The sequence below is a fragment of the Haliotis cracherodii genome, unplaced genomic scaffold (genome assembly GCF_022045235.1).
Source record: "Haliotis cracherodii isolate W230 unplaced genomic scaffold, xgHalCrac1.p SCAF_16, whole genome shotgun sequence".
NCBI classification, from domain to species: Eukaryota; Metazoa; Mollusca; class Gastropoda; order Lepetellida; family Haliotidae; genus Haliotis; species Haliotis cracherodii.
The window spans coordinates 12,702,153-12,956,155 of NW_027266271.1; the positions used below are offsets into that span (position 1 = coordinate 12,702,153).

The 254,003-nt window shown below is 40.7% G+C and overlaps 6 protein-coding genes and 1 pseudogene across 7 annotated transcripts; 6 read left to right on the plus strand and 1 right to left on the minus strand.

The window, feature by feature from the left end:
* Positions 1–11,127: 11,127 nt before the first annotated feature.
* Positions 11,128–21,671, plus strand: LOC139463395 (uncharacterized). Its single transcript, XM_071244653.1, has 7 exons — positions 11,128–11,418; positions 17,046–17,259; positions 17,633–17,773; positions 18,265–18,633; positions 19,110–19,340; positions 20,036–20,161; positions 21,349–21,671. The coding sequence occupies exons 1-7, from the start codon at positions 11,128–11,130 to the stop codon at positions 21,669–21,671; spliced, it is 1,695 nt and encodes a 564-aa protein (XP_071100754.1).
* A 15,268-nt stretch (positions 21,672–36,939) lies between these two features.
* LOC139464165 (uncharacterized) lies at positions 36,940–46,458 on the plus strand. Its single transcript, XM_071245693.1, has 7 exons — positions 36,940–37,230; positions 42,422–42,635; positions 43,013–43,156; positions 43,664–44,026; positions 44,496–44,714; positions 45,296–45,421; positions 46,106–46,458. Exons 1-7 carry the CDS (start codon positions 36,940–36,942, stop codon positions 46,456–46,458), a joined length of 1,710 nt encoding a protein of 569 aa, XP_071101794.1.
* A 15,659-nt stretch (positions 46,459–62,117) lies between these two features.
* Positions 62,118–72,524, plus strand: LOC139464166 (uncharacterized; annotated as a pseudogene).
* A 23,897-nt stretch (positions 72,525–96,421) lies between these two features.
* Positions 96,422–140,094, plus strand: LOC139464167 (ATP-dependent DNA helicase RecQ-like). The gene is made up of 3 exons (XM_071245694.1): positions 96,422–96,930; positions 109,522–109,547; positions 139,400–140,094. The coding sequence occupies exons 1-3, from the start codon at positions 96,422–96,424 to the stop codon at positions 139,711–139,713; spliced, it is 849 nt and encodes a 282-aa protein (XP_071101795.1). The 3' UTR covers positions 139,714–140,094.
* A 10,982-nt stretch (positions 140,095–151,076) lies between these two features.
* On the plus strand, positions 151,077–173,206 carry LOC139463835 (aspartate aminotransferase-like). Its single transcript, XM_071245205.1, has 12 exons — positions 151,077–151,328; positions 161,606–161,743; positions 162,514–162,641; positions 163,500–163,563; positions 165,762–165,801; positions 166,414–166,504; positions 168,909–168,974; positions 169,438–169,551; positions 170,002–170,084; positions 171,006–171,159; positions 172,040–172,219; positions 172,635–173,206. Exons 1-12 carry the CDS (start codon positions 151,127–151,129, stop codon positions 172,680–172,682), a joined length of 1,308 nt encoding a protein of 435 aa, XP_071101306.1. The 5' UTR covers positions 151,077–151,126; the 3' UTR covers positions 172,683–173,206.
* Positions 173,207–183,472: 10,266 nt separating this feature from the next.
* On the minus strand, positions 183,473–225,084 carry LOC139463836 (electrogenic aspartate/glutamate antiporter SLC25A13, mitochondrial-like). Of its 2 annotated transcripts, XM_071245206.1 has the most exons (18): positions 225,065–225,083; positions 224,866–224,937; positions 211,398–211,454; positions 210,662–210,807; positions 207,061–207,176; positions 206,417–206,556; positions 202,596–202,742; positions 200,890–201,031; positions 199,999–200,092; positions 198,565–198,649; positions 196,029–196,125; positions 194,545–194,753; positions 193,217–193,297; positions 192,408–192,548; positions 190,859–190,997; positions 189,255–189,413; positions 186,273–186,363; positions 183,473–185,677 (listed from the first exon to the last, which is right to left on the minus strand). In XM_071245206.1, exons 1-18 carry the CDS (start codon positions 225,080–225,082, stop codon positions 185,515–185,517), a joined length of 2,097 nt encoding a protein of 698 aa, XP_071101307.1. In that variant the 5' UTR covers position 225,083; the 3' UTR covers positions 183,473–185,514. The 2 variants fall into 2 exon arrangements, with proteins under 2 accessions (XP_071101307.1, XP_071101308.1); XM_071245207.1 differs by lacking the exon at positions 224,866–224,937 and having other exon boundaries at positions 225,065–225,084.
* Positions 225,085–225,187: 103 nt separating this feature from the next.
* LOC139463397 (histone acetyltransferase type B catalytic subunit-like) lies at positions 225,188–240,040 on the plus strand. Its single transcript, XM_071244654.1, has 11 exons — positions 225,188–225,252; positions 226,896–226,967; positions 227,313–227,388; positions 228,238–228,379; positions 229,601–229,742; positions 230,570–230,723; positions 231,338–231,442; positions 232,532–232,638; positions 233,486–233,637; positions 234,727–234,843; positions 237,985–240,040. The coding sequence occupies exons 1-11, from the start codon at positions 225,201–225,203 to the stop codon at positions 238,153–238,155; spliced, it is 1,290 nt and encodes a 429-aa protein (XP_071100755.1). The 5' UTR covers positions 225,188–225,200; the 3' UTR covers positions 238,156–240,040.
* The last annotated feature ends 13,963 nt before the right edge of the window (positions 240,041–254,003 follow it).

The following is a 254,003-nucleotide window of genomic DNA, read 5'->3' on the forward strand; positions in this document are numbered from 1 at the left end:
TTAATCTTATCACCCATCACCTGGATATCTTTCCTCACTTCATCTCTGAGACTCTTCTGAAAATTTTCCAGAAGCATAATTTTGTCATGTAGTTTATTAATTTGCCCATCAAAGTCACGTCTCATTTTCTCCGTCTCTCCACGTAATACTACTCTCATACGGTTAATAACTCTGTCTTCATTTTGTGAGAGTTGTGTACTGACCCACATTTTCATATTGTCAATGACTTGCATAATATCACCGTTAGTAGTGTTTTATCACTCTCACCGGCAGGCACACTCATATTGTCATCGGTAGAATTACACGTTCTCGCTTTTTTGGCCGACGAGGATCCACATTTGTCGCTTAAAGGCACATTCACAGGTGATTGAACCGTCACAGCTTCAACAAAACTATCCGCTGCCGAGTATGACTGAGCCATTTTCGATACACGTTATCATGAGGCGAGATTTCACAGAGTCGGGTGAAATTTCATAAAAGTCAGAATATTCAAAATTCCCAAATCAATTCTTCACAGGGTGTATATGTAGTGTTAATTCCCAATATTTTCATGTATTTACCCGTGGATGGCGTTCCTGTTGGACGATAATGTTGGATTTTCTTTTCAGGTTCTCAGGAGCCGGCATGAACACGTCCGTTCTTGGCAGGGGCAGATAACTCTAATCTATTACATCTCATCTGCCAATGTGGATCTAGTCAAGCAATAGATTGTTTTGATAAGGATCCAATCAGTTTGTCACTACTGTTTAATCTTTTAATCCAGCTGTACATCACCTGTATTCTCTATCTAAATAGAATCTTTAGAGCGTATGCCGCTTAACAGCTCACACGCAAAAACACTAGTACAGGGAACCATTCGGAGCCATATTTTAAAACATACAACATCCTACAGACTTGACAGAGCTTACTGTGCGTCTTGCGTTTTGGCAACATCGCGCCATCACATTTTTACATGTGACTGCATTCGTCTGTTGCCAACGTTGCCATAAACACCAAATGGTGTTTCTGTGGACGTTAAATTGTCTTGCAACATCACGTTAACTCGATCCTGCTTCAAGCATACCAATAGCTCACAGACGCTCATTTTCTGACAGGCGTGGCATTTCGTAATGTTGAAAAATTTCGTAATTTTGTAGTTTTTCTGAGTGTTTGTGGTCAGCACGATGCTAAACAATGCATATGGAATCCCGTTAACGCACATGTTTTTATACCCATTCTTGGCCAGAGAAATGCGTGGGGCTTGCATAAAAGTCAACTTTTGCATGGAATGCATACTTTTCTGTAACAGTTGCGTTTTTGTGACTTGATTCCATACATGTATTGAAAACCAAACTTTACTTGTTTGAAAAATTCAGTAAAATATTGGTGTCACAGGAACTTTTCTTGTTGAGTAGGTAGATGATTTCATTGGATTTATAAAGAAAAGGTTTGCTGGATACGTCTGAAGATGTTTACGGGGATATTCCCAAGAATTTTGTATTTATCATTTTCTACATATTCCGGGTCAAACCACAAGCATGTGGAATACGGTAATACAATAACCGTTGTCACTACATCGTGCCGCTTAAGATACTGTGTTTGTGCCAAAGCTGGACATTCACTGACAATGTGTTCGACAGTTTCATAATCTACAGACATAATCTACATTTCATATTTACATTTCGAAACAAAATCACACACTGACGGTTTCGAGTGGCAAGTGACTGGCCCTGAGCAGCAAACAGAAAGCCTTCTGTTTCACTTTTCAGGCCAGGCCGACTTCATCCAAGCGAATGACGCTGCAGGGTTCCCGACCTTCTCAACACACTGCATATGAATCCGACGCAGTGGTCGTTCAGATAGCATTTCCTTCAAAGTCTGGACCTATTTGATAAGACACTTTGCTTGGTTGACACTCATTTCTGTACCGCCCAGTAGTAACAGAACCATCAGCAAAATCAACATTGACATTGAAATCAGGTCCCACATCCTTGGCTCGTTTACGAAAACAGTGGAATGCCTTGTTTTCATCATGAGTCTTGACATGCTTCACAAGAGGATCATCAGACAAATATACAAAAAAAGTTAAGCACACCCCTTTTTCTGAACCATGACAAATGGCAAAAATCATGGCATGGGATGACTGACCATAGGAGCTGGGCGATACCAATGTCATCGGACAGAACAAACATTTGACAACAAATATAGAATATATTGGTGAGTTGTGATTGAAATTTACTGACAAAAACATCATGTAACACAGGTGCTGTTTTTGACTTTAGGCAATACCTAAAAAAAGTATGGAGCTGCAGGATTAAGTAAACGAGTTACGTTTGATGTTTCACGTGAAAATGTTCCTTACAGTCTCTACTTGACATGACACGTGAAACAGATCAGTAGCGGGTATGGCCGCCACATGCCCGGATGACGCATTCCACCCTATGTCTCATTCCTCCAGTCAGACGTTGGATCTATTGATGGGTCAACAACAACCACTCCTGATGCAATGCTGCTTCCATTTGGCGTAAATCTTGTACAGGAGAATTTCGTGCCTGTATGCACCGTCCAAGAATATCCCAACCATGTTCAAGAGGGTTCAAATCTGGGCTCAGGGTAGAGTCGTTATTGCATTGGCCCTCATGTAATCTACAACTGCATGCGAACGATGAGGCCGGCATTGTCATCCATGTACTGAGGTCGAGATGCAAGAGGGTGGTTGTCAAAAGGAGGAACGACGACTCGCCTCTTATCGTCCCGGATGTATTGAGCCCCTGTTAAGTTGCCCCTTATAGTGACCAAATCCAACCTGCAATCATGAGAGATACACCCCCAAAGCATTACCGAGCCCCCGCCGTATGCGACAGTCAGTTCCTTGGGATGTAGGCCGTGTTCCGGTGCCTCCAAACTCCCGTTCTTCCACCAGTGACGTGGACCAGAGAGCGACTTTCGTCTGACCAATGGATCCGTCTCCAAGTTCACAGATTCCAGTTATGTCGGGCAATACATCATGCTAAACGAGCAGCTTTGTGGTGATCTCTTAACAAGGGACGCTTTATGACTCGTCTAGCCCTCAGTCCTGATGCTTTCAGCCAGTTCCTGACGGTCTTCCGGATCGGGGACGGTCCTGTACATCACCGGTCTGAGCATGTTTCCCGACTAAACGGCTTACGACAGTGTGATGATACCCCAAATTCCGACCAATGGCATTACAAGACATTCCTGCGTTACTCATGCCAATATACCAATAATATTATTATTATTATTATCATTATTATTATTATTATCATTATTATAATTGCTCCAAGCCTGAGAGGCAACAACATGTTTTTTTCAAAGATATATTTCGCCCTATTGCTCCACAACAGCTTGTCAGATTACTTTTAAATTTTAGTAGCGGCCATATTGGATTTAGTTTTTCATAATTTTTCTCTCGTAAATGACATTCTTCACAGACAATATTGAAAGTTTGCATGAAGTTATTTTGCCATAGTGACCTCAGTTTTTGTTATTGATTACATGTTAAACGTAACACTGCGTGGCGGTTATGTTTTATTTTAGTTAGTATTGTAATTGAGTACAAATACTGAATGAAGCGCCCGACAAATATACGATTACCCCCATTAACGGGCTTTCAAGATACCCAAAAACAATGAACAGTCTTGTAGCAAATGCCTTCAGCATAATGTATGTTACCCGAAAGACCAGGGTTAGAATTGGTCTTCAGCAACCCATACTTGTCCTAAGAGGCGAGTAAGCTTGTCGTAAGAGGCGACTAACGGGATCGGGTGGTCAGACTTGCTGACTTGGTTGATGCATGTCTTCACTTCCCAATTGCATATTTCTACGATGCCTTATATCTGACGGTTTTGCACAAGAAAACCCTTTTCAGGATTCGAACATGCACCTCAAATATTGGTTACGAACACCCTGGCTCGCTCCGGTACACGCTAATTTCGTAGCGGCAATGCCTGCAAGCGGTGCCTAAATTTTGACGGCGTTGGTACAAGCACACCAAGCCTACCTGAGTGGAGCCGAGTGTGCGCGCGGAGATGGGGTTCCTGACTGGGGTGCGTCCGTCTCAACTAAAGCCAAGTCCTGAGCGGAACTGGGGTTCCCGTATTTGGCTACGTTTCAGTGTCCGCAGGTACGTCAGTAAACTCCATTCATTCATTCAGTCAGTCAGTCACTAAAGCGCATTCGCTTAAGGCTAGTGGCATTGAAACTGTCGTTTATTGTGTCGTCATCTCCCACACTATTATGAAAGCACCACTTCTCGTCCGCTGTCCGTGATGTTCAAATTTTGTGTGCGTATGTAGAGAATTGAGTTGAAGATACTACTCACATTCCAAGGCCGTGCGTTTGTGTGTGCGTGTCACTTGGAGACCGGCATTGCTGTTTGCATCATCTTCTTCTTCTCATTATTATTATATAAGATAGCTGCGCGATAAATTACAAAGAACAATGAAAAACGGGGCGTGGTCGTTTTCACGATAAAACATTGTTCTATTTAAGTTAGAGAAATGAAATTTTAAACACTGATGTTACTGGTCTTAATTCTTAATTGGTGTTTTGAATCAATTTCCTACAGAGTTATGGCCCTTACTCCATACTTTACAACATAGTGCATGTTGCATGGGAACAAACTTTCTCAGAATTTACTGAAGGGGCGCAGTGTAGTGTTTTATTGTACGATAAACAAAGACAACGAGTCATTTATTTCTTATATGAGATATCAACATTATGTACAGCCTGTTTAAGGATGATGATAAAATGTCCAAGCTTTAAAAATGTTTACCCGTATTTAAATGATAATGATTCTCTCAAGAGAATCCCACCTCGGCAATGTCGGACAAGTCCATTTCATGCACTGGTGGGTATTTCTCACAATCCTCACCTCGATAACCTGTACCTTTCCTCCCAACACCGATTGCCTCACTAGACACAAATAACTCTCAAAAATAAGGTCGTCATATATACGAAGTCATCAAGTTGCAAGCACATGTTCGAATCTCCAGAAATGACGTCATGATTAGAACAATGTTTAAACGTGAAATATAGGACGCTTCGTTTTTCATTGTTCTTTGCGATTCATGGTTAGTGATTATGCTGTTTCCTTGTTTTTCTGAGTTGTTCCCCTTAGATGCAGCTGGGCAAAGCATATAAACGTAATTTATAATGCTCGAACGATCGCACCCAAACGTGGGAGAGATATGACAATCGGTACTGGGAGTAATTGTGAGAATATCTGGGAAATACCAAACGTAATTATAATCTACCGGTTTATAAAATCGACTTGTCCGACATTGCCAAGGTCGGTTTGTATTCAGGGAGTCATCATTATTTAAAAACTGGTAAATACTTTTCAAGCATGTGAGTTTTATTAACAAACTAAAAAAAGGCAGTTGATATCTCATGTGAGAAAGAAACGACTCGTGGTCGTATATAAACTAAGCGGCAAAAGAAAGTATAGGTTGGCAATTTGCAATTTGACTAGTGGAAAGTGGGTATTGGGAATATGACTGCCCAGGAACAGGTACCAAAAAACACCTCACCCGAACGCGCGACCTTTGACGGCGCTCGTGCAGTGACAACAAATTGGTGAAACAGGTTTCCCGCCTATGGCATAAACTGCACGTGCATGTTAGCTGTATAAATGCGTTCGTCTGCAGGGAATAACCACACGTGATGAAAGCACGCAAAAGAAATACCACAACTGTAACAGGAGCAGATAGAGAGAGCCATCGGTATGGCCGAAATGGGGGCAACACAGGTCCAAATTGCCATAAGGTTTGGTTGTACACCATTGACAGTAGCCAGGCTGATTCAACGGTACAGGCAGACAGGGTCGACACAGGACAGGCCTAGAACCGGACGACCCCGAGTGGACGACACCAATGGAAGACGGTCAGATACGGCTCATTCACCTGCGAAACAGATTCGTAACGGCGACGGCAGCAACAGCGTTGGGACATCCTATTAGCCAACGTACAGTACTACGACGGTTTCGTGCTGCTGGAATTCGAGCGTAACGTCCTTTCCGAGGAATGGTACTGACTGCTCAAAATCGACGCCTGAGACTGCGATGGGCGAGGCAGGTTCGACGCTGGCAAGTGAGAAATTTACGTCGAGTGCAGTTTACTGATGAAAGTCGGGTTAACTTGTTTCGAAATGACGGCAGTGAACGAGTCTATCAACGCAGAGGGGAACGTTTGGCTCCGGCGTATATTCGAGAGGTCCATCCATTCGGCGGGGGAGGTGTCATGGTGTGGGGCGGTATTTGTGGAGATCAGAAGACTGATTTGGTGATTATACATGGACACCTGAACGCTGTGCAGTACAGAGACCAAGTGTTGAAGTCAGTTGTGCCTCCGTTCTTACAAAACCCAAAGCAGGGGACATTTTTTCAACACAATGCCAGGCCCCATACTGCAAGACTGACTCGGAACTTTCAAAACCAGCAGAACGTTGACGTTTTGCCCTGGCCTACCAACTCAATATGAATCCTATTGAACATCTGTGGAACCATCTTGACGGACAGATTAGAGCACGCCATCAGCCTCCCGTCAACGGACAAGAACTGCAGCAGGCCCTGAGAGACGAGTGGCAACGGATTCCATTCCACGTCATCAGAAGATTGACGTCATCGATGAGGCGGCGTATTTCAACATGCATTGAGGCAGCTGGAGGTCATACACGCTATTGAAGGCAACTGTGTCGACAATGAACTTGTAGTGTGTCTGAACTTTTGAAAATGAAATTCCTTACCCCACCATTGTTTACCTTGAGCTTACATTACCTGTGATTGCACAATTTCATTCATACTGTGGTTGATCAATCATTTGTTACCCCTCCCTACATTATATTATAATTCACAACAAAACCTCTTCTTGTTATTTTTTTTATCGATCTTGGAACTCGACCTATACTTTCTTTTGCCGCCTAGTTTACATTTTATTTGCAAGTATTGATACAGTATAAGATCAGATATCTTACCAAATGTTACGCCATTCAAAATACAGTAAACTACGGTTATAACGAACACGCTTATAACGAACTGACGGATATAACAAACACACTTTTTAGTCCCGACTATTTGCTGTAGTTATGCTGTATGTATGCTTATAACGAACTACGGTTGTAACGAACTAAAAATAGTAGTCCCTTTGAGTTAGTTATAACTGTAGTTTACTGTATTTATTTAAAAAATATACCGAGAACTCTACTTTACTGCTAATTCTAAGGGGCTATCAGTAGCCCAGTCGTCCAAGGCGCCTCAATTAACTGTGCAGAGTTGCGTACTTTTGGCATCCCAGAAACCTTTGATCGTAGGTTCGAATCCCAGTTCAACTGAATTATGTTTTTTGGTTTGTCAGCACCATACCCGTAGTCATGGGTTTCATCAGAGTGGTAAACGTCTGAAGCCTTCATCACTTCGGGGGTTCCTCTCACATTACGCTGACACGCAGTGATATAACGGGAATACTCTGTGTTCAAAGTGGCGTTAAACCAAACACGCCCACCGACCACTTACCCTAAAAGTTTGGATTACTGAATGCCTATTGATATTTGCAGAAATTTTCACTGCCTAAAATCGTAACATGCAAAGGAAGTTATGAAAAAATGTGATATGATTTTGTTCTTAAGCTACATACTTCGTTCATAAAAACTAGGTTGAGAATTGCGGCCATTTTGTTAAAATGCCAATAGGTATTGGGTCTTGACTTTATGTACTTCAAGGTATCATTAGACGACACTAATACACTAAGTATACTTAATCTTTTGCGCTAATAAAACATATTGAAGCAATCACTGGTCATAATAGGTATGTACCATGCTGTTTTGGCCATTTTGAAAACAAATGGCTGACATGACTGCCATTGGCTAGTTTGATATAAACTCTACAACTAAAGATCTTTGTTGGCCTTGTTACATAGCAACTGTTCACGGAAATCTGTTTAAAATTTTCTGCTCGTCTTGGCAAATTCTAAACGAGGACAATTGGGCTTAACTTAAGTTTCAGGTATGTCGGTGATCTGATAGCATTCATTGTGGCTTTTTTGAAAATGTCATTTTTGACAATATTTCTTCCACTGCATGTATCATTATTAAATTTAATATGATCCAATAATATATCATACGTTTCGTGGCATATTAAGCTGATCCAGCTTCGACTACTGACTTTCCTGTACCCGCATTTTATGTTGTTATTGCATTTCAACATTTGGAAAACCATATGTTAGACCCTACCACACATTAGCCTGCCACAGTGCTTCATCAAATTATCTTCATATATTGGGGAGCATCGGCCAAAAGTAGATTTTCGCATATGGTTGCCATGGAAACCAAACTTGACTTCAAAAAGAAATGGTTCGATCACCATTAGGAGAGGTAGAAGGGTGGTAGAAGGATGGTACTGGCATCGTTCAGATTTAGAAGAAAATTGCGTAATAATTTCAAGCTCCATTATAATACCAAACAATATATCAACTGTAAGCTGCAAATGCTGGGAATATTCAGCCACTGCTGGAATCAGATCAATATGTAGGTGATGAGTAATTATAATTGTATGGGTTGTAAATACACTCTGTCGGTTGAGGCAGAACGCTACAATCAGTAGCCTTCCATGTTATTTCAGTGACATCAGACACAATCATAGGTTTCTGGCGTGCCCAAAGGACGCAACTCTGCACAGCGAATCGCGGCGACTGGGCCACCCGTGCCCCCACAACGTTTCCACGTACATGCTTACTCCTTCATCAGGTGAATGGATGCCATGAGGCAGAGAGCATATATGTGTACATGTGCAACAAATTGAATAAGATAACAAAAGGTTATCATTCATTCACCTGATGAAGGAGTAAGCATATACTGCGAAACGCTGTGTTCCTCATAATACAGAAGTTGACATCCATATATTCCCTTCCTTAATAATATTTTGTACCTGTGAAACCGGAATAATTAGCAACAAGGAAGCAAACCCACGTCAGTAATACTTTCTACATTCATATTTCCAGTTGACATGTAGTTACGTGTTTCATATGTGTAGTGAGTGAGTGAGAGTGGTTTTACGCCGCTTTTTGCAATATTCCAGCAATATCACGGCGATGGACACCAGAAATGGGCTTCACACAAGCTTTAACCACTAGGCTACCCGACCGCCCCTCATATTTGTAAATACGTCCTCATTTGTATGCGGTAAATTCTTAGGTCAATATGTTAATCGTTATTTTTGACATTCAGAACCTTGTGACTGCATAGCCAGATGAGATACAGTGCGTAAGTTAGTTATTTAGATCGCTCGAGCCGTTAGACTAAATGTAGTTTAATGTTGTACTGAATTATTCATGCGCTTTCACAAAACAAAAATGATACCGGAAGCAATTGCATAAAACCTTTTTACTAAAGTAGCGAGAGGATTTGAAATGTAAATTCGTGTTTTATCTCAGACCACACGTTTTAAACGTTTCTTGTTGAAACTGTGTATTGAGATCAGTGTTTGAAAAAGCTTTGGAAAAGTATTGCAATTAAAGCAACATGTTCTCAAAGGTTTCTGTAAGGTCGAAGTAGATCAGCGGCTGTAACACGTCATTGTAATGTAGGAAAAGATTTTACCTTTTGTCACTAACACTCCATAAAAATAATACGATTATCGATTTACTTACATGTATCCGCTCAATCCGAAGCTGTTTCCTCTGATCATTAGATTTGGCACCCGTGCGGTCGCGATGGTTGGGAACGCCCAATCCATCATTTTCTGCTCGACGTGACTTTGTTCAGTTGACCGTAATGCTCCTCACATCGATCGGAAATTAACATTCAAATCATTCCCCTCTCAGGACCAAAACACACCTTGTGGGGAATGGGCCAAAGCCTTTCTCATTATCTTCCACCGCACGCCATTTTAAACACATGGTCTGCCAAAAACAAAATACTACTGACATACATGTATGGCAAGTTTTTTAGAAAAAAATTGAATCAATTTAGCCGTTTTTTCTAAAAAAATGAATCATCTCACCGAAAATTGTTCGACCCCCATTTTCGCCTGTGGAAAAAGCGATAAAGTAACAATTTCGGTAAAAAAATATTGTATAACAAAAAAAAAGGAAAGGAAACACAGATCCAGAGAATGTACATACTATACCGCCCTGCACTCCATTAACACACTCTGTGTCATCATATTTTCTACTTACATTGGTGATCGATGCCAAAAAATTGCTACTTGATTGTGATTACCATGGAAGTCACACATGTATGTATGTATATGGGTACGATTTGAGCAGAGACGAGAAAGACAAATTGTGAAAGATAGTTCAAAGTGCCTTTTGAGCCTCATTCTATCGTCCGAGTTCATGAGAAATAAAGTGTAAATGCTTTATTTTAAAATTACTTGTCATAATGATTCCATTGAGAAAACATCTTAAAATTCACATGAATTGTCCGATCCTTATGGTTGAGAAATGTTGTCCATGATACAAGAAGAAATAGAAATTATTCAGTTTCTATTCCTCAAAACATCTTTAGAAGTTTGAAGCTGGATGATCCATTGATTCACCTTACTATGGTTACATCCATTTGGGGGCACGGGTGGCCCAGTCGTCTAAGGCGCCGCGATTCGCTGTGCGGAGTTGCGTCCCTTGAACACGCCAGAAACCTATGATTGTGTGTTAGAATTCCGGTTCGCCCCGATTATGTTTCTAGGTTTGTCAGCACCATACCCGTGCTCGTGGGTTTCATCGAAGTGGTAAACGTCTGAGACATCATCACTTCGGGCTTTCCTCCCACATTAAGCTGACATGCCGTGATAAAACTGGAATACTGTTCAAAGCGGCGTTTAACCCAACTCACTCACTCAATTACATCCATTTATTGAAAACTTCCTTAAAATAACCCAAAAATGAAACCGGAATGATTACTTCTAGAATAATTAATTTGCGTGTGGGACATGCATATTTCTTTTTGACAACTTAAAGTAACTATTGAACAAAGAAACGTCCGTATGAACATTCAACTTAACACGAAACAAGAGAGAAACTTCCTCCAAACACACCATAGTGTCACGACTTCGTTTTGACGTCACTTTTCTCTCATTGATATCAAGTATATAAGGACTTGCTACAAAGAGCATATATTACTCTCACATTACCAACAATGTCGGCTGCATTCAGACAATCTTCTCATCGGGAATCTGGGGATGAAATCATTCCTGTTCCTGGGGAACAAGAGACCCTACAGGAAAACAATCTTCCTGAGCATGAATTCAAGTCGACTACCGCCAGCACTGACCACAACAATCCTGGTTCTATGGAATACAGTGACGGCGTCAACCCAGCCCCTCCCTACCAACAAGCGATCGACGAACGGGAACCTGAAGCTAATGACTACGAAAGCCTTGGAGAAGGCAACCCTGCGTATGATTACATTGAAGCAGTGTCACATACGGTAAGAGATGAAATTGTATGTTTTTAACGCATAGGGTTATTTAATGATTAGCTGTGTGTTTCTCTTTCGGTTCATTCAGGAGATAAACACGTAACATGTTTTATTGATTATTTGAGTGAGTGAGTTGGGTTTAACGCCGCCTTCGATATTATTCCAGTAATATCACGGCGTGTCAGCTTAATTTTGGAGGAAAGCCTGAAGTGATGCAGGTCTCAGACGTTTACCACTTAGGTGAAACCCACGAGCACGGGTATGGTGCTGACAAACCTAGAAACATAATCCGGGCGAACCGGGATTCGAACCCACAATCATAGGTTTCTGGCGTGCCTAAGGGACGCAACTCTGCACAGCGAATCGCGGCGAATTAGACGACTGGGCCACCCGTGCCCCCTATTGAGTATTTGATGACAGGAAAATTCACTGGGAACCGATGGCATACTACATTTAGAACAATTTACTTGCGTTTGCCGGAAAGGCAGGATATTCCTTTGGTGACATTCCCTTCTTATGCAAGTTGGGTACAATGTGTGAAGCCCATTTCTGGTGTCCCCCGCCGTGATATTGCTGGAATATTGCTAAAAGCGGCGTAAAACCATAATCACTCACTCACTCACTCACTCACTCTTATGCAAGTGCTTAAACACGAACGAAAGAAATATCTGTAGGACCACTTTGCGGTTTATCCTCGTAAATACACACACATGTAGGTTTCAGAAGTATGCATCTTTCGAAAACGTGGTGAAACTTACTTAAGAAATAAACGACGAGTGGGAGTTACAATCGTCCAATGAATCAATTATGCAGAGAGAAGAAATATATATTCTACCTGCAGTGTTTTATTGTACGACAAGCAGCGACCACGAGTCGTTTCTTTCCCATATGAGACATCAACTGCCTTTTTCAGTATGTTAATAAAACTTACATGCTTGAAAAGTATTTACCGGTATTTAAATAATGATGACTCCCTGAATACAATCCGACCTTGGCAATGTCGGACAGGTCTGTTTTATGAACCGGTAGATTATAATTACGTTTGGTATTTCCCAGATATTCTCACAATTACTCTCAATACCGATTGTCATATCTCTCCCACGTTTGGATGCGATCGTTCGGTCATAACGTTCATATGCTTTGCCCAGCGGCATCTAAGGGGAACAACTCACTAGACATTCAAAAACAAGGAAACAGCGTTATTACTATCCCCCGCACAAAAGAATTTGGTTTGTTTATATAGTAGTGAATAATATGTATTATAACGCTATTTATAAAAAACCGAGTCCTATTAACCCTTAAGAGATGAGCACTAGGGTCGCTTTATGTCATAAGAAAAAAATGATTAAGTGTGAAATTAATACACACAAAATAATTTATGGGACCAATTTGACTCTCTGTCTCAATAAGTATCTCTGAGTTACGCTTGCAAATTTAAAGTTTCATTCAGTAGTTTCTGAGAAAACTTGTCAAGACACTATGCACTATATAGCAATATAAGATAGCTACGCGATAAATCGCAAAGAACAATGAAGAACGAAGCGTCCTATATGTCACGATTAAACATTATTCTAATCATGACGTCATTTCTGGGGATTCGAACATGTGCTCGCAACTTGATGACTTCGTATATATGACGACGTTATTTTTGAGAGTTATTTGTGTCTAGTGAGGTGTTCCCCATAGATGTAGCACCCCCAAATGGTGAGATATATGGCAACCGGTGTTGGGAGGAAAGGTACAAGTTAACGAGGTGAGGATTGTGAGAAATACCCACCAGTGCATAAAATGGACTTGTCACACATTGCCGAGGTGGGATTCTATTGAGGGGGTCATTATTATTTACGGTAAATATATTTAAAGCTTGTACATTTTTTTATCATCCTTAAACAGGCTGTACATAATGTTGATATCTCATATAAGAAACAACCGACTCGTTGACTTTGTTTAGTGTACAATAAAACACTGCACTGGGCCATCCATGGTTTATTCTCCCTGCAGTGTTTTATTGTACGATGAATAACACTCACTAATAGTTCATTTCGTAAATAACATGGACCAAGGGCCACTACTGTGTAAAAACTTCATTTATGGCAACAATTTTCGAATCATTGAATGTGTGTGGTATCCGCAACTCAACTCTCTACATACGCACACAAACTTTGAACATAACGGACAGCGGACAAGAAGTGGTGCTTTCACAATAGTGTGTGAGTTGACGACACAATAAACGACAGTTTCAATGCCACTAGCGTTAAGTGAATGCGCTTTAGTGACTGACTGAATGAATGAATGAATGGAGTTTACTGCCGTACCTGCGGACACTGAAACGTAGCCAAATACGGGAACCCCAGTTCCGCTCAGGACTTGGCTTTAGTTGAGACGGGCGCACCCCAGTCAGGAACCCCATCACTCGGCTCCACTCAGGTAGGCTTGGTGTGCTTGTACCAAGGCCGTCAAAATTTAGGCACCTCTTGCAGGCATTGCCGCTACGAAATTGAGATCCATGTTCGAATCCTGAAAGGGTTTGCTTGTGCAACGCCGTCAGATATGAGGCATCGTAGAAATTGGCAATTGGGAAACGAAGACATGCATCAACCAAGTCAGCAAGTCTGACCACCCGATACCGTTAGTGGCCTCTTACGACAAGCATACTCGCCTCTTAAGACAAGTATGGGTTGCTGAAGACCAATTCTAACCCTGGTCTTTACGGGTTACATACATAATGCTGAAGACATTTGCTACAAGACTGTTCATTGCTTTTGGGCCTCTTGAAAGCCAGTTAACGGGGATAATCGTTTATTTGTCAGGCGCCTCCTTCAGTATTTGTACTCAATTAGAATATTAACTAAAATCAAATATAACCGCCAGGCAGTGTAACGTTTAACATGTAATCAAGAACAAAAACTGAGGTCACTATGGCAACATAACTTCATGCAAACTTTCAATATTGTCTGTGAAGAACCTCACAAGATATGATATTTAAAGTGTCATTTACGAGAGAAAATGGATCAAAAACTAAAAACGATATCCAATATATGTAACAGTCATGAAAGATGTAATTACGGGAAGAATTATGTTTTCTCGAGTTGATGTAATCGGTCATGCGTTACGAAAACTCACGTGCCATGCATGGTATGCCCGTGCAGCGTGCTACCCTCGAGTATCCCTAAAAGCAGTATATCCAAACGTAAAATTGCTTTCCTAAGCTCGGTTTTAAACAGTTATTCCATGACATTGTGTGACCATGGCAAATAATCAGCATGCATAACGCAGGAATGTCTTGTAATGCCATTGGTCGGAATTTGGGGTATCATCACACTGTTGTAAGCCGTTTAGTCGAGAAACATGCTCAGACCGGTGATGTACAGGACCGTCCCTGATCCGGAAGACCTGCTGTGGTGACACATCGCGAAGACAGGGACCTTCTTCGTCTCATACGCCGAGAACCCTGTTTAACAAGTACTCGTCTGAAACAGCTGTGGTTGCCCAATCGCCGTTTCAGCACCAGAACCGTCAGGAACCGGCTGAAAGCAGCAGGACTGAGGGCTAGACGAGCCATAAAGCGTCCCTTGTTAAGAGATCACCACAGAGCTGCTCGTTTAGCATGATGTATTGCGCGACAGAACTGGAATTTGAGAACATGGAGACGGATCCATTGGTCAGACGAAAGTCGCCTTCTGCTCCACGTCACTGGTGGAAGAACGAGACTTTAGAGGCACCGGAACACTGCCTACACCCCAAGGAACATTAAACCGACTGTTGCATACGGCGGGGCCTCGTCAATGGTTTGGGGGTGTATCTCTCATGATTGCAGGTTAGATTTGGTCACCTTAAGGGGCAACTTAACAGGGGCTCAGTACATCTGGGACGTTTTGAGGCCAGTCGTCGTTCCTCATTTTGAAAACCACCTTCTTGCTACTCCACCTCAGTACATGGATGACAATGCCAGGCCTCATCTTTCGCATGCAGTCGTGGATTACATGAGGGTCAATGCAATAACGACCCTACCCTGGCCAGCAATGAGCCCAGATTTGAACCCCCTTGAACATGTTTGGGATATTCGTGGGTGGCGCATACAGGCACGAGATCCTCCTGTACAAGATTTACGCCAGTTATCCCATGTCTGATGATCCTCGTGTGAAGCATGTCAAGACTCATGATAAAAACAAGCCATTCCACAGTTTCCTTAAACAAGCCATAATCTCAATGTCAGTGTTGATTTTGTTGATGGTTCTGTACTGCTGGACGGTACAGAAATGAGTGTCAACCAAACGAAGTGCCTTATCAAATCGGCCCAGACTTTTAAGGAGAGACTATCTGAACGACCACTGCATCGAGTTAATATGCAGTGTGTTGAGAAGATCAGCAACCCTGCAGAGTCCTTTGCTTCGATGAAGTCGGCCTGACCTGAAAAGTCACGTGCCACTCGAAACCGTCAGTGTGTGATTATGCATCAAAACGTAAATATGAAATGTAGATTATGTAATGAATTTAATGAAACTGTCGAACACATTGTCATTGGATGTCCAGCTTTGGCACAAACACAGTACCTTAAGCGGCATGATATAGTGGCTCGGTCATTTTATTACCCTCTTCGACATGCTTGTGGTTTGACACAGAGGTCCATCCATGGTACGACCCGGAATATGTAGAGGGCGTCATGGAAAATGATAAATACAAAATTCTTTGGAATATGACCATAAACAGCCTCAGACGTATCCAACAAACCTTTTTTTATAAATCCGATGAAATCATTTATATTATTGGACTTTCTGTCCCTTTTGACACTAATGTGATTGACAAGATTCAGGAAAAACATGGCAAATATGCGGACCTCGCTTTCGAAATGTCACGCTTGCATCCCAAGTACCAAGTTGTCCAACTCCCCATTGTTCTCGGTGCCTTGGGTTTGGTACCGTCCAATCTGTTGAATGACATTGGGAAAGTGCCCGGGTTTGTTGCCAGGAATACATCCCTTCTGCCAATCTAGGTAATGCAGAAGGCTGCAGTGTTGGGGAGTTTTCACATTCTCTGAAACGTTCTGGGTGGGTTTCTCCTGGGAGAAGAGGGGGTAAAGGACCTGAGCTGATGATGATCACTACAATGGCACTACTTACAAATTCACATACAATCAACGAGTCTCGTGTTCAGGTTTTCTTGATTCCTATGAAACATGAAAATTCATGAAAATTCATGAAAATTCATGAAAATTACATACGTAATACTATTATACTAACTATTTTAATTAATTCAGTGTGTAGAAACGCCTACGTAATAAACATTACTTGCAAAAGAGGAACAAATACGTGTAATCAGACTCAAGGAGAGCGCGGCCCACAATGGCTGATTTGGTCTGTTTGCTCTCCTTGCAGTGCTGAAAGGTTCTTATAAGGCCATTAAGAGATGTCCTAAGACCAACTGTATTCTTGAGGTCTCATGACTTTGTTATGTCTCAACATAACACATACAAATATAAGAATAAAGTAACATGAATTATCAGTAATTTCAAATCCAAACAAACACTCAGCGAAAACATTGAATCAGAGAAACAGAATGGTACTGATGTGAAACAAAGTCGTTATGGCATCACTGACATTGTACAGATATTAACACGGTTTCCTAATTATTTTCAGCTTACACTGAGAAATAGAGCATGGGCCAAATGTAAGAAGACCATGCTTTTTCTCGTTCCCATATTTGCCAGTCAGATAGTGAACGTCTCAGCTGGGTTGTTCTACACGTCCTTCCTGTTCGTTGACAAGACCCGCTTTGGACAAAGATTCTATGAAAATGGAGAGATGGTGGCCAAAGAACAAAGAATATTTAGGGTGTCCTTTGCACTGGCAGGTATATTATGTTTAAGATAGCTGAGTGATTATGGTTCATGTCGCTTTGTGCAATTGCTCAGCACTAGCACGGCAGGGGACATCAGAAATGGGCTGCACGCATTGTACCCGTGTTGGGAATCGAACTTCAGATTAACGAGTTACTGCTTTAACCATGTCACGATAACTGAATTGATTCATCTAAGCTAAATACACCATGGTCACCAACGTCATATCCGTCTGTTAATTACTTAAATTTGTAATTATCAATGCCTAAAATGCATATTATGTCACGTTATTGTAATGTATCAAGTACATATTGTCATATTTTGCATTAAGTCACAACTTTAGTCACAAAGCGTACCTTTATATTGCACAACTGTTGTGTATTTCAGCTGTTTCCTGTGCGCCGCTTCTGGTCAGATTCAGCGCCCGGAAGATCGCCCAGTGGGGAAGTGTCCTACTCATTTTTTCTATCCTGTTGTCATTGACAACCACAGGCGATGTCATGACAATCCTATTTAGCATTACGGGAGGTTTGTCGAACTCATGGAATGACTTTCATTTGTAACCTTATATAGTTTGGTTAAAGTTTCAGAATGGAACGGCCACACAGGCAACGAATGAATGCAACTTAAGATACAATTATCTTTCCTTGAAATGCCTTAATTAGGAATGTTATATAAACTCTACGTCTCATACGTGGATTCCGATGTTATTTGTAATAAACTAGGCACTTTTAAAAGGAACTATTCCGTGTGTCCACGTGGGACTGAATATGACAAAAAGAAATGATGTCATACAGATAGTATTTGCAAAGAGCTTTTGAGTAGCTTATTCCAGCGTAGATACATCCATGTCTTAATATTTATACACAATGCTACTTTTTCAAAGTAGCACTCACTTCTGGACCTATGAGCGCTCTAGACGATGTGCAAATATTTAATGTGGTCGACTACACAAGCGATGTATAAGGTTATATGTAAAATTATTTTGGAGTATATGACTTTAATCAAACTTATTTAAGGTTTTGCTGGGGGTCTTTTTCGGACGACTGGTGTCGTGAGTACCGTCGACCACCTCAACACTCGCCCAGCTCTCGCACTTATCATCAGTTACATCAGCTTCCTCATTGGGAAAGTCATTATTGCCAGCGGCTCCTTCTACATATATCAAGTCAAGGCGGTCTGGCGGATGACAAGTTATGATCCGGTAGTGTCTCTCGTCCACAGAGATTGGCCTCACGTTATGAGAGTGTTTGAGATAACGGGTGTCATAGGACTTCTCGCTGGTATATTTCTTCAGAAGAACTCACAGGCCCAGCATAATGTGACCAGGCTCGTCAAACATCCACCGATTTATTTCTTGATCCTGATAACAGTTCTCGCGTCTATGGGTAGGTTGTTGAAGGTTTTCAAATGACTTTATAAACTTGAATCTTGGTGCACGTGTGACTTAGTAGACCGAGGAGTTCCAAATCGGTGTGCAGAGTTACGTCCCTTATGTGCCATAACCAGCTTGTCCTTGATTCGAAATCTAGAATCCTCCCACATAAGACTGTCATAGTTTAAACCTTGAATGAATGTCTGACCTTGACATTGACCATGGTATTTTTAATGAATCTGACAGATAACAGGGGTTGACAAAACAAGTATTATGTGTCGTTATTGAAACGAAACTAGTTTATATGCCTTTAAAATAATTTGCAAGAACATGACCAGTTCTTGATCGTAAGATGACTTTACACAAATGGGCCAGACACATTTTGCAGCTGTGTGCTTCGTCGTGTTTGCCTTGTCATGATTCATAGTTGTGTGTTGTAACCATAAAGGAATGTTGTTCACTGTCTGGTTATTTATTTCTGTCTTACAGGGTTGTCAATCCTTCTACTAAGTAACGCAGCCATCGATGAAGGTGTATTTAACATTTTCGTCAGTCAGTTTCTCGTGCTGTCTGTTCTGCTGATCATCCCAAAGAAGGAAAGTCTAAAAAAGTCAGCTCTTTTATCGATGGGGACATCAGTCCTAGCTGCGGGCCTCCTCACCATGGTCAAATCTAGATTTACGCGAAAGATGGCTATTTTCTACCTTGGAGCAGCCATTGGTAGGTAAACTAGTGAGTGTACCTCATATACTCTGTGCACTCACTATGCATTCTTTATATATTCTTTACTTTTATGATCAGCTATTACCATCCAGAGTAGCGTCCCTTAGATGTGACAGAAAGCAGTGACCGTGGGTTCAAATCCCAGATTCACCCTCATATTTCTAGGGACGTTAGCACCACCCAGTGCTCGAAGGTTCACCAAAGAGGTAACCGTCTAAGAGTTGCATTACTTTCGGTTTTCCGTCTACATCAAACTGACATGCTGTGAAGTGTATAAGTGTGACATAAACCGTAACTCACTCACTCACTCACTCACTCACTCACCCACCCACCCACCCACCCACCCACCCACCCACTCACTCACTCACTCACTCACTCACTCACTCACTCACTCACACTTCAGTTATAGTTTTGTGATTGCACTTTTATGGTGTTATGTGTTTTGTCTGAATGCAATAACTGTGGTAGATGTACAGTAAACTACGGTTATAACGAGCACGCTTATAACGAACTTACGGATATAACAAACTTTCATTTTTGGTCCCGACTATTTGCTGTAGTTATGCTGTATATATGCTAATAACAAACTACGGTTATAGCGAACTAAAATTAGTAGTCCCTTCGAGTTCGTTATAACTGTACTTTACTGTATCTGAAAGCTTACTGATTTGTGATTTGTATTAATGTTCCAGGGCTCCATCAAGTATTGATGCCACTTGTGTTGATCAACACTACGGGTAGAAGTAATATAAAAGTGGCCCTCCCAGTGCTGGTTTGCTTTGGGGAAGTGGGAGGACTTATAGGAATCTCCATCATGGGTGGGTAAAATTCTGTGTTTCTGCTGTTTGAGTCCCGTAAACCTGTAAAACAGGAAACAGTGTCAAAGTGACGGGGTCGGCTCGGAGTCAACACTGACACACTACACACTGTCGTCAAATAATATTGTCTGTTTTACATGAACAACGTACTGTATTGTTTAAGCTGTGTATTGATAATTGTCTATAATGTCACCTTCTGAAAGAAGTAACATTGTAATTTTCTAAAATGTCTGCTTTAACCGCCCAGGCATCAGTCCTAACTGTGAGTGAATCAGTCATATAATATTCATCATCTGTTGCGAACAAATGTTAATTGGAACTTTACTGACAGCTCGACATCTTAACGTTTTAGGCTTTATCAAAAATCTAATTGAATGATTGTCGGTTATTAAGACATAATTCGTTTCTCTGTTTGATTTTACTGAAATAACTGAGTCATGCACGTACATCTGCATAATTCATAAAACTAACATAATGCATAAGGATATTAAAACACAAAATCATATATCAAATTAAATATGTCATGTTGAACCAAACTCATATTGATATTATTTATATGCACATATTTACAGGAATAAAATCCATATAGTTCTCTTTTGTCACATTATTTGTACATAATAATGTTTTAACCGAATATAACAACAATAATTTCGTGACAATACATTAATGTCCTATTCCATGCTATACCATATACAGATATTATTCCATGTACAAAATCAATAAATTCACATTTAGATCTTTATATCAATACTATCTACTAATCTATTATCTACAAATACGTCTAATAATATCTACAGTCTAAGGCGCCGCGATTCGCTGTGGAGAGTTGCGTCCCTTGGGCACGCTAGAAACCTATGATTGTGGGTTCGAATTCCGGTGCGCCCCGATTATGTTTCTAGGTTTGTCAGCACCATACCCGTGCTCGTGGGTTTCACCGAAGTGGTAAACGTCTGAGACCTGTATCACTTCGGGCTTTCTTCCCACATTAAGCTGTGATCTAACTAGAATACTGTTAAAAGCGGCGTTAAACCCAATTCACTCACACACTAATAATATCTACAAATACATATGCATCATGTGTCAAGTGGATGTACGTTGTAACCACAAAAAATATTTTCGCAAAGTGTTTCACACTAACACCATCAAACATGACCACTGTCAGTTAAGCATTCTGTTTGCCATTTCAGAAAAACAATCCGATCGTGTAGCCTTGTATTTTGCTGGCGTGTCTCTGATCATTGCCGGAGTTGGTGCCATCATAGTATGCGTGCTGATAAAACGCTGGCCCCCTCTCAGTGATGACAATTTCTCCCGGGCTATTGCGATATGCGCGGAGACTACCGGCGAGGAGGAGGAGGCGGAGAACGTTGTCGTGGAATGTGTCGAGGACCGTGTCGAGGAGGAGGAGGCAGATAACCCTGGTGATGAAGAGGCGGAAGAGCCTGGTGAGGAGGAGGCAGAGGTCCCTGTCGAGGACCTTCGCGAGGGGGAGACAGAGAACTCTGGGTAAACTAGTGTTGCTCCGGTAGATTGCTAAACGATTGATTCGCAAAAATGAACTGTACTTTTTATTGTTTGTTTTGCCAGCAGGCACATTTGAATATATTTCTTCTGTACTGAATAAAAAATGTTGATAATTACATTTCGTTGACAACAATTTATATGACACACCATAACAATTTCATGTTGTGAAAGAAATGAGCTAATACTAAATATACAGTCTCAGTGATAACAGTCAATGACACAAAATATTGATGATGGACACCAAATCACATTGAAGTCCAATGCCAATGGTACTGACAACGTAACTATATAAAATCAACGCCAGAGAATAACCCATCTCAATTATACAAGGGGCGGTCGGGTAGCCTAGTGATTAAAGCGTTCGCTCGTCACGCCGAAGACCCGGGTTTGGGAAGCGGGGTTGGGGGTTCGGGTCGGGGAGAGGGGTAGTTTTAATGTCTCGGTCCCAACATTTTCATGCCCTCGAACCTGTTAATCAAAGATGCATCCAAACCGTGTTGTAGTATAGACGGATCTCTCGTTTGGAAGTGGGAAACTGTAACATATTTCAAACATTGACATCGTTATTTGTAATGAAGTTAACAAATAGAAGTGGTTGGTCAAAGCAAATTTTATTTGTCGTTAAAAATGGTTTGTATTCCTTCAAAGTCTTTTGCAAACAAATGGTCGGTCCTTAATTTTAATTCGACCTCATGCAAACGGTTCAGACACCTGCTGCGTCGTTTTTACCCCGTTATGTAATCCATAGTTATCCATATGCTATAAGCATATACAAGAAAACAGTGATGCAAAGCATCAAAGTTCCCCGCCATATGTGATGCCTCACAAACGCATAATTATGATGTTACTGAAAGGCATGAAGGAGCATAATTATATTAACCACAAATAACACAACACATATTGTTGTGGAAAATATATTATTTTTTTTGAGTATTGGGCAATACAGTTGATACATTTGCATAGGGTAGGTCTATTTAAAAATAGTTTCTTGTTTAACGCCGCACTCAACAGTATTCCAGCCATACGACGGCGGTATGTAAATAATCCAGTCTGGACCAGATCATCCAGTGATTGACACCAAGAGCATCAAACTATGCAATTGGAATATGATGTTATGCATCGACCAAATCGGCGAGCCTGACTACCCAATCCTGTTCGCCGCCTCTTACGGCAAGCATGGGTTGCTGAAGACCTATTCTAACCTGGGTCTTTACTTAAAAAGTAGATCGAAGGAAATGGAAGCAATTTCTGGCACAAATGTAAACATGTGGAAATAGTATCAAAACTGCCAACAACATTGGCAGATGCACATACTCAAATAATAGATCACATTCTTTTTACACTTGACATTTGATTATAATAATGTAAATGAAAAAACAAAGGGCTCCATATGGCAAAAAAGTCATACTAGATAAGTTTTTTTTGTCACAACCACAGATGCACATACTGAAAATATCACGTAGTTGGAGAACATTTCAATACTGGGACTAATCAATAACGGAGATTCCTAGTCTCTTGTTTTACGTTTTTTGGTAAGTTTCTTTTTTGTATTTCTTCCTTTCAAAGAATAGTATTTGTGATCATGATGAGTTGAGTTACTTTGGTATTTTTCTATGTACTGTTTTTTTTATCCAGTGTCTGTAACTGTTGTGGAATGTGGTTTACCTGTAACAATGACAATGAGTTCATATGATGATGATTGATTGGTTTGTCGTTTAACGCCAAACTCAGCAATATTCCAGCTATATGACGGCGTTCTGTAAATAATCGAGTCTGGACCAGACACTCCAGTGCTTAATATCATGAGCATCGATCCACGCAAATGGGATCGATGTCATGCAGCAACCAAAGCCTGACCACCCGATCCCGTTTGTCGCCTCTTACGACATAGTCGCCTGATATACTGTTAAGATGTAACATAACAATTCATCCATTCTACTAAACAGAAGTAAAACCGCTGGTTCATTCGGATCAATCTGACCCAAACCATTCCGCTGATGAGAGTCAAATAATGCATACGAATCAAAATCCGTAAAAATGGAGACATAATTAAAAGTTACCAAAAGTGACGCGGATATCAATATTGATTGTAGAAATGATTCTTTGAAATTTTTTCCCCTGCTTCAATATTTGGAGCACCTATGACGGAGCCATAAAACTGATCTGTTTTGTAGACAATATCGCTTGAGGCAGTGGCTGTTGGGAGCTGATTATGACCTAAATACCCCTCATAGCCTTCGGTGTTAACTATGTGACTGTAGAGAGCTGTGCCTTCATCCAACAGATTATTGAGGTCAGTGGAACACTGTACAGACGCAAATAGATTTGAGCCATGGGACACAAAATATATGAGTGACCAGAGCTACGGCTGTATGCTGAATTCCATTAAACGGTTGAAAAATACTACAGCCTTGATGCAAATTTGCCGACACACTACTCCGATTTTGCATTGACTTTGCTACCAAACGTTTCACATGTGGCTGATTAAAAAAACACACGGGGGACTGGGTTAATTCAAAATACAGAATATAACTATTCCAAATATTTCCAGTGAACATGAGCATCCAAACAATCAAAAGTGTGGTATGTCTAATGTGGAATTCAGCCATATTACATTTAAATTGAGTATCGTCGTTGTTCAAGAATAAGCATATTCAGAACATATTTTATGTTATGCTGTTATATACGATCTCCGGAGTACAGTTGTTCTTTTGTATACATCGTGAAAATCAGAAAATTAGTCCTTGAGGAGAAAAGGACATCGGATTACACATGAATGGTTTAATAATGTCAGCTAATGACCAGAAACGGTCAGATGCATCAATTAACTACATAAAGACGATTTTGAAGTATCTCTTATTGCTGGAAAAGAATAGCATCAATATTCCAAGCACATGATTTGTATGTTTCGTTTCCGTAAATGCGTGGCTTGAAATTTCAAATAAACCGACATGTCGATAAAGACTTTACAGCAGAATAAAATTTATCATTCATTCCTAACTTCATCAGTTTGTACCATAAGCAGTCTCGATTAACACGGTCAAAGGCCTTCATGGCAGCGATATAACAGACAAATGCAGAGGACTTAGATGTAGATTTCCTGTTATAAATTACTGAAAACAAAGTGTATATGTGCTCAAAAGTATTACGCATACTTCGAAATCCATTTAGCTACTCAGCCAATATGTCATTATCTTCTAGCCAACTTGTGAAACGAGAGTTTAGTGTATCTGAATATATCTTACAAGGAATGGAAAGTAGTGATATACCACGATAGCCAAGGGGATCTCTGGGGTCACTACCCGGTTTCATAATAGGCGTTATTATACTTTCATGCCAAATATCTGGACAAACATTATTCTCGAAGCAGTAAGTAAAAATCCGGTGCAGAATGTCAACACAAGTATCATTCTTAAGTGCCTCTGCAGTTATATGGTCACAGCCTACGGCCTTACCACAATTAGAGCGGCTAACAGAGCGTACTACCTCATTGCGTGATATAGGGGCCTGCAGACTGTTTACATCTACATCTACCTGAGGGGGGTCAACAACCATGTTGCTTAACTCGTCCTTGATCTGATCATTGAAAGATTCATCAAATACACCCACTGGATCAGTGTTAAAAAACGAGCTATACTCACATTTCCATGCATCTAAAACCCGCGACTTATCGGTGACAACCGTGTCTCCCTGGATTATCTCACATGGAATGACAGAATCCCGATCGGAAGCTAAGCCAATCTTACCAATAAGTTTCAAAAAATCTCTGCTATTACTATCTTTGTATCATGCAACAGTCGCTGCTGACGTCCTAACTGAAAGGAGAGTTTGACTTTTCTATGCAGCTTATCAAAAGATTTACGATTAGAGACAAAGGCGTGTTTTAATGCCCGTTTCTGAGAGACATTCTTACATCTGAGCCATAGACGTTCACTACTAGGTCCCAGGCAGACTGAAACTCTGCACATCAATAAGGTTTATGGAGGGATTTCTTGTTAGACGTTTTCGTTTTATTTTCATACGTGCCAACTTTACTGTCACGAGGCGAGATTTCACAGAGTCGGGTGAAATTTCATAAAAGTCAGAATATTCAAAATTCCTAAATCAATTCTTCACAGGGTGTATATGTAGTGTTAATTCCCAATATCTTCATGTATTTACCCGTGGATGGCGTTCATGTTGGCCTATAATGTTGGATTTTCTTTTCAGGTTCTCAGGAGCCGGCATGAGCACGTCCGTTCTAGGCAGGGGCAGATAACTCTAATCTATTACATCTCATCTGCCAATGTGCATCTAGTCAAGCAATAGATTGTTTTGATAAGGATCCAATCAGTTTGTCACAACTGTTTAATCTTTTAATCCAGCTGTACATCACCTGTATTCTCTTTCTAAATAGTATCTTTAGCGCGTATGCCGCTTAACAGCTCACACGCAAAAACACTAGTAGAGGGAACCATTCGGAGCCATATTTTAAAACATACAACATCCTACAGACTTGACTGAGCTTACTGTGCGTCTTGCGTTTTGGCAACATCGCGCCATAACATTTGTACATGTGACTGCATTCGTCTGTTGCCAACGTTGCCATAAACACCAAATGGTGTTTCTGTGGACGTTAAATTGTCTTGCAACATCACGTTGACTCGATCCTGCTTCAAGCATACCAATGGCTCACAGACGCTCATTTTCTGACAGGAGTGGCATTTCGTAATGTTGAGAAATTTCGTAATTTTGTGTTTTTTCTGAGTGTTTTCGGTCAGCACGATGCTAAACAATGCATATGGAATCCCGTTAACGCACATGTTTTTATACCCATTCTTGGCCAGTGAAATGGGCTTGCATAAATGTCAACTTTTGCACGGAATGCATACTTTTCTGTAGCAGTTGCGTTTTTGTGACTTGATTCCATACATGTATTGAAAACCAAACTTTACTTGTTTGAAATATTCAGTAAAATATTGGTGTCACAGGAACTTTTGTTGTTGAGGATGTAGATGATTTCATTGGATTCATAAAAAAAGGTTTGTTGGATACGTCTGAAGCTGTTTACGGGGATATTCCAAAGAATTTTGTATTTATCATTTTCCATGACACCCTCTACATATTCCGGGTCGTATACGTACCATGGATGGACCTTTGTGTCAAACCACAAGCATGTGGTAAACGGTAATACAATGACCGTTTTCACTACATCATGCCGCTTAAGATACTGTGTTTGTGCCAAAGCTGGACATTCACTGACAATGTGTTCGACAGTTTCAAAATCTACAGACATAATCTACATTTCATATTTACATTTCGAAACAAAATCACACACTGACGGTTTCGAGTGGCAAGTGACTGGTCCTGAGCAGCAAACAGAAAGCCTTCTGTTTCACTTTTCAGGCCAGGCCGACTTTATCCAAGCGAATGACGCTGCAGGGTTGCCGACCCTCTTCAACACACTGCATATAAACCCGACGCAGTGGTCGTTCAGATAGCATTTCCTTCAAAGTCTGGACCTATTTGATAAGACACTTTGCTTGGTTGACACTCATTTCTGTACCGCCCAGTAGTACAGAACCATCAGCAAAACCAACATTGACATTGAAATCAGGTCCCACATCCTTGGCTCGTTTACGAAAACAGTGGAATGCCTTGTTTTCATCATGAGTCTTGACATGCTTCACAAGAGGATCATCAGACAAATATACCAAACAAAGTTAAGTACACCCCTTTTTCTGAACCATGAAAAATGGTAAAACTCATGGCATGGGACAGAACAAACATTTGACAACAAATATAGAATATATTGGTGAGTTGTGATTGAAATTTACTGACAAAAACATCATGTAACACAGGTGCTGTTTTTGACTTTAGGCAATACCTAAAAAAAGTATGGAGCTGCAGGATTAAGTAAACGAGTTACGTTTGATGTTTCACGTGAAAATGTTCCTTACAGTCTCTACTTGACATGACATGTGAAACAGATCAGTAGCGGGTATCGCCGGCACATGCCCGGATGACGCATTCCACCCTATGTCTCATTCCTCCAGTCAGACGTTGGATCTATTGATGGGTCAACAACAACCACTCCTGATGCAATGCTGCTTCCATTTGGCGTAAATCTTGTACAGGAGAATTTCGTGCCTGTATGCACCGTCCAAGAATATCCCAACCATGTTCAAGAGGGTTCAAATCTGGGCTCAGGGTAGAGTCGTTATTGCAATGGCCCTCATGTAATCCACAACTGCATGCGAACGATGAGGCCGGCATTGTCATCCATGTACTGAGGTCGAGATGCAAGAGGGTGGTTGTCAAAAGGAGAAACGACGACTCGCCTCTTATCGTCCCGGATGTACTGAGCCCCTGTTAAGTTGCCCCTTATAGTGACCAAATCCAACCTGCAATCATGAGAGATACACCCCCAAACCATTACCGAGCCCCCGCCGTATGCGACAGTCGGTTCCTTGGGATGTAGGCCGTGTTCCGGTGCCTCCAAACTCCCGTTCTTCCACCAGTGACGTGGACCAGAGAGCGACTTTCGTCTGACCAATGGATCCGTCTCCAAGTTCTCAGATTCCAGTTATGTCGCGCAATACATCATGCTAAACGAGCAGCTTTGTGGTGATCTCTTAACAAGGGACGCTTTATGACTCGTCTAGCCCTCAGTCCTGCTGCTTTCAGCCAGTTCCCGACGGTCTTCCGGATCGGGGACGGTCCTGTACATCACCGGCCTGAGCATGTTTCTCGACTAAACGGCTTACGACAGTGTGATGATACCCCAAATTCCGACCAATGGCATTACAAGACATTCCTGCGTTATTCATGCCGATTATTTGCCATCTTGTGGCGTCTGACAATCGCCTTCGTGCCATGGTCACACTTTGTCATGGAATAACTGTTTAAAACCGAGCTTAAGAAAGCAATTTTAACGTTTGGATATACTACTTTTAGAGATACTCGAGGGTAGCATGCATGGCACGTGAGCTTCTTCACGCATGACCGATTACATCATCTCGAGAAAACAATTCTTCCCGTTATTATATCTTTCATGACTGTTACCAAACAGTGCTGAAATATATTAGGGTGTGATTAACTTTTTTCTTTGTGTTTATATGTATGCAAAAGTGCACAAGACAATTCTATCAGGAAGAGCCCCAACGTTAATCAGGAGGCGCCCTCCCATTATGATTGGTAAATATAAGGGAATGATTGAGTGAAGAGCGAGGGTGGTGGGATCTATTGTCTGAGAGTATTATTATTATTATCATTATTATAAATTGCTCCAAGCCTGAGAGGCAACAACATGTTTTTTTCAAAGATATATTTCGCCCTATTGCTCCACAACAGCTTGTCAGATTACTTTTAAATGTTGCTCCTTGTGGTGCTTGACATTGTTTGTCCTTTGTCTTTGATCATTGGTCACGTGGTTTGGCAGCCATATTGAATAAAATCTTTTCACGGTGTGTTTTGGCTACATATCTTCAAATCCATACTCCTCTGAATCCGCAAAATAAAATCCTTCTAAACTTTCTGAGAATTATCTCCATATACAACACATCAAACTTGTTAGCCGTTTTTGGATATCGTTTTTAGTAGCGGCCATATTGGATTTAGTTTTTCATAATTTTTCTCTCGTAAATGACATTCTTCACAGACAATATTGAAAGTTTGCATGAAGTTATTTTGCCATAGTGACCTCAGTTTCTGTTCTTGATTACATGTTAAACGTAACACTGCGTGGCGGTTATGTTTTATTTTAGTTAGTATTGTAATTGAGTACAAATACTGAATGAAGCGCCCGACAAATATACGATTACCTCCGTTAACGGGCTTTCAAGAGACCCCAAAACAATGAACAGTCTTGTAGCAAATGCCTTCAGCATAATGTATGTTACCCGAAAGACCAGGGTTAGAATTGGTCTTCAGCAACCCATACTTGTCCTAAGAGGCGAGTAAGCTTGTCGTAAGAGGCGACTAACGGGATCAGGTGGCAGGCTTGCTGACTTGGTTGATGCATGTCTTCGTTTCCCAATTGCATATTTCTACGATGCCTTATATCTGACGGTGTTGCACAAGCAAACCCTTTCAGGATTCGAACATGGACCTCAAATATGGGTTTAGAACACCCATGGCGCTCCGGTACACGCTAATGTCGTAGCGGCGATACCTGCAAGCGGTGCCTAAATTTTGACGGCGTTGGTACAAGCACACCAAGTTACCTGAGTGGAGCCGAGTGTGCGCGCGGAGATGGGGTTCCTGACTGGGGTGCGCCCGTCTCAACGAAAGCCAAGTCCTGTATTTGGCTACGTTTCAGTGTCCGCAGGTACGGCAGTAAACTCCATTCATTCATTCATTCATTAAGTGCCTAAAGCTCTTTCGCTTAGCGCTAGTGGCATTGAAACTGTCGTTTATTGTGTCGTCAACTCCAACACTATTGTGAAAGCACCACTTCTCGTCCGCTGTCCGTGATGTTCAAATTTTGCGTGCGTATGTGGAGAGATGAGTTGCAGATACCACACACATTCAAAGGCCGTGCGTTTGTGTGTGCGTGTCACTTGGAGACCGGCATTGCTGTTTGCATCATCTTCTTCTTCTCATTATTATTTTATAAGATAGCTGCGCGATAAATTACAAAGAACAATGAAAAACGGGGCGTGGTCGTTTTCACGATAAAACATTGTTCTATTTAAGTTAGAGAAATGAATTTTAAACACTGATGTTACTGGTCTTAATTCTTAATTGGTGTCTTAAATCAATTTCCTACAGAGTTATGGCCCTTGCTCCATACTTTACAACATAGTGCATGCTGCATGGGAACAAACTTTCTCAGAATTTACTGAAGTTACATGAATGAAAGTTTGCGTGATTATCTAAGAGATACTTTACAAGACTAAGTTCGAAAATTGGTGCCATAAATGAATAATTTACACAGTAATGGCCCTTGATTCATGTTGTTTATGAAATGAACTATTAGTGGGGGCTGTTTATCGTACAATAAAACACTGAAATGAGAATAAACCATGAGGGGCGCAGTGTAGTGTTTTATTGTACTATAAACAAAGACAACGAGTCATTTATTTCTTATACGAGATATCAACATTATGTACAGCCTGTTTAAGGATGATGATAAAATGTACAAGCTTTAAAAATGTTTACCCGTATTTAAATGATAGTGATTCTCTCAAGAGAATCCGACCTCGGCAATGTCGGACAAGTCCATTTCATGCACTGGTGGGTATTTCTCACAATCCTCACCTCGATAACCTGTACCTTTCCTCGCAACACCGATTGCCTCACTAGACACAAATAACTCTCAAAAATAACGTCGTCATATATACGAAGTCATCAAGTTGCGAGCACATGTTCGAATCTCCAGAAATGACTAGAACAGTGACGCCAGTCATGATTAGAACAATGTTTATTCGTGAAATATAGGACGCTTCGTTCTTTATTGTTCTTTGCGATTCATGGTTAGTGATTATGCTGTTTCCTTGTTTTTTTCTGAGTTGTTCTCCTTAGATGCAGCTGGGCAAAGCATATGAACGTAATGACCGAACGATCGCACCCAAACGTGGGAGAGATATGACTCCCGGTATTAATAGTTATTGTGAGAATATCTGGGAAATACCAAACGTAATTATAATCTACCGGTTTATAAAATCGACTTGTCCGACATTGCCAAGGTCGGTTTGTATTCAGGGAGTCATCATTATTTAAAAACTGGTAAATACTTTTCAAGCATGTGAGTTTTATTAACAAACTAAAAAAAGGCAGTTGATATCTCATATGAGAAAGAAACGACTCGTGGTCGTATATAAACTAAGCGGCAAAAGAAAGTATAGGTTGGCAATTTGTAATTTGACTTACAACTGCAATAACTAGTGGAAAGTAGGTATTGGGAATATGACTGCCCAGGAACAGGTACCAAAAAACACCTCACCCCAACGCGCCACCTTTGACGGCGCTCGTGCAGTGACAAAAAAATGGTGAAATAGGTTTCCCGCCTATGGCATAAACTGCACGTGCATGTTAGCTGTATAAATGCGTTCGTCTCCAGGGAATAACCACGCGTGATGAAAGCACGCAAAAGAAATACCACGACTGTAACAGGAGCAGATAGAGAGAGCCATCGGTATGGCCGAAATGGGGGCAACAGGCCAAATTGCCATAAGGTTTGGTTGTACACCATTGACAGTAGCCAGGCTGATTCAACGGTACAGGCAGACAGGGTCGACACAGGACAGGCCTAGAACCGGACGACCCCGAGTGGACAACACCAATGGAAGACGGTCAGATACGGCTCATTCACCTGCGAAACAGATTCGTAACGGCGACGGCAGCAACAGCGTTGGGACATCCCATTAGCCAACGTACAGTACAACGACGATTTCGTGCTGCTGGAATTCGAGCGTAACGTCCTTTCCGAGGAATGGTACTGACTGCTCAAAATCGACGCCTGAGACTGCGATGGGCGAGGCAGGTTCGACGCTAGCAGGTGAGAAATTGGCGTCGAGTGCAGTTTACTGATGAAAGTCGGGTTAACTTGTTTCGAAATGACGGCAGAGAACGAGTCTATCAACGCAGAGGGGAACGTTTGGCTCCGGCGTATATTCGAGAGGTCCATCCATTCGGCGGGGGAGGTGTCATGGTGTGGGGCGGTATTTGTGGAGATCAGAAGACTGATTTGGTGATTATACATGGACACCTGAACGCTGTGCAGTACAGAGGCCAAGTGTTGAAGTCAGTTGTGCCTCCGTTCTTACAAAACCAAATGCAGGGGACATTTTTTAACACAATCCCAGGCCCCATACTGCAAGACTGACTCAGAACTTTCAAAACCAGCAGAACGTTGACGTTTTGCCCTGGCCTGCCAACTCACCCGATATGAATCCTATTGAACAACTGTGGAACCATCTTGACGGACAGATTAGAGCACGCCATCAGCCTCCCGTCAACAAACAAGAACTGCAGCAGGCCCTGAGAGACGAGTGGCAACGGATTCCATTCCACGTCATCAGAGGATTGACGTCATCGATGAGGCGGCGTATTTCAACATGCATTGAGGCAGCTGGAGGTCATACACGCTTTGAAGGCAACTGTGTCGACAATGAACTTGTAGTGTGTCTGAACTTTTGAAAATGAAATTCCTTACCCCACCATTGTTTACCTTGAGCTTACATTACCTGTGATTGCACAATTTCATTCAAACTGTGGTTGATCAATCATTTGTTACCCCTCCCTAGATTATATTATAATTCACAACAAAACCTCTTCTTGTTATTTTTTTATCGATCTTGGAACTCGACCTATACTTTCTTTTGCCGCCTAGTTTACATTTTATTTGCAAGTATTGATACAGTATAAGTCAGATATCTTACCAAATGTTACGCCATTCAAAATACAGTAAACTACGGTTATAACGAACACGCTTATAACGAACTGACGGATATAACAAACACACTTTTTAGTCCCGACTATTTGCTGTAGTTATGCTGTATATATGCTTATAACGAACTACGGTTGTAACGAACTAAAAATAGTAGTCTCTTTGAGTTTGTTATAACTGTAGTTTACTGTATTTATTTAAAAAAATATACCGAGAACTCTACTTTAATGCTAATTCTAAGGGGCTATCAGTAGCCCAGTCGTCCAAGGCGCCTCAATTAACTGTGCAGAGTTGCGTCCTTTGGGCATCCCAGAAACCTTTGATCGTAGGTTCGAATCCCAGTTCAACTGAATTATGTTCTTTGGTTTGTCAGCACCATACCCGTAGTCATGGGTTTCATCAGAGTGGTAAACGTCTGAAGCCTTCATCACTTCGGGGGTTCCTCTCACATTACGCTGAAACGCAGTGATATAACGGGAATACTCTGTGTTCAAAGTGGCGTTAAACCAAACACGCCCACCGACAACTTACCCTAAAAGTTTGGATTACTAAATGCCTATTGATATTTGCAGAAATTTTCACTGCCTAAAATCGTAACATGCAAAGGAAGTTATGAAAAAATGTGATATGATTTTGTTCTTAAGCTACATATTTCGTTCATAAAAACTAGGTTGAGAATTGCGGCCATTTTGTAAAATGCCAATAGGTATTGGGTCTTGACTTTATGTACTTCAAGGTATCATTAGACGACACTAATACACTAAGTATACTTAGTCTTTTGCGCTAATAAAACATATTGAAGCAATCACTGGTCATAATAGGTATGTACCATGCTGTTTTGGCCATTTTGAAAACAAATGGCTGACATGACTGCCATTGGCTAGTTTGATATAAACTCTACAACTAAAGATCTTTGTTGGCCTTGTTACATAGCAACTGTTCACGGAAATCTGTTTAAAATTTTCTGCTCGTCTTGGCAAATTCAAAACGAGGACAATTGGGCTTAACTTAAGTTTCAGGTATGTCGGTGATCTGATAGCATTCATTGTGGCTTTATTGAAAATGTCATTTTTGACAATATTTCTTCCACTGCATGTATGATTATGAAATTTAATATGATCCAATAATATATCATACGTTTCGTGGCATATTAAGCTGATCCAACTTCGACTACTGACTTTCCTGTACCCGCATTTTATGTTGATTCTGCATTTCAACATTTGGAAAACCATATGTTAGACCCTACCACACATTAGCCTGCCACAGTGCTTCATCAAATTATCTTCATATATTGGGGAGCATCGGCCAAAAGTAGATTTTCGCATATGGTTGCCATGGAAACCAAACTTGACTTCAAAAAGAAATGGTTCGATCACCATTAGGAGAGGTAGAAGGGTGGTAGAAGGATGGTACTGGCATAGTTCAGATTTAGAAGAAAATTGCGTAATAACTTCAAGCTCCATTATAATACCAAACAATATATCAACTGTAAGCTGCAAATGCTGGGAATATTCAGCCACTGCTGGAATCAGATCAATATGTAGGTGATGAGTAATTATAATTGTATAGGTTGTAAATACACTCTGTCGGTTGAGGCAGAACGCTACAATCAGTAGCCTTCCATGTTATTTCAGTGACATCAGACACAATCATAGGTTTCTGGCGTGCCCAAAGGACGCAACTCTGCACAGCGAATCGCGGCGACTGGGCCACCCGTGCCCCCACAACGTTTCCACGTACATGCTTACTCCTTCATCAGGTGAATGGATGCCATGAGGCAGAGAGCATATATGTGTACATGTAAGGGCAACAAATTGAATAAGATAACAAAAGGTTATCATTCATTCTCCTGATGAAGGAGTAAGCATAAACTGCGAAACGTTGTGTTCCTCATAATAAAGAAGTTGACATCCATATATTCCCTTCCTTAATAATATTTTGTACCTGTGAAACCGGAATAATTAGCAGCAAGGAAGCAAACCCACGTCAGTAATACTTTCTACATTCATATTTCCAGTTTAAGAAACAGTGTTGACATGTAGTTACTTGGTTCATATTTGTAGTGAGTGAGTGAGAGTGGTTTTGCGCCGCTTTTTTTGCAATATTCCAGCAATATCACGGCGATGGACACCAGAAATGGGCTTCACACAAGCTTTAACCACTAGGCTACCCGACCGCCCCTCATATTTGTAAATACGTCCTCATTTGTATGCGGTAAATTCTTAGGTCAATATGTTAATCGTTATATTTGACATTCAGAACCTTGTGACTGCATAACCAGATGAGATACAGTGCGTGAGTTACTTATTTAGATCGCTCGAGGCGTTGGACTAAATGCAGTTTAATGTTGTACTGAATTATTCATGCGCTTTCACAAAACAAAAATGATACCGGACGCAATTGCATAAAACCTTTTTACTAAAGTAGCGAGAGGATTTGAAATGTAAATTCGTGTTTTATCTCAGACCACAAGTTTTAAACGTTTCTTGTTGAAACTGTGTATTGAGATCAGTGTTTGAAAATACTTACCTGTTTAGCTTTGGAAAAGTAGTGCTATTAAAGCAACATGTTCTCAAAGGTTTCTGTAAGGTCGTAGTAGATCAGTGGCTGTAACACGTCATTGTAATGTAGGAAAAGATTTTACCTTTTGTCACTAACACTACATAACAATAATACGAATATCGATTTACTTACATGTATCCTCTCAATCCGAAGCTGTTTCCTCTGATCATTAGACTTGGCACCCGTGCGGTCGCGATGGTTGGGAACGCCTTATCCATCATTTCCTGCTCGACGTGACTTTGTTCAGTTGACCGTAATGCTCCTCACATCGATCGGAAATTAACATTCAAAACATTCCCCTCTCAGGACCAAAACACACTTTGTGGGGAATGGGCCAAAGTCATTCTCATTATCTTCCACCGCACATGGTCGGCCAAAAACTAAATACTACTGACATACATGTATGGCAATTTTGTTTTAGAAAAAAACTTGAATCAAATTAGCCGTTTTTCTAATAAAATGAATCATCTCACCGAAAATTGTTCGACCCCCATTTTCGCATGTGGACAAAGCGATAAAGTAACAATTTCGGTAAAAAATATTGTATAACAAAAAAAAGATCCAGAAACACAGATCCAGAGAATGTACATACTATACCGCCCTGCACTCCATTCACACACTCTGTGTCATCAGATTATCTACATACATTGGTGATCGATGCCAAAAATTGCTACTTCATCGTGGTAACCATGGAAGTCACACATGTATGTATATGGGTACGATTTGAGCAGACGAGAAAGACAAATTGTGAAAGATAGTTCAAAGTGCCTTTTGAGCCTCATTCCATCGTCCGAGTTCATGAGAAATAAAGTGTAAATGCTTTGTTTTAAAATTACTTGTCATAATGATTCCATTGAGAAAACATCTTAAAATTCACATGAATTGTCCGATCCTTATGGTTGAGAACATTTATCCATCATACAAGGAAAATTAGAGACCTGCATCACTTCGGGCTTTCCTCCCACATTAAGCTGATAAAACTGGAATACTGTTTAAAGCGGCGTTTAACCCAACTCACTCACTCAATTACATCCATTTATTTAAAACTTCCTTAAAATAACCCAAAAATGAAACCGGAATGATTACTTCTAGAATAATTAATTTGCGTATGGGACATGCATATTTCTTTTGGACAACTTAAAGTAACTATTGAACAAAGAAACGTCCGTATGAATATTCAACTTAACACGAAACAAGAGAGAAACTTCCTCCAAACACACCATAGTGTCACGACTTCGTTTTGACGTCACTTTTCTCTTATTGAGATCAAGTTTATAAGGACTTGCTACAGAGAACATATATAACTCTGACATTACCAACAATGTCGGCTGCATTCAGACAATTCTCTCATCGGGAATCTGAGGATGAAATCATTCCTGTTCCTGGGGAACAAGAGACCCTACAGGAAAACAACCTTCCTGAGCATAAATTCAAGTCGACTACCGCCAGCACTGACCACAACAATCCTGGTTCTATGGAATACAGTGACGGCGTCAACCCAGCCCCTCCCTACCAACAAGCGATGGACGAACGGGAACCTGAAGCTAATGACTACGAAAGCCTTGGAGAAGGCCACCCTGCGTATGATTACATTGAAGCAGTGTCACATACGGTAAGAGATGAAATTGTATGTTTTTAACGCATAGGGTTATTTAATGATTAGCTGTGTGTTTCTCTTTCGGTTCATTCAGGAGATAAACACGTAACATGTTTTATTGATTATTTGAGTAAGTGAGTTGGGTTTAACGCCGCTTTCGATATTATTCCAGTAATATCACGACGTGTCAGCTTAATGTGGGAGGAAAGCCCGAATTGATGCAGGTCTCAGACGTTTGCCACTGCGGTGAAACCCACGAGCACGGGTATGGTGCTGACAAACCTAGAAACATAATCGGGGCGAACCGGGATTCGAACCAACAATCATAGGTTTCTGGCGTGCCCAAGGGACGCAACTCTGCACAGCGAATCGCGGCGCCTTAGACGACTGGGCCACCCGTGCCCCCTATTGAGAATTTGATGACAGGAAAATTCACTGGGAACCGATGGCATACTTCATTTAGAACAATTTACTTGCTTTTGCCGGAAAGGCAGGATATTCCTTTGGTGACATTCCCTTCTTATGCAAGTGCTTAAACACGAGCCATCTCTCAGTTTTCCCTTTTTTGCAGTTTCTCTCACATGTCAATGCTCTGGATGACTTCCCGGAAACAAATACTTATAACTTAACACGAACCAAAGAAATATCTGTACGACCACTTTGCGCTTTATCCTCGTAAATACACACACATGTAGGTTTCAGAAGTATGCATTTTTCGAAAACGTGGTGAAACTTACTTAAGAAATAAACGACGAGTGGGAGTTACAATCATACAATGAATCAATTATGCAAAGAGAAGAAATATATATTCTCCCTGCAGTGTTTTATTGTACGACAAACAGCGACCACGAGTCGTTTCTTTTTCATATGAGACATCAACTGCCTTTTTCAGTATGTTAATAAAACTTACATGCTTGAAAAGTATTTACCGGTATTTAGATAGTGATGACTCCCTGAACACAATCCGACCTTGGCAATGTCGGACAAGTCGATTTTATAAACCGGTAGATTATAATAATTATTACGTTTGGTATTTCCCAGATATTCTCACAATTACTCCCAGTACCGATTGTCATATCTCTCCCACGTTTGGAGGCGATCGTTCGAGCATTATAATTACGTTTATATGCTTTGCCCAGCTGCATCTAAGGGGAACAACTCACTAGACATTCAAAAACAAGGAAACAGCGTTATTACTACCCCCCGCACAAAAGAATTTGGTTTGTTTATATAGTAGTGAATAATATGTATTATAACGCTATTTAAAAAAACCAAGTCCTATAAACACTTAAAAGATGAGCACTAGGGTCGCTTTATGTCATAAGAAAGAAATGACTAAGTGTGAAATTAATACACAAAAAATAATTTATGGTACCAATTTGACACTCTGTCTCGATAAGTATCTCTTAGTTACGCTTGCAAAGTTTCATTCAGTAGTTTCCGAGAAAATTTGTCAAGACACTATGCACTATATAGAAATATAAGATAGCTACGCGATAAATCGCAAAGAACAATGAAGAAGGAAGCGTCCTATATGTCACGATTAAACATTATTCTAATCATGACGCCATTTCTGGGGATTCGAACATGTGCTTGCAACTTGATGACTTCGTATATATGACTACGTTATTTTTGAGACTTATTTGTGTCTAGTGAGGTGTTCCCCATAGATGTAGCACCCCCAAAGGGTGAGATATATTGCAACCGGTGTTGGGAGGAAAGGTACAAGTTAACGAGGTGAGGATTGTGAGAAATACCCACCAGTGCATAAAATGGACTTGTCCGACATTGCCGAGGTAGGATTCTATTGAGGGGGTCATTATTATTTACGGGTAAATATATTTAAAGCTTGTACATTTTATTATCATCCTTAAACAGGCTGTACATAATGTTGATATCTCATATAAGAAACAACCGACTCGTTGACTTTGTTCATCGTACAATAAAACACTGCACTGGGTCCCCCATGGTTTATTCCCCCTGCAGTGTTTTGTTGTACGATAAACAACCCTCACTAATAGTTCATTTCGTACATAACATGGATCTAGGGCCACTACTGTGTAAAAACTTCATTTATGGCAACACTTTTCGAATCATGGAATGTGTGTGGTATCTGCAACTCAACTCTCTACATACGCAAACAAAATGTGAACATAACGGACAGCGGACGAGAAGTGGTGCTTTCACAATAGTGTGGGAGTTGACGACACAATAAACGACATTTTCAATGCCACTGGCGCTAAGCGAAAGAGCTTTAGTGACTGACTGACTGAATGAATGGAGTTTACTGCCGTACCTGCGGACACTGAAGCGTAGACAAATACGGGAACCCCAGTTCCGCTCAGGACTTGGCTTTAGTTGAGACGGGCGCACCCCAGTCAGGAACCCTATCTCCGCGCGCACACTCGGCTCCACTCAGCCAGGCTTGGTGTGCTTGTACCAACGCTGTCAAAATTTAGGCACCGCTTGCAGGCATCACCGCTACGAAATTAGCGTGTACCAGAGCGCCCCAGGGTGTTCTAAACCTATATTTGAGGTCCATGTTCGAATCCTGAAAGGGTTTGCTTGTGCAACACCGTCAGAAATGAGGCATCGTAGAAATTGGCAATTGGGAAACGAAGACATGCATCAACCAAGCATACTCGCCTCTTAGGACAAGTATGGGTTGCTGAAGACCAATTCTAACCCTGGTCTTTAAGGGTTACATACATAATGCTGAAGACATTTGCTACAAGACTCTGCATTGCTTTGGGGTCTCTTGAAAGCCAGTTAACGGGGGTAATCGTTTATTTTTGGGGCGCTTCATTCAGTATTTGTACTCAATTAGAATACTAACTAAAATCAAATATAACCGTCACGCAGTGTTACGTTTAACATGTAATCAAGAACAAAAACTGAGGTCACTGTGGCAACATAACTTCATGCAAACTTTCATTATTGTCTGTGAAGAACCTCACAAGATAGGATATTTAAAGTGTCATTTACGAAAGAAAATGGATCAAAAGCTAAAAACGATATCCAATATATGTAACAGTCATGAAAAATGTAATTATGGGAACAATTATGTTTTCTCCAGATGTAATCGGTCATGCGTGACGAAAGATCACGTGCCATGCATGGTATGCACGTGCAGCGTGCTACCCTCGAGTATCCCTAAAAGCAGTGTATCTAAACGTAAAATTGCTTTCTTAAGCTCGGTTTTAAACAGTTATTCCATGACATTGTGTGACCATGGCAAATAATCAGCATGCATAACGCAGGAATGTCTTGTAATGCCATTGGTCGGAATTTGGGGTATCATCACACTGTTGTAAGCCGTTTAGTCGAGAAACATGCTCAGACCGGTGATGTACAGGACCCGGCCAGATCCGGAAGACCTCCTGTGACGACACATCGCAAAGACAGGGACATTCTTCGTCTCATATGCCGAGAATCCTTTTTAACAAGTACTCGTCTGAAACAGCTGTGGTTGCCCAATCGCCGTTTCAGCACCAGAACAGTCAGGAACCGACTGAAAGCAGCAGGACTGAGGGTTAGACGAGCCATAAAGCATCCCTTGTTGAGTGATCACCACAAAGCTGCTCGTTTAGCATGATGTATTGCGCGACAGAACTGGAATATGAGAATCAGACGAAAGTCGCTTTCTGATCCACGTCACTGGTGGAAGAACGAGATTTTGGAGGCACTGGGACACGATCTACACCCCCAGGAACATTGAACCGACTGTTGCATACGTCGGAGGCTCGGTTATGGTTTGGGGGTGTATCTCTCATCATTGCAGGTTGGATTTGGTCACCATAGGGGCAAGTAAACAGGGGCAAAGTACATCCGGGCCGTCGTCATGCCTCATTTTGACAACCACCCTCTTGCTACTCGATCTCAGTACATGGATGACAATGCCAGGCCTCATCGTTCGCATGCATTCTTGGATTACATGAGGGTCAATGCAATAATGGCTCTACCCAGGCCAGCAATGAGCCCAGATTTGAACCCCCTTGAACATGTTTAGGATATTCTTGGGCGGCGCATACAGGCACGAGATGCCCCTGTACAAGATTTACGCCAGTTATCCCATGCAATGATTTTTGCCATTTGTCATGGTTCAGAAATAGGGGTGTGTTTAATTTTTTATCTTAAGCGGCAGGATGTAGTGGCTCGGTCATTTTATTACCGCCATGCTTGTGGTTTGAGACAGAGGTCCATCCATGGTACGACCCGGAATATGTAGAGGGCGTCATGGAAAATGATAAATACAAAATTCTTTGGAATATGTCCATAAACAGCCTCAGACGTATCCAACAAACCTTTTTTTATAAATCCAATGAAATCATATATATTATTGGATTTTCTGTCCCTTTTGACACCAATATGATTGACAAGATTCAGGAAAAACATGGCAAATATGCGGACCTCGCTTTCGAAATGTCACGCTTGCATCCCAAGTACCAAGTTGTCGGACTCCCCATTGTCCTCGGTGCCTAAGGTTTTGTAACGTCCAATCTGTTGAATGACATTGGGAGAGTGCCCGGGTTTGCTGCCAGGAATACAGCCCATCTGACAATCAGGGTAATGCAGAAGGCTGCAGTCCGGGGGATGGGGTTGGGTGTCACATTCTCCGTTTGACTTGGCAGTGCTTCCTGAGAGAAGAGGGGGTAAGGGCCCTCAGCTGATGATGATCACAACAATAGCACTACTTACAAATTCACATACAATCAGCGAAAGAGTTTCGTGTTCAGGTTCTCTTGATTCCTTCTTTATATGAAACATGACATTTCATGAAAATTAAATACGTAATACTATAATATTAACTAATTTAATTAATTCTGTGTGTAGAAACAACTACGTAATAAACATTACTTGTAAAAGAGGAACAAATACGTGTAATCAGACTCAAGGAGAGCGCGGCCAACAAACGGCTGATTTGGTCTGTTTGCTCTCCTTGCAGTGCTGAAAGGTTCGTATCAGGCCATTAAGAGATGTCCTAATACCAACTGTATTCTTGAGGTCTCATGACTTTGTTCTGTCTCAACATAACACATAAAAATATAAGAATAAAGTAACATGAATTATCAGTAATTTCAAATTAAACCAAACACTCAGCGAAAACATGGAATCAGAGAAACAGAATGGTACAAATGTGAAACAAAGTCGTTATGGCATCACTGACATTGTACAGATTTTAACACGGTTTCCTAATTATTTTCAGCTTACACTGAGAAATAGAGCATGGGCCAAATGTAAGAAGACCATGCTTTTTCTCGTTCCCATATTTGCCAGTCAGATAGTGAACTTCTTAGCCGGGTTGCTCTACACGTCCTTCCTCTTCGTTGACAAGACCGACTTGGGAACAACATTCTATGAAAATGGAGCGATGGTGGCTAAAGAACAAAGAATATTTAGAGTGTCCTTTGCACTGGCAGGTATATTATGTTTAAGATAACTGAGTGATTATGGTTCATGTCGCTTTGTGCAATTGTTCAACACTAGCACGGCGGGGGACATCAGAAATGGGCTGCTCGCATTGTACCCGTGTGGGGAATCGAACCTGGAACTTCAGATTAACGAGTTCCTGCTTTAATCAATGTCACGATAACTGAATTGATTCATCTAGGCTAAATACACCATGGTCACCAACGTCATATCCGTTGTCGACTTAAATTTGTAATTATCAATGCCTAAAATGCATATTATGTCACGATATTGTAATGTATCAAGTACATATTGTCATATTTTTCATTTAGTCACAACTTTAGTCACAAAGCGTAACTTTATATTGCATAACTGTTGTGTATTTCAGCTGCTTCCTGTGCGCCGCTTCTGGTCAGATTCAGCGCCCGGAAGATCGCCCAGTGGGGAAGTGTCCTACTCATTTTTTCTTGTATCCTGTTGTCATTGACAACCACAGGCGATGTCATGACAATCCTATTTAGCATTACGGCAGGTTTGTCGAACTCATGGAATGATTTTCATTTGAACCTTGTATAGTTTGGTTAAAGTTTCAGAATGGAACGGCCACACAGGCAACGAATGAATGCAACTTAAGATACAATTATCTTTCCTTGAAAGTTGTTTAATGCCTTAATTGGGAATGTTATATAAACTCTACGTCTCATACGTGGATTCCACTGTTATTGGTAATAAACTAGGCACTTTTAAAAGGAACTATTCCGTGTGTCCACGTGGGACTGAATATGACAAAAAGAAATGTTGTCATACAGATAGTATTTACAAAGCACTTTTGAGTAGCTTTTTCCAGCGCAGATACATCCATGCCTTAATAATAATACACAATGCTGCATTTTCAAAGTAGCACTCACTCACTCACTTCTGGACCTATGAGCGCTCTAGACGATGTGCAAATATTTAATGTGGTCGACTACACAAGCGATGCATAAGGTTATATGTAAAATTATTTTGGAGTATATGACTTTAATCAAACTTATTTAAGGTTTTGCTGGGGGTCTTTTTCGGACGACTGGTGTCGTGAGTACCGTCGACCACCTCAACACTCGCCCAGCTCTCGCACTTATCATCAGTTACATCAGCTTCCTCATTGGGAAAGTCATCATTGCCAGCGGCTCCTTCTACATATATCAAGTCAAGGCGGTCTGGCGGATGACAAGTTATGATCCGGTAGTGTCTCTCGTCCACAGAGATTGGCCTCTGAGAGTGTTTGAGATAACGGGTGTCATAGGACTTCTCGCTGGTATATTTCTTCAGAAGAACTCACAGGCCCAGCATAATGTGACCAGGCTCGTCAAACATCCACCGATTTATTTCTTGATCCTGATAACAGTTCTCGCGTCTATGGGTAGGTTGTTGAAGGTTTTCAAATGACTTTAGAACCTTGAATCTGGGTGCTCGTGTGGCTCAGTAAATCGATGAGTTCCAAACCGGTGTGCAGAGTTACGTCCCTTATGTGCCACCACCAGGTCGTCCTTGATTCGAAAACTAGAATTCTCCCACATAAGAGCTTTCAACCTTGAATGGATGTCTGATCTTGACACTGACCATGGTATTTTTAATGAATTTGACAGATAACAGGAGTTGACAAAACAAGTATAATGTGTCCTTATTGAAACGAAAATGGTTTATATGCCTTTAAAATCATATGCAAGAACATGACCAGTCCCTGATCTTAAGATGACTTTACACAAACGGGTGAGACACATTTTGTAGCTGTGTGCTTCGTCGTGTTTGCCCTGTCATGATTCATAGTTGTGTGTTTTAACCATGTGGGAATGTTGTTCAATGTTCAATTATTAATTTGTGTCTTAAAGGGTTGTCAATCCTAACGAACGCATCCAACCTTACACCCATCTTCGGGAGTCTTCTCGTGCTGTTTGTTCTGCTGATCATCCCAGGGAAGGAAAGTCTAAATAAAAAGTCAGCGCTTTTATCGATGGGGATATCGGTCCTAGCTGTGGGTCTCGTCACCATGGTCCAATCTAGATTTGCGCAAGTGGTGGCTTTGATCTTCCTGCTTGGAGCTGCCACTGGTAGGTAAACTAATGAGTGTACCTCATATGCTCTGTACACTCACTGTGCATTCTCTATATATTCTTTACTTTTATAAGGCAAATCAGCTATTGCCGTCCAGAGTAGCGTCCCTTAGGTGTGACAGAAACCAGTGACCGTGAGTTCAAATCCCATATTCACCCTCATTCACCACATAAACCGTAACTCACTCACTCACTAACTCACTCACCCACCCACCCACTCACTCACTCACTGCCTCACTCACTCACTCACTCACTCAATCACCCACTCACTCACTCACTCACACTTCAGTTCTAGTTTTGTGATTGCACTTTTATGGTGTTATGTGTTTTGTCTGAATGCAATCACTGTGATAGAGGTACAGTAAACTACGGTTATAACGAACACGCTTATAACGAAGTTACGGATATAACAAACTTACTTTTTTGGTCCCGACTATTTGCTGTAGTTATGCTGTACATATGGTTATAACGAACTACGGTTATAATTAACTAAAATTAGTAGTCCCTTTGAGTTCGTTATAACTGTACTTTACTGTATCTGAAGACTTACTGATTTGTGATTTGTATTAATGTTCCAGTGCTCTATCAAGTATTGATGCCACTAGTGTTGATGAACACTACGGGTAGAAGTAATATAAAACTGGCCCTCCCAGTGCTGGTTTGCTTCGGGGAGGTGGGAGGACTTATCGGAATGTCCATCATGGGTGGGTAAAATTCTGTGTTTCTGCTGGTCCCGTAAACCTGTAAAACAGGAAACAGTGTCAAAGTGACGGGGTCGGCTTGGAGCCAACACTGACACACTACAAACTGTCGTCAAATAATATTGTCTGTTTTACATGAACAATGTACTGTATTGATTAAGCTGTGTATTGATACTTGTCTATAATGTCACCTTCTGAAAAGAAGTAACATTGTAATTTTCTAAAAGGTTTACTTTAACCCCCCAGGCATCAGTCATAAAAATATGTGTAACTGTGAGTGAATCAGTCATATAATATTCATCATCTGTTGCGAACAAATGTTAATTGGAAGTTTACTGACAGCTCGACATCTTAACGTTTTAGGCTTTGTCAAAAATCTAATTGAATGATTGTCGGTTATTAAGACATAATTCCGCAGACGTTTCATCGAAGTGGTAAACGTCTGAGACCTGCATCACTTCGGGCTTTCTTCCCACATTAATCTGACACGCCGTGATCTAACTGGAATACTGTTAAAAGCGTCGTTAAACCCAACTCACTCACACACTAATAATATCTACAAATACATATGCATCATGTGTCAAGTGGATGTACGTTGTAACCACAGAAAATATTTTCGCAAGGTGTTTCACACTAACACCATCAAACATGACCGCTGTCAGTTAAGCATTCTGTTTGCCATTTCAGAAAAACAATCACATCGTGGAGCCTTGTATTTTGCTGGAGTGTCCCTGATCATTGCCGGAGTTGGTGCCATCATAGTATGCGTGCTGATAAAACGCTGGCCCCCTCTCAGTGATGACAATTTCTCCCGGGCTATTGCGATATGCGCGGAGACTACCGGCGAGGAGGAGGAGGCGGAGAACGTTGTCGTGGAATGTGTCGAGGACCGTGTCGAGGAGGAGGAGGAGGCAGATGACCCTGGTGATGAAGAGGCGGAAGAGCCTGGTGAGGAGGAGGCAGAGGTCCCTGTCGAGGACCTTCGTGAGGAGGAGAGCGAGAACTCTGGGTTAACTGGTGTTGCTCCGGTAGATTGCTAAACGATTGATTCGCAAAAATGAACTGCACTTTTATTGTTTGTTTTGCCAGCAGGCACATTTGAATATATTTCTTCTGTACTGAATAAGAAATGTTGATAATTACTTTTCGTTGACAACAATTTATATGACACACCATAACAATTTCATGTTGTGAAAGAAATAAGCTAATACTAAATATACAGTCTCGGTGATAACAGTCAATGACACAAAATATTGATGATGGACACCAAATCACATTGAAGTCCAATGCCAATGGTACTGACAACGTAAATATATAAAATCAACGCCAGAGAATAACCCATCTCAATTATACTAGGGGCGGTCGGGTAGCCTAGTGATAAAAGCGTTCGCTCGTCACGCCGAAGACCCGGGTTTGGGAAGCGGGGTTGGGGGTTGGGGGTTCGGGTCGGGGAGAGGAATAGTTTTAATGTCTCGGTCCCAACATTTTCATGCACTCGAACCTGTTAATCAAAGATGCATCCAAACCGTGTTGTAGTATAGACGGATCTCTCGTTTGGAAGAGGGAAACTGTAACATATTTCAAACATTGACATCGTTATTTGTAATGAAGTTAACAAATAGAAGTGGTTGGTCAAAGCAAATTTTATTTGTCGTTAAAAAATGGATTGTATTCCTTCAAAGTCTTTTGCAAACAAATGGTCGGTCCTTAATTTTAATTCGACCTCATGCAAACGGGTCAGACTACTGCTGTGTCGTTTTAAACCCGTCATGTAATCCATAGTTGTGTGCTATAAGCATATACAAGAAAACAGTTATGCAAAGCATCAAAGTTCCCCGCCATATGTGATGCCTCACAAACGCATAATTATGATGTTACTGAAAGGCATGAAGGAGCATACTTATATTAACCACAAATAACACAACACTGTTGTGGAATAAATATTATTTATTTTGAGTATTGGGCAATACAGTTGATACATTTGCATAGGGTAGGTCTATTTAAAAATAGTTTCTTGTTTAACGCCGCACTCAACAGTATTCCAGCCATATGACGGCGGTATGTAAATAATCCAGTCTGGACCAGATCATCCAGTGATTGACACCAAGAGCATCGAACTATGCAATTGGAATATGATGTTATGCATCGACCAAATCGGCGAGCCTGACTACCCAATCCTGTTCGCCGCCTCTTACGGCAAGCATGGGTTGCTGGAGACTTATTATAACCTGGGTCTTTACTTAAAAAGTAGATCTAAGGAAATGGAAGCAATTTCTGGCACAAATGTAAACATGTGGAAATAGTATCAAAACTGCCAACAACATTGGCAGATGCACATACTCAAATAATAGTTCACATTCTTTTTACACTTGACATTTGATTATAATAATGTAAATGAAAAAACTAAGGGCTCCATATGGCAAAAAAGTCATACTAGATAAGTTTTCTTTGGTCACAACCACAGATGCACATACTCAAAATATCACGTAGTTGGAGAACATTTCAATACTGGGACTAATCAATAACGGAGATTCCTAGTCTCTTGTTTTACGTTTTTTGGTCAGTTTCTTTTCTGTATTTCTTCCTTTCAAAGAATAGTAATTGTGATCATGATGAGTTGAGTTACTTGGTATTTTTCTATGTACTGTTTTTTTTATCCAGTGTCTGTAACTGTTGTGGAATGTGGTTTACTTGTAACAATGACTGGTTTGAGTTCATATGATGATGATTGATTGGTTTGTCGTTTAACGCCACACTCAGCAATATTCCAGCTATATGACGGCGTTCTGTAAATAATCGAGTCTGGATCAGACACTCCAGTGCTTAATATCATGAGCATCGATCCACGCAAAAGGGATCAATGCCAGGAAGCAACCAAAGCCTGAACACCCGATCCCGTTTGTCGCCTCTTACGACATAGTCGCCTGATATACTGTTAAGATGTAACATAACAATTTATCCATTCTACTAAACGGAAGTAAAACCGCTGGTTCATTCGGATCAATCTGACCCAAACCATTCCGCTAATGAGAGTCAAATAATGCATACGAATCAAAATCCGTAAAAATGGAGACATCATTAAAAGTTACCAAAAGTGATGGGGATATCAATATTGATTGTAGAAATGATTCTTTGAAAACTTTTTCCCTGCTTCAATATTTGGAGCACCTATGACGGAGCCATAAAACTTATCTGTTTTGTAGACAATATCGCTTGAGGCAGTGGCTGCTGGGAGCTGATTATGACCTAAATACCCCTCATAGCCTTCGGTGTTAACTATGTGACTGTAGAGAGCTGTGCCTTCATCCAACAGATTATTGAGGTCAGTGGAACACTGTACAGACGCAAATAGATTTGAGCCATGGGACACAAAATATATGAGTGACCAGAGCTACGGCTGTACGCTGAATTCCACGAAACGGTTGAAAAATACTACAGCCTTAATGCAAATTTACCGACACACTACTCCGATTTTGCATTGACTTTGCTACCAAACGTGTCACATGTGGCTGTGTGCGGTGCACTGATTAAAAAAAACACGGGGGACTGGGTTAATTCAAAATACGGAATATAACTATTCCAAATATTTCCAGTGAACATGAGCATCCAAAAAAACAAAAGTGTGGTATGTCTAATGTGGAATTCAGCCATATTACATTTAAATTGAGTATCGTCATTGTTCATGAATAAGCATATTCAGAACATATTTTATGTTATACTGTTATATACGATCTCCGGAGTACAGTTGTTCTTTTGTATACATCGTGAAAATCAGAAAATTAGTCCTTGAGGAAAAAAGGACATCGGATTACACATGAATGGTTTAATAATGTCAGTTAATGACCAGAAACGGTCAGATGCATCAATTAACTACATAAAGACGATTTTGAAGTATCTCTTATTGCTGGAAAAGAATAGCATCAATATTCCAAGCACATGATTTGCATGTTTCGTTTCCGTAAATGCGTGGCTTGAAATTTCAAATAAACCAACATGTCGATAAAGACTTTACAGCAGAATAAAATTTATCATTCATTCCTAACTTCATCAGTTTGTACCATAAGCAGTCTCGATTAACACGGTCAAAGGCCTTCATGGCATCGATATAACAGACAAATGCAGAGGACTTAGATGTAGATTTCCTGTTATTAATTACTGAAAACAAAGTGTATATGTGCTCAATAGTATTACGCATACTTCGAAATCCATTTAGCTACTCAGCCAATATGTCATTATCTTCTAGCCAACTTGTGAAACGAGAGTTTAGTATATCTGAATATATCTTACAAGGAATGGAAAGTAGTGATATACCACGATAGCCAAGGGGATCTCTGGGGTCACTACCCGGTTTCATAATAGGCGTAATTATACTTTCATGCCAAATATCTGGACAAACATTATTCTCGAAGCAGTAAGTAAAAATCCGGTGCAGAATGTCAACACAAGTATCATTCTTAAGTGCCTCTGCAGGTATAAGGTCACAGCCAACGGCCTTACCACACTTAGAGCGGCTAACAGAGCGTACTACCTCATCGCGTGATATAGGGGCCTGCAGACTGTTTACATCTACATCTACCTGATGGGTGTCAACATCCATGTTGCTTAACTCGTCCTTGATCTGATCGTAGAAAGATTCATCAAATACACCCACTGGATCAGTGTTAAACAACGAGCTATACTCACATTTCCATGCATCTAAAACCCGCGACTTATCGGCGACAACCGTGTCTCCCTGGATTATCTCCCATGGAATGACAGAATCCCAATCGGAAGTTAAGCCAATCTTACCAATAAGTTTCCAAAAAACTCTGCTATTACTATTCTTGTATCTATGCAACAGTCGCTGCTGACGTACTAACTGAAACGAGAGTTTGACTTTTCTATGCAGCTTATCAAAAGATTTACGATTAGAGACAAAGACGTGTTTTAATGCCCGTTTCTGAGAAACATTCTTACATCTGAGCCATAGACGTTCACTACTAGGTCCCAGGCAGACTGAAGCTCTGCACACAAATAAGGTTTATGGAGGGATTTCTTGTTAGACGTTTTCCTTTTATTTTCATACGTGCCAACTTTACTGTCTAGCTCAGAGTATAAACAAGTTAAGAACTCCTCATATGCAGCGTTAACATCTTGTTGTACTGATAAATTAAACTCAATTCTACGGATAGTATCAGAGACAAGTGTTGTATTCGTATCGTCAAAAAGATCAATCCCACTTTGTTTATATGTCTTACGGCTATAGTAATCAGGTAAAGGTTCATCACACCGAGGACTACTGATCTCACTAGGTATCCTCACATCACAAGTAATAACAGAGTGATCAGGGATGACATCAGGGACAGACGAGGCGTCAACAAAGTGTGTCATTCTCGTGACATTAAAATTAGTAAATAAAGGTAAGTTCTCATGTGGGGTCACAATATAGTCTACGACCGAACATCCATTTTTAACATATAGTCATGATTTCCAATACGGTCATTTAACATACACAGATTGCAGTTAATGAGAAAATCTAAAAATAGAGAACCATGAGAATTATCGGTATGTTCTATGACATCTCTGTCGGGCACCTGGTCTACCCCGGCTATATAGTCTCTTTGTGACCCCACCCGTGCATTAAAGTCCCCACAAATAATTGTGTAACCTTCTTTTTGATACAAATAATACTTTTCAAGCAATGTTTCGAAAAAACTTTAAGCATCGCATAGCCTGGATGAACTAGTGATGGTAAATAACACACACACAACACCAAAATAAAATCTTTCACAGACTTATGCGATAGTCTAAACCAGATAATATCATCCGTATCATCATCTAAAATGTGCACATTAAAACATTGTAAAAGTGATTTTTTTAAAAAGGCACCGACTCCTCCCGAGCCCCGTTTCGCCCTAGGGTCGCACTGGCCTCTGTTTTTACCAAACCAGGAATATCCCTTCACAGAGATATTATTCTGATCCTTCCTGCGACATAGCACTGTCAATATACACACGGGGGAAGTCCTTACTGCTCTTCAGGCTTTTCTTCACCTTCAGGAGTTTATGTTTCTGTTCCGTTTAGCAATGACCACGCCTGGTTTGTTGTCACTCCTGCGTTTGCGCCCTGCGCGAACTGCACGTACATCTGTAAGTTTCAGACGGTTCACCAACTGACAGGTCACCCTGGAGTTGTCCATTTCACGGTCATCTAGTGACAGATTTCTGATTGGGACACTACATTCAATTTCACTGCCTGTACGCGCTCGTTTCACAACATCAGCATATTTACCGTCTAAACTGTTAATCTTATCACCCATCAACTGGATATCTTTCCTCACTTCATCTCTGAGACTCTTCTGAAAATTTTCCAGAAGCATAATTTTGTCATGTAGCTTATTAATTTTCCCATCAAAGTCACGTCTCATTTTCTCCGTCTCTTCACGTAATACTACTCTCATACGGTTAATAACTCTATCTTCATTTTGTGAGAGTTGTGTACTGACCCACATTTTCATATTATCAATGGCTTGCATAATATCACCGTTAGTAGTGTTTTTATCACTCTCACCGGCAGGCACACTCATATTGTCATCGGTAGAATTACACGTTCTCGCTTTTTTGGCCGACGAGGGTCCACATTTGTCGCTTAAAGGCACATTCACAGGTGATTGAACCGTCACAGCTTCAACAAAACTATCCGCTGCCGAGTTTGACTGAGCCATTTTCGATACACGTTATCACGAGGCGAGATTTCACAGAGTCGGGTGAAATTTCATAAAAGTCAGAATATTCAAAATTCCCAAATCAATTCTTCACAGGGTGTATATGTAGTGTTAATTCCCAATATTTTCATGTATTTACCCGTGGATGGCGTTCCTGTTGGACGATAATGTTGGATTTTCTTTTCAGGTTCTCAGGAGCCGGCATGAGCACGTCCGTTCTAGGCAGGGGCAGATAACTCTGATCTATTACATCTCATCTGCCAATGTGGATCTAGTCAAGCAATAGATTGTTTTGATAAGGATCCAATCAGTTTGTCACAACTGTTTAATCTTTTAATCCAGCTGTACATCACCTGTATTCTCTATCTAAATAGTATCTTTAGCGCGTATGCCGCTTAACAGCTCACACGCAAAAACACTAGTAGAGGGAACCATTCGGAGCCATATATTAAAACATACAACATCCTACAGACTTGACTGAGCTTACTGTGCGTCTTGGGTTTTGGCAACATCGCACCATAACATTTTTACATGTGACTGCATTCGTCTGTTGCCAACGTTGCCATAAACACCAAATGGTGTTTCTGTGGACGTTAAATTGTCTTGCAACATCACGTTGACTCGATCCTGCTTCAAGCATACCAATGGCTCACAGACGCTCATTTTCTGACAGGAGTGGCATTTCGAAATGTTGAGAAATTTCGTAATTTTGTGTTTTTTCTGAGTGTTTTCGGTCAGCACGATGCTAAACAATGCATATGGAATCCCGTTAACGCACATGTTTTTATACCCATTCTTGGCCAGTGAAATGCGTTGGGCTTGCATAAAAGTCAACTTTTGCACGGAATGAATACTTTTCTGTAGCAGTTGCGTTTTTGTGACTTGATTCCATACATGTATTGAAAACCAAACTTTACTTGTTTGAAAAATTCAGTAAAAGAATTTTGTATTTATCATTTTCCATGATACCCTCTACATATTCCGGGTCGTATACGTACCATGGATGGACCTTTGTGTCAAACCACAAGCATGTGGAAAACGGTAATACAATGACCGTTTTCACTACATCATGCCGCTTAAGATACTGTGTTTGTGCCAAAGCTGGACATTCACTGACAATGTGTTCGACAGTTTCATAATCTACAGACATAATCTACATTTCATATTTACATTTCTAAACAAAATCACACACTGACGGTTTCGAGTGGCAAGTGACTGGTCCTGAGCAGCAAACAGGAAGCCTTCTGTTTCACTTTTCAGGCCAGGCCGACTTCATCCAAGCGAATGAGGCTGCAGGGTTGCCGACCTTCTCAACACACTGCATATAAACCCGACGCAGTGGTCGTTCAGATAGCATTTCCTTCAAAGTCTGGACCTATTTGATAAGACACTTTGCTTGGTTGACACTCATTTCTGTACCGCCCAGTAGTACAGAACCATCAGCAAAATCAACATTGACATTGAAATCAGGTCCCACATCCTTGGCTCGTTTACGAAAACAGTGGAATGCCTTGTTTTCATCATGAGTCTTGACATGCTTCACAAGAGGATCATCAGACAAATATACAAAACAAAGCTAAGCACACCCCTTTTTCTGAACCATGACAAATGGTAAAACTCATGGCATGGGATGAGGGCGATACCAATGTCATCGGACAGAACAAACATTTGACAACAAATATAGAATATATTGGTGAGTTGTGATTGAAATTTACTGACAAAAACATCATGTAACACATGTGCTGTTTTTGACTTTAGGTAATACCTAAACGAGTTACGAGTTACGTTTGATGTTTCATGTGAAAATGTTCCTTACAGTCTCCACTTGACATGACACATGAAACAGATCAGTAGCGGGTATGGCCACCACATGCCTGGATGACGCATTCCACCCTATGTCTCATTCCTCCAGTCAGACGTTGGATCTATTGATGGGTCAACAACAACCACTCCTGATGCAATGCTGCTTCCATTTGGCGTAAATCTTGTACAGGAGAATCTCGTGCCTGTATGCACCGCCCAAGAATATCCCAACTATGTTCAAGAGGGTTCAAATCTGGGCTCAGGGTAGAGTCGTTATTGCATTGGCCCTCATGTAATCCACAACTGCATGCGAACGATGAGGCCGGCATTGTCATCCATGTACTGAGGTCGAGATGCAAGAGGGTGGTTGTCAAAATGAGGAACGACGACTCGCCTCAAAACGTCCCGGATGTACTGAGCCCCTGTTAAGTTGCCCCTTAAAGTGACCAAATCCAACCTGCAATCATGAGACATACACCCCCAAACCATTACTGGAATAACTGTTTAAAACCGAGCTTAAGAAAGCTATTTTAACGTTTGGATATACTACTTTTAGAGATACTCGAGGGTAGCATGCATGGCACGTGAGCTTCTTCACGCATGACCGATTACATCATCTCGAGAAAACAATTCTTCCCGTTATTATATCTTTCATGACTGTTACCAAACAATACTGACATATATTAGGGTGTGCTTAACTTGGGTGGTGGGATCTATTGTCTGAGAGTATTATTATTATTATCATTATCATAATTGCTCCAAGCCTGAGAGGCAACAACATGTTTTTTTCAAATATATATTTCGCCCTATTGCTCCACAACAGCTTGTCAGATTACTTTTAAATTTTGCTCCTTGTGGTGCTTGACATTGTTTGTCCTTTGTCTTTGATCATTGGTCACGTGGTTTGGCAGCCATATTGAATAAAATCTTTTCACGGTGTGTTTTGGCTACATATCTTCAAATCCATACTCCTCTGAATCTGCAAAATAAAATCCTTCTAAACTTTCTGAGAATTGTCTCCATATACAACACATCAAACTTGTTAGCCGTTTTTGGATATCGTTTTTAGTAGCGGCCATATTGGATTTAGTTTTCCATAATTTTTCTCTCGTAAATGACATTCTTCACAGACAATATTGAAAGTTTGCATGAAGTTATTTTGCCATAGTGACCTCAGTTTCTGTTCTTGATTACATGTTAAACGTAACCCTGAGTGGCGGTTATGTTTTATTTTAGTTAGTATTGTAATTGAGTACAAATACTGAATGAAGCGCCCGACAAATATACGATTAGCCCCGTTAACGGGCTTTCAAGAGACCCAAAAACAATGAACAGTCTTGTAGCAAATGCCTTCAGCATAATGTATGTTACCCCAAAGACCAGGGTTAGAATTGGTCTTCAGCAACCCATACTTGTCCTAAGAGGCCAGTAAGCTTGTCGTAAGAGACGACTAACGGGATTGGGTGGTCAGACTTGCTGACTTGGTTGATGCATGTCTTCGTTTCTCAATTGCATATTTCTACGATGCCTCATATCTGACGGTGTTGCACAAGCAAACCCTTTTCAGGATTCGAACATGGACCTCAAATATGGGTTTAGAACACCCTGGGGCGCTCCGGTACACGCTAATTTCGTAGCGGCGATGCCTGCAAGCGGTGCCTAAATTTTGACGGCGTTGGTACAAGCACACCAAGCCTACCTGAGTGGAGCCGAGTGTGCGCGCGGAGATGGGGTTCCTGACTGGGGTGCGTCCGTCTCAACTAAAGCCAAGTCCTGAGCGGAACTGGGGTTCCCGTATTTGGCTACGTTTCAGTGTCCGCAGGTACGTCAGTAAACTCCATTCATTCATTCATTCAGTCAGTCACTAAAGCGCATTCGCTTAACGCTAGTGGCATTGAAACTGTCGTTTATTGTGTCGTCATCTCCCACACTATTATGAAAGCACCACTTATCGTCCGCTGTCCGTGACGTTCAAAGTTTGTGTGCGTATGTAGAGAGTTGAGTTGAAGATACCACACACATTCCAAGGCCGTGCGTTTGTGTGTGCGTGTCACCTGGAGACCGGCATTGCTCTTTGCATCATCTTCTTCTTCTCATTATTATTATATAAGATAGCTGCGCGATAAATTACAAAGAACAATGAAAAACGGGGCGTGGTCGTTTTCACAATAAAACATTGTTCTATTTAAGTTAGAGAAATGAAATTTTAAACACTGATGTTACTGGTCTTAATTCTTAATTGGTGTCTTAAATCAATTTCCTACAGAGTTATGGCCCTTGCTCCATACTTTACAACATAGTGCATGCTGCATGGGAACAAACTTTCTCAGAATTTACTGAAGGGGCGCAGTGTAGTGATTTATTGTACGATAAACAAAGACAACGAGTCATTTATTTCTTATATGAGATATCAACATTATGTACAGCCTGTTTAAGGATGATGATAAAATGTACAAGCTTTAAAAATGTTTACCCGTATTTAAATGATAATGATTTTTTTCAAGAGAATCCGACCTCGGCAATGTCGGACAAGTCCATTTCATGCACTGGTGGGTATTTCTCACAATCCTCACCTCGATAACCTGTACCTTTCCTCCCAACACCGATTGCCTCACTAGACACAAATAACTCTAAAAAATAACGTCGTCATATATACGAAGTCATCAAGTTGCGAGCACATGTTCGAATCTCCAGAAATGACGTCATGATTAGAACAATGTTTAATCGTGAAATATAGGACGCTTCGTTCTTCATTGTTCTTTGCGATTCATGGTTAGTGATCATGCTGTTTCCTTGTTTTTCTGAGTTGTTCCCCTTAGATGCAGCTGGGCAAAGCATATAAACGTAATTATAATGCTCGAACGATCACACCCAAACGTGGGAGAGATATGACAATCGGTACTGGGAGTAATTGTGAGAATATCTGGGAAATACCAAACGTAATTATAATCTACCGGTTTATAAAATCGACTTGTCCGACTTTGCCAAGGTCGGTTTGTATTTAGGGAGTCATCATTATTTAAAAACTGGTAAATACTTTTCAAGCATGTGAGTTTTATTAACAAACTAAAAAAAGGCAGTTAATATCTCATATGAGAAAGAAACGACTCGTGGTCGTATATAAACTAAGCGGCAAAAGAAAGTATAGGTTGGCAATTTGCAATTTGACTAGTGGAAAGTGGGTATTGGGAATATGACTGCCCAGGAACAGGTACCAAAAAACACCTCACCCGAACGCGCCACCTTTGACGGCGCTCGTGCAGTGACCAAAAAATGGTGAAACAGGTTTCTCGCCTATGGCATAAACTGCACGTGCATGTTAGCTGTATAAATGCGTTCGTCTGCAGGGAATAACCACATGTGATGAAAGCACGCAAAAGAAATGCCACGACTGTAACAGGAGCAGATAGAGAGCGCCATCGGTATGGCCGAAATGGGGGCAACACAGGTCCAAATTGCCATAAGGTTTGGTTGTACACCATTGACAGTAGCCAGGCTGATTCAACGGTACAGGCAGACAGGGTCGACACAGGACAGGCCTAGAACCGGACGACCCCGAGTGGACAACACCAATGGAAGACGGTCAGATACGGCTCATTCACCTGCGAAACAGATTCGTAACGGCGACGGCAGCAGGTGAGAAATTGACGTCGAGTGCAGTTTACTGATGAAAGTCGGGTTAACTTGTTTCGAAATGACGGCAGAGAACGAGTCTATCAACGCAGAGGGGAACGTTTGGCTCCGGCGTATATTCGAGAGGTCCATCCATTCGGCGGGGGAGGTGTCATGGTGTGGGGCGGTATTTGTGGAGATCAGAAGACTGATTTGGTGATTATACATGGACACCTGAACGCTGTGCAGTACAGAGACCAAGTGTTGAAGTCAGTTGTGCCTCCGTTCTTACAAAACCCAAAGCAGGGGACATTTTTTCAACACAATGCCAGGCCCCATACTGCAAGACTGACTCGGAACTTTCCAAACCAGCAGAACGTTGACGTTTTGCCCTGGCCTGCCAACTCACCCGATATGAATCCTATTGAACATCTGTGGAACCATCTTGACGGACAGATTAGAGCACGCCATCAGCCTCCCGTCAACAGACAAGAACTGCAGCAGGCCCTGAGAGACGAGTGGCAACGGATTCCATTCCACGTCATCAGAAGATTGACGTCATCGATGAGGCGGCGTATTTCAACATGCACTGAGGCAGCTGGAGGTCATACACGCTATTGAAGGCAACTGTGTCGACAATGAACTTACCAAATGTTACGCCATTCAAAATACAGTAAACTACGGTTATAACGAACACGCTTATAACGAACTGACAGATATAACAAACACACTTTTTAGTCCCGACTATTTGCTGTAGTTATGCTGTATGTATGCTTATAACGAACTACGGTTGTAATGAACTAAAAATAGTAGTCCCTTTGAGTTATAACTGTAGTTTACTGTATTTTGAATGGCGTAACATTTGGTAAGATATCTGATCTTATACTGTATCAATACTTGCAAATAAAATGTAAACTAGGCGGCAAAAGAAAGTATAGGTCGAGTTCCAAGATCGATAAAAAAAATAACAAGAAGAGGTTTTGTTGTGAATTATAATATAATGTAGGGAGGGGTAACAAATAATTGATGAATGAAATTGTGCAATCACAGGTAATGTAAGCTCAAGGTAAACAATGGTGGGGTAAGGAATTTCATTTTCAAAAGTTCAGACACACTACAAGTGAGAATTGCGGCCATTTTGTAAAATGCCAATAGGTATTGGGTCTTGACTTTATGTACTTCAAGGTATCATTAGACGACACTAATACACTAAGTATACTTAGTCTTTTGCGCTAATAAAACATATTGAAGCAATCACTGGTCATAATAGGTATGTACCATGCTGTTTTGAAAACAAATGGCTGACATGGCTGACATGACTGCCATTGGCTTGTTTAATATAAACTCTACAACTTAAGATCTTTGTTGGCCTTGTTACATAGCAACTGTTCACGGAAATCTGTTTAAAATTTTCTGCTCGTCTTGGCAAATTCAAAACGAGGACAATTGGGCTTAACTTAAGTTTCAGGTATGTCGGTGATCTGATAGCATTCATTGTGGCTTTATTGAAAATGTCATTTTTGACAATATTTCCTCCACTGCATGTATCATTATGAAATTTAATATGATCCAATAATATATCATACGTTTCGTGGCATATTAAGCTGATCCAACTTCGACTACTGACTTTCCTGTACCCGCATTTTATGTTGTTACTGCATTTCAACACTTGGAAAACCATATGTTAGACCCTACCACACATTAGCCTGCCACAATGCTTCATCAAATTATCTTCATATATTGGGGAGCATCGGCCAAAAGTAGGTTTTCGCATATGGTTGCCATGGAAACCAAACTTGACTTCAAAAACAAATGGTTCGATCACCATTAGGAGAGGTAGAAGGGTGGTAGAAGGATGGTACTGGCATCGTTCAGATTTAGAAGAAAATTGCGTAATAACTTCAAGCTCCATTATAATACCAAACAATATATCAACTGTCAGCTGCACATGCTGGGAATATTCAGCCACTGCTGGAATCAGATCAATATGTAGGTGATGAGTAATTATAATTGTATGGGTTGTAAATACACTCTGTCGGTTGAGGCAGAACGCTACAATCAGTAGCCTTCCATGTTATTTCAGTGACATCAGACACAATCATAGGTTTCTGGCGTGCCCAAAGGACGCAACTCTGCACAGCGAATCGCGGCGACTGGGCCACCCGTGCCCCCACAACGTTTCCACGTACATGCTTACTCCTTCATCAGGTGAATGGATGCCATGAGGCAGAGAGCATATATGTGTACATGTGCAACAAATTGAATAAGATAACAAAAGGTTATCATTCATTCACCTGATGAAGGAGTAAGCATATACTGCGAAACGCTGTGTTCCTCATAATACAGAAGTTGACATCCATATATTCCCTTCCTTAATAATATTTTGTACCTGTGAAACCGGAATAATTAGCAGCAAGGAAGCAAACCCACGTCAGTAATACTTTCTACATTCATATTTCCAGTTGACATGTAGTTACGTGTTTCATATGTGTAGTGAGTGATTGAGAGTGGTTTTACGCCGCTTTTTGCAATATTCCAGCAACATCACGACGATGGACGCCAGAAATAGGCTTCACACACGCTTTAACACTAGGCTACCCGACCTCCCCTCATATTTGTAAATACGTCCTCATTTGTATGCGGTAAATTCTTAGGTCAATATGTTAATCGTTATATTTGACATTCAGAACCTTGTGACTGCATAACCAGATGAGATACAGTGCGTAAGTTACTTATTTAGATCGCTCGAGGCGTTGGACTAAATGTAGTTTAATGTTGTACTGAATTATTCATACGCTTTCACAAAACAAAAATCATACCGGAAGCAATTGCATAAAACCTTTTTACTAAAGTAGCGAGAGGATTTGAAATGTAAATTCATGTTTTATCTCAGACCACACGTTTTAAACGTTTCTTGTTGAAACTGTGTATTGAGATCAGTGTTTGAAAATACTTATCTGTTTAGCTTTGGAAAAGTAGTGCTATTAAAGCAACATGTTCGCAAAGGTTTCTGTAAGGTCGAAGTAGATAAGCGGCTGTAACACGTCATTGTAATGTGGGAAAAGATTTTACCTTTTGTCACTAACACTCCATAAAAATAATACGATTATCGATTTACTTACATGTATCCGCTCAATCCGAAGCTGTTTCCTCTGATCATTAGATTTGGCACCCGTGCGGTCGCGATGGTTGGGAACGCCTTATCCATCATTTTCTGCTCGACGTGACTTTGTTCAGTTGACCGTAATTCTCCTCACATCGATCGGAAATTAACATTCAAAACATTCCCCTCTCAGGACCAAAACACACCTTGTGGGGAATGGGCCAAAGCCTTTCTCATTATCTTCCACCGCACGCCATTTTAAACACATGGTCTGCCAAAAACAAAATACTACTGACATACATGTATGGCAAGTTTTTTTAGAAAAAACTTGAATCAATTTAGCCGTTTTTCTAAATAAATGAATCATCTCACCGAAAATTGTTCGACCCCCATTTTCGCATGTGGACAAAGCGATAAAGTAACAATTTCGGTAAAAAAAAAGGAAAGGAAACACAGATCCAGCGAATGTACATACTATACCGCCCTGCACTCCATTAACACACTCTGTGTCATCATATTTTCTACATACATTGGTGACCGATACCCAAAAATCGCTACTTGATTGTGATTACCTTGGAAGTCACACATTTATGTATATGGGTACGATTTGAGCAGAGACGAGAAAGACGAATTGTGAAAGATAGTTCAAAGTGCCTTTTGAGCCTCATTCCATCGTCCGAATTCATGAGAAATAAAGTGTAAATGCTTTGTTTTAAAATTACTTGTCATAATGATTCCATTGAGAAAACATCTTAAAATTCACATGATTTGTCCGATCCTTATGGTTGAGAAATTTTGTCCATGATACAAGAAGAAATAGAAATTATTCAATTTCTATTCCTCAAAACATCTTTAGAAGCTGGATGATCCATTGATTCACCTAAATATGGTTAAATCCATTTGGGGGCATGGGTGGCCCAGTCGTCTAAGGCGCCGCGATTCTCTGTGCAGAGTTGCGTCCCTTGAACACGCCAGAAACCTATGATTGTGGGTTCGAATTCCGGTTCGCCCCGATTATGTTTCTAGGTTTGTCAGCACCATACCCGTGCTCGTGGGTTTCACCGAAGTGGTAAACGTCTGAGACCTTCATCACTTAGGGCTTTCCTCCAACATTAAGCTGGCATGCCGTGATAAAACTGGAATACTGTTCAAAGTTGCGTTTAACCAAACTCACTCACTCAATTACATCAATTTACTGAAAACTTCCTTAAAATAACCCAAAAATGAAACCGGAATGATTACCTCTAGAATAATTAATTTGCGTATGGGACATGCATATTTCTTTTGGACAACTTAAAGTAACTATTGAACAAAGAAACGTCCATATGAATATTCAACTTAATACGAAACAAGAGAGAAACTTCCTCCAAACACACCATAGTTGTAACGACTTAGTTTTGACGTCAGTTTTCTCTTATTGAGATCAAGTATATAAGGACTTGCTACAAAGAACATATATTACTCTGACATTACCAACAATGTCGGCTGCATTCAGACAATCTTCTCATCGGGAATCTGGGGATGAAATCATTCCTATTCCTGGGGAACAAGAAACCCTACAGGAAAACAACCTTCCTGAGCATGAATTCAAGTCGACTACCGCCAGCACTAACCACAACAATCCCGGTTCTATGGAATACAGTGACGGCGTCAACCCAGCCCCTCCCTACCAACAAGCGATGGACGAACGGGAACCTGAAGCTAATGACTACGAAAGCCTTGGAGAAGGCCACCCTGCGTATGATTACATTGAAGCAGTGTCGCGTCCGGTAAGAGATGAAATTGTATGTTTTAACGCATAGTTATTTAATGATTGACTGTGTATTTCTCTTTCGGTTCATTCAGGAGATAAACACGTAACATGTTTTATTGATTATTTGAGTAAGTGAGTTGGGTTTAACGCCGCTTTTGATATTATTCCAGTAATATCACGGCGTGTCAGCTTAATGTGGGAGGAAAGCCCGAATTGATGCAGGTCTCAGACGTTTGCCACTGCAGTGAAACCCACGAGCACGGGTATGGTGCTGACAAACCTGGAAACATAATCGGGGCGAAACGGGAATCGAACCCACAATCATAGGTTTCTGGCGTGCCCAAGGGACGCATCTCTGCACAGCGAATCGTGGCGCCTTAGACGACTGGGCCACCCGTGCCCCCTATTGAGTATTTGATGATAGGAAAATTTACTGGGAACCGATGGCATACTTCATTTAGAACAATTTACTTGCTTTTGTCGGAAAGGCAGGATATTCCTTTGGTGACATTCCCTTCTTATGCAAGTGCTTAAACACGAGCCATCTCTCAGTTTTCCCTTTTTTGCAGTTTCTCTCACATGTCAATGCTCTGGATGACTTCCCGGAAACAAATACTTATAACTTAACACGAACCAAAGAAATATCAGTACGACCACTTTGCGGTTTATCCTCGTAAATACACACACGTGTAGGTTTCAGAAGTATGCATCTTTCGAAAACGTGGTGAAACTTACTTAAGAAATAAACGACGAGTGGGAGTTACAATCGTACAATGAATCAATTATGCAGAGAGAAGAAATATATATTCTCCCTGCAGTGTTTTATTTTACGACAAACAGCGACCACGAGTCGTTTCTTTCTCATATGAGACATCAACTGCCTTTTTCAGTATGTTAATAAAACTTACATGCTTGAAAAGTATTTACCGGTATTTAAATAATGATGACTCCCTGAATACAATCCGACCATGGCAATGTCGGACAAGTCGATTTTATAAACCGGTAGATTATAATTACGTTTGGTATTTCCCAGATATTCTCACAATTACTCCCAGTACCGATTGTCATATCTCTCCCACGTTTGGATGCGATCGTCGGGCATTACGTTCATATGCTTTGCCCAGCTGCATCTAAGGGAACAACTCACTAGACATTCAAAAACAAGGAAACAGCGTTATTACTACCCCCCCCCCCCCGCACAAAAGAATTTGGTTTGTTTATATAGTAGTGAAAAATATGTATTATAACGCTATTTATAAAAAACCGAGTCCTATAAACCCTTAAGAGATGAGCACTAGGGTCGCTTTATGTCATAAGAAAAAAATGATTAATTGTGAAATTAATACACACAAAATAATTTATGGTACCAATTTGACACTCTGTCTCAATAAGTATCTCTTAGTTACGCTTGCAAAGTTTCATTCAGTAGTTTCTGAGAAAACTTGTCAAGACACTATGCACTATATAGAAATATAAGATAGCTACGCGATCAATCGCAAAGAACAATGAAGAACGAAGCGTCCTATATGTCACGATTAAACACTATTCTAATCATGACGTCATTTCTGGGGATTCGAACATGTGCTCGCAACTTGATGACTTCGTATATATGACGACGTTATTTTTGAGAGTTATTTGTGTCTAGTGAGGTGTTCCCCATAGATGTAGCACCCCTAAAGGGTGAGATATATGGCAACCGGTGTTGGGAGGAAAGGTACAAGTTAAAGAGGTGAGGATTTTGGGTAATACCCACCTGTGCATAAATTGGATTTGTCCGACATTGCCGAGGTGGGATTCTATTGAGGGGGTCATTATTATTTACGGGTAAATATATTTAAAGCTTGTACATTTGATTATCATCCTTCAACAGGCTGTACATAATGTTGATATCTCATGTAAGAAACAACTGACTAGTTGACTTTGTTTATCGTACAATAAAATACTGCACTGGGCTCCCCATGGTTTATTCTCCCTGCAGTGTTTTATTGTACGATGAATAACCCTCACTAATAGTTCATTTCGTAAATAACATGGACCAAGGGCCACTACTGTGTAAAAACTTTATTTATGGCAACAATTTTCGAATCATTGAATGTGTGTGGTATCTGCAACTCAACTCTCTACATACGCACACAAACTTTGAACATAACGGACAGCGGACGATAAGTGGTGCTTTCACAATAGTGTTTGAGTAGACGACACAATAAACGACAGTTTCAATGCCACTAGCGCTAAGCGAATAAGCTTTAGTGATTGGCTGAATGAATGGAGTTTACTGCCGTACCTGCGGACACTGAAGCGTAGCCAAATATGGGAACCTCAGTTCCGCTCAGGACTTGGCTTTAGTTGAGACGGGCGCACCCCAGTCAGGAACCCTATCTCCGCGCGCACACTCGGCTCCACTCAGGTAGGCTTGGTGTGCTTGTACCAACGCTGTCAAAATTTAGGCACCACTTGCAGGCATCGCCGCTTCGAAATTAGCGTGTACCGGAGCGCCCCAGGGTATTCTAAACCCATATTTGAGACCCATGTTCGAATCCTGAAAGGGTTTGCTTGTGCAAAGCAGTCAGATATGAGGCATTGTAGAAATATGCAATTGGGAAACGAAAACATGCATCAACCAAGTCAGCAAGCCTGACAACCCGATCCCGTTAGTCGCCTCTTACCACAAGCATACTCGCCTCTTAAGACAAGTATGGGTTGCTGAAGACCAATTCTAACCCTGGTCTTTACGGGTTACATAAATAATGCTGAAGACATTTGCCACAAGACTGTGCATTGCTTTTGGGTCTCTTGAAAGCCAGTTAACAGGGATAATCGTTTATTTGTGGGGCGCTTCCTTCAGTATTTGTACTCAATTAGAATACTAACTAAAATCAAATATAACCCTCACGCAGTGTTACGTTTAACATGTTATCAAGAACAAAAACTGAGGTCACTATGGCAACATTACTTCATGCAAACTTTCAATATTGTCTGTGAAGAACCTCACAACATATGATATTTTAAATGTCATTTACGAGAGAAAATGGATCAAAAAGTAGAAACGATATCGAATATATTTAACAGTCATGAAAGATGTAATTACGGGAAGAATTATGTTTTCTCTAGATGATGTAATCGGTCATGCGTGACGAAAGATCACGTGCCATGCATGGTATGCCCGTGCAGCATGCTACCCTCGAGTATCCCTAAAAGCAGTATATCCAAACGTAAAATTGCTTTCTTAAGCTCGGTTTTAAACACTTATTCCATGACATTGTGTGACCATGGCAAATAATCAGCATGCATAACGCAGGAATGTCTCGTAATGCCATTGGTAGGAATTTGGGGTAAGCCGTTGAGTCGAGAAACATGCTCAGACCGGTGATGTACAGGACCGTCCCAGATCCGGAAGATATGTGACGACACATCGCGAAGAGAGGGACCTCCTTCGTCTCATACGCCGAGAACCCTGTTTAACAAGTACTCGTCTGAAACAGCTGTGGTTGCCAAATCGCCGTTTCAGGACCAGAACCGTCAGGAACCGTCTGAAAGCAGCAGGACTGAGGGCTAGACGAGTCATAAAGCGTCCCTTGTTAAGAGATCACCACAAAGCTGCTCGTTTAGCATGATGTATTGCGCGACAGAACTTGAATCTGAGAACATGGAGACGGACCCACTGGTCAGACGAAAGTCGCCTTCTGCTCCACTGATGGAAGAACGAGACTTTGGAGGCACCGGAACACGGCCTACACCCCAAGGAACATTAAACCGAATGTTGCATACGGCGGGGCCTCGGTAATGGTTTGGGGGTGTATCTCTCATGATTGAAGGTTAGATTTGGTCACCATAAGGGTCAACTTAACAGGGGCTCACCACATCCGGGACGATAAGAGGCCAGTCGTCGTTCCTCATTTAGACGACCACCCTCTTGCTACTCGACCTCAGTACATGGATGACAATGCCAGGCCTCATCGTTCGCATGCAGTCGAGGAGGGTCAATGCAATAACGACCCTACCCTGGCCCGCAATGAACCCAGATTTGAACCCCCTTGAACATGTTTGAGATATTCGTGGGCGGCGCATACAGGCACGAGATCCTCCTGTACAAGATTTACGCCAGTTATCCCATGCCATGATTTTTGGCATTTGTCATGGTTCAGAAATAGGGATGTTTAACTTTTTTCTTTGTGTATATTTGTCTGATGATCCTCTTGTGAAGCATGTCAAGACTCATGATGAAAACAAGCCATTCCACAGTTTTCTTAAACGAGCCAAGGATGAGGGACATGATCCTAATGTCAATGTTGATTTTGTTGATGGTTCTGTACTGCTGGATGGTACAGAAATGAGTGTCAACCAAACGAAGTGCCTTATCAAATCGGGCCAGACTTTTAAGGAGAAGCTATCTGAACGACCACTACATCGAGTTAATATGCAGTATGTTGAGAAGATCAGCAACCCTGCAGAGTCCTTCGCTTGGATGAAGTCGGCCTGGTCTGAAAAGTGAACAGAAGGCTTTCTCAGGATTAGTAACTCGCCACTCGAAACCGTCAGTGTGTGATTATTATCAAAATGTAAATATGAAATGTAGATTATGTAATGAATTTAATGAAACTGTCGAACACATTGTCATTGTATGTCCAGCTTTGGCACAAACACAGTATCTTAAGCGGCATGATATATAGTCCATCCATGGTACGACCCAGAATATGTAGAGGGCGTCATGGAAAATGATAAATACAAAATTCTTTGGAATATGACCATAAACAGCCTCAGACGTATCCAACAAACCTTTTTTTTTATAAATCCGATGAAATCATTTATATTATTGGACTTTCTGTCCCAATATGATTGACAAGATTCAGGAAAAACATGGTAAATATGCGGACCTCGCTTTCGAAATGTCACGCTTGCATCCCAAGTACCACGTTGTCCCACTCCCCATTGTTCTCGCTGCCTTGGTTTTGGTACCGTCCAATCTGTTGACTGACATTGGGAAAGTGCCCGGGTTTGCTGCCAGGAATACATCCCTTCTGACAATCTGGGTAATGCAGAAGGCTGCAGTGTTGGGGAGTTTTCACATTCTCTGAAACGTTCTGGGTGGGTTTCTCCTGGGAGAAGAGAGGGTAAAGGACCTGAGCTGATGATGATCACTACAATAGCACTACTTACAAATTCGCATACAATCAACGAGTCTCGTGTTCAGGTTTTCTTGATTCCTTCTTTATATGAAACATGAAAATTCATGAAAATTCATGAAAATTACATACGTAATACTATTATACTAACTATTTTAATTCATTTTGTTTGTAGAAACGCCTACGTAATAAACATTACTTGCAAAAGAGGAACAAATACGTGTAATCAGACTCAAGGAGAGCGCGGCCCACAATGGCTGATTTGGTCTGTTTGCTCTCCTTGCAGTGCTGAAAGGTTCTTATAAGGCCATTAAGAGATGTCCTAAGACCAATTGTATTCTTGAGGTCTCAATAACTTTGTTATGTCTCAACATAAAACATAAAAATATAAGAATAAAGTAACATGAATTATCAGTAATTTCAAATCCAAACAAACACTCAGCGAAAACATTGAATCAGAGAAACAGAATGGTACTGATGTGAAACAAAGTCGTTATGGCATCACTGACATTGTACAGATATTAACACTGTTTCCTAATTATTTTCAGCTTACACTGAGAAATAGAGCATGGGCCAAATGTAAGAAGACCATGCTTTTTCTCGTTCCCATATTTGCCAGTCAGATAGTGAACGTCTTAGCTGGGTTGTTCTACACGTCCTTCCTGTTCGTTGACAAGACCCGCTTTGGACAAAGATTCTATGAAAATGGAGCGATGGTGGCTAAAGAACAAAGAATATTTAGGGTGTCCTTTGCACTGGCAGGTATATTATGTTTAAGATAGCTGAGTGATTATGGTTCATGTCGCTTTGTGCAATTGCTCAGCACTAGCACGGTGGGGGACATCAGAAATGGGCTGCACGCATTGTACCCGTGTTGGGAATCGAACTTCAGATTAACGAGTTACTGCTTTAACCATGTCACGATAACTGAATTGATTCATCTAAGCTAAATACACCATGGTCACCAACGCCATATCCGTCTGTTACTTACTTAAATTTGTAATTATCAATGCCTAAAATGCATATTATGTCACGTTATTGTAATGTATCAAGTACATATTGTCATATTTTGCATTAAACCACAACTTTAGTCACAAAGTGTACCTTTATATTGCACAACTGTTGTGTATTTCAGCTGCTTCCTGTGCGCCGCTTCTGGTCAGATTCAGCGCCCGGAAGATCGCCCAGTGGGGAAGTGTCCTACTCATTTTTTCTTGTATCCTGTTGTCATTGACAACCACAGGCGATGTCATGACAATCCTATTTAGTATTACGGCAGGTTTGTCGAACTCATGGAATGACTTTCATTTGTAACCTTGTATAGTTTGGTTAAAGTTTCAGAATGGAACGGCCACACAGGCAACGAATGAATACAACTTAAGATACAATTATCTTTCCTTGAAAGTTGTTTAATGCCTTAATTGGGAATGCTATATAAACTCTACGTCTCATACATGGATTCCACTGTTATTGTAATAAACTAGGCACTTTTAAAAGGAACTATTCCGTGTATCCACGTGGGACTGAATATGACAAAAAGAAATGTTGTCATACAGATAGTATTTGCAAAGAACTTTTGAGTAGCTTATTCCAGCGTAGATACATCCATTCCTAAATATTTATACACAATGCTACATTTTCAAAGTAGCACTCACTTCTGGACCTATGAGCGCTCTAGACGATGTGCATATATTTAATGTGGTCAACTACACAAGCGATGCATAAGGTTATATGTAAAATTATTTTGGAGTATATGACTTTAATCAATCTTATTTAAGGTTTTACTGGGGGTCTTTTTCGGACGACTGGTGTCGTGAGTACCGTCGACCACCTCAACACTCGCCCAGCTCTCGCACTTATCATCAGTTACATCAGCTTCCTCATTGGGAAAGTCATCATTGCCAGCTGGTCCGTCTACATATATCAAGTCAAGGTGGTCACAAGTCATTTTGGTCCAGCAGTGCCTCTCGTCCACAGAGAACGGGATTGGCCTCACGTCATGAGAGTGTTTGAGGTAACGGGTGTCATAGGACTTCTCGCTGGTATATTTCTTCAGAAGAACTCACAGGCCCAGCATAATGTCACCAGGCTCGTCAAACATCCACCGATTTATTTCTTGATCCTGATAACAGTTCTCGTGTCTATGGGTAGGTTGTTGAAGGTTTTCAAATGACTTTAGAACCTTGAATCTGGGTGCTCGTGTGGCTCAGTAAACCGATGAGTTCCAAATCGGTGTGCAGAGTTACGTCCCTGTGCCACAACATGTGCCACAACCAGCTTGTCCTTGATTCGAAAACTAGAATTCTCCCACATAAGAGCTTTCAAACTTGAATGGATGTCTGATCTTGACATTGACCATGGTATTTTTAATGAATTTGACAGATAAAATGGGTTGACAAAACAAGTATAATGTGTCGTTATTGAAACGAAAATGGTTTATATGCCTTTAAAATCATTTGCAAGAACATGACCAGTCCCCGATCTTAAGATGACGGGTGAGACACATATTGTAGCTGTGTGCTTCGTCGTGTTTGCCCTGTCATGATTCATAGTTTGGTGTTTTAACCATATAGGAATGTTGTTAAATGTCTGGTTATTATTTTTTGTCTTAAAGGGTTGTCAATCCTAACGAACGCATCCAACTATACAACCTTTATTGGCATCTTCGGGAGTCTTCTCGTGCTGTTTGTTCTGCTGATCATCCCAGGGAAGGAAAGTCTAAAAAAAAGTCAGCTCTTTTATCGATGGGGATATCAGTCCTAGCTGTGGGCCTCGTCACCGTGGTCCAATCTAGATTTGCGCTATATGTGGCTATTACCCTGCTTGGAGCTGCCACTGGTAGGTAAACTAATGAGTGTACCTCATATACTCTGTGCACTCACTATGCATTCTTTATATATTCTTTACTTTTATGAGGCAGATCAGCTATAACCGTCCACAGTAGCGTCCCTCAGGTGTGACAGAAACCAGTGACCGTGGGTTCAAATCCCAGATTCACCCTCATATTTCTAGGCACGTTAGCACCACCCAGTGGAGTTGCATTACTTTCGGCTTTCCGCCTACATCAAACTGACATGCCGTAAAGTGCATAACTGTGACATAAACCGTAACTCACTCACTCACTCACACTTCAGTTCTAGTTTTGTGATTGCACTTTTATGGTGTTATGTGTTTTGTCTGAATGCAATCACTGTGATAGAGGAACAGTAAACTACGGTTATAACGAACACGCTTTTAACGAAGTTACGGATATAACGAACTTACTTTTTTGGTTCCGACTATTTGCTGTAGTTATGCTGTGTATATGCTTATAACGAACTACGGTTATAACGAACTAAAATAAGTAGTCCCTTTGAGTTCGTTATAACCGAACTTCACTGTATCTGAAGACTTACTGATTTGTGATTTGTATTAATGTTCCAGTGCTCTATCAAGTATTGATGCCACTAGTGTTGATCAACACTACGGGTAGAAGTAATATAAAGCTGGCCCTCCCAGTGCTGGTTTGCTTTGGCGAGGTGGGAGGACTTATCGGAATGTCCATCATGGGTGGGTAAAATTCTGTGTTTCTGCTGTTTGAGTCCCGTAAACCTGTAAAACAGGAAACAGTGTCAAAGTGACGGGGTCGGCTCGGAGCCAACACTGACACACTACACACTGTCGTCAAATAATAGTGTCTGTTTTACATGAACAATGTACTGTATTGATTAAGCTGTGTATTGATAATTGTCTATAATGTCACCTTCTGAAAAGAAGTAACATTGTAATTTTCTAAAATGTCTGCTTTAACCGCCCAGGCATCAGTCCTAACTGTGAGTGAATCAGTCATATAATATTCATCATCTGTTGCAAACAAATGTTAATTGGAAGTTTACAGACAGCTCGACATCTTAACGTTTTAGGCTTTGTCAAAAATCTAATTGAATTATTATCGTTTATTAAGACATAATTCAGCAGATGTTTCTCTGTTTGATTTTACTGAAATAACTGTGTCATGCACGTGCATCCATTATGGATCAAGTTTCTGCAATACAGTTAATCTTTACGGTTCAATATTTATCTTCAATGCCTCTTTCTTTGACCATTTGGAATCTGGATGTGTGTTTAATGTAGAATGAAAATTTTAAAAGTCTCTGGGATTACCAAAATTGGAATATGATATTCTAATAATAAAGTTCACACGTGTAGATGGTAAAAGCTACATATATAATTTATAAACTAACATAATGCATAAGGATATGGAAACACAAAATCATTTATCAAATTAAATATGTCATGTTGAACCAAACTCATATTGATATTATGTATATGCACATATTTACAGGAATATAATCCACATTGTTCTCTTTTGTCACCTTATTTGTACATGATAATGTTTTTAACAGAATATCACAACAATAATTTCGTGACAATACACAAATGTGCTATTCAATGCTGTACCATATATAGATATTATTCCATGTACAAAATCAATAAATTCACATTTAGATCTTTATATCAATACTATCGTCTACAAATACATATGCTTCATGTGACAAGTGGATGTACATTGTAACCACAGAAAATATCATTTTCGCAACTGTCTCAGAAAGGTGTTTCACACTAACACTATCATACATGACCACTGTCAGTTAAGCATTCTGTTTGCCATTTCAGAAAAACAATCACATCGTGTAGCCTTGTATTTTGCTGGCGTGTCTCTGATTATTGCCGGAGTTGGTGCCATCATTGCATGGGTGCTGATAAAACGCTGGCCCCCTCTCAGTGATGACAATTTCTCCCGGGCTATTGCGATATGCGCCGAGACTACCGGCGAGGAGGGGGCGGAGAACGTTGTCGAGGAATGTGTCGAGGGCCGTGTCGAGGAGGAGGAGAAGGAGGCAGATAACCCTGGTGATGAAGAGGCGGAAGAGCCTGGTGAGGAGAAGGCAGAGGTCCCTGTCGAGGACCTTCGCGAGGAGGAGAGCGAGAACTCTGGGTTAACTGGTGTTGCTCCGGTAGATTGCTAAACGATTGATTCGCAAAAAGATGAACGCTTACTGCACTTTTTATTGTCTGTTTTGCCACCAGGCACATTTGAATATATTTCTTCAGTACTGAATAAAAAATGTTGATAATTACTTTTCGTTGACAACAATTTATATGACACACCATAACAATTTCATGATGTGAAAGAAATCAGCTAATACCGAATATACAATCTCGGTCATAACAGCCTATGACACAAAATATTGATGATCGACACCGAATCACACTGGAGTCCAATGCCAATGGTACTTACAACGTAACTATATAAAATCAACGCCAGAGAATAACCCATCTCAATTATACAAAAGGCGGTCGGGGGTTGGGGTGGGGGAGAGGGATAGTTTTAATGTCCCGGTCCCAACATTTTCATGCCCTCGAACCTGTTAATCAAAGATCCACCCAAACCGTGTTGTAACTAGACGTATCTCTCGTTTGGAAGTGGGATAACTGTAACATATTTCAAACATTGACATCGTTATTTGTAATGAAGTTAACAAATAGAAGCAAATTTTATTTGTCGTTAAAAAAGGGATTGTATTCCTTCAATGTCTTTGGCAAACAAATGGTCGGTCCTTAATCTTAATTCGACCTCATGCAAACGGATCAGACACCTGCTGCGTCGTTTTTATCCCGTCATGTAATCCATAGTTGTGTGCTATAAGCATATAGAATTGTTGTTCCATGTTTCATAATAGTGTAAATTATGGTACGGTAACAATTGAATCTTTTGGTGAAAATAACTTCTGTTTTATTCTAAACACTTTTCTGTGTCGTCTAACATGCTGGGCCTATGGACGTTTCTGAAATGCTAAAGATATTTGATATGGTCGACTGCAAAAGTGGTCAGTGATAAATTGTCTCAGAATATTCGACCTTGATCAAATCTTTGTTCGGTTTTACTGAGGGTCTCGTTCGGACTACTAGTGTTAAACCATTGGGAACATAATCGGCACCATTGTCAGCAGTTTCGACTTGATTCATTCTCAAGGCAGTAGACGGGTTTGGTCTCACGTCACGAGAGTGTTTGAAATAACCGTTGTGATACGACTTCTCGCTGGTAGTTTTCTACAGAGGAACTCTCAGACTAATGCTTTGGTGTCCTCTTCGTCAGTTTTATTGCATTTACTTGTCAGCTGATAATCCTGAAGGAAAGTCTAAAAAGGCTAGCTCTTCTATCGATGGGTGTCTCCATGATTATGCAAAGCGAAGCGTTACGTCCTTTAGCTTTATCTGCCCGAACCAACTCGTCATTGGTTCGAAGAGAAGAATCCTCCCACATAAAGCAGTCATAGTTTAAACCTTGCATAAATGTCTGATCTTGACATTCATCTTGGTATTTGTAATGAATTTGACCAAAAAAACAGGGGTTGATAAAATCAAATATTATTTGTCATTCTGAATAAAAAACTGTTCATATTCCTTTAAAAACATTTCATAGAAAATTACCGGCCCCTAATCTTTAGAAGATTTTACCGAAACGGGTCTTGCACATTTAGTTACTGCGTAATATTGTCCTAGTCATGTTATTCATTGTTGTGTGTTAGAAGCATATAGGAGTGTTGTTCGGATGGGATCTTTTCCGTCATGCTTGGAACTGCCAATGTTCTGTAAACCAGTGAGTGTACTCTATGCACGCATAAAGTATTCATTAGTTTTAGGGGGCATGGGTGGCACAGTTGTGTAAGACACCATATTATGCAGTGAGGAATAGCGTCCAGAAAACAGTGATCATAGGTTCGAATTCTAGATTCGCCTTCATTGCGTGTCCAGGTTTGTTAGCACCATCCAGAGCTTTTGGGTTTCACCAAAGAGGTAAACATATAATACCTGCATCACTTCGGGCTTTCATACCACAACAAACTGATATTACTGAAAAACTGATGGAAGCAGCATTAAACCCATCCCGGTCACACACTCGTTCTAGGTTTGTCAGCACTATACCCTAATGTGTATAGACTATACACTAAACCCTAAACTTATAAACATCTTAGACCGAAATAACTTGGTTTTCCCCAACATCAAGCAGACACGCTGTGATACGAACAACTGTAAAAGTAAACCTTTACTCACTCACACACACTAGTTCTGCTTTGTGGCGTCACGTTTATGGTGCCATGTGTTTTTGTCTGAGAACAATCACTGTGATAGAGGTCAATGAAGTCTTGTATATTTGAGACTTATATTCATATTCCAGTGCTCTCTAAAGTAATTATACAACTTACGTTGGTGAACACTACGGGTAGAAGCAACTTGAAACGGGCGCTGCCAGTACTGGGCTGCTTTGGGGAGATAGGAGGACTTATCGGCCTCTCCTTCATGGGTAGGTCGTGTTCTGTGTTTCTTCAGTTTGATGCAGCAGCAGTTCGTAAACCTTTAAATCGGAAACAGGGTCAATGTAAAGCCACCACTGATATACTATCATCAAACTTTACTGTCTGTATTACATGAACAATGTGGTGCATAGATTGAGCTTCGTGTGGATAAGAAGTAAGGTTTAATGTTCCTATTTAGTTCAAAATTGACCGACTGTCATCACAGTTGGTCTTCCACAGAGTAAATTATATCAGGTCTACAATATCACTGCTTGATTTTGAAAAATGGTATATGTCCTATGAAGTCCATCATAAACAACATTGCTCAACATGCCATTGACTATGAAGGGTAGTTAGACCTACACATGTATGTGACTAGAACACTACAGATGGACAACTTGCAGACCTGTTAATTGACATCAAAGTTTTGAAATGCTCTGTAAGTAATAAAGGACGAACTCGTTGGTAAATGAATTGAAAGAAAAAGTGATGCACAAATGTATGTTCTCTTTAGCTTCTTCTCGGAATTGCTGGACGTATGGTGCAAGGGATTAAGTGTTTCAGGCTTATTGAAACATGTGTTACAATGCCAAGCAAAATGTTGTGCTTTATAATTCTGTGCTGTTTTATTATGCTGAAATAAAATCACTGCAAAACGCCTCACGGTTTTACTGATATGACTGAGTTACCTTATCGACGTTGTGGGAGTTGTTTCAGTTATAGCATGGCGTGTCAGACAACCCAAAATCTCGTAATCAGGACGAATCCAGAATTAGTACCACAATCATGAGATCATGGCTCGCCCAAGGGACGAAGCTCTTGAGGACATTCTACGTGGCCTTGAAACGCTTGATTGACTGGGACATTCTATATACATAGTATATGGATAGGAAATAAGGGAGGAATTATAAGGAACATTTTCTATGATGCCTGGTAGGTCCCAGTCTACTGTACCCAAATGAATCCAACTTTAGCAGAAACCATGCTTGGTCAGCCATGAATCACTGTGTAACACAAGACAATGATGTGAAATTGTTGCTGTGAGACAGCCATCACACGAAAAGGTCACTGATCAGATGTGTGATTTCAAAGTTAATTGATTTTCCCTTAGCAAACCATTGTGTGACCATGGTCGAGTAGCTGTGTTAATAAAGGACAGATATGATCGGACTTGATGGTCCATTCACAGGGCTTCTTTTCCATGATGAGGTTTTGGAGACCGCTTTTGTGCGTCTTCATTTAATCCTGGAAATCATGTGCGTCAACAGGATTTTAAGTGCAATGGGAACTTCAAGGAACAGCTTTATACATGGAACCCACCGTAGAATTACACATTCCTTGATTCCTTTTTCCTCACTTGTCAAAAACATTTGTGTTTTTATTGACTCCTCCCTAACTACCGAAACGGGCGTACATTTTCTGTGCAATTCATGTCATTTTCATTTGAGAAATATTGGATCAATCCGTCATTTTCTCACGACTGATGCTATCGCCGCACTGGCTATTACAATAGTCAACTTGTGGGAATATCAGGGGATCAGCTGAACCGACTGCAGAATATACAGAATGGATATGCCCGAGTAGCTATAAGAACAAAGCAGATCTTCACCATCTTGAAGTCACTACATTGGCTGCGAATCCGCGAAAGGATTGATTTTAAAATCTCTCTCTTGTCTACCAGTCTCTTCATAACACTGGCCCTGCCTATCTTCAAGAATTGTTTCTCAAATACAAATCTACCAGAAATCTCCTATCAGTTGACCAACTTCTCCTATCTGTACTAAATACAGACTTAAGTTCTTCGGTGCTCGATCTTTCCCTAATGAGGGTTCCTCTCTATGGAACTCCCTTCCATTCAGCCTCAAAAGTGCACCTAGTATCACTGTGTTTAAGTCTGGACTCAAAAACATACCTTTTTGGACGCTATAACTGAATGTGTATATTTGTACTATTTTACTGTCACCTCTCTGTTGCAAATATGTACATCTCCTGAATTTGCGCATTGAGCATGTCCTCCAGTGATGTGGGTTTTAGCCTTATTATTATTACATATGGGATCACTTGGACGTCTTGTAGAGCCTCTTTATAATCTGGACAAACTCTTTGCATCTCTGCAATATGAGTGGCTTACATCCTTGGGGTACCCAGCACACCCTCATTCAGTGCATACCGCTCGGACGGTTGCAGGAAGATGAAGCGGCTCCACAATCGCAATTCACCCGGACTCCTTGTGTCTTTGCCCTGCTGTTATATAGTTATATAGTTTGTACTTTGTAACACGTAAATCATGATCAGTTTCAAGGTGTTTCTTCAAAATTCTTAGGGACAGGCACTAATTTTCTGAGTGCAGTTTAACAATTGCACGTCTGATCCCTATGAACACTGTCTAATGTATCAACCTTGCGTGGTTGTGACATGTTCCCTACCTCCTTGGCCTGACTATTTGTATCTCGTCGACTAACAACATTTTTAAGTTTCTGAGGGGACATACCAAGGGCTTTTGAAGCTCGTTTCAAGAATTTATTAATTGCATAAAAAGGCTTTGACCTTTCTGCTTCACTTCTAAAGAAATCATACACATTCAACATCAACTGTTTAACATCTGCTGAGTAGCGCATCTTGTCATTGAATGAACACGGTCACTGTGTAGCACGTGCAGACCGTGCTTGCGCTGTGCCTTCCTCGGTTTGTCCCCCCTACGTGTCATGTACACATTTCTATACAAAATTACATGATAGCTTCTTAAAGAACTTCATCCGTCAAATTCAGATTTTGTTGGGTACAGGGTATTCATGGTCAAGTACCGTATTGATGTTTCATACACTTTTCTGGATTTCGAGGTATTTTGCAATTCATGATTCTCATTTGGAGTCAAACGGACTGTATACCCTACCTGTTTATGATGAACATCTACAGAAGTTGAAAGTATTTTACTGCCAAAATTGTCAGTACATACACGTGCAAACATATTTGATAAAATGGCAGTTGTGGTCAAGTCACATTTAGATTTTTTAAAGAATGCATGCTTCATCAATGCATGTAAAACCACACATTCACATTTATTGTATTGCAAGTCCTGGGACATCCACCAAGATACCTATTTTGACAGTTGGCTACTTAGGTCCACCGTGCTTTATGGCACAGGGCCCTGTTTAACAGAACAGTCGCAGCGATACGACTGTCGTAGGTCGATGTAAAAATATAAGGCTAACGAGAGTCGGATGACTAAGATCGCTTTATGGTACAATTTCCTGCTTCACAGAACAATCGCAGCGGCACGACTTTCGCAAGTCGATGTTCTCGACTACTGCGGCATAAAACACAGTTCACTCACTCACTAGTTAAGAAGGAACTTTTATCAACTCATAGACCATGAAATATCTATAGATAGTTGACTATTAACTGAGATTGATCCAATACGCACTGTTCAAAACGGCGTGCACAACAAAGTTTGTCCTTCGATAATTCGGGGGCATGCTTGGCCAAGTCGTTTAAGGCGCCGCAAGTCACGGTGTTTAGAATCCCGGTTCACCCCGATTATGTTTCCAGGTTTGTCAGCACCATGACCGTGCTCGTGAGTTTCGCCCAAACGGTAAACCTCTAAGACCTGCATCACTTCGGGCTTTCCTCCCACCTCAAGCTGACACGCCCTGGTGTAACTGGAAATACTGTTCAAAGCGGGGTTAACTCCTACTCACTCACTCCTGCATTCACATACGTTAATGGGGCACTGATCTGAAGCAATTCCCCGGGATTGGTTGTTTCCTTTCTTATTGTTTTTTCCCAGTGAGTACCCGGATGATATAGCAGAAATCTAGACTAGTTCGCAACTTGTGCTGCGCAATTCTTAAGCGCATTTGTCACTTTTATTGATAGTATAAGAGGCGTGTGGTCACATTGATCAACAAAATGAAATACAGTTTTGGAAATAATAAGGAAATGTAGGTATCTTTGTGGGTAGCATCGGTAATTGTGACCAAGTTTTGATAAGTCACTTGCTTGGTAATTGTGCGATTTTCGTTTACACTATTTTGACTTGCCACACAAAGTAAATATTTCTCCTGAGCATTGCTTTTTTTATTGTCTTTATGTTTTTACAGTCAAAATGTGCAAAATTTTCACTTAGGAAATTTATTAAACGCCTAAATATTCAGTTTTTTTACAAACTGACTGAAAAATATGTACATCTGTATTATTGTGACGACGAATTCCAAACATTTTTATTTTTGATATCATCACTAAGAAACTGAAAATGTTACGATGAAAAGTAGATTTCTATTTTGTTAGGCTTCTTATCCTACACAATAATCTATTGTGATGGTTTTAGGCCCTTTTGATCGTCTTAATCAATTTTAATCAATCTGTTAAAGAAATGGACAGATTTTTCAGTCAAAATGACTGAACTATTTACGCATTTTATAAATTGCCTGTGAAAACAACGTCTATCGCGCATCGAAGAATTTCCCAACAAAGACGTAGAGGATGATAAGAATGAATCTGTTCAATGCTACTGCAAATGAAGGAAAACAAAATACGAATTTCATAATTACAACCTACCAAATTTATGGGTATAATTTTAGGCAGCTTCCTTGTTCGAGGAATGTATCCGTGAATATCCACACAAAGGAACAATATCCCACACGTCTGCAGATGTACAATGAAAGTTATTCGATGTCACGTGACTCTGTAACAATCAAATATTTAAAATATATATATGGTTTCGGGATATTATAACCGGTGTTCGTTTCTCAACTGATCACTTAGATTGTTTCACATAGGTGTCAAGTATCAAAGGTCGGCTGAGAAAGCCCATGTGACAACTATTTTCATAACGTCCACGGTTCCTAAAAAATTCATTGAGTTAGATAACAATGAGTAATCAATCAACGTATTATTGGATAAACCTTTGAACAAAGAATGTTGTTTTTAAATCGCCACTTCACGCCATGACATGAGTGTATTCCCTTTGTTTTAGTAAACCTAGACATGTAAACACTCACTTTTGACATATCAACTGTGCAATTTAACAGTGATTAATCAATCAATGTATTTTCTGTTAATCCTTTCAAAACTAGGAAGATCCGTTGATTTACAAAAAAAGTAAATCAACTGATCATTCATCTCTTGCTGGATTGCCACATGCATATTACATAACACACATTTCACCTCACGTCAAACCTGGATTTAGATGGAATAATTACCCCAAACACAAAAATGCCAAATGGGGACCTTTGTCATGTATTCTGAGTGGTGATACCACTAATTATACCTAATAAATTCATTAACTGAGCATTAAGTGAACGACGACAAATACAGAAGTGTAGGTTTATACCAGAAAACGTGGATGACAACAAGGGAGTAGTAATCGTATTATCCACGCAATCCGAAATCCGAAAATGCTTTCACTGCAAGGAGCCCAGTCTCTTGTCACGCTCAGTTGCGTTGCGTATCATCCGGGTACTCACGGGGAAAAAACAATAACATATATTCATACATATACATATATATTTTATTTATGTGTCACTCCGAAATCTGCTGTAAAAACCTAACTGACTATATAATAAACGCAGCTAAAAACTCCATTCCTTTCAAAACAACCAACATGGGCAAACCCTCGATTCCTTGGTGGAACGAGGAGATAGAACAAACTAGACGTAAACGCAAATCCGCATTCAATAAAGCCAAACGTGACTTCAAACACCTAAAAATAGCACACGAATTAAATCACAAAGTACAAAGCTTAGTTAAAACAGCTAAAGCTAGAGACTGGAAAAATATTTGCGAAGAAATTAACCATCATACAGACGCCAGAACAGTTTGACGCAAAATCCACGCCATTAGGGGCATTTAATGTCATAAAAACCTCCCAACATAAACAATTCAACAAACCCCACCCAAAAAGCAAACAACCTAGTAAATCACTTCTCGGCCGTCAGTAGCAACAACAACTAAAATCAGAAAACAAATTTACCAAAGAGCCAAAAGATAATAACCTAGAAATTAATCTCCATTTCACAATGGAAGAACTACTCCACGTCCTGCAAAATAGGAAAAAGGGCACAGCCCCAGGCTTAGACCTTACTTCTTACCAGATAATTAAACAACTACCACCCAAACTACTCCAAACTTTTCTGAAACTCTATAACCTCAGTTATCTAAACGGACAGGTTCCATCACCTTGGAAACAAGCCCTGGTCATACCAATCCCAAAACCCAATAAACCAGCTGACCAGGCTGATTCACACAGACCAATCTCCCTAACTTCTAACTTATGCAAAGTAATGGAATCAATGGCCAAAAAAACCAGGCTACAACACTACTTAGAACAAAACAGCATAATAAATCCAGACCAAAGCGGTTTCACTCCTGGACGCTCAACCTTAGATAACCTCACCGACTAGAGCAGGACATTAAAACAGGCCATCTTAACAAACAATATACTACAGGCATCTTTCTAGACTTCTCCAAAGCATTCGACATGGTTTGGTATAACGGGCTAATACAAAAACTACAAAAATAGGTCTTAAAGGTCAAATAATTAACTACATCCAGTTTCTAACTTCTAAGTTTCCTAACAATCTCCAAAACCGTGGACCAAACGCTATCGGACCAATGTCCCCTAGAAAATGGCACTCCCCAGGGCAGCATTTTAAGCCCGGCACTCTTCAATAATATCAATATTATATCACCCAAAGTAAACACATCAAAATTCGCGGATGATGGAGCCCTCTGGATCCGGCACTAAAAGCATTAAAATGGACCAAGTTATTGCAAAACCCGGTAAAAATGAATTACAGTTTTAAGTAAGGAGAAGTTGCCTATGTGCAAACATTTTTTAAATAAGTGTGGCAAGAGGTTTTATATAGGTATTACAGTTCATTAAGAACACAGACTGGTCCACAGGAGAGAATGAAATAAATATGGGATCATACTTTATAATTCTCGACCATAAATCGTATCTTAAGTCAGAATAAAATGGACAGTTATTGAGAAAATGTATCTCATCTTCTACAGCTTTATTAATATTATAACTTACAAATTCTATCCTGTAAAGGTGTGATAGGTTTAGCAAATCGACCAATTTCAACTTGTGAGGGTAATGTGCCGCAGCTGTAACTTGCTAAGGATACCACGATGGGACCTGTTCATAATACATGTAACATTAGGCTCAGCAGACAACGAATGTTTGAACAATCGATAAGTACGAAGCTTATTTCCATTTTGTAAACCTCTATCATTCCACAATTCTGAATACCAATCATGCTCATCTAACGCTAATAGCTTATATTTTGTAGGCTTGCCGTCATCTGACCTACACCTTATATCGCCTACACCTCATCTGGCCTACACTAAATACAAATGGTTACTTCCACACCCCTGAATGGTACCCATTAATGATTTCATTCATTAATATGAATTAATGACCTGAGTACATGGGCCTTTGAACTGATCCGATGTTTTCATAGTGGTATCTGATCCTTGAGTTTGTTTTGACTGTTTATACAGGATTACTGTTATAATCCACTTTTAACAGGTCTTCTCATCCCAAAAGTTGTGTAAGTGTGTGTACATTACATTACCTGATATAATCCAATCTGAGCATTTTAACAGGTCTACTCATCTCCAAATTTCTGAAAGTGTATATATATATACCTTAGTAAGTACTATTGTTTCTCTTTACTTTGATCAACGAAATAGCTTTCACAATGTTAACAGGATTACATCATCTCCAATTTAGGAATAGGTATATATGTTAGTTTTTAAGTTTGTTCCTCAGTTTACTCCAAAAATCTCTTAATAAAATACAACAATGGGCTGACAAATGGGGCTTCTCCCTTAACTCAGAAAAAACAACAGGAATAGTATTCAAACATAAAAACATGAAACCCGCCTCCCCGATCCTCCAGCTAAACAATCAAACAGTCAAATTTCAAAAACAAACCAAATTCTTAGGACTTATTTTCGATGAACATCTCACCTGGGATGCTCACATCCAAAACCTAACAACTAAATGCAGTAAAGACCTAAACACCCTAAGATGCCTAACTGGCTCTAACTGGGGAGCCTCCAAAGATACTCTCCTCTCTCTCTACATATCACTAATTAGATCAAAACTAGACTACGGCTGCGCCATATACAACACCCTTAACAACTCCCTATCTAAAAAACTTGACTCAATACAATATCAGGCTCTCAAACTAATTACACGCACCCAACATGGCACCTCCTACACCTCACTTCAGGCCTTAACAGGAGAGATGCCACTAAGTCTACGCAGGGAACAGCTAAGCTTAAATTTCTGGGCCGCGTCCCAATCAAACCCTCTCATCCAAAACTTAATAAACCAAAACATCAGCCCTAAAAACCAAGCTCTAGCTCGTAAACACCCCTTACTTACCCCAATATCCCAAAGAATAACAAACTACCTAAATGAACACCAAATTAAAAATCTTAAACAAAACTGCAAACAATCAAATATCTTCACCCCTAAACTTAAAATACCCAAAATAGACACAACACTAGCTAGCCAAATAAATAAACAAACCGACCCAAACATAGCTAAAACTACCACACTAGCATACATACACGAAAATTGGCCAAATTGGTGTCACATTTACACGGACGGATCCTCAGATCCGACCTCCAAACACACAGGTTTCAGAGTCCATACCACACAACCAACTAAAACCACACAATCCTTCCGACTCCCAAATAACCAATCAATATTCACGGCAGAACTAATGGGCATGGCCTCAGCCCTCCATAATCAAGAATCCAAAAACCACAAAAAAAATCCTAATACTTACCGACTCCCTCAGTGGACTGCAAGCCCTCCAAAACAAAAATACCAAAAACCGACCTAAATTAATAAATCAAATACTTAAAAGCTCCAACGACCTAACTAAGGCAGGCAAACAAATAACCTTCTTGTGGATCCCCGCCCACGTAGGAATATACGGTAATGAAAACGCCGATAAAGCAGCTAAACTATCCCTCAAAATCCCAGAAATAAGCTTAAACTTACCCATCTCAAAATCAGAAATTAAAAGTGTAAACAAGCAAAAAATCACGAAAAAATGGCATAACCTTTATCTAAACTCAAATAGCCAAATCAATAAAGTGGTCAGCAAACCACTAACCAAACCAAAAATTCTCCATCCATCAAAAAAAATCGACAGAGTAATCACTAAACTCCAAACAGGACACACCAACCTAAATAACCATCTAAAAAAAATAAAAAAACACACTACAGGTAACTGCCCACATTGCAAACAACTAGAAACCCCAGAACACGCACTCATCCACTGCACATACTACCTCACACATCGAACCGCATTACAAACCACCCTCAATCTAAACAAGGCTCTCACTCTAGAAGCAATACTAAACCCACAAAATAAACTAGAAAACTTCAAGGCCTTAGGCGTATTCTTAATCAAAACGGAACTAATAAAACGCATCTAAAAACATAATAACCTACCAAATCAAAATCACATAAACAAACAAACATCCACCATACCCAGCTCCCTTAGTTCTCCTCCCCAACCCCATCGGCATCTATTCCAAATCTCAAAATTCCCAAATTATGTATAAGCAACCCCTAAAGCCCCCTCTTAGGGTTGCACAGGCCACCTTCGCCCCTTTCGGAAACACATTAAATGGCCTGGCCGGGCCCGTGTGCGAAATACGCATCAGTCGGAAAGCGCACGTTAAATCTCCAAAGTAAGTAAGTAAGTAAGTTGTTCCTCAGACTGAAAATGGCACATCTTCGAAGAGCTGAGGTCGTTACTTCACAGAGAGGCGGTCAGCAAGTACTACAATGCTGGGTACCGGCACAGGCTGAATGTCAAGAGGCAACTTGCTGTTCACTGGAAGTGTATCACCATTGGCTGCAATGGCAGATGCAGCACCTTTGGCGATCACATTACATCAACCAAGCCTCACAGTCATCCTCCTACCGAGAATGTGGAACACATCCGCATCATCGCCAGAATGAAGGAGCAAGTGAAGACAGACATCATCCCCGTTCAGCAGATCTACAACGCCGAACTTGACCGAGCTGTCGAAGATGTTGCTGCCACAATGCCTTCCTTTGCCAGTGTCCCGGCTGCTCTCTACCGACACCGCTCCAAGTCCATCCCACCTCTCCCAGAATCCCGAGCCTCTGTCGACCTTCAAGAACCCTGAACTTCATTGCCACGTTCCCTCGAGCCCTGTGGAATCAACACGAGAACATCGGTCCACGCTCCAACAAACATCTTGAAGGTTTCCACAACAGCCTGAAGAAGAGAATGCCAAGAGCCCAACCCAACATTTTCCAGTTTGTCAAAGAACTCAAGATGATCGAGACAGCAGATAGACGGTCAAGAAGGTAGATTGGACTGGGTGGTGCCATGAGACCTCGTGCTCGTGTTGACAGAGACCGAGATGCAAGGATTGAGTGACTGAAGCAGCAGTTTGCTAATGGTAGAAGATCAGTGATCCAGTTTCTGGATGCAGTTGGACATTTCATCAAATTACAGTAATTTTGCTAGTAATAATGTAGTGCTAATGTTATAAAACATGAAGATGATGGATATAAATGTACAGTGCTATGATAATACATGTGTATTTATGATATTTGATGTTGTGGAAACATTCGAGTTGTGACGATGATCTCATATACAAAATGAAATTACAGTATCAAAAGTCATTTACATTCGTTGTTATCTTGTTGGAAGAGTTCATTTTACTTAAGGGATAAGGGTACAAGTGAGATGTGCACTCATCCATAAATTTTTTTTGATAGAAGTGTAGGCGATATGAGGTAGACCAGATAAGGACAGGCCACTTGCACAGCATGAAGAAATCTAACATTGACGACAAGCCGACGAAGTTTATACCATAAACATGAACGATTCTCTTTGTCAAACGCCTTCATCGCGTCAATGAAACAAACATATGTGGATTGTCTAGATAACTTACATACTTACTTTACTTACCGAAATTAAAGAGATACCTTGATAACCTAACGGATCACGTGGATTGGTATCAGGTTTTTTTAATCGGGTTAATAACACTAGTGCGCCACGTTTCTGAGCATGTATTGTTTTCGAAGCAAAGAGTAAAAAGCCTGAAACGAATGTCAGTACATGTGCTGTTCTTAAGCGCCTCAACTGGGAGAAGGTCAAGGCTGACTGCCTTTCCACGTGCAATTGCTCGGTCGACTTCCGCACGTGTAATTGGAAGATCCAGGTCAGTAGTATCAAGTATCCGGTCATTTGTAACCCTGTTGTTCTCATTTTGAATCGAACTCAAATGATTATCATCAAAATTCGAGGAAGAGCTTTTCACAAATAACGACAAAAAATCCCTCCGCCATTTATTCAAAACCGTAGTTTTATAAAAAAAAAAACACATTACCGTCGGATTCAAGCTCCCAGGGAACAAAATTACTTCTGTCTTTCGCAATACCAATCCTAACTATTGTCCTCAACAAACTGCGCGATTTGTCTAGTAAACGCTGCTGTTCAGCTAGTTGATACGAACGTTTATGTCTACGTAGAATTGTGTCAAAATATTTATGTTCCTGAACAAAATGGAACTTCAAAACTTTCTTTCCAACAGGAGATTTACATTTAAGATACCATTTTTCAGCTTCGCACGCTTTGTCCCATTGCTGTTGGAGCTCTAAACACCAGTAAGGCTTACAGACAGATTTAGATTTGTAATTAGAAAAAATATTTTCAGTAGGTAAAGCAACCCTGTCTAATACGGAATGCATGAATGAGACAAAATCTTCGTAAGCTGTATTAATATCGCATTGAACAGACAATTCAGATACAATTTTAGTAATTGTAGCATTAACCTTATCATTAACACATACGGTCATTCAAAAACGTGAGTGGTATTTTGCCTTTAACATAGAATTTGGATTTTTCTTGTGTATGTTCTTCCTGAATACCCTGACAAAAAGGAAGGGAAATATCGCACGTTAAAATCGAGTGGTCAGGGATACTATCGGGGACATTGCAGCCATTGACCAGTGATGACATAGTAAGAACATCAAACGTTTTAAAGTGACACAAATGCTCATGGGCTGTAATAATGTAATCTACTACTGATGACCCATTCTTGACGTATGTATAATTCTGTGTTCCAAGCCGACCATTTAGCATACACAAATTGGCTTAGGTCAAAAAAGCAATTAACAGACTACCATATGAATTGTCCCTTCTGTCAATAACTTCCCTATCTGGGATACCATCAACCCCCACAATAAAATCTCTCTCACAACCATCACGTGCATTAAAATACCCACATATGCAAACAAGTCCTTCATTCTGATATTCATACAGATTATCTAACAACAACTGAAAAAAAACAATTCACCATCATTCACATGTGACAAAGATACAGGGGGTAAATAAACAAGAAACAAGACAAACACATAACACTATTCTAAAATCGGGTACGACGTTTGAAGTTAATCTATACCAAATAATGTCATTTGTACATTTATCTAAAAGTTCCACACTAAAAGACTGTAATATAGAGTTCTTGAAGAAGGCACCGGCGCCTCCAGCCCCTTTTGGCACGTTTGTGTTGATCTCAGCGATTATTACCGATCCATGTGTAACCGTCTATAAACAAATTATTATTACCTTTTAGAAATGTTTCGCAAACACCAAACACGTCATATTCCAAATTGTGAACAACACTTTCACGGAATAATTTATTGTTGAGGTCTCTCTGTGCCCAGTGTTCCAAAAACCTATCCGCAATATGTCCTATTCCTTAGGTGTCACTAGGCGTTTCCCATGGAATCTGAAGACACTGGACTTGCCGAATTGTTTGACTATTGTCTGAATGTTTGATCTATTAATCAACTCTTCTTGAGTGATGGCTGAGTCAATGTAGACACGGGAAAAGTCTTTACTTTTCTTCAGAATTACTGATCCTTTTTACACTGCAAAAGTTTTTTTCTTTTGGGATGTTGTCTCCAAACTGAAAATGACAACACCCGACTTATCATCCAAGCGCCTTTTCCTAACTGCATGTACTGCACGGACGTCGGTGAGATTCAAACCATCACGGATCAATCTGTTTACAATATTACATGTGACATTATTGTCTTTGGCCTCACGCGCATCAAATGGTATGTTCCGCATCACACGTTCGATATTACTATTCTGATCCCCATTGTTAGCAGCATCTGTAAACTTTACTTCTAAACATCCGACCTTTTCGGCAAGTTTTACACAGTTTTGGCCCACATTTTCCGATTTTCTGTGCACAAACCGCTCCCATTTTATTTGACAAATCTGATGTTTTAGCATCGAAATCTGGTCGCAACTTCAAAGTCTCAGCTCGTAGGACTTCAGTGAGTTTTTGAGTCACTCTAACTCCAAAGGCAACAACCAGACCCGGGAAATTGCTTGAGATCAGTGCCCCTTTAACCGTACACATTGTACAGCGATCGGAGTTCGCTGGGCTGGCACTTCACCAGCCTATGTTTCACCATACAGTAGAGACCTTCAGATCGCCCCCTGACATACGCTGAAACACGCCCTACGCCACTAAACGTCAACACCAGAACGTCACATGACATCAGCACGTGCTGGTCCAGGATAACCTTCTTCCAGCCAGTGCACTGAGATTTCACATCAGGTTCCCGATCAATATGATACACCTTCCCTCCAATGTCCATAATTTGGCTTGGAAATAATTTCCGGGCTTGCTGCGTGACATTTTCAGAGTCGGAAGTGACAAATATTTTGTATGTTGTAAGATCACTAAAATTTCGAAAAAAATTCCAAATCTTTTGAACATCTGGCATCTTAGCTCCCCTTGCAATGCTTCCGTCATGTGGGTTTGAAGGATTTTTAAACAATCGAATCTGTGCACAAACGAGTTTCGATGATTCGTTTGGTTTAGCTCTTGAGAGGAATTGGGATAACTCCACTTTCATTGATGCTGATAAAGAAAAGAGCGTCTTGTATGCTTTGGCATAAACCTGGTCCCTTGTTTTATTTTCCATCCATGAGAATTCTTTCCGATGAACTTTATTAGCCTTGAGGGCATCAACGTAGTCCAAATTCGCAACAAAATAAGCAATGTCATGTTTCAACCAGGTGGTAAAGTTCAACGATTTCACGCTGCTTATGAAGCCGACATTGTTCAGCTCATTATACACACCTACTGGTCTATCATCTCGCGCGACTTCAAACCGCGCGTCATCCCACTGGACAGAATTCGGTGTGAGGAATGACGTCAGGTTACATAGTGTCGATTTAATATCGATACCAAACTTTCTTCGCGTTGCCATGGAGATGTAGTATGCCATCATAATGCCCTTAAGTCTGTCGGACCATCCGCCACAGTGGGCAAAACTATTACACCTGTAGATGACATACTTAGTGTTTGACACATGGTGACTGTTGGATTGTCCTCCATCAAACATTGTTATCAAGTTTGAGTTGGGGACCATTCCAGAAGATGGCCGCGGATATGTTTCACTGGGCTGGTGGACGGCCAGAAACCAAATGATGACAAAAACTGCGACCAGGATACTTACGAAAAGTACTGATGACTTGGCTTTCTGAAAACATAAATATCGTAAAATATATCTTTATGTATTGACAGTGAAATTTATGTCATACGTTTGCATGACTTAGACTCGATTATGTACAGACCGCCCTGATGTAGCTGGGATATTGCTGGGTGCGGCGATAACAAAGAAATAAAGTGCGTTCACCTGAACGCTACGATCGCTTTGTTGAACGGGACGCTGGGCCTCTTCAAGCTTTACTTTACATTAGGTTGACTCCCCCTGCTGACTATCGCGTTAATTAACATTCCAATAAATCAAACACATATTTCTTTGACATAGTTCAAAAACGCTGTTGACAGTATTTCATTTATATCAAGGCAAGTCAGTTTCATTGGGGTGGAAAACCCAACTGATTCATGCGCATTATTATTTCATAGTTTGTTTGTTAACGCCGCACTCAACAATACTCCAGCTATATGTCTGGACCAGACAATCCAGTGATTGACATCATGAGCATCGATCTACGCAACTGAGATACGATGACATGCATCAACCTAGTCAGGGAGCCTGACCACCCGATCCCGTGCCTCTTACGATCAGCATGGGTGGCAGAAAATCAATTCGGATCTTCACAGGTGCATTATTTCATAGGGGCGGGAGGGTAGGCTTGCAGTTAAAGCATTCGCTCGTCACGTCGGAAGCACATGTTCGATTCCGAACATGGGTACTATGTGTGAAGCCCATGTCTGGTGTTCCCCGTCATGATTTTGCTGGAATACTGCTAAATGCGGCGTAAGACCATACTGACGCACTCATTGTTTCACGTACGTAGAATACAGTTACACTGCAAAACAAATCCATATATACAAGCTTGTATATCCTTTGGAAAGATGATATTTCCAAAGGATATACAAGATTGGAATGATGATACATACAAAAAATATACAAGTTTGTATATATGACATATACAAAAATATACAAATTTGTATATATGGTATATCCAAATTTGTTTTCTTTGTATATATTGGTAAAGGGAGATAATTGTTATGTATTTGTGTATAATTATTATATATATATGCAAATTGAAGTGTTTAAAGTTGAGCACTGTGTTTCTTTGTATATGTTTGTAAAGGAGGATAATTGTTTTGTATGTGCAAAATAGTATCAGCAAGTTACAAAAAGCTGATATTGTGGCGTGTAACATTACTGGAATGTTTAATTAGTACTCCGGTTACAGGCCGGCAAAGCCACATTTCGAAAATAGATAGCCCAAATTGATGTGGCTCTCGCGGAAATGGTTATGGTTGCGTGATTGTATAATGTGGCTCTCGCGGCTATGCTGTCAAAACATGCTTTGTGATTCTAACAGGTTACCGTATATAACAAAACAAGCCTTGTTTTCTTATTTTCTATTCAACAAGGATAACATATTCATCAAAACTTTACATTGATGAATATGAATAGCATATGAATATCATAATGCAGATGAAGGAGGTCGCCCACGTGGTCAGCATATTCCATCTCACTCAGGTGTGGGTTCAGGAGCTGGATCTTGAGGGACGCAACACGTGCATCGATTGCCTTGTACTTCTTTCTTCGTGAAGGTTCTGATCACTGGTGTGAGAGTCTCAGGACTGCAACCTCTTTGAGTGACTGCTCTCGCTGAAATAGCTTCACTACCTCGTAGATGTTCGGGTGGCACTTCTTGGCAAGTTTCTTTATCTTGTTGTGCAACACTTCCAGGTGATTGTTGGTACGGTGGCCTTGGTTTTCGAAATGGTTCCAAATCTCTGACATGAAGGCCCCTCCTTGAACCCAACAGGTTGTCACGTAGTCCATGAAGGCAGTCACTTTAGGGCCAGCAGGAAAGTCAGCAATGGCATCAAGCCACACATCATCCACTTTGTCACGAGGTACTAGAGGGAGGGCAGCAGCTCTTGTCACCAGCTTCTTCACCTCCTCATCTTCCTTATAGTCCAACACCAGACCTTCTTTCTGCACCCTCCTCCAGATACATTGGGTGAAGTGAAAGAAACACCCTCTAACTAATGTCCCAGGAAATACCTCAGTCACGGCATTGTGAGCTGCACGTTCAAAGTCCAACTGAATTGTAAGTGGGGCAAACTCTAGACCTCCTCTACTAGCAAAATCGCATAGGTACTGAAACATGTTGACATAACTTTTGTTCGATTGGACAACAAACAGTAAACTAATGGAAACATATAGCCAAACACCTCAGCATGTAAACAATAAATCTGATCAAACAACTTGGGACAGGCATAAAATGTACCATCACAAAATACAATGTCTGCAGTACATAAATGTTCAATGTTCTTGTCTGTAGTGAAGATGATGATGTCGTCACTAACACGGTGTAGGAACTGGTCGCCTCCCTCAGTCTGGGAGTACCGCGCTTAGTAATTTAAATGTGGGACACTCATCTAAAGGTATCGGTAATCGGATTAATTAATTACCCGCTAGAATAGACGAAATGCATTCAGCTGAAAATGTGGCTTTACCGGCAATAGCCATTTCTGAAATGTGGCTCTCCCGGCTGGACACCAGTACTCCACACTGTTAGCGGGAGTACATACTCTCCTTGCAATGATATTGACGGGTAAGCGATTGAGGCGTCTGGTACTTTTCCTGGCGCGGTGCTTGGTATGTGAGTAGACTTTATGGTCAAATGCACAGAGAGGATATTAAGCTGTCGGGGGTGATTGGCGGTGACTTCTGTTTTGAAAGTGTTAAAATCAATTTGTGCTGAGCTTGAATTTGTTTGTACGGGGAGGCCGCGATGTGATTTGTAACATGCTCTCGTGCACATGGCAGATTAGCCAACAGTGTGGATTGCACAGAGGATGAAAACTATTTTATCATTAATTTAAAGTTTTGAATTTGTTTTGTTCTGAGGTGTCGGTTTAATTGTAGGGAAAACATTGTCATAATGTCAAATCTAGGCGGAACGCGGAAAATCGCGTTTTTTTTAAAAACGGCAGTCCTTGGAAAAATCCTCTTCAAAATATAATGAAAGATAATTTTTTAAAATACTCCGAAAATATCGTGTTGCCGGACAACCGTTGCGGATTGTCCTGTTTTCGAGTTTTCAGAATCAAACATGCCTTTATTATTATTCATCACACAATCATGGGATCATTTCCGGAGCTCATACGTTTTCTATCCTGAATACTTGCACTATAACGGGAGGGGTTGGGGTTGGGGTTGGGGGTGGGGGTGGGGGTGGGGGTGGGTTGGAGGCGTCACACAGAATTTGTTAATAATCCAATAATGACTTTTTTTATGATGAAGTTATCTTTTATAAGTGAATGAGATGTTTTACAGTTATTTATTTGTAGGCAATAGTAACTGTAGGCAAAAGTGGACTTAGGCATTAGTGGCTGGAACCTATTCCCGATTTTTTTAAAAGTACTGATTTAACTCCTAAATTTTACATCCGCCATCTTTGTTTTTTTTACTTTTGCCACTGTTACATTTGTTGGTATGAATATTGTCCAAACGGCACAAATAAATGTAATGTACAACAGGCGCAAGAAAATTTTTAAAAAAATCTTACAAATACAAATGATACGAAGTCGAATATGAATACTTATACCTGTACTTTTTAGAACAAGAAATTGACACATTGACGTATTCAGATTAAATTGATATGTTCTCTACTTATGTAAATGCAAATGATAAAAAAATAATTAACAGTGAGATACTATCGCTATTGTGCAAAGCATCCAGTCCCAATGAAAGTGGACAGCATGCCGATGTTATACAAAGCAATCATATAACATATCGCAACTGATAGTTCTAAACAATCAGGCAATCAACATAATGACGGTATCAGTGGGCACATCGTGATATTTGAAGATAAAAAATGATAACACATGTCATCAGTCTGGGAAGTAATACACAGCATCTTGACAATGAACAAAAAGAAGAAGAAGAAGAAGAAGAAGAAGTATAGTTTATTAAAGTGTCACTATTTAAACAACCTACCATTTTGGCTTTTGAGACAAAATACGCATCACCCCCCCCCCCCCCCCCATAGAAGTACAACGAACACACACATCCGCAAATGCAGTCACTAACCCACCCACATATATTACGTTACACACACACCACACCACACCACACCACACCACGGGATTCCATACTCGGTATTGACCCATGACATATCCTTCTTCATGTCAGGGAATGGGTTTTTGGATGGTGCATGGTCAACGGACACGTCTTGCCTTAGGGAAAGCTGCTGTACTGTCCAGCTTCTTAATGTATGTCTCATCTGCGAGCCTCTTCGCCATCTGCAGTTCCGTCGACTCGCAGTTCTTTGGTCGTACTGTAAAAAATCTTTATGCCGTCTTCGTCCTATTTACTTTCCTCGGAGGGCATCAACTGAGCTATCTTTAATGCGTCCTCGTACCTCTGTTTCTTCTGGATGGGAAGGTTGCGATGGCGTATCCCGAGGACTCGGTTACAGCTCTTCTGAAGAAAAACAACTTTATTTACAATTGCATTTCAAGTTTATAATGCATATGTATGTATATCCATGTATATGCTCATGAGCAATGTAGGAGAATATGTGATAATCAAATTCAAATTTATTCCGATTAACCCTTAAGCAACGTGTCAGTATTATAGCTTGATGTATTAGAACAACACTATTTGGGAATGCCAGGTGCTACTGGTAGTGTTGGGTATGCTTACCATTTTTGAAGATTCACTCTTTGTAATTCGACATCAAACGGATTACATCACACTCTGAGTAAACAATCTCATTTAACCCTTAATTAGTTAATTAATCTGCAGTGTATTGTATCACTTAGTATTGCCTTAACGAGGAGTAATCCCTTGTCAGTTGTTGGTGAGTGATCAATTTATGTCTGGAGAAAGGGATTAGCCTTACTCACAATAAATTAACATTTCACACTGCAACAGAAGAGATTATCGATCATTATGCCTTTATAAGAAAGTGAGAAAGATAAAGATTAAATGATACATAACAGGCCGTGCCTGCATTATATAGCCTGCAAGAATCGTCACTGTAAACTAATAGAGGATTAATTTCAATTTTACAGAATATTCAACTGCTAAGTATATGATAAAGTGTTGAAGTAGCATTAGATATGTTTGAGATTACAGTTTTCAATTAACTGTATTATGTAGCTTGCTGTCTTTGAGAGAGTCAGTATCTGTAGAGCTGGCTTGGTCTTATTGGTATTCAGTCCCTGGGACACAAATATTGTTTAATAGCATTGTTTTGTGAGCAGCCGGATGCGTAAATGATATTTAATATATTTCCGTATTATATTTTATAGTACTTGTTGTTTTAATATTGTTAACAACAGAGAGAACAAAGATTTTTTTTGGAAAAACCATAACAGCATGCATATGTTCTAGCAAAAAAGAAACTTGATAAATATTCATTTTGCTTAATTTCTACTTTGGAAAACTTATTTGGAGCTCTGAAAGCTTGACGCTGTATAATTTGGGACGCGCATGGTTGGATGCAAACTAAATGTTTAATTCTCGCAAATTAAGACACCAGCGGCGGTATAGGAGCATATATCTAATGTCATTCAATACAGAATAATACATGAAGATGTTTCAATGTTAAGATTAAATATATCTAACGATATGGACATTAAATCTTGATAACTGTTTTTAATCTTTGATCTTTTGGGAAAATAATAGTGGAACTGGTTGAGTGACTGACGTATTCTACATTAAAAAGTGACAGATACGTGATTTACATCATTAAAATTTAAAGTGATACAGTGATACAATTATAAGTGAGGGTTGTGATTTATTTAGGAACGAAGTCAGTATTTGGGGATTTAACTTGCGCTTTCCGACATTATGCGTATTTCGCACACGATTAAGAAAATAATGTAATTCATTTATTTATATGAAGTACAAATGCATCAATCCTAAATCACCCGACTTGTTGAATGTTATTTCGTGAATACACAAATTGCATAACACATTCCCTGAGGACAAACCCAAATGGCCCGTCCCTTTGTGACAGGTGTTAATTAGAGAATGTATTGCCACCACATTATGTCCCGGCACTTTTATGACATGTAATGAACCTAGTCGGTCCCTGAATCTGTAACAACAACATTGGTCTTATAAAATCAAAGTAGCATAAATGTTACGTAATTCGTATTAAAAAATTGACTGATAAATATAACATGAATATAATTGCCCTTTTGGGGATAACAGATAGTAGTATAGAACGGGTCCGCAGGAACCTTTTTTGGTTGAGGGAGGTTGAGTGAAAATAGGGAAGGTGATTGGTTGATCCAAGTCACGTGATCGGATAGGATGACTCATGCATCAACAGCGCCTCACAGGTGAGGGGGAATGAAAGGTGTGTGTTTATAAGGCAGAAAAGAATTCATAAGAAAACAAAAGTAAAGGGTTACGAATAGAGCTAAATGTATAGCGTGCTGCCCTGAATAGACAGACCGTACCCGTCAGCCCAGTTTGAATTGAGTGCGCCTGACAACTGACGTGGCCTCGTCGTTTAACCCGCGCTCGCTAGAGCGTGCGACCTGGTTTGATGAATACAGGGTGTGTGTTGAAAGTACGGTAGTCTGTCTTACAGACCCTGATACATTTATATCAACTACAGCCCATGAAAGTCTATAATGTTTGGCAAGTCTAGATTACTGCAGTATCAGGGTCTGTACAAATCTGCTGAATTCACAAGCGAGCACAGAGCTTGTAATTATCAGTAAATCTCTAGCTGTCATTAGTGTTTAGTATTAGCATGTGGCGAGCCTCACCCCCCTCCACACCCCAAGACCCCACACTGAGACAAGACCTCCCGCTCTCGCCCTGCCACCTCACTCTGACCAGACAACATGTGGGATTATATTGGAGACTTAGTGACATATATAAAATCTAGTTTCTTTATTTCTTTCATTGTCACCCTGGTTCGGAAAGACGAGGATTTCTAAAGGTTTCTAAAGGTTTTTCACTGCTGTGTAAGAATTGTTTTTTTTCTATTCTGCTTGTAAGAATGAATAGGAACATAGATGAGCTTATTGCTTCATCACTGATGAAAGCAAATATACAGAGAATACGTCCAAATCAAAAGACGGTCATTGAAAGGTACTTAGATGGCAAAGATGTGTTGTTTTGCTCTCCAACCGGGAGTGGAAAATCATTGACGTTTGAACTTTCTCCCTATTTATACAAGGCAGTAGAAAACACAAGCCATGCTACTGTCATTGTTGTGTCACCCCTGATTGCTCTTATGAAGAAGCAAACGGAGAAATGTGTGTCACTAGGACTCAAAGCTGTGTACATGAATGATGTCGCACAGGAGGCAACACCGACAAATGATGACAGTCTGGTATCAACCATTGAGAAATTGACTGTCGATGACATAAGGGATGGAGAAGCAGACATAATATTCACCAGTCCAGAATCTATTCTTGGACATCATCGGAACATAGTTACTGAATTGGATAAAGAAAAACATCTGAAAGCAGTTTTCATAGATGAAGCACATTGTATTTCCAAATTGTAAGTATACAAGATTGCCTCTCTCTCTCTCAACATGTATACATACCAATATGTATGTATATATCTATTTATCTGTGTATCTCTCTCTCTCTCTCTCTCTCTCTCTCTCTCTCTCTCTCTCTCTCTCTCTCTCTCTCTCTCTCTCTCTCTCTCTCTCTCTCTCTCTCTCTCTCTCTCTCTCTCTAGACAGAGGATGAAGTACAGTCCTGTTGCAACCATCAGAAGTAGTAATCGTTACCTGAAAGGTAATGTTCAAGATATAGGGGATCTATGAAACATGTACATACTTTTTGTTGGTTTTGGTTTTATAATCAAACAACATGTAATAACACAACTACATGTCTGCAGTATTATATAGTTACATTTAAATAGTTGTGTTTATTATATATATTGTTTTGTAGAATTCATTCCTGTTTTCAGTGGTTTTATTGTTCTTAATAAAATTATCTCTCAGTAGTTGAACTTTGTTATGTTGAATGTAGCATGATCTTGAACCAATTCCCTGGTTCCCGACTGCCTCACTATAAAAGTACATAAAATTCGCCCGCTTTTCTCGAATTTGATTATACCATTTAAAAACATCACAAACCCTAATGAGATGATGTATACATAATCACACCCATTGATTGTTAAGATCCCAAAATCTATTCTTTTGAATTATCCTCTTATAAATAATGTTAAATGTTAGAGCCCCCAAACAAACTTTTTCTTGTATATTCTTACGGAAACGAAACAAAAAAGTGGGGCGTGTGGAGAATTGTCTGGACAATGACAATTATACCCGTGAATAAGACCAATAATATGACATCGGTATATGAAAATTCATGACCTGTAAATATGATATAGGAGGGATGTTTGTGAACTTTGTTGTTATCTACATATTCATAACAATATTACTGTAACGAAATGGGAACATATGACTACACCTAGTTAATGTTTGTGATCGACAAGTTTGATAATAATTTGATAATCTACTTACTCTGACAGCATCGGTATCCCTGCTGCATGTAAAAGCAGACGCAGAGCTTGTATCTTCGGAGATTTCAGATCTTATTTCCTGGAATAATGACTTTCTCCGGAAATCCCTTGATTCAGAAACATCTTCAGATCTTAGTCTTTTTGTAACTTCAGTTCCATGGGATTGGTACAAAGAAATAACAGTCTTTTCAAATGATGTCACAAGTCGGCTTAAAGTATTGTCCACTCGAGTTACCTCACCTAGACATTTTCTGCACACAGTATGTGTAGAACATTCCCGATGTACTGACACTTTTAAAACTTTTTCAATCAGAAGACATGGCTCTGTCTTAGTACTTCCAATAAAAAGTTTTCTCCTGTTTGATGGCACATCAATGAAATTGCCACATATAGTGCAAACAGAACCTTTAGATTTTGGAGAAATATTAAGTAACTTTGAAACCTTCGTTGGAGTTTTCGAGAGGTCAAGTTGTTTAGCCATGGGAATCACACTAAATGCTGCCCCTAAGCTGGTACCCAAGCTCGCTCTCAAAATAGATTTCTGGACATTTGATACTTACTGCCATCTAAACTGACCCCCCCCCCAGCTTCCAGTGGGAGGGGTGTGTGTTTGGGGAGATGTGGTAGGGGCAATAAAATTTCCTGTCACACACACTCTCAATGGCATGCCAGTGATGGGTGATAGGATCCTTTACACGTGTCGTAAAATTCCAAGAAATTATAGCTCTGCAGATTTGTTTAGTCTCTTAAAATGAAGAGAATCACTGGGCTCCCTTTTTATTAGATTTTTATTTTCTGTATGATATGTTCATTTCAGAGACTATATGTTAGTCTGAAAATGAAGAGAATCACTGGGCTCCCTTTTTATTAGATTTTTATTTTCTGTATGATATGTTCATTTCAGAGACTATATGTTAGTCTAAAAGTACGGCAACAATGCAGTTTACCGGGCGCAGCCCGAGCTCTACCATCCGCTCAACTACCGCGCTATAGTGCCACCGCTGTCTCGTTATACCGTTACCGTGCCTCACGCTCTGTTGATTCTCGATTCACGATCCAACACCCGTTTTTCGGTCTTAGGGAAACTTACACATGTTTACAATCCAACGCCCGTTTTCGGTCTTAGGGAAACTTACACATGTTTACAATCAAACACCCCTTTTCGGTCGAAAGTACAAGTACCACAACAGAGACGGGTTGTGTCAACACGATATACACCTGGTAATGTAGGGGAAAAAATGTACGTCTAGCTGGATCAAATCCATCTTGTATGGTTTACACGTTGTACACCATGAACGTTAGACAACCTATATAGAAAAAATATATAGATAAAATAGATAAGACTACGCAATCAGCAAGCTAGCAGTGTCGTTTAATTACGCGCAAGAACGGGCTAATGTATAGCAGAGCGACCGACCGCCCATAACAATGTCAACATACCCCGGCCGTACAATTAATGTTAACATACCAACCTCGCCTGAAGCTTCCCATTCATAAATTGTGTGACCAGTGTCCCGTATTTATGATATGTTAGGGAACATGTGTTGTACATTTGTTATTTTAAAAGGGAGTTAGTTCAGAGAGGATATATATATGGGTATTCCCCTCATTAAACCTTTCTTTCGTTGGTGTCTATTAAACGTATCCGGTATTTAATATATTTGAATGATGTAGGAAAGTATGTGCGTGTAGATGTTGTACCTATATATCCGAACACGAATGTATGACACCTTTCAATAGATCAATTACGGTTCTAACCACGACACGCAACATGACTATGAGCGTGGTTAGCTGTTCATATTTATAAACACATGGTAAATGACAGATTTCTGATGAATGAACTCGCCCGCACACATGTCTATAGGGTTGTGTTCGCCTGAACTGTAAACAGTGACACATTGATAACAGGAAGGGTGCATGGAATGCACTCGTCCTTGTAAGGGTAAAATACGCGTTTAAACTCACCATTTAAACGATGACATTACATTTTAGATGTATTGGTATCAGTGAGTGAGTGAATTTAGTTTTACGCCACACTCGGCATTATTCCAGCTCTAGGACGGTGATCTGTCAATAAACGAGCTTGGACCAGACAATCCAGTGATCAACAGCATGAGCAGCGATCTGTGCAACTAGGAACCGATGGCACGTGTCATCCGAGTCGGCGAGACTGACCAATGGATCCCCGTCAGTAAGCATGGGTTACTGAAGGTCGATTCTATAACCTGGGACCTTCACGGGTGTAGTATGACGAAGACTATATACTAATATGCAAAAAAACTGAGAAAAACCAAACCAATTCATTCGTATCATTTATTGATTCGAGTCAATCGGTTCCATACAAAGCCGTGATATACGAATGGACAATAGTATTCACTCTGGAACATTATTTAGTCACTCATATACACATGCTGCTGCTGCTGAAGGCCCTATTGTTTAAACAGCCAGTCCATGTTTTGAAACACATTTCGCACTGTTGAATGTTTTAAGGTTGAATGGTTGTCTATAGTCTATGCTTTATCCATTGCTTGTAACGATTTCCGTCCAGGAGGTCCCAGTTTCACAATTCCTCTCACGTAGAGGGAAATTCGGCGTTTCTTATCGTTCAAACGCCTCAGTTTACGAGGTGTTTTCAAAATATGAATCAAACTAGACGCGTGGCGTTGACTCGGCATTCTCTTCTGACTGTTAGACTGATACAGTAGTGATGGGTATTTATGCCTAATCGTTCTGCTCACGATCGTCATCCTCCTCCTCGTCATCACCGTCGTTATCCTCTGCAACGCTATCAGATTCAGTCTCACTTTCTATTTCCGGCATATCCATCAAAGGCAGGATCTCTTTCATCTTGGGTTTTAGGAGGAGTTTGATTTTATTTTTGAGAACGGATAGTTCCGTGGAAGGATTCATGTCTCCCAGGTTGTATAGCATGTTTTGAAACAGAGGTGCCTCTTTAAAGTATGTGGTATATTCCATCGCATAGTTAAAAGTACTACGCACTAGATCCTCCCACCTCAGTTTCAATCTTCTCTCAATCCATTCTTGCGTTCGTCCCTGTCGCTTGTACTGTTTTTTTCTGCAGTTTCATCTTGTCATGAAACGTATCGTACACCTGCTTCCAGATGCGTTGTAAGCCTACATTTTGCCACTCCTCGGCTTCCATATTAGTGAATGTTGACTTCCCACGTGGAGGTTTGACGGCAAGACCACTGCCTTTCTGGGAAGAGGCTAGGTCGTCAAAGTCACTGTCATCGTCATCACTCTCGAGTCTGGCACGCTTTCTCTTAGGTTGAAGGCTATTGGCCGGACACCAGTGTTTGATATGTCGCTGTAGATCGTGCATGTTATCTATCAGCACCCCGCAATCTGCGCAAGCCGTGGCCATAGTCAATGATGTCTCACTACTCGTGTCTGAATCAGTTTCAATTGGAGTGAGCTGATGTTGGGGCAATCTCTCTTCTTGTGTCAGAGGATTATCCAGAGATTCTGTTGTAGTCAACTTCTCCCTACGCAGATCAGGTTCAGACTGTGCTGTTGTTCTCCTGTTTTCCTCATTTATGAGGTTAACATGCAGTCGATCCTTATCTTTGGTGGTAGGTTTTAGATCGATGGTGAGTTGTCCATAGGGTGTTTCAGCAACCTTTTCATACATAGCCATAAAGTGATCCATATGTTCGGGGAAAATTCTACGAGCGAAGAGTTTGATTTGCTGTTTATCAATGGGGGAATGAAACAGGGTGACATAATGCGCGTTCAAAGCAATGTCTCTCGATTCCTTACCTCTCGGAAACAGATTTTGTATCAAGAGAAAGATCAATACATTCTTGTGATGTGAGGTTTGAGTAAACAGCCGCGAAATACGCTTGTCGTGCTTTGCTTCGGCCAGGAAATCATCCAGGACCAACACGTTCTGTTGACGAGCGTCAAAGTAATCCTCGTCCAAGATAACGTAGGGAGTTCCTTTTACAAAGGTCAGCTGAGGCAGCTGCTCACCGAGGTCCTGATATAATGGCTGCCATTGAGTATAACACCAAACGATGCGGGTAGGTTGGGGTTGGATCAGGCTATGCCGGAGTACATGAGAGGTAAACACAGACTTTCCACAACCACTGGGTCCCACAACGAGGGCATTTGAGGGAATCAGGAACTTGAATTGTTCTCGAACATCAGATATACATGGTAAATGAGGCAGCCACGAGTGGACTTGCGATGGCGGCGGCGGCGGATGTGCTTGTAACGGCGGGTTGGCTTGACGCAGCTGCGGCGGTTGTTGGACTTGCGGCGGCGGCGGCGGCGTTAGCGGGTGGGCTTGTAATGGCGAGTGGACTTGCGGCGGCGGGTGGGCTTGTAACGGCGGCGGCGGTATGCTATGTTTATTTCTCCTGTGTCGTAACATGACACCTCTCCTTGAAAACATTTTTTCACAGTCCGGACAGGTGGCAACCCCCATGGTGATCCAATACGGTGTGCGATTAGAGGGTATGAAGCTTTCTTTTATACCCTTGACTCTGTTGACGCTTCAAGGCAGCAAGTGCCCGTTCCACCACAGCCTTCACCTCCGACACATGATGTATTTTCACGGGTTGGGGTGTTGTCTTCGATCCCTGTTTGGTTGTCATCGTTTTCATTTTAGGTGTTACCTGTCTCTTCTTTGTCTTCAGCGTCGACTTCTTGGCTGCTTGTGGTTTCTTTCTCTGTTGTGATTTTTTCAACGTAGTCTTCCTAAATATATCTCTAGGGTCAAGTCTAATCTCTGATGCTTTCTTCATGTTGTTCACGTCCAATACGTTTGCTGGCGAGAGTAAAACTGTTTGTCGGGCTACACTACTGTAGAGTTTATACTGTCTTACACGTGCAGGGATTCTTGGAAGACACTCTTTTCTTCACAGCACACTTGTGAGTATGTTAAAAACGTGATCATATTAGTATATAGTCTTCGTCATACTACACCCGTGAAGGTCCCGGGTTATAGAATCGACCTTCAGTAACCCATGCTTATCGGCGACTGACGGGGATCCACTGGTCAGTCTCGCCGACTCGGATGACACGTGCCATCGGTTCCTAGTTGCACAGATCGCTGCTCATGCTATTGATCTCTGGATTGTCTGGCCCAAGCTCGTTTATTGACAGATCACCGTCCTAGAGCTGGAATAATGCCGAGTGTGGCGTAAAACTAAATTCACTCACTGATACCAATACATCTAAAAAGTAATGTCATCGTTTAAATGGTGAGTTTAAACGCGTATTTTACCCTTACAAGGACGAGTGCATTCCACACACCCTTCCTGTTATCAATGTGTCACTGTTTACAGTTCGGGCGAACATAACCCTATAGACATGTGTGCGGGCGAGTTCATTCATCAGAAATCTGTCATTTACCATGTGTTTATAAATATGAACTGCTAACCACGCTCATAGTCATGTTGCGTGTCGTGGTTAGAACCGTAATTAATCTATTGAAAGGTGTCATACATTCGTGTTCGGATATATAGGTACAACATCTACACGCACATACTTTCCTACATCATTCAAATATATTAAATATCGGATACGTTTAATAGACACCAACGAAAGAAAGGTTTAATGAGGGGAATACCCATATATATATCCTCTCTGAACTAACTCCCTTTTAAAATAACAAATGTACAACACATGTTCCCTAACATATCATAAATACGGGACACTGGTCACACAATTTATGAATGGGAAGCTTCAGGCGAGGTTGGTATTAATTGTACGGCCGGGGTATGTTGACATTGTTATGGGCGGTCGGTCGCTTAGTCTCTCTGCTATACATTAGCTCGTTCTTGCGCGCTAAACGTAAACGACACTGCTAGCTTGCTGATTGCGTAGTCTTATCTATTTTGTCTATATTTTTTTTCTATACAGGTTGTCTAACGTTCATGGTGTACAACGTGTAGACCGTACAAGATGAATTTGATCCAGTTCGACGTACATATGTTTATATAGCTATAATAACATGCATAACACCTACATTATCATGAAATAATAATGTTGGTCATATTTGTTAATTTGTACATTTCGTTGTGATTGGTATCCTGGGGATGTTGTAATTATACACGTGTTCTGATCTTATTTGACGTAGAATACATGAAAAACGATTGGTCAACAGTTTGGTGCGGTCGATGGAAAGGTGTACTAAGAAAAGATATTTAACTGTTTAATACTTAATACGTGTCTTAAAATATGAATTAATTCTTAAGTTATAACATTAGTGCAAATTCACCCGAACGTAGGATGTACATGGACCGATTTCAAAATAGCTAAATTGACAAATTGTTTCCCATAAACCACTGAATATAAACTCACTTAGCCTTTAGAATAGAAAAGCGAATCGTTTCTTAATATATTGTCTTTTAGGCCGATGGAAGTTTAAATCACTACAACCGAGTCCGAGGCTATAAAGGATTATGTGACAAAATCTGGTATCATGGCTTAACTGTATATAAGTCACACTGTCCAAGTTTAAAAATCCTCTATATCAGATGACTATTCCAATTATTAATGGTATCAGGTAGGAATAACTTGGCAAAGCATTCTGTTCTACAACATATAGCCTGTATATTGGTTTGATTTCTATAAATGTAATTACAAACAGCAAAGATGTTTTCCATCTTGTAAAAAGGTGTAATGGCTGTGTTAGTTTCTATATATATTTTCTCGTGGCCTGTACCCCTTATCGCCCCACAAATAGTCCGTATAGTCCGTATTCAGTGAGTGAGTTAAAATTTAACGTCTCATCGGCAATATTTCAGCGTCCGGAATGAATCTTAGTGTAAACATTCTAGGATTAATTCTTGTTCTTGGTACAATTATCCCAAATATGGGCATTATATGCTTGTTCATAACTTCTAACGATTTATGTGAAAGGAGTTATTTAACTGAGTGAGTGAGTATGGTTTACGGCGGTGGACACCAGAAAGGTATCTAAGACTTCTAAGGCAATTAATGATAGGGATTTCATTTTTAACTCGTCAATATCAGATTCTGACTGAAATAACATTCCCAAAGTCATAAATATTAATTCCTTTCATTTTAAGATTAGGTTTTGCACTTAGGAAGACTTTAATTTAACGTGAAATAGAAAGCTTCTGTTTTCTCTGGATTCAATTTTACTTACTTTCATCCATTTGGTAATTTTCTCCAAATCAGCATTAATATTTTACGCAGTAGTATTTGGAATTGTCCCTTTGGGGAATTGTCTGGACCCCACCGCAAACACAGTAAACAGAAATTCCAATGTGAATAATATGTACAATAGTTTGTTGGCTCGACATGCAAGACTCCATAATTTTAGTTATAATGTAAAACTCATAGTAATATTAAATTATATTTAAAACAAATAATTTATGTATTTTACATGGGAGACGAAGCGACACACATTGTATTATATAATAATGCACAATTTTGAATGCTTTAAACCTGTTGCATTAAACAAATACAAAAACAATGGATTTGATGTAGTCATATAGTGAATCAATGTGTCTAGTCTTCCAAATGTTCTATTGCGAACACATATAGTGTCAGCGCTCATGATCGCCATATCTATGAATGAATAAAAATATCATCATTAATAAACTCACCTGAGCTCACTGTGTGTTCTGAAGACAAATCGCTGTTAGGCATCCTGCACGGCTTCGTTCACGTTCACCCTCAAATGTACCATAGAAATCTGCGATTTTGCGTGTTCAATGTTTGAATGCATTTTTGCGACAGGCGTTCGTTTATTTATTAAAATTCCACTAATTCATTAATCACATTGAGTTGCTCACCTCTTCTCCAGTTGCTCACACTCTCAACTGATGTAGCTGCCTTGATTAACTGGAGTCCGGATGTACCTAATCATGCCAATCGTGGAAGTGCATTATATTGGATGACAAACTTAGTAATTCTTTCACACTAATGATCCTTGTTTACAATGAACGCATGCCAATTGACTAAACAAACATCCTTAAGTAGAAGTATCAAAATGGACGGTGTGTACAACTGTTTGACAAACAATATCAACCAATATTTCATATTTAGAATCACCATTACATGAAATCACAGAAACATATATATTAAATTTTACTTTGAAAACTCCAGAACTAATGTCGTGAACGTAATATAATAGGAATTTATTCCAACGATGTGTTTCCTATCTATGTTTCCTTGTACAATTTTAAATTCATGGAATTTTTATCTATCATTTTGCAATGATCGTGACAATCGCTAAAAGGCTACTCTCTTGCTATTCCGTTTAGTGGTTATTCTAGTTTAGACAGCGACAGCCTCTCGTTATACAACCAGTGCTTTTCTAACCCCGATTTATTTAAGACAGCGTCTGTCATTTGCTATACAAACAGTGTTTTTTCTAACCCCGATCTAATTAAGACAGCGGTATTATTTGCATTATCTGTTACTAAAATCTGCACAAGTGTTCTATTTCTTATGTAAAATGCTGTCAACATAAAGAAATAAAAATTATTTCATAACACTCCAAATATAGTTGTCATAATGAAATAGTATCAACGTATTATTGCCACGTGCAAAAATACTGTTCGGTAACATTAGTTTCAAACCCCAAGAAAACCCCTTATGAGTTTAAAAAATTGAATGAAGCAGTGGTAAAATCTATCCATATATACAAAATTGTATAGTTTTGGAAATACCAACTATACAAAATTGTATATTTTGGAAATACCAAATATACAAAATTGTATATTTTGTATATATGGGTATTTTTTCTTGTGTTAGGTGAGTCAATGTGTTGGTTAATATTGCAAAATTACAATTTTCAGCTTGGTGTACCAAACACAGGGAATCGAGCACGGGTCTCCGAAGTGACAACATTTTAACCGTTAGATACAACGCCATGATGTGACTGATAGGGTTTAAAATAAAAATCGTAAAATCAAACACACCAAATGGAAAGCATACAGTTGATGTACTTCAGGTGCAAAACGTTTAATGTAACGCTGATAGGTGTTGGCTTTCGTCAGGTACTTGAATTAACCTATTGCTTGGCCAAAAAGTTCCATTAAAACAGGGCCGCCTCAGTGATCTAGTGGATATAGCTTCAGCCCAGAGAGCGGAAGGTCGGTGGTTCGATCCCCGGTAGCGTCATACCAAAAGACGTTAAAATGTGGTACTTGTTGCCCTGCCCGGTCGGAATTAAGGTGATAAAACAAGGACAGGGTGCCGTTGCACAAAGCGATCTTAGCAGTTCAGTTCAGTAACTTTCCATCGGCTGGTTTCAATGGGCAAATGGTGATTAGATGTGCGAAATTGTAAAATTGGCAGGTAGATAGTTTTGGGAAGAAATAGAAATTTTTCGAATTTTGGTAATTCTTTTAAATGTTGGTAGTATAAACCTTTTGAACTTGATAAAATACGTTCTCGCCACTGTTGAATAAATTGGTCTTTAAGAGTTCTCTCGACCTTTGAAACCAGCCATAAAGTAGAGCAAATAGACGGGTTTATGAATATTTCTGACAGTCCGCAATCATTTAGTATTTTTTTACTGTAGCTATCCATTTAAACGATTTTGCGTTTGAATCATAGTCTTTTATCGAATAGTTATATAAAATATTAGATAACTTTGTGGGTCCGTTATAATTCGTGAGTTTATGCTAGAAGGAAATCATCCGTTTAAATACTTTAATTTTGAGGGGTTCCCTGCCAAGTTCCCCATAAACCATAAAATTGGGTGTTGAATTCCTCAGACCAGTTACTATTTTTAAAAATTTCAATTGCATTTTCTCTATCATTTCTAAATTTTCAAAACCCCATATTTCGGAGCCGTACAAAAGGATTGGCACTACCATCACGTCAAACGCCTTCAATAAACAATCTAATGGTAAGTTAACATTTCGTGCTCTTTTCATTAGGCAGTACATTGCTTTTGTTGCGTTTGCTCTTAGTGATTTCATACAAAACACAAGTTGTCTATTTCTGTGAAGATTTATACCTAAATATGTATAATTATCAACAATCTCCAGTATCTTTCCCCCAAAATGAAATATTGATTTGGTTGATTTGGCTTGACCCCCTCCAAAGATTATTATTTTTGTTTTTGAGATATTTACGTTTAGCTTCCATTGTAAGCAATATTGGTTAAAGGAATCTAACGATTTTTGCAACCCAGATTGGGTATCGCTAAATATGACTGTATCGTCTGCGTAGTGTAATACTAAAATATGTAACCAAACTGTGATGTCGTTTCCCGATATACAATCAAATGAGATCCCTTGGCATCCTTGTTTTGCAAGATACGATTCAAGATCATTTAAAAATATTGAAAACAGTAGTGGTGATAGATTTTCGCCCTGTCTAACACCTGATTGACAAGGGAAGTACTCTGATTCTGCATTATTTGATTGTACCATTGATTTAATATTACTGTACATATTTTTAACTAAAGTTAGGATTCGGCCCCCAATACCACTGTTTTGCATTTTAGTCCACAATCCTACTCTCCAGACAGTATCAAATGCTTTTGTAAAAATAAAGTGTTTTGTTGACAGTTTCAAAATATGCATCAACGAATGGATAACGAATATATTATCAGCAGTTTGAAATTGTTTCCTAAATCCTGACTGTGCCGGAGTTGGGATATTATTGGCATCTAGAAATTTTGTCAGTCGTTCGTTTAGGATACTGGTGAAAAGTTTTCCGAAACAGCTTAATATCGTAATGGGTCTATACGAGTTTGGATCAGATGGGTCGCCTTTATTTTTGAAGATAGGTTTTATAATTCCCGACAGCCACGTTTCAGGGATTACACCGCATGAGAGTAAAAGATTGAAGAATTCCGAATATAGTGGGGCAAGTACTCCAATGCTATCTATTATATCATCATTCTCGACAAAATCTAGCCCAGAAGCCTTATTTCTTTTAAGCTTCTTTGCAGCCTTTATAATTAATATATATTTCTTCAGTCGTTATATCATCGTTTAAGATTTTACAAGCATACACCAGTGTTGCAGTTGCACATCTTTCTAATTCAGAGTCATCAGTTTTGTTTTCATTTAAGTTTTTATAAAAATTATAGAAGGAATTAATATCAGGAGCATTCGGATTTGTGTCTTTCTTACATCCTGTTAGGATCTGCCAAAATTCTTCAGGCGAATGGTGAAGATTTTGGCGAAAAGTCTTATTTAATTTGTCTTTAAATTTACGTACATTCCAATCCATACATTTCTTGTAAGCCTTTGCTTCTTGGTGATATGCCAATTTATTGAATACTGTTTTCGATTTTTTAAGACGCCGTTTTGCTTTATTAAATTTCTTTCCGGATCGTCTGCATTCTATTCCGAACCAAGGTTTATCTTTTTCGCGTTGTCTGAATTTAACATATTTTGTTTTCTCTGACTCCGAATATTGCTCGTGCAGCGTTAACAAGCACGTGCGCGATTTCATTCGCGAGTCTGTTTACACTCGACGGGTCGCCGTGACCTGTCCGTGCTTCATGCACAGTCTTCATCAGTGTATTTATCTGTTTAACATTTATATTCTTTATGTATACATCTGATTTATCAAGCTTGTAATGTTTAGGTTTGTTAGCGGCATTTGTAAAGATGCATGGTAGACCTTTACATGGATTACTTACAGGAGGTTTGACTGCGCCAAGTGTAAAGGTGAGAGGGCAGTGCACGTCTGAGTAGAGGGGTGAGTAGTCAATTATATTAAAATCAGAAAAGAGCTGAAGGCACATTTGCGATACGATAACATAGTCGATAACACTTTCATCTTTACATGTTGTTTTACCTATCATTTTATCATTTCCCAGCCTGCCATTGCAAATAAACAGATTTAATTTTTTACAGATTTCAATAAGTTTAAAGCCGAAGTTATTTATTCTTGTTTTGTCCTTTGTTGCTCTCACGCGTGGCAACCCAAGTTCATCGAGCACAGATTCAGGGTTAAGTTCTGATCTAATTTCATCAATATCCAGATTAAATTCTTCGATTATGTATTCATCAAGAATTTCGCACTCGCATAGATTATTTGTTTGGGCATTAAAATCCCCAATTAAAATGATATACTCACTTTTTGACATAATATTAATTATTGATTCCTCAATTTCATAAAACGTATCGTTTGTAATATACTTTGATCCTTCGGGTGGGATATAAACAGTCCCCAAGTACAGATCCTGATCAAAACGAAATAGTTTTTTACATACTTTAGTCCAAAGAATGTAATCGCATTTTTCTTCAGTTACGGATATATAATCTCTATATTTACTTTTATATGCTAAACCTATGCCTCCTGATCGCCTTACAGTACCCAACCTATTCTGAAGAAAAAGAGTATATCCGGGTATATTTAACTCATCCAAACTGTTTATTTTCGTTTCTTGAAATCCAATTATGTATCTTTTAGCTATTAGGTAAAAAATCCTTATATTCTAGGCGATGTCTGAGGCCACATACATTCAGAGAAATTAAGACTATTATTTTGGTAATGAACAGTATAGTCACCATCATCATAGCGCTAAATTGATCTAACTCCCATATCTGTAAGGGGCACTGATCTATAGCAATTCCCCGTGACTGGTTGTTGCCTTTGTTGTTGATTCCGAACAAGGAAGCTGCCTAAAATTTATACACATAAATTTGGTGGGTTGTAATTATGGTATTTGCATTTTGTTTTCCTTCATTTGAACCGATTCGTTCTTGTTTCTCTATGTCTTGGTTGGGGAATTCTTCAATGCGCGATAGACGTTGTTTTCTCCGGTCTTTTCCTTTGTAAGCGTGTATATATTACCGTCAATTTGTAAAATGTGATTCTCTCAGGCAATTTATAAAATGTGTAAATATTTCAGCCATTTTGACTAAGAAATCTGTCCAGATTGATTAAGACGAACAAAAGGGCCTACAAACATCACAACAGATTATTATGTGGGATTAGAAGCCAAACACCATAGACATGTACTTTTCAACGAAATGTTTTTCAGTCACTTTGTAAAATATTTAGACGTTTAATAAATATGTTACACATTTTGACAGTAAAAAAATATACACACTATAAAAAAGCAATGCTTAGGTGAAATATTTACTTCGTGTTGCAAGTAAAAATAGTGTAAACGAAAATCGCAAAATGACCAAGCAAGTGACTTATCAAAACTTCGTCACCATTACCGATGCTACCCCCAAAGATACCTACATTTCCTTATTATCTCGAAAACTGTATTTCATTTTGTTGATCAATGTGACCATACGCCCTTATTACTACCGGTATCCATAAACGTGACTAATGCGCTTACGAAAGGCGCAGCAGAGGTCGCGAACTAGTCTAGATTTCTGCTATACATCCGGGTACTCACTGGGAAAAAACAATAACAAAGGCAACAACCAGTCCCGGGGAATTGCGGGAATTGCCCCTTTAAGACGATCAAAAGGGCATAAAAACATCACAATAGATTATTATGTAGAATTAGAAGCCAAACAATATAGAAATGAACTTTTCATAGTAACATTTTCAGCCTCTTGGTGATGTTTTGTTGTCTTAACAGTTTTGTACTGCTTATTATGACGTCACTACCTTGATGGGATAAGGTGCGCCATCTGTCAAGGGAAAACGGGTTTCACCAACAGCGAATCGATTTACAACAATACACACAAACTTTACTGGCAACCGAGACTTGCCTTTTCTTTGCCGTGTCGTCGTTGTCTACGGAAGCGTAGTAGGGCTACGGTGAATTTTTTTGGTCTAATTATCTCCTACGTAGGACTTATTATCTCCTACGTAGGACTTACTATCTCCTACGAAGGACTTAGTATCTCCTACGCAGGACTTACTATCTCCTACGTAGGACTTATTATCTCCTACGTAGGACTTAGTATCTCCTACGCAGGACTTAATATCTCCTACGTAGGACTTACTATCTCTTACGTAGTCCTACGTAGGAGATAGTGATTCTAGGCCATACTAAGTCCTACGTAGGAGATAGTAAGTCCTACGTACGACATAGTAAGTCCTGCGTATGACATACTAAGTCCTACGTAGGAGATGCTCAGTCCTACGTAGGAGATAGTAAGTCCTACGTCGGAGATACTAAGTCCTATGTAGAAGATAATAAGTCCTACATAAGAGATACTTAGACAAAAAACATTTTCACATTGACCCTACTACGCTTCCGTATATAACAGATCAGGGCGATTGTACCCTACTTTATCATGGCTCCACATTTAGAGTTGAGAGACGGACTGTGAATCGTTTTCTGACTGTGTCATATGCTAAGGTTTGATATACATGTATATCATCAGAAGTTTCAAATATGTGTATCTCATGCAAATGAAATAACTATATGCGTGTTTATCAGTGTTAGCAATTATATTTATAATTGCCCCCCATGAAATCAATTGTTCAAACACAAATGCCCCGTAAGACGATGTCACAACGACCTTCACACACTATGGATTGTCACATTACCAGTGTGTTTGTATGGAAGCGTATATATGACATATTCTAAACTAATCATCTACGTAGAATTTCTTTCATCAACGTAGATGAAACTAACATCACAAGATATTGTATACACGTTAATAACTATCATCGTACGTATCGTTACTCAGATAGTGATATTGTCTTGTGAAGTTGATGAGAGAGTGAGTGAGTTCGGTTTAACGCCGCTTTTAACAGTATTTCAGTTATATCGCGGCGTATCAGCTTAATAGGGGATGAAACCAACGAGTAATGATATGGTGCTGACAAACCTAGAAACATAATCGGGGCGAACCGGGATTCGAACCCACAATCATAGGTTTCTGGCGTGCCCAAGGGACGCAACTCTGCACAGCGAATTGCGGCGCCTTAGACGACGGGACCCCCGTGAAGTTGATGAATAGATTATGCAAACATTTATATTTTGAATAAAGGTGATAACTTAATTACTATTTATTGATTAAAATGTTTGAGAGCATGTTTGTTGTTTATTTTCACGTGGCCATTTAATATTTTTAACAATATACTGAGATCATTTCAAATTGTCAAACTATCAGCGCTAGATAAACACAAATAAATTCATTCAACAAAACGGCAGAATTGTACCTTCAGTGCTACATATGCTGACGACGAGCATGAGTTTGATATAGTTCTTATAGTTTGAGTTATTCTCACCCTTCATATTCAAATTTCACCTCTTCAACCTAATTTTCTTTATACAAAAATCATGAGAATGACCAGATTCGAGTGATTTCTCCCGTTTAAACCACGTTTTTGCATAATGACCCGTAGTTGCGTCAGTTTTACTTGCACAAAATGCAAGTTCAGACAGGCCGGTGAATTCCTGGCACAGAATCAACTGAAACAACAGTGTCACGTCATCATAAAGGCTTCATTTAAAAAAAGTAAATTAGTATAATTATTTTAAGTGGTTTGATTTTTTTAAAAGAAAGTCGACTTTGTAGTATGGAGAACATTTTGCTCTCTTTATTGCGGTTATACGGTTGTAATTAAGAGCTACTTTATTTCAATGTTTAGATAGTACCTCAGTAAAGACATTACAAGGTTGAAAGTCAAACATACCGTCGGCGATTATTTATTAGGCCAGAGGTTATATAAAACTGACCCAAGTAGATATTTACGTTGATTATAATATCGTATACGTAGATAGAGGTTATCACGCGAGTTTGTTTGGGGATGGTAAATATCCTGCATTAGGAATAAACATCGTATTTAGCGAGCCTTATGTAAGCAATGTGAATTACTGTTCAAAACGGAATTAACCAACTTACTTACTATGCGCTCATTATTTCTTCTTCATATGGCTGCATATAATTGTGATCCATATACAGCTTTTGTATGTAACACGCGTCGATCAAGATCTAAAAATATGGGAGTCAGCTCAATCGGCGAACAGCTTGCAAACGACAGACCTTCAGAGCATTGAGCAGGATTCATATTGTTAACAGAAAGTCAATCGAACCGAGATACGGTTACCCATATGGGACATGGAGTCGGTTTTTAAAATATTTTGATATTTCACTTACAGTTATCGTAACCTTTTGCAAATTAACACGATTTGTCCTACAAATATGTGATAAATCATGCATAAAGAACATATTGAATCGCTGAAATGTGAAGCGTAAATGTCAAAAATGAAAAGGTCAAAAACGAAAAGGTCAAAAACTAAAATGAAAATGTCAAACCGATAACGCATATCGGATAGGACTAGCATCTCTCAATGTGCTGGTCAGATAGAGTTAGGCAAACAAATGAAGGGCGTTATATCTTTATGTGTTTCTCTGTCTATCTTTATCTATCATCCACCGTCCAAATCGCATGGACCACGTATACATTCGTGGCATACTAGCAACTGGTAAGCTATTATTCTTACTCAAACTCACTCATTAACACCTTTATCATCAATGCCTCGGTCAAACTACATTAAATAATTCGGCCTAGATGGCGCCACTAAAGTTGAAAGTAACAACTTTATCGTCAGTAAATGAGCTTTACTGTGGTAGATAGATGCATAATTACTGACGGCAGCAGACAGTCACCAATCATTCTGTGGCTGTCTAATAAACTGACTGTTTATTCACTCAGGAAAGAAACCTTACTATCTTGTACCATGTTAAATCTTAACGATATGCTATTATCCTTAGACGATCCTGCAAGATCCTGTAAGTCTGTTTGGTTACTGAAAATGTCACACTTGTGTGTATATATTTGATATTCCCAATGTTCTACCTCTGTGTACAGATTATGCCAATTTTGTTAACATATTTACGTTGTTTACCTTTTGGAATATGTATTGTGGCTGAAGTGAATGCATCTTGTGTGAATGCCCATTCGGGTAATGTATTAGTTATAGTGTGTCGGATATTCCAGGTTCAATCAAATGTAAATGGTGTCTTACGTTGTATACCTTGGAATATGTATCGTAACTAATGTGGTTTGTATCTTGTATAATGATGCTATATACTGTTCATCACATGTTCGGGGCGGTCGGGTAGCCTAGAGGTTAAAGCGTTCGCTCGCCACGCCGAAGACCCGGGTTCGACTCCCGACATGGGTACAATGTGTGAAGCCCATTTCTGGTGTCCCCCGCCGTGATATTGCTGGAATATTTCTAAACGCTTCGTAAAACCATACTCACTCACTCGCTCATCATATGTTCGTCACATATATGCTCTAATAGATAAACAATTAGCATAATATTCGTTTGTTTGTATATTTGTTGTTTAACGACGCACTAAGCAATATTCCAGCTATGTGACTGTTGTCTGTAAATAATTGAGCTTGGACCAGACAATCAAGTGATTGAAATCATGAGCATCGTCCCACGCAATTCGGATATGGTGACATGCATCAACCATGTCAGCGGGCCTGATGACCCGATCCCGTTAGTCGCCTCCTGCAACAAGCTCAATTCAACTCAAGTGTTTCTCACACCTATGGTAGTGCAAGAGAAAAGTTACTATAGTGTACAGTCTGGAAGTTAATTTAAGGTACCGACGTTTACTACAATATCTGAAAAGGTATTGGACCTACTCCAGTCAAAGTTGGTATGAGGTTATAAACAGTCATGCATAACTGGATATTACATTAAAAGACAATCGGTGCATGAATAAAAAAAATATGTCTATTTAGCTATCACTATATTTCATCAACAACCAGACCTGTTCGTCCGGGTGGAACGAGAAGAAGAAGAAGAAAGAAGAAGAAGAAAATTGTTTTATTTAAGTGTCACATGCTGCAGTACTAAATATATGGACATATAAACATTTCATTAAAAAAACAGCACCCGGCCAGTTGGCCTACGAGACACTAATTACATAATGGTACATTTAAAATATATAAAAAAAAGAAAGGAAAAATTAGCTGCAACTTTGTATATTACTACACCCACACCCACACCCACACCCACACCCACACCCACACCCACACCGATACACCCACACACACATCCGCATTAAAATCCCGCTCAAAGCATTCAAACAGGTAAGCATACAGGACGCTCACAGCAATCTCATACAGGACACTCACAGCAGTCTCATACAGAACACTCACAGCAATCTCATACAGAACACTCACAACGATCTCATACAGAACACTCACAACAATCTCATTCAGAACACTCGCAGCAATCTCATACATGTCATACATCTATACACATATGCGTCCATATACACACAACTTAATTCATCAATCGTGTATACTAACCTACATGCATAACCAGCATACATACTAACATACCAACCTACATACATACCTATATCCATCAAACATAAATCAATCCGTATTATACATACACAGGTCCATCCATACCTATGTCCGTTCAAACACACCTAAATCCAAATATACTAACACACATCCATACCTATATCCATTCAAACACACCTCAATCCAAATATACTAACACACATACAACCATACATCCATACCTATATCCATCCATACACATATCGATCCATATATACATACACACATACAACCATACCTATGTCCATCCATTCACACCTCAGTCCATATATACATGCACACATACAACCATACAAGTGTCGTACTGAATACAGTGTGAACATACATTAAATACAACTGATGATATAAATGAGAGGCACTGTGTACTAACGTACATAAACACACCCGCCTACACACCTACGTGCATATATAAGACAATGCATAACATTATGGATGGGATAAAAAGTAATTAAAATAAAAGCTAACAGTTTATATAAAGTTTACGGCGCCTGTACATTCTGTAGACAAGGGAGGCTAGGGATTTACTTATACATGTAGTATTAATTAGATAACAGGTCTGTTGCAGTAGAGAAAAGGTCGGGAAGGAGGGCTCCAAGGAGGTAATATAATTCCATAAATCATATCTTAAATCAGAATAAAAGTTACATTCAGTTAGAAAGTGGATTTCATCTTCGATTGCTTTAGAGTCACACATTTTACATATCCGAGCATTCATTGTAACAGCCATCTGCATAATGCTACCCCTGCGTCACAGGGCCATATGACATGGTTGAACCAATCAACTCAACTCGAAAGGTTGCACGGGAATCACGCACGCATGAATACGGTGTTAGCATTAGTTTCATAATGTCTCAGCGCAAGCATCTTTCCGCTGATGCGAAAGGTTTCGTTGTTAAAATATTTGAATACTTTAAGGCTGAAAGTGAAAGACGTTCGCCCTGCTTTCACATTTCAAAGTATACTCGGACCCCATGGTACCGCGGCATTCATCGTATCGCGGCATTTGTCATATCCGGTATTTCACGCGGGACACGCCTCTTAGAGGCTGTCTATTAATGCAAATCAGTAACCAGGAAGTGCTCACTTCGTAAACAATTTCAATTTCCTCGGAATGTTCCGTCTGCTGTAAGTAAGGAGTTATTAATCCGTTGATACATATTTCTGGCATCTGTTGTAATATTGCCTTACCCCCATCTATCAATGGCCAACGATATAACCCGCAGTTCCCCAAGTAAACTTTCTCTATCGACCTGAACTAGATCATCTGCATATTCATGGCGACTAATGAGGTAACGGAAGTTACGTAGTCCGCACATTTTTTCCCGCTCTGTGCCCAGAATCTATTGGGAGATCATAAGGGCCATAATGCCAAACTTAGAAATACGTTCTCCACTAGTAACCAAAAGATAAATACATACTTTGGGCATACTGTGAGTGCTTTTTATATATTTATTGTTGACTTTTAACATTTTTCCATTTTGTGACAAATTATTGTCATCCATTTTTTTTTAAACAATCTTAAAATATCATTTCTGATATTTTGATGTTGACTTATAAAAATATTTTTCTCTTACTTTTCGGTAAATATGCATTGAATACCTATTGCTGATAACACATTAAGAATTTTACTTGTGCCGTCTTTGCACTTGTCTGGAAAAATCACTGATGTCTGGCATGATCATACCAAGTGGTTGGTAGAATTATGTCCTCTTTTTGTCCAATTCGGACCTCCATACACAACTTTTCTCTGTACCGCGATACGATGGAGTTCTCTCCCTTGTCAAACAGAGCGCGAGGCCCGGCTTTTACTCGGAGCTACTAATGTAAATAATGAACTTTTATCAGTAAAATATGCATTGTTTGATAACATGAATGATAGCTGATACAGAGAACACGAATAAACATAAAGGTTAGTGAGTGCATTTTGTTCCGTTTAGCGTACATGACAAGTACCGCGATACACGGAGGTTGCAGGCTACATGAAAAGAACATCCAGTTATGCATGACTGTTTATAATCTCATACCAACTTTGACTGGAGTAGGTCCAATAGTTTTACAGATATTGTAGTAAACGTCGATACCTTAAATTAACTTCCAGACTATTGTTTTAGACATGGGAATACACCAGTTCGTATACAATAAAGGTATGCATGGATATAAATAAAAAACTTATTTGTTTCACATTTTTGTCAATAATTGAGGGGAATTATGTGAGCTTCTTAAGATCTGTGACTTTTTTGGAACAAAGGAGGTTTTTATATTTAGTGATGTTGGAATAATGTGTGTATTTATGGGCTATGAGTGAGGTTCTATAATCATTATATGTTTCACATCTAAATAGGTAATGAAATTCATCAGCTATAGATGGCGATTTGCAGAGTTTACATACTCGTAGCTGTCTGTATGCCCAGCCAGCGGCCAACTTCTGTAGGTAAATGGTGGTTACATGTTCGGTATTTCATGAGAGTGTTGCAAATATGTTTAGGTAGTAGGAGGAATTATTTAATTGACGGTATATCTTTTAAGGTTTTTAGTAATTTCCAGCCAGCGAAAACATAATTGTGCAGTGAATACCTGAGTACAGGTTGGAAAATTAAGAAATATTAAATTCATGAAAGCATGGGAGGCACTTGCGTAAAGATAAAACATAGTCAACTACACATGAGTATTTACACGACAGACTACCCACTCCTTTGTCTTTATTTAGTCTCCCAATGCAGATAAACAAGTTTGTATTTTTACAGAGTTCTAAGAGCTAAAACCCTGAGCCATGTATTTTTCCTACATCTTGTAAGTGGAAGAGACAACGATTCAAGTACATTTTAGGTTCATATATATCCTTCATTTTCTCAATATCTATATCCAGTTCCTCAGTTAAATGTTTCTCAACAGTACAGTAATCTCTAAGTGTTTGGTTCTTGCATTGAAATATCCCCTTAATAAAATGTAATCACTCTTAGCTTGCATGTGTAAAATAGACTGTTCAACCAAGAAGTATATGTCATCTTTAGCAGGGTTAGATCCTTCTGGGGGCAGATATTTAACAGCAAAGTTTAAATCTTGGTCAAAGTTGAAAAATGTTTTTGACATAAGGGACCGCATTGCATACTCACATTTAAAGTCAACAGGTGGGATGTAATCAATGCATTTTTTTCTTACTGCTAAGCCACACCACCAGATTGTATTTGGAATCCAGTTCTATGTTATAAGTATAACTCACAACTATCAATATCAAGTTCATCAAGCTGATCAGTTTTGGTTGTTTTTTCTGGAGTCCAATCATATCAGAGTTTTCAATGATGCTAATAAATTGTGGGTATTCTAGGCTTCTTCTTAGTCCACAGACATTTAGACTTGTAAAATGTATACAGAATTAAAGAGAAGAAATATTCCCAACATCACTTAATTCATCCACTGTGGTATTCAATGACTGTGAATTAGGGGGTAATGCATTTTGACTGGAGAAATATAAATGATGACGAACACAGGTGTTCAGGCAATTGTTATCATTTGACAAGTCATGCAGAATACAACTTGTTATGGTGGTTGCGAGTACATATCGTCCACGGACTGCCTTAATATCTTGCCTGTGCGTCTCTCGGTCGCCATTTACGACCAGCATGGGTTGCTGAAGACCTTTTCTACCCCCGGATCTTCACGGGTCACAAACTGATGTCTACATGTGGACATATGAATGGACATGGTCAAACAACAAACCACATGCAGTGTATTATTTGCTACAATAAATAAAGCCTAGCCTCTCGTAACAAAACGTGCTATTTTATGTGTAGTATTACTACATTAATTAATCCGTACATGTGTTTCGGACATGAGGAACAACATCCATTTATGTTGTAAATTGGACATTTTGTATTTCGTACTCACTCTGATAAGAGCCATTGTCAATCAAGTGTTTCAGCCTTCATATACACGTTTATCACTGGGTCGTCTAGTAGCAATCGACTAGTTCCTCGGCCCAGGCTGTTTGCGTCTCGATTACTGAAAGTATGGTGATCTGTTGGGGACATATACACCAGGTGTTATATTGTGTTATCAGTATTGTAGCGATCTCTTCAAATAGCAATGCATCCTGGAACGAAGATATTTCACGCAAAGGGGTATTGCATTTTGCTCAGTCTCATTGAACATCCAGACAATAATACAGGATATTCCCGGGCGTTGGTAATTAAATGAAACAGAAGTTTAGTAGTTGTTGTTTAACGCCACACTCAGCAATATTCCAGCTATATGAATGCGGTCTGTACATAGTCGAGTCTGGACCAGACAATCCAGTGATTGAACATGAGCATCGATTTGCGCAGTTGGGAAACGATCAACCAAGTCAGCGAGCCTGACCCCCCGTTCCTGTTAGTCGCCTCTGCCGATAAGCATTGTCGCCAATCATTTCAAGCATGGGTTGTTGAAGACCTATTCTACCCCGGATCTTGACGGACGTTTAGTAAGGCCCCCCTACTTACCCACTGTTTGGAAGTACGAGGGTAGACTAAAACGTTGTGAGTCTCACACAGAAGGAGCTGCGTAATAGTGAAATATTTGTTGTTGACATTACATGGTGTTTTAGAGGTATATCCACAAATACTTGAGTCAGTTGAGCAAATCGTGACTTGTCAGTAAAATAAGCAGTCGCCTGTGATCTTTGTCAAAAGGACAAACTTGAGGAACGCGCAGTGATAAAAAGAGGGTTTAACATCAAAAGCCACCAATGGAGATAGCAGTAAACACCAGGGAAGGATGACCCTTCCTGTCACCGTAAAGAGATGTGCAGCAGATTTTAAGCGTGGCAGGGAGAACCTTGAAGAGGACCCCCCGTCCTGTTTTGTTTCTTTGTTGTTTAACGCCACATTCGGCAATATGCAATCTATATGACGGCGGTCTGCCAAATAATCGATCCAGTGATTGAAATCAAGAGCATCAATCTACGCAATTGGGATACGATGACATGCATCAACCAAGCCAACGAGTCTGACCACCCGGGCCCATTAGTCGCCTATACCGACAAGCATAGTCGCCTTTCACAACGGGTTGACCACCCTCCTGAAGGCATGTGTCATGTGCACTGCGCGCAACAGATACCAGAGCAGGGCATGCCAGAAATAGGAAACCTAATGCTGCCTAAAGGTAGCCTTGGGCATCACGCAGGGGACCAGCGCCGTCTGATTGGCCATTAACAGCCAAAAAGGCGGAGCAAAAAGCATCGTTTTTCCGTCCATTTTACGCTTGAAAAATTCGACGCTTTTCCGAACACTTTCTGGACGCTCACCAATTAATCAATTTTAATGAATGTTTAGTCGTTTTTCCGTCCAATGACCATATACTGAAAAACGACGCTTTCGTGTTTGCAGTGTGAAATAGAGAAACCCGTTTTCATGTCATGTCAAACGAATTTAGAAGAAAGAAATATCGTATTTGATAAAATCGTTGATTTGCTTGATGTTAACATATTTGTCAGAATCTGGACAAAACATGATACCTTTCTGTCATTTCTGCTTGAAGTTTTACCTGAACAACGTGAAGGTGAATTAGACTACAATGTTTTGACAGAAAGCATGATACATATTGGCAGTGCTTTTAAAAAGTGTGAGCATCGATCTTCGCAATTCTACACATGTGAAAGGAAAAATACACCGTCTCCCGAGAGATGCGGCGGCAACAAAAGAATTCAGTTACTTGCAGGTAAAAAGGTATCATTTTTCATTGTTTTATTTCTTTTTGGAGTCCACAAACAATAAGTTTACAGAATATAGTTCACATGCAATCTTAATTGCATACAAGTTTCAAAGTGTATCTATGGATAATAACAAACAAAAACTATTCCGGTGTCATATTGTTGGATTGTGCAGGTTCATGGGTGTACACGAATAGGTGGTGACAGAGTGACCAAAATTTCATGAACTGTGTGTATTTAGATATGATATACATGTATTTATAGAATTCTATAGTCAGGAACCGGACTTTTTTATTTTTCTTATTTTTTAAAGATGTTAAAACTTCCTCATATTGTAACTCACCTTCGAGGCCTAATTGTTGTGGTATGCTTAGGTTTTGAATATTAAGGTCTTAAAACATATCATCTAGGTCTACGTTTCTACATGTCTGTTTCGTGTACAACTGTTGGTAATATTTTTGGGTTTGGTTGATGGTATCTTTTGTTTCAGTTATGGTATGTCCATTTTTGGTTTCTAGCTTAGCTATTGCCTTATTCAGATAGTTCCTTTTTGTCTAAGGATAAGAAGTATTTTGTTGGTTTTCGCCCATTTCTCTCCATTCTGCCAGATATCGCATGATTAATCCTTCTGGTTTTATGTTATTTATTTCTTCCAGTTCAGTGTTTGCCTCTTTAAGTTTCTTTAGTATTTCGTTTTTAATTTCTATATCCTTTGAGATATCTAGATTGATTTGCAATTCTTCGATATGTTTTTGCAAGTCGTTTTCTTTCTGTTCTCACTTCTCGTTTCCTTTCCGAGGAGTATTTTATAGTTTGACCTCTTATCATCAACATTTGTGTTTCGAAAAAAAGTTGGTCGTCTATATTAAATCTATCGTTGTCTTGTTCATCGACAACTGTTATATATTGTTCAATCTATTGTATTTTTAATTACTTCTTGAGGTTTTTTTAACCAAAGTTTTTTTTGTTTAGTAGGGAACTATTAAACGTCTACAGTATAATTATTACAGTATAATACAGACATAAACTGCTATTACAGTATAAAAAACAGTATAATAAAGAAGTTGTTACCCATAAACGGTTTGTCGACTTTGTCATCCGTCAACTTCTAAGAAATGCCTATCACACCATTCACGTCAGGTAATATAATAAAAACAAAACAGAAAGTTTTATCGAAAACGAATATACATATTACCTAATTTACTTTTATCTGAATGCATATCTATTTTTATATAATAGGATGATCTACATCACTGGGTTGAACCGCCATACCGCCTGTGCCCCATACATGATGACAAAACAAGGGAAGATTAAATTGTCAAGATTAGGATTACCTACCTTTTCGCCTTGTACAATCTGCTCTTTCTTGTAATACATGGATAGTTTTGTTGTTTAATGCCCAGTAAAAACCCAGCAATTAATTTTGAGAAAAAACTGACATGAAATATACATGCTTTTTCAGAATAGAAGGGTAAATGTAATCAAACATATATATAAGTTTTGTCATGTTTACCCATTTATGCTGTAAATGCATGAAAACAACGGGTGGATACAGTCTCTCTTATTTCCTTAAGAAATGGTTATCTATTAAATGCAGTTCCCAACGTATAGACATATACTTGATGTCCGTAAGATGAGGAAGAACTACATCATCTGCCTGTCTGTATATTACTGTCTCCCCAAGAGGGGCCTGTCAAGGATAATTTAATATTCGCCGGATAAACTGGCTTTTCCAGTGGCAGTAGTGACCAGGTAAAGCATTGCTAAATGGTCCCAGGTGAATTCCTTATTGTGTGGCTTGTCGACATTTTGTTAAAGGGAGATAACTCTCTTTGGCTTATTATATGTTCCTCGTTCTGCTTACGGATCAAGGGATGTTCTCGGGTTGCTCCAAACTGAAATTCAGGGGGATTAATGGGATTAGTGCTGGGGATTATAGTCTGATCGTGACCTGTGTTCACCTTGATCTAGCTACATGTGTGCAAGTAAGGTGTGTGGCACATGTATGAATGTGTTCACCTTGAGTTTGTACTCAATTTGATTGCTTGATATTGACGAGTGAGTGAGTATAATTTTACGCCGCTTTTAGCAATATTCCAGCAATGTCACGGCGGGGGACACCAGAAATGGGCTTCACACATTGTACCCAAGTCGGGAATCGAACCCGGGTCTTCGGCGTAATGAGGGAACGCTTTAACCACTAGGCTACCCGACCGCCCTGATATTGACGATACATTGAGTACTTATCATGGATATAAAGAACAGTACCATCTGCTAATATGCTAATGTTCCTGTGGAGTTGGACCGCATGTGGTCGTCTTATTCTCCATGACCACGTGGGTAAGTCTCGTGAAGATCCAGGCTAGAAAAGGTCTTCAGCAACCGTTACTTGTCGTAAGAGACCGCTAACGGGATCGGGTGGTCAGGCTCACTGACTTGGTTGATGCATGTCATCGTATCCCAATTGCGTGGATCGATGCTGATGATATCAGTCACTGGGTTGTCTGGTCCAGACTGGATTATTTACAGACCGCCTTCATATAGTTGGAATATTGCTGAGTGCGGTGTTAAACAACAAACAAACAAACAATGTGGCAAGCTCATTTTGGCGTCCCCTGCTATGATACTGCTTAAATAAAAGCGGCGTAAAACTATATTCAGTCACCCACTCTTAATTTACGCTGGATATCAGTCACAAGGAAACTATCTATTGGCGATATAAGATACCGATGACGTAGTGCAACTTGTGCGTTCCCAAGTTTATTACAGAAGCAGAGTCATTTGGATGCATAATTAGTTGCTTATTAAATCGGACATTTGCTTAAGGGATTATAAATGTGACACCTAGTGTCCACTCAAGCTCGCATGACAGGCTTGGAATTTGTGTCGAGTTTCCTTGACGTTTTGTTATTTCAACAGGTAGGTGAGGTGAAATTGGGTTTAACGTCGCTTGCAAGATTATTGCACTTATATAACGACGTGCGTGCACGTGTGTGTATGTGGCTGCTTGTACTAGTCCGTCCGGATTTATGCCGATTTATGTTGCTAGCACACTGAGATACCATGCCGCAGTTTAACAGGAATACCCCACTCAGACACAGTATACTGACTCCGAGCCGATCAGTCCTTGTTTTAGCCCCTTAATACCGAGCGGCAGACAGGGTAACAACAAGAACCATCTTTGAACGTCTATTGGTATGACGCAGCTGGGATCGAACCCCGGACCTTCGGCTCTCCGGGCGGACGCTCTACCACTAGACCACTGAGGCGGTCGTTATTTCAACAGTGACACTGATTGTTGACTGAGGCCAAGCTGTGTAACCACTTACACAATAGAAAACAGAAAATAGCCCAAATATGTTAAGCATATTAAAATATGATATTTTATCAAATATCAAAATATCTTTTTGCGCAATGGCGCACTATAACAAATTTAACTTTGTCTCACTTTGTTTCATGTTAAGACGGAGAAAATGTTGTGTTTTATAAGGATCTCTGTTTTGTGATATTAATATGTACATAATATCATAAAACATGTACTATATTTTTAAACATGTAATATTATGCATGCAATGCAACTTGAGGTACAGGTACACGCTGGCGGGCATAGTTTTAGTGTGATGGATGTAGGGGAATGGCGGGAGGGTGGGAGGATGTATGTATTTAAGCATAAGCACAGACAGACAGAAGTGCAGTTGAGTCCCCATTTTTACAATACATGAGGGAAGATATAATTCTAGTGAGATGAATGTAGGGAATGGCGGGAGGGGTGGGAGGAGGGTGTATTTTATTGAAGCATGAGCACGGATACACGAGGACTGACGTAGATACAGTAAATACGGTCTAAGCGCCAGTAAAGTAACTTAAGATATTTTCATTTGAAAATCAAACGTATGATAAAATCAAATGAAAGGCATAGTATCATTTGCCCCTCATATTTGACAAATTGTGCAATGACAAATCTCTCAAAATCTTCTACGTCACGATCGGTGGAGATAATGGATAACAAACTGATTTTTGAAAATACTCTGCTTATGCAGAACCCCTTTCATTTTTTGTGGATGAAGCCATTTTGCCTGTTTTAATGCGTAGGTGTGGACAACAGGCAAATGCATTGGGTTTGAGCAAATAAATTTCTGTCCAATTCTCTTTGTATGTATGTATGTATGTGTGTATGTATGTATGTATGTATGTATGTATGTATGTATGTATGTATGTATGTATGGACTGAGGTGTGAATGGATGGACATAGGTATGGTTGTATGTGTGTATGTATATATGGATCGATATGTGTATGGATGGATATAGGTATGGATGTATGGTTGTATGTGTGTTAGTATATTTGGATTGAGGTGTGTTTGAACGGACATAGGTATGGATGGACCTGTGTATGTATAATACGGATTGATTTATGTTTGATGGATATAGGTATGTATGTAGGCTGGTATGTTAGTATGTATGCTGGTTATACATGTAGGTTAGTATACACGATTGATGAATTAAGTTGTGTGTAAATGCATTGGGTTTGAGCAAATAAATTTCTGTCCAATTCTCTTTGTATGTATGTATGTATGTATGTATGTATGTATGTATGTATGTATGTATGTATGTATGTATGTATGCATGCATGCATGCATGCATGTATGTGGGTCATTCTAAAAAAGCGAGATTTTTAGTCCGAGTTGAATAACAATTAAAATATATATTTTAGATATGTTCAAACACAAGTGTTAGGTAGAACATACCATGGTGTCTGAAAGTTAAGTTTCAGTAATTCTTATTATGTATTTTTAAAACTTTTGGTTAAATTGAACTGAAGGGTGTTTAATGTTGCTAAAAATAAAACATATTATATAAAAAATGTTACAGATATGATAAAACAGAAACAATAAACAACCTGTAGTTTCTGGGTGAATGAAAGGCACCATTTAATTCTGGCAGTAATCAAACAATCGAAGGTACAAGTGAATTTTAGGGAAACTATAATTCACCCATTCACACCGTTTATTATGCGAATACAATTGCAAAAGAAATCCAGCTTCCACAGGAAATCTTCTGACAAGTTTTTTTCTCTGGAATATGTTAATGTTTGACATGGATAAAGTTGGTTATTATGTTGTTGCTTCAGGACAAAAAATGTCACATGACTATTTAGTGTAAGTTTAAATCAATTTAAATTCTTTGTAATTCTAGGAATTAACCCAAAATGCAAAAGTTATTGTCTTTGGCGTTACTTCTGTTTGTGCTGTTGCCTACCATTATCCCTAAATTCATGTATGTATGTATTATGTGTGTGTGTGTGTGTGTGTGTGTGTGTGTGTGTGTGTGTGTGTGTGTGTGTGTGTGTGTGTGTGTGTGTGTGTGTACGTATGCGTATTACTTGTATATAATTTCTCTGCACAGTACATATATTCATTATTCACTTGTCACAATGTAATGAAATACATACTAGGAGAAGGCTTCGTAAGCGTCTCCTTTCTGAGCCAGTTCATACTCACACTGACTGTTATTTCCTTTCCTCCCGGTAATATCATTACAGGGAACATCAATGACAAAAGCGACAAAACTCTTATCATAGCCACAAGAGATCTCTACTTAAAGTCCATTAGATGATTCCGACTGTATCATGGGCTTGCGTTTTTGAATCACTATCAAATAGTGATGATACCATGTGTTCGCGCGCGAAAGGGTGGGCGTATCCTGTCCCACCCGTGTCACTCGTCACAAACACATGCAAAGGCAAGTCAATTGCTTACCCTAAAGATCTTCAAATATTATACGAATATTGGGAGTCAAACAGGGTCTTTCGCGTGACGGGGCGGTCGGGTAGTCTGTCGGTTAAAGCGTTCGCTCGTCACGCAGAAAACCCGGGTTCGATTCCCGACATGGGTACAATGTGTGATGCCCATGTCTGGTGTCCCCCGCCGTGATATTGCTGGAATATTGCTAAAAAGCGGCGTAAAAACCATACTCATTCACTCAGTACACCTGGCACGCACACATCATACTTGACAGTCTACCAAATAAAATGACTGTTCGAAAAAAAATTCCATCTGCACCTCCATCTGTACCTCGTTGCACGCGCTCTTAATGTTACACTAGCAACTCGTGGGCCACACACAGTTTGCATACATGTATATGTAAGAATTCGGTTCGCGACAAAATTGTTTACTTACATTTCTGGGGATATGACGAGGACTCCTAAATCTTTCCATTTCTATCCAAACATGACAACAGTTCGGGACATAATCCATACTATGATGTTGTTATTGGGCCAAGAAGGTGACAGGAACGCAAGGTAATAATCATTTTATCTATATACCCGTGTAGATCTCTGTTGGAACGAGCCTTCAGCAAGCCTACCCTCCCGCCCCTATGAAATAATGCACCCGATCCGAATTGATTTTCTGCCACCCATGCTAATCGTAAGAGGCTACTAACGGGATCGGGTGGTCAGGCTCCCTGACTAGGTTGATACATGTCATCGTATCCCAATTGCGAAGATCGATACTCATGATGTCAATCAGTGGCTTGTCTGGTCCAGACTCGAATATGTACAGACCGTCTTCATATCGATTGCATATTGCAGCGTTAAACAACAGACAAACAAATATTCATTTTATCTCAACAGTTTTCCATTCCAAAACGTATTTTCAAGTTTGTCGTGTATTTAAATGTATGGACGCTGGCGGGATTGTGTGTCCAACGGGTGCTTCTATGGAATCATTACACGTAACGGATAGTTCGGGTCACACATGGCCAGTGGAACATCTTTCTTAGCGTGTTTTTTCGTTAAAGCACGTGGTGTCAGATTAATGTTTGACGAAATCTTATAGTAACGCAGCCCTTAAACAATTTCTCTATTTGAGAAAGCCTAGCACAAGTGTTGACTGCGGACCTCAGGATCTCATTTCGACAACGGCGTACAACTGGGTGCCGTTGTACAAAACAACCTTAGCGCTACGAGTGTCGTAAGTCTATGTTAAGGTATGGGAGTTACGATCACCTCAGCACTAAGATCGCTCTGTACAACGGCACCCTGGTCGATAGAGGTAAATGGGAAACGGAATACAAAATCGAAAACGAATAATGACTAGTTATTTACACAACCAGACGATGTTCCTGCGACAATGTTGGCATACACAGTTTCTTGAAATGGGCTCCGATTCCTAGAGGCCACCAAGGAGGCTTCATTAGAACGCCAGGAAAGAGTGGGTGAGTTGGGTTTAACGCCGCTTTGAACGGTATCCAGTTATATCATGGCAACCAATCTTGGTAAGATGTGACCGAGGGGTCGTTTTGTATCCCGTTACATACTTAGAATAGGTAGACCGCTGTTCTCCCACACTTCTCATTATCTCCAAATTGTCTAAATCTTATACAGGGGACGTTTTAAGAGCGGGTTGGGTCGCCAGCACTCAAGTAATTCACTTGAAGATCATCTTTTCTGTGTGTTTGCTGAGGGACTACGGTGCAAGCCAAAGTGTCCTCAGGTACGGACGATGTACCTCACGCACATCTCGATTCAGACTGAAGAACGAGGGAGTATCTATCGTAGCCCGGGAATCGAACACGCAACAGATTTATGGAGGCAAGATCTGCAATTCAAAATCAATTTATTGACTTATTTGACCTTCGACAACGCCTGGAGTGTCTACAGTAGCACTCAAAGATCCTCACATTCCATGTCGACTTGGTAAACGTGATCGCTTCTCCGGTTTCTAAAAATACCCTCAGACACAGTAATATGTACGCTAGTATTCAAAGCGGCGTGAAATCCAACACCTTCATTAACTATGTAACTAACCCACTGATATTCAGATAATAGGGGACACGGGTGGCCCAGCCGTCTAAGGCGCCGCGATTCGCTGTGCAGAGTTGTGGCCCTTGGGCACGCCAGAAACCTATGATTGTGTGTACGAATCCCGGTTCGCCCCGATTATGTTTCTAGGTTTGTCAGCGCTCTATCCGTGCTCGTGGCTTTCACCGAAGCGGTAAACGTCTGAGACCTGCATCACTTCGGCCTTTTCTCCGACATTAAGCTGACACGCCGTGATATAACTGGAATACTGCCAAAAAGCGGCGTTAAACCCAACTTACTAGATGAAACAAGACTAGATCTGCCATGAAACATTAGTAGAACAGCCATGAAACATTAGTAGGTCAGCCATTGAAACATTAGTAGGTCAGCCATGAAACATTAGTAGGTCAGCCATGAAACATTAGTAGATCAGCCATGAAACATTAGTAGATCAGCCATGAAACATCAGTAGGTCAGCCATGAAACATTAGTAGGTCAGCCATGAAACATTAGTAGGTCAGCCATGAAACATTAGTAGATCAGCCATGAAACATTAGTAGATCAGCCATGAAACATTAGTAGGTCAGCCATGAATCATAAGTAGGTCATCCATGAAACATTAGTAGATCAACCATGAAACATTAGTAGATCAGCCAATCAGCCATGAAGCATTAGTAGATCAGCCATTAAACATAAGTAGGTCAGCCATGAAACATTTTAATGGTAACAGTGACACACGGTACAGGGACCTGTGGCGTGGTGAGGGAGAACTAGCCGAATCTGCCGGGGTCAACCCCAGACCCGTTCTTCTGAAGAACATGTTCATATTCCAACATGAGCCTGATGCACGCCTCCGTCACACAGAAGCTGGTCAGCCTGCTGGTCTGCGGTGGGGGATCCATGTCCCGGGACCACGCCCTCGCAAACAGGCTGGTCACCACTGGACCCGACTGTTGCTTGTGGTTACCTCCCTTCCCTGGTAACTCTTCACTTTGGAGAAGGATGACGAAGGTGAAGACATACGTGAGGAAGAAAGCTGAAACAGAATGCTCACATTAACAACAATTATTAACAAAGCATGAATACGCAAATGAAAATATTTATCACGTTTTTTTTATTAAAATATATTTGCTCAATGCATGTGAACTTGGTGATAGAGCAATTTGACTTCAGTAATCGTGTAATTTTGTCGAAAATGTATATTATCCGAAGTTCAGAAAGGATGTGTGTCACCTAAGAGCGCGTTTACGTGTGTGTGCATGCATGTGTGCGTGAGCGTGTGAGTGTGTATATGTGTGTGCGCATGCGTGCGTGAGATAATAACGTTACAGAACGCACACCGGGTCAATGTTCCCGGTTTGGGAGACCCACTCTGTCACTTACACAAATGTGAGAGAGAGAATGCTTGTGTTTGTGTTTGTGAGTGCCTATGTGTGTGAGCGTGTTTGTGTGTGTAAGCATGTGTGCCTGCGTGTGTGTGTATGTGAGAGCATGTGTGCGTGCGTGCGTGCGTGCGTGCGTGTGTGTGTGTGTGTCCTACGCCCCTCCTCTGGGTCCGCTTATGTTCCAATTGTTTTTACTGGCATGCTATGCATGAGTGAGTGAACGTCACAATCACCAACATCCCAGTTATTTCATGACGACCTGGTAATACTCGAGAATGGAACAGACAAATCAGTGACTGAAAGCATGAACAACGATCCGCCACTGGAACCCGTTAAATAAACTGACGTCCAAAAGAAACTTTACCAACTGAAAATATAAATTTCAGGCAAAGTATAATTTTTTTTTCGATGAAGTCTATCTAAAATTATTATACATAACCTAAATACAACAATAGTGTATGCAGAAAATGTTAATCGTCTGTTACATGTTTGCGAGATAACACGGGTAAGGGTAAGGGTATAAAACGATTGCAACGGCAAGTCAGACATCCACAGTGATAAAAAACACACAAAAGAAATGCCACAACTCACAGTCGAACAACGTGAACGAGCCCTGGGTATGGTACAGATGGGAGCCACCCAAGCCCATATTGCACAAACCTTCGGTTGCTCCCATGTTGCCGTTACCAACTTGATGCAACGTTACAGACAGACAGGGCGGACCGCTGACAGGCCAAGAACGGGCAGACCCAGGGTGACCACGCCCCACGATGACCGGTACTTGCGTACCTTGCACCTCCGAAATCGCTTCCTGACAGTGACGCCATCGGCGACAAATGCCTTAGGTCACACGGTTAGTCGACAGACAGTGGCCAGGAGAGTCAGGGCTCATGGAATCAGGGCTTTTAGACCATACAAAGGACAGCTATTGACAGCGCAACATCGTCGTCTGCGATTGAGATGGGCCCGGACTGTACGACGTTGACAACGACGTGACTGGCAGAGTGTTGTCTTCACTGACGAAAGTCGATTCTGTATGTTTAGGGCTGTTGACGGAAACTTGACAGCTCAGCGTTACATGGATAACATTCTTCGTCCAGTTGTCCTACCATTTCTCCAACAGAAGCCACGTGGTGTCATTTATCAGCATGATAATGCTAGAGCGCCTACAGCCAGAATTGTCCTCGCAGCCAACAACGTCAACGTCCTGCCGTGGCCTGCACGCTCAGCCGGCATGTCTCTGGGACTTGATGGATCGTCGTGTTCGACACTCTCCCGCCAACCAGCAAGAACTGATCTTGGCCCTCCAAGAAGAATGGCTTCAAATCCCACGTGACCTCATCAAACGACTGACTTTTTCTGTGCGTCGAAGAGTTTTTGCGTGTATTGAGGCATTTGGTGGTCACACACGCTACTAATGACTTGTTATTGAACGTGAGCGATTGTTTATGTACTCTGCCTATTGTCCATGATTCTTAAAGCTCGAGTTGTGTACCACACCCAACTTTGGGAGGCTCTGACGTCATTCTCGGTCGCGGTATGATTGTTGTTTTCAGGGTTGATTATGCTGATATATTGATCTTCTCAATACACTTTACTTCATGCATGTATGTGTTGTTGTTTTTGAGCAAGAGTGATTCCAAACTCTAAAGTTTCTTTTGGACGTCAGTTTACATTCAACCACGTCACCTAGTCTGCCCGAACCATGTCAGCTGGTTCTTTCGACCGACAACATAGGATAGGGGGAACAATTCTATCCCCGTATCCCAATGTCATGTATGTTAATATATTCACTCGAATCACTTGAAAGCAGTATTCGTGCTTTCAAACCGTGTAACATAATGACTGGAAATTTAATTATCAGATAGAGCATGGCCTGGATCGAAAGAGGTTGTGGGATTTACACCTTCTGGCAGTATGGAGTCACTTGTTGAGTCCGGCAATAAACAAACAAAAGGAAGTTGGTCAGGGGGCATATTTTGGGAATCTAAGTTCACGTACCTAGGTTCATCTTGGTGTATGAGGTCACTTCAGCTGGTAGCGGCGGCAGCGTGGTTGGAAAGGTAATTAGACGGTACGGCTGTTTATTCCGGGAAGTCTACGAAAAATCAGTTCCAGTGCGATAGTGCTGAGATTGTGACACCTGTGCCGCAAGAACGGTGGTCATTGTAGGCCCAGATGATGCTCTCGCCCACGAGTGATTGGCTGTCTTGTGGCGAGTTGGTGAGTGAGTGAGTGAGTGAGTGTGTAGTTAGGTAGGTGTATGAGTACATTGTAAGCCGTGTAAGTGAGTGGACTGGTCCATTGTTGAGTGGTGAAGGTTTTTTCCAGGTGTGCGAGTGAGTGAGTGGAAGCGTGAGTGGGTTGGTAGTTTTGTGTGCAAGTGAAAAATTGTTGTGGGGAATAGTATTGCAGCAACGCCGTGGCACTCGACAAAGTCCATTTCAAATGCTTTTTTGGAGTTTATGGAGAAACATAGGTCAGTAAATCATGCTGACCGTTGGCATCGCCTTTTGAAGATCAGTTGGTTATAGTTTATGACCTACTTAATAGCGTCGCCGTGCCTTGACGGTGAAGACCGATGCTCATGTTTTACCCAGGCTCGACTTATATATATGTAAGGAGTAAACAGTTAATCATAATATACGCACACACACACAAAAAAAGAACGCAAATGCATGTTTGGTGTCATTTGATGGATTCAGTGGATCAACACACAGCAGATAAATCACATATGACACACTCTACCACAGTTGACGCTGATGTAGATACGTCAAACTACCAAAGTCAAGGTCATCCGCTGTCAGCATGGACGTAATGATTCGGGCCTTGGGGAATGGTGCCCTATAGTGCCTGTGCCAGCTGTGGAGAGGTGCGGCTGTGGTTGACGCTGTAAATAAATCTGTTGTTGTTGTTGTCTGTATGTTGTTGTTGTTGTTTAGGTATGCCGATGTTGGTCGTACTGTGTATATTCTGGCATTCATGCTCGGACAGGGCGCTGGCGTTCTGTATATTGAGTGTGACCGGTGGCTGTAGAATTTCATCTCGGTACCGTTATGCAGTTAAGTTTCCCTGGACACCACACCACCACATTGCCTCACACCATCACACTCCCTCCTGCTGCAGTTTGGCGCAAGGCATTTACGCCGACGCCTGTACACCCGACATCTTCCACCTGCACGGCATAGTACAACACTTGACACGTCGCTAAACCATAGCTGTCAATCGCAGGTGAAGCCAGACTCTGTAGACATGACACTACTGACGTCGTATGATGACACCTCGAGCAGGTCGTCTGCTGGAATACCTACCTGACGTAGGAGGTTTCCATGTCCCTCTTGTACGGCACATGCTGTAGGTTGCGGTGGTGCTCCTTTGCGTAGAGGGGCGATAGGGTAGCCTCGTGGTTAAATCATGCTCGTCACGCCGAAGACACGGGTTCGATTCCCCACATGGGTACAATGTGAGGAGCCCATTTCTGGTATCCCCTGTCATGATATTGCTGAAATGTTGCTAACAGTGGCGTAAAGTCATATTTAATCATTCCTTTGCGTAGATGACGAAACCGGATGTAGCAGTCCGCGGCTATGGTGGTCCGACGTAGTCTACCGGATCTCCTGGGGAAACTGACGTGTTACTGACGATTCCAGAGTCTCGTAAGAGTGTCTCGGGATACTGAAAAGCCCTGACTATGGCCGACCAAGATTCACCAGTTTCCAAGTGACCGATGGCATTGTTTCGCGGCATTGGAAGTAGTTTCTTCTACAAGTGCCATGAGTTAAACTTCAAATTTTATCAACCTGTCAGGTTATATTATGTGTCCCCCAACCGCCAATAACTGCAATGACATTTTACAAAAAAGGGAAAAGTGGTTTATACAGCTGTTAGTTATCTGCCGTTTTAATTATATATGCTAAATATGCTAATACTTTTTAGAAGAGTCTCTCGTAACTCAGTACGGAGTTGCCCATATATGTATTTTATAGTGTCACAGGGTTGAAATGAATTGGGATAGGACTGTGATAAAAATCTGTCTGTCTGTCTGTCTGTATCGATCCCAAATTTTCAAAAGTGTCTAACCCCCAGATTTCAGAGCCATACAATAGAACTGGTGCAACTTTTGTGTCAAATATCCGGAAAAAAAACAGGACATAACGGATTGAATTTGTTCAGTGATCTCAAGACATAAAACACTGTCTTCTTGGCCTGGGACTAGCATTATCTCCATGTTGCACTTAATAGCTAGTTTTCTAAGACACCAATCTGTCTCTGTAATCCAGCAAGAAGAGTGAGTGAGTGAGTGAGTATGGTTTAACGCCGCTTTTTGCAATATTCCAGCAATATCACGGCGGGGGACACCAGAAATGGGCTTCACACATTGTACCCATGTCGGGAATCGAACTCGGGTCTTCGGCGTGACGATCGAACGCTCTAACCACTAGGCTACCCGACCGCCCCCAGCAAGAAGAACATCATCAGAGAATGGCGAAGGTAACGAATGTTTAATGTCTGGATGTAACTGAATATCGCAACCACAAGGTTTTCGACTTCCTGTGCTAGCTTATTAATGGACATCGAAAATAGCACAGTTTAATATAGATGTAATAGATGTATCACATACCACTTCCTTCGTGATCAGGTGTACCTGCTGCAATACACATACAATAACATATTGTACGGACCTGTGAACATCCGGGTTAGAATAGGTCTTCAGCAACCAATGCTTGCCGTACAAGGCGACTATGCTTCTCGTAAGAGGCGACTAACGGGATCGGGAGGTTGATGAATGTCATCGTATCCCAAAAGGTAGGTCATCCTAATCTTGACAATTTAATCTACCCTTGTTTTGTTATCATGTATAGGGCACAGGCGGTAGTAATTTATTATGAGCCATGGCGGTTCAACCCAGTGATGTAGATCATCGTATCATATAAAAATTGTATTCAGATAAAAGTAAATTAGGTAATATGTATATTCGTCTTCGATAAAACTTTCTGTTTTGTTTATGTTATATTACCTGACTTGAATTGTGTGATGGACAGTTCTTAGAAGTTGACGGATAACAAAGTAGACAAAATGTTTATGGATAACAACTTCTTTATTGTACTGTTTATTCACTGCAATATAGAAGTTATACATTACCTTTATGTCTACTTTATTACCTGCAAGCAGCTGAATTCTTTTGTTGTTGTTGGTTTAACAGAATTCTTCCAGTGTTTTCAAGGAACAAGACATGGCTGTATGCTGAGCCCGTTACTTTTCAGCTTATTTATAAATGAACTTACAACGGAGATGACAATATCAGACTGTAGAGGTATATATTTCAGAAGATGCTCCAAATGAATGTTCTCTCCTATATGCAGATGACGTGGCAAACACTACAGATACAGTTGGGAGGCTTCAGCAACAAATTGATGTTCTCAGCACATTCTGTGACAAATGGGGGCTTTCTCTTAATTTAGATAAATTCCAGATAGTAGTATTTCGGAACGAAGGATACCTACGCAACTACGAAAAGTGGTTTTACAAAGGAACACAGGTTAAAGTTGTGCCATTCTTTAAGTACCTGGGACTCGTCTTCACGCCTAAGGCAGTATGGACTCGAGCAACAACGACATTAGCACAGCAAGCCGAAAAAGCAAGCCAGCTTATCTATAAACTCCATTTTAAGTGTGGTGGACTGCCAATAAATGTTGCTGCAAACCTATTTGACAGAATGATATTACTAATCCTTACCTACGGCGCTATAATTTGGGGATTTCAACGGATTCAATGTATCGAAACAGTTCAGCTAAAATATTTCAAGAAGATTATCTATGTTCCTCAAAATGCCTGCAATGCTGCTGTTCTTGGTGACTGTGGAAGAAATGCTGTCTTCGTGACGCAAGTAATGAAATTGTTATCTTTTTGGACTAAACTTATCTCAATGGACAACAATCGACCAAAGCAAACGTACATAATGTTGCATGGACTGGACAGTGTGAACCGTACATCGTGGGTGTCATATGTTAAATAAACTTTATTTAGATACGGATTTGGATACACTTGGATCATGCAGGACTCTGGAAATAAATCTGTATTATTATCAGAAGTAAAACAACGTATCATCGACGTAGATATTCAATAATGGCAAGCAGACATTACAGGCAACTCTAAACTATCTTCCTGCTCTACTGATAAATCTGTTTTAAATGTCGAACTTTATCTTACACATATCAATTCACGGACTTACAGACAAGCCCTATCAAGATTTAGATGCGGATGCCACAATTTAATGATTGAACTTGGACGAAGAATGGGATTGGATGAAGAAATCAGATTATGTTCATACTGTAGCCGTTATCGAAAAGATGTAATTGAAAACGAATATCATTTTTTACTTGTCTGCAAAGCCTTCTCTCAACTCCGGGAATGTTGTATTCAACCATTTTATTATAAACATCCTTCTGTTACAACATTGGTAAAGCTAATTCATTCCAAATGCCCCCAAACACTGTTAAATTTTAGTAAATACATATTTTCGCTTTTAAACTGTATCCTACACTTCATCAATAATTGCTTGTTGTTATGTATATATATATTGTTTTAATCCTCTCGTGTATATTGTAACTATCTATTTTGTTTTACTATTGACAATGTATGTTCTGTGGGCCAGTGGCCTTTTTGACTTGAATAAACACCATAATACATGTCTACTTTATTACCTGCAAGCAGCTGTATTCTTTTGTTGCCGCCGCATCTCTCTGGAGACGGTGTATTTTACCTTTCTCTTGTGAATAATTGCGAAGATCGATGCTCATGATGTCAATCATTGGATTGTCGGTTCCAGACACGATTATTTACAGACCGCGTCATATAGATGAAATATTGCTGAGTTAAACAACAAACTATAAACAAACAAACATGCTGCGCACCATCCTCGAGTGCCCGGTGTATTATTATCGATTCGATAAATGCCCTAGACCAATGCGATTTGGGAAGTGACGTCATTTAAGTTATTTGTAAAAATTAATAAAATAATGATTGGAGATTAAGGAGTAGTAACCTTGTACATTATCTTCACATATCACCTTCACGTGTGTGGAGTCGTGAAGACGTCGACGACGGCGGAATGTGTCCGGCTATTGTAAATGTCACGTGACGTACTTGTCTCATACAGATCAACAGAGCGTGTGGGTGGAGATAGGTGCGTGTGTGTAGAGACAAAGGTTAATGTTGTTGTGACGATACCATCAACTCAGAAACGAATAAACCCTTCAAATCAAGTGCAGACCCGCCCCATGTTCAAATAGCTTACATACAGACACGGTGCATTGCCACAATTGTTTTAAGATATTGACGGATCAGAATTGGAGAATATCGCCATAAAGGTACGTGCACAAACTACGTTATAATGCGTTATATCCTAACATTTCATAATACCTGCATAAAACAAAATAAATTCAAATTTGCTCTTTTTCGTTTTCGTCTATGTTGTCATGATCTGGAAATTGAGCGTGGGCGTCACTTCACTATACATGTACCTAGAAATTTAAGAATATTTAAACTTTGTAACTTAAACTGAGTTCAAAATTCATTCCATTTTAATTTCGTCTGTCCAGCATACATACAGTTAAGACAACTATATAATAACACTAAGTTTTATTTTCATCCAAACATCCATAAATTTAACGTTTGATGTCATCGCCTAACACTGGCTTTATTACAACAATTACATCAACTAAGCAAAATATTTGTACTATATGGAAATAAATGAATGGTTAACTGTAATTCCGCATGTACCATAACGTTTGTACATAAAGGTCTGAGGCCTAAACGTACTGTGATAAATTGATTGAAATATCGCCCTGATTATGATATTTGGGTAACAGCATAGTGACAAACGAATCCGATTTGCGCCATTTTGGCCTTCCTCTGATAACCCATTGACCACCAGTTCAAATCGGCATTAACCCAAGCTCATGCACCTACTCACTCATTTAAATGTTACATAGAGATTATTATACGAGTATGTATGTCATACTGAATTTACGAAAGATGTATCAAGATATCTTGTCTTTTACGAGCGAGAGCTCGTAAAGTCAGAATGACAGATATGGGAGTGTAATAATGTCTTTTTTTACCCACAATTCTGAATTCTTTTGAGCCCCACTTAAGAAAAAATTCTCTCATCACCACCGCCACTTCAGAAAACTACAATTTTTGAATGACGTATTCAGCTGTGACGTGTTTTTGTTCAGCGTCATTACAACCTAACGTCACAATACCGTTCGGATGACACGACGATGCACTGGTGCGCGAGAAGGGATATTTGCCCCGGTGCACATAAGATGTTTATGAACTTGGTTATTGCTAACCCCTTAGGGTAATAAAGTTTGTTATAGCCAGCTTCCGTCATTTCAGACATGAAGCTAACGTTGGCCCTAGCTGTGATTCTCCTGCTGTGTGCCACGCCGATAGGTGGCGCTACGGTACCGGAAGAAGAGACACGCCTTGCACTACTGTCAGACGTACCGAAGAGGTTCGTCAGGACAGTCCTGATGCGAAGGCGACATCATCTTGACACACAACACCCTGTGAACCTCGAAAACAGAAGACGCAGAAGCGTGGTCGCCTTCTGTCAGACGGAGGAGTGCTTCAAGTTGATGGGGCGATATGATGAATGGCTGCGCCTACACGGCTCTGGATCTTCTAATTCTGGTCGCTGGGGGAAGTAATACAGAAATACAGAATGTTCTACCACTGACCTTTTGGCCCCAGTCATTGTAACCACTAGGATGCTATATCAGTGAGTTATGTCTAATGTCGCACTTCCTCCTGTTGCTGAAGCTTTTTACGGCCGCCAAGGAACAGTTGGTACGGATAGGGGTTTTGTTGTTGTGACGTATGCAGATATTCAGTACAGAATTAGAACGTAGGCAGAACAGTTCGCTATAGATTTGGACAGACACCCTTTACTTGAAGTATCTATCTACCAGTCACTGAGTATAAAACATCTCAAGAGAGAGTAGAAGTGATGACTACAAACAACACATAATAATAATGTCTTTGTCCTTTTTTATGGTATCATGAAAGAGTGTAACAGAATATATTAAAAGTCGCCCAATACCCGTTGTTTGTTGTGCATATATACTTTTGATTGACGATTTTTCTTAAACGACGTCATATTTGTTTGATTTGTTTTTGTTTGTTTGTTGTTAACGCCGCACCCAGCAATATTCCAGCTATATGACGGTGGTCTGTAAATAATCGTGTTTGGACAAGACAATCCAGTGTTTGATATCATGAGCATCTATCCACGCTATTGGGATACGATGACATGCATCAACCAAGTCAGCGAGTCTGACCACCAGATCCCTTTAGTCGCCTTTTTACGATAAGCATGGGTTGCTGAAGATCAGTTCTAACCCGGATTTTCATGTTTGAAACAGAATGAATGTAAAGTGCAGGACGACAGAAAATATACGCCACGTTTGATGCTGGCTAAAAAAGAAACAAACACGAAATGGTTATTCGATAGTGATGTATTTGACACAGATACGATAGTTGTGTGTTGAACCTCTATTTTGCAGTGATTTTGCTGCTGTTTTCAGCCTAGTAACGGCTTAATAACGTTTGTAATTATTTGGTCAATTTCAATTTTCAAGTGTATACTTTCTTTCGCCCGGGAATTTATATTTAGTCATACACCTGCATATAATGTTCAACTGATTCTGCGTGGGTCATAATGTAAATGCAAATGTTTTCGGGCACAAAATGGCGTGACCAGGTGTCCAAAGTCGTGCCATACGAGTGACCACCCGGATGTCCTATAAATATCTGGCTGTTTTGCAGCTTCTTTCGTGTTTAGCTTGTTTACGAACCAAAGTTATATGAAGGAAAAGAAATTCTTTGTTCTCTTTTCTAATGCTCAGTCGCTCACTTCCAAACCCTACCAGAAAACGCACAAAAGGCAATGGGTAGAACATGAATTTCAAGGAAGGTAATTCGTTTCTCCCACCTTGTATGGAGGCGCCATGTTATTACTGGCTAATGGCTATTGTATTACACAAGGGCACATGTCGATACTAACATGCAGATAGTGTCCGTCAGAACAAAACTTTGGACTTCAATCGAGTATTGTCGTGAGATGCCGCTACCCACAGAAGGCACAGAAGTCGTTATAATATTTTGTCTGTACCGCCAGATCCCGACACATACAGTTCGTATCACGTACGACTGTCGACTTTGAAAACATGTTTCTTGTATTCGTTACAGAAATAGTGTATTCACTTTGGTTCTGAGACGACGAAAGCAAACGAAGTCTCTTTGAACATAAGCATAAAGGTATCAGCCCAATGTCAATATGGGGTTATTCCAGTGCTGTCTATGGTTTAGGAAAAGTCATTTCCTCGTCTTTAGAATCAGAGAATTTATTCAGTGACTGGTCCCAGGTGTCAGATGCCACCGCAACTAACCCCACCTTCCAGAGAATGTCCCTCCGCCATTGTTGAGGAGGTAGGTGTTGTACTCTGTCATCATCTTCACACACTCGTCCGTCTGGCAGAAGGCCGTTGTACCATCGCGTTTGTCGACACTGGCGGCTGAACGGAAGTGTTGAAGTAGCTGCCGAAGCAACGCTGTGTCGTGATGTCGGCCTGCTGCCTGGATGTCATGTGGCCCTCCCGACGAAAGAGAGGCTCCGTCACACATCCGGGCAAATAGCCACACTAAGACAAGCGCGACCGTCTGCTGAATGAATCTCATTCCTGTAACTGAAAGTCAATGGTACGTTATTTTATCTTATTTGATTAATGCTTTATGGAACAGCTGATCTGCATCTCCTGTTGATGTACATCAACTCGAATGGTTTGTGCTTCTAATCACAATATAATAAACGAAATATTGTCCGCCAACTTTCTGTAGCTTTTGCGGATCCTGGGAGTATCTTGATTGAATGACACAATGTAAATACACACAAAAATTGTGGAGAGCGTTTCTTCCTTTTTTTAGACAACGATTCTGAAAGTCTTTGATACACTGACCTTTCTTCCAGGCCTGAATATATGACAAAATTGTTTGGACAACTACTGTTCAAGTTAAGTCAAGTATATATATTTTCCTTCAAATCACTGTTACCAAAAGTTACCTGTTCATAATACATGTTGAACTAATTATCCATGTACTTCATTAAACATAACGGAAAGCAGTCAAGTTAGTTATCACTTACAATTCAACACTTTAGTAGTTTGAAATAAAATCGACAAAATCCTTTCAATATTCATGAGGACCTCCGCCAAAAGCAGAATCGATTGTACGATTCCGACTTTATCCCGAGCATGTGTAAATGAATCACTATCAAATAGTTCTGGGATTTGGCTGGTATTTTCTTTAAATACTCTGTTCCAGAGAAAAATGAAAAAAAAAAACATGTCCTAAAGTTTCAGCAATAAAATATATTGTTCACTGGTCAAACTAGATGTCCTGGTGTGAAATCTGAAAATACATTATTCTGCTAATCCATAAATTAATCCATGGGCCGGAAATAATAGCATGTTTCTTATACAACCCCTCCACACACACACACCCTCCCCCTCTCACCCTTGATATTGAATAGTGGGCCCTTAAAGACAATGAGACGGAGCCCACCAAGACTCACCTGTGCTCCTCGAGATCAGGTCTAATCACTCACTCTGGTAGTGGCACTGGGTGAAGTAAGTCAGTTTATCAGTTAAATAGCACTGCTCCAAATACTATATACTACATGGAATAAACCGAAGTGAAAAACTAGAACTAGAAGTCCTTTCATTAAAGTTTCACACGTGATATAGTTATAAGGTATTAAAGGAACCTCCCATTGCTTATGAAGTTGACATTTCTAGTAGAATATTATTAATCGTCTCGAGCTATATGCTAAAAAAGATTACGGTATGTTTATTTTTAGACAAGTGTTTATGCCATGTGAGTCTATGTTCTCTATCATAAGAAGCATAGCATCATTGGGTGATATATAACGGTGATAATCTGAAAAGTGGTTGATATGAGTGAGTGAGGGTGTGTGAGTGAGTGGTTGAGTGAGTGAGTGGGTGGGTGGGTGTGTGAGTGAGTGGCTGAGTGAGTGTGTTGGTATGTGAGTGAGGATGTGGGTGGATGAGTGAGTGAGGGTGTGGAAGGATTAGTGAGTGGGTGGGTGGGTGTGTGGCTTTGTGTGAGTGGGTGAGTGAGTGAGGGTGTGGATGGATGAGTGAGTGAGTGGGTGGGTTGGTGTGTGAGTGAGGGTGTGGGTGTGTTAGTGAATGGGTTGATGGGTGTGTGAGTGGTTTAGTGAGTGGGTGGGTGGGCGGGCGGGCGGTGTGGTTTAGTGACTAAGTAACTGACTAAGTAATTGAGTGTTTGAAGTGGCGAGTGAATGGTATTAGTGAGAGTGTACCTATATCACTGTGAGGTATACAAAAACGTCAATATTGTCACAAGCAATGACCTACCCAGTTGCGACATAAGGTGACTGAAATAGGACATGAATTTGGTCACTGATGCGTCAATTTTGGACATTTCCTCCTCTACTCCCACCCTCCTCTACCAAGGCCTTTAAATATTGTAACCCTGTTCAACGACTTTTGGGCATGAGTCGTAGGAAAGTCCAATAAACCTTCGTAGAAAGAGGACCGCCTCCGTGGTGTAGTGGTAGAGCGTCCGCCCGGAGAACGGAAAGTCCGAGGTTCGATCCCCGGCCGCGTCATACGTGGTACTTGTTGTTCCCCTGTCTGGCGCGCCGCAATAAGGGGCCTAAACAAGGACTGGTCGGCTCGGAGTCAGTATACTGTGTCTGAGTGAGTTAGCCATGCATGCTCGATTGTACCTTAAACGTGAAATGTAGACATCAAAGGATGGAGCTGCTGGAATATAGCTCGACATGATGGGAACGTTCTTTGAAAGTTGAAGTATTCCCTCTTGTCATACAGTCTTGTGGATACCTATCGTCACTCTGAATCCTTATGCACAGATCTAAACATTAAACAGATGAGGCGGTTTCACTGGTTTCTTCAAATTCTGGTTTAGGTGGGTAGATCAGTGGAAGGGAATTGGCTTTTGGACAGTTATTAAATGATGTGAGATCAGCGATATACCTGAAGCATAGGTTCAACGTCTTGGCCAATTTGCCGTGTTTTGATCTTTGCCGATCCGAACAGAAGGCTGAAGCATATGCATCAAATATCAGATCAGCAGGGAGGGGAAAACAATCAGATGCGTACTTTATGTCTAAGCGTTCAAGTCTTCTTCTTATGTCTAAGAAGTCAATCATTTCACATATTGTTTTATCAGTAATCTTTACATGACATCCGTTTTCATTTTTGTAACTATAACTCTGGTCACCACCTTAATGCCAGGAATGAAGTCGTTACTTTAGTATGTCGTGTTGGATGATTATGTACAAAGTTAAAAAATCAAATAATTTCACTGAATTTGAAAATCGTGCTTTTCTGAGATTGTGAAACTTCAAGCACACCCTTTGAGTATTTGAGATTCCACATGGTAATAATTCCGCTTGTCTCAAATACTTCCTGTAAGTATAAAAGAGTCCGTCCTTGATTGTATTAAGGATTATGGTCAATATTTGAGACAGGGATTTGGCGGTACATTTACTAAACTCTGCAGTCTCTCTAAGCACATATATAGATTGTTTTAGATTATGTTCGTCTACTTCAGATTATTCGATATACACTCTGGTTCAAGCAGTTGAAAATAAACAAAATCGTCTTTGGTAAGTTAATAATCAGCCATGATATTAATTAATCCGATGAAAAGTAAAGCTAGTGTTGTAAAAGTGAAAAATACAATTTTCTTTTTATAAGTCCACAATTCAGTAAAAATAAAATACAATTTCAAAAATGAAGAAAAAACATATTTTGAATATGTTTTTGCCTGTTGAGTACATATATATGACAGAACTATTTAGAACAATGAAATTTCAAATGATATAATGTTTTTCAGTATCAAAATTAAACTCTTGTAAACAATAAAATTAGCAGAGGTATTGCTATCATATTTCTAAAATAGGCCAAAAAAGAAATTTACCATTCACCTGTGGACATAATATGATTTTGAGAATTTAAGGAGGTTGTGAATATTGTTTTACGCCGCTAACTATATCTGTCTCAGCAATATCACGGCCGAATCTCTTAGAATGCCTTTATGTGTCACCGAACCGTGGTCTTCAGTATGACGAAGGATTGCTTCAGCTAGCTGGCTGTCTCACCGCCTACGCGGTAGAATAGGAGCGGGTGATCAGGTATACACTCACCAGGGAACAAATAGGTCAGCTTATCTGCCGGGTGAACTGCTATCACGTGTTTACCTCGACAGCAGACCAGTTGTAGTTCAAGGTTCAATCAGAGATACAAGGACGCACTGTCACCATCTCACATAGAGTACAATGTATATTGACCTAATTACCAGGCGACTACAATCCGACATACCCTACACAAACCACGTAGGGATTTCTTGTTACCTACACCTCTGACTGACGTTGTGATCGGGTGGTCAGGCCCAGCAACTGGATTGGGTGAGATGAGGTGGAATGAGGTTTGACGTCGCGTAAAGGGTTATATCGCTACGTGCATACACGTGTGTGTGTGTGTGTGTGTGTGTGTGTGTGTGACTGCTTGTACAAGTCCGGACTAATACCGATTTTATACTTCTAGCCCACTGATATACCATGAATAACCACTCAGACACAGTATACTGACTCCGAGCCGACCAGTCTTTTTTTTAGCCCTTAATGCCGAGCGCTAAGCAGGGTACCAAGTGTCATCTTTTAATGTCTTTTGGTATGACGCGGTCGGGAATGGAGCCCCGGACCTTCCGCTCTCCGGGCGGACGCTCTTCTACCAGACCACGGAGGCAGTCTGGCTGATTTGGTGTCATCTTACTTGACACTTAAGATGTTGATCATATTACCAACCACTTGTTTGCAAACTCCAGTCCCTTTCATATGTGCAGGGTGTTCATGTCATTCTATTTTTACGACAGCGAGGTTACACCGGAAATTAGGCACGAGTCTGGTACACATAGTATGACATGAACATGAAAATATAATGTTCTATTTATTACCGAAGAAGATGTCTACATACAGAGGCGGATTTTAGTGTAAATTCTATAAGGACAGCAAGTCGCAACAGCAGCGGATTGTTTACGTCATCCGGACGGCATTGTTGACGGCATTCGAATCTTTTGTGACGTAAGGTCGGAATCACGTCACACTAGACACGACGTCATAGTTGAAGATTGTTGACGTCAATCATGTCGTGATCAATGCATTTTTCTAAAATGGAGCTAAAAAAGATTAAGAAATAATTGGTTATAAAGACATTTTAACATCCAAACCTGGCTCCCACAGGAGATATCGCTTGGGTGAGATAAAGCGATATCAACTTTGTAATCACAATGCTTTGCAGACCATTACGACGTCATTGGTTACCTTGGGTACGCCAGAAACCTTGACCTTGATTGTGGGTTCGAATCCCGGTTCGCTGAGATTTTGTTTGTAGGTTTGTCAGCACCATACCCATGCTCGTCGGTTTCTCCGAAGTGGTAAACGTCTGAGACCTGTATTACTTCGGACTTTACTCCCACATTAAGCTGACACGCCGGGATATAACTGGAATGTACAGTTAAAAGCGGCGTTAAATCCAACTCACTCACTCACTCATGTAGCTGGAATGTTGCTGACTGTGGCTTAAAACAACCAATAGATACACTCGCAAGTTGTATTTTGACATCACACCACACGATCGTACAGTGTTATAGCGTTCGCCCGTCACGCTTAAGAGTGAGTATGGTTTTTACGCCGCTTTTAAATAGCAATATTCCAGCAACATCACGGCGGGGGACACCAGAAATGGGCTTCAACCATTGTACGCATGTCGGGAATCGAACCCGGGTTTTCTGCGTGACGAGCGAACGCTTTAACCGATAGACTACCCGACCGCCCCGTCACACGAAAGACCCTGTTTGACTCCCAATATTGGTATAATATTTGAAGTTCTTTAGGGTGAGCAATTGACTTGCCTTTGCATGTGTTTGTGACGAGTGACACGGGTGGGACAGGATACGCCCACCCTTTCGCGCGCGAACACATGGTATCATCACTATTTGATAGTGATTCAAAAACGCAAGCCCATGATACAGTCGGAATCATCTAATGGACTTTAAGTAGAGATCTCTTGTGGCTATGATAACAGTTTTGTCGCTTTTGTCATTAATGTTCCCTGTAATGATATTGCTGTCTTGAATGTTTTTGCACAGTCATTCATTTTATTGACTTACAAAAGAACTGTGAGACGTCTCATTAACCCACATTGGTCATATCCAAACGCGTAGGACGGGCCACACTTCTTCGGTATCGCCTTATCTGATGCTCGAACATCTTGACCTGCTCAAACTCTCCCGGATTCTGTTGGTGTGTAAACACTATCCGGTTCGTTTTGTTATTTATCGGTGACAAATTACATTTGGCTCATTGAAATCGTCTGAAGATGATCAATACGATGCTCCTGGATACACGTTGACAAACATTTTTTTTTATGATTAATAAAGTTGATACACACCTGCTGACACTACATGCCATGGTGAGGTGAAATTGGTTTAACACACGTGTATGCATGTGCGTCTGCTTGTACTAGTCCGGACTGATGCCGATTTATAGTGCCAGCACACTGAGATACCATGCCGTAGTTTAACATGAATACCCCACTCAGACACAGTATACTCACTCCGAGCCGGACAGTACTTGTTTTAGCCTCTTAATGCCGAGCGCCAGACAGGGTAACAACAAGTCCCATCTTTAACGTCTCTTGGTATGATGCGGGCGGGGATCGAGGCCCCGGACCTTCCGCTCTCCGGGCGGACGCTCTACCACTAGACCACGGAGACGGTCTGTATGTCAGGGGAAAAACAGGTGGCTCATTTGTCTACGGTGCGTTATTCGCTGTGTAGAGTTGTGTCCCCAAACTCGTGTCAGGATCCGCTGATCATGGGTTTGTGTCACAGACTCGTTCTGAAACTGATCCAGGTAAATTCAAATGTCAACGAGGGGCACGGGTGGCCCAGTCGTCTAGGGCGCCGCGATTTGCTGTGCAGAGTTGCGTCCCCTGGACACGCCAGAAACCTATGATTGTGGGTTCGAATCCCGGTTCACCCCGATTATGTTTTTAGGTTTGTCAGCACCATACCCGTCCTCGTGGGTTTCACCGAAGTGGTAAACGTCTGATACCTGCATCACTTCGGGCTTTCCTCACACATTAAGCTGACACGCCGCGATATAACTGGAATACTGTTAAAATCGGCGTTAAACCCAACTCACTCACTCCCTCAAATGTTGACGTCTACGTCCACGTCTGTATCACTCCCATAGCCTGTCGTCTTATGTTTGTGGAAAGAAATTGACTCTGCTAGTAATATTTTTTGCAATAGTTCAATTTTGATACTGAAATACATTATATCATTTAACATTTCGATGTTCTGTTATAGATATGTACCCAACAGGCCAAAACATAGTTAAAATGTTGTTGGTTTTTCTTTTTATGAATGTGTAACTGAAATAATGAATGAAAGAATCGAACCCACCACAAAATGAGGCAGGCTTGGCGGAGTTACTTCCCTTAGCTGCCAGGATCAGGAGGTCGTCACTTGTTGCCTTATTCTGCCCCTTTATCAGAGTGAGTGAGTGACTATGGTTTTACGCCGCTTTTAGCAATATTCCAGCAATATCACGGCGGGGGACACCAGATTGGGCTTCACACATTGTACCTATGTCGGGAATCGAACTCGGGTCTTCGGCGTGGCGAGCCAACGCTTTAACCACCAGGCAACCCGACCGCCCCCTTTTATTAGAAACATTTGAAGGAAAAGGTTTGAGGAATGATATCTAGTTAGGCTCAGCATATATTTCTGTGGAATGTTTTAACTGATTTTTTTTATCTTTCCTCTCAGTTTGATCCTTTTATTTTTACACGTGTGTATGGTCGGAGATACATTTCATCTATTTTGTGAACTATGTGAAATTGGTTTGTGGATTCGAATCCCTGTTCGCTCGATTGGGCTCGTTCGTTCACCAAGGTAATGAGATACAGTCTACAACAAACTCGAGGTTTGAAACACACGCAGTTAACCACAGCTGGGTACATCTGTTAAACCGCACGTTTCGTAGTTCACAATAGGCAGAAACGTCCAGTCGTTGATAATGTTATCAAGATTCGCCAGCTTAATATTCGCACATCTCCCTTCAAGGCTTTATCCAATATATAGTTCGACGACCTTGCGTATTGAAATTGACGAACCTTGGGTGCTGATTTTGCAAAATCGGCTTTTTTTTGTTAAGCTCTAACATTTTGTGGACCTAGATAACATGTTTAACCTACTTTCCAACTTGTGACTCGTATGCTGTTTACATAAGTGTCACAATCTACACCCGACACGCAAGACTCGTCGACAGCAAACAGGGTTCATCAGAGAAACACGACCGTTTGTGTAATGTGACACGAGGCATCAGTTCTGAATGACAGACACATGGATCTCAACCCCAACATGGGCTGAAATATATTTTAAAACGCCTAAGTTTGAATTGAAGGCAGCGCCTATTCAACAGATGTTCCTGATTCTGTTTGGGCGTGAATGTTTGTTTTCTCTTAGGCTATTTACAGGGTCTATATTACTTTAACATCATTCTCATTAAAATCAGATCTTAGTTCTAGCTATCGCTAAACAAAGCGGCAAAGAGAACTTAGATCTGATTTTAATGAGATTGCTTTAACATATATCTACTTTAACTCATCACGTTGAACCATGGAATGTTTTCCTATCAGAGAGGAGGCTCACTGAGTTAGTATTTGTACACTCTGGATATATCGAAGCCTTCGTCTTATCAAGATTTTGTTTTTTTAAACTTTGAACTGTCAAACTCACTAATTTTAAGTCTGTTGCAAACAGTATTTCATATATCTATAACCGAAGTTGACTTCAAATTAAGTTTAGGTACAGTCAACACGATATCCCGCAAAGAGTGTGTATACAGCTCTCATCTCTGATGTATACAACTTTTAATGTATATAACCTCGTGAAGATCGGGGGTAGAATAGGTCTTCATGCAGCAACCCATGCTTGCCGTAAAAGGCGACCATGCTTGTCATAAGAGGCGACAAACGGGATCGGGTGGCCAGGCTCGCTGACTTGGTTGATACATGTCATCGTATCCAAATTGCGCAGATCGATGTTCATGATATCAATTAAGATCTATTCATTGTCTTTGTGGTAATTTATACAGAAATAAAGATTTTTTTCGAAATAAAAATGGGGGTGCGCACCCCCCCCCCCCCCCCCCTCCTCTGTATCCGCCCATGCTACGTATACAGCTCGTCTCATGCATATATAAATATATATAAATATATATCAATATATATCAATATATATATACACATACATACATACATACATACATACATACATATATATATATATATATATATATATATATATATACATTTCCTGACTTAAGATACAGTTTTGGGGGGGGTGTGGATTGGTCATAGGACTGTATCATTATATTCTGGAATCCCCCACCCCTCATTTTACGTAACTTTTCTTCATGACCCCCAGATACATGCAACACAATTTCATGACGCCCAATGCACACACACCGCACACACGCAGGCCGCACACACTCAATATGCACACGAAGCTTTATAAAAAGAAACCAACTATTTACAAAAATTGAACTGTCATTTTTTCATTCCACTCCCTCTTCTACCCTACCCGCGCAAACAGCGTCTTTGTGGAGTTGTCGCGCATCGAAAATCCTACCACTACTTTCCGTCAACTGTTCTTAAGTAGATATAATGGACTTTCTTTTCAATAAGAGCAAACATGGAAATCATGCAAGGTTTTATTGATATACAATACAGTGTGTGGGTTATTTTAGGACTATGAAATTAACATCCTAAGTTGATCTTTCCTTCGGTTCCGTTGAGCACGAGCGACAGCTATATTACTAGTTGAGAAGAAAATAGTATAATAGCAGACGACTCCTGTGCAGTCGGTAGCGAGCTATCTTTTCACGTAACTTGCTGTCACTTCAACCCAGCTGTATAACTAAACATGAAGATGGCGTTAGTGAAATCCAACCTCGGTGACTCTCCAGCCGCGAATCTTATGTTCAATGAAAGAATACGTCAAATGATTCAGGATGGCCAATTTGTCTATCATTTTGGATTTGGCCAAGCACCGTTCCCTGTGATTGAATCTGCACTTGACAGTCTGAAGGAAAATGCTGGTCAAAACGCTTATCTCCCGGTACAAGGTAGGGAACATAGATTTGATTTGATTGTTGGTATTAATCCTTGTCACACTTGTCATAATTTGAAGTAGGCCTACATAAGCTATGTGCTGTAAGAGTGTTGCATGTTGCTGTTGTTGAGGGAATGGTTCAACTGCTACCATTGGGATGCACCTCTTGAATGCAGCCTGGTGCCAATCGTTCCCACGATGGAAAAGGAAGAATCTGGTTTCGTCAGTAATAGGCACTCGCGATCTGTGCCAGTTACGAATTTGCCATCTTTAGGGGAGACCAGGGCAAAGTGAACCCTCTAACACATTCGTCTAAATGCTGTGGTTCAAAACAAAGATATATCGCCGTGTTATAGGTTTTCGGATGCTAAAGAAAAATTCGTAGTTTTCTCTCTAATCACATGAACAATTGTAAAACATCTCATTCACTTTAAAAAGACAACTTATCTTAATAAGCCATCATCTGAGTAATTACAATGTCTGTGTGAGGCTACACTTCCCGTTATAGCGCGTGTAATCGCTATAAACATGGCCGTCCGATAACGAATGATGTCCGAAAACGTACGATCCGAAGATAATTAAACTCAGAGCACAACTGCAACAGCCTTTCAGTTGACATTCATATGGTACATGTATGTTATTAAAATCATCCACAGCTGTAGTAAGTTCTATGTAAATGTGTTTCAACAAACACTGGCCTCTTTGCACCTTACGTTGGGGAAATATTACCAAGGGTGGGCCTTTTACCCCACTTTCACAAATAACAGTATAACGATAATATATTTACCAGTTTCTTTAATAACCGCAGGGGTAGAAACTAAAATATTTAGTCCACTAGTCCTTATAATGATAACATATAGCAAAACCCTTAAAAATGGCAAATTTCTACTAATCCTTATGATGCTTTTGGCCAGTTTGGCAAGGCCTACAGGATTAGTGCCAATTTCTAACGCTGAACTGGATATAAAATTAATGACATTAAATTCAGTCAGTTCACAAGAATGAAAAAACGTAACTCCCAAACTAGGGCCTAAATAATAACTGACTGTAACAGGGATGTTGCAAACAAACACTTTCCTATCAAAGTGTCTACTCAGTTAACTGCTCATAGGCATATCCAAATGTAAAAGATGTTAGTTTTAAAAATACAATACAAATGAAAACATAAACTGAGAGAGACGACATTTATCTTGTCTAGACGTGTTCGTAAGAATTTAGGTTTAGAAAGGCATATATACTTCAAAGACAGAAATCGCAAATATCGTTCTCATCTCTACACTCTGCATGAAACCATCGCCTACACTTACATCCTAATGCACCGAAGCCAGTCCTCAGTAGGTGGCTCTTTTTACAACTCGTTGTAGTACAAACAGTGCCATACCCCGACTCAAGGGGCATTCACGCGGCACCGTTGTTTCCTATTATTTGTTCGAACTGAACAACTCGGTATTCATACGGCGATGAGTTGCATACAACTCGGGTCTCGCAAGATCTCTGACAAAAAGCTTGTCATTCACTCCGTTATCGTTGGAATCTGTATGGTTGCCGAGTAATGTTCAGACGAATTGTTTAAAAAAAATCAACGCTGTGCGAGGATTGCGGTCGTGCGATACTGGGTCAACATCTGACTTTGCAATTCAATTCAAGTTGTATATTACTGAATTTTTAACCCCATGGTGGAAAAATGAAAGACTGGTTCAAAGTGTTATATGTCGTTCAAGTTTCTCTTTTGCTGACGAAAATGCACTTAAAATAAGTAGCCACATTTGATGTACATAGATAAAGTACAGTGAGAGCTTTATGTAAACTGTGTGCGAAAAAGATACTGTCTTTTATCATATAATGGGTAGGTTTCTCGGCAGGATAAAGCCCACGGATAAAAACGATATCCGTTGGGGTCATATGCGGATAGAGATGCAAATATCAAAGGTCAAGTAGGGACTACTTTCACAGTTTATAAACAAACATGGCGTCGCCCTAATATACTGAAAATCAGTGTCTAACTGTGACGTAGCTAAGGCATTTTATAAGTTTTGGCAACTTTGGAGATATAAATTTCGACACAATTTTGCGAGGGCACGAGGCCTAGCCAAGCGGGATCAGTAGCCATATCTGTGCTTGTAGACCTCTGCGGCTTGAACCTTTCTCCACAAATTAAAATAGTTAGATTTGGCCGAAATATGTTTGAATTGTTACCTTGTTTCCTTTTGTCGCTGTGTGTACATCTGACTACACTTCTTAACGTTATGACAGGACAGACCGACTGTCAACAACGTCTGACCGTGGCCGTGACGTCTCATAGACTAGGGTTAGAGTAGCTTCCCTTCGACAAAGGGCAGTTACTCTAGCAGATTGACCGATCGATTGCCGCGAAAGGCAATTAAAAACAATTTTTGTTTTGCGTATATGTTGCTTCGCCATTGTATAAGAAAGAGATTTCAGCTGGAACTATATTGGCTACTGTCACTGTCCGACTGACACATCACTTACCCTGTGACGTAATAAATATAAATGCGCGCATTCCAGGAAAACTCGCAGTGTTTCGGTAATGTGTTTGAGAGAGGGAAAGCGATTTTGAAGCACAGAATTAAAGAATGACATTGTATGATAAAGAGGTTATCACGCTTGTGTGTTTGGGGATGGTAAATATCCTGTATTAGGAATAAACACTATGTATTTAGCTCGCCAAGGCTCGCAAAATACAATGTTTATTCCTAATGCAGGATATTTACCATCCCGAAACACACTCGCGTGATAACCTCTATATATCCGAACAACGTCATGGCAGATATATTAAAATTGTACGATTATGTCTACGAAAACATTCTTGTTTTATGTGGCGAAAACACAGTTTCCGCAATGACGTCAAAACACGATGGAGCGGTCAACATGTACAAAGACAAAAAGGGACATAACTCCGCAATGCTTAAAAACACATTGTAACTCAGTATCGGTCATGTCCGTGGTGAGCAATTGCTATGGCTCAGGACAATACATTCTAGTATTGTATATCTACAAAGTTCCCACACTATCGATTTTGATAACAACATCGGTTTCTTTTCTGGGACATTGAATGATTGTCATCCAAAATGTCCTGAAGACATATTTCAGATTTTGTGATAATATAGAAGAATTACCTATAAAGTGCCCTTTGGTCAGTTGAAATAAAATACTTTTAGGTTTTATCCCAATTTATAAGTAACGTTGAAATCGGTACCACAAAAGAGTAACAGTATATTACCACTGATATTTGTTGATAGTATAGAAAATGTCGATTAAAAGAACAAAATGTTTGGCTTTATCACTACAACAGCTCCACAACCCCACAGCCACACCCCACACCCACCAACGCACATCCAAACCTAAAGAGACCATGCCCCGCCTCCACCCATGAATCTCAAATGCTCGGCCCCTATTTTGAAACACGCACCTGGTGCAATCTTTAGCTGTCAATGTTCCGCCAATTAAACGAAAAAATCCAAATGTAAAACAAATAGTTGTCCAAACATGAGTGTACATAAATAAAAACATAATGTGACGAATTTCCTACAGGTATACATCAACTATTAATGAAAGAATTTAAGTGCCTTTATTTATTTAACCTATCTATATAAATTTGCCATAATGAATATTTCACAATTCTCCAAAGGAAATATGTATATATGCTGCAGTCTGTTACATTCACACAGCATCTTATGGAAAGAATAACACGATGAATATCAATTTCTATGTTCAATAATGCGCTATCTATAAATTTTAATTAACACCTCCTAACGTCGCCGGATCTTACGTATATACATACACGTGGGACAATGACCTTGCCACACGTTACGTAAAACCTCGCTCTACAAAACCCGACGGACATGGTCAGTCAAGGAGACAGCCTGGAGACAGCCAGAAGATCGACTCCGGTAAGTGACAGAACGGTTCTCCCAACCGGGAATATTGGCCACTTGGTCCCGGTGTGCGTTCTGTCACGTTATTATCATGTACCCTTTCGGCTTATTCCAAACCATCAACAATAAACAAAAGGCTGCTGTCGTCTTAAACTTCACCCCTGAGTTTTGTCATCCGTCATCACCCTGAGCTACCATGCGAGGGCCGAAACGTACGCCCTTGGACAATACTATGGCATTTTAGATAATATCAGTAACAGTACTACATACATGTACCCATTTTGCAGCAATGAATTATTTTACTGGGTGAAAGGACATTGAAGAGATATTCAAATTATAATTGAAGATTGAAACAGTAAACTACTTCATGAAATGTACTGATGTTTTGTACTAATTCACCCGCAGTTCAATGAAAATAACAAATATTTACAACGATGTTGAAGTTGTCATATACTAATACCATCGCCAGTGTACGTGATTTGCGTCAATCATGGCGCCACGTGGAACGATTTCTGGTAACTTTTCTACATAAGTATCTAATTATTAATTCCTCAATTCTTGCAACGATTATCGACCCATGCATATTCGAAATAATCTGAGCTTATGTATGCAACAAATTGACGACTGAATCTCTCGGAATAGTAGAAAATGTTAATATTTGTTTACATTTTCAAACGAGACGGTCCACTGGTAGGTTTCAGAGCACAGGGGTTTTTTTTACGTTCACACTTGAACATTACGGTTGATTTCATTTGGACCGTTTCATTAGTGACTTAGACAATGTTTCAATTGAATGTTAATGGTATGATGAATTCAGGGACTTATTACCCACGCGGTGAAGATAAAGATGGTAAAGATAAAGATAAAGACCAAATCGCGAGACGTCATTCATTTTGCAACTACGAGGCAGAACTGGAGCAATCTCACGAGAGCGAGAGATATTTACAAACACCTTATTAAACCAAAGATAGTCACACGGTTTGCATTCTATATAAGTTCTGCATTGAGCTTCTACAGACATTATATATAATAATAATAATGATGATAATAATAATAATAATAATAATAATAACAACAACAATCGAGCTATATCCATTTACTACTACCGATCAATAGATCTAGGGTAGCGTGACGCACCCGACCACTTTCGCAACTTTCAATCTGATTTAACGTAAAAGAATAAGCGTGACCTTGCCCTTCGATCGTTCGAAGCTGTCACTGACATGCAAACAGACTTGAGTTTGTTGATTTTCACGTCTTCAGTTTAGGGTTGTACAGTTAACATGAATGTCTTTGGCGAACACTCTGATTTCCCTCATCCAAAATGGTACGGACATGATATAAATTCAGCTGATAGATGAAGGAACCCGAACCATTTTGATAACACAGACGGGACCCCGGCAGTGCGAGTGTCCAACTGTTGGTCCGATATTAAAAGCGCGGCGCTAATGTAACTTTCAAATTTTCGTTTAGGTGTCCTGCGTACTAACAACATGGCGCTTGAATGACCATAAGTTGTAGAAATTCTTCCAAAAGGATCTAGAATTGAGCGTCGGTGCTGTTTTGTTTTCAAACACAAGTGCAGGCGCATATGTTGTTAATGCATATGCATAGAAATGTCAATATGCCCATATTTGGGCATATATCGTTATACATGCGCAACCAGATTTTGCAACCGGTTTCAGTTTGGCCTTATGTGCAATGTAGGTAATAAATACAATACCACACTCATTCTCGTTAGATACCATTTTTACGGAACTCGTGAAAGTCCACTCGTTTCGTAAAAATGGTACCTAGCGAGAATGAGTGCAGTATTCTCACCTTTAGAATACAGTACCGCAACTTCTCGTAAGGACGATCTTTGCCGTAGGTCACATGTCTCAAAGAGAGAAGCAACCAGTTTTTGTGAGAATCCGTCGGACGCGAACCCGCGACCTTCGGATTGTTAGCCGGACAGCTAACCGACTGAGCTACGTCCACTGTGAATAGGTGACGTACACGGGTGTTTAGGTCTTCATGTCTGTCTTAGACAAAGACATGAATCTTGGGGTTCTATTAAGATACCACAAACAGTGATCGAGTGTTTGGTGGACATACTTTACTCAGTAGGCAAGATGGCTGCACACCCAATGTTGTGACGTCATATACATGACGTTATACAAATGACGTCATACACAAATGCTGCTAGTAGTGAGACTACTAGTCACATCTCCCTTTCAGTAAACAAATTAAAGTTCGCATGGAATGTAGGGAGTATTGATGGATGACTAGAGTCATAAGTTAAAGTCAAAATATTTGGCATAACTGTTCCTTGTATATCACATTTCTTGTATTTCACTGTTGTTAACTTTCACTTGCTCAAGAGTCATCATGGCACAGTAGGGAAGATTATGAACACCTTCATGTCTCTGGTGTCTGTCCAACATAACAATGAGAAACAGTAACTTTAACTGAGAATGGACAACGTAAGACTGAAAGTCGGTTAGTTGACCCACTTAAATTAAGTTTAACTGCTAACATTTTTAACACTTTAACTTGATACGTCCTTGAGATATTCTGGTTTGCGTATCTCTCTACCTGACCGTGTTGTAACACGCTGCTGGGGTTCATGGGCTTGGTACCCATGTTCTGGCTGTGACTTCGCAGGTGTGTGCAGGACTGTGATAAACACCTGTGGGAGGTACGTTTACACTTGTCGTCTCAGGTGAGCTGATGTCTGTCAGCTTTGGAGATTTCCTCGTTACCTCGAGTGTTTCATGACTTGGTGATTCAGATGTTTTTCTCAGATGTCTGCGATTTCGTGTCAGGATCTGATTGTCCTCTGTAATAACCTCGTAGGAACGGGGTCTGTCTTTGATGGGTCCCAAGACTTCTGCTTTCCGCCACAGTTTGTCACCAATTGTTTTGGGTGAGATTCTCACGCTATCACCTCTCTGAAGAAAAGGAAGCTGTTTCGTACACTGGTTGTAGTTTTGAGCTGCCTTGTACTTGAGGTTTCTCATCTTTTCAGTAGTTCCTGAAACAGTCTCCGGAATCAGCAGATTTTCAGAGATAGGTTACAATGTTCGTGTTCGCCTGCTCGTGAGCCTTTGAGCAGGACTCGAGTCGAGACCCTGTGTTGGTGTGTTGCGAAAGTTCAGTATGGCCAAGTAAGGGTCACTCTTGGCCTGTTTGGCTTTCTTCAGTAATTGTTTTGCAGTTTTCACTGCCTGTTCTGCCTTTCCGTTGCTCTGAGGGTATGCTGGAGATGATGTTACATGATTAAATTCCCGGGTCATGAACAGATTTCTTGAATTTCTCTGCTGAGAACTGTGGACCGTTGTCAGATATGCAAGTGTCTGGTATACCATGTCGTGCGTACTGTCCCTTTAGCTTGTTCACTACTATGGCTGACCTGGTATCTGTAAGGTAATCAATTTCCCAATAGTTTGAGAAGTTATCTACAGTGATGAGATCGTTGTTGCCATCTAGAACGAACAAGTCTGCGTGTGACAACAACGGTTCCTTAGCTTGTTGCCCGTCACTTCCACGGCAGATGTCACATTTTGCGACATAATCTTTGACTGCCCCATTCATCCCAGGCCAGTAAATACATTCCCTTGCACGTCGGAGACATCCTTCTGCTCCAATGTGTGAAGAATGAATTTGCACTAACAAGACTCTTTGACCTCGGTAGATAATTCCATCTTGTACAGTCAACTCATCTCGACAGAGGAAGTATGGTCTTGCAGCGTCGGGAACATCTTTCAACTGATCCGGCCAGCCCTTCCAAATGATGTCATACACTTGTAGGTCTGTATCGTACTTGACTTTCTCCCATATCTCTTCCATTCTTGGTTTAGCAATTGGGACGTAGTCTATCATGTTGATGAATTCCTGGTCCATTCCTGTATCTGCAAGTTCAGGCAGTGGTGCTCTGCTTAATGTGTCGGCTAACTGCATCTGTTTTCCAGGCCTGTAGGCGAGCTGTATGCCGTAGCGCTGCAGTCTTAGCAACATTCTCTGCAGACGCTTGGGTGCACTGTGTAGTGGCTTCCTAACTATAGTCTCAAGTGGCTTGTGGTCAGAATGAACGTCAACTGGCCTTCCGTATGTGTATTGGTGGAACTTTTCCAGCCCATATACAACTGCCACCAATTCCTTCTCGATTTGGGCATACCTGGTTTCGGCGTCTGTCAATGCCCTACTAGCATAGACCACAGGTTGACCATCTTGGAGAAGAGCTGCTGCCAAACCTGACATTGATGCATCACACTGAATCATGACCTGACTCTGTGTGTCGAAGAACTTGAGCACAGGGTGCTTGCTTAAAAGCCTCTTGATATCATTGACGGCGTCATCATGAATCTGTTCCCAATGCCACTCAACATCCTTCAGAGTCAGCTGCCTTAGCGGTTCACAGGCACTGCTTAGATGTGGGAGGAACTTGCTTAGATAGTTCACGAATCCAACGAAGCGAAGTACACCTTGTACATCTGTTGGTTTCGGCATATCGAGATCAGCTTTGGTCTTTCCTAGGACAGGCTCTAGACCATTGGATGTAAGACGATGTCCAATGAAGGTAACTTCCTGTGCTTTGAAGGTTATGTTGTTGGGGTTGATCCGCATGACGTTATACAAATGACGTCATACACAAATGCTGCTAGTAGTGAGACTACTTGTCACAACGGGTAGGCATGGTGTCTCATGACTTTAGTCTACGGACACTTACGGATGATCTCGATGCCATTTGCCACACTCGTCCCATTCAGTAATCTATAAGATACCGAGTGGTGAGGAATGAGCCGATATGGCGCAAACTAAAAACGGCTCCAGGCGTCAGACGTCAGCCGCCAAACTCCCGAGTATGCATGAATGATATGGAATTTAATAATTCGTCGGGTGATTTTTGTGACAGAAAAGTGTGGTAGGGAACACTGTAAGGATGATTTGGATAATAGTAAGGAACGAGGGAGGCATGAACGGTTAGTTCTCTTTTGAATTAGTACTCAAAAAAATGTTGCATACGTCAAAAGTTGGACCGACTTGCCTGTTCACACAGTGCAATGTGTTGCATGCAACAAATTGTATACAATTAGTTGTACCTTGTGAATGCCCCTTCATCTGCAATCTTTTGGTTTGCCTTGCTACATGTTTTCTTTTATGTCTTCTGTCCTTTCGCCTCCATCATTTTCTTGAAAGGATATAACTACCATAGAAGAGTCAGCTTTTCACTTTCGGCTCCGTAGGCCCTTGCATTTCACTGGCAGTGGTGAAAGCTTCAATCTGTCTTCTAACATCTGGTTGGGGTTCGCCTAAAGGACCTGCAGTCAGTTCTGAAAGAGTTGATACATGTAACCCTGTTCATCTGGTGGCAATACTGCATCGGATGTTCTAGGTTCTGAGTCTGGTTTATCTGGTAGCAATACTCCATCGGATGTTCCAGGCTCTGAATCTGGCTTGCCTGGTGGCAATATGGCATCGGATGTTGCCCTAGTACTGACTCAATATTGCCTTGAGGCAAGGCTGTTTTGGCAAGTTGTGTTTTAGGCTTGAGTTCATCCGTAACAGTGGAGCCTGCAAAATCGTCATCCGTGAAAACATCCGGGTTAAAGGGTCATATCCCAGAAGTCATTGGTTGCTTTCAGCAGTGTTGCCGTCACCATGTAGGCAACGCCAAACAGCTGTGCCATGTCAGAGAATGAATCTCTACTGCCTGGGTTCATAATCATCCACTTGTGAGCTTCTTTGCTGTACATAGATGGTGCTTCCTTCATTAAAGCAGGCGGCATGCTCTTTCTTGGGAATATAAGCATAGGAGGTATGTAGGTGCCAGATGAATTCATGCAACAGTTTACAGTCACAGTTCTTCCCGTTTCACCACTCGTGACCTTTCTCACTTGTTTTTCGCTCTGTTGTGCCAAAATGTTCCGTAGACGATGGATATGATAATACCACTTTCATCCACATTCCAGATTGAATCTGGCTGAAAGGAATGCTTCTCTATCTCGGCCTTGAGGAGGTCGAAAACGATGTTCACAGATGGTCTATTAAACAGGGTTACACCGTAGAAACTAACATTTTTAGTCCACTAGTCCTTATAATGATTACATATAGCAAAACCCTTAAAAATGGCAAATTTGTACTAGTCCTTATGATACCTTAACTACTGGGCAGATTGGTAAGGACTTCGGGACTAGTGCCAATTTCTGAGGTTGTTAAAAGCAACAGGTCCTGGACAGCAGCTTGGATCAACACGAGTTAGTTTCACAAAGTTAAACCTGGTGGGTAGTCTCCGGTTTGGACGCAAACGGACTAACCATTGAGCCTTTTGGAACTGACGCTATCCTGAGTGAATACAGTCATTCATTGATGCTAATGAATTTGTTGCATTTTCTCTATTCTTTGTTGCCAGGTATCCCGGAATTACGACAAGGCATCTGTAACTTCCATGCAAGATATGACTCCCTCGGCAGCCTCGACCCAAACAACGTCATTGTTGGCCCTGGCAGCAAAGAGCTCATCTACCTCCTCCTAAATATCTTCAATGGGAGTGAGTACACTGCAAGCCATCGGGGTTCCTTAACTCAGCTCTTAAAACAATCATAGGTTCAAGAGATACATTCTGCTCTGGAATGCCCTTCTGATGACATGCGGAGTACTCCCAGGCGAGGCAAGCATGGGGCACTGGGGGCTTGTTCTATCTATTTGTCCTCAGGCGAGGCAAGCATGGGGCACTGGGGGCTTGTTCTATCTAAATGTCCTCAGGCGAGGCAAGCATGGGGCACTGGGGGCTTGTTCTATCTAAATGTCCTCAGGCGAGGCAAGCATGGGGCACTGGGGGCTTGTTCTATCTAAATGTCCTCAGGCGAGGCAAGCATGGGGCACTGGGGGCTTGTTCTATCTAAATGTCCTCAGGCGAGGCAAGCATGGGGCACTGGGGGCTTGTTCTATCTAAATGTCCTCAGGCGAGGCAAGCATGGGGCACTGGGGGCTTGTTCTATCTAAATGTCCTCAGGCGAGGCAAGCATGGGGCACTGGGGGTTTGTTCTGTATAATTGTCCTCCGGCGAGACAAGCATTGAGCACGGGGGCTTGTTCTGTATAATTATCCCCAGGCGGGGCAAGCTTAAGGGAAATGGGGTCTTGGAATTGGAGGTTTGTTCTGTATAATGGGGTGGGGGGTATCATTCAAAATTATCTGTTTTGTTATTAAGAAAGCTTACCCAGTGATAATCATATTGTTCAAGGAATACACGTTTTGTTATGAAGAGCAGGGCATGTTTATGGACGTTGTCTGATATATAGCCATGTCTGTGGACAGCCGTGCTGCTGTTGGCACCGTCGTGGCCGACGTATGAACCGCAGGCGGTCTTGGCAGGGAGAAAACCAGTTATAATATCCACCTCATCTGATAACAACTGGCAACTGACACCCGAGTTGCTAGAGCAGGTGAGCTCAAACTTGCGCCTTTTGCGTGCTGTAATATTCATACCAATGTGTATCTAGGTAGGTGTAGCGACGATAAATAAACTACCGCGCAAAAGAAAGTATACACTTGAAAATAGTCCCCGGAATTTCGACCCCCATGTTCATTGAGACGTCATGATCATATGCACGTCACCTGTTGTAAGGTACATATTGAGATGATGCATATAATATCGCATGTGATACCCAAAATATCATCAAATATATTACCATCACAAACATTATTTGTAAACCATTGTTAATTATACTTTAACAACCAAATCATGTTAATAAGGTAGGCATTGCACATACAATTTGTCATCATATGTAAAAATGGGGGTGGGAGGAGAAGATCAACCCCCGAACCGCCCCCTCTATTGACTTGGTGTCAAATTATACGATTATAATAATTGAGATGTTTAAACTACCCTTAATTACTATACCCCGATGTTTGTCAACAGGACATAAGAACAAAGGCATACATTAACAGAATTATGAAATTGTAGTGGAACCTTTTTATAAGCCACTTTTTTTTAATTCACATATGTCATGCATCTAAAAATATACCACAGACACAGTTAAATATGTTCAATCATACTGTATGATTCCGCACGTCCCGATGTGCTTTAAATTGCATCTGAAATATATATAATATATGGGGAAAATATGTGAACCATTACGCAACGAGTTGACATTTGTTTTAGGTATGCCCGTTTGCGCTTAGACAGAACCCGGTCGTAAAAATGGCCACGAGAGGGGCACGAGTCGCTATTCGGCTTGTCCCAGAATAACATGAGTTGGTCACGACTGTATCGTGATAAAAGTCTAGTTTTTATTTGGCAGGCAATTGAGTCAAACCACGTGACCGGAAACAAGCTTCTGATTCTGACCAATCCAGACAATCCCAGTAAGTGAAATGATTCGAATGGTCAGTTGATGGCTTGATGAGTTGCCACAATAGTATACTCAAGGGCGGATCCAGCATTTTTAAAAGGGAGGAGTCCAAAATATCAAAATCCTCTCAGATAATTTTACAGTCTACAACATACTACATTTTGTTACCAAAAGACCACCCAGCCCCCTCTGGATCCGCCTGTGGGATATTAATCTTTACACCTGACGGATCAAGAATAGATGAATACAAGATAAACTAGTAACACAACTATTCCCTGAAAGTGAACTGAAAATGTATTTATATATATGTGAGAAACCTTTAACTGTTGCATGTTGCACATGACAGATACACGTAAACACATCGCTGCTGCTAAATCGTGCTTTCAGTGACCGGAAAACAAATAACATTATCACCATTGGATTATGCATGCGTACACGCGTATGTCATGTCAAACTTAAGCCTAAGTCGCCTCATGAATATGACCTAAGTCAAATCTTAAAACTTAAGTCAGAAAAGGTGAAAAACTTAGTTTTTTTCAAGACTTAAGGGTTTTTTTCAGACTTAAGTTCTATTATGAATACCGTCCCAAATGTATAACTGTTTACGCATAGTATACACAAAGAAAAAAAGTTTAGCACACCCCTACTTCTGAACAAAGACAAATGGCAAAAATCATGGCATGGGATGACTGACCACAGGAGCTGCGCGATACCTATGTCATCTGTTTGAACAAACTTTTGACAACAAATAAAGAAGATAATGGTGAGTTGCGCTTGATTACGTAAACGAGTTACGTTTGATGTTTCATATAAAATGTTCCTTAAAGTCTCTACTTGACATGACACGTGAAACAGATCAGTGGCGGGTGTAACCGCCACGTGCCCGGATGACGCATTTCACCCTACGTCTCATGCCTCCAGTCAGACGTTGGATTTGTTGATGGGTCAACAACAATCACTCCTGATGTAATGCTGCTTCCAATTGGCGTAAATCTTGTACAGGTGGATCTCGTGCCTGTATGCGCCTCCCCTGAATATCCCGAACATGTTCAAGGGGGTTCAAATCTGGGCTCATTGCTGGCCAGGGTAGGGTCGTTATTGGATTGACCCTCATATAATCCACGACTGCATGTGAACGATGAGGCCTGGCATTGTCTGAGGTCATGTACTGAGGTCGAGTAGCAAGAAGGTGGTTGTCAAAATGAGGAACGACGACTGGCCTCAAAACGTCCCGGATGTACTGAGCCCCTGTTAAGTTGCCTCTTATGGTGACCAAATCCAACTGCAATCATGAGAGATACACCTCCAAACCATTACCGAGCCCCCGCCGTATACAACAGCCGGTTTCCTTTGGGTTTAGGCCGTGTTCCGGTGCCTCCAAACTCCCGTTCTTCCATCAGTGTCGTGGAGCAGCAGGTGACTTTCGTCTGACCAGTGGGTCCGTCTCCATGTCCTCAGATTCCAATTCTGTCGCGCAATACACTATGCAAAACGAGCAGCTTTGTGGTGATCTCTCAACAAGGGAAGCTTTATGACTCGTCTAGCCCTCAGTCCTGCTACTTTTAGCCGGTTCCTGACGGTTCTGGTTCTGAAACGACGATTCTTAAAAAGGGTCCTCGGCGTATGAGACGAAGGACGTCCCTGTCTTCGCGATGTGTCGTCACAGGAGGTCTTCCGGTTCCTGGACGGTCCTGTACATCACCGCCCTGAGCATGTTTCTCGACTCAACGGCTTACGACAGTGTGGTGATACCCCAAATTCAGACCAGTGGCATTACAAGACATTCCTGCGTTATGCATGCCGATTATTTGCCATCTTGTGGCGTTTGATAATCGCCTTCGTGCCATGGTCACACAATGTCATGGAAAAACTGTTTAAAACTGAATTTAAGAAAGTATTTTTAACGTTTGGATATACTGCTTTTAGAGATACTCGAGTGTGGCTTGCTGCACGGGCATACCATGCATGGCACGTGAGCTTTCGTCACGCATGACTGATTATATCATCTCGAGAAAACAATTCTTCCCGTAAGTTTATCTTTCATGACTGTTACAAACATGGAACCGAACAATAATGAAATATATTAGGGTGTGCTTAACCTTTTTCTTTGTGTATATTTACGCCTGTAAGTATGAACGTACAATCAATGCCTTCATCATGACGTCACGATGACGTGCGTCTTGTTTGTATTAAAACAGCCTGTTCTTTCAGCCGGAACCAGCTACGGGGATGCCCAACTGGTTGCGTTGAGGTAATCTGCTATCCAATCAGTAGGCATAAAGTCTTAGACGATAGGAAAGCCTGTGTGTGTGTGTGTGTGTGTGTGTGTGTGTGTGTGTGTGTGTGTGTGTGTGTGTGTGTGTGTGTGTGTGTGTGTGTGTGTGTGTGTGTGTGTGTGTGTGTGTGTCTAACTGTCTGTCTGTCTCTCTGCTTGTACTATAGTGCTAGCATACTGACATACCATACCGCAATGTTAACCCCACTCAGACACAGTATGCTAACTCTGAGCCGACCAGTCCCTGTTTTCCCACCTTACAGTGCCGAGGGCCGGGCGGGGTACAAAAGGTACCACCGTCAATCTTGTGGTAAGACATGGCCGGGGATCGAACCATCGACCTTCCGCAGATGCTCTATTCACTATACCACGGAGGCGGTCTCTAGCGTAATAGTGAGAAGTAGATAAGTCAGTTGAACCTTTTCCCAACAACTCGGGATTATACAATTTCATGCCTCAGTTTTGTTTAATATGAGCCTGTGCTGTCTAATTCATATCTTACTGTTGGTTCATGTTAATGGACCTCTGATTTCTATTGCTTTGAAATGCGTGTCTGGGTGCTCCTAAAGTACATTTGTTTTATTACAGTAAGGCTTTCCGAAAGAACAACGTGATTGTTCTGAGTGACGAGATCTATGCGAGACTTCACTACACCCAAAGTCATGTGACACTTGCAAAGGTACGTTCGTGCATCATGTGACATACTATTCAGAAGGTGTTAATATACTTTATACACCAGAAAATGCATGCATGCATTCTTAACATTAGCATTTGGTGTGTCAAATAAGTCGGTTGATGAGGTAATACGTCCCTCGTGTTCCACTAATGGTGTGGACATACTGCATCTCGTCTTTTTGATGATGTGTGTAATGACTGTGTGCAAGTAATTGAGAGGTCGGCAGTCTAGTGCTTTCTGATAGAAAAAAAACCCATCAAGCTTAACACACATGTATTTATATACCAAATGGTCACAATGAGCACAACATCCGTCTGGTGATGAATTGTGTACCAACATAATACGATGGACCTTTGTTCTTACAGTTTGAAGCTTTGATACAGTACACCGCAACGAATGGTGTTCAGTATCGAGATGACTTCAAATCTGGGTAAAAACAGCATTGTAACACTACGTGCGGAGAATGAGTTTCGTTTAACTGCTTTGGCTGGTCTTAGACGTGAACCCACGAGCACAAATATGGTGCTGACAGTCTTGGAGCTGTCACGGCGAATCTGACTTTCAAATTCACGATCATAGGTTTTCGGCAAGCCTTTGGTTCGCAACTCCGCCAAGCAAACCTCATACTGCGATTCGCTGTGCAGAGTTGCGTCCCTTGGGCACGCTAGAAACCTATGATTGTGGGCTCGAATCCCGCCCCGATTATGTTTCTAGGTTTGTCAGCACCATACCCATGCTCGTGGGTTTCGCCGAAGTGGTAAACGTCGGAGACCTGCATTACGTCGGGCTTTCCTCCCACATAAAGCTGACACGCCGCGATATAACTGGAATACTGTTAAAAGCGGCGTTAAACCCAACTCACTCACTAACTCTTTACGTCAGTCAATTACTGATAAGAAAGTTTTAACATGTACACAGGTGACTAACACAGGGTGGTCAGGGTCACTGACTTGGTTGAATTTTGATGCATGTCATCGTATCCCAATTGCGTAGATCGATGCTCATGGCATCAAGCTCTGGACTGTCTGGTCCAGACCGCCATCATAGAGCTGGAATATTGCTGAGTGCCGCATTAGACAAACAAGGAAATACAAATGTACCGGTGATATTACCTCCAACCTGTGCTTCCCACCTGTGGTTTATTAATCCGGATCGCCTCTGGAAAGAAGACGAAGAAGTCTCCGTGGTCATTCAAGACAATTTAATAGCAGTTAGTTATTTCGTCATCATCGGCAAGACATGGCAGTTTGTCAACACACGCACACGGACAGCACGTGGTTACAGAAAAAAATTATGAATCGGGTGCATATAATTGTTGGACCGGTAACGGAATGGAAGACAAACGAAATTACACCACAAGACATATTGCATCGGCAGTAGGCGAATAGCCATACTATTCTTATTCTTATTGAAGAGAATTCATTCATTACTTTATGACAGCCTCCGTGGTCTAGTGATAGTGACTGCCCGGAGAGCGGAAGGTCGGCGGTTCGATCCCCTGGCTGCGTCATACACAAGACGTTTAACGATGGTACTTGATGTTACCCTGCCTGGCGCTCGGCGTTAAGAGGCTAAAACAAGGACTGGTCGGCTCGGAGTCACTATACTGTGTCTGAGTGATGTATCCATTCTAAATAGGTACATGGTATGTCAGTGGGCAAGCACTATTAAACCGGCAGAAGTACGGACTAGACTCGTACAAGCAGCCACTCTCACGTGCATCCACGCTGCTGTATAAGTCAATAATCTTGACCGCAAAGTAAAACCCCATTTCATCTGACCTCATCTCATTAATCCGGATGATGTCATTGGGAACGGTTTGTCAAGATTAAAGAGGCTTCACTGTGTATATGTCTCCTTCAACATGACAAAGGTTGAATCTATGAGTGAGTGAGTGAATGCCCGTTTACGTCGCGATCAGAAATATTAAAACATATCAGTAGTTCTTGTAGTTTTGCTGCAGAAACATGATTATACCACATATGTCCCTGGTATATACTTATAATTACATATAACTCACCTTCCCAAGGCAAGGGAGTTAACCGACACTAAAAGTTTTACAGTCAGTTAATTCCCTCGCCTAGGGGAGATGCATATAACTCGGATGGCTACCATGTTTGTCCCTCGTATGTACTACATATAACCGGGGTTTATACCACATGTGTCCCTGGTATATACTGACATGTAAGAGTGGTGAATACCACTTATGTCCCTGCTATATACTATTTATAACCGGATTTATACAACATATGTCCCTGGTCTTCACAACATGGAACAATTGTGAATGCCACATATGTCCCTGGTATATACACATGCCCCTGCTTTATACAGCCGGGTTGTATACGACATCTTGTTCTGGGGTATGCCATATATAACCGCGTGTACATCCCATATTGCCGTGTTTCAGCACTACCCAGAGGGAACAGTCATCAGTAGCGGGCTGTCCAAGTGGGCCAGTGCTGGGGGCTGGAGGGTAAGACTGTTTGCGTTTTTTCAGATTAAGAATAAAACAAATATTCAGCAACTGTAATGTTTGAGACAAGATGGTCCACCTATGCATAGTGTGCATAGTACACACTGAACCAAAGTATATGACCACAGCATTAGGAATTGGCACTAGTCCTGTAGTCCTTGCCTAACTGCCCAATAATTAGGGTATTATAAGGACCAGTAGAAATTTGCATTTTTAAGGGTTTTGCTTTATGTTATCATTGTAAAGACTCATGGACTAAAACTGTTAGTTTCTACCGCTGTGACCATATATCGGTCTTTTTCGATAGTTGCATGATGCATCTTAGAGTTTATCTTTCATTTTAAGCAATGAATCACATTGCATCATTTTTACCATATAAGGCTATTTATTGTTGTTCGAAATTGAGGGACATCATCAGTTGCATGTTCGTTATAAAGACAGAATGTATTCTTTTTCTTCCCAGATTGGTTATCACATTTACCCATCTGAGCTCTCGTCCCTGTTGACTGCTGTCAAGAGCGAAGCAAGCCACACCTATTCCTGTGCACCAGCGCCAATGCAGTTTGCTGCTTCAAAAGTGAGTGACTGGTGGAGTGGGGATGACGTTGCTTCAGTCATATCACATAGGTGTCGCTAAAGGTGGACTTAATTCATGAACACCAGCGTTAAATTCAGGCAAACTTTGTACGTTTGACCATCGATACATGCGTTGACGGTTGTTGAAACCATTGATACTTCTTCATGACACTTTATGACGGAACAGTAGCATATTTAACTAATCGTTGCACCGTTTCGTCTCTGAGACCTTGCTTGCAGCACAAATATGTTTAGGGTATTTCCATAAAACTGACCAAATACATAGGGCAGTCGTATCGTGGTGACCTTTGAAACCGGGAATGTCACTTTTGGGGGGATGAAAATATCCATTTGGTTTTTACCTCTGATCCAACATTGAAGCGTAAGGTTTGGGATAATGAAGGATACACGCTAACTAACGGAATAAGCATATAACAGGCGTTGGTTTCAGATGTTTGGTGACCTGGCGTCCTGTGACGAGTACATCCGTCACACCTCACGGATCATGGCAGCCGTGTCCTCATTCTGTTGCAGGTGCGTGCATAGACAAGCTTCACAATGACCGCTATTTATTGACTTAAGGATTATGTTTACATTGACCATTCACACTAGAACATGGCTTCAGGATTATGTTTTACTATCAAGAACATTCACGCTTGAACATGTGTTAATTCTGTATATATACCTAGACCAATGCCACTTGAACATGGCTTCGGAACCATTCACACAAGACAAACATATGTTAACTACCCCAGTAAATCGACTTGCTCCGGACCATCTCGATTACACAAACGCTCATATCTAGTATATTGTAAAACTGATCTAATCTCTTCACCATCTGACCCTTCTTTATGCACCAGTGGCAGTAAGGTTTGTTTATTAGTTTGGTGTGTAATGCCGCACTCAGCAGTATTCCAGCTAGTATGACGGTAGGTCTGTAAATAATCGACTCTGGACCAGAAAAACAAGTGATTGACATCATGAGCATCGATCCACGCAATTGGGATACGATGACATGCATCAACCAAGTCAGTGAGCCTGACCACCTGATCCCGTTTGTCGCCTTTTACGACAAGCACAGTCTATTTACGGCAAGCATGCATGGGTTGCTGAAGACCTCTACTTATCCGGATCTTCACGGGTAGACAGTTAGGATAGGTCCTAAGTATCCTATGCTTGTCGTAAGAGGTGATGAAATGGATCGGCTTTGTAGCTTGGTGATCCAGTTCAGACTTTTACAGGCTGCCGTATCTGGAACATTGGTGACTGTAGCGTTAAATAAAAAACATAACGCATCAGTTGGTTTAGTTGTGGACAGTGTTAGATGCTGGTTGCATTCATAAAATAATCATTTGAAGCACTGCAGTGGTAATACTTGTTCAGGAATAGAGTAGAGAAGCTTGGCAGACTTACAGGTTTATGTCATCCGTGTGTCTGACCATTTCTATGCTGTAGGGAGCTGAGGTCAGTTGGGGTGAAGATGGTGACGCCGACAGCTGGGTACTACGTGTTTCCTGACTTTGAGGTCATTAGACCAGCCTTGACATTGCGTGGTATCACCACGTGTCAGGAGATGTGTGATGCGCTGTTGAAAGAAGCATCCGTGGCGGTCAGTGCACGTGTGTGTGTGTGTGTGCGTGCGTGCGTGCGTGCGTGTTGCGCCTGCGTTTCATACACATATTTTTCCTGTAAAACAGAATTGATGTATTCTCACATGACCCGTGAAGATGTCAATTACTGGATTGTCTGGTCCAGACTTGATTATTTACAGACCGCCGTTATGTAGCTGGAATATTGCTGAGTGCGGCGTTAAACAAAAAACAAACTAACTGTATGTTTACATAGTGTAAAACAGGGATCGAACCCCGGACCTTCCGCTCTCCAGGTGGACGCTCTACCACTTGACCACGGAGGCGGCCAGTCAAACAAAGCTGTCTCTCAATTAGTCCAGTTTACTCCAATAAGAACACGGAAACATTGTACAGTTTTCTGAATTAATAAATAGATATAAAACAGTTGTCACGGTAAAGTGTACATAGAATGCACTTATGTTCTAGCAACAATCGTTTCTGTAGAAACTGTTTAATTGTATAACTGACCTATTGTGTGCCATAGAATGTCTTTGGCAGCATGAACACCTATTTTGTGAGATTGAATAGCGTGAACACATTACTCAAGGACAGATATCTGATTAGATGTTCTTACTTGTGAATTCTTTTTTTCATCGTAGTGACCTAATGATGTCTTCCCATCCGCATCAAAGTAGTTACTATTTAGTTGCGTTAATTTTGCAGGTCATTATCATCACAAGACTTGCATTCTGTCGTTTTGAATATCAGGGTACAATTATACGAAACAACCTAAGCGCTACGAATGTCGTAAGTCTATGCTAAAGTATGGGAGTTACGATCACCTCAGCACTAAGATCGCTTTGTACAACGGACCCAACAATCAGAAACCGTTGCATGTGGGGAAACACTATTTTGCAGCTGATGGCGAGTGGTCCCGCCTATCTCCGCCCGCTGAAGGAACTGACGACCAGGTTATGCTACGTCAACTTCGACGGCACAGACGCCCTCGCCAACAGCAGAAAGCTGGGGTTAGATGCACCTCTACCAGAAGAAACCTTCGTCAAAGACTTCTGTACTCCCGTTTACGACGGAATACTGGTAAGATACGAAAAAAAGGACTGTTCCTTTTAGTATATGGAACGACTCACTCATTCTTAGACACTCTTGGCATCAAATCCATGCTAAAGGTAATATTTAATAGTAATACATTACACCATCCGTTAATATATACCTTTTCCTGTGCTCAACAAAAGTAGTGTATTGCGATTTGGGATTGTTTGTTTGTGTGTTTGTTGTATAACGCCGTGCTCCAGCTATATGACGGCGATCTGTAAATAATCGAGTCTGGACCAATCATGAGTATCGATATACGCAATATTGGGATACGATGACATACATCAACCAAGTCAGCGAGCCTGACGAATTGTTAGAAATATGCAATCCTGTTAGTGCTAATATGACAGACTCTTATGTAAACAAAAACGTGTCTATGTGATGTCGTTCTTTTTTTCAGGCCTTAAAGAACTGGGTTTCACAACTGAAACATGTGCAAGAGTCATAACGTGCCATCACAACTTATGCTACGACCACGTGACCCACCTTACAGTGTAGTACTATACCTTAATATGAAGTAGAAACATGAAACACGTAAATTGCTATCTGTATGCCCTTACCGGTGATACTTTTATCAGCTGCTCCTGAAAACCCAATTTTCTAAACCTACAAATTCACTAATGGGTTTTATTGAAATCTTGTGTGGCGCTTCTGGAAGAAACACAACCATGAGAAACACACGATAGAGGTTAACTGGTGTCAATGCACTGAGACAAAAATAAAGTGTGGTCACCAAGGTAACACTTTCTACCTATGTATACTTATATTTGTAAGCTCAATTATCTATATACCCCTAGAAAAAACAATGTCGTCGATCACTATTATGTCTTGTCAACTTACAGACGGGTGTCTTCAGTATTTAGGACACTGACCCATAGTACACGTTTCCATAATTTAGCATGCACCTTGTATGCTTTGTATCGAAGCAGCTATCATTAGTTTGTACAGAACGTTTTATAAAAGATAATCCTGATTGTAATAACATCGTTTTGAATAAACATGGCATATCCAGATATTATGAGGAATTTCAAATCATCTGTACCCGTCTACTTACAATGATCCAGGTAATAATGGGAGTCTGGGACAGGCAAACAAATGGTTGATAGCACCAGCAAGGACCACTTCCGCCACTATATCTGAGGTCCGTACCAACCTGGAATCCACGCGCGAGTCGAAAATAGCCAGGGGAACCTATCAGAGATCAAAAGCAGACGATCTAGATCTGTCGCCGACTGGTACAGACCATCTTGCAGGAAAATAAATTAATTTAGGAGCGAGTGAGCGAACATTGCTTAACGCCGCATCAGCAATTTTGCAGCTATTCGCTGCGAAAGTTAATCTAGGAAGTCCAGGGGATAGCCTACAGGAACATCTACTAAGTGTTCGAAATTCTACCTTTATACATTTGTGAAACTGGCTCGGGCTAGCGGGCTTGTGATAATTTCCATCCCTGCCTTGCCCCCATGACATAAAAGTCAAAAGTGAGTTCAGATTGACATTGAGTTCTGCACCATGGCATCTTAGGAAGTTGCTATTTCTCCTCTCCGCCTGAGTGAACTGTTTAAGTTCTGAATAACCTTCAGTAATATCGTGCCATCGTGAGCGAAAGGGATGCAGGTATCAGAAGCTTGGGTGTGATGCTACCAAATCTTAAAACAAGGAGGGTGAACAAGGATTCGAACACACGATCATTGGTTTCTGTCACGCCTATGGGACAAAACTGCACAGCGTTTTGCAGCGTCTTGGCCACTGGTACCCCCAAGCCCGACGATCGCGCCAAATCGCGCCCTAGTCTGTGAGCGCCTGCAACGTCCTGCCGGTGGTTGACGAGTTTAATGGAGTGAGTATGATGTTATGCCGCTTTTAGCAATATTGCAGCAATATCACGGCGGGGGACATCAGAAATGGGCTTTACACATTGTACCCATGTCGGGAATCGAACCCGGGTCTTCGGCGTGACAAGCGAACACTTTAACCACTAGGCTACCCAACCGCCCCGAGTTCATTGGAAGGCCTTACATGCTGCTGCGATTTCGATGCCCAGGGCCAAGTTCCTTAAAGCCATAAAATACATAGAAACCTATAGAGATACATGCATACATTCACTGGTACCTACATACATGACACTACGTTTAGGGTAAGACCTACCTCCTGCAAAATATGACTTCATCAACTATACATATGATATGACTGGTGACCCATCCGCCTCTGTGGTGTAGGGAAAGAGCGTCTGCTGGAGAGGAAGGCCGGGTTCTTCCATTCCCCGACCGCCTCATAGTACAAATACCTTAAAAAATGGTACTTGTTGTCTGCCTGGCGCTCGGCATTGAGGTGATAGGAATGCTCGGCTCAGTAAACTGTGTCTTAGCTGGGTGTCCATGTTAAACTTCAGCGTCCGCCTGGAGAGCGGAGAGCCCGGGGTTCGATCCCTGTTTTACACTATGTCAGCATACAGTTTGTTTGTTCTTTTACGCCGCACTCAACAATATTCCAGCGGTCCGTAAATAATCGAGTCTGGACCAGACAACCCAGTGATTAATATCATGAGCATCGATCCGCGCAATTGAGATACGATGACATGTATCAGCCAAGTCAGCGAGCCTGACCACCCGATCCCGTTAGTCGCCTCTTACCACAAGCATAATCTCCTTTTACGGCAAGCATGGGTTGCTGAACACCTTCAGCATGGTATTTCAGTGGACTAGCTCCGTGAAACCGGATAAGTGCTGGGTAGTACAAGCAGCCACACACACGTGCATGCAGGTCCCATGAAGAAAGCATTGGGCCCAGAGGCAAAACTTCACCTGACTTGTGACCACAGATTGAAGTTCATTTTTACAGCACTTTGCCACCACTCTTAGCAATCTTCCAGCTAAACCATACCATATACACTAATGTGGGTAATCAAACTGTGCCTTCAGCTCACCATCTTATGATTTAACCACTAAAGATCTGTAATTTCTGAAATGTAAATCTTGTTCCGCATCTCATACAAAAACTGCCCACATGGTACACGCCAGAAAAAGAAAAATTATCAAACATATTTGATGTTGTATTTGGTTGTTTATTAAAACAATTTCTATATACAATCTACATATCCAGTTGAAGGAAGTGGCCCTAACCACAACTCCTTCTTCAACATGAAGTTAGGGAAAGGCAATTCTTTCTTTCAAATCTCTTTCAATGATTACTTACATGTACATGTTTTCATATCAAGCAATAAAAATGTATTCCATTTAAAATATGTATGTATGTCACTCAATTTCAATTAAGTTATCAAATCAAGTACACATGATTAAAATAGGTAAATATAAAATTGTCTTAAGTCTCTTTGTAGTGTTGGTATCCTGTTGCAAAATACTCAATATAGATATGGTGGAAATAGTTTAATGTTAGCAAGGGTTGAGAATGAGTAACAGAGATTTAAGAGTTGTCCCCCTTGGCAGTCATAAGAATGGAACAGAGTAAGCAAATGTAATGCCCCCAAAGGTGTCAGTTCTAAAGGTTGGAGGAATGACCATGTATTAAGGTAAGGGGCACCATGAGCCAATTTGTAATTTGTTAACACTTTTTAAGGTAACATTCCCAACCCTCCCCTCCTCTCCCAAACCATAATATATGGTCAGTCCTGGGCCTCACTGCAACCCAAACTGTGTGATGCAGTAATGTGTTGACTAGACTAACATCTAGTCTCTTACATGAACATATCTTAAAGGAGAAAACAGTTGTTAAAGTATCTTAAATAAAAATATAATAAAAAGGAACCTAGAGACTCTTCATTTTCAGATACTGCAGTAATATAGACTTGCCATATATTATAGACTTGCATGGGCTATATAGGACATATTTGTATCACGGTCTGTCTGACAGATTATGTGATGACCATAGGCCTGTATTTAATGTTTTAACGGTATGACATCCATCAACAAGAAAGAATCTCAAAGAAATAGATTGGAAAACATAGACAAGAGTTAACATTTCATGCGCCAAAGTGTAAATTATATTTCAAATCATGTTCACCAAGTAAATGTAAGTTCAGCATTGTTGGGTCTAAGACAAACACACATGGTCTTGTGGCATTCCATATGTTGAAAACCAAGTTGAAATTAAAAATCAATTTCACAGCCATTTCACCGGACATACCAGGCACTTGATATATTACAATATAAAGAGTTGTGTGTTCACTCAAGAAGTGTGAGATCAAGTATGGAAGAAAGTCGCAAAGATCACCAGGTTTAAGTAGGAAAGCATCACCACATAATCTACATTAAAAAGGGACCTAAACAATTCTTTTTTTTTAAAGACTAGCTCAAGGACTAAAGTACTCACGGAAATGAAAAAAACCTGTTTTTTCGACCTCAGATCTTAAATAAATGCAGTTAATATTCAAAATATGTATATATTCAAACAACTAAATTAGTACTAATTGGGCCGTGGCACAAATACAGCGTATCAAATGTTTTTATGCCTTTTTACACGTAAAAGTGTGTAAAAATGTGAATAAAACAGACTATTGTGAAACAGGGCATAACCAGGTGTAAGTAGATCAAGGTGACCTATGACACCTTGAAGACAGGTGAGAACAGGTGCATAATTCCTATAGACTGTTTCTGCTATGTCAATTTGGACTTAGTTTTATTTTTGAATGTTGAAAGTGCCGACAAATTACCTCCTGTAAAGAACATTTTGTATTGTTCACTGAGATCAAACTAGCAAATCCAGACTAGTACTTTTCGAGTTGTTTTGTTATTTCGTATTTACAGCTACGTAACACTTTGTGTCAATTTTTAAATTAAGAAAAACAGGTTTTTTTCATTTCCGTGAGTACTTAAGTGTAAACTTGATTCTACTGGTCCTTAAGAGTTTGTAGCTAGTCCTGCTTAAATGAGACAAAAAGGTTCACTATGACTACATATTGTCAGTTTGGGTCAAAATTGAAGCTTTGAGAACTGGTTCAGACTCATAGACCCTAAATGCTGGTACCAGACAATGAGGACTACCGACATTGGAGTTCACTTGTACATGGCACAATTTAGTTGTCTCGGGCCAGCAGGCTAGCGTGAATTTTGTAGGCCCAATGTTCTGGTGCTTGTTTGCAGTCTAGGCTACGGAGTGTCATATGTGGAACTTCTAGACTGAGCGATACAATTGAAGCTGCAATACAAGCAATTGAAGCTGCAATACAAGCAAGGGGTGTTTGAGGGACTCAAATTCAAATTACGACTGTCAGTCTATGCAAACCTAGGATTACGTCACTGATACAGTGAGAAAGGATGGTTTAACACTGCTTTGAACAGTATTTCTGTTACATCACAGCCAAGGGACACAAAGTGATGCAGGTTTTAACATTTACCATTTTGGTGAAACTCATGAGCACAGTATTGTGCTGGCAAACCTTGAAATGTAATCAGGTGAAACCGGGATTCAAACCCATGATCATAGGATACTAGCACGCATAAGGGACACAACTCTGCACAGTCAATTAAATGACTGGGCCACATAGATAATAGGTAGGAAGTTTACATCTTCAGAAAGAAAGTTAACTTATTAGTCTTCATAAACTTGAAAAGAAGTCATCGTCGTGTAACGTGTTGATATGTAGATATGTTTCCACCCATGTTAGTAAGCAAATGAAAATTATTTTCAAAACTATAATGAATAGTCAGTGGTTAATCAACACAATATAAACATGACAGATTGCCTACACAAATTGTATATTTGTAAAAAACAGACAACTCCTTTTCCATATATACCCTATCTACACATGCAAAACATTTTCACATGTCTGTAGACTAGAATGCTATGTGTAAATACCTTGGTTACAAAACTGGTTGCTAGGAGAGCAGAGCAAATAATCACTGACCTACACATAGGCAAATAAATCACACACAACACACACATATATATATACATATATATAGAAAGAGGTGTTCTATCTATACATATATACATAAAACAAAGGACACACTACAAAAACAACAACCACCAAATACACTTGGGTAAAAGCCAACAGCAATGGACAGGTGAGTATTCTCAAACAATACTTGTCGATGTTCCATGAAAATAACTTACATTCCAAACTCAAACAATACCTTAACAGTCTGACACCCACTTACCATAGTTACACCAATAAATGGAGCCTCCTCCCGTCTACCACTTCTACATTGCTATCAATTCATGTTTGTTTCAACAAACTTCCATACTTTCAGTGCTTAACGAAATGTAAGTAACTTAAAGAAATCTTATATCAAGAAAATACTCTTCTTGCAAGTACCGGTTACATGCATTTGGCAGTGCAAGATGAATGTCACCATGGATAGACTCGTTATTTTGATGACTGATCAGCGCCTTCTAACAACTCCCACAGGTGTGGAACTCGAATTTAAACTGAGGATCGTACTTAACTCTGCAATATAAGTGTTAATCTACACAGGCGCTCCAATTACTTTATCAGATATACTGTCAAGGAGTCTAGACTTCTTGTAAATGCTGTCACCATTTTTAAACGATGTGATTGTGTTCACTACGTTCTTCCATTACCTGTGAATAAATATGCCCAATGTGCAACGTAGTAGTGACACATCGAAACTAGTTCAGTAATGGATGTCAAATAAGCAACTGAATGCTAATTCTGCAGAGTCTGATATTAAAACAATGCGTGGAGCAGACGTCTGCAGAGCTGTAGCAAGTTGCATGAGAAATATTTTCGTTTGTGCAATGTAATCTGAACTCTCATTGCTCTGGGTACTAGTTGGTGTCCTTCTTGCAGCAACATGGATAAAAATGGTGACTACACTGCCACATATATTCACAGATGGACAAATGTTGTGTATACAATCCTGTAAACTTTGAATGACAATGATAGAGCACTGCTCTAGTGTATGAAACACCATGTGAGTGAGATCTGTTTGCTCTACAGAACCTGACACAATCATAAAAAGCTCATCTACCTACCCCGCCATATGGAACACTTTTAGAGCCTATTTTAACTCTGGACTCTGAAACATTTAACTTCAGTGTTACAATCACAGGGATAAGATGAGGAAACTAGTCAAGTGCGGAGATGTACACATCTATACAAGGACTGATTACAGATATCACTGTATTGCCATCATTCTATGTTCTTAAATATTCCATTTCTCGTCTACACTGAGACATGCAATATTGTTTGTGAATGTGTATCAGATACTAGCCTTGTATATCTCTTCCATCAATCCTTTATTGTATCATCTTTTGTATTATTCCTTGTATCATATATGTATCCCACAGCAACCTACTATGTCAACAACATGACAATCTCATTAAATTCAGATCTTTTTCTCTGCTGCTAAACAAAGATCTGAGGACATCCCATTACGGATCACGTCAGAACGATGTTTCGCAAACATTGACCGACCACTGAAATAACTAACAAGAAGTCGACATCAGCTATTTAGGAAGCAGCTTTCTCGAGCTTTACGGCACTCGTTTCAACTTGGCAACTTCCATTTCGGACTACCCTTGAAAAATATGTTGACACAGTTCTCGATTAAAATTTGGAAAACTGAACAAACGAACATTCCGAAATGTCCAATATATGGTTCAGATTGTATGGCAGTGCTTCCCACGTACTGTGCAACGCCTCCTCCGTTCAAATGTTTATCGCACGGTAGTGAGAGATGGACAATAATTTTGACGGAATCAGTCATACGGGGCGTAACAGTCGTTCGGAATACACCGAGGTTGCATGATTAGAAAACACATTCTGACTGTCACTTTCATGATTTTGTAAGCAACACTTTGATTGGTCACATGAAAGGTCAGTCTGACGTCAGCCGTGAGGGAATGACCTCAGATCTTTGTTTAGTGGTAGCGAGAACTAAGATCTGATTTTAAAGAGATTGGCGAGAACTAAGATCTGATTTTAATGAGATTGACAACATGAAAGTCCATTGGTATGTACAGTTATGCTAAATCCTTAGATATCCACAGATTTAAACCTTCAACAACAACCAGCCACACCAAACTGGGAATAAAGGCATAACTTATGTACATCATTATTAACAGACATGGTTGAAAATATATACTGACAGGAGACACTCCAAAAACTATCCTCCGGAATCTTGCGCTACAATTACGCTTTTCAGATATACAATAACAACCGAACAATTGACAGTTCTCCGTTAACCCATGAATACTCTATGCAAAACAACCACACAACCACGAATATACATGAAGCAACAATTCTTTGTGCATAGGTAATATTTTCCGCTTACATCAACTTTGATTCACCTCCCTACTGCTGTCCCACCAGTCTGGTAGCGGTGTCATGATTCATCTTATTATCATTTCAATTCCATATTTCGGCCAGACCAATTATTGTTGTTGTACACATACACAATTATCCCTTACTTTTGCAAAGGTTGTGATTAGAAATTGTGACACGACACTGTAGCTCACCTAGACATGTAGTCAACAGTTTAAAAAGCCACAAAGAAAATTGCCGTCAGTATTGATATCCAAATATGTTCTGCATCATAACTGAGAACTAAAAAATCCAATGATTTGAACAAAATGTCCTTGCAAGGAGAAACAAGATGAATTCAGCTTGTACAGTCTGCCAATTTCAGAGAAGACGTATTTAGAGTCAAATATGTCTTTGGGAGAATTTAAGTGCATGGTCAAGAGAGTGAGGATGGTTTTACGCCACTTTTAGCAATATTCCAGCAATATCCCGGTGGGGGGACACCAGAAATGGGCTTCACACATTGTATCCATGGGGGGAATCAAACCCAGGTCTTCGGCTTGACGAGCGATTGCTTTAACCACTTGGGAGGATTGCTACCCGATCGCCCCAAAGAACAAGGTCAAAATAAAAATACTACCATAAACAGGAACATGTTTCTTGAGCGCCACTACTAATCACACATGTGGCAAATTTCATCCATTTTCAACAAAAATAACTGCGTAACAGCCATAATTAGCTTTTCCAATATGGCTGCTGAGGTTGCCCTGTTGAGGCTGCCATATAGAAAAATCAGATATGAGCATGGTCTAACTAAGCTGGAGAATGGACGACGGACAAACAGGCCACAACATATCCATATCAATGAATAAAAACAATCAAAAAGTGGGTTCAGGCTTTAGTCCAAAATAAAATGTATGTTTATAGAGAATATTGTGATATTCATTTGTAGATTTTGAATATGTGTCAGATAATCACTGATATGATTTTCTTATGGTAATACCATATCAAAGACACTCGCTATTCAAAATGAAATGTGCCCTGGTACATGTGGCACAGTTGACACCAACATTAACTTTTTGAGTCAATTTTCCTTGTGACACATTAAAAAATGCTTCAACTCTGGCAATAAACAAACAAATATTTTCCATATATACTACTCAAAAGAAGTTAAGGACCACCTGATTCTTTCATGTTTGTATAATTAATGTGTCGGGGCATTGTAGATTAACCGTAGTAATATGAAAGAATTAGATGTTCTTAACTTCTTTTGAGTAGTATAGTAAGTACGTGGGCAACAATGCTGCTTTCTGAATCATGACTCGGCTACTTCACCAGGGATGTAAACAAAAACATCAATGAGCTGAACCATCGAATAAACATCATAACAAAATAAATATATAACTCATTATTACAGCTGCAACTGAATATACCGGGATAAGGAGGACAATCAGGATGATCTACAACAGACCTATCAACCAATGGTTTGGTTCATTTGTAAATATTATGCACACAAATATTACGTTCTGATTAAAGGATTTTTGTAACTGGTAGAATACAGTGTGCAAAACTTGAGCAGTTGATTTATTTAATTATTGCCATCTGGTGTGCCATCTGGTGTACCAGTTTGTGTACCAGCAGGGGAGATAACTCCTCACTTTCCATCTATGACTTTCAACATTTACACTGGAAGGATGCGTGATAAATTAATCCTGGGATGTAATGTATAACACATCTGTTGGGAGTACAAGCTCATCACAGCAACACACATCGCAAATGGCCCTGAGGAATCATGGGTAACATAAGTTGTCATAGCAACAGGAACATCATTCCCTGGGACTGATTTGACTGTGTGACAGAAGCTTAAAACAGCAACACTAATCTAATATGCTTCAAGGCAAGACACGCTTACTGATACATAAATCACATCACTGTCAACAACTTCTAAAGCATCAGAGAAACTAGGGGACGGGTAACTCGGGTACTGAGTAGGACGTGGGTACCCAAACGACTACCTGGAATCATGGTTAGTCACGTGACAGATATTGTTTAATGACAAAAATTATCTGGAACTCCAAGTCACTAATGTTCGCATTTCTTTGACTATGTACCCATTTCTGAATGTAGATAAAAACTTCAGTCAACTTCAGTGTATGAATGACCAGATCGTTTTATAAGTGTACATCTAACTACATTTTTCAAGTGCTACAGTCAAACTATTCCCAATCGAACATTTTGTGCCCATTTCTTGAGACCTACAGCAGATAGCTAGGTAGGGTCGGGTAATAGGGGGTTGGGTACCCATGATAAATTTGGACTCATTCCCGCCCTAAGAGAAACCGAATCAGAAAATCACATACTTGGACTCATGTATATAAAACAGCCCCTTATTTCTGGCCTTGGAGTCTGTCTAGATGATCTTGGATACCATGATGATAGATAATAGTATCACAGTATTATCATAATACTGTGGAAAACACTGTGTTTGTACTAGGATCTGGGAATAAATACTATCGATGTCGACATAATCATCAGAGAGGAAGAACATGTCCATCCCCACCCTTAAAAGTTCGTTATAAAGCTGTCAATAAACAATGAAGTGCTCACGCACTGCAGGTACAATCTCTAATGTTCTGAGTAAGCTGATGAATTTCAAATATTTCAACATTTTGAAATGAGACAGGAACTTTTAGACATCAGCTGGTACTCATGGCTTTCTGCCACCAGGCTGACTTACCGTTACCAATACTTGCGACACTGGCAACACCTCTGAGCAAAGGACTGGTGCTGAGACGCCAAGAATCTTAATCAAGTAATACCAGCATCTGAACCTTTGACAAATAAATTCTGGAACGCCTTAGGAAGGCACTCTGCAACTACCTTTAGTACAGGGCAAATGACTACATACTGCCACCACAATGTACCTGGCACCCCCATACAGCTGTTGAAAGCACTCTGTAAGTGAGTGAGTGAGTGAGTGTGGTTTTACACCAGAAATGGGCTTCACACAATGAAACCAGGACCCTTCAGCGCGACAAGTGAACGCTTAAAGCACTCTGCTACCCCAGCACACCTCATCCCACGACTAGGAACTACTTGTATTATGACAATCACTTTTACTGGGACTGCCATGCTATTACTATTATGCCAAATGTCACAAGTTCCGAATACACTGCTGAAACAAGCTACAAAACAGAGTTCATGACACTACCATTTCAAAAAGCAGCGTAAGAACGAGATTGATATTTATACACCAGTTTGAACAATATTTCAATTATCACAGCTTAACTTGAGGCAAATCTTAGTCACACAGTTACCTCAGCATAGGAAACCAAAGGAATGGAAATTAAGAGAGAAAAAAACATGATTTGTGTGAATCTAGGTCTCCAACCCACAACCAGGGATCCTGGTACGGCTAAGGGATGCAACTCTGGGCCACCTTGAGAAGGCAAGTGATGCAGTAACACACTCTCAATCTAACACACATTGGTCAACCAAAATTGATGCAAATCTGATACATAAATTTCTTACAAAACTTAAAAATGAGAAGTGAGTACTTTATCGTATCCTAATCTATTGTATTACGAGGGCATGCTCTACAGTTAATACTGCGAGTACAGTTAACTATGGAAAACTAAGTCCACATAGAGAAACACTGGATTACCCTGTTGAAACAAAGCCAGTTCTAACCATACAGATATAAATATTCATTCTGGGCAACAAAAACCTTTAGCAATAAGAAACTTAACGTACATGTTTGTCCAAAAGGATCTCACTGAACATTGGTAACATGGAACAATGAATGAGTTTGAACACATTCCTAACAACCTGTTGTGACGTTAATGTTGACAATATCAGGAATCATCATTACTGAGTCTCTGTGTCAGGGTACACACATTTACACATATCCAGGGATAGACACCATGAGTTAATCCATTCTAGATTGATGATCATGTCACATAACTACATTTTTGCAGGTAACTGCTCGTGTCACAGTTTTATACCAGTCTCGACCTAGCAGCCATGCTCAATACAACATTCATCGTCTGTACCATACATACTTTACCTAGTCCTGAATTTAGCACCTAATTGGGGCCAGTTGATGCAGTTACACAAGATTTAGGGAAGACAAGATATTTGACAATGTCTCCTTGCTGTTTGTAGCTGGTGTGGGAACAGTTTCTGTTGGTCAGCTCTGTGGCGCTCTCTGAAGAAGCTTGCACTGTTGAGAGCTTCTACTGGCTGGCACTGTTAGGAGCTTTTTTTGCTTGAGCTCGTGTGGCAACTAGCTGGCACTGTCAAGAGCTCGTGTTGCAACTGCTGGCCCTGTTAAGAGTTTGTGTAGTAACTAGCTAGCACTATAAGGAGCTTGCGTCTACTGGCTGGCCCTGTTAGGAGCTTTTGTTGCTTGAGCTGGTGTGGCAACTAGCTGGCACTATCAAGAGCTCGTGTAGCAACTGCTGGCCCTGTTAAGAGTTTGTGTTGCAACAAGCTGGCACTGTTAGGAGCTTTTGCTTCAACTACCTGGCACTGTTAGAAGCTTCTGTTTCAAATACCTGGCACAGTTTGGAGTTTGTGTTGCAATTAACTGGCAATGTGAGGAGCTGATTTTCATGCTTGCTGCCAATGTGAGATATCTGGCACTGTCAGGAGCTGGTGTTGGCACACTGATAAAAATGTGATGCTGAAAAATGCAAAAGTTGGCTGCTGGTGCTGTCTGGAGCTGGTGCACAGACCTGGTCACCGTCCTTCTACACTGTGTCCCTGCAGGATTTCCCCAGTCCCATGTACTCAATCCAGTGAGAGACCCTCTGCTAGCATATTCAAGGTAGAAAGGCAAGACAATTATCACAGATTCAGTACGGTATAGATAGACTTCACTGTTTGTACCTCCTGGGTGCTGTTGGCGCGTTTAGATGACTTGTGACATGAGATGGGGATCTAACACTCATTGGACGTTTGAGGCCATCACACACAACTACCTGTTGTCACTCAACTGCAAACTGGCAACCAGGGCACATACATAAGATCTCTATCGTAACAAACCGTCACCACTTCATTCTGCAGCTGTGGTGCGGAATTTGGGCAAACATAGTCCAAATTGTGACTCGATACCCTGGAAAGTAGCGTGAGCCAGTCGGTATCCTCCTATGTGATCTGGATTACGAGACATTAATTCCTCTAAGTGGACTGACTTGGCTTCTGAGCCCTCTGGACGCCTGAAACAAAGACACATTAGCATTAGCTGCTGTTTGTTTGTCGTTTAATGCCACACTCAGCAATATTCCAGCTGTGTGACGGCAGTCTGTTAATTACAAAATCTGGACCAGACTATCCAGTGATTGACATCATGAGCATCGATCTATGCTTTGTTTGTTTGTTTGTTGTTTAACGCCGCACTCAGCAATATTCCAGCTATATGACTGCGGTCTGTAAATCATCGAGTCTGGACCAGACAATCCAGTGATTGAAATCATGAGCATCGATCCACACAATTTGGTTTGATGACATGCATCAATCAAGTCAACGAGCCTGACCACCAGATCCTGTTAGCCGCCTCTTACGACAAGCATCGTCACCTTTTACGGCAAGCATGGGTTGCTGAAGACCTCTTCTACCCCAGATCTTCACGGGTCTCGATCTATGCACTTAGGATACGATGACATGCATTAACCCAGTCAGCGAGCCAGACAACCCGATTCCGAAAATCGCCTTTTACGACAAGCATGAGCTGCTGGTGACAAATTCTGTCTTCACTGGTACTACAGCTTCTAAATGCCACTTAAAGTCAGAACCTAAGAGATAACGGATTACCTTCCACCAAAGTCGATATAGAATACACGTTGCAGCAGTTCATATGTCAGCAGTGTCACACCAAACTGTGGCGAGGACCGGAACACTCGGGCTGAAACACAAGTCGGCACATTGAGAAGATCGGCAGTAATGAGAAATATATTTGGTTTTGTGCTTACTGTTGGTGCGTCTTACAATGGGCCACCATGAGAAGATTTCCACAACAACCAACAAGTATATGAGTGTTCACCGCTTAACTACCACTGTTAGAATCTGGAGTAGTTTTCTTATTTTGATATGGCAACATCTGCTTTTCATTTAAGAATTGACCTTCACTTTGTGTGAGTTCATTGGAGTATGAATCTTCATAGAGTGAGGGCCAAACTGTATGAACGTCGGAGCTTGCTCCTTATAATGTTTTTATCACAACTTCTTACCTCAAATGATGTAGGCCAAGATCTAAACACAATTTTATTTAGTACGTGTGACTTCATGTTTACACTGACAGCCATACAACAACCAGCTATATCGTGGAGTAAAATAGTTCCTCATAAAGAGAGGTGACATGGGTGTAAGGATTCACAACTTGCTCTTCAGAAACATCTTACCCAACACATGTGTTCAAATAATAACACCATTAGATGAGAAAGGTCTGTAAAGAACTACCTCAGTAAGACAGTCACAAAGACAGCGCGTCGTAATACCTTAACATCATGTACAAAACGTCAAAATGGCCAACACGATAAATGTGACGGGAGGATTTCCGAAGTTGTTAATGAACCTGTGGCGGTTACATGTGTTAGTCATCATTGATCAACAGACCGATTATTGAAAGGTGATAAAGATGCGTCAAACAGACACCAAGGTAAATTCGTAGCTTGCTGGAGACTGTCGTCGTCAGCCTAGACACAGATTGAGTCGATACTGACGATAGTTTGGATGTGCATTTTTTCGTTTGTTCATTAAGATGGGCCGTAGCGAGGAAATTTGTAAACAATCATGCAGTCAAGCTCTCTTACGTTTCTCAATGCATACTGAAAGGCTGAGACCAAGATAAAAGGTTCTAAATAATCAGAAATAATGCTAAGTATGTTTTCGTGCTAGGGAAATCCCAGGGGTTTCCCCAGGGATGTGGAAGTAGTCCGTCAGTGTTTACGTCATTTCAAGAACACAGTCTCGTGAAAAACGTATGAACGTCAAATTGTGTCGTTCATACACTTATGAACATCAATTTCGCGGTCATGTGACCGTCCTCTCGTCCAATGGAAAAGCTGTATATCGTGTAAACTTCAAATTAAAAAGTTATACCTGTTTGAAGGCGTGATATTCTGAACAATAATGGGCATATACAAGTAGATAAGTGAGGAAATGGAATGTCAAAATGGATCCACGACTAAACAGCCTTTTAAATTTTGTAGCCATATATACATAAGAATCTCAAATGGTTGAATTAATAACATAACCAGAAATAGTAATTATGCAAAATTAATAGATAATCATTTTCTGAATGACAAAATGTTTTTATTGTTAATATGATGTCATTTTGATGTTTTAATTAAATGTTTTTATTTAATTCAATTTTACTCTGCATTATCTAAATTATCAAATAGTTCTATCAATGCCATAATATTTACATACTTTTTAGTAATATTTAATTACATGAATATAGTAACGGGACCAAAGGAGAGCAGTTTTCTCAAAAACTATTTGATTTAGAGAAATGAGGTGAGGTGAGGTGAGGTGAGGTGAAATGGAGTTAAACGTCGCATTCAAGATTATTGCACTTATATAGCGACGTGCATGCATGTGTGTCTCTGTGTGTGTGGCTGCTTGTACTAGTCCGGACTGATGCCAATTTATAGTGCTAGCCCAGTGAGATACCATGATGCAGTTTAACATGAATACCCCATTCAGACACAGTATACTGACTCTGGGCCGACCAGTCCTTGCTTTCGTCACTTAATACCGAGCGCTAGACAGGATAACAACAAGTACCATCCTTTGGTATGACGCGGCCAGGGATCGAACCTCGAACCTTCCACTCTCTGGGCGGACGCTCTACCACTAAACCACGGAGGCAGTCTTCAGAGAAATGAAATCTTACACGCTGATGTCACTGGTCACGATCTCATGCGTTAGAAATTACAGACTTACAGGCCTTGCTTCATGCTTTTCACTTTGGTGCAACTTAGAGACAAGTTCTCTCACAAACTAATGAAGTTACATTAATGTGAGTGAGTTTGTTTTTTACGTCGCTTTTAGCAATATTCCAGCAATATCACGGCGGGCGACACCAGAAATGGGACTTCACACATACGGCGTGACAAATGCTTTAACCAGTAGGCTGCTCAACCGCCCCGAGTTACATTAATGAAATTTACAAGAATACTTGTCAAGACTAGAGATAAAAAAATGGGTCATACATTATTTTTCCCAGAGAAGGGGCCTTTTGTGTGTATTAATTTACATTTCATTATTTGACGTCTTGTTTATTCTGTTTCCCAATGATATTTGTAAAAAAGAAAAATATCTAGAAGCACGATGAATGCATTCTTGTTATTACAAGGGGGGCAGATATAAACTTGCGTAACAAATTATATAATTAATGCTTTAAATAAACAAAACAGGATTAATCACATGCTTAGAATACCTCAATCTCATTATAATCACATAGATTCCAGCAGGTAAGACTTGAAACCCTCAGACAACTATCACACAGAGACAGTAATGAATTAACATTAGTTTGTTGGTTTAAGCCGCGCTCAGCAATATTCCAGCTATATGACGGTGGTCTGTAAATAATCAGGTCTGGACCAGACAATCCAGTGATTGACATCATGAGCATTGATCCACACAATTGGGATCAATGACATGCATTAACCAAGTCAGCGAGCCTGACCACCCGATGCCATTAGTCGCCTTTTACAAGCATACGGCAGGCATGGGTTGCTGAAGTCCTATTCTACCCGTATCTTCACGGGTATAAAGAATTAACACCCCTACCTGGTGCCCCCTTCCAGAAAGCCCCCCATCCCTCCTCCAGGTAGATCTTGCGGGCGCAGTCTATGACACCGTTGTATGTTGTCTGGCCCGATCGTGCTGCCACCTGGAGGCGTGTCTTGATCACATCAGCAGGTGTCGGTAAAAAGGCAGCAGGCATACCTTTGGGAAGACAGCACAGTAAACCATAAGCATTATACAAAGCTTGACCATTAGGTCTCAGAAATATCACAGCATTATCACAGTCTGTCTCGCCATCAAAAATACATTCCTGTATCAGTCGATAAATTGAACGAAGCACATACATATAATTGATTATCTTTGTCTGTTTGCACTCAGCATTATTACAGCCATATGAAGATGGTCTGTAAATAATCGAATCTGGATCAGAAACATCTTCTCGAGGCAAGGGAATTAACTGATTGTAAAGTCCATTTTCCAACCTTGTGGAATTAGGCTTATGCTTTGTCCAATCAAAATCAAGTATGAATGTTTCAGCAAGATCAGGTGTTGTCTCCCATGTAAAATAATCTTAAGAATCTCAAATGTATTCTCTGGCCAAAAGACTTGTCCAAGTCTATGTCCTGTCATGAAAATATATAAAGTGTATAGGGAACATGTAGAAAATAAGTAACATCATACGGTAGCTTAGTGTGATCAGATACTCAGTTCACATCTGACATATCAGACAGGCATCAACCATACATCACACCTGTACTCAAGGTGAGACAACATGCCGTACAGCAGACCTGTACTCAAGGTGAGACAACAGGCATCAACCATACATCACACCTGTACTCAAGGTGAGACAACATGCCGTACAGCAGACCTGTACTCAAGGTGAGACAACAGGCATCAACCATACGTCACACCTGTACTCAAGGTGAGACAACAGGCATCAACCATACATCACATCTGTACTCAAGGTGAGACAACAGGCATCAACCATACGTCACACCTGTACTCAAGGTGAGACAACAGACATCAACCATACATCACATCTGTACTCAAGGTGAGACAACAGGCATCAACCATACATCACACCTGTACTCAAGGTGAGACGACAGGCATCAACCATACATCACATCTGTACTCAAGGTGAGACAACAGACATCAACCATACATCACATCTGTACTCAAGGTGAGACAACAGGCATCAACCATACATCACATCTGTACTCAAGGTGAGACAACAGACATCAACCATACATCACATCTGTACTCAAGGTGAGACAACAGGCATCAACCATACATCACATCTGTACTCAAGGTGAGACAACAGACATCAACCATACATCACATCTGTACTCAAGGTGAGACAACAGGCATCAACCATACATCACATCTGTACTCAAGGTGAGACAACAGGCATCAACCATACATCACACCTGTACTCAAGGTGAGACAACAGGCATCAACCATACATCACATCTGTACTCAAGGTGAGACAACAGGCATCAACCATACATCACATCTGTACTCAAGGTGAGACAACAGGCATCAACCATACATCACATCTGTACTCAAGGTGAGACAACAGGCATCAACCATACAGTACACCTGTACTCAAGGTGTCATCTGCAACATCAGTAAGAATATTGACCTACCAGCAATGGTGGCTGACAACAGCAGTGTGCCAGGGGTGTTGTAGCCATTCTCGTCTGCGAAGTATTTCTTCACATGAGCGTATGCGGGGAAGTAGATGGCTGAGAAGGGGATGTCACGGAGGAAGCAGGCCTTGGCTCCCTGGAAACAGGAGTGACTAGATTGTAGATCTAGATCTCAGCTATATCCTGGCATGGTTGGTCAGTACAGTGAGTTGTGCTTAAAGCCGCTTTAAACAGTCTGGAGAGATGCAGGTCTCAGGCAATTACCACCTTCGCGGGAAGGCAGGTACGTTGCTTCCAATGAGAAACACAATGAGGGACACAACTCTGCACAGCTTAAAGACTGGGCTGCTCATGGTCCCCTCATGTCTGAAGTGACACAGGTTGCAGATGGCGACATTAGTGAAACCTGCATACATAGTAGGTGTGTTGCTGACAACAAAGTCAGGTCAAAGCAGAGGTCATGCCACTCAGGAAAGCCTTTAGTCAGAGGGTATTAGTGAGTGAGTATGGTTTTAGGCTGCTTTTAGCAATATTCCAGCAATATCAAGGTGGGGGACACCAGAAATGGGCTTCGCACATTGTACCCATGTCGGGAATCGAACCCGGGTCTTCGGCGGTCGGGTATTAAAAGGGGGGGCGCGCGCCACAACTGCTGCCCTTGTAATCATGAAGTTGATTATTGATCATGCTAAAAATCATGATTTGTTTGTTGTTTAACGCCGCACTCAGCAATATTCCAGCTATATGGCGGCGGTCTGTAAACAAAGGGGTGTGGGCCAGACTAACCAGTGATTGGCATCATGACATGCATCAACCATAAAGTTGATTACGATTGTCACATGATCAACTTCATGATTACGAATGTAACATGATCAACTTCATGATTACGAAAGTAACATGATCAATGATCAACTTCATGATTACAATTGTAACATGATCAACTTCATGATTCCGAATGTAACATGATCAATGATCAACTTCATGATTACGATTGTAACATGATCAACTTCCTGATTACGAATGTAAAATGATCAATGATCAACTTCATGATTACAATTGTAACATGATCAACTTCATGATTACGAATGTAACATGATCAATGATCAACTTCATGATTACGATTGTAACATGATCAACTTCATGATTACTGTATATCGCTGTGTATAAAGCGACCCCCTAGTACATGCCTTTAAAATCAACCCAAAAACAGATGCATATCAGGCTTCTAATAGGTACTCAGAGATCACTTTCCCCTGGTAGAACAGCTAAGGGCAGAAGACCCAGGCAAATACCCCTCAAGAAACATGTATCTTGAAGAATCTCATCACATATTCAAGGTTTATCACTTTTGGTTAAGATTCCCCGAATCGATTATATTACACGACAGATTCAGCTTATCAGCCCTAAAACACTTGTGCAGCCTTAAAATTTACAATGTGTAACCAAATTTCAGCACTATAAAATGCCTGCTTCACTGGGATCAGAGAAGGTCAGTGGGAGTCAACACTAGGACTCTCCATGGCTGATCTCGGAGAATGACTCTTACCTTGTAGAGGCCAAAGAAGCCCAGATCCCTTACGACGCTGATTGCGCCGACCTTTGTCTTCCCAACAATTTCCCCAGCTACTTGGAGACGGATTTTGACAATTTCCAGAGGATTTGTGAAGACTACCTGCGACCCACCAGCCTGAAAACAGTAAGCAGTATACAGTGACAGTGGCAATATTCCATCATACAGTGAGAGCACACACTTTCAGCATCCAGTTTTTATAATTAAGCATAAAACTCAAAGGGCCCTTGTCATAACCTTAATGTTGAACGTTAGAGGTTGAGGGTCCCTAGATTCAAATAATATAGGAACGACCTCATGGATCACAGGATCCACCATAATTTCAAACACTGGTATCATTAATGAGTGAGTGAGTGAGTGAGTGAGTATGGGTTTCATTGCTTTTAGCAATATTCCAGTAATATCTAGTTTGCATTATCATCATCAACTTGAGTGAGTGAGTGAGTGAGTGAATGAGTGAGTGAGTGAGTATGGTTTTACGCCGCTTTAAGCAATATTCCAGCAATATCACGGCGGGGGGACACCAGAAATGGGCTTCACACATTGTACCCATGTCGGGAATCGAACCCAGGTCTTCGGCGTGACGAGCGAACGCTTTAACCACTAGGCTACCCGACCGCCCTGTATCATTAATGAACAATGTCCAAATTACAACATAGCTACAAAGTAGAATTTCTCTTTGTCATGGTTCATACAGATATGGAACACTAAAATTCAAGGCACTTTCAAGGCAAACAATAATAGAAGTAGCCATGGCAACAAAATGTGACATGGGAGCTACTTACACATCCTCCTGCCACCATCTCCGCCCATAGTTCAATGCTGCCATCAGACTTTGTCAACTTGTCTCTCATCAAGTCATTCATCTACAACAGGCAATAAAGCATGTTGATAAACATTGTCACCAGTACAAACGAAGCAGCAGTTATCGTCACAATACAGTGGAAAACAAATAGTTCACAGTAAATCTTGCGAGTAAAAATTGAGATAATAATAATAGTAACATGTTATCCTTTATATTTAATGATGCAAAGATTTCCAATATTCGCACTGTTGACGAAACATATGCATGCTTCATTCAGCAAACATTTTTTTTAGGTCTTTTCAATGCTGTACCAGCTCCAGTATTTTAGTGAGTTTGGTTTAACGCCACTTTTAACAGTATTCCAGTGATATCGCGGCGTGTCAGCTTAATGTAGGAGGAAAGCCCGAAGTGATGCAGGTCTCAGACGTTTACCACTTCGGTGAAACCCACTAGCATGGGTATGGGTTGAATGGGAGCTAAATTTCACGTGTTTCTTGAACTGAATTATATAAGGGTCATATTTTTCTTCACCTTGCACATGGATATTGTTTTTGTCCTTTCTCAAATGGTATAAATATAACGCAAGATTTTACATTCAGTGTTGAGTTCCCACCCAGTTCAGTAGAGGACACGACCCATGAAGATCCGGGGTAGAATAGGTCTTTAGCAGCCCATTCTTACCGTAAAAGGCGACTATGCTTGTCGAAAGAGGCGACTATGCTTGTCGTAAGAGGCGACTAATGGGATCGGGTGGTCAGGCTGGCTGACTTGGTTGATACATGTCATCGCATCCCATTTGCCTAGATCAGTGCTCATGATGTCAATCACTGGATCGTCTGGTCCAGACTTATTTACAGACCGCTGTCATATAGCTGGAATATTGCTGAGTGCGGCGTTAAAAACTTAAAAACAAACAAACAAACAGTAGAGGACATGCAGGAATAACCCACGTGAAAGGTGTTTGTTGCCGCACTCAGCAATATTCACTCTATTCAATGGGGGCCTGCAAATAACTGAGTACGGACCAGGTAAACCAGTGATTGATATTATTACTAAAGTCCAATACCGTTTGTGTATGACGAAACAAAATTAACCAAGTCATATACCCTGACCAATCCATCAACATGATCAAGCAGCATCTTATGACCAGCATAGGTTGCTGTGGACCTATTCTAACCGTGATTCCCCTCATGGGTTGAGTAGTGTTGATAAGCGGGACAGGATAATTGAATAATTACAATTTTCAAAAATAGTTTTGACCAGGGGCCAATGGTAAGGCAGGTGTCATAAACAATGTTTCCAACTCACTGTAAGTTTGATGGCCTTCTCCGGAGCCACGCCCACAAGTTGAGGTGCGAGACCACGATAGAGACCCAGCAGACCTTCATGCCGGATGACCTTCTTGGCACAGTCGAAGCTGTTCTTGTACATCAGCTCACCCACAAACGTTCCTGACCTCTGATTCTGCATTCTGGTTTTCACCAGATCGATGGGATAAACAGCAGTGGCCCCCGTAGCTGTGAGCAAGAGAAACACTGTCTGATTGTCTGTTCAATAGTGGAGTTGGCAGTCTGTAAATAATGACTCTTTGCTTGTTGTTTAACCCTGCATGCAGCATTATTTCAGCTTTATGACAACAGCCTGTAAAATAACAAGAGTTTGCCACTAATGTGGCTATATCCCCCACCCCTGTTGCAGAATTTATGACAAAATTAAATCTAAACAAACCCTAACCTTTTTTAACTGAGGTGTAACTTGTCATGGAAATTGTAAAAAAAAGAAGAGTTTTGAACCTAAGTCCATCTTGTTACCATGGAAACGCAAAAAATAAACAAAATTTAAATTTCTTAATAGCAAAAGGCACCAGTTCAGCATGTACTTGACAGACCTGCAAAGTTTACTGAAAAAATATTGAATGGTTTCTGAGTTATGCTCCGGAAACGAAACGTGACAGACAGACGGAGCCCGTTTCTATATCCCCCGCCAACATTGTTGGGCGGGGGATAACAACTCTGGACAAGACAATCCAGGGATTGATATTGTGAACAATCATCCACTCTGTTGGGGCATTATGACACACCATCAACCAGGGCAATGAGCTTTACTGACTGTAATGAGACCTCTTCTTAGCCCAACCAAAGTTTAATAAATGTTTTTTGATCTTATCTAGTTTGCATTATCATCATCAACTTGAGTGAGTGAGTGAGTGAGTGAGTGAGTGAGTGAGTGAGTGAGTGAGTGAGTGAGTGAGTGTGGTTTTACGCCGCTTTAAGCAATATTCCAGCAATATCACGGCGGGGGGACACCAGAAATGGGCTTAAAACATTGTACCCATGTCGGCAATCGAACCCTGGTCTACGGCGTGACGAGCGAACGCTTTAACCACTAGGCTACCCGACCGCCCCTCATCGACTTGAAATTCCACAGATATGTCAAAAACTATCTTGTGGAGGGTTACACTCAGTATAAGCAGTAAGAAGTAAGCCCGATGACATCACTCATGACTGTTATGTTCTGTATAAATGCTCCACCACGAACTGAAAAATATGCATTGATTTGATGCTAAAATGGCGCAATTTAGGGTATGTCAGAGACAGATTACACAAGGTGCTGCCATACCATTTATCTTGCAACTTTTAAGATGAATGGAATATCACAGCATCTCGTATAGTAACCTCTTTTGATCAATAATAAACTTAATCACAACCAATCATTGATGATGATAACCCAGCTCTTCCCAACACATCACTACTCTAGCCTAACCCAAGGCAAGACACCCTATTCAGCCTCACCTCCAGCGATGGCACCGAGGAAGAACCTATAGGCACTTTCAAGCACTGCTGATGTTACTGTTCTTGTGGCTGTTCCTTGCTCCTGGCGAAGTTTTTGCTGAAAATATAACACCATGGCACTATAGCTCACCTGGATATGTCACCAACAGTAGAAATGTCAACAAAGATTGACACTTGAGGAAAGTTGCTGTCAACATTGACATTGAAATATTTCCTTCAAAGTTACAGAGAACTGAAAAACTAAATTCAAAAGATTTGCACAAAAGATGAGTGAGTGAGTGAGTGAGTATGGTTTTACGCCGTTTTTAGCAATATTCCAGCAATATCACGGCGGGGCACACCAGAAATGGGCTTCACACATTGTACCCAAGAATCAAGAATCGGAACCTGGGTCTTTGGCGTGACGAGCGAACACTTTAACCACTAGGCTACCCGACCGCCCAGCACAAAAGATGACGTCATCAAAAGAGCGAGTGAGTGAGTTGGGTTTAACACCGCTTTTAACAGTATTACAGTTATATCACGGAGAACCAGGATTCGAACCCGCAATCATAGGTTTCTGGCATGCCCAAGGGATGCAACTCTGCACAGTAAATCACAGCACCTTAGACGGCTGGGCCACCCGTGCCCCCTCGTCAAAAGAACAAAGATACATGTAAAAGCAGGGATTTACATGCCTTATGATTCAGAGTGAGTGAGTGAGTGAGTGAGTGAGTATGGTGTTACACCGTTTTTAGCAATATTCCAGCAACATCATGGCAGGGGACACCAGAAATGGGGTTCACGCATTGTACCCATATTTGGTATCGAACCCGGGTCGTAAGTGTGAAGAGCGAACACTTCAACCACTAGGCTACCCGACTGCCCTGGAACACACACGATGTATCGTGTCGACCAACTACACATATACCAAAATATATTACCTTTTGAACAATGGCTGGATAATGGCCACAAATAGGTTTTCCAATATGGTTGTCATGGTGGCCATGTTGAAAATCAGATTCAATGGGAAGATAATAGTAATAAAGAGGTTTTTCAATATTGCACTATGGTCATTTTCAGTGAGATAAAACAAGTTGGTTGGTTGGTTTGTTGTTTAACGCCGCACTCAGCAATATTCCAGCTAATTGACGGCGGTCTGTAAATAATCGAGTCTGGACCAGACAATCCAGTGATTGACATCATGAGCATCGATCCACGCAATTGGGATCGATGACATGCATCAACCAAGTCAGCGAGCCTGACCACCCGATCCCGTTAGTCGCCTTTTATGACAAGCATGGGTTGCTGAAGACCTATTCTAACCCAGATCTTCACGGGTCGATGAAACAAGTAACCTTAACTTCATTGATCTATGGTTTCTAAGGAGTGCAAGAAAATGCATTTTGAGAGATTTTTAACCAACACATAAGTACCAAACTTCCATACACTTTGAACAAAAATGGCTTAATAATGGGCATAAAGTTTTTGCAAGAAGGTTGTCATGGAGGCCATATTGACAATCTAGATATCTACAGTGGGTATCCGGGTAGGGTCGGGTAATAGGGTGATGGGCACCCGGGTAGTTTATTTGGACTCGTCCCAGTCCCACTGCCATTGTATCTATATTGACAATTGGATAAAAAATTCTCAGACAGATGAGTGTCATCCTTGGTGGGAAGAGCATGCTTAGTTTTCAAAGGTGCATTGGTTTTGGAGAAGAAGATGTTTACAGAAGATGCACGACGCACACCACATGACACACCTTCTGGTTGAACATCTAAAAACAAACAGAAGTATGTTTTTTTGCGGGGGTCTTCTTGCATTGAATCCATGTGGGGAATCAACCGAGGGCCTTTTGCAAACACTTAACTGATGCGACTATCAAGAAAAGACTTTCAATGTTAAGATACTGTACCTTCAATGCAGTACTTCGGGATGAGTGAGTGAGTGGGTGAGTATGGTTTAACGCCGCTTTTAGCAATATTCCAGCCATAGCATGGTAGGCAGGGGCACCAGAAATGGTCTTCACACATTGTACCCATGTTGGAAATTAAACCCGGGTCCTCAGAGTGAAGAGCAAATGCTTTAACCACCAGCCTACCCGACCTCACCTCTTCGGGATGATCGCAATGCTACGCAAATTGTCCTCATAAAACATCCAAATGTTCGTCATGAGTGAATGCTACTTTCCATCACGATCAGAATACATTTCAGTTTTATCATAGCAGCACTTACAACGAACCATGAAAATGACAAATTCTCAGCTGGGCTACACAATGTAACTTCCCCTTCCTCACCAGCTGGCTTTTATGACAAGCATGGGGTACGGGGGACCTGCTCTGCCTCTGGTGTGGGTAGTTGGTGATGCTCATGACATGACAGTGGTGTGCTCATGACATGACAGTGGTGATGCTCATGACATGACAGTGGTGTGCTCATGACATGACAGTGGTGTGCTCATGACATGACAGTGGTGTGCTCTTGACATGACAGTGGTGATGCTCATGACATGACAGTGGTGTGCTCATGACATGACAGTGGTGTGACTCCCTACCTCAGCTATCTGCATCTGGATGGAGAAGGGACTCTCCACACCCGCCATGGGGTTGAATATCTCCAGGTCCGACAGCTTCACCTTCCTACAGAACAGATCAACTTGTGTTTAGGATGTGATTAATCATGTAAATAGGAGCAAAGGGGGATGGATGTGACTCAACAGTGATGTTTACAATTACAGTGGAAGGAACTGCATTTTTAGAAAATTAGAGCATGGTTATATTGCAAAGATGAAATCAAGCTCAAAGTTTAAAATATTGTGCAAAAGGGAACACCATTAGCTACCAAATATCATGAGTATATACCATGGTAAATGACACCTTGTAGGGGTTTATCAAGGATACGAAACTAGGTGCCCCGGCAGACATATTGGGAAACAATGTTTTTTATTTTATTTTCAATCCTTGAATCCTTGAAAGGTTCATATTTTGTTAAATCTTGAGCATTTCTAACATTACATTTAATCCAATAATGTCAAACAAAGTGACAAGGACTTAAATGGTGCAGACTTGGTGCTAAATATCGACCTCAGAATGCGTGAATAAATACCTGCTTTGACACATTTCAGTATTACCACAGTTTCGCGGCGTTTTGTTTGTTTGTTTGTTGTTTAACGCCGGACTCAGCAATATTCCAGCTATATGACGGTGGTCTGTAAATAATCGAGTCTGGGCCAGACAATCCAGTGATTTACATCATGATCATCGATCCACGCAATTGGGTCAACCAAGCCTGACCACCCGATCCCGTTAGTCGCCTCTTACGACAAGCATAGTCGCCTTTTACAGCAAGCATGGGTTGCTGAAGGCCTATTCTACCCCGGATCTTCAAGGGTACTTTGCAGCGTAATGCATGGATGGGCTGCTGACAGATAAAAGATCCCAATCAAGGCAAATCAGGGTCTTGATCCCATGACCAGCAAATCCATGCAGCTAAGGGACATAACTCGGCACAGTGTGAGTTAGTGGGTGAGTGACTGAGTGAGTGAGTGAGCGAGCGAGCTGAATACTGCATAGAACAGTTATTTCAGTTACATCAGAGTGAGTGAGTGAGTGAGCGAGCTGAATACTGCATAGAACAGTTATTTCAGTTACATCAGAGTGAGTGAGTGAGTGAGTGAGTGAGTGAGTGAGTGAGTGAGCTGAATACTGCATAGAACACTTATTTCAGTTACATCAGAGTGAGTGAGTGAACTGGGCCTAATTCTGCATGGAATACATTGAACCGTATTTCAGTTACATCACAAAAATGTCAGCTTGATAAGTGAGAACACCTGAAAGAGAAGCAGGTCTTACCACTAAGGTGCAACTCACAAGCAAGGGTATGGTGCTGACAAACCAAGGTCAAAGATCAAATCAAGATGAATCTGGGACTCAAACCCTTTACAAGAATCATCCTGATTAACCTACAAGGTGGGGCAGCAGCGACTTACCCCGTTTGATGATGCAGGCCCACAAGCTGGAACAGAATGTCCAACTCCAGAGGAGTGATCTGTGCAAAGTCTTGTGCTTGGTACATCAACTCCTCTGAAACAAGAGACTTGTATTATTGGCATGTTCTCTCCTAGTTCAGCATGGTTAACAGGACAAATAGTCAGGTTTCGGGAAAAAGTCTTTCCCAAGAAGGGGACACTAAACTGATAATTTGATCATAGTACCACAGAAATGTAGCTCACCTCACTTAACACAAGTGTCTGTCAACGCTGATCTTCAAATAATTTATGGGCATAAGTACTGAGGAAAAACTGACACCAAGATATGAAAAAAAGTAATGTCTTCATAAGGTGAAGCATACATTTGCCGAAGTTCAGCTCCCTGTCTGTTAATTTCACAGAAAAAAGTCTACGAAGCCACATATGCATCTTGCCCTGTAAAGATCCAGGTTAGAATAGGTCTTCAGCAACCCATGCTTTCTGTAAGAGGCGACTAAGGGGATTGCTGACTTGGTTGATGCATGTCATCATATCCCAATTGTTGGATCGATGCTCATGACATCAATCACTGGATCGTCTGGTCCAGACTCGATTATTTACAGACAGCTGACACATAGCTGGAGTATTGCTGAGTGCCGTGTTGAACAATAAACAAACAAACACATACATCTTAAGAGAATTTAAGAGCATGGTAAAACCATGAAAATTTATATATTAACAACTAAACAAATACCAAATTTCATTTTCATTGTTCAAATTAAGAACAAAAACTAACTACACACACACACACCAAATTTCATTTTCTAGTGATTGTCATTGTGAGTCATACCACCAACTAGGTCAACGAGCCTTGGCCATCCGATCCATGGGACGTATTCTACCGGGGCCTACCTTTAGTGATCTCCTTGTTGGGGTCACGGCGTGTTGCAGCCAGATAGATCCTCTTGACCAACTCCAGGTTGTTGAGCAGTGAAATGAAGGCGGTGAAATATGCATAGCTGATCTGCCGATGTTTCTCCCCCTGGAGCGCCACCTATACACACAGACAAATAATCCCATGATCAGTCCTAAGTGGAATGAGATAGTTGCAGCGTTAGAAATTGGCACTAGTCCTATAGTCCTTACCAAACTGCCCAAGAGTGTCATAAGGACATGTTGAAATTTGCAATTATTTAGGGGTTTGCTATATGTTATCATCTTAAGGACAAGTGAACTAAAACAGTTAGTTTCTATCGGTGAGCTGTCAAATTTCCCCCCGCCTAGTCGGCGGTATTACATCCGTATGACATGAAAGTTATCGTACTTGAATGGAACGGACGTATTTGAATCCAGCTTTAGAAATTGCCACCAGTCCTGTAGTCCTAGCCAATAGTTTAGGTATCAGAAGTACTGGTGGAAAAATTTGCCAGTTTATAGGGTTTTTCATGTTATCATGATGAAGACTAGTAGACCAAAAATGTTAGTTTCTGCCGCTGGAATCTACGGACCCCTAATTTAATCTTTAATAGTAGAATAATGACAAGGACCTAAATCCTTCCACAATGAATCAAGCAACTTTGTCATTAAGTTGTTGAGCATGATGCGAAATACTGGGAAAGTATTTGAGCTTGGAGACATGGACAATGAGTTGGCTGCGTTGATATGCAAACAGTAACAACGCTCTGGGTCGCCATTACTGGATACAATAATTGTGCTGACAAAAGAGTGAGTGAGTTAGTGAGTTGGGTTTAACGCCGCTTTTTAACATTATTCCAGTTATATCACGGCGTGTCCGCTTGATGTGGGAGGAAAGCCCGAAGTGATGCAGGTCTCAGACATTTACCACTTCGGTGAAACCCACGAGCACGAGTATGGTGCTGACAAACCTAGAAACATAATCAGGGCGAACCGGGATTCGAACCCACAATCATAGGTTTCTGGCGTACCTAAGGGACGCAACTCTGCACAGCGAATCGCGGCACCTTGGACGACTGGCACACCCGTGTGCTGACAAAAGAAATGTCAGGGTTCTGGCAGGTGTTGTGAGATTGCTTGGTTCTCCAGCATATTTCATCTTAACATTATAGCAGAGATAAACGGCTAAATTTTTATCCACTTTTGAAATGCACTACATTTTTAAGACCATAACAGTGCCATACATCAATTTTTCCCCTTTTGTTGGGAACAATCTCATAGTCGAGACCTCGGCTGCTACTTGTTGCCATAGCAAAACTTAATCAAGGGAGGTAACACAGAATACTAGAATCATTATTCGTCTGAGAGTAGCTGTACCAGGAAGATTTTATCTTATTCAATTAGTGAAAAAAAAACCATAGAAATCCACCTCAAAATATTGAACCCATTTAAATTGACTGTATCACTTTAGAGATAGTTTGTCTTAACGGTGAGTGGAAACATTGTAAACCCAACATTTGAGAAAAAAAAGTGACATGATCTTTTATTTTCATCAGTAATATCAAAGAGGTTTCAGTTTAGACAATGCACCGAGATATGATTGTATTTAGCATCATATTGTAGCATGAATTCAGTGTATTATAAAGGCCCTCAAAATGTGGCGCCAAAGTTCTTGCCAAGATTGCATATTCTGCTGGACTTACAGTGACAATGTTGTCCCTCACGAAGGGCGTTAGTAGGTAACTCTTCAAAGAAATCATCACTTGCTCAAAGTCCTTGGCTGAGATGAAGCCACTGTTGCTGCGGTCAAACTTGCGGAAAGCCTGCCAGGCGTGCTCATCATGGAAGTCCTGAAACAATCAAGGTCTGTAATACCACTGTGTCGTCAACCTGGGAGGGAGCATGCTCAGGGATGCATCTAGGATTCCAAACTAAGTGGCTCTGGCTGACAAAACAGTTTTGTTCATATATCGTTCAAAGCTTTAAATGTAAAACTATGAACCATATTCGACGTAATAGGCGCCCAGGGTGCTCTCAAAATTTGAAATAGGGGGCCCTTATTAGAATATAATTCTGAAAGTTTGAAAATTTTTGTGGTTTATGCTAACAGCCTGAAATGATACAAAAGAAAAGTCTGTGCGTATTATACTCGACAGATATTTTTTCCAGAATTTAATTGCCCATAATTAAGGGTGCACGAATTATACACAAATAAATAAGTCTTGTGTACACTGACCGATTGGAAGGGGTGCTAATTGGTATTGTTCACTAGCTATTCAATATACTAGCAAATATTGCTGTGCGCGCTTATTAGAGTGGGTCGCTTATTACGTCGAATACGGTATCTAAGATTCCAAACTAAGTGTTTGTTTGTTTATTGCAGCACTCAGCAATATTCCAGCTTTATGATGGCGGTCTGTAAATAATTGAGCCTGGACCAGATAATCCAATAATTGACATCATGAGCATCATCTTACACAACTGGGATACGATGACATGCTTCAACCAAGTAAGTGAGCCTGACCACCCGATCCCGTTAGTCGCCTCTTACGACAAGCAAAGTCGACTGTTACGACAAGCATGGGTTGCTGAAGACCTACTCTACCCGGATCTTCAGGGGTCTCCTTAGTTAACACGGTGTCTAGCCGGGAGAGCCACATTTCAGAAATGGCTATTGCCGGTAGAGCCACATTTTCAGCTGAGTGCATTTCACCTATTCTAGCGGGTTATTAATTAATCCGATTATCGATACCTGTATATGAGTGTCCCACATTTTAATTATACTCCTAATTTAATACTCCCAGACTGAGGGAGGCGACCAGTTCCTACACCGTGTTAGTGACGACATCCTCATCTTCACTACAGACAAGAACATTGAACATTTGTGTACTGCAGACATTGTATTTTGTGATGGTATATTTTATGCCTGTCCCAAGTTGTTTGATCAGATTTATTGTTTACATGCTGAGGTGTTTGGCCATATGTTTCCATTAGTTTACTGTTTGTTGTCCAATCGAACAAAAGAGTGTTATGTCAACATGTTTCAGTACCTATGCGATTTTGCTAGTAGAGGAGGTCTAGAGTTTGCCCCACTTACAATTCAGTTGGACTTTGAACGTGCAGCTCACAATGCCGTGACTGACGTATTTCCTGGGACATTAGTTAGAGGGTGTTTCTTTCACTTCACCCAATGTATCTGGAGGAGGGTGTAGAAAGAAGGTCTGGTGATGGACTAACAGGAAAATGAGGAGGTGAAGAAGCTGGTGAGAAGAGCTGCTGCCCTCCCTCTAGTACCTCGTGACAAAGTGGATGATGTGTGGCTTGATGCCATTGCTGACTCTCCTGCTGGCCCTAAAGTGACTGCCTTCATGGACTACGTGACAACCAGTTGGGTTCAAGGAGGGGCCTTCATGCCAGAGATTTGGAACCATTTCGAAAACCAAGGCCACCGTACCAACAATCCCCTGGAAGGGTGGCACAACAAGATAAAGAAACTTGCCAGGAAGTGCCACCCGAACATCTACGAGGTAGTGAAGCTATTTCAGCGAGAGCAGTCACTCAAAGAGGTTGCAGTCCTGAGACTCTCTCACCAGCGGTGAGAACCTTCACGAAGAAAGAAGTACAAGGCAATCGATGCACGTATTGCAGTAATGCAGTAATGACATTAAATCCATTGTGATATCCATATGCTATTCATATTCATCAATGTAAAGTTTTGATGAATATGTTATCCTTGTTGAATAATAAATGAGAAAACAAGACTTGTTTTGTTATATACGGTAACCTGTTAGAATCACAAAGCATGTTTTGACAGCATAGCCGCGAGAGCCACATTATACAATCACGCAACCATAACCATTGCCGCGAGAGCCACATCAATTTGGGCTATCTATCTTCGAAATGTGGCCTTGCCGGCCTGTAACCGTTAACACTATAATAACAGGACTTGGCCAGTTATTGTATTCTAATTTGGAAAGTTTACTGACTTCTGCTTCAGACTTTATTACCTACCTGCCCCCGTGGTCTATATAAATCCCTGATGCTCAACTACGAGAGACAAGATTTTCCACATACACAAATGGCATATGTAAACTCTTACATGCCACACAACACACTGGTAGGCCTCAGATCGTACATGAATGGTAGCCAAGTTCAGAGTCTGTTTAAATAACGGCCCAATGAGATCTACGTCTAAACCTAGAACAACATCTGATTCACCACACTGATTCATGAGCATATCTTGTGGGTCCGGGACGAGTCCAACTTTACTAGGGCTGGCTAAAATGATTGATAATTGGAATTGTCATCGATAACATACATAAACTATTGTGATGAATCAAATTTAGATTTACCAAAACAGACTTGTTATTGTCAATCATGTCAATTGTCAAAAATGGAAAGCAACTGTTTTTGTTATATCTCAAGAGTCCTCAAAGTTATCCCTGCATAAATGTGTCACTGCTCACCAGTGGCATGAAATATGTGGATTTTTTCGGGACTTTCACATATATTTGGAAAGTAACATCTCCGATATTTATCTATAATTGATCGATATTTAGTTATAGATTATAGAGATTGATAATCGCTATCAATAGCCCACCCTAAAATTTTCTCTACACGCGTACCTGACACCCTATTACCCAACCATCCCCAGGTCTCAAGAGTTGGGTACAAGACATCCAATTGGAAATTGTTGAACCTGAGCCCTAGCAGAAAGTATTTAGATACACATACAACATATGATCTGAACATGCATACACTGAAGCTTTGTCTTTACTCAAGCACATAAAAGTAAAAAATAAATGCAGGCATTAACGACTTGCAGTGTAACCATGGAGTTTTATCGTTGTTGCCATTAAACAAAATATCACATGACTAACCACAGGACCAGGTAGTCTGTCTGTACAAGGTTCCTTCTCAGGACCCACCAGACCCGAGTAGTCGAGCTACCCATCCCAGCCCTAACATATAGCTAAGGTACTTGGGACCTCTTCTGACATGGCAATCATGAGGTAGCAGGGGCCTGATCACGCCTTACAGTTCCCACAGTGCGAATGTTTACATAAACTTCAAACAGATATAGACACTAAAATTCAAGGCCTTTTTAAAGCTTTTCAAGGCTGCCAACTCATTTTCAAAGTGGTGTCAAAATTTTATAAAATCCAGCATACTACATAAAAGTCATAAAATCCAAAACAGCAGTATGATCACCACACAATTTCCACCAAGACATATTTTCCACTCAACCAAAAAATAAATTAAATCTGTCATGAATTCTTCAGGGTGTTTGGCACACAATTCTATCACTGTGATAAATCCCATTAAAACACCTTTGGAACATATTTCTTTGTGCTTTAGTACTTTGATCAACAAGTATATGTTATTTTGTACAAATTCAAGACTTTTCAAGCTATTTCGGTGCTATTCAAGGTTGACACTAAAAAATAAAGGCTTTTCAAGAGGGACCATACAATTGAAGGCTTTTTCAAGCCTGTTCAAACACTGTTATATTTAAGGAACTCACATGAATGAGCTGTGTAAACTCGGCATACGACACCTTCCTTGACCTGGTACTGCCGAAGTGAAGTTTGATGAAGTCACTGCTGAAGTTGAATGGCATATCCCGATGAAGGGTGGTATGCTTGATGATGTCCTCAAACTCATCTGGAAGTGAAACACACAGCCTTCAGGCGGACACTCTACCACTAGACCATGGGGGCGGCTCTGACAGCAATGACCGCCCGCATGATGTAGTGGATACAGCGTTTGCCAGAAGAACAGAAGGTCAATAGTTCGACCCCTGACCACTTCATACCTAAATACATTATACAATGGTACGTGTTCTTACCATGTTAGGCATTCAACATTAAGGGGATAAAACAAGTCAGCTGTATACTGTCTCTGAGGAGGGTATCCATGATAAACTGCAGCATGTTATCTCAGTGGGTTTACACAATAGAACCGGTATCTGTCTGGACGCACGCACGCACGCACACACACACATCGCTATATTAGAGTGAGTGAGTGAGTTGGGTTTAACGCTGCTTTTAACAGTATTCCTCGCTATATTAGAGCAATAAACTTGCATGCGACATTAAACCCCTTTCACCTCACCTAACAGAAATGAGCCACATCACACAAGGCCTGATGTTCCAGGCAGCCACTCACCACATGTTATGTAACCGTTCCCGTTCCTGTCGAAAATCTGGAAGGCCAGGGCATACATGGCGTCGGGGAGACACAGCAAGGCCTCGAAGGCCTGGAACTCGGTGAACGAAATGAGCCTGCAATTAGAAAACAGATACCGTAAATCTTGAAATTAATGCCAGCGTGAATTAAATGTGAAAAATGCGAGTGATTAACTACCCATTTATGTCTCCAAAATGACTAGCAACAATAAGACAGCCTCACTGAACACTTTGAATATAAACACAAACATGGTTTATTGAGCAGCAGTTGTAACAAGTACATAACAATGTCATTCAAAGAATAGGGGTTACACAATGGGGATTACATAATGGGAATCTGGTGAGTTATCACTGCTGGGGTCAAGAGTTCTACCCACTCATGCCAAGCTTGTTGACACCTTCTCTGCATACCAATCAGTGAACTGTTGTTGGTGCAGTTATTTTATTGCCTTTGAACTTCCTTAATGCAAGTCAGCAGAGTGAACATATAAACTGTGTGTTATTTTTAGGAAAAAACTGTTTATTGTTTTTACAGAAGTGCTCTACCTCAGAGCTAATGAGTGTTTCTATTTGTTGTTTGACTGGATCAAGATAAGGATATGTATCATTCCACTGGGGATGGGGATGGGGTTGGGGTGTTGATATCGAATCGCATTTTTGGCTAGGGGTCAGCTGTCGTATTAATTTGGAGGCGTTAATTTCCAGATTTACAGTAATAATGCTATTATATAGGTGTTTTCATATCGGCCCAAGACAACGCGTTGAACGCCACTGACCAATATAACTGACCTTGGACCTATAACAAGGCCATTATGAAAACACCCATTTAATGATATATTTATTAATTGACTACCTAATGTTTCCAAGAAGTATGTAGAATATGTTACAGGTTATAGGGAATACTACACTCATTCTTGTTAGATACCATTTTTACGAAACTCGTGAACTTTCCATGGTATCTGTCCATTCGATGTCCCAGCTCTGCTATCAAAGGTTCGGTTTCCTTGATCTATCAGCAGAATTAATATCATGTCCGTACAATTTTGGAAGAGGGAAATCAGAGTGTTCGCCAAAGTCATTTATGTAAACTGTACCACCCTATACTGAAGACGTGAAAATCAACAAACTCAATTCTGCTTGCATGTCAGTGATAGCTTCGAGCGAAGGGCAAGGTCATCACCAGTTTTACGCTAGAGATGGGGAATGTTATTGTTCACATTTGGGATATTTGGGGCCACATAATCAGAAATCAGGCACGTTTCTACTGAGTTTTCGAATGATTTGTATCAGAAATGTTCACTTTGAGTGATCTGGTAGTACAGTCGTAAACAAACAACTCCCGAAACAGTGCCACAAAATACGTTTCGAAGGGGACACTGATGGAACAACCGGATCATCACAAGTAATTCTAGATATCTGTCCAGCAGGGGTCCGGAAAATTTAAAATCCCAATCGGACATTTACATTTATGCCACGCCCCCTTCAAACAGCGTGTTTTAGTACGACTTTTTACACACAAATTACAAGTTGTTACGTATTCATAATATGATGAATTATGAATTGTTTCAATTTAAATTGTTTAATTCCCCGGACAATTGATAACAAATAATATCATTTTAGATAAATATGGAAAACATACGTTTGTTTCTGTTATAATAACGATCTGTCAACGTTGTGAACGGTCTAATTAATATTCATGAGTCTGCTCAAGTGTACGCGTTGTAACATTTGGATCGAGACTATTATCCCATATTTGGTCATCACGTGACCTTACGGGAAAAGTTTTTTTTTTAAACTAAAGATTATTTAAAAACAAGACAGATAATATAATCATAAATCCTAAACTACCGTTGATAGCAATAGTTATTTGAATACTTTTTCATCTGTACTTAATTATTGACCATAAAAAAATTTGATAATCGATCGTCACAGAAAGCAAAATGGTGGTCAATCAAGATTCAATATACGACTAGCTACTGAAAACAATAAAATCTGCAAATCCTCGTTGTATGTCAATCAAGTGAAAGTCGTTAGCCACGACTTACAAAATGATCATTCAGACTTTGAGGGTTTGGCAGATCCGCTCGACTGATCTGCATCGGTCAACTGGCTGTCGTCACGCTTTCGCTTCTTGTCTGAGGTTACGTATCGTAGCATTGTGAGGATAATGAGGTACATCAATGATGCAAGGTATTTATGTACAGTTGTAAACACATTTTACTCAAATGAACAAGATGTTCTCAGTAATAAATCCTCGATTAATAAGTGTCAACTCAGTTTATTGCCTATTACAGTGATTGACCGATTGGACTATCATTCTAGGTACGATGTATTTACAGCAATCAAAACAAACAAAGCTTGTCAGTGTAGATAATCTTCATTGTGTTACAACTGCAGACAGAAATTGCTCAGTTCTAACTGTTGATCATGTCCGGTCAAAATTTAAGAATGTCCGGACAATACTTTTTAAAATGTCCGGACAGAAAAATTTAAATGTCCGGTAAGCAATATTTTAAACCGGACATTTGAGATTCCCAATCGGACATGTCCGGCACATATGACGGTTTCCGGACCCCTGCTGTCCAGATAGTTTAAACTGACATCATTTCACCACACTTATCCATTTACGTTAAATCAAATTGAAATTTGCGAAAGTGGTCGGGTGCATCATGCTCATGGGTACCCTCGATCTATTGATTGGCAGTCGTACATTGGAAATGGATATAGCTTGATTATCTAATGTAGAAGCTCTATGCATAACCTATATAGCGTGCAAACCGAATTTGATGCGAGTGACTATCTTCTTTGGTTTAATAAAGTGTTTGTAAATATGTCTCTCTCATGAGATTGCATGAGTTCTGCCTTGTAGTTGCAAAATGAATGATGTCTCACGATTTTTTATGAATGAGTGAGTGAGTGTACCCATGTCGGGAATCGAACCCGGGTCTTTGGCGTGACGAGCGAACGCTTTAACCACTAGGCTACCCGACCGCCCCTTTTTATGAATGAAAAAAGTAGTCCCAATGTGACAAAGGTCACAGTTTTATCCAATCAAAACGAATAAAACAAGGTCAACCTTGTACGACACTTGTGTGACATACAGATTTAGTATCTTACCACCTGTGTCTTCACCACGTGGGTAATAAATTCATGGATTTGACAAGAGCGAAAAGGGACTAAACACAATACATCAATTCACGTAGAATTCAACCTCATGCTGTATAGAGGTCTCCCCTAACTGCTCAGGGTGCCGTTGACCTACAGCAGGCTTCAATTTTTTATGAGGTTTGAGGATGTCCTTGCCCATTGACATGATTGAGCATGTACAGTTTAGTGCAATATTCTAGCAATACCCCAACGGGTTACAAGTAATGGGCTTCACACATAGGACCCATTTGGGGATGACCCTTGACTCATCACATCTTCCCGAGGCAGGGGAGATAACTAACAAAAAAAAGTCCAGTTTCCGCGCTTGCCAAACTTTATGTACATAAAATACATTTACAGATAAATGTCATTGTTTCTCGGAATGTGGAATATTGCTGCATGTGTAGATCCTTTCCTCCCGATGATGTACTCACCCATCACGAGATGTGTCGACACTGCTGGCCAACAACTTGAGCGTGTAATCATTGTAGTCCTTCGAGTCAAGCACTTGGAGATAGTGATGGATCAGGTCAGAGTAGGTCATAAACTTCTCTCCATCCCCATTCTCCTTTGTTGCATACTGAAACAAGGTGAGTGAGTGAGTGAGTGAGTGAGTGAGTGAGTGAGTGAGTGAGTGAGTGAGTGAGTGAGTGAGTGAGCGAGCGAGCGAGCGAGCTTCTTAGCTATCTTAAAGATTTCAGCATGAGAGAGGAAAGGGCAAAGTGACACTGGTCGTTGACGTTTTGTGACGATAACTACACAGATATTTAGTGGTGCTCAAACCTCTGGATCATCAGCCGTCTGCTACTTTGGTGAAACACACAAGCAGAGTCATGGTGCTGACATATATAATCAATGCAAGGGATGCAACTCTGTATAGTGAATGACAGCACCGTATGAATACGATGCCATTTGTGTATTTGCACCTTCATAGTGAATGGCCACACCTTAGACAAAACGGCAATGTGTGCCCGCACTTTCATAGTGAATGGCTGCACCTTAGACAACAGGGCCACTGTGTGCGTGCACTTTCTTAGTGAATGGACGCACCTTAGACAACAGGGCCACTGTGCGTCTTCATGTGAATAACAAGACACATCAATGAATGTGATGACCACGACTGTCATGAAAATGCAGGAATCTAGGAATTTCCAATGAGATTTTTCTCACCTTCAAGAATATTTCCTTGAGTTCCTCTGGCTTCGCTCGACTTTTGAAGATGTCATCCTGTAATGTGCAAAGAACATTTACTGACTGGCATATAACATCACAAACTAACTCTCACAAACACAGAAGTCCAAGGCGGACAAATATTTCACAGTAAATGGGTTCCTAAACAAAGTAAATATTTCAAAAGATTTACTTCTATTTAGTTTTGACTGTTTGTTGCCGCACTCAGCAATAATATTCCAGCTATATGAATAGCAGCCTGTAAATAATCAATTCTCAATCACACAATCCAGTGATTCCACACCGGGAACGATGACGCCATCACACCAGGCTTGACTCTCTAAGCCACTATCGCCTCTTACAAAAGGCATACCTTGCTGGGGACCAATTCTAACCTAGAATCCCAACAGAGTAGGGCACTTCTGACTTAACATCTAGTCAAAATTGTTATGCCTGACTAAACAGGACCAGCATGCCCATATATTCTGAAAACCATTTGTGAATTTGAAATCTGTGAAATCATCATCGCATCAGCAGTTTTCTATCCATGTAGAATCAGGGTTGACCCATTACACAGACAATCCTGTGTCCCATGCACAAATGCTTTTGGCTACCTACAATAATGGCTTGACTTTGTGATTTTATGCTGGCTACCTTTGAAAAAAATACTTGTGGCTACTTGGTAAAAATTTAAACTTTGAGGCCTGATAACTGAACAGTATTCCAGTTATAAAATGGATGAACAGCCTGAAGCGATGCAGTTCTACCTTGATGGTCACCTTCATGAAAGCTAGGGATGTCACGCTACAGGTGTCACACGATACAATACATATCTCGAAACAGACGCCACAATATGATATGTATCTCGATACTGCACATGCAACATTTTGTGCCTAAAACCCAGTCATTAAACTGACAATAGACTCGCTAATAAAGGTAAAGAAGGAAAACTGACGAACTAAAACCCATCAACATGATTGCCACTGAGTCAAGTCAACTATTCTGTAGGAGCAAATAATAAGTAAGAAGCAATTTTACGACGACCAAGAAAGTTAAGAGGAATTACAAAAAATAGTTCATACTTGCTTACTGATATCGATGCAAGATAAACAAGGACAGTCAATATGGGGTTAAGTGTGAATCAATGCCAAATTAAGTGTATTGGGGTATCGATCGAGCAAAGTTTGTGGGTCGGTGAATCGCAACATTACTGGTGAAATCACAAGTTTGGGTATAATGCTAAAACTACAGTGCAACAAGATGAATAAACCCATTTCACCCAATTCTGGGCTCCATTCCACAAAGCATCCGTAGCTCAAGATTGTCGTAATGCAGTGAAGTATCAGAGTTACGATTGTCTCAGCGCTAAGATCACTTTGCTTCCTTTAAGATAATGGTATTAATAATGTTTCACTGTCATGCTATTTGATGAAAAATATTCTTTTGTATACATGTTGTGGTGAATGTCTCTAAAGGACTAGTAATGTAGTCCTCGGGGCATGTGGTCGGTGTTCTGAGACCCAACAATAGCAACAGGACATACCGTAGACGTCCAAACAAACAACAGGGAATATGCTAGGGCTGCAACGAATACACTTTGAGGCGAATGCTACTTGTATCACGAATATACGTAACGAATACGAATATAGAGTAATGAATACGAATATTAATTCACGAACACAATAACAAGACAGCAGTTGATGTATTATTTGTTATATTCAGTGAAACAAAAGCAACACAAATTATTTGACATGGTTAGTTAATTATTAGCATATTATACATATATGTATACTGCACTAATCCAGGTACAGTAGTGCCTCGTTTATCCTGAAACCAGCTTCTTACTGGAAGAGTTACTTCCCTTCAATTATGCAACTCATGACAGATGACAGAATGTCGATTTTCCTATGGTATGTCCAAATTCAGTGCCATAATGCTTACTGATGGTTTCTAAACTTGCTGACGGGTGTTTTTCCTTAAACAGACAAATTTCCCCTTTTTCCCGTGCTGTAACTGCATGTTGCTTACGTTTCGCTGGTTGACAGGCCATACTTACACAACTTTGACCTCTGACCTCCACAGACGCCATATTTATCGAAGGAGATTACATGTTCAATAAACAAGCTCGTCTCAAACGTAACTCAGTGTCACTTGGTTAATTGACTTCTCACGAATCAAAGGATTACCACCAGCGGAAGTGTATTGTCCGGATAAGTGAGACAATTTTGTGTGCATTTCAGTGTTTTGTGTATGAAAATGACCGTCCGGTTCCGGAAACTGAATTTTCGTATATACGGGTAAATTTATATAGTAATTATTTCGTTTTGAATGAAAATCGTCAGGGAACTGAGGTTTCCGGATATCTGATGTCCATATAAGCGGGGCACGACTGTACTAGTATCTGCTCAAATGCAACAATGACCAGTGACCACATTACTGTCAAATTAAATGTTTTAAGCATGTTGTCTTTCAAGAAATCTATGCATATAATATCTTCTTATGGATATTTTTAGATACAGGGTATGTAAATGAACATGACTGCATATTCATGAATATTCAATTCTATTGGTCACGAATAACGAATTCAATTCAGGAATGGATACGGTTCGATTCACCGAATACGTGAGTGAATCGTAACAGCCCTAGAATATACACAAGCATCGGAAAGCCATAAAGCAACAAAATCATTATTTGACATGACAATGAACAACAAGGTATGAGGAATTACGGACTATCTGTCCCAGGTGAAGGAATGAGGAAAGCCAAGAGTCACTGGCTAGGCCAAGCAGGGATCCATTTTTCCGACCTCACACATCGATTATGTGTTTGAGGTGAAGGAATGGTGAAAGCCAAGTGTCACTGGCTGGGCCAAGCAGGGATCCATTTTTCCGACCTCACACAACGATTATGTGTTTGAGGTGAAGGAATGGTGAAAGCCAAGTGTCACTGGCTGGGCCAAGCAGGGTTCCATTTTTCTGTGTGAGGTGAGGTGAAATTGGGTTTAACGTCGTGTCCAAGATTATCATGATTATTGCCCTTATATAGCGATGACATGCACAAGTCTGTGTGGCTGCTTGTACTTGTCTGAACTGATGCCGATTTATAGTGCTAGCCCACTGAGATACCATGCTGCAGTTTAACATGGATACCCCACTCAGACACATTATACTGACTCCGAGCCGACCAGTCCTTGTTTTAGCCCCTAAACTGCCAGCCCCAGACAGGGTAACAACAAGTACCATCTTTTAACATCTTTTGGCATGACATGGCCAGGGATCGAACCCCGGACCTTCTGATCCTCGAGCTGATGCTCTACCAGACCACAGTAGTGGCGTTCCATTTTCCTGACCTCACATGAGGTAGAAGCCTCATCATACGACAGGTCATATCAATAGATGATTCCACTGACAACAGACTCACAATCATGGCCATATTGAGACTGAAACACACTTACCTGCATGCTAGACCACATATTGAAAGCTTACAACTGAAGCACTCTCCATGCGATTAGACTGACGTTCACACACATTCATAGACTCACGCTCATCGAATCTAATGCATGCAGCATGTGCAGTGCGGTAATATATACAATTACAATGAATGTATGCAGTTCATGCAACATATGCATGTAGAATTAAGCCCAGGGCTATTAAAAAGATCATCATAATTCAACTGGTCCTTCCCATATTTATGAACCTGTAACAGCATTTGTTTACATAATCTTGATGCATTATTCTAACTACATTAATTCCATCTGTTACCATTACTTTTTGTTTAAAACTTTGTGGACTGGCAATTATAACAATTACCAGGGAATAGTAAGCTGGTCCAATGTGTTAAATGTTGCATCAAGCAATATTCCAGTTATAACCCAGCTGTCTGTATATAGGGGAGTGTGGGCAAGGCAAACTAGTGGCTAATAGTATAAGCAAGCGCCCTCAAGTTCAGGGTGTGATGATGATCAACGAGGTCAAAAGCTGTACGCCTGCCACTGATCAGCTCTTTTAACAATTTCATATAAAACATCACTTGGCACGATGATTTACCATTAAAATTGTATTTCCTGCTCTCATAGATGTTGCTTTATATGCAGAGATTAAGATTACCATGTGTATTTTCTCGTAAACTAAGCTGGAAATAGCAATCAGCTGAACACACGTTTCTCCCTATCTACCAGTGATTCAGCTAAAAGTACCCAATGATACAACTTCAAAGAATCTTTATGCAATGGTCGGAGGAAATGCATCTGAAATTATTCTTTTATCAGGAATAATATATTCCAATATCATGTAACTTTAGTTGCAGCTTTTACTTTACCGGGTACGTTATTTAAAATTATTAGAACAGCATAGCTCTTTGGTACAGGTGATTGCTATTGCTGGATATTTTTACACATAGAACAATTTGACCAGTCACCATGGGGACTTCCTCCACTACATGCATTTCAATTGCAAAAACCTTCTGTTTACATATTGTAGTCAAATTGCCACAAATATGACTTTTAAGTCAAAGTATGGCGTTTATAATATGTATCCATTCTTTGGCAACTAAAGTTCGTTTCAAGGAGTCAATGGGAGTAATCTGTAAATAACAGTGAGTTGTGGGATCTACTGATCACTTCACACACCTTCCCCCGAAATTAATGTCAACAATATTGAATATAATAAAACATATTACAAACATAAGTTAAATCAAGGTGCTCAAATGGTTTGATGCACTTCTCAAGGTGAGGCCCGTTTAATTTCAATGTAGATTATTGATCAGATCATCTTAACTGGGCACCGCCATTTTGTTAGAAGCAAATGCAATGATATGACAGGTGGAATCTTATTGGTCAATAGGAGGGACAAAAAAGGGACATAATTCAAAATAGCCACTGGCAGCGCTACATTCAAACCACGAAATTCCAGCATAGTACGGCAAGGGTGGAAACTGGACTTTTGTCATCAGATAACACCTTTGCCTCAGGAAGATGTTGTTGCCATGGAAGCTCTTCATCAGCAGGATGATCAAAAAATAATTAAGGAATGAATTGCAAGCATAAACTTCCAACGGGAAAAAATCAACAAATATCCACTGTATTTTGTTGAATATTATTCCCTATCTCAAGAAAATACTTACCGCACTGACTTCATTTTTATAAGGTATGAGCAATTACGCGTTGTTATATGCAAGTTAGTTGCAATACATTTTGTCAAGTACAATTGGTATTAATTTATTCCATGCAGTTATTAAAAAGAACAAAAAACTGTTTCTTTATGCCGAGCGTCAGACAGGGTAACAACAAGTGCCATCTTAAAGCAACTTTTGGCTTCCGTGCAAACGCTCTACCACTAGACCACTAGCTATGGATTTCCACTAGCTTTCAAGACACCTTTAACATCAGACAACTGACTGATATTTTGGATACCCGTTTATTTATGAAAGATACAAGACAAGACAAGGTGCGATGGGGTGTATATGTGTGATGAAGTGTATATGTGTGATGGGGTGTATATGTGCCATGTGCAAATACAACGCATGGAACAAAATACAGATATACACAGATATATGTGCAACTATTCATCAGACAGACTTACATTATTCTTCATCACCCAAGTGAAGCAGCCCAACAGACAATACAAATCACATTAGAATAATGATTGTAAGTTTACATCAGTTTACTGTCCTGTTCTAGAGACAAGACAACACCACACCCAACAGACAAAACAATTAATATTAGAATAATGATCGCAGGATTACACAGCGATAGAAACTAAGTTTTAGTCCTCTAATCCTTATAATGATAACACGTAGCAAAACCCTTACAAAGGGCAGAGTTCTACTAGTCGTTATGATACCTTAACTATTGGGCAGTTTGGCAAGGACTACAGGACTTGTGCCAATTTCTAACACTGTAACATCAAATTACCATCCTCTTTTACAGACTAGACAACACTCAAGTTTGACCACATGCACAGATCAAAATGATGTTATAACTAAAAAAGAGAAGAAGTTAATTCAACACATTCAAGACCCATTCGCGACCAACTAGTGTTATTCGGGGGCAAGCCGATGAACCCCCTCTCATGGCCATTTTCCGACCGGGATCCGTCTTAACACAAATGGGCATACCTAAAACAATTGTCAACTCATTGCGTAATCATGGTAATGGTTCACATATATTTTCCCATATATTATATATATTTTAGATGCAATTTAAAGCACATCGGGACATGCGGAATTATACAGTATGATTAACCACATTTAACAGTGTCATGGGTATAATATTAGATGCAAGACATGTGTAAAATCAAAAATTATTTGATGTATTCTTTGATGAAGAACTTGAAATCATACGCGCATTCTGATTGGTTTGTCGTATTTTTGCACATAACATTCATCAATAGTGGGATGAGTCTTCTTGCAGGTTACGGAAAGGGGCGAGTGGTGACAAATGATTAAAGAACCGTAAACCATAACCTTAAATCATGATGCAAATCGACCCTCACATACAGTTTGTCCCTTGGTTTCTTCCTATACGGAAAATATAATGGTTTGGTCTAAATGGTAAACGAAGTTGACGGGGGATATAGAAACGGGCTCCGACATGAGGACTTGGAGTTGCATGAGTAGACCTGCTTGTATGTTGTTGGTTTTTTTTTCATATCTAATAATGATGTTTTAAGGTTTTTAAAAACTTCAGTGTCTTGACCGGGCATTGTACATACCCATCAGAAATACCCGGAATATGCTGGCGGTTTGCAGGGGATCAGCCATATTTACACATGGACTGAAGCCCGTACAAAAATTGATTTAAAAAGGAAAGGGGATTGTTTCAAGTGTAAAAGACTACGTGAAGAACTCAATGTACACAATAACAATCAGAAATGTAACATGTAACAGAAGTTTGTAACAGAATACATTATAGTATTAAATTAGCCTTGTCAAATCTCTTTTTGAAGGTAAAATAGTCATGTAACGATTAAATAATATTGATATCACCTTGAAGATAAGTATTTCCAAACAACACGGTCTTGATAAAGCCCTTGACATAAAAGTAACATGTTGATCTGACATCACAACAAGTATTTGTCACAAAGTGAGGAAATGTCCCCCGCCTGTGTATACACCATAGTACCAAATATGAAGACAATCCAGCGATTAGTTCTTGAGATATCGCAGCAACACCGTTTTCAAACTCCAAAAGCAGATTTGCCTGCTGTGACCTTGAAAATGGGGTCAAGGTCACCAAAACCGACTGGTGTTTGCGGAGTCTGTATATACACCATAGTTCCAAATATGAAAACAATCCAGTGTTTAGTTCTTGAGATATCGCAGCAACACCGTTTTCCAACTCCAAAAGCAGATTTGTCTGCTGTGACCTTGAAAATGGGGTCAAGGTCACCAAAACTGACTGGTGTCTGCGGAGTCTGTATATACACCATAGTTCCAAATATGAAGACAATCCAGTGTTTAGTTCTTGAGATATCGCGGCAACAAACAGGTGGGACGTACGTACGGACGGTCGTGAATACTATATCCCCCGCTTCGCGCTTTCCCGCGGCGGGGGACAAAAACTCAAACATTAACATTGAAAACTGTCTTCGTTAGGATTAACACTACTCCAAGTAGGATCATCATGAATAAATCTGCAAAACCCTGTGTACGTTTAAATCGCTACAACCCAGTCTTAATTTATAAAGAATAATTTCATTAAATCTATTCCCAAATTATTAAAATAATCTTTGCACATTATATTTAGGGAGAATTTGTGACTTTTTGAAATTTTGTGAAAGATTCTGTTTCTATCAAGAGCATATGTTAACGCTGTACAGAGGTTTGACGTAAATTGATTATCGCGTGTCTGTAGAGTGACTTGCATGATGCCAGCATTCATTTGAAATATCAAGGTAGCTTTTAAAATGAACATGTAAAATAACATCAACATTATTTCTATTATTACATTGGGTCGTCGTTGAGAATATTGTGGTTGTCATTACCTAAACCCTTCGGGTAACTCCAATTTTATATTTCGTGTGAATGATAATTGCATTGCACATTTTTAAGTACCACAAACGGTGAGGCATCAATACATTCTAACACCCCTCTGGTACTCTGCCTCGTCTCGCGAATACAAATCAAAGCAAAGCTTATGTAATCGGCAACGATGTAGACATCCTAACAGACGTGTGTTAAGCTTTGATGATAATACCCTTATTACTTCATGAAATACCAGTGAAGATTGCGGGGTGGAATAGGTCTTCAGCAACCCATGCATGCCGTAAAGGGTGAGTGAGTATGGTTTTCGCCACTTTTAGCACTATCCAAGCAATATCAGGGCAATATCACGACTCTCAAGCTCCTCACAGCAATAGCCCTTTTGTGGAGCTTTCTATACCGAGAGTATAACGAAGGTGTCACGCGCTGGGAAGGAGCTTGCGCTTCCATGTGACCATATTATCTCCCTGGATGGTTGCTGGGATACAAAAAGGCAGAATGATTTCGAGATTGTCCTAAATAATCGAAGCAAGGCTGATGTCTGACTGGTGGTATCTGACATTAATGCAGGGTATAACTCTGATTAACTCATGAAAAAGCAATTGGCAATATAATTCAATATGTATCGCAATACAGGTTAAAGTCGACTATGCTTGTTGTAAAAGGCGACTAACGGGATTGGGTGGTCAGGCTCACTAACTTGGTTGATGCATGTCATTGATCCCAATTGCGTTGATCGATGCTCATGATATTAATCAATGGATTGTCTGGTCCAGCCTCGATTATTTACAGACCGCCGTCATATAGCTGGAATATTGCTGAGTGCAGCGTTACACAACAAACCCACCAACCAACCAACAGGTTAAAGTATGGCAACATATTGCAATACAAAATCCAGGTCAATACACAGCCCTAAAATTAACCAAGAAAGTCTTCTAGCCAGAATACTGATAACATCGAGCAATATTGGGATATTGCTCGATGTTATAAGTATTCTGGCTAGAAGACTTTCTTGGTTAATTTTAGGTCAATACACGGCCCTAAAATTAACCAAGAAAGTCTTCTAGCCAGAATACTGATAACATCGAGCAATATCCCAAATATGTTTGAAATTCTTCTAGCCCTTAGGCGACTTTAACATTACTGGTCCGGACTAGTGGGCTGGTGCTGATCCCGGCATCATAATGAGCAGGTCATACAACTACGGTTCAAAATGCCACCTCTAGGCTTGCAACCATCAACAGTGCTGGTGTTCGATCTGCATGGATAAAAAAACATTAAAAAACAACAACAGGTGCCATACTTAATGAAGCACTCCAATTAACCAAGCATATACAAGTACACGAACTCCAGCACACTCTATATGGTAATATTATTAACTGCCTGAGTAAGTTATTGTAACTAACATTCACTACACCATCATAACGTCCCTGAGTTTCAAATGACACACTTAATATGAATTCTGAAAGGATAGATCTATGTCTACACAACAAGAACAGCTGCCTGTGTTGAAAATTGAAGATTATAACGTCACAACACTAGCCACAATGATATCCAGAGTTCAGTCGTAAGAGGGTGTAGTTTCACTTTGAACAGCATTTCAGTTATAGCACATGTTTGTGTAATGTGTGAGGAGAGCCCAGAGTGACTGACACAGGTCAAAAGACGTAGTATAACCAACAAGTAAGGGTATGGTGATGACAAACCGTGAATCACTATCAGGGCATGTATTAGACTGGAACCTACGATCAACAAATCCATGGACGTCCACGTCTACATGATTTACACAGTGCATTAGAGGTGAATAAAAAAACCTGTCCCAGGGCCTACTGTCATGGTCACTGAACCATTAAGTACTGGTACTGTTATGAGCCTCCATTTCTTAGCAACAAAGGGGTTGTGTCTTTTCTCCAGGAACAGTGCAAATACTTTTCACAAGTTACATACCGCCTGTCACAAAGGTTTTTTCAGGATTTATAGCTGCTGTTTGAAAAGCATATCCGGGTATGCTGTTGAAATTATTTGCAGAATCGGCAGAGCCCATTTCATGTGAACATGAATCTCCCGGCCATGATCAAACGTAAAGGAGAAAATCTTACACATTACTTTATTAACAGTTTTGGAAATAAGGAAGTCAAGGGTCCTTGTCTAGTGCTACTCATGTCAAAAAACCAAAACCACAATATTCTGAAGCTCACTGGAATTTTGCTGGAATATTATTTTAGTAATAGCTCAGAAAGGTAAGACAAGGCTTCATCATCAGAAGAAGCATACAAGACCTAAAAATGTCTATATACAACAGACAGTATCATTGACATATGATTAACTAGCTATGTAGAGGGCCAAAATCACCATGGCACAATTGGCCGCCACAGCAGTACATTCATGTTGGGTTGTGCCATTTATACAGCAAAATATTGTATGGGTTATTCAACATACCACAAAACTCATAAAGATGCATATATAAATGGCTAAGAAATTGGCAAAATTTAAATTTCAATATGGCTGCTGCGGTGGCCATTTTAAAAATGGATAGGAATTATGAGAGGACCTTTTTCGAGACATCATAGCTGTGATTATCAATGCAAAGTATCAGCTTCACCATGGTTATTGACCTTGTGCTTACAGAGAGGACGCATAAATGTAAACGTTAAAATCAAATACTATACTGATGGACATATAATGGACACTGCACAATGATATAGGCTCACTTGACCTTCATCCTCAAGGCAGATGAAATGAGTTAAGAAGCGAAGAACTTCGAAGCTGGACCCTGTTACACCAAGCAATAGCAGTGTTATGATTCATTTACCATGTCTTTTTTGGTTTGGTTTGTTGTTTAAGGCCGCACTCAGCAATATTCCAGCTATATGACGGCGGTCTGTAAATAATCGAGTCTGGACCAAACAATCCAGCGATTAATATCATGAGCATCGATCCAGGCAATTGGGATCGATGACATGTATCAATCAAGTCAGCGAGCCTGACCACCCAATCCCGTTAGTCGCCTTTTACGACAAGCATAGTCACCTTTTACGGCAAGCATGGGTTGCTGAAGACCTGTTCTACCCCGGAATCTTCACGGGATTTACCATGTCCACAGCTTTAAATAAACTGTTAGCTGTAAAGGCCTGCTGGAATTGAAAACTATCTGCCCGAGAACAAATATGTTGGCCTCGGGGGCTACAGGCTGATGTCTATCGAACACTGGGTAACCACCTGACCCACTATTTCACCTATGACCTAAATGTTTTATCACAGCTGGAAACAGACGTCAAGAAAGACATATTTACATCAGATGTTTCTTCATTTTCACCTACAGACTTAGAGTGAGTTAAGCTTCATAATCACATGGGCAGTATTTTAGCCACATTGTGACGAAAACAAGCTGTCCATTAATAATACATAAATTTAGACTATATAAAAGCTGTCGACAACAGACATTAAAACAACAAGAGTATCACAGAATTGTAGTTAAAACTGGCGTGGAATGATAAATGAGTATGACATTACATAACACCACAAGATAATGGGCTATAGAACATTAGCAATCAAAGTTAGGCCACCATACTTGGGACCAAGGAGACATGGTACTTCTGCTACCTACACGGTACCTTAACCGATGGTAATTATTTACAGGTATGCTACTATTAAAACTATGGTAGGAATAAATTGACCTTGTATGTGGTCTTACATAATCTCTCAGGAGAACAATAGTTTTATGCTACTGCAACCCCCATTGAGCATGTTAAGAGTATACAAACTCAAAATGATTGCAACAAACATCAGCCCAAAACACCATCTGTACAAAAGACTACCTACAGGCACATCTTTTTTGGGTCCATGTTACCTGTATTTGTTTTGTTTAGCCTTATCTCTGTAATATAAAATAAGTATACAGTCTGCAACTTAAGCCCCCAGTTCGAAGCCCAGTAAATTTCAGATCAGTCTTAGCTAATAACATGAATAAACATATGATAACACTAAAATATACAAAAATGATGCTGTGAGCCAAGTTTCGGCCAGAAGAAAGGTTTTAGGCATGGACTGAGCATAATGACTCTCCAATTTATTTTCTAGGTTGTTCATGGATGAAAGTTTGTGTTTTCTCGCAGATGTCATTCAAGCATGCTTAAAGATTACAACATAGTTTTCAAATATTTTCATACTTAAAGGGAATAATATCATTATCTAATGAAGATAATAACACTGTTCAGGTAGAGGACAAGACAACAAGACGAAACAATTGACAAACACAACATGCACATGCTGAATACTGAAGAGAGACATTCAGCAACTACCTCCGACATGTAGGACATAAGCAATTGACATAAAGTATCTTCAACTGTCCACCAGCTGAATCATCTATCAGTTTGCAGTGTTCAAAATGAAGGGGGGTTCTTGGGCCTTCGAGGTTTGCCCCCTAAAGTATCTGATTGTAGGGAGCCCTTAAATATTTAACTTTTAGAATTAGGGCAATGAAAGGACCCCTTGACTTTCATGCTTAATTTTGAACACTGCCAATATCACCACAACCAATCTAACATGTGTCAGAACTTTACGAACATGTCAACAATACTGCATATTACAGTACAAAATTTGACAGCATATAAAATTACCATATACAGCGAAAATCCATTAATCCGAAAAGTAGCTTTCCCAGTGAAATCTTTCAGATATAATAATTCCCAAATTATGTATCAAGGATTTAATTGGTTTGATGAATGTTCAGCAGATGGGTTTGGCCAGTGGACAGTTTGGGTAATGCTGGGTGTAATATAAAATCTGTATCTCTAATCTCACCTAGTTCACATGCTTCTAAACTTAAAGTATGTTGAAAGTACTTATCATGTATGCTAGTTGAACACTAAACAGGAAACAAAAAGAATATTATTCTTATAAGAAGAATTTATTACTTGATAACTAACTCAGGAAATATATGAAGAGCATATGTGGTTACCCACTTTTAATTATACAACATCAGTTGTCTATATGACGCAATGGCAATTACTATAAATAGAAGAATTAACTAAGTCATCTGTGTTCCTGGGGTAGACCTGTGCAATATACATTAAAGACTCTGTAATAACTAGCTTACATTACTTCTTCAGTATTGTTCAACACTGATTAAAAACGTGTGACTCTTATATACAGGAGTCTATGCTAAATCAGGACTGTGATCGCTGTCCATATCTGAGCCTGTCCTAAACTGTGCTGCTAACATGTGTATAATCACTGTGTACACGCATGGCGCTAGTATTGAATGAAGGGTATTCACTATATGTAAGTCAAGTTCATTTGACACATGAAAAACTCGTAAAGGTCACACAACAGACATTGAGATTGATCACGGATAACAACATTGCATGTGCAGTCAAGAGAGGGAACATGGAGGTCGTTGCAAGACAGGTGAGGGAGAGGGGATGCAAGCGGTCGTATAGGAGGGGAAAGCTTGTTATTGCATGCAGTTTGCGGTGAGTTTTACAACCTTCTTGGGTGATTCGCACTCAGCACGTTTGGGGATAGGCCATAACTTGGAAACAATCTCCAACTTAATACCCTGCAATAACAAAGTCAGTTCAAAAGTTACAACAAATAAGGTTTTCTTATTTCATGCATCAAGAAAGATTTAGTAGTAGCTCATAATTCAATTGACATTCATCTTACATTCGCACACCAAAACATACCGTGTCTTTACCCGCCATGTTTTACGTCGAAGGTGAAGGTTATCACGTGAATTGTGCGTTTTCATTGGTTACCGCGTTTCCTTGTCCACGTGCAACCGTTCCCAATAACCCGGAAGTAAATGGTCGTAGACACCGGATGTACCTTCAAAACACACGCGGGAGTGGAGAAAAGAAGATAAAAATGGCGGGTAAGTGTCAAATCAGCACTTATATCATAAATAGTGAGCAGATGAAGAATGATTACAACACAAACAAATGTCAAGAGTGTTGTTTAGGCCATTGTCATCATCATTAGTATTTTGCAGCCCAGTAAACAGCAAAGACGAAGGCTGTAATTTACTGCAAATATTTCAATACTCAAGCTGCGCATATAAAATGTAAACACTTAAAACAGTGATGTAATAAAATGTATGCAATTGTAAATATCTAGAAAGTTATGACATACTGTAACTGCACGATCAGTATTCGTTATTATCTAATGTAAACGTATCTATTTCCCCGTTTACTATTCGCGAGAAATGTAAAATCTAGCATCGTTGCACGTCTTGATTCGCAGCATTTTTTTTGTTTTGGTTGCTATCCATGCCAACGTGTGAACACCCTATTACTTACTAATGATGGTATTTGGACAAGCTTATTTCAGTGATATGGTTTTGTTATCATATGAGTCAAGAAGTGTTTATATTTTTTGGCTCTGTATTATCTATAACCTAGTATACAATGATGTACACACTTGTGCAACATTGTGGTTCTGGATAATATTGGAAGTGTTAAGAAAGAAATATCCGTTTACTTATTTTTGTTTACCTAAATGGATAGTACGTCAACGACTCTGTGTGTTTTTAAATCATGCATGAAATAATTGAGTGACATAACATGCCTGATTCGATTTTCAAACCAAAACAATTGAGCTCAGCACAGTGAAGCTGACAACGCAAGCGCTGCGCAGAGTAAACTGGCTTCAGTCTTGTTTTTTGGGGGAGGCAAATTGAATAGAAAGCTTGTGTGTTTTTTCTTATAGCTGAGTTACAAAGTACAAATTGTCAACTAATGCGTTTAGAAGATTAGCAGCCAGTGTTTGTCAATGCCTAGATTACAATTGTACATATGCCTTGGTTGTATGAAGCCAATCAGTCTCCGCCCAAAGTTCCTTACATCAAACCAAATACGTACCTCTGTCACATCTTACAGACCATTCATGTGTTTTTTTACCAACACATTTAGATAAACATTTTCATGAAATGTTTTACTTTCGTTAAGAAAATATCCTAAAACATAAAAACTAAATCCATTTGCGTATTTATGCTACTTGTCTGATAATTGAAGCCATACGGAGTGATTTTGATACAGTAAATTTGATGCATCTCACTGTCGCCGTTGTAGATGTATATCTACGATTTGTAAAAGCGCACCGAAAGGCTTGCATAAGGCCTGTCTGTTCTTATTTCTGAATATTTCTGAATAAGTGCATTTGTTTACAAGGGGAAAGTCCAGTCACGTGTTAGGCTTACACCCATGGTGTAGTCACAAGAGCAGAAATGGAATAAGGCAAGCAGAGTAAGCTTGGGGTGAAATCAGCTATTGTGGACAAACAAAGCTTCAGAACGGCCAACGTCCTGTCCCTTTAACATGTTTAAGGCTAAACTGTGTAGGGATAGATGTTGGCAGAACAGTTTATGAAGAAGTAAAACCTTTCTGTGATAGTTTGTCATTGTCAAATCAATTTTATTTTGGACCAGTGATTTTTCTGTACTGAATGCCAAATGTGGGACTGATTGTGTTTGCTACCTGTAAAAATTGCATGCAGTGTTTGATGATTCTTTCTGTACAGGTATGAGCTTACTGAAGAACAAATTTGAGTCATACAAGTGTTCAGCAAATGATGTCATCCACTTTAAACTTGGTAAGACGTTCGGAAATATTCATATGTCGTCTTTTCCTGTAATATTATACTGAAATATTGCATAGATTGTCCCTGCAATGGTGTCTCTAACATATTGTCATAGAATTGATCCAAATTCACACATTTTGAACATGTTAAAGTTAAATAGCTATGACCACCAGATAAAGTTAAGTTTGTCCTCTTTGCCCACTACTCAGATGTTTGTAATAACAAGGTTTGACATGCAGTAAGTTTGCAGTGCCATATTCTCTCTGCTCTAATAAGCAACCCTGGCTTTTGGAGATCAATCTTGTAAGTCTTACTGATAAAATTAAATTGAGGGGTTAAATAATATTTTCATTTCAGTGCGTCAAGAATCAGACATATTTTGTGAAACGACAACATTCAAACCTGAGATGACCCACCAGCTGTTCGGGGATCAGTAAGTGAACCACAGTCTGTCCATATGTAGACAACATGACTTGCTTACACTCTTAAAGATCCAGAGCTCCAGATAAGTTGCGTATCTGCGTAAAATATGCATCAGAAATGCAGAAATATGCAGTAAAATAAAATCCAAGCATATTTGAACATTACAGATACGCTACAAAAATATAACTTGTGCGCATCATCAAAATATTGTGAAGTAACCCTGCGTATTCAATTAGGAAATCAGCAACTTATTTTGAAATTATAAACGGGCATTCCGTCAACCTTGCCAAACTCCACGATGACAGTTACATCATGATCATTTGCCATCACACTTTCTTGTGGAAGTATCGTGGTATTTTGGGGTCCTATAAAGAATCTCTTGAACCCACACGACACCAGTTTGCAGGTACTAGATGAATAATGTTTTTAAATATTTAACTTAAATACCTACATGTGTAAAAACTAGTGGGTAACAGAAATTTGAATACCCAGATAGAATTACTGATACCTAATGATTTTAAAATGCATGGGTAAAATACCCACAACACAAGTCTTCTTTACCTACCTAAAAGTCAACATAACTGGAGATACCTGTTTAAGATATGTTGGCTCTTAAAAACTTAGGTTTGGCACCTAAGATCTTCATTTTAGGAGCTGCTTGGCTCCATAACAATAAACGACCTTAGATAGCTGCAGGGTTTTCAGTGCTTGTTTGGTGGTACCCGAAAGACTTGTGACGTTGTCATCGTATCAATCACTGGTTGGTCTGATCCTGACTTGATTGTTTACAGGCCTACATTATATATGTGCATGCTATGGCTGGAATTCTTTGTCCAATAGATTATATTTGTTTTGCCAGAGAGAGTATATTTGGCTACAAGGACCTTGTGGTAGAGATGTTTTACAGCGCCTGCAGACTCTCAACCTATATCAGCATGAAGTACAGTGAGAAACTGACTCCAGACAAGATAGTGGATAGTGCTGCTATTTCCTTGCCACCAGTAAGTATACAAATTATCATCCAATCCTGACACAGAGCTACAGATAAGCACATTATATGCGTAAAATCCCCCCCTTCCCCAATATTCCAAACCCTTTCGATTAACTTGCATAAAGAAATGCATGCCTTAAATGAAAAACTCAAAGGTATTAGAACAGCACGCGTAAATACCCAATAATGCTTTTCCAACATGCGTTCAAAGGAGCTAAGTTCCGAAACACAATTACGAACTAATTTACTTTCCGAGTCAAGCCTATATATTTAGAACAGTTTTATACAACTAAAACGTTTCATTTTATTTAAATCTTCACTAATTTTGGGAAAAATTCAATAGAGAGATGAATAGATGAGTGAAAAAATATTGGTAACCCAATGAAAAATGTAAGAACCCAATTTAAGAAAGAATAGAAACCCTGGAGTAAAAACTAAATGGCTCAAAGTTATCTGGAGCTCTCCTGACGCCCCCAGGATGTATTGTTTATATGTGATGTCGCACTATATCAGGGAACTTTTGCTTTCCTGATCACCAAAGTGTGGTTTGACATTAACTTTAGCTTGGGTGTAAATATTACAATATTGATGAGGGGATTTTATTTTACACTGTTATATTAAAAAAACATTTAAAGATTTTTTTCTACAAATCTTTGCTGTTGAAATACTAAATTTTGACATTAGACCTGTATAGTGCATCATTCCATGCTTGCCATAAGAGGCCTCTATGTTTGTTGTAAGAGATGACTAACAAAATCGGGTGTTCAGTGACTTGCTTGATGTATGTCTTCGTATCCCATTTGCATAGGTCGATGCTCATAATGTCAATCACTGGATTGTCTCTTCCAGATTTAATTATTTACAGACCACCATTGAGGAACTGGAATATTGTAGAGGGCAATGTTAAACAGCAAACAAACAAATCAATAAATTAGGGAAAATCATCTCAACAATGCTCAGTGTCCTTTTTGACAAGTTTTATACACCTCATTATTGACATGGAGTTGATGATTTTAAACTTTAGAGGCTCCATTGTTGTTTTGTTTGTTCTATTAACAAATGTCTAAAGTTAATCAGAATAGCTGCATGTTATTTTTTTCAATTATGTGTATATTGTCTTATTAAAAGGCATAATAACTGACGTTATTTGACAGAAGGAAAAAGATTTAGATTTAAAACACCAGTTGTTGCTTATTTAACTCTGCTGACGTGAAATCCATGTGTCTCTCAGCCAGACAATGTTCTGCCAACCCTCACCAAGGAGCTTCCCCCTGGGTTCTACACCAGCAGGGATGAATTCATCACCTCTCTGGCCAAAGATGCCAACTTCAAACCTTATGGAGAGAAACTGCATTCGTACACAGTCAATAAAGGTAAACATTCTTCTGTGTATTGGGTGTCACCGATAGCCTAAAGTGTCACTGATGGCTCAAAGTGTCACCGATGGCTCAAAGTGTCACCAATGGCCCAAAATATCACCAATGGCCCAAAGTGTCACCAATGACCCAAAGTGTCACCAATGGCCCAAAATATCACCAATGGCTCAAAGTGACACCAGTGGCTCAAAGTGTCACCAATGACCCAAAGTGTCACCAATGGCCCAAAATATCACCAATGGCCCAAAGTGTCACCAGTGGCTCAAAGTGTCACCAATGACCCAAAATATCGCCAATGGCCCAAAATATCGCCAATGGCCCAAAGTGACACCAGTGGCTCAAAGTGTCACCAATGGCCCAAAATATCACCAATGGCCCAAAGTGTCACAAATGGTCCAAAGTGTCACTAATGGCATCGATTGGCCAAAGTGTGACCAATGACCCAAAGTGTCACTAATGGCATCAATGGCTCAAAGTGTCACCGATGGCCCAAAGTGTCACTAATGGCATCGATGAGCCTAAGTGTATTGATGGCCCAAAGTATCACTGATGGCACAAGGTGTTAAGGATGGTCCAAGGTGTTAAGGATGGCCCAAGGTGTCACTGATGGCCCAAAGTGTCACTGATGGCCCAAAGTGTCACTGATAGCCCAAAGTGTCACGGATGGCCCAAGGTGTTAAGGATGGCCCAAAGTGTCACTGATGGCCCAAGGTGTTAAGGATGGCCCAAAGTGTCACTGAGGGCCCCAAGTGGCACTGATGTGTTGCATAATGTGTTAAACTGTAATCAACAGTTAATGCTCATGTCACATTCTACGTTTACAGACAATGTTGAGCGTGAGTTTGAGGTATACAAGACTGACATAGAAGCACCTGGTTTCCGAGACTTCCATGACAGACTCCAGACATTCATCCTCTTCTTCATTGATGCAGCATCTTACATCGATGTTGATGATGACAGATGGACCTACTATCTTCTGTAGGTTGCTGTGCTTTCCATGTTTTTTTCCGACACATTTTATATGTATTACTAAATATATATTGCGACCGCTTTGTAAAGATATCTGGTTAACAAGGGCTTAGTATAAAAGATTATGTTTTTGATTAAACAATAATGTTGTTTATCATTTCCATGTTGTTTTTGTATGAGCTGAGAAATGTATGTCATTGTATCCCAACTGTGTACGTCTATGCTCATGGATTGTCTTGTTCTGACTTAATTTTTGTACGGACGTCTGACATATAGCTGAAATATAGCAGAGTGCCTCGTTAAATAACAAAACAAAGATAATAAATTATCTGGTTTATAAAAGTTGCAATTAAAGGGTTTTTATTCTCTGACAAATCAGAGAACTAACCTACAGCCTTCTGATGTGGAACTTGTGTCTTTTTGCACTTGATATTGTTCTATATATTTCAAAGCCGACTCCTGATATAAAGTCTGTTTTAGAAATAGTATGCAAGATGACCTTTTCTCTATTTTTTAAATTTCATTTAAATCCTTTTGTAAATAAAAAAAACATGTAGCTCAAATTTGACAGATTAGCCTGAGAAACTAGAGTTATCTTCTCCTGCATGACCTTGTCCTTTCAGATTCGAGAAGTACAAAACCAATGGGAACCCTATGTATGCCATTGTCGGGTACATGACAGTGTATAAATATTATGCTTATCCAGAAAAGATTCGTCCAAGAATCAGGTAAACAAATATGATGTTGTTTTTTACTCCTTGTCAAGACTGCCTCTGTGGTCAAGAGGTAGGGCATCGGCCCGGAGAGCCGAAGGTCCGTAGTTCAATCCCTGGCTGCGTCATCCCAAAAGACGTTAAAAGACGTTAAAAGATGGTACTTGTTGTAACCCTGTCTGACGCTCGGCATAAATGGGCTAAAACAAGGACTGCACGGCTCTTGAGTCAGTGTACTGTGTCTGAGTGGGATATTCATGTTTAACTGTGGCATGGTATCTCATTGGCCTAGCACTATAAATCGGCATGCACATCACTATATAAGTGAAAAAATCTTGGACGCGGCATTAAAACCACGTCTCACCTCACCTCTCCTTGTCAAGATCATTGACTAAAAATAGTGTTTTAATCTCAAAATTGGTCTTTCAATGTCTGTATGTTTTGTTTTTAGATTTATGAATCAGTTTGTGTATTTCTGTGGCTTTCCCCTTGGTGAATAATAAATTCATCCATTTCTAGACCGTAAATGAAAACCATAACTTTTGAGCAGCCAGGGCTACTGCCATCGCGATATCTTCCACAATTAGCTACTTGGTACTCTGAACAACCAATCAGGGTCCTAAAGGGTAATCGTAATAAAAACAAAGGAGTAAACAATACACTGCCATCAGTTGGATTGGTCATACTGCCGATGTTTAGTGCTCGATATGAACCAAAATTGACAAAAGTTATTGCTAAATGTTAAGACTTTTAACTGAAGCTGATTTTCTCATTGTTGAGCAAGTCGCGTAACGAGTCGGTGATTGATTTTCACCACCCCTGCTGAACCCCTTAAAGTCCTCGACTTCAGCAACTAGTAAGAAATGGGACATGTCAAATTGCTTTTGGTGTAGTTAATCTTTGCTCATAGAAATCCATATATCGACAGAATTTATGTAAAGTTGGTAGACAAGTATGCCTGTTCAAAATTGTGACATTTTCCTCACCCTGCAATTCTAACCGTCAACAAGCTGATGTGACACATGGCATGTGTTCTATCATGACCACTTTGCACCTTTGCACCTTTGCACAGTGCACTTGCTATAGTCTGATGGTGTGTTGCAGCCAAGTGTTGATCCTGCCGCCCTTCCAGAAACAAGGGCATGGTGCTCAGCTTCTCCAAACCTTCTACAACAGCTGCTACTCAAGCTCTGACGTGCTGGATATAACAGGTATCTACACCACAATAGTACCCGTAAACATCAAGGTTAGAATAGGTCTTCAACAGCTCATGCTTGCTGTAAGAGTGAGTGAGTGAGTATGGTTTAACACCCTCTTTTAGCAATATCACAGCGAGGGATACCAGAAATGGGCTTCACACATGTCGGGAATCGAACCCGGGTCTTTGGCATGAAGAGCGAACTCTTTATCCACTAGGCTACCCCCATCTCCCCGAGGCAAGAGAGTTAACTGACTTTAAAAGTCCAGTTTCCACCCTTGACGAACTATTGGAGAGGACCAATCACACTCCACCTCTTGTATCACTTGCATTTGTTTCAAACAAAATGGCGAACCCAGTAAATAGGATCTGATCTATATTGTGATCAAACGGGTCTTACTTCGTGAAGTCCATCAAATCACGTGAGCACCTTAATTAAAAATATAAAAAAGACTTGAAATTATATGTTGACAAAGAGTTGTTGGTGGACGTGGTTTGCAAGTCATGCAATCGACCAAAATCTGCAGGCAGGCAGACGCACGCACGCACGCACGCGCACACGCACACACACACACACACACACACACACAGCGTCAACGTGAAATGATCAAATGGTCATCCCCTAAGTGTCGATTGACTTGAATCTCCGTAGAAATTCTGGTTTAGAATTGGACGAAGCAACCTTTGCTGGTTGTAAGAGGCATCCAAATGGATCATGTCGTCAGACTTGGTTTCTGGCATGTCATTGTATGCCACTTAGTGGAATGATATTGGTTATTTAAAGGTTGTAGTTATATAACTGGAATATTACTGAGTGTGGCGTTAACCAATCAACCAACAAGATGTTGTTTGAATTTCAGTTGAAGACCCCTCTGAGAACTTTCAGAGATTGCGTGACTTTGTTGATGTGAAGAACTGCATGGAGCTGACCAGTTTTGAGCCAGACAGGTTGTATCTGGGATTCTCAGAGGACATGGTGATTGAGGCGCAGAAGAAACTCAAACTATCTCGGGTGAGCAGTCTTAATTGAAGAGTCTGTGACTTTCAAAAGATTTGAAACATAATCCATCAGGTTTACGCAGATCGAAAAACATGTCTTTCTCAGCAACCCATGCTTGTCATAAGGATGAGGTGGGGTGGTCAGGCTCACTGACTTGGTTGATGCATGTAATCGTATCCCAATTGCGTAAATCAATGCTCATGGTGCCAACCATTTTTTTGTCTGGATTCCATTATTTACATACCACCATCATATAGCTGCAATATTCCCGAGTGCGGCATCAAACAACAAATAAACAAAACAAAATTAATGCTGAGCGTCAGGCAGGGTAACAATAAGTACCATTTATTAATGTCTTTTGGTTTTCCTTTCGGGAATGCGTGTGATGTGTTGGATGTAAAAGTTGAATTGTAAAGAGTGGAAGGTAACTTCAAAATGTCAGTACATGTGTCCAAACTCATTGACAGGCGGTGGTCTATCAGTTAAAGTGTTCGCTTGTCGCGCTGAAGGCCTGGGTTCGATTCCCGACATGGGTACAATGTGTGAAGCCAATTTCTGGTGTTCCCTGCCGAGATACTGTTGGAATATTGATAAAATCATTATTTACAGACCACAGTATTAGCTAGAATATTGCTGGGTGCAGTGTTAAACAACAAAGAAATAATACAAGGATCAAAGCAAGCTTTTGAACCTGGCAGGTTCATTTATTTTTGAATCATAAACTTTTCAATGGTTCTTTAAAAATGAAAATGCCACACCAATATGATGTCTATATGGATTTGTCTTGGTTGGTGATATGCCAAGATGCTTGAAAATGAAAACAAACTTGGTTGAGCTTTTTAAGTTTCTTTTGAAAAGACTGCTTGATGAAGAGAGTACGAAATGATGTCTTGGAAAAAGTGTTGTTTAGTTTTAATTTTCCAAAAAATTCAGAATTGATCATTAACATGTCTGAAATACAAAGCATATTGAATGCCTAAACCAAATGACCAAATCGATCACTAGTTTGTCTGTTCAAGACAAGAATATGTACACAAGATGCTGGAATATTGCTCAGTTCATCATTAGTAATTGTTATAAAAACATGTGTTTCGGCTGCAGCGTCAGACACGGCGAGTGTACGAGATGCTGCGACTCCGAGCCACGGACCCAAGTAACACGGAGATGTACAGACAGTACAGGCTGGACATCAAGAGGCGACTCAATGCCCCCTTCCAGGTAAAGCTCTTGTCATGAAGCACAGTGATGGATCCTTGTACAGCAGGACTAAACTCGTAATCCACTTTAATCATCAGGGCCCACTTGCACAAAGCGATCTTAGCACCACGGCTATTGTAAGCCTGTGTTAAAGTATGGGAGTTATGATCATCTTAGTGCTAAGATCGCTTTGTGCAAGTGGGTCCACGTCTTTGAAAGACATTTAGAAGTGATACACATAAGGAAGAGCAGTACACATAAGGAAGGGAATATATGGATGTCAACTTCTTTATTATAAGGAACACGACGTTTCGGAGTATGTGCTTACTCCTTCTTCAGGTGAATGAATGCTATGAGGCAGCGAGCATTTATTGGGTACATGTAAGAAAAAGTAAGGTAATAAATTCAACAGATAAATTAACTGGCACTGATAGGTGATTAGTAATAGACAATGGAAGCCAGCACTTTACAGTAATTAGCACTGATAGTTATGGGCAACCGTCAGGACTGTTCCTCGTAATTAAGAAGTTGACATCCATAAATTTCTCTTCACTATCATCATTTTTAGCAAAACAGCATGTGAGATAAATCCCCCATTCTTAAAAAGAAACAAGTTTTCCTGTGTATTCCAATCCTATTTCTCACCAGTAAGTTTTTGGGACAGAGGTGACTCAATTGTCTGAGGCTCCTCAATGGATCTGCAGAGATTGTGATTTTGATTCCTAGGTTTTCTCTGAATGTGATTCTTCACTTGTCAACACCCACCATGCTCATTGTAACATGCATGTATCATACCCTTTCACTCTCCCATCCAGCCTCTCACTCACCCACCCTCTCACTCAATAACGCACCCACCCTCTCACTCACCCACCCTCTCTCTCAATAACGCACCCACCCTCTCACTCACCCACCCTCTCACTCAATAACGCACCCACCCTCTCACTTACCCACCCTCTCTCTCAATAACGCACCCACCCTCTCACTCACCCACCCTCTCTCTCAATAACGCACCCACCCTCTCACTCACCCACCCTCTCTCTCAATAACGCACCCACCCTCTCACTCACCCACCCTCTCTCTCAATAACGCACCCTCTCACTCACCCACCCTCTCTCTCACCCACCCTCTCTCTCAATAACGCACCCACCCTCTCACTCACCCACCCTCTCTCTCAATAACGCACCCACCCTCTCACTCACCCACCCTCTCTCTCAATAACGCATCCACCCTCTCTCTCAATAACGCACCCACCCTCTCACTCACCCACCCTCTCTCTCAATAACGCACCCACCCTCTCACTCACCAACCCTCTCTCTCAATAACGCACCCACCCTCTCACTCACCCACCCTCTCTCTCAATAACGCACCCACCTTCTCACTCACTCACTCACTCACCAACCCTCTCACCCACCCTCTAATTAATCCACCCACCCTCTCTGTCACTCACCCACCCTCTCATTCTGTCACCCACCCTCTCATTCATCCTCCCACCCTCTCATTCATCCACCCACCCTCTCATTCATCCACCCACCCTCTCACTCATCCACCCACCCTCTCATTCACCAACCCTCTCATTCACCCATCCTCTCACTCACCCACCCACCTTCTCACTCACCCACCCTCTCATTCATCCACCCACCTTCTCACTCATCCACCCACCCTCTCACCCACCCACCCTCTCACTCACCCATCCACCTTTTAATTCACTCCTCTCACCCACACACCCTCTTTCTCACTCACCCTCTCATTCATCCACCCACCCTCTCATTTATCCTCCCTCCCCCTCTCACTCACCCTCCCACCCCCTCTCTCACTCACCCTCTCATTCATCCACCCACCCTCTCATTTATCCTCCCTCCCTCTTTCTCACTCACCCTCCCACCCCCTCTCTCACACCCTCTCTCTCACACCCTCTCTCTCACTCACCCACCCACTCTCTCTCACTCACTCACCTTTCATTCACCTGCCCACCCTCTCACTCAGCCACCCTTTCACTCACTCACCCACCCTCTCACTCACTCACCCACCCTCACTCATCCACCCACCCTCTCTCTCACTCACCCACCTTTCATTCATCCGCCCACCCTCTCACTCACTCACCACCCACCCTCTCACTCACCACCCACCTTTTAATTCACTCCTCTCACTCACCTACCCTCTCATTCATCCACCCACCCTCTCGCACTCACCCACCCTCTCATTCAGTCACCCACCCTCTCATTCAGTCACCCACCCTCCCATTCATCCACCCACCCTCTCTCTCACTCACCCACCTTTCATTCACCCGCCCACCCTCTCACTCACTCACCCACCCTCAGTCATCCACTCACCCTCTCACTCAATTACCCACCCTCTCATTCATCCACCCACCCTCTCTCACTCACCCACCCTCTCACTCACTCATTTACCCACCCTCTCATTCATCCACCCACCCTCTCTCACTCAGCCACCCTCTCAATCATCCACCCACCCTCTCACTCATTTACCCACCCTCTCATTCATCCACCCACCCTCTCTCTCACTCACCCACCCTCTCATTCATCCACCCATCCTCTCTCTGACTAACCCACCCTCTCACTCCCTCACCCTCTCATTCACCCACCCTCTCACTCACCCACCCTCTCATTCAGTCACCCACCCTCTCATTCATCCACCCACCCTCTCTCTCACTCACCCACCTTTCATTCACCCGCCCACCCTCTCACTCACTCACCCACCCTCAGTCATCCACTCACCCTCTCACTCATTTACCCACCCTCTCATTCATCCACCCACCCTCTCTCACTCACCCACCCTCTCACTCACTCATTTACCCACCCTCTCATTCATCCACCCACCGTCTCTCACTCACCCACCCTCTCAATCATCCACCCACCCTCTCACTCATTTACCCACCCTCTCATTCATCCACCCACCCTCTCTCTCACTCACCCACCCTCTCATTCATCCACCCACCCTCTCTCTGACTAACCCACCCTCTCACTCCCTCACCCTCTCATTCACCCACCCTCTCACTCATTTACCCACCCTCTCATTCATCCACCCACCCTCTCACTCACTCACCCTCTCACTCACTCACCCTCTCATTCACCCACAACCCCTCCTCTCACTAAAACACTTGTTCAACCACTCACTCGACCTCTCACTCACTCACTGTTGCAGAAGAATGGGCGTGACTTCAAGAAGCTGGAGAAAGCTCTGCAGCCCGAGGAGTTGTCCCAGACGCTGAGTTGCATGTCCCTAGAGCAGCGCCACCTGTACCTGGAGAAGACCTTCCAGGACCACGTGGACGTATACCGCCACATCCTCGACCGAGTCACCACTGCCTCATGACGGCGGAAACACATGCCTCCAGCACACAGTGTCTAACTTATTTGTGGACTCGACCTCTATCAACATTGTTTCTGCAGAATGTGTTGAAATTATTACACCAGGTGTGATAGAAGTGAACAAGCTGTACAGGGACAAGGTGTTGGTGGCTGCTCATGGGCTGTGAAGTGGCAGGGGGTGGTGAATGGCAAGTCCATTTAAACAGTGTCAGGACAGAGTACAGTTATCATTATTTTCTGACATGGAATTATTTTTGTAGACATCTTTGTAGAAAGGCAAGGAGATGCGACAGTGTACATTTTATGACCAATTAAATCCAAAAATGTTACAAAATATGAATTCTCACAGACATTCTCAAAGGTTCCCGGTTCTAAGGAATGTTCAGAGTGCTCCCACTCTAGGGCCACTCACTAGGGCTGTGTATTGACCTTGATTTTGTATTGCAATATATTGCCATACTTTAACCTGTATTGCAATATATTACCAATTTCCATTTCCATGAGTTAATCAGTTATACCCTGTAATGTCAGATACCATCAGTCAGTTATATGCATGTACTCTAGGGTGCTCCGCGAACAGGCTATCGCTGTGAAGAGCTTGATAGACGCGATGTGTGCACGCTGATTGATAAAAAGATCGTCACAGGCAAGTTGTATCAGAAAGATACTATTTTCCATTTCCATATCGATTAGGATCACATAAATATACTTATTTATATCTGCCCCACTATATTGCTGCATTTACAAATGTATCGCAATAGGTATTGCTGAAGATTTGCACCACAATATACTGGTGTATGGGTAATACCACACACCCTTAATCTCCTATGAATATTCAGAATGCTCCCACTGTTAATCTCCCATAAATGGAAGACTGCTCCCACTATTAATCTCCCACAAATGCCCAGAATGCTCCCACTGTTAATCTCTCACAAATGCCCAGAATGCTCCCACTGTTAATCTCCCACAAATGCCCAGAATGCTCCCACTGTTAATCTCCCACAAATGCCCAGAATGCTCCCACTGTTAATCTCTCACAAATGTCCAGAATGCTCCCCCTGTTTATCTCCCACAAATGGAAGACTGCTCTGAATGTTAATCTCCCACAAATGTCCAGAATGCTCCCACTATTAATCTCCCACAAATGTCCAGAATGCTCCCACTGTTAATCTCCCACAAATGTCCAGAATGCTCCCACTGTTAATCTCTCACAAATGTCCAGAATGCTCCCACTGTTTATCTCCCACAAATGGAAGACTGCTCTGAATGTTAATCTCCCACAAATGTCCAGAATGCTCCCACTATTAATCTCCCACAAACGTCCAGAATGCTCCCAATGTTAATCTCCCACAAATGTCCAGAATGCTCCCACTATTAATCTCCCACAAATGTCCAGAATGCTCCCACTATTAATCTCCCACAAATGTCCAGAATGCTCCCACTGTTAATCTCTCACAAATGTCCAGAATGCTCCCACTGTTTATCTCCCACAAATGGAAGACTGCTCTGAATGTTAATCTCCCATATATGTCCAGACTGATGCCATTGTTAATTTCCCAATTTTTATACATGAGCATATTCCGACAACAGTTGGAGCACTGGGGCCCTGTTTACTTGGACAGGTCTTCAACCCCAGTGACTATGTAACGTTCAGTACCATTGGTGGTACCTTTTGGTCTGCCTTTTCTGAATATCCTAGTTTGACATCACCAGTACCACAGGGCAGTTGTTCAATTGTTCAATTATTGGCCAACTGGACTTGAGTCTGAGTCTTCAAATCACACAAACTTTACTGCTGTTTACTGATAGCCTTGTGCATAGTTGGCTTAAGACTCTTTGATGTATATCTTTGTGTATATATGTCCATATGTTCAAATAAATCCATTTGGATAAAGTACTAACAAGGCTTGTGTTATTGGTCATGAAATTTAGAGTGATGTTAACAGAAGATTTGATACCCCTAGGTTTCATTTGACATGAAACATGCAAGCCTTGTGTTTCCAATGAGTTTGGCCATAATTAAATCTAAACATTTGAGGGCATTTGCATGATAAGGTTGTGTGTAACTTTGTCATACTTAATAGATCAGTTCTGTGAACAAATCCACTCCATGGGAGGGGGGCATGGGTGGCCCAGTCATCTAAGGCGCCCTTGGGCACGCCAGAAACCTATGATTGGTTCGAATCTCGGTTCGCCCCGATTATGTTTCTAGGTTTGTCAGCACCATACCCGTGCTCTTGGGTTTCACCGAAGTGGTAAACGTCTGAGACCTGCATCACTTTGGGCTTTCCTCCCACATTAAGCTGACACACCGCGATATAACTGGAATACTGTTAAAAGCGGTGTTAAACCAAACTCACTCACTCACTCCATGGAGGCCATCCCAAAACGGGTGGACTGTATGAAATGTTGGAAATGATCTACACCACACCTCAGGTTTTTCAATTTTCACACAAGATCGAAATTGTACAAGGAGTGGACCAGAAAAAAGCAATATTTCCAAATGATCATACAAGAACCTAAGTTTGCATGGCTGGTGACCATGATAAAGAAAGGAAAAACGTTTGCCACCCATATTCCAAAATGGCAGCCCGTTTTCCTTTCAAAAGTCCATAATTTGCCTCTAACAGTTAATCGGATGTTGAAAGTTTGTCAGTGTATAATTCTGCTAGCCATCATACTGTGTCGGATTCTCTCATGTAATATTCGCAATTATTCTGGAAACCCAATACGTCAGCCACAATTCCTTCAATGGCTATGAAAGATATAGGTCAATGTGGACATGCTATTTCCTTTGTATTCATTCATGTGAATGTATCCATCATCGTGAATGATTGACATCTTGACAGTAGCCATGTCAATATATCCACATCCGCAAGAAATACTGGAGCCACCAGCTAGAGACAAACACATCTAGCATTATTTCAAAGTGATTGCTCCTGATGAAGAATCCTGCGGATGTCATCATTCATCGTGAAGAGCTTGGCATAATTGCTGCGTATTCTATGGCCATGGTTGGTGTTGCGGTAAATATCTGAACCAGGAGAGCGGAAGGTCCGGGGTTTGATCCCCGGCCGCATCATACCAAAAGATGTTAAAACTTGTTGTTACGCTGCCAAACACTCGCCATTCGCGGGCTAAAACATGGGCTCAGAGTATACAGCATACTGTGTCTGAGTGGGGTATTCGTGTTAAATTGCGATATGGTATCTCAGTGTGGTAGCACTATAACTCGGCATCAGTCCCGACTAGTGCAAGCAGCCGCACGCACACACACACACATGTAGCTATATATGTGCAATTATCTTGGACGCAACGTTAAACCCAATTTCACCTCACCTCAAAATATGACTGTAATGAACGAAATATACCTGCAATATAGCTTCATGTTGCCACATCAGGCCTGAGTCCTTCCAACACTGGCATGCAATACTGCCTTGATTTATGGACATACTGTTTGGTGGGCGCAATTTGTGAGGGAAAGCCAGTGTTTCTTTACTGATTTTAAGAGTTCTTTGTTGAATGTTTGCATATCCCCTGACATTCTTGCCGTAAAAGGCGACTAACGGGATCGGGTGGTCAGGCTCGCTGACTTAGTTGAACTACATGTATATCATCGATCCCAATGGCGTGGATCGATTCTTATGATATCAATCACTGGATTGTCTGGTCCAGACTCGGGTGGCCCAGTCGTCTTAAGGCGCTGCGATTCGCTGTGCAGAGTTGCGTCCCCTGGACACGCCAGAAACCTATGATTGTGGGTTTGAATCCCGGTTCACCCCGATTATGTTTCTAGGTTTGTCAGCACCATACCCGTGCTCGTGGGTTTCACAGAAGTGGTAACGTCTGAGACCTGCATCACTTTGGGCTTTCCTCCCACATTAAGCTGACACGGCGTGATATAACTGGAATAATGTTAAAAGCGGCGTTAAACCCAATTCATTAACTCACTCACTCTGAATTCCTGGATCACTAGACGACATCATCCCCCAAACGTGATGGCCACAGTTGACGCCGAAGCGATATATAATATGACAGACAGAATTCTCTCCCTTTATTAAATTTCAATTTTCAAACCGAGTAAAGACCATCATATCGAACACTCAATTATCGGTAAAACACAACAATGGACGCTAGGTAGAGTTGTGTTAGAGAAATGATTTAACGTTGTAAAGAAATTTCGGGTTCATAGCATTTTTTTATTTCAAGAAGTCGAATTTGTTGCATCTTAAAATCGACTTTTATTCGAAGATGCCACAAATTCGTAAATATTCATATCTTCAAATCGATCCATGTCTCGTCAAAGATAGACACGGACTGCATATTATATACTGAACTACTCGAACTATATCAAGCAAAAAATATAATTTTGATGTTACATTCTTCAAAACAATTACATCTGTTTTTCTTTCGGTTATCGTTGGATGAGGATATATTGGTAATAGTTGATTTATTCATATCAAGAGAATTTGCATATTACGTGACGGGACTTTTCACTTGTTTGTAAAAGAGCGTTTCTTCGCTTTAACGTTTATTCGCGTGTTTGTTACCTGGGTGAGTGATTTGTTTGTTTGTTTGTTGTTTAACGACGTACTCAGAAATATTTCAGCTACATGACGGCGGCCTGATAGTAATCAATTCTGGGCCAGACAATCGAGTGATTGACTTCATCAGCATCGATCTACGGGATACGATGACATGCATCAACCAAGTCAGGGTGCCTGACCAGGCGATCCCGTTAATCGCCTTTTACCACAAGCATGTGTTTCTGATGGATCGATGTTCATGACGTAAATCACTGGATTGACTGGTCCAGACTCGATTATTCACAGACCGCCGTCATATAGCTGGAATATTGCTGAGTGCGGCGTTAAACAACAAACCAAACCAACCAAATCTGACGATCTGTTCTTACCGGGATCTTCACGGAAACCTGGGTGAATAAATACATGTCTACAGGTGAAGCCAACTTCCCGCGCTGTTCCTGGGCGGTCAGGTAGCCTAGTGGTTAAAGCGTTGGCTCGTCACGCCGAAAACCCGGGTTCGATTCCCGACATGGGTTCAATGTGTGAAGCCCATTTCTGGTGTCCCCCCGCCGTGATATTGCTGGAATATTGCTAAAAGGGGCGTAAAACCACACACACTCACTCACTCACTCACTCCCGCGCTGTTCTCTGTCTATCTTGTACATGCAGATTGTATATTGTTCCTGTTCAGTTACAGAAACGGAGAAGAATGCAAGGAAACAACGTGAACAGATGCCAAGAAGTCACAGGTCATTTCTCAGAAAGGCTCCTGGGCCCACTTGCACAATGCGATCTTAGCGCTGCGACTATTGTTCTCGTAAGCCAATGTTAAAGTATGGGAGTTACGGTCATCTTGGCACTAAGATCGTTTTGTGCAAGTGGGTCCTCGACTTGTCCGTCACGTGACCAACTTCCTGAGTGACTGTTACTACTGGTTGGAGTAGATGCGTTGTCAAGGTTACAGAACTGTAGGGGTTTTCTGAGAAGTGTTTGTATATACTCTTATAAACATGATTGTAAATAGTTGCATAGTATCATTTTGTAAATATCACCAAAATTCGTTCAAATATATTGTCATTGTCATGATGGGTATGTTTAGTACAGCTGGTGGAGTAAATAGAAGCACCATGTAATTTGTACATATAGCAATCGGGGGACACAGTCGTCTAAGGCGCTGCGATTCGCTGTGCAGAGTTGCGTCCCTTGGGCACGCCAGGAACCTATGGTTTTTGGTTCGAATCCCGATTCGCCCGAATTATGTGTCTAGGTTTATCAGCACCATACCCGTGCTTGTGGGTTTCACCGAAGAGGTAAACGTCTGAGACCTGCATCACTTTGGGCTTTCCTCCCACTTTAAGCTGACACGCCGTGATATAACTGGAATAATGTTAAAAGCAGCGTTAAACCCAACAATAAATGATTTCATAGACTATGTGTTAGTCTACCTTAACCATTATAATGAGCGATTTGAAAGTTTCGAGATAGTCATTCCTCCAAGAAGCCAGACCGCGGTTTCTCGGTGCTAGTTGTGATCCTGGGCAAAGTTCAATTTCAAACATGTGACATAACTGTTTATGGTTAGTTCTGTCCTCAATGGTATCCAGTATATACATGCATTTGTATATTCATCATTTACAGTCACCTCTTGAGTTAGATGCGAAAACGGAAATATGACATTTACAGCACTACGAATTACGGCGCAAACATGTATACACAATATAACGATATACGAGAGACAATCTAACCATTTTTGGTAACATTCACACCTGATTTACAAAACAAAATCATAAATTAATTAATAAGCCACGGCATCTTTTTGTCCACGTCTGCTGTCTGTGATAGATTGACCGTCCAGGGGAGGGTCCTAAATCATCACTAAGCAGAAAGGCAGAATGTCGGATCGATGCTACAACACAAAATTAGTGGGGTACACAGTCGTCAGTAACAGCAACAAATGCGGTGCGATAACAAAATATATAATGAACGTGGTGGTGAACTACCTTCAGTGCATGTGCAGGAGCACGAGGAGTGGAGCCGGTGTCATATAGCAAGAAGGATTCATGGTCATTTAGTTGATGATCATTTAATTGGGGATTTTAATGGTGTAAAATGTAAACAAAGGTTATTTGGAGTCAAAGAAATAACTATACAGTCAATTATCGCGAAGTGGAAAAACCTGTTACGAAGATAATGTCCTTTGGTCCCGTCATTCACGCGTTATAATTATCATTATTTTATATCTGACCTTCAAGTAGGAAACCAGATTCCCGAGGCAAGGGAGTTAACTGACTCTAATCGTCAGCGCCATTATGTCCCTCCTGTTGACCAATCAGATTCCACCCTCATACCACTTGCATTTGCTTCAAACAAAATGGCGGCTCCCAATCAAGACGATCCGATCAATAGTCAAAATCTATATTTAAAAAGTTAAAAGTTTGCAGCAAACAGCAAATTCAAGCTTTTAAAGTTTCTATTTCCTTAAACATGTTTACGGTGGGAAGTGAGATGTGGAGCTTTCGAGCTCTCCATCTCCCCCCACCCCTAAAAAAACCCAAAATACAACAAAAACCAAACCAAACAAAACAAAACAAACAAACAACAAAATAAGAACAAAACAAACCCATCCACCACCAAACACAATTTCAGCGCAACGTATCTGTCGATTCACCATTGCAGACGTTACAACAATTCTAAGATCAACTATGGTGCAACAAATCCTCGTGTTTCTTTTAAAGTTTGGGCACATCTCTTCGGCCAGCATGTTGAAGAAGTTCAAACGCGGCAAACGCGGCTAATTATATGCTGACTTGGACAATAGTGGGCTGATGAACATAAGAAATGGTCCTGTTCATTTATGGAGAAACTGAAAACCTCATCTGGATCCACAGTTCTTTGGCCTCGTATTTTACCTCCATATTCTAATTACAAACAATTAATATCCAAAGGCAAAGTACCGGAAGGCTCTTGACGTTAGGAAAGTCGTTTCGTATTACAAGTGTGTTGGAGACATATACAGATTGCCGCACTCAGCAATGTTCCAGCCACGACGGGTCCATAAATAATCGAGTCTGGACAAGAGAATCCAGTAATTGGCATCATGAGCCTCAATCTTCGCAACTTAACATCAATACAGCTCCAGCATCAGGTTCATGAGTACAGCTCCATCATCAAGACAATCTGCTAAAAACTGACGAGGACGAACCTCCTGCATATTATTTCGGGATGTGTGTTGTTTTACGTCGACGTGGGTAGCATTACATCTTCACGACGGCGGTCCATATGCATTCCGAGAGAGCACCAGACAAACCGATGGTTGATATTATAAGTAAAGTTACACGCCGCTCGGGAGCAACTCCATGCAATCAGTTAATGCACAATCTTCCCTAGAGGTCAAGTCGCCTCATACATGAATAAGCCAATTGTATCCTGGAATCCCCACGGTTACCTGTGCTCCCTCGAGATGAAAGGCTCGCAGTCAATTAGCCAATCAGTTCAGTCAGTCTGAACGGACACATTATCATATAGGGGCGGTGGGGTAGCCTAGGATTTGAAAGCGTTCTCTCGTCACGCCGAAGACCCGGGTTCGATTCCCAACATAGGTACAACGTGTGAAGCCAATTTCTGGTTTCCCCGGCCGTGATATTGCTGGAATATTGGTAAAAGCCGCGTAAAACCACACTCACTCACCCATAGCCATAGCCACAGCATCATAGGATTTGTTTTCTCACACACTGACAGGAAAACCTAAGATTTGAGCCATGGTCCATGCAACCTCAACTGAGCCAAACGCGTTTCTGATCGAGCACAACCATTGTGTTCTACATGTAGTTTGATATTGTTTAACACCATTTTCGGCAATATTCCAACAACATGACTGCGGCCTGTGAGTAATTAAGCCTGGTCCAAAGAATTCAGGGAGTCATAATATGATCAACGATCCACTCCTTCAGGGAACAATGACCTTTAAGACCTTTATGATCAGCATAGGTTGCTGGAGGACTATTCTCACACGCAATCCAATAGGTAGTGATCTTTTTCACACTTCGCTACTTCCGGTTTGAAAGCGAGGCTTGGAGAGCAGAAGGTGAAGGCTTGATAGCACATGAAACACTTAAGAATTGACCTTCACTTTGTGTGAGTTCATTGGAGTATGAACCTTCATAGAGTGAGGGACAAACTGTATGAACGTCGGAGCTTGCGATGAGTATGGTTTTACGCCGCTTTTTGCAAAATTCCCGCAATATCAGGGCGGGGGACACTAGAAATGGGCTTCACACATTGTACCCATGTTGGGATTCGAACCCGGGTGTCCAGCGTGACGAGCGAACGCTTTACCCAGTAGGCTACCCATTCGCGAAGGTTCGTGATGTTCTCGAAAGCTGGCTGTATATTAAGAGCGACACGAGACATCTGACTTGTGTCCTATCCACATGTAGACTGGATTCCTATCTGAAAACACTGAATTCCTGCCAGCTTCCAACACTCTTCTAGATTCAAGAACAGAGCATGTGCATCTTTCAAGACGTTCAGCCGACCAGTTCTGGACAGTTGTGAGTGCACGACCAGTTTTTGACAGTTGTGAGTGCACCGACTTATGTCATAGGAAGGTCCGTTACTAATTTATTCTCCCACAGATTTGACCCGTTGTATTGTCTTTTGTGATTGTGCACCCAAAACTTTGTTTCAATATACATGTTGTTTGTTCATTTTTCATTGATCTTGTGTGGACAATACTGATTGCACAAATTTGTTCTATTTGAACATATTTCTGGTTTAACCTTTGCGATTCCATTTTGAAATCGCCCGTGACACATCATAGCTTTCAAAATTACGTCATGCCTGTCTGAAAACTTTGGGAATTCACGCAGATAGAATATGCTTCTGAAATAGACTGATAACTTTTGCATTTGACAATTTCAATAAACATTATGACATTGCAGATTTGCAGTCAAGGAGTATTCGGAAATGCCAGGACATTTCTTTTTGAACCGACGGCTTGACCCGGAGGTTTTAAATGTAATAATTTCCCGGGCACTTTTCCCAACGCTGTCGGTTCCAAATGAAATTTCCATGCATTGAATACTCAATAAACCCCACAAGTCTGAAAATACAAGTGAAACCACGTTTGTCGGAACAGCTTATTCCTGAACTCCCACTTTCTGATTCACGATAATTATGTAAGGAACATCTACTGAGAAATATACCAGTGGGAGTTGTTTATCGTACAATAAAACGCTGCAGGAAGGATAAACCAAATATTCCTCCAAATATATGTTTGATAATTCGCAAAGATCAATGAAGGACGAAGCGTGGTTTATTTCACGATAAAACAGTGTTCTATCATGACGTAATTTCCGGTGATTCGAATGTGCGCTAGCAACCTGATGTCATATATTGGGCGACGTTATTTTTGAGAGGGAAGAGTCTTGTAAGTTGTTTCCTGCAAATGAAGCTGGGCTACACAGATAAACAAAGTGGCTGAACGATCGCATCGAAAAGTGGGAGAGATCTGACAATCGGTATTAGGAGAAAAGGTACCGATTGTCGATGTGAGGATTGTGAGAATACCGCTATTTGGGGAAATACCGAACTTAACCCACCTGTTCGTAAAATGGACTTGTCGGACATTTCCGAGGTTGGGTTGTATTCAGGGCCCCGTTCCACAAAGTGATCTTAACGCTACAATGATCGTAAGCCTATGTTAAAGTATGGGACTTACGATCACCTTAGCGCTAAGTTCGCTTTGTGGAACGGGGCCCAAGGAGTCATCATTATTAAAATTTGGGTAAAATTTCTTAAAGATTGTACATTTTATCAAGATCCTTAAAGAGTCTGATTATAATGTTGATATCTCATATAAGAAATAAATGATATAACTCTAAACAATGATTCTTTTATCTGAATACTTGATTATCCTGAGGGTGGCCTAGTCGTCTAAGGCGCTGCGATTCGCTGTGCAGAGTTGCGTCCCTCGGGCACGCCAGAAACCTATGATTGTGGGTTCGAATCCCGGTTCGCCCCGATTATGTTTCTAGGTTTGTCAGCACCATACCGGTGCTCGTGGGTTTCACCGAAGTGGTAAACGTCAAAGACCTGCATCATTGGGGCTTTCCTCCCACATTAAGCTGACACACCGTGATATTACTGTAATATTGTTAAAAATGGCGATAAACTCACTCACTCACTCACACTGATTATCTTGTGGAATTCATTGGGAATGGTACTATCTCTATCTACATGGTTTCACTGTTCTCCAAGTTGTCTTTTTATAGCGTTTTCTGTTCAAAATCTATATTCTTAATACTTAAGAACCGCAAGAACCGCAATTTATAACCTTCATTTGCAAATATCATTATTTGAAACTACTTCAGGATCTGACTGGAGTTCTTTCCTATATATATATATATATATATATATATATATATATATATATATATATATATATATACAGGACAACGTTCGACCGCATATTGCATACAAAGGGACCACATGTCGGTAATACTGATACCAAGGAAACTTTTTGAGCGCTAAATTTGAAATTTTGAGTTTTTTAGCCAATGGGAACCTTCAGACATCATTCTTCCTGACCATGATGTTAAGGAATGAAACGAAGATCCCTTTTCATTGCTATTTTGTGAAAACATGCGCGAGGATAAAGGATCCATAAGTCGGGGGTTAAAATTTGGACACTCTCTACTGGTTTCTTTGTGATAAAATTGTAAGATTTAATGAAAAAACGTTTGTCATTTATATGAGTATGGGTTTGCATTTTATTGTTTAACATTCTTATTGGTATGGATTTAGTTGTACGTGTATGAATACAGAGACCATACAATGTGGTTTTGATCTCGACGAAGACGCTGACACATGTGATGGTAAGTTCTTAATTACTGGCACAGTATCTTAATTTTTACATACGTATGTGTTTTTAATAACATCTAGCACACACATGTAAAATTTGAAGTGAAACTATTTAGTTTTGAAGTAAAGAAATGACAATTCATACAAAATTAATTAAAAAACAAAGAGGTACCACAAGTCGGTAAAACTGTCATACTACGTTAGACAATGTTACACATAAATAAAAGGAGCCAGATGTCGCATTACACATAAATGACTTTACACTGTTATTTCGCGAATGGTAGAGTGATGTTTATTGATACTAAGATGTAATGGCGAATAATATTTTCACTCCCATGAGAAATATTATATAACAACTTCATTTTCTTTTAGGGGGGCACGGGTGGCCCAGTCGTCTAAGTCGCCGCGATTCGCTGTGCAGAGTTGCGTCCCTTGAACACGCCAGAAACCTATGATTGTGGGTTCGAATCCCGGTTCGCCCCGATTATGTTTCTAGGTTTGTCAGCACCATACTCGTGCTCGTAGGTTTCACCGAAGTGGTAAACGTCTGAGACCTGCATCACTTCAGGCTTTCCTCCCACATTAAGCTGACACGCCGTGATCTAACTGGAATACTGTTAAAAGCGGCGTTAAACCAACTCACTCACTCACTCATTTTCTTTTATAATGTAATTACATTAAGCTCAAGCTAAAGGGGTCACTTGTCGGGAAGGGAAATAACTCTGCTAATTTTAACTTTTGTGTTCGTGCCTTATATGAGGCGTTAGTTCCAAGTTTCAACCAGATACGATTGTTCTTTAATTATTTTACAGATGAATCTATTGGATTTGCCAGAAGCAGTTCTTATACGCATACTCAAATGTTTGGACATTCAAACACTGGTAACAACAGTGTCCTATGTCAGCAAGAAATTACACGGTCTTGTGAATACCAATCACATTTTATGGAGATATTGCAATTGGCCTGGTGAACATCAACATTTCAAAGAATTTTTAGCCACTCAGTAGCATTTAGAACATTAATGTTCAGTGAAGGTGCTCAAAGCTACGCAACTGATGACATGATAATCTGTTCCAATCATGCCTTACGAAAGCTAGACATCTCTATTGGTTGAGCATTAATGGAAGTGGCATAATCAAATTCGCCTTCCTTCAAACGCTACAAAACTTGCAACTGGTGCTGCTGGACAATTGTATGGGTGTGGCGTCAGATGAATTACTATGGCTGTCAGTATTGCCTAAACTGGAGACACTTCATGCTGCATTTACTCACATGACGTGTGATGTTTTGTGTGAAATTGCCAGGAAGTGTATTCTTTCAGATGTTGATGTGTCAGGATGTAAGTTTACATGTTCAGAACTCTACCAGATTGCCACCATTCTTGCAAAAGACAGGTTCATGGTGCGTTTTCGCTTTTCCTTGGCGGATGATGAATACATTGAACAATACATGCATCTAAGGGTGCTGTTTTCACACAAGGTGTCTTTGTTGTACATTCAGCTGAGTTCCCTGGTCGGCTCTATAATCACTCTCTGTAGTTGAGGATTATGAGTGCTTCAAGCATTGCTGACAAACTGAACAGTTACAGGGATATTTCTGTGAGTAACTGTGATATTGCCTTTGCTCTTGAGGACCACTTTAATGTGGATGACGACATCCTGGATTGTGAGGATGAAGGTCAGGATGATACAACTGACAGTTCTGAAGAAGATGGGGATACAGATGATAATACTGAGGATAATACTGAAAAGGAGATTGTCAATGTAGGCACTCAATGGAAGGCATCAGAAAACAACCAGGAGCTTCTATGTGATGATGACTTGGTGGCAGTTAAGCCTTTTCTTACCAAGGGTTGTGGATGCACCCATGGTGACAGTGCAACTCACTGCTGTAAGCAGTTTTCTGAAGAGAGTCTAATTAACAATGGGTTGGCCAGTTTTGAGAAAGATTATTACAATGAGGAGGATGTCAATGTCCTCAATGAAACTTTGGTAACTCTGATTCATGGGTTTACACAACAGTCCCCAAAGACATGTCGCTCAAAGAAGATAAACAAAGACAGACAAACACAAGAGCTGCTTTTCTTTTCCAAGGAAGGCCAATATGTCTGAAAACATTCTGTTTTGTTCATGCTATTGGACGGAAGCACTACAGTCGTCTCAAGAAACGGGATGGCAGCTTAGACGTCAGGCAACATGGCAATGCTGGGAAAGCGCCCAAGTTTAAAAGGATGAATCCAGAGTCTATCAAGCTTGTGACAGTCTGGTTGCAAAATTACGCTGAACAACACGCCGGAACACGAGTTCCGGGTTTTAAATTGGCTGGTGTTAAGCTTCTGCCATCATGTCTCAGTAAGTCAGAACTCCATAGACTTTATCTGGAAAGCAGCCCTGATGATAAACCTACAGTATCTCTCAGTACTTTCAGATGGATATGGAAGGATGCTTTTTCATATCTGGTTATACATCGCCCACGATCGGATCTTTGCCATGTTTGCCAAAGCAATGTTGTGGACCTCAGTAAAATGGCAGCAATGTCCGAGGAACTAAAGACTGATCTTCTGCAGGAATTCCTAAGACATCTGCAACACGTGCATACCGAGAGACAGTTCTATAAAGAGTAAATACAGGCCAGCAAAGAAAACTTGCTGTCACACCCAGCACCCATATTAGAGCCTCACCAGCCTAATTCCTTTGAGGGAGAAATGCATTACAGCTTTGACTTTGCCCAGCAAGTACACATCCCTCACAGTTTGCAGCAGCCAGGACCAATCTATTTTCTGACCCCTTATAAAGTTGGGATATTTGGTGTTATATTGAAGCTACCAGCAAGCAAGTGAATATCATCTTTCAAGAGAGTGCTGTTACAGGAAAGGGTTCAAACGCAGTCATAAGCATGTTACACTTCTACTTAGCTAGCTATGGGCTTGGAGAAACCAGCGCCATTTTCCACATGGACAGTGGCACAGGGCAAAACAAAAATAACTTTATAATAGGCTACTTCTTATGTAGAGTTGCAAATAATCTGCATGAAAGGGTACAACTCTGTTGTTTGCCTGTGGGTCACACTAAATTTAGCCCAGACTGGGCTTTTGGAATATTCAAGTCCAGATTCAGAAGGTCTGAAGTTCACACAATGGCCGATGTTGAAACGTGTATGTACAACTCAAGTCCTACATCCAGAGTGAATGTCCCTCAGACTGTGATGAGACAAGATGGATCGACAGTTGTTCCAACTTTTGACTGGCAAAAGCTGTTCAACGATATTGGTTTCAGGAAGCTGCCAAATCTCAGAACCTTCCATTATTTTGAAGTTGAGAGAGACAGACCATGAGAGGTCACTTGTAAGTTGAATCTGAGTAATCCTGGATCTAGATTTCAAGTTTAGAAACTACAGAACTGGAGAAGGTGACATCTACAGGACTGCCTCCAGTCATTGAACCTGTTGGGTTGTCTGTGGAGAGGAAATGGTACCTATACAATAAGATCAGACCCTTTTGCAAGCCGGAATCAAGAGATGTACTGTGTCCTAAGCCAGCAGTAGCTCCACCTGATGTAGACGAGTCAAGTGCTTGTCATGAGTCTGAACTCATGCTGACCTGGAGCTCCCAAAACCAACACGTAAACGACCTACGTATTCTTACTGCAACGAGTCTGGACACAGGAATGTGGTCATACATGGTCACATTCGCTGTCCTAAGAGCAAGGTTGACACTGACACTGAAGTTGAATGTGGTGACAATGGTCGTGCCTACTGAATCAAGAATCCATCACTGCAATTAACAGTATGATGAAGTGTGAAGGAAAATGGGTCACATGTCTACGGCAAACAAAATATCTTAAATAATTGTTGGCATAAAAAGTAAAATGCATGGTTTTTAAACCTCAAGCATTCATCTATATGTGTGTACAAGCAAAAGATTAACGACGATTAGTACAGAAGAATCCACTGTTGAACCACAGGCCTAAATATAAACTGAAAATTCTCAAAATGGGGTGTTCTACCCTTGCTTACTTCAAAGTACAATGATAACATGAAACTATTGATCTTTTGAAAAAGTTTAAATTCTAAAGTGTCCTTTGATACTATTTTGAATTGAAAATAGGCGTAACTTGTTTTCAATAGTCGACGACTTTTGGTCCCTTTTTATGGAGTGAGTGAGTGAGTGAGTTTGGTTTTACGCCGCTTTTAAAAGTATTCCAGTTATATCGCGGCGTGTCAGCTTAATGTGGGAGGAAAGCCCGAAGTGATGCAGGTCTCAGACGTTTACCACTCCCCTTTTTATGGAACAGGTCACATATATATATATATTAATTTTGACATTACATCAGCTGTTTCAATCAAAGGTTGTTATTGTGATGGAAAGCCTCCGACAGAATAACCAGAAAGAGTACTTTTCTAATTCATGCTGGAATGTAGATGTAGTACACTAGCGGAACAGGAATCCAGAATTATAAAATGTCAA

What these genes read in the sequence shown, in the direction of transcription:
- LOC139463395 (XM_071244653.1), top strand. Translation starts at nt 11,128, where the DNA reads ATGTCGGCTGCATTCAGACAATCTTCTCATCGGGAATCTGGGGATGAA. An exon ending in GGTGTCCTTTGCACTGGCAG is followed by an intron (nt 17,260 to 17,632) that starts GTATATTATGTT and finishes TGTGTATTTCAG; the next exon opens with CTGTTTCCTGTGCGCCGCTT. An exon ending in CTACCTTGGAGCAGCCATTG is followed by an intron (nt 19,341 to 20,035) that starts GTAGGTAAACTA and finishes TTAATGTTCCAG; the next exon opens with GGCTCCATCAAGTATTGATG.
- LOC139464165 (XM_071245693.1), top strand. Translation starts at nt 36,940, where the DNA reads ATGTCGGCTGCATTCAGACAATTCTCTCATCGGGAATCTGAGGATGAA. An exon ending in AACAGTTCTCGCGTCTATGG is followed by an intron (nt 44,027 to 44,495) that starts GTAGGTTGTTGA and finishes TGTGTCTTAAAG; the next exon opens with GGTTGTCAATCCTAACGAAC. An exon ending in CCTGCTTGGAGCTGCCACTG is followed by an intron (nt 44,715 to 45,295) that starts GTAGGTAAACTA and finishes TTAATGTTCCAG; the next exon opens with TGCTCTATCAAGTATTGATG.
- LOC139464167 (XM_071245694.1), top strand. Translation starts at nt 96,422, where the DNA reads ATGAATAGGAACATAGATGAGCTTATTGCTTCATCACTGATGAAAGCA. An exon ending in GCACATTGTATTTCCAAATT is followed by an intron (nt 96,931 to 109,521) that starts GTAAGTATACAA and finishes GATTACTTACAG; the next exon opens with GAGGTTTGACTGCGCCAAGT. An exon ending in TGACTGCGCCAAGTGTAAAG is followed by an intron (nt 109,548 to 139,399) that starts GTGAGAGGGCAG and finishes CCGTCATTTCAG; the next exon opens with ACATGAAGCTAACGTTGGCC.
- LOC139463835 (XM_071245205.1), top strand. Translation starts at nt 151,127, where the DNA reads ATGAAGATGGCGTTAGTGAAATCCAACCTCGGTGACTCTCCAGCCGCG. An exon ending in CGCTTATCTCCCGGTACAAG is followed by an intron (nt 151,329 to 161,605) that starts GTAGGGAACATA and finishes CTTTGTTGCCAG; the next exon opens with GTATCCCGGAATTACGACAA. An exon ending in GTGTCCTCATTCTGTTGCAG is followed by an intron (nt 170,085 to 171,005) that starts GTGCGTGCATAG and finishes TCTATGCTGTAG; the next exon opens with GGAGCTGAGGTCAGTTGGGG.
- LOC139463836 (XM_071245206.1), bottom strand. An exon ending in TCAAGGAAATATTCTTGAAG is followed by an intron (nt 210,808 to 211,397) that starts GTGAGAAAAATC and finishes ACCTTGTTTCAG; the next exon opens with TATGCAACAAAGGAGAATGG. An exon ending in GGCCTGCATCATCAAACGGG is followed by an intron (nt 198,650 to 199,998) that starts GTAAGTCGCTGC and finishes TCTGTTCTGTAG; the next exon opens with GAAGGTGAAGCTGTCGGACC.
- LOC139463397 (XM_071244654.1), top strand. Translation starts at nt 225,201, where the DNA reads ATGTACCTTCAAAACACACGCGGGAGTGGAGAAAAGAAGATAAAAATG. An exon ending in CTGCTATTTCCTTGCCACCA is followed by an intron (nt 228,380 to 229,600) that starts GTAAGTATACAA and finishes TGTGTCTCTCAG; the next exon opens with CCAGACAATGTTCTGCCAAC. An exon ending in AGAAACTCAAACTATCTCGG is followed by an intron (nt 233,638 to 234,726) that starts GTGAGCAGTCTT and finishes TTTCGGCTGCAG; the next exon opens with CGTCAGACACGGCGAGTGTA.